The sequence below is a fragment of the Vanellus vanellus genome, assembly GCF_965231255.1.
Source record: "Vanellus vanellus genome assembly, chromosome: 6".
In the NCBI taxonomy this organism is placed as follows: Eukaryota; Metazoa; Chordata; class Aves; order Charadriiformes; family Charadriidae; genus Vanellus; species Vanellus vanellus.
The window spans coordinates 61,467,560-61,689,192 of NC_138911.1; the positions used below are offsets into that span (position 1 = coordinate 61,467,560).

General features: G+C 41.5%; 1 protein-coding gene across 3 annotated transcripts; it reads left to right on the top strand.

Moving 5' to 3' along the window:
* Positions 1-35,381: 35,381 nt before the first annotated feature.
* Positions 35,382-200,669, top strand: BEGAIN (brain enriched guanylate kinase associated; the record flags this gene model as incomplete). Of its 3 annotated transcripts, XM_082484763.1 has the most annotated exons (9): positions 35,382-35,429; positions 82,560-82,588; positions 122,876-122,965; positions 139,260-139,425; positions 141,015-141,067; positions 145,541-145,607; positions 192,489-192,596; positions 195,910-195,993; positions 199,296-200,669. In XM_082484763.1, the coding sequence occupies 9 exons, from the start codon at positions 35,382-35,384 to the stop codon at positions 200,667-200,669; spliced, it is 2,019 nt and encodes a 672-aa protein (XP_082340889.1). The 3 variants fall into 3 exon arrangements, with proteins under 3 accessions (XP_082340889.1, XP_082340890.1, XP_082340888.1); XM_082484764.1 differs by lacking the exon at positions 141,015-141,067 and having other exon boundaries at positions 139,260-139,421; XM_082484762.1 differs by lacking the exons at positions 35,382-35,429; positions 141,015-141,067 and adding an exon at positions 41,931-42,695 and having other exon boundaries at positions 139,260-139,421.
* Between the last annotated feature and the right edge of the window lie 20,964 nt (positions 200,670-221,633).

The following is a 221,633-nucleotide window of genomic DNA, read 5'->3' on the forward strand; positions in this document are numbered from 1 at the left end:
TTATTTAGTGCTATTATGTTAATTATTTAGTCTTATTCTATTAAATCTGTTTATGATTCAACCCTCGGCTTTCCTTGTTTTTCCCAATTCCCCTTCACGGGTGGGGAGGGGTCACCAGGTGAGAGAATAATTGTCTAAATGACAATAAACTGTTGTGGGTTCCTCAAACCATAACACCATGGATTGCCACTAGTCTTTCTTTCTGTTCTTCACCTTGTATTCATGTAATTTATCTGACCTTTTAAAAAATGGTAACTCTAATAGTGCAACTACAAATCAGTACCTCTGAGTGATGACAGGTACAATGCAAACAGCACTCAGCACTGGCTCCATGTCTGTAAATACTCAGAAAGGTATACTTTACCACTCTGAGGCTGATCTTTGTCCTCTGATCAAGGGACACAGAAAAGCGTGCTGGATTCACCCTCTTCAGGCTCATAGATGAAGCTCCTGCTCTGCATTAGTCCCTCAAAGAACATCTCTCTTCAGTGTCTACAGAAGTAACCTAGGAAACTTTCTGAATAGCTATAAAACAGAAATGTGATTTCTTATTTACAAAAAAAACCCCAACCAACCAACCAACCAACCAACCAACCAACCAACAAACCCCAACCCTTTCAGCAAAACTGGGACAAAGAAAAACTAAGGGAGGAATCTATACCCTGCCCCCAAAATTTTTGCCTGTGTCTAAAACATTTATCATGAGGAAATGAATAAAATAAAGGCTGAGGAAATAAACAGGAAAAAAAGGCTGCAGAAATAAACATATCCTCTGTTCTCCCTTCTATGCACCCTTTCTCCATGCTACTTCTACTCATAAATAAGCTAAAATTTCCCCAGGACCAATTAGGGCTTTTATTGGCAGAACTACAGAGCAGTACCCTTGGTAGAGCTTTCCATTTAAAATCTCTAATCTGCATGTTATCTGATTCTGAGCAACCTTCTTCTAAGTAGAATTTATGCACTCACTCTCCCTTTGAATGCCCCTTGGGACCAGAGACTATGTATAGCAGTAATTCACTTAAACTTCTCATTTATTTAAAAAAAAAAAAAAGCTCATGAGTTCTTCCAAGTCAGTTTCCTTATAATTATTTTAATTGACTGCTTCAGAGCAGAATAGGAATACGGTGATCGAGAGCAGCAAGAACAGCATGCTCATACATGACACATTAGAAAAACATACTATATTTACTTGTTTGAATAAGCAATAAAATGACCAGAGGTGGAAAAAGCCTCCAAGAAAACACAATTGTATGATGTTCAAAATGGAAATCAATCAACTGGAAAAGAAAGACTCACATTCCCTGCATAACAGAAGCTTCTTGCCACGTTTTTCTGCAACTTAGAGAACCAGTATTTGCCTGCTTGGGTCATTTTCAGATCATCTGGCTGACAAACACATTTTTAGATCTCTTTGTAAAAATAATTTAAAAGAAGGGGTTTAAGGATATAGTTATTATTTTAAGAAAAGACAGAAACTAATAGATAAAAAAGCTTTTGAGAAATGCAGCCATGAATGTTGCAGCTGGAAGCCAGGGGATGCTGAGCGTACTACATCTGGACACAGCTTTGAGTGCCGAGCACTGGAAATCTGAACTTGTGCCATTTTGGAGCCCTGGCTTCAATGGAACTGAGCCTAGAACCGTGTGTGGGAATAGTCTGCATTGGATGACCTTCACAGCTCATCTTTCTTCCCCTGTCATCCACATGTGAAGCATCTGGCAGAAAGAGGAAAGATGGGAAAAACTGCTTGAATTAGTAGGTAGGGAATTAGTGACCGGTCAGCTTTTACAGCTGTATACAGATTTTATCATGTTAAGGGCAACTAAAGTTATTGGAGAAGAACCTTTTACATGCTGTATATCCCGTCATCTCTTTGGCTTTCTATCACCTTTTCAGAAAATCCAGATGCAATCCATAATTTGTGCTGAGTACGGAAACCAACTTACTGCACACAGTGCCTCCACCCCACAGTTTTCAGCACTGAGCACTATGAAAAAGATAACTGAATGCTTGATCAGATCCCTGGTGCTTTTTGAAAAAAGCCAGAAGCTCCACGCTGCTTTTGAGAACAAAGTTGACATGCAATGATGTATTTCCATAAGGTGCTAGAAGTTGTCAAAACCTTGAATTTCTCAAATTCCTTTGTGGAACAGGTCTTGTACAAAGCATTTACTTAGAAAACAACAATTCAGTGATTAAAAGTAAGGTGTCTTTAAATTTAGTGAGAGCCATCACAAAGACAGACTATGGGAAAAGAATCTGTCAGCTGCAGCTTCGATCTTGCAGACTGAGTTTAGGTCTTCTGAAGTTGGCTTGCACTCAGATCTCATGTAAGGCTGAATTTCTGTGTGCGCACCTTCCACTGGAGTTGAAATCACACCGTTTACCAATGCCAGTGCCGAACTACCATTAGCCAGAGTGAGTGAGCACTATTTGACCATTTTATCAATTTCTTTCAGAATAAGACTCAAAATGAGAAGTTTTGAAGGTCTGTTGAAAGGATTCTTTACCCTGGTAAACAGGGGTGTATGTGTGAACATGCGTACACAAAACTGAAGATTGTGACTGAAAAAATGGACTGAAAAGTTTAAAATTCTTTAAAATCCATTTATAAATATTTCTCTGTGCTTGATCTAGCAAGGAACACATCTCTAATGCTGATGCTAGAGCATGCATTTCCAAACACAAGGTGATCAGATTCTTTTGACACCGCTCAGCCATCCAGCATGGCCATTGCCCCCTAGTTAGGATCAAGCCCAAAGCCGTTTCCTTAATGAGCTGTCCCGTGGGATAAGGAAGCCGCCTTTCTACAGGTTTCTACAGGAGAAAGAGGTTAAACGGAGGCTCATAAAGAAAAAGAAAACCCTGACTGGTCATAACCACCTGGGGTTATGACTTGAGCAACTGCAACGTCCAGCAGGATCTCCAAACACCACAAGAGACTCATTGTCCCTTTGAAAAATGTACGTCTTTGTCAGTGATTTGACTCCATCAAACTCCAAAATAGTCCTAAATTAGGACTAAAGTAACAAGGCCTCCAGCTGACCACTGTCACTTCATCTTCATGCTGCCTCATTCCCTCCTTTCACATCGCACAATACCTGCCACTACTGCTGAGAAACTGCGGCGCGGTTGTCCGTATCTCCTTACAGATGAGCTACAAAGGATGCTTATTTAGCACATCCACATAACTGCTTGTGACCTCATGCCATACGAACTGTCCTTTCATGGGTTTTGATTCTATAGATCCCTGATTATCTTCCGGGGGGGGGGGGGGGGGGGGGAAGAATTTAAATGCCTTTCTTTGGTTCACAGCCAAATGCTTTTAATGCAATCTAAAAAAACATCTTGCAGCTTCCTTCACAGCCCTGCCCCTTCCTCCTCCCCTCTTACATCTGCTGCTATAAAAACCAGCCTGTTCCATATTTCTAAAAATCGAAAACTAGATTTCTGAATCACTTCACCTTTGGTTGCCACTCAGATTATTAATCTTTATATCATAAATAGAGGCTCAGTTGGCTCTAAGCAACTGTTATTTTAGTGTCTGACAGGCACAGGCTTCCTTCTCAGTCTAGGGACTTATTTACATTCCTGTATCCTGGCCCACTATTGAAGCTTTCCACAGCTCTCATTCAGACAAAATTCCCACTGAGATTTTAAAGGCCCCCCTCCAATGAATCCTTAGCATGTCTCTCATGTGTGGTACTCAGGATAATGGAACCTGAATCCAAGCTGTTTGTGCTGGTCCCTCACTTGTGGCATTTTGCTACGGCTCCAATCAAGTGAAAATTTACCCTGATTGTAATAAGAAGGAAAGGATGCTGCCAAAGTGTTCTCAACACACTGCCTTTTTTTTTTTTTTTTTTTTTTTTTGCAATGCTCTGCATTTCCTCAGTTCAAAATAACCCAGATTTTCCTCCTGGCATACTCCAAACCAGAGGCATTCCAGATGTCACTGGGACAAGAATTCAATTTGACACGATGGGTTGGACTCTCCTGCCCCTAATCAATGCCCTTCTTTATCTAACGAGATGAAAATGACAGCAATGGCCAGCAAATGAGTCGCAGAGGGTGCCTAGCTCCTTAGTGTGCGAGGCCAGTGCCTCTCCGATGGCACAGAGAGAAGGTGACAGAACTTGCCTGGCAGAGCCGTGATCTGTGACCCTCAGCTCCGCAGACGGCTTAGCCTGGTGAGCTGCTCTGGCATGCAGCGCGGCCACAGCCAAAGCCTGGTAGCCACAAGAGCTCCTCTGACAGCAAGTGGTCTTGTGGGCAGTTGCCACCAGATTAGTGCAAATCAGCGATGAAAGGTGCAACAAAGGGACTGATTGCCCCTGTCAAGCAGTACCTGAGGAAAAGGCTGAGCACAGACACCGTCACACAAAGGCACCATATTGTCCTTCTGAAGCACTGGTCCCTGCACTTTGTGGCACTGGATAACAGGTCCATCCCGATGGCAGGAACAGTCTTGCTTCATCTCTCTGAGAGACACAAGCCATCCTTTCCCACCAGCAAGGAGCTCTCTCTGGCAACCTCTTGCCAGAATGATTTTGCTGACTTGATTTCCTTGTAGAGGGCCAACATGTCTAACAAAAAAACTTCGACATGCAGCTTCAGGGAAGACAACAAGGGAGATACCTTTTATTCCTCCACAACCAAAACCAAGTTAGAGTCCCTCACATCTTGGAGCACTAGCTTGAAAGTCCTTAACTATCCCACAGATATAAACATTTAAATGTTATTTTGCGCTAGGCACTGGAGCTAATTTTCCTATTCAGTGATTCTGTCATTTTGTAAAATGTGTACAATATGTAACATCATTTATTACAAAAAACAGAGGGTGCAAGAAGATTAAAATTCTGACAGAGGCGTATTAGCTTTGCTTGGCAAAAAAACCCAACTTCATATGTTTGTGAATCATTCCTGAGATAATCATACTCCTTTAAATACCATAAAGAAAACAATTTTCACATTTGTTCTGGAAAGCATCATGAATATTAATAAAAGACAAATACAGTTTGGCCATTTTGGGGAGCAATAAGCTTTTTTCCTTCAAAAGATTTTGTAATTACAGCATATAGATTTTGAAAGGCTAAAGGCACTACTAATCTGAGACAGATTTGTGTGTGAACATTTGTACCAAAAATCTGGTAGATATCACACTCAGTTTTAAAAATAAAGCCCAACTGGTAGCTGATTGAGTCAGTTTGTACTCACCCCTCCTATGTGAGAAAGGTGTGCAATTTTGGAGACATTTAAACTCATAGCAGCATACTGCCAATGAATACTTCGAGGAACTCTAAAGGTTTAGAAACTTATTTTCAAGGAGGAAAGAAGGAAGGGTAGAAGGAGCATCTTAATTTGTATTTAAAGTTTCTTTTTTAACAGTAAGTAGGAGTCTGAGTCACATATATGCAATGGATACTGTTTGAATAAAGACAGAACCTTTAAGCTTACGACATTCTTCATCAGCTACCTACGGCACTGCTGAAGCTTAACATAAACCCCCAGCACCTTTCCCACTTCACCTTTCATGATTCCCCTCACTTGTAGCTAACGCACAGGATGGTGGAAACCAGTGCCTCATTCTCAACTCCTCAGCAAAGCCTTATACAACTAGAGAATGTCTTTTAATTTGCCTTGCAGTTTTCTGACATCAACGGCACATATATATTTACCCGCTTCACACATGTACTGAGAGATAAAGTGTTTTTAAGGATGGACAGAAAGTACCTCTCTGCATTTACAACCATCTTTAACTGTTATATAACAGGACAAAAGAATGCAAAGGTAATTCAGAGACCAGGAATTATTCCTATTGCTCACCAGAGCAGGTTTTTCAGAAAACTGCAGGGAACGGTTGCAGGGAAATGGTCAGAGAGAGGTATTAAAGGCCCTCGTCAAGATGCAAGAGCATCACAGTTATATACGACAAAAAAAGATTGATGCTTAAGACATAGTTTATACACTTAACACCTATAAAAATGTCAGACTTGATCTGGGAAGGGTTGGAAACAAAGTTATGGATGCCTCCCTAGTGATACCAGAACGTAGGTTTCTTCCCGTGTTAGCCAGCTTTGATACAAAAATAAGTGATGTACCTTGCTGGTGGGAATCACTGCTCCTGTTGTTAGCGTAGAAAAAACAAAATGAAAGTCACAAGTACTAACATAAGATAGTTTATTGAGATAGTTGACAGAAAAACTCCGCCCAAAACAAAATAAAACCCCCAAACCCTAAACTCTTGTTTCCTTCTTACCTTGTATCATGCATAAGCATTTCTGAGAAAAAAAAAATGTAAGGGAAAAAAATGTCATTCTGTCTGTGGAAAGATTTCTAAACCACTCTATTCTGGTGACTACACAGAAAAGGAGAAAAGAAGGAACACGGCTGATTTTCTGACAACTGGAATCAAATAGCACAACAAAGAGCCAGAGTGTTTGTTGATAAACTCTGATAAAGCAAAATCAAAATCATGGACTAGAATTAATTATACAGCCCAAAATGCAAATGAAGAGATTGAAATAAAACACTCTCTCTCTTTTTTTGGTTGTTGTTCTTTAAATCATAGAATGGTTTGGGTTGGAAGGGATCTTTGAAGGTCATTTAGTTCCAACCCCCCTGCCATGGGCAGGGACACCTCCCACTAGACCAGGTCGCTCAAAGCCCCATCCAACCTGGCCTTGAACACCGCCAGGGATGGAACTTCCACAGCTTCTCTGGGCAACCTGGGCCGGTGTCTCACAACCCTCACAGTAAAGAATTTCTTCGTAATAGCTAATCTAAATCTACCCTCTTCCAGTCTAAAACCGTTACTCCTTGTCCTATTGCTACATTCCCTGATAAAGAGTCCTTCCCCATCTTTCCTGTAGGCCCGCTTTATGTACTGGAAGGCCCCTATAAAGTCTCCCCAGAGCCTTCTCTTCTCCAGGCTGAACAACAAGAATTCTCAGCCTGTCCTCATAGCAGAGGTGCTCCAGCCCTCTGATCATCTTTGTGGCCTTGCTCTGTACACAGCCCAACATGTCCATGTCTTTATGCTGGGGGTCGTGCTGGATGCAGTACTCCAGGTGAGGTCTCGCAAGAATGGAATAGAGGGGCAGAATCACCTCACTCGACCTGCTCGCCACGCTGCTTTTGATGCAGTCTGGGATATGGTTTGCTTTCTGGGCTGCAAGTGCACATTGCTGGCTCATGTTTAGCTTCTCATCCACCAACACCCCCAAGTCCTTCTCCTCAGCGCTGCTCTCAATTCACTCTCTGCCCAGCCTGTATTTTTGCATGGGATTGCCCTGCCCCAGGTGCAGGACCTTGCTCTTGGCCTTGTTGAACTTCATGAGGTTCGCACAGGCCCACCTCTGCAGCCTGTCCAGTTCCCTCTGGATGGCATCACTTCCCTCTAGCGTGTTGACCACACCACACAACTTGGTGTCATCGGCAAACTTGCTGAGGGTGCACTCAATCCCACTGTCCATGTTGCCAACAAATATGTCAAGCAGCGCTGGTCCCAGTACTGACCCCTGAGGAAAGCCACTCGTCACTAGTTTCTACTTGGACATGGAGCCGTTGACTGCAACTCTTTGAAGCCATCCAGCCAATTCCTTATCCACGGAGTGGTCCATCCGTCAAATCCATGTCTCTCCAATTTAGAAACAAGGATGTCATGCGGGACAGCGTCAAACACTTTGCACAAGTTCAATTAGGTGATGTAAGCTGCTCTTCCTTTATCCACAAACACTGCAACTCCGTCGTAGAAGTTCTCCAGATTTTCCAGACATGATTTACCCTTAGTGAAGCCATGTTGGCTGTCACCAATCACCTCCTTACTTTCCAGTACCTTAGCAGAGTTTCCAGGAAGATCCGTTCCGTGATCTTGCCAGTCACAGACGTGAGACTGACCGGCCTGTAGTTCCCTGGGTCCCCCTTTTTAGAAATGGAGGTTATTTTTCCCCTTTTCCAGTCAGTGGGAATTTCACTGGACTGCCACAGCTTCTCAAATGTGATGGATAGTGGCTTAGCAACTGCATCTGCCAATTCCCTCAGGACCTGTGGATGCATCTCATCAGGTCCCATGGATTCGTGCACCTTCAGGTTCCTCAGATGGTCTCAAACCCGATCTTCTACAGTGGATGGTTCTTTATCCTCCCAGTCCCTGCCTTTGCCTTCTGTGACTTTGGGCAGGATGGCTAAATCACTTGCCAGTGAAGACTGAGGCAAAAAAGTCTTTGAATACCTCAGCCTTCTCTGTATCCTGGGCAACCAGGTCTCCTGTTTCCTTCCAGAGAAGGCCCACATTTTCCCTCGTCTTCTTTTCATGACTGCTGTACCTGTAGAAGCCTTTCTTGCTGCCCTTCATCTCCCTGGTTAGCTTTAATTCCATCTGGGCTTTAGCTTTCCTAACCCGATCCCTGGCTGCTCAGACAATTTCTCTGTATTCCTTCTAGGCTACCTGTCTTTGCTTCCACTCTCTGTAGGCTTCCTTTTGGGGTTTGAGTTTGTCCAAGAACTCTTTGGCCAAAAGGCCTCCTGCCATTTTTGCCTGACTTCCTCTTTGTTGGGATGCATCGCTCCTGAGCTCGGAGGAGGCAATCCTTGAATATTAACCAGCTTTTGTGGGCCCCTCTTCCCTCCAGGGCTTCATCCCATGGTAGTCTACCAAGCAGATCTGATGCTATAACAATATAATCAAACACTTTGTCAAAAACACATTGAGCAAGTCTGAACCATTTTGAACATGTTCAGCATAGGATATATTGATCAGCAGAGCCCAGAATAGAGGAATAAAGCTCAGACACAAACAACTGAATTTAATCAATTGAAGGTGCCCAACAGCTAGCAAAAAAGAATCCAGATAATTTTGACCACAATTTAATTTTATGAAAGTCACGTGGATTGTTTCTCAGGGCAGTGTAGGGAAGGAGAAGAACTGAGACAAACCCAGCCATTTTTTCTGCTGCACCAATTGTAATGTTTAACTTGCTCGCTGGGATTTTACAAATCCAAATGATAATGCTGGAGAAAATATTGGGCAAAGAATCAGGACTTCCTTTAATTATATGAGTTTCAAAATGATAAGAGGAAGCTTGGAAAAAAGCTGCAGGTTAAAAAAATCAGTTTAATGTGACCCAGAAGTGTCAATGAGAAATCTGAGATACTGAGAAAGAAACAACTAATGTTCCAAAGGATAAATGTGGTTAAAGCCTTTAGTGATTGTTAGCTTCTGGAACTATGATGTTGTACTGTTCTCAGGGAAAAATAAAAATCTTATCTCTAAGAGTCTAGATAAAAAAAAGTTATTGCAAACCAAGTGGTTCAAGTGCCCTTTGGAAATGTTAAAGATTGAAGTTACAGACATGGAGAACTGCTACACAGGAGTAATAAGCTGATGTCTTTATCTCGGATCAAATAATGAAAAACTATTCAAGGAGTTATGCTGCTAGAACAGGAGGTTGTGACAATATAATCCATTTAGCTTCAGAGGACCCCAGCTTTGTTTTGATTTAAGCTCAAGGACTGGAATAAGCCTGTTTCAAAAATAGAAGCACTAGCATCAAGGCTTGATTAGAGAAAGTCTCTTATCTCCTCCTCTGTGCCTGTGAGAGGCTGTCAGGTATGCCTCACCTTTGCTCAGGCAGAGGGAAAATGAGTCCCTTCTTGCTGGGGACCTGAGCTCTCTTGTCCTGCAACTCCTGCGCACACCAGGAGGCAATTGTGTATTTAAAGGAAGAGCCTGGCCCCTTCTGTGCATATTACTGTAGAGGACAGGGAGGCTTCCCCAAGAGGCAGCTTGTGACAGGACACCCAGAATTTACCTCTTTGGCTATGTATTGTGGATATAGTCCTTTCCTACACATCTAGCAGGAAGCACAGAGGTGCTCACGCTGTAGTGGAGATCATAAGGTGGCCAAGTAAATAGGTGAGGTTAATTCAAGCTCAGCTCAGGAGCAATCACCATTATAATCATAGAATCATAGAATTACTGAGGTTGGAAGGGACCTTTAAGATCATCAAGTCCAACCATTAACCTACCCTGACAAAAAACACTTCTAAACCATGTCCCTAAGTACCACATCTATCCTGTTTTAAAAACACCTCCAGGGATGACAAATCCACCACCTCCCTGGGCAGCCTATTCCAATATTTAATAACCTTTTCAGCAAAAAAATGTTTCCTAATATCCAGTCTAAATCTCCCCTGACATAACTTGAACCCATTTCCTCTCGTCCTACCACTTGTCACCAGGGAGAAGAGGTCAGCCCCCACCTCTCTACAATCTCCTTTCAGGTACTTGTAGAGGGTGATAAGATCTCCCCTCAGACTCCTCTTCTCCACACTAAACAACCCCTATTCCCTCAGTCGTTCATCATAAGATTTGTCCTCCAGACCCTTCACCAGCTTTGTAGCCCTTCTCTGGACACGTTCCAACACCTCAATGTCCTTCTTGTAGTGAGGGGCCCAAAACTGAACGCAGTACTCGAGGTGTGGCCTCACCAGTGCCGAGTACAGGGGGATGATCACTTCCTTAGTCCTGCTCGCCACACTATTCCTGATACAGGCCAGGATGCTGTTGGCCTTCTTGGCCACCTGGGCACACTGCTGGCTCATATTCAGCCGGCTGTCCACCAACACCCCCAGGTCCTTTTCTGCCGGGCAGCTTTCCAGCCACTCCGCCCCAATCGTGTAGCACTGCATGGGGTTGTTGTGACCCAAGTGCAGGACCCGGCACTTGGCCTTGTTGAACCTCATACCATTGGCCTTGGCCCATCGGTCCAGCCTGTCCAGATCCCTCTGGAGCCTTCCTTCCCTCAAGCAGATCAACATGCCCGCCTAGTTTTGTGTCATCTGCGAACTTACTGAGGGTGCATTCGATCCCCTCATCCAGATCATTGATAAAGATATTAAAGAGAACGGGCCCCAGCACCGAGCCCTGGGGGACACCACTTGTGACTGGACACCAAGTGGATTTAATTCTATTCACCACCACGCTCTGGGTACGGCCATCCAGCCAGTTTTTTACCCAGTGAATAGTACACCTGTCCAGGCCATGAGCAGCCAGTTTCTCCAGGAGAATGCTGTGGGAAACGGTGTCAAAAGCTTTGCAAAAATCCAGGTAGATAACATCCACAGCTTTTCCCTTTATATTCACAGTGCAGCTATATTACAAGGCAGATTAACTTTGCCATACTAGTTGTTAAAAGGTTCTGATGCAAAAAATAAACACATTTGTACATGCCTACATGAACACCAAAACCACAAAGTCCAGCAGAAAGTATCAGAAATTGCCTGTACTGTCAGAATGATGTTCCCTGGTATAAATATATGTGATTATATCATTAAAGCCCATGTCATGAAGCAGTTCTTTCATAGGACCTCTGCCACACTACATGCCTCATTTTCTGAGTATCCAGCTGGACACCAAAGGATTGGATTTACAGGTGTATTTGAGTGCTTGCAGGTGTGGCTGAAACCAATGAACTCTAAACCTAGAGGGTTATCTAATTCTAAATATTCTTCAAGTTCTGATATTTCAGATGGGACATGGTAGAATAAACAGGCACATTTTACTTTAAACTACATTTGTCTTCTACTTAGACTTGCAAACTACTTGTTATTCTTTCTTCAAGATTCTCTTCCCTACATTAGCCGTCTTTTGCATGCAGTTATACCACCCTCCACTAACTCCATGTGTAAAATACACTTCTTTAGCTATCCTGAGCTATGTCCATGTCCTTAATTGTTTGTCTTTATGCAATCACAGCCTATCTGCTTCTTCATTTTCGGTTAATTCCTTTTCCACTTCAATTAATTCCCATTTCACTTAATTTCTTCATCATCCCTCTTTCATCAGACTCCTTTTCTCCATCTTTCCATTTTGCAGTGCAGCTTTTGTTCTCTCTGCTTTTGCGTCAGGTATTCTTCCTCCTCCTCTTTCACCAGATGTGGGCACAGGTGTCACAGAAGATGAGAAAAAGACAGACAGCTTCCCTGCTCTGTGCTTTAATGTCCATGCTTATCCTGGTCCAGAACAGCTATTACAGATCAAGTTCGCGTTATTTCCGTAGCCTGAGCCTGACTATGTTCAATCATGAGGGAATATTTGGACATATTAACCAATAAAACTGAAGTCTCTCTTGAGCTTGAGTAAACTTCAATTACTTTAAGACTTGTACCTTGGCTAAATTTCTGCAGTATTTCAGGCACTGAAAAACACACATTCTGACACAAAAGGCACTGCTACCAAGTTTAAAATCACAGTTCAAGAGCTTAGAGACACTAGTGATATTCTGCAAGTTTACCAGAATTATTTTCCAACTAAAGTTTGTTCTTAGGAGTGTTTTCTTTCCCAAGATTGGCTCTAATAACTAGCATTTAACATTTAGCCAAACTTTAATCTTATCTTCTCATTACAAATAGCTGAAAGCTTGATTAACTTTCAGAAGAGCCAGTGAACCAGCTCTGTCCATGAAGATTTCCATCTAAAGGATTCTAATTTTTAAGCAGATATTGTTTAGGCTACAGTACATCAGATTAAAAGCTATATTGGGCCACCACCATTTTTAAAATATATAAATAACCAGAATATTTCTTCAAAATAAGTGCCTATATAAAACATCTTCTGTTTTTCATAATGCCTCTGCCACAGCACTGCAATTACAGCTCAAAGATTCCAGACTATTAGGACTGAGGAAAGTACATAGTGCAATTTATTCTCTAATGATATTGTGTAAAGGCAAACCTACCACTTGCTGCTAGCATTGAAATACATGGCCTTAAATGAATAAGAAAACATAAGTTAATTAAACACTAGAGTGTCACGATTTTAATGACCCCCTCTACTGGGGAGCAATGAATAACAGAAACCTTTAAATAGCTGATTAGAGCAACACTCATGTACCGGTGATATTGTTTTAATTTAGTAGTTGGAGAAATGCTATGTTGGAAACATAAGAATGCAGAGCAATGGCTCTTTCACTTTGCTAGCCAGCAAATAATACATTGTGCATGCAGGTTTTATAACTGATTGTGTATAAATTCATATTTGCAGAAACTTCCACGGATCCAGTCGGGTTACGGCACCAGCTGCCTCCTCCCAGTTGTGAGCCAAGGGAAAGCAGCAGTGGGTTAGCCAGCACAGAGCGCCCCAGCTGCAAGCAGTGAAACGCAGATTCCCCGTCCAGCCAGGGAGGAAGGCTGGCAGCTCTCCTCCTCAGCCAGCGAAAATGGCTGCACATCCAACAACCCCTGGCTGGAATAGTTAGCTCAGCCTGATTACAGCTGCTTCTCGCAGCCTGACCCACGTGCTGCATCTCCATCGTCCATTCTGTCAGCCCTCTTCCCTCTTTGCTGAGGGTGGGATAAAGAGCAGGCATTCTTCTCCTTCCAGCATCCAATTCACTGGTACAGCTCCCTCCTTGCCTAGATAAACAAATGAAACTCTTCATGTCAGACACGCACTCTCGAGGGTGAGTTGATAGCACTAGGGATGGCACTGTGCGCAGTCTGAGGCGCTTAATGTATTTGTTTATGGAAAACGGCGTAATCAACTAACAATGCTGTTACCCTGGAAATATTCTAATTTGGTTTAAATTAGACACATCGGTTCTACTAGGAGGGCCAGCATCCCTAGAGGAAGTAAGAGCAACTGTCCCCTTCCTTTGTATCTCAGGTTGGGTATGGGACACACAGTCCCCTTTTGTGATAAGGGGAGATGACCCCACATCTCCTAACTACCAGCTTTCTTTAAGTATCAGTAGTTATTTGGGCGTACATCTGCAATCCTTCTTTTTGGTCTTTTTCCACCTCTAAAAAAACGTTTGCTTGCTTTTGTAATCAGCAACAGAAACCAAAATCTTTTGTTCCCCTGGTGAAAGTTCAAATCACTAGGCTAGAGATGCATTTTTATTTTCTTAAGAAAATCTCAGCAGTACGCTCTGCAACAGTAGAGCTGTAGATCCATCTCAGAACTGTGCTACTGTTAATCATCAACCGACGTATCGCAAAAGGTGGGATTCATCCTCAACTGAGAAGAACAGCATTAACAGGAAGGATCAAGGGCAACCGAATTCTAAAGCTCTGCTAATATGGTTGTTCGGGCACTTCTCTGAGAGAAGCCTGGACACCTCAGGTAAGAAGAAAGATAGCCTCAAGCTATCTAGATAGCCACAAGCCTTGAAACCTAATTGCTAGGACAGTTAATAGGAAAAAGGATTGATAGAGCTCTTCCTCTTTTAGCATTCCTGTAAATCTATTCTTCCCTTTCCATTCCTATGTGCCTATAAACAAAACATTTCAATAAAACACTATTTAACTTTTGATTTTGTAAGTCTTTTGACTCAACCTAAGAGGTCTTAGTGTTTAGAATTGGTTGTTATACCAACGTACCAGCAAGCTGCAGATCCGCTAGTGTCTGGTTAGGATAAACACGGGCAGCTGTTAACTCTTCTGACGAGTCTGGACTAGCAGCAACAAGGGCCAGGCTCGGATTTAAAGGGCTGCACTAAAACTTTGTCCTGAACCTCTCAATCAATCTAAGAAAGTTAAACCTGGTGTTTAATGAGCTCATATTCATCATCTGCAAACACGAATCAGTTGCCCTCACAATATCTCATTAAAGGAAGACGACAAAGCCCCAGCACAGTAGATAATTAGGGGAGCACTACCAAGTTCTCCAGTGTAATCTATGCTATTTGACAGTCTTTATCTCTGCTGAGGCCAGCTGGGTGCTTTTAATCTTGGGCAATGTCTGCTTCACCGTTGAGGGCTGTCAGGTCTTGCCTGTCAACAAAGCTTAACCGATCTTGTGGTGAGCCGCCTTCGTTCCGCTGGCTGCCCAGGACCTTCTCCAGTGCCTCTCCCTTCTGCAGTAGCGGTTCTCCAAGAGATGATCCTCCTCACTTTTGCTAATAACTGCCTTTCACTGCTTTAGCTCTGAGGCGTGCACAGAACATTGAAGACCAACAGGCCCCAAGCACAGAGATCTGAAGAGGTGTTTTTTTGCAAGTCTCCTGGAGTCGGGGAATGCCTCCTACCTTCTTTCCTATTTCGGGATGGAACGTTTGCATTTCAATAGCTCCTAATCTTCTGCTTAACTTCAAGTTGACCATTCAGCCCAGGCACAATAAGGCGTTAATTAATTACCCTAGACTTTACATGTTATTAGAATTACAAATTTTTCTCCACTTGAAATGCTTTCTTTCCCCTTTAAACAAATGGCCTCCTGAAACTAATGAAAAAACATATGTCTGATTCACTCCCACACATTGACCCTTTTCATTATACCCCCTTTCCCCCCTGTAATTTTTGAAGGAAGAGGTTTGGGGTAGGAGGGGAAACAGTCTGCTTTGGCTGTAGGCTGTAGCTTTATCCATGGAAGGCCTTTCCCATGAAAGTTAGAGCTTGAAGCTGTCTGAGGCCTCAGACATATCACTGCATAAAAGACTGCCAGAAAGTATTTTTTAAATTTTATTAGCAAGAATAAGGAACCAAAATGTAGCCCTACAAGTTTAGTGGCTTTGATGATTGCATTCCAAGGAACTGAAGAGCAATGTCACAAACCCACACTACCTATGTCCAGTACTACTACAGCTCAGTTAAGTCAAAGAATGTCTTTAAGAAGGACATTAAATATAAGCCATTCACAGTAGTGACACAAAGCTCCACACAGAAAGAGGTTCTATCTTCAGCACATCATTGTTATTTCTGCAAGGGTGTTTTTCCAGTGCCAGGATAGATTATACTGGAAAAAATCCTTCCTAAACCTTCCAGCTTCCAGTAGTCACTATAGCAAAGAGGTACTACAAATGCCATTCTGTGTCAATCCGTACAAAGTAGAAACAGTTCTACCCTCATGTGTACAGACTCAGTTTTTATGCTCAGGACAGAACACAGCTTCCTTTTTATCTCTGAATCAACAATATGTTGCCCACAAGACAGAACCACAAATATCTTAGTTTCAACGCTGAATTCGATATCTGAGCAGCCAGATCCACTCTTGTTCTGTGTAAGGTACTACTTGTACCTTGTGATCTTAGGGGTTATGTAAAAGCTGATTCCCACTTATCTTTTTATTCTGTAAAAGTAAAGCATGACAATTTCTAGATGCAAGCAGAGTGCATGTTGAGCTGCTTTTGGCAAAATCTTGGAAAGAACTAGCAAAAACAGTCTCTGTCTAAATAATCAATTAAATTAGTTCTTCCCTTGCTGTAATTTAATCTCTACAATCCAAACATAACATTTCAGTTTAGGTTACTCTGATGTTTAAAATTAGGACCACAGCAAACAGGACCCTACTCTCAAATGCCTTCTGTACTAGTAAACAAGAAAACTCCATAAAATGTAGGAATAGAAGGTACAGAAAATTATCTTTTCCTTCCATCTCCAAAGTTATTTTCTGTACTTTACTCCTGCTACTCATCTTAATAAGGAAGACATCCAGTAAAAAGACAAGCAATCTTGCCATACATGCTTATAACATGTACACAAAACTATTTTTGATACTTTTTGATTTGTCAAGCTCCAATCCAGGCACATAATGTTTTTAAATGCTGCCCTAATTCCAACAAGTTCCAGTTCAGAAGTCAACTTCACTATACCACAGTCTCTTATCTCCTGCTGTCGTTACGTAGACATCAGCACCATGTCAAATTCCCTGTCAACTTTTCTACAAGCAGCTCAGTAGGTATAAGAATTATCCATGTTTGAAGCTAGGTGTCAGTCATCTGTTTTTCAGAATATAGCCAGTCTTGCTCATCAGTGAATAATCATATTCTCAGATATACTGAAATTTTGTGCTGAATAAATACTGGGAGAAAGACAAGTTGTGTCTTTGACAGTGATTTTAATCATGGCAGGCTCCTTTTTTTTTCTTCCAAAGCCACAAAACAAAGTTTTACCATATTGCTAGTATTTCACTGTCGTACAAGAAGCCATATGTAGTCCTTTCATCCTGCACCTTTATTCTGCGTTGTATTTCAGAGAAAACCAGCAGGATCATGCAATTCACAGGATACTCAAACTGTCTTAAAGCAACTTGCTTGGAGTTCTGACATTGATAATCATATTATCGCTGAATGCTATTTTGGATCAACAGATTATGAGACACTCTATAAAGATGAACGAGGGACTTTGTGTCATCTGTAAAACAGAATTAGTAATGATCCCATGGACAGAAAGCTCACAGGCAATGTTTTTTTCTTAGCTTAATATGAATGAACAATCAAAATATCTCACATTTTAGAAGGAAAAATTCTTTGAGATTGAAGTAGTAGACTTCAACCAAAACCCGTGTCTTGCTCCATGAATACTAACCTTCGATAAAATGCATGAGTGTATAATAATGCGTTAGTGACTCAGTGTACATCTCAAACAGTGATTAAACTATTCATTATATTCAGTCAACATGCTTGAGAGTCACTGGAAGACACCACCTGATTGACAGAGGTGCTTTGGGGAATGAAGCCTGAGCATGTTTTAGTAATTATGCAGTGAAGTTTTCTCTGCTGCAGTTTGTTCTGAGAATGCATTTGCAGTCTTTCTACAGAATATATTATTAAGGCAGATACCATACTGCCCAGGTACAAGGCTGAATAAACATCTAACTTCAAAACAGTGTATTTTCTTCAAACGCTCTGGAACGTTTCTTTCCAATCTGCCTTCTTCAATAAAAAAAATTAAAAACCAGACAACTCTGAAAATGGGCTATTTCAGGTGATGGTTCATCATTTTTTAGCCTTTATTCCTTTTTTCTAATTTGTAAAGAGAATCTGTTTGCGTGCATCTTACCAAGCAATTTGTGCAATGCAGTGGTGTAAAAACCTCAGCAGAGTGTGTGTTTGGGTTTCATTGCCCTCGTACTGAACATCTCTCAGCATCTTCCTGGTTGTCTGCTCTCAGAGTATCGTAACACTTCCACCTCACGTCCCATGGGGCCTTACAACTCCTCTTCTCTATAGTTCCTGGGCATTCCACTATCTGGCATTGAAGTACTAAAGACTGACTAGTTCTCCCAAGTTCACACAGTAAGTAGTGGAAGGCACGTACCCATTCTAAAGGCCACCTGATCTACCAAGCCACCTTTAATTTATGCAGTTGCATCTTTTATTGCTTATCTCTTCCTTCTCTATTCTGCCTTCTAAGTTTGGAAGGACATCTCAACCACATGGGAAATGCCTTTCGAATCCCTTCAGTTCTCATGTCCTTACTAAAAGCAACTCCACAACTGTGGGCTTGTATTAGGTCAATAATGAGCCTTAATTTTTCCCGAAATCAGGAAAGACTTTCTGCAAGAACACTGGAAATAAAGTAACCACAAAGAGAGGTGCTATTTTGAGACATGTCTTTGGTGGCAGCAACAAAATGGGAGCTTTTGATCAGCTGTGATGCTTTTATTCACAGATCAGTTTGGTTTCATGTCAGCAATAATGGAAGTGATGTTATTTTCTGTTTTCCAATAACACCTTTATGGCATTATGTTATTTTTTCATTTTCAGATGCTACTTGCAATGATAAGACATAAATCAAACCGTAGCGGGGAGAGGACTTGATTGAAAGACAATTTCCCTTGAAGTGAGTGAGTGACCTTTCTTAAAGGTTCAGAAGATGTGCTAGAAAACCATTCATTTATTTTATTAAATGACAAATAAGTACCTTCAGCTTTGACTTGTTGCCAGCATCTCTGTTCCTCTTGTTCAATTTCAGTATAATGCATGAACTAACTGTATTAATTGATTAGAACTGTTCTCTAAAAGCGGTCCAAAATCAAACCCCATACTTTGATGATGTCAGGTTCTGGATATGAAAAAATTCATTTCCCGATACTTGGTTCTTTATCTGAATCTGATCAACTTTCCTCTGCACCTTGGTTTATTGGTTACTATCAGTAACAATTTGGACTTACCATGGTAAATGAAACTGCTCTTCCACATGTCAATACAGTAGATGTTTGTAAACGACTGTTTCCCCTTCTCTACCAACTTCTTGGAACCCATATGGGTACACCTCTTGTAGGATTTTGATCTTTAAGGGAGGAAGGCAAAATAGGAAATACTAAGGTATCCGAGCTAAGCAAGGGCAACATTAGAAGCCCAATAGGCAAAATTCCATTATTCCCTTCCCCTTCCTTCAGCCTTTCTACTCATTTTATTATGCACAAGTGCATTGGACTTCTCTTTCTTTAACAAAAGATAAGCTATACCTCAGGGATGGGTACCACGGCTAATATTGTTCAACACTTTCATTAATGACCTGGATGATTGTATCAAGTGCACCCTTAGCAAGTCTGTAGGTGGTACAAACTGGGAGCGGTGTTGATACACCAAATGACTGTGCTGCCATTTAGGGACACCTTGACAGACCAGAGAAATGAGCAGCAAGGAATGAAGTTCAAAAGAAGGAAATGCAAAGGAATTCCTTCACCTGTGGAGGAATAGCCCATGCTCTGGTACAGGCTGTGTACCACCAAGCTGGAAAGCAGATTTTTTTAAAAGGACCTGAGGTTCCTGATAGAAAAGAAGTTGAACGTGATCTAGCAATGTTCCTCTGTGACAAGAAAGGCCAACAGCATCCTCAGCTGCTTTAGGATGAGCATTGCCAACAGGTTGAGGGAAATGATTCTTCCCCTCTACTCAGCCCTGGTGAGACATACCTGGGGTGCCGCGTCCAGTTCTGGGCTCCCCAGTACAAGAGAAACTTCCTGCAGTGAGTTCAGTGAAGGGTAATGAGGATGATGAAAGGTTTGGAGCATTTGTCACATGAAGAGAGTCTGGTTCAGCTGAGGTTTTCCAGCCTGGAGAACCTGCTGTATAAAAATCTGGTGGAGGGGAGTTAAGAAGACGGAGCCAGACACTTTTTAGTGGCACAATGACAGGATGAGAGGCAATGGGCACAGGCTGAAATAAAGGAAATTCCCTTTAAACATAAGGAAAAATCTTCTTATTGTTAGGGTGGCTAAACACTAGAATAACTTGTCCCTGACAAGATGTCAGGACATGGCTTGAGCCACTCACAGGCATTGTACCATTTTAAGTATTTCAGGATTTTTAAAGAAATGTGAGGCCTCCCTTTAGAATACCTCATTCATTGATGTCAGCGTTTCATCCTGCTGTGTCTAATGCACCCAGCTAACAGAGTATTTTCTATTGGCTTGACTATTTTAGTTTATACCTGTTGGTGCAAGAATCATTATTTAGTTAGTTAGTTAGTTTGCAAGCTTTAAACAGATTATGTCTTTTCTGACAATATCATCCCAAGACCCACAAAATTTTGCTTTTCTTGTAATGAACAAAAGTTCATTTTCCACTTTAATAAATCTGTAAATACAAACCCAAATTTCTGAATAGGGAAAACTTAGAGCAATGACCATTGTATTCTTAAAAATAATAAAAAAAAATCCAACTATTTTCAGGTTACTTTTGTGAAATTAATCTAGGCACGGCAGTATTAGAGGTTTCTAAGACATGATTGGATGGGGTGCTAGATAATCTCATCTAGGCATGAAAGCTTGGGCCAGATGATCTTTTGAGGTCCCTTCCAACCTGGGCTGTTCAAGTCTATGATACCACTTCCCCCTTTGCCTTTCAAAAGCAGGAGCAGCTCCATGAAACAATCTTTCCATTTCAACCCCCAAAATAATATTTTTGAAGTGCAAATGAGGAACTGAGAAGAACTTGAAATACAATGTTCATTGCTGCCAAAAGATTGTAACGAAGGCAGATTTCCAGCTGAAACCAGTTTTAATTAGCATAATCAATGCCATGTTTTTGAGATGTCCAAAATTCTTGAATGACCAATTCAATGACTGTAAATACACAAAGAGTACCGAACATGGTTCCCAATCTTCATAAGTCTCTATGCAATAAAAGGTATTATTTATGGGCCATCCACTTGGTTATGTAAGGACTTGCAAGATTACTATCACAGAGTACAGCGTAGCTCACAGCATACATTCTAGAGCTCCTTAACACTTAAACTACATTGTGTATAAAATAATACATTTTCCCAGTCAAGAAATCAAGAAAGAATTCCTGAAAGTTCCATAAAAGATAGCTTGATAAACATTATGTCACACTTTATTTGGAAAAGTAATTATTCAGACTAAGTTTTGGGGGGGTTTACTTACCACCAGCAATGACAAACTTATGAATCCTAGCGCTAACCTATTCCTAGGCATGGATTATATTTATATGTGGTGACACCATATTCAAGCTGAGGTATCTAAAGTTAGAATTTCTAATCCATGCACGAAGGAATAAAAGAAGAGCGTGCTGATTTTAGACTGTACTTGTTCTATGCAATGAGCAGAACGGATAAGTGTAAAAATGCAGGTGGGAAGGTGGAGGAAAGAGAAATAGAAATCATGAGAAATGAAATTAGTGCTATTCCTGGGAAATGAGCATCATAGAATTGACGAATACTGATTTGGTAAAAGAAGCAGCTACCCAGGAGGACTTTCTGCATAGAACTCGGGAAAACACTGAGTTGAACCATTATGTTGCATTGATGTTAAGTGAAACCACCTCGGTAAAAATAAAATAAAAAGAGCCCCAAACCACAATTTGATTGTGACTCTTGAGTAGACGAAGAGCTCACTGGATTTTTCAAGACAGACATAATGAAAATAGGTGCAACAACATAGTTCAGTGAAACAAAACAACAGAAATACCAAGGCTGTTATCTTAGCTGAGTTTAGACAGCTGAACATTGGAGAAGAAATAGAAATGTGACAGAATGGAGCTCCTGTGGCTTTTTGATAAACAGTTGCAAGAAACGACTTCCTGGTAGACCAGACCTATATTAGTGAACTGTACAAAGAAACATTCCTAGGCAATGAAACACAATTTTCTACGCCATTATAATCACATTATAGCCTGGCACAGCTTTAACTCAAGATGACTAGCCCTTCCTAAAAAATTCCTAGGGCAGAGTCTAAGAATTAATATGGACAGAGGAACATTCTGAGTAGGAAATTTGCACATAACTTTCCTATTTGGAGGCTAAGAGAGGTCAACGGTATGGACAAAGTTATTTTGTGCCAGTTAGCCCCAGTGCTAGAGATGTTGATTTACTAGTATATAGACAGAGCCAGTCTGATTTTCAAAAGCAGAGTCTGCAGACCCAATCCCAGGAGTAGTTTTGCCCATCACTTTTTGTGGGACTTGGACACAAAAATTGATGTGCTGCAGTGATCCAGAAAAAAATTCAAAAGAATGATTTTCTTTGGTTATGTGTGAGTGATGTAAGTTATCTTAGGTTAAGACTAAGTATAATGCACATTTACTATGTACTGGGAAAAAAAAAGATGCTGTGATTTGTTAGGTATTTCAAAATAGGGGTATTAATAGCAAAAATGTGGTGATTAAACCATGTTTAACATGGGAGAGCAAAAGCTTGGCCTCAAAAATGCTCCCCAAGGACCAGAACACTTTGGTTCATAAAGAGGCGTGACGAGCACAGAAGAGGAGGTTACATTGCACTGTAACTGTCAGCCAAATGTTTTATCTGAGAAGGTACTGGGTAACCCATCTTGAGCAAAGCAGTGGAACAGCCGTAAATGGCAAAAGGCATGATGCACGGCCAGTTCCTAACTCAAGCAAGCATTTCAGAGTTAAAGTTATAACTCCCCTTTTTTTAATACAAAGTGCATATTTGCACCATGCTGAGCACATTGATGGCATTCAAGTAATTAATGAGAGTCCATGCCATTTTATAAACTGAAAAACACCTCTTCTTTTACCCAGAGATCATTTCATCCATCACTGACTGTAGGTGCCTCAGGAAAGTCCATGGGAACTGCTACATAGGACAGTACTACATAAGTAGTTCTAGCTAAGCAGCAGACAAAAGTAATCTCCTTCTTAAACTGAAATTAAAGGAAAAGCTTTATGAAGGGAAAATGAAATTCCCCCAGTTTCCATTTTACAGTAAATCTAGTCTAAACAGTTCTTGGTCAGGGTAAAACAGGAACCTGTCTTCCTGACATCATATATTTCATGTATTAATCATAGTACATTGCTCTGATAAGTAGTACTTTAGCTTTTATAACTAGTGTATTTCTGTCAAAATCTAATGAGGACTTTTCACCTACATAAAAATGCATTAAGTAGATATTCTGTACTTTTGATAAATTCTGAGTCTGCTGGTTCTGCATTTACTTATCGTACATTAGACAGGTAACTGTAAATACATTATTACCACAATCCAACCATAGCAAAATATTATGCAGCATTTGGGAAAATATTTCATCTCCTCATTTGCAGCAATTGACTTGATAAAGTACCTCATATGTAGCCCTTATACTTTATTGTAAGGTTATTAGCATGATTGGTTACTAGGATATGGGATCTGAATATTTTCAAATGAAGAAAATACGCTACAGGGAAGAAGGTATTTCGCTTTCCTCCTAAACAGCCTAATTTGATGTGGCATGTGATGTCATGTGAGATATATAATTCCATTCATGCGGGATACATAATTTTCCCAAAAGGTTCCTGTTGGGGCTGCGTCTTTGAGTTGCTTTTTGTGGACCCACTAGAGTTAACTCTCTGCCATGCAGAGGCTCACGGAGCGTAACTTAGACCTGCCAGACTTCAGGCATTCAGCACATTTTCTCTTGTTTCTCCTCTCTGAATACATATCGAAACAGCAGTATTTTTCACATCTAGAAAAGATGGTAACAGATTTTACCAGAAAACTGCTGGCCAAATTGGATACGCAAGAGAAGGAGTGAGATGAAGGGATCTGGGATGGTCACTGTGGCCCAGAAACTTTCTGATAAGCAACGCCTCCTGGAAGGCCGAGAAGGCCAAGGCCAAAGACATTGCTAAAGCAAGGAGATTTACTGTCCCCTGAGAAAACTGTTGATGCCTCAGGAGACATCTGTCATCTTGTTCTGTGTATTAGTGGGTCTCAAAAAAAAATGCAGTGCTGGATGCTGGGGTACTACCACATTTAAATATCAGGGATTTGATTGAATTTTCAATGGCAGTAGCATTGAGTGCTTCTGGAAATTATCTTCCTCTAATGTCATATAACTGTCTGAAATACTTAAATTTGCATTCAGATCAGCAAAGCATCCTCATCCAAATTGCCCTGAAAACATCAGGATTTCTATAGGGTAAGTACGCTATATTGGATGAGAATTTATTCATGCTCTTAATTCACTAGCTTCATGAATCCCCCCTTCCTGCTTTCCTTCTTCTGTAATATAAAATTATATTCCACATATGTTAATCTCTCTAAGCAATTCCTCCTACCTGCTAGATTGCCTCTCTTAGCCTGTGGTCTACCATATCACTTAAGGCAAGTTTTGCAATTTTGAAGACAGTTCATTTACTACAGACAGCCATTTCTGTTAATTCTAGGATTTGATACAGTGTTAGTCCACCTAGCTACTGTGTGCTACAAGGACTGCTATATCTCAAATAACATGCTTAGCCATTCCTGGAAGCGCTGAAATGGCTGCTCTGAACTTCGTAGACATGCTTCTATTCCTCAGATTCCTCCTTATCTCTCTTTTTCAAACTCAAGAATCACAAAACATTCTGCAGGAATAAAAGGCCCCAAAGGTACATATCCTACAGTCCATGTAAAATAGTATTTTATCCAACCTTGTGACAATAACGATAGAAGATTCATTTTATTTTTCCTAGTAGGAATGCAGGTAGAAGTTATTAGCCTTCAAAATCTTGGAGCAACATACTGTATCAAAGTGCAAATCCAACTTCCCTCAGAAACAAACTTTCTCCTCTCGGAGACACTCTGATTTGCAATTCTATTGAGCAAAATAAACACGAATACTCAAATACAAGCCTTACAATTCACAAGAGGGAAGGTAAGAGAAAGCACACCATACAGCAGAAAACACAGATAATGCAATAATGACAGTCGATATTTTGTTGGTCCACTACTTATCACCACAATCCATCATCAGTATCTGCATACTTTTGCCAGAACAATGATGAATTTGTATTCTGTATCTTTTAATGCAGCCTACCTCATTATAATCCCCTTGACAGCACAGAAGTAAGAGATGGTCTTATTAGCTGCCAGAAATAAAAGATATTTTAGCAGAAGAAAGCCTCTTTAAACAATATATTTCTTTGGGGAAATTCATTGAGGACGAGTGCAGTAGCAGGGTCATTCTTCAGGAGTTAAGACATGAAATATAGACTATTGTGTAAAGCACAGCTTTGCTAAAATCCACGTGGAAGACCGAAACACCGTGCTATGTGGCAGACTTCTGATAAGTCATCAGGGCTATCCGGCAGTGTTCTTATGTAACAAACCTAAATGGGATATCTGTTAGTTTAATCACAAATTCAGGCTAAATTTCTGAAGCTTCTTTAACTTTGGGGAAGACCTAAAATATAAAATTAATCTGAATATTACTATTTGGATGATGAAATTTCAAGTCTCCTCATTGCCACACACTTATTAAAGGCTTATTAAAAGTATCTCTTGTATGTATGCACCTACAGGGGATCACACAGAACTTGCAGTTTTGAATTTAATCATTACTGCAGCAGATACTATTATTTTTCCTCAGTAGAATCAAGTATGTTCAAGAGTGATTTGGTTTAGTCTAGATCAGCACTTTCCAACACATTAGGTCGATTTGGAGCTGGATCATGGCTTTTGAGGGGTCACAACCATACTGTTTACACAGTGTCCTGAAACATCTTCAAACTGCAAATTGCAATGTGATCAAACCATAATTTCCAGCCAATGAAAACTGTGGGTTTATGAGGCAGACATGATACAGTTTAAAATAAATATCGGATCTTTGTTTTGGGGTATCTCACTTCTGTATCTTTGCAGATGCAACAATTAGCAGTTATTCCTGCTGAAGCACAGCTTCCCTTTTTCATGAATGAAATCCAAGTCATATGATTCCAAGATCTGAAATTTAAATAAATTGTGGGGTATTTAAACTACAGTACATTGTTTAAGACTGAGAGAAGAAGAAAATGGGCTGTTTTACATAACAGGTCGCATAAACGGTTAGAAAATTATTTTTCCCTTAAGAATGCTGATTCTGTGCTGTTGCCATTTAGCTGGTAAGTATGATGTTCTTTGTTGACAGAAACCATCCATCAGTCCCCGAAGGAGAGACACTACATTTCAGCAAAGAAAATATCCCCCGTTATTGCCAGCCTGCAACTGTCATGCTACCTGGTAGAATGGGATGTCATGTCCCATTAGCAGTATGTTGATGACACCTACCCTGAAACAGAATTTTCAATTTTCAGAGCTGATGGATATGCTTGGGTTCTGGACAAGGTTAGGGTTACAGGGGGATCTTGGTGAGTTACAGCCCCTACAAATATCTGTTTGTTTTTCATATTCCCTTCTAAGGGAAAATCAGGTTGTTCAAAGTAAGGCTCTAAAATAATAGACCTATTACATCCTGGGCTGAAATATGCACCCTAAAGCAATCAATATTTCCTCAGTTATTGAAGCAAGAAAACGTTATTTTGGAACTAGTTGCTGATAGGCATTTGCATACCAGGAAGTGAGAATATTATGTCTAAATCACAAGTAATTTTTCCTACCTGTAATGCATTATAATACTCTATACTATTTCATTTCTGTTCCTACTTTTGCTAAAGATTAGGAAAGACCAGTCAGAAAAACGGTAAAAAGGCCGTTCTAAGAAGTAGCTTACATTCTCTGTCTTTGGAAACAGGACAGATGTTTATGGTTTGCAAGATCTGTTTTCTTACATTAGCTAGCATGATATAAGGCTGTAAATGTCCCTTTTCTACCTTGAAGCATCTGAAAAAGAGACTCATTTTCAATTGAGTCAAATTTAACAATGCACAACAAGTATACTTAGCAAAAAGCTGGCTAAATAGAGCTTAACAGGCATATGCATTTCTGCAAATCAATTTGGCATCTGGAGTCTGATTTTTCTATTTTGCCTTCCGTACATCTTCTTGAAGCAATTTTAGGAGAAATAACCAGAGAAGCAGCATTGGCAACATATTGGAAAAATGCTGGTTACAGATGGTATAAAGAACACTATCTTGTTGAAAATCCATAAAGACTCAAATCAACAGATAAAAAGAATGGGATACAAAAATAGTTCATAAATTCTAAAAGCATTTCAGCTTAGTAGCTCTACTTCCAGAGTTATCCAAATACACTTGAAATTTAAAGGCAGAGATTACTAACAGGTCATGTGCTTAGCGGTGCTGACCCAAAGTTAAGTATTTTTTCTCCAAGCTACACTGGAGTCAATAGCTTCAACAGGGTGGTATTATATCCCCTACTTTTAATAATGTTCTCAGCTTGACACCATCAGATTCCTCTGTGTTTCTTTTGACAAAAGTAAAGTGTATATTCCTCAAAAGTCATTGCATATGACATTTGCATGGGCTTTTTTTTTTTTTTTGTAAATAAAAGAAGCAAGGTTTACTGGAACACAAAATCTAACCCACAAGTGTCCAGAATGATCATCTCCCATTAAAAGAGAGGTCTCCTTACAAACACACTCACTAACATTAATTTTCTGTGTATGCTATGGTTTCCATAGAGGTGTTTAGATGCTGATACAAATGTGAAATGAATGAAGACTGTGGGAATCTGTGCGTAGGTGTGCAATAGCCAGGCTGCTGAAAGTTGAGCGTGACTGATGTGCAGATAGCAGGCTATGTGTGGAGAATGATAAACATGGTGGGAGAAAAGATTAGTGCACACGTGAAAAGGAACTTACTATATATTGCTTGAATTTGCAGCACACCCCCTCTCTCAAGGTTATCTCCCCTCTCCTCTCCCCATATTTAATTATACTTGACAGAGTGATGAGTACTGCAGCCAGATGAGACATTTATTTTGCTGAACAATCCCAGAGGACTTAGAAAGACAGAATAATCCCCCAGCCAAGGTACAACTTAGGTCTTCAGGATACAAGCTGGGCATTTTTAATTTTTGTTTAGAAATGCAGGTTCAGAGCAGCTGAGGTTATTTCTAGACTGAGGTCAAAGACAGCAAATAACTTGAGCCTGATATTCCATTTTTAAGGGATGACTTCACGTTTGTCCAGAAGTCCTGCTGCACCAATATAAACCATTTGCAGCGCTTGTCCTTCCTAAGACTTCTGCTCCTAACGAGTCACTCCAGTCACCAAGAGCGTATGACTTTCCTCAAGGCTGACCAAGAGATGTACACAGGCACTACAGGGCAAACACAAGTCCCTGCCTGGCGGGACCCCTGCCCTGCCAGCCCCAGGGAATCCCCTGTGGCTCCACGGCCCTGGGAGCCCCTGGCCCTGGCTGCACCCTGACAGTGTTCCTCTGTAGGTTATGAGTTGGTAAAGCAAAGTCAATGCCCCCTTTCTTTCTCTCTCCCTGTTAAAGACTGGGGGTTGTGAAGTTATGCACAACTGCCATTGGACTGTCAAGGAAGGATTTTGAAGGGCATTGTCAAGCCCATCCTGTTATGATGTGGTTTAGCAATAGAAAATACTCCCCATACACGAGGGCTGAATAAGCTTCCTTCTCCAAACTCCCTGCTTACATCGCTCCATGAAGGGAGGATGGGCGAGGCCAATTAAAGACATTAAATTCATGATAATGTTTGGTGACTTTAATGAAATAACCTATATTCAAACAGAAGCGGCCATTCCATTTTACTGTGTTCATGGCATTTTGCCCATAGCATAGCGAAGAAAGATTTAAAAAAGACACATTTCCAAGCTCTGCACATGATAATGGCAGGCAAATAAAGTGCTTGAACACCACAAAATAGGCTCCTTTTAAAACCAACAGATACCATTCAGACACGCTATCAGTACTCTTACTGTAACCTTGCTCTTAGCAATAACTTGATCTGAAGAAAGTAAATGAAAAAAGAGAGTTTTTTATTTTTTCCCATGGAAGCATAAATTACTTTGCAAATCAAACTATGTGCATATGTATCTACATTTATATATGTGTGTGTGTACACTTAAAATTTAGTAAAAATTCCGAATCACTTAAAATTTAGTAAAAATTCCAAATGTTCAAGAATTTATCACACTCCGTAGTGGCTTGTTTGAGAGAAAACTACTGCCTTCGTTAAAGACTAATGCTTTATTTTGGATAGTTTTCTAGCTTCTAACCTTTGGTTATTTTATATCTAGACTTGAGGTGATGAGAGTATTTATGACAACCAGGATTTAAAACATGAAGCTGAAAGAAGGTAACACTGAAAGAAAGTGGCACTAATAGGAACTAAACTTTCCAAAGCGTCTATTATCCTTCACGTATTGTGACTGCTTTCACATGTATTACCCAAGATCACTGGGAGTTGTACTCTTTCTTCATAGACACTTAGAGAATACTTGAAGTTACCCAACAGTATTTCTGTGGCAATCCCTGTTAATCATTCAAGTTGAGATGGAATGTACTGGAGGAGTTAATCTTTACGCAGTTTGGTGCAATAAAAATCGCATGATGTCCGCATAAAGTTACCAAAAAATTAAGTTATACAACCAATGACCAACTGAACAGTGGTATCAGTCTTGCCCTGGACTTTTGCTTTTACCTTTTGAATCACCAACTTTTAGAAATAACTGCTTCATTGCATTCATTCTTTCACCCTTCTAAGCCCTGCTCCTCTTACTTTGAACAAGGTTTAAAATATTCAGTTCAAATCCCATAAAAGGGCAAGACCAAAGATTCCAGTCACATTACTGTTGAAATTCAAAGTTGAGCCTTGACTGTACTTTCTTTTCCTTCTGTTGCTGAGGTTATTGTTAGCAATTATTTTACTGAGAGAAGAGGGAGGTGGAGAAAAAAAAAAAAAAGAGAAAGAATGAGTGGTTAGATAGCAGTGTTCTGCAAGATATACTTAGAATCAATCATATTACTGTTTTCTCAGCCAGGCTAGTGATCATAAATTCTGTATCTTTCCCCAAGCTCGGTGTCTGTGCCAACCATTCATTCTGAAATGCTTCATATTTCCTGTACAGGAATTCACAATAGGCTAACGGATTCAGAGAAAGCTCTGCTCAAGGAGAGGCAGGGAGTGAAAGGGAGCTTCTTTGGTACAGCACTGCAGAGTGTAGAAAAGGGAAAGCAAGCCAAGAAGATGGAAAAATGGAAAAAGAGGTAGAAAAAAAGGGATTTTATTTTGTAGTTTTGTTCAGTGAGGAGTTTCTCTGCCTTGCCTTACTTTCATTCAGAAACTGAAACCAGAATTTTGGTGGGCCAGTTTGGAATTGACCACTAACCCTTGGAAAAACATTTTTACACCGGGAAGGGACAAAGGAAAAAAGGGTATACACACAGAACTGGGCAATATTTTGTCCTTCTAACCTCCTAAATGTAAGTATGGTGGAGGCTAAAGCAAAATCTGCAAATGAAGTAATGTTTCCTCTCCTCTCACTTCAGTTCACTGAAAAAAAAAAAAAAAACCAAACCATTTCTCATAAGAAACACAATGTTCTTCTTCCCTTCCCATTACATGTCTTGGAGGTCCTGGGATATAATGACTGCCCATTTGCATTGGGCTTGAACTCACCATTCTGCTCCTAAGATTTAACGGAGCCTGAGCCGAAGAATTTGCTAATCAAAAGATCTTATCGTGTAAAAACTAGTTAGAGAGCTATGCAGTAGCCTCACTGGTCTGAACAAGAACCCGGAATAAAGAGCAGCCAAATATTTTCCATGCCACCAGTGGTTAAAGCAAATGGGAACACAAGCAGGGATGTGGTGACAAGGTCCTATGGCAGGAGCCATAAGCTAGAAACCTCTGCTCTATGTATCATGCAGCTGTGAGAAGCAACGAGTGCTGGATTTCAGCAGCTTCAGCTGAATTTTGAATTCAGTGCCAGTCCAGGGCCGTTAATCGTTGCCTTTTAAGGGGCAAGGTCTGTTTTTTTCTGGTGAAAGGAAGGTGCTGCTGATAGGACTTTGCCTCTAGGATGCTGGGAAGTTCTGCCTCCTTGAGCACTCAGGTCTTGCACCTTGTTCAATGTTCAAAACTCAGTGGGAGCAATAAACCCAAATCTCCTGACAACTGATGAGGAGCAACTGTGAGGGGAAGCTCCTGAGCATCCCCACCCTGTTTGGAATGCATGTAGGAACTCAACAACAGCAGTGCAATAACTTAATGTAACCAGTTATCCTTCCCTTTCCCCTGACCCCCTTTTTTTTTCCCCAGGTCAAGGCATGGATGTGTGGCAGGCAAGCTAATGATGCAGAGCATGGGTGATAACACAGTTCACCTCTGTCTTCACGTTAGAGATGAAAGGTCCAGTCTTTTGGACAAGCCAAACCAGGACAAGCCAAAACCTGTCTACTCAGAGTAATTTCCAATTGATAAATACATCAGGGATCTCTTCCTATCCAAAAGCATCCTTGGGCAAAAGACAATTTAAAGTAGAATGTTTCAAAATGCAGGGCTAAATTTAAAGAATGGTTTCTTCTCTGCAGTGCAATATTGCAGATATAATTGACTGTTGGGCCATGCTGTACATATTTATGTTGGGCTTCACACAGGCAGAATTCCTACAAAAACATTTAAATACTTTAAATGGTGACATCACTAAAACTCCAAAAGTGTGTATGGTTTTATATGTTAAATATATAGATACATGCGGATGATTTTATAACAATAATTACATGCCTTTATAATAGCGATGTTTCGTGTACACTCAAAAACGCGATGCTTAAAATTTTTTCTCCCAAATTATCAAAGGCAAAACAAAACAGTTTTTCACATTTATGTGATCCCTTTGGGGCAGTTCCTAGGCTCTGTTCTCGGGGCTGGAGTTCTAGAAGTAGCATACAGCCAGCAGCGGGAAGGAGAGTAGCAGGTACTACATTTTGATTGTAATCAGAGCCTTGTCCTCTCTTGAGGGAATTCAGTGGGTGTTTTAATTCAAGGATTTTGGCTCTACCCGGTTTTCTACTTATATTCACAAACAACACTGCCTAGATCACTTTCAATCTCAAGTGTACATGACTAACTAGTAATTTCCTGCATTTGTGACATACCATGACCCTCCTTGATGCTGATAAAGTTTGTGACTACACAGAAAAGCACTGGCAAGTTGATAGGGAATGACCCTTGCTAAGTTGTTCCGCAATTCCTTGACTTTGCTCTGCAAGTTTGTGCTCTCATAGCAACATGGACAGCATATCATTCTATGCTGGCTTCATTAAAAGAAAACGATCCAGTCTTTCAGTTGAAAAAAAAAAAAAAAAGAAAAGCTGTAACTGTTGAAGCAGCATACACCTAATAAGCTACTTCTAAATCTGGCTCCATCATTTCAGTCTGTGGACTAGCAGAACAGAGCTTGCAGAATCCTTCTCAAGTAAGTATTGCTTTCTCTTAACAGCATGTTTTTGTTTTCATTTAAAATGTATAACAGGTAGTAAAGAAGTCTTCAGCGTTGAATTCGTGGTGCTGCAATATGACAACTGAATGCCTGCTTTAAACATGAATTAACATGCTCTGTTGTTTCATTTGGCAGACATTACTGTCTTAAAAAGGAAATATTTAATACATTAAGGTACAAGACAGCAAATTATATGGATGAAACCTCCCAAAGCTGCAGTGCTAGAAAGCTAATGGAATGATTTGTAATTGAGTGTCATGATAGGTTTTTTTAAAAACGAGTTATGTATCTTTTATTTGCATAATACACATCATGGAACATGTCTATTTGATCTCATCAGGACTGGAATATGTATTCTGAATATGCACTGGCCATTAAGTATGAAATTAGCAAAAGCCTTTCTACCTTCAAGAAAGGAAAAAGTCAGATAGTGGTATTAATATTATTAATAAAGCTAATATGCACACATTAAGCCCACTTCAGATTTATATTAAATGCTGAAGGAAAATATTTGTAATGGATGACTTTGTATAGTTATGCAAAGTATTAGTCAATCATTGTTAAAACTAACAGAGTATAGATGAAATAATTGTATGCGAAACAAGATAAATGCAAGCCATTTGCCAAAACTAACAGCACATATTGTAACATGGGTTCTGCAAGAGTGTTTAAACAGCTCTGATGAACGTGTCTCTTTAATATAATGAAATGGGGTGGGACTATGGGAGTTGAAGGGCAAAAATAGCAATATTTTGCTTCCAGTTTAAATTGCGACTGTTGTAGCAGAAAGGAGTTCGAAATAGGCAAACCTCAGGGCTACCTTTACATTTGGTGTGCAAACACACACATATCCACAGGCAAACAAACATTTTTTTTCTCATTTAGTCCTAGCTGCTTAGCACAAATTCCCATGACATGTAACTCTGACTGCAAACACGCAGGTTTGCAGCGCTCAGCAAAACTATATTGTAGCTGCATCTGAGGCATTACAGCTTTGGTACGAATATCCTGGAAAGTTTTAACACAAACATGTCCTATACCTCCAATGATACGATTTATGATAATTTTTTATGTAAGAAAAAGTATGTTGCAAAAAAATCAAATTGTTTAGTTAACTTCCACAGAAAACTATATAAATAATTTCCTCCTGCTCAAGTTATCCATCCCACAACATCCCATGACAACAGAAGTCAAGAAATTGCCATTTATTTCTTCCAGTTATTTTCAAATTATTCATAACAAATTTAAAAGCATACTGCCAAGCTAACTCATTTATATGCAGGCAAGCTTTTTTAAGCAAACTTTTCCAGGACATATTGAAGCATGGAACTGGAACAACCATTTCCTTATTTACTGTGTAATAGAAATAGAAAGTCTTTGGCAGATTATGCATACAGAGAGATAAAGAATGAAAGCAGAGATAACAAAATTACTGTGTTACAGTTATGGTGAGCAATAATATATCCCTCCTTTTGCAAGCAACACTAAGCTTCCTAGGGCCAGCTGTGAGTAGTCTAATAAATTAGAAGCAAATAAAGGAGACCTTTAGCCTGACACCTGACAGCCCTTCCCAAAATCTCAGGAAAACGCAGCAGAATTATAACAAGGCCAGTAAGTAGTAAAACTTATGGTACCATCCCCACAAGAGTAAACGAGACGTCAGTGAGTAGTAGCACCACTAACAAGCTTTGATCGTTTCCACAACTATTACAATTCAGCAACAAGAGGAAGCAATCATTGGTACCTATTTCTGAGACAGACCAGGAGGGCGAGGAGGCAGAAGAGGGCTGCGTTTGTGAGGCCTTCAGGGGGTAATGGTGACTTCATGATCAAGGAGACGGCATTGCCTAGATGAAAAGGCCCATTCCTTCCTTATCCTTTGTGATTTCCTAATCCTCCAAAAGAACGGTTCGACCGACATCCCACAAACCTAGTACAGGTCAATTGTTCTTACGAAAGTAAAAGCTCCCAGGGATTTGGCCCACTACAAAGAACTGTGAATTTCTGTAATATGCTCTTGAACAGCTCAGTCTAACACAGAATTTACTAATTTGAATAAGCTCACCGTGCGGGGGGAGAGGGGGAAGAGAATATCATAGCAACATCTTATTCCTTTGTGGTTTATGCATTTGACAAAGACTTTCCTCCCGGTCTTAAACTTTCCTCTGTGTTTAACATTTAATTAGTAGAATTACATATTCCTGCAGATGTAAAAAAGATGACATGAAAAATGCTGCTGTATTGAAAGATCTCTTCAATACTCCTGGAAGCACCACTGGGATGGACTTTGAGTAGCCTTAATTCACCAGTAAGGTGGAGTCACATCAAAAAGGGTCGTTATATGGCCTCAGAGACAGCAAAGCCTTGCAGACTGTGGCACCCAGCATCTAACTAGGAATAGATTTAAGTAAAAAAAAATTGAATTGGCATAGAAAATATCATTAATTTTAAAATAAAGCAGAATTCAGTGGGTGGGAAATAGGAAATGAAAAAAGAAAAAAGGAAATGTTTTTTTATTCCAAGTCTGATTTTTGCATGAGAACCTAATTTCATTCTTCCACTCTCTTTTCCTCTCTACTGTCTTAAATTTTCTTATGCCTTTTCCTCCTCTTTTGCCTAATAATAATAATAATAATAATTAATAATAACGATAAAAGTATATAGGGGCTGGGAAGTAGGAAGCGAGAAAAGGGAGAGTAAAATGAGAAAAATTGTGTACCTCATTTGGAAAGCCACATGACACTGCCATCCTATTTCAAAGAAGGACACGTTTAAGAATAGACTCAAAGGAGTTGACACTTTCCTAAAAACACACATGTTCAAGGAGCAGTGGAAGAAACTAAGACTCCTCACCTGTGTATTCTCAGGAAGATCAGTTATTTTGCTGTCTTTTCACCGAGTGGCTACAAAGTGAGCTGGAGACAGAATCAAATGCTCGCATAAGGCAGATGACCTACAGCTCTATCCATCCTACGGCACGGCTACAAAGAAGGTACAGCATGTGAAGAAAAGCTCATGGAGCAGCTGGCTAAAGCAGAAGCTGAGCAAGAAAAAGAGGATGTTGGCACAGGACAGAAAGCATTTTGAGGACTCATTCACAGTCAAGGTACGCACCTGCAGTTGGCTACTGAACACTAATCTGATAAAGAAACTGTTATTCACAGATGCTGTTATCTTCCGTTAGCTGGGAAACTCCATCTCTCTTGGATGAGGACAACAATCTCTCAGGCAGGTGATATCACAAGCTTTTAGTGCTAAGAAGTTCCAACACAGAGATAATGCTGTAGTGTATGCGCTCTGAAGCTTGGCTTAACTAGGCCACAAATCTGTTCCCTATATTGTAGATGAGCCTCCATATCATTTTGTATTCCTCTCTTCAAAGCAGTCCATTGTCTGAACCGCGGATAAATAAAAAGATCACTTAAAACCCTTGAAAAAACATCACAGTCAGCAGCTTCATTTCTCTGTCTTTTCTCAGCAAGAGTAAAATTTCTCTTCATGGGAGAATGAAAAGTAAAAATTCCCTTGGGAACTAAGGGTAACCATATGTCATTATCTAATGCCGCAAGGGCCTGGTACGTTTCTTTGAGCAGTTTTAAAAATATACACAGCAACTTGTGTCCACAGTGCCATTTTCTACTGCTAGGGAGCAGACGACACAACAGCCAACAGCTTACAACTGATACTAATTTGGCTGCTTGCACAGTAACGGGAGGCGCTCTTACAGTCTGATACTGAATGCAGTAAGGATCTGTGTTGAACTGAAAGATTCTTTTCTTCTGTTGCATTGCCATAAAAATAATTTTTTAAATTGGTATATTAAAACATTTTGTGCTTATATTTTTCTCTTCCTTAATTTTTAATTCATTTTTAAAGCTATAAATATGGCTTGCATGTTAAATGGGTGGCTGGCTCTAGTTTTACTGCAGCTGTAGCATTTGTCAGAGAACAGTGACTCTGTTTTCAGCCTGGTGCAGGATTTATGCTAAAAAACATCTCTCCTCTAATTCTCAGCACTTCTTACAGGCTTAGCACAGCTCTGTCTGGTATACAGCTATAAATTAAATGAATCAGACTTGTGACTGTTGGCAAGAAAGATGGCACAGCAATTTGTTGCATTGTGTTTGGTCACTCTGTAGTTGTAAGACAGATAAATGTTTTCCTCATCATGGTGAAGAGGTAGATTAATGAGAACTTAGAGGAATTTAGATCCTTCAAATATTTAGATTTAGATTCAAGGTTGGAGGCAGACACTGACCACCGTGCAGATTCCTGCATAGATGCATGAGTTTCTTAAATGTCTCTGGTCTGTAGGACACCACAGTACATTTTCACATTCTTTTCATGCCAATAAAACCTACCATTTGTTAAGAATCCTGGCTGATTAAATGGTGGCAGCACTGGTCCAATTTTCTGTTTGTTGTTACATGATACATAGCTACCAACAATTGATAGAAAAAGAAAAAACTCCTTTTAAGATTTTTAACTCATTCCCATTAACAGTCACTCATTAAAATAAAGGAAATCTACTTTCATTCTACTGGTCCTGAAGACCCAGTAAGTTGGAAACGGGATACACTTTCTGGAGAATAGCTAAATAAAACAATGCTGAGAAGACCTTAAGCCAACACTGACTTGCTGAAGCAACTGGGCTGGGCAAACTTGTATTAAAAACGAATTAGTATTTGGCAACCATTACAGGAAAAAAAAAAAAGAGAGAGAAAAGAAATCACCTGCTAAAAGAAACCCAGAGAGGAACATCTGTATTATTTAAATGGATAAACTTAATTGTAAAACAAAAAGGTCCCATAAAACACTCCAAAATGAATTGCATTAAGCATAAAGAGTGGTGGATAAGATGCACAGAATTTTCATTTAATGCAGGAGGGAAGAGTATATCTGAACAAGAATGGGAAGAGTTGTAGCTATTTCGAGGGTGGCTTGTACGCTGAAGGACTAACACATCTGTAAGGCAAGCTGAGAACTTTGAAATTAATTGCAATTCCTACCAACTCTGATGGATTTGGCTCTGGTGCTCAGGCAGTTATTTCTGAGGAGTTGAAAGGCTGACTGAGAACTAGCAACAAAATTACTTATAGGAAATGCACTCTATTGTAATGGAAAAACTCACCCTTTGCTGCCACAAGAACAGCACAAAGAACAGTGTAATTATTGATCCCAAATCCTGGAGTCCACCCACTGACTACAAAATGCTCTGGAATCATTCTTAATTGGGATTAAAATAGACCCCAATATTGTTTCAAATCAGATTTACACATTTTTGATAATAACCTCTAATTTTCATACGACTCAAAAGGTGGAAAATCTTTAGACTTGTTTATTTTTTTAACACAGATAATGTCCCCAATGTAATATGGTTAATGTATCAAAATGCATAATTTTATATATGCAAGAACTTTGCTCGTTTCTTTAGTACTAGAACTGTTGAATGTTGTCTGCTTTGACCCAAAAATGATCATATCTTCCAGAGCTCTACACAAAGAAACTTCCAGTTGTCATAACAACCTACTGCAGCTTTTTTGCTACATAGAAAGCTTGTATTTGCTTTTGATACTATTAGCAAAAATTAAATTCTCCTGGAGTTTAAAAAACAGGGATACTATTTAAAAGGGAGGCGGGAATTAAAATAACTTTTTTTTAATTCCCACAAAACTCAGCTTTCAATATTAAATCTTCAGACAGTGGGCTGTAGAGACATTACACTGCAGCAAGTCATGTTTGGAGGCAACTGTTATGCTCCGTTTTTATACAAAATATGCAGGTTTCTAATGATGCCTCTGTAAAATGACACTCAGAATATAAATAAGCCTAAATTAACCTTTAGAAAAATCTTCATGTGTTTTCCTAAGTAATAAGTTTACTAGACAAGTCCCTGAATGCTTCAGTCTTGTCAAAGGAAATACTGAATAATTATGAAAGTCCCGTTTAAGATGTGATCTTAGCTATCATTCTAAGTGTCTCAGATTCAGCATTCAATTTAGCAGGAAAGGATCAGTATTGCTCCGATTATATTCTTGTATTAATATTAAAATAGAATAGAACTGCTTAGCCATTGCGCTACACAAATTCACAAACTGGATCCACTTGAGTCCCTAGAAGTGGTTCACTTATGAATTATCACTATGTGGGTCTTGATAGTACCTACAGATGTCACCTTGATCAGGGTCTCATTATACAAGATTGTGTGCCAACGCACAGACAAAGACAGTCCTTTCGTAATTTTTAAGGGCCGTAAATGGTGGCCACAGAAGCAAGTACAGGTGTCCACCAAAAGTCAACTAACAAGGAAACAGCACAGCTGCTAACAGAGGACATCTTACTTCCAGTGAAGTCTGTCACTTAGGCCAGACAATTTTCAATTGATTTGCGCAGGCACACTGTGTTATTCCAAGAATTGTGCCCAACGTTTCTAAAATAGAGCAAAATGAATGCATAAGTTTTTCTCTTAATGTTATTTTAATGTTCATATGAAAGTTTTAGAAGAACTTAGAAATCAGGCAAACGTCCGCCAAGCAGAACCATGTTGTTAGCAAGAAATATCAGAAGAATTTGAGGTCTCTGAAGGTATTTGTTCCAAGAGTACAGCCCAGACTACTGCAGCAATGCATTGCTATTCACAGACATACCTGCTTGCACTGAAATGAGAAATTCTCTTTAACAGCAATGTCTTCAAAGAGATTTAAATATATAAGGCAAAATAATTTTAACATATTAAAAAGTAAGTCACTTAACATATGGAAAATAAATCATGAACATTAAATCATTATAAAAGAGTTCAAAGTCTCAAACATCCACATTCTTAAGCATATTTTGGTTTAATATTCAGCTTCTCTATTTGTACATGTGACTAGTGGAAATAATTTCTGTGGTTCAGGTAGTCTCTAGAGAATATATTTAAATGGAATTTATTTAAGACAGACCACTGACCAGTTATTGTCACCATAAACTTTGATAACATCTATTCCAATCAAGATTTAGCAGGATTGATGTGAAAAGACCTCTATCGTTCAGGTAAGAAGACTCATTTGTCATTTTGCAGCTGTGGCTTATTTTTTTTTTCTTAATAATTTGATATGTCATATGTTTAAAATCACTAGGCAGAGATCATCCAAAGAAAGAGAAGCAGCAATATAATCAGTATAAAACCCCCACAACTGTAATATACACCTTACCTAGGTTACCTATAACCTACAACCTGCTATTTTTGTTTTTAAAAAAAATTATATTTGACTGCTACACAGATGACATATTTCAGAGCAAATGGGATCATTCCTGACAATAGAAGAGAATTATATGAGCCATTTTTGTTGGCTGTACCACAGATTTCTGTCAGATTCACGTCTTAAAATTTGCACGCATGCAATGGATAGCTGAATTTGTGCTTGTAGTTAACGTAGTTTTGTTCATGCCCAAATGAGCCCAATCCCTCATGAATAAAAAAGCTCTTCTCCAAATATGTACAAGCCATTACAGACTCTGGCTCAACAATGAGGCTTGCTCTGTTTCTGAAACAGACATATTAATAAAGTCCATTAAAATTGCAGAACTCGCACTTTGCCAAGCTCTAATGGATCCTGGAAGGCAAAAGACCTGAGATGCATTAGTATAGGCCCTACCTCTTCAGGGAATCCTGTTGGCTTCAATGAGTAACCACAAGCTTGCAGAAGTCTGTATTAGGACATACTGAAAAAGCCCTAAATTCTGGCTTTACAAGAAGAGAATAGCGCTATGTTGTTCCTTGACTGCATTGAAAAGGTCACACAAATCTTTGTGGTGACAGTAGGAAGCATTTGCCAGCCCTTTAAACTGTCACCATTCACATTCAAGTGAGAGAGGAATAAATTCATCTAAAACAAGACAATGTGAACAGGATTTATGCGTTTTAAGCCACATTATCTCTGTGATCAGGATAATGTTTGTAACATGCAATGGAATGGCACAGTCCCATAGAAAATATGGAAGCATTTCAGAAACTAATTCCAGTAAAAGCAATTGATTTCTGATGTGTTAAAAGGATCTTCTTTTCCCCTGTTATTTGCAAAATTAATGCACTTACTATGTTAATTTGAGAGATTTGCAACACTTCAACAGCTTTTATGAACTATGATTTAAATGAGTCCTGGAACTACCAATGTGGAGACAATAAATTCTGTGCAGTGGGCAAAGTGACTTGTAATGAGGGACCTAAATACAACGCCTGCTTCAAAAGCTCCTGGAACTAGATTTCAAGCCAAGCTGCCACTGTCCTGTCAGCTATGCACAATACTTTAATACGTGCTCTTCAATGACTTTTTTCCCCTTCCTTGCCACCTTCTCCTACTCCTCAGTCCCTTCCAGGGATCCTCTTCACGTCAGCCTCCCCCAGTGTTTAAGGGATGCCACTCAGGATCCTGCTTGTGATTCACTTCTCTTTCTCCACCTGCTGCATTTCCTCAGTCAGAAAGGCATGGTGGTGGCAATGACAGTGATGTAAGTAGAGTCTGATTCCCAGCAGAAAAAAAGGGTTAAATGACTTGCTTTCACCCTTCTGCTAAAGTAAGGAGATGCAAAAAAAACTCTTTTTGAGTTTATCAGCCAATTCATTCTCTGGGCAGTGCCCTATGGCAGCATATCATCAGGGCACCCCAAACCTTCAGGCTGACGATAAAGTCAGACTATAGCCCTCAAGCTCACTTAAACTAGTCTTTAGGTTCCTGCATTTACAAAGCAAAAATAGAAATTCTGCACTTCACAGTCCAGACTTGCCTGGCAGTAAAGAATGAGAAGAGCTTCACATGCAAGGTACTGGAAGAACCTATCATTACTACTCCAGGCTCATTTACAATGCTGAAATAGTGCACCTCGCTTTGGGTTCAAACCTTTAAAAATTATCTTAGAATGAAAATTATGGCAAGAACAAGCAGGTAGAAAGTGAGAATCACATTCTTTTTTTGCCTTTCTGGGTCTAGCCGATCTGTCACTAAGCTTTCTAACAGAATCGCAAACACTAGTAGCATTAGGAGAATATAGCGTGACCTTCTCTACTATCGGATTTTAAAAAGCCCTGAAACAGAACCACCCCAGACTTTACTTAGTGAGAATTGATCTACGTCATGGCAGTTTGGTTTCCAGTTCAACAGACAGGAATATATCATATGCCGCTTTGGATCAATGAAAGCCCATGCTCATCCACTAAGCATTCAATACCCTGGAAAATTTGCATGTCCTATAGATTCTGTTCATTAGTATGGCTAATTAAAATGATGACAATGTGCTATTGATCTAATTATGAAACATACGCATAATTGGGGATGCATATGGAATAAAATGTGGTGGCTGCGCTATTATGCCTTTCCAAATCATGCCTGATGCCTTACAAGGTAGAGAAGGATTTATGGGAACGCCACTTTCACTGATGCCAGCTGACATACAGACACAAAAATAAATGGAGTCACTGACAAAGGGCTCCATTTCCCCTGTTAAGCCAGAGGGTGGTGTGCCTGGAAGACTGGCCAAGCAAGAGGGGGTTGGCACAGTGACTGAAGAAAGAGCATGCAGTCCATCCACTGCTGCACGTGCAACAGAAGTAGGAACTGATGCGGAGAGGAAACTCTCTGGAGATTTGACAATGAACAGTTACTCAAAACGCTGCAGCTCCAGTGAGGACAGCTTTGAGTCACAGGGTAGCGCAAGGTCAGAAGCTAAAAGCTTTGTTAAAAGCAAAAATAAGGATGAAGGCTATCGACCCCATCGATCAAAGCACTGTCAGAAAAGGGGCGAAAAAACCCACGGACTGGAACACTCTTCTCTACATCCAGCAGAAGTGGGAAACGCAAGCCAAAAGCTCCAGAAGCAGAAGACGACTCACAAGAAAAGCAGTTCCTCTGCATCTGATTTGAGCTTGGTGAGTCAAGGATCATCAAGTTCATTGTCTGTTGTGGAAGAAAAAATAGAAGCTAAACTCAAATTCTCTCAATTTATTAATGAAGTTACTTTCAGAGTGCTTGATCCCATGAGCCTGAGGGCATACCGAGCTGCTAAACTGAAAAATGCCTTTACATCCAGTGTGAGAAGCCTAGATGATTTGCATATTAAGAGAAAGTCTCCTCAAAGCTGGAAAGAGAACATTCTAGATGGGAAAACCCATGAAGAAGTAGACTTAGAGAGTCTGAGAAGTGACGACATCGTGGCTGGAGCACGGACACGCAAATTAGAGAAATCCTTGTCCCTGGATACAAGTCCCTCTCTCAGGTCACTTGATAATGGTGCCTCATGCAAAACAAGATCTGGCTTGCCTGTAGAGATTATGATTTCTCAAAGCAAAGAAATGCCAGCCACAAAATCTGCGTCTCTGCCTAGAAGTACAAGCATGGTGAGCTCTCTTTCAAATCACTTCTTTGCGTGGTATGTGACAAGTGTTCGTGCATTAACGCGACTATTTAGAAACGTTTCTGTCTTCCTGGGTGGGCTCTTACCGTGTACACAAACAGCGTTCCTTTCTCCAGGGTGGAACAGACATGGGGGGTTTGTTTCTAATAGTTGATGAAACCAGTTCTAGGAGGTATGGGAGGAAGGAAAGGCAGGATACAACACTGTAGTCCTTTTAGTTTGGTGTCTTAAGGGAAGGTTTTATGAGACCAAACAAGAAACGTATTCCTGCACTGCAATGAAGCGTATATACAACCAAGTCAGATCGATATGAGCAGTCAAGGCACCCTCAGAAAAGGGTGAAGAGGGTATTGTGACAGACTACTCAAGTAGTCCAACTCATTAGCTTAGAACTTGTTCAGGTATCTCTACACTAAACAGGCATGCTCAGTTAGTGTGTTTAAGTACTAGCAAGAGCTCTGACATCCTGAAAATGTTGCTAAGGTTTGTGTGTCTGGAGTTAAGACATCTAGATTGAAAATTTCTTTCCCGATTTTTCTGTAAAAAAAAAAACAACAACAACAAATCAAACAAAACCCCTTAAGAACTGAAAAAGAAATAAAAGAAGGCTGAAGTTTTCTTCTACGGTCTGGTCAAAAATATTTATGTTTTTAATTTTTTTCTTATGAGATTCTTTGTTTGGTTGAGTATTATGCCTATGCCTTTGGTTGAGGTATTTATGCCTATGGAGGAGGGTAAAGGGAAATTGTTGTTCTTTGCTTGCATGGCATTGTCAGAAATCCTGAGCTGCCAAACCCTGAACTGATACATTATGCTATTATGTCTCCAGAGCAATAGTTGTAATCCTGCTGAAACAATAAAGGTCTGGGAACTATTGCTTAAGACTATACACATATACACAAATGTTGCTAAAATGGGAGATGCTACAGCTGCATTATTCTTTAAAAAGTCTATTCAAATTTAAAAACAAAGAAACAAAATGTTGTCTGTTTTCACAGAGGACTGTAGCAAGTGGGAGAACATCCCAGTCTTAAGAATTTCATGCAATCTTCAGCAACCCAAACTTAGGATTTTAAAGGATGTCCTTGGATGTTTTATTTATCACCTTCAAAGATGGCCAGAGGGAGAAGAGAAGAGGTGAAAGATAATGAAACACAGAGAGAATTCGCTTACTGTGTCGTGTCACAGCTCCACAATGGGAGCTGTCCCGCAAAGGGGTCAGGAAGCTCCAGCCTGAGCCCATGGCAGGTTACGCTTTTTTCACATTTCAATTAGCCATCTGTCAGAGCATCTTTTCCAGTGGACTTGCTCATACTGTACAGATTGGAACATCCAACCGATCAAGTACTAACTGACTAAACACTCCCGAGTGCTCTGTAATTCCACTCAGTTAATGGAGCCATCAGTCTACTCCAATTTAAACATCAGCCGGCCCTAAATCTAGTCATTTAAATTAAACACAGTAGTCACCAAGCATGTTACCTCAACAAACAATGCCTCAGATTGCAGAGCTCAACATAAGAAAGAAAGGAGTGGCAGGCCAAAAACGATAAGCACAACACGTTCAGCCACATCTACAGATTCATGTCTCCTACATGCAAAAAATTTTACTTCAATGCAATTTATTTAGTGCAAGTTGTCACCTGAAGCCTGTCTAGTGAGGATCAAAAGGATAACTGTACAGTCTTAGGTGCCATTATTGTAAAAATTTTTAAAAAGTACTTGGTTATGTAATGTTCGTTTGAATAATAGGCATATAGAATATTGCCTAAAACTGTTTCATGTTTTAGTTGCCAAGTTATTCGTATGCAGAAGATAATCTTTGAGAGAAAGAAATGGATCCAGTTACATTGACTTAAATATTAAAACAGGATAGCAGAGGTACAACACCACGCATCCTGAAGAGCATGAAAGAACATGCTTGAAAGTATGAGGTTAAGAAAGCTGCACCTAATAAAAAAATGTGACTTAGAAGAAGAAAACTGTCACGTTGCCTCCTGTCTGTTGTGTTTTCTGAAGACCCCTGAGGTGTCCACAACTGTGCCTGCACCACATTTGATGTAGCCTTGGATCCAGACCCACTAAAGCGATTTTCAACTTTCAGACTTCTGAGAACTGGTCAAAATGTTCAGGGACATTTCTGCAGCAAGTATCTATTGGTTTGCAAACAGCTGCCACTGAAATGAAATCTCACAAAGAAATCACCTTCACCGTAGATCAGTGCAGAGGAATTTCCCGACAGCTAGCAGGAGCAGAGAGGATGCTCTATTTAGTGACTAAAGTTAAAGGGCATTCTGATAGGTAGAAAGAAATTACAAAATACGATGGATGTGACATTGCTATGGTCTAAATATTTTAGTAACTTGGCCATCAGGATGAAATTATTTCTCATTTCTATGTATTGATCTAAATCTGGAGTCACTGGATAAATAAGCAGGAAAGCAAAATGATTTAACTAGATGAAAGCAAGCCTCTGAATCCACACCAAGGTAGAGGAGGGTGCACAACTCAAGACTACATCACACTTCCAGGCTGAAATGGAATGACCATTTCAACAGGCTGAAAAATGCAGGAAAAGTCTGAAAAGGGTTGTGCATAGTAGAAGGTTTCTCAGAACTGGGAACACATGCTTGTCAGTCTGTCAAAGGACAGATCAACACAGAGAGACATGTGGATGGGTCCAAACAATAAGTATTTTCCTCAGATCCAGGGTACGTTTCAAAGAAACTCAGGCATGAGAGGAGGCTGGTCTGTGTCTTTTAATACAGATTTTATCTTAAATACATTTGTTCCAAGTAAGCAATGCCTTCAGGAAAGCTTTGGATACCACTGCTATTGTTCCAGGAGGAAACTATAAGTAAAAATTTTGTTCTTAAATAATCATACAGGAGACTGACTTCAGACCTGAGTAAGTCCGCAGCATCTTGAGATTTGAATCAATCTGGATATTACATTTCAGTTAACTTTAGTCATACATGAATGAGGATCAACTTTCTAACTAGATTTCGTCTTTATGTACCTACTTTTGCCTGCACAAGTGACCATATAACACAATATTAGACATTGATTTTTCTTAATCACAGGAAAGCAGTTCTGTTTCTCTCTTAGAAGAGCAGTATCTTTCCATCTTATGAGCAACTATCAGTAGTACACATTCTGTGTGCAAGAGGTCTTAGAATCATTTAATTATTAACCTCATCATTGCAACTCATCATTGCAGGTGCTCTTAAAAGCTCAGGAGAAGGCCATCCCCTTGTCTCGAAAAACGAGCAGACGGGGAAGACGACCAGCCTGGCTAAATAGAGAACTTTGGCTGGACCTCAGGAAAAAAAGAAAAGTTTACATTCTCTGGAAAAGGGGGTTGGCAACTTATGAGGATTATCAAGATATAACAAAGCTATGTAGGGGGAAAATGAGAAGGGCCAAAGCTCAATCAGAACTCAGCTTGGCCACTGCAGTCAAAGACAATAAGAAAAGGTTCTTTGAATATATCAATAGAAAAAGGAAGACTAGGGAAAATGTAGGCCCGCTGGTGAACGAGACAGGTGCCCTAGTGGTGGAGGACGCAGAGAAGGCAGAGTTACTGAATGCCTTCTTTTCTTCGGTCTTCACTGCTAAAGCTGTCCCTCATGAATCCCACCCTCTGAAGGCAAAAGGGGAGGTCTGGAGAGTGGAAGATTTTCCCTCAGTTGAGGAGGACCGGGTCAGAGACCACTTGGCCAAGCTGGACATTCATAAGTCCATGGGCCCTGATGGCATGCATCCGCGAGTGCTGAGAGAGCTGGCGGATGTTATTGCTAGACCACTCTCCATCGTCTTTGAACGGTCATGGAGAACAGGAGAGGTGCCTGAGGACTGGAGGAAGGCCGACATCACTCCAATCTTCAAAAAAGGCAAGAAGGAGGACCCAGGGAACTACAGACCGGTTAGTCTCACCTCTGTCCCTGGGAAGGTATTGGAGCGACTCATTCTGGATGTCATCTCCAATCACGTTGAGGAACAGGAAGTTATTGGAAGTGGTCAACATGGATTTACCAAGGGTAAATCGTGCTTGACCAATCTGATAGCTTTCTATGATGTTATAACTGGTTGGCTGGATGAGGGGAAAGTCGTGGATGTCATCTACCTTGACTTTAGCAAGGCTTTTGACACTGTCTCCCATGACATCCTCATTAGGAAGCTGAGGAAGTATGGGCTAGATGAGGTGACAGTGAGGTGGATTGAGAGTTGGCTGCGGGACAGGACTCAGAGGGTTGTGATCAGCGGCACAGAGTCTAGTTGGAGGCCTGTAACCAGTGGTGTCCCCCAGGGGTCAATACTCGGTCCTATTTTGTTTAATATATTCATTAATGACCTGGATGAGGGGACAGAGTGTATCCTCAGCAAGTTTGCTGATGATACCAAACTGGGTGGGGTGGCTGACACCCCAGAGGGCTGTGCTGCCATCCAGCGTGACCTGGACAGGCTGGAGAGCTGGGCAGAGAAGAACCTAATGAGGTTCAACAAAACCAAGTGCAAGGTCCTGCACCTGGGGAGGAAGAATGCTAGGCACCAGTACAGGTTAGGGGCTTACCTGCTGGGAGATAGCTTGGAGGAGAAGGATCTGGGGGTTGTGGTAGACAGTAAATTATCCATGGCCCAGCAATGTGCCCTTGTCGCCAAAAAGGCCAATGGAATCCTGGGCTGCATAGGGAAGAGTGTGGCCAGTAGGTCGAGGGAGGTCATTCTCCCCCTCTACTCGGCACTGGTGAGGCCACAACTGGAATACTGTGTCCAGTTTTGGGCTCCCCAGCTCAAGAGGGACAGGGAACTGCTGGAGCGAGTCCAGCGAAGGGCAACTAAGATGATTAAGGGCTTGGAGCATCTGCCTTATGAGGAAAGGCTGAGAGAGCTGGGACTCTTTAGCCTGGAGAAGAGAAGGCTGAGGGGAGACCTTATTATGGCGTACAAGTATCTAAAGGGTGGGTTGAAGAAGGATGGAGCCAGGCTCTTTTCATTGGTTCCAAGTGACAGGACGAGGGGCAATGGGCACAAGTTAGAACACAGGAAGTTCCGTTCAAATACACGGAAACAGTTCTTTACGGTTCGGGTGACAGAGCACTGGAACAGGCTGCCCAGGGAGGTTGTGGAGTCCCCTTCCCTGGAGATTTTCAAGACCCGCCTGGATGCAGTCCTGAGTAATGTGCTCTAGGCAATCCTGATTTAGCAGGAGAGTTGGACTAGATGATCTCTTGAGGTCCCTTCCAACTCTGATAATTCTGTGATTCTGTGATTCTGTGAACTGTATGCATACATATCCTAAGGAATTGTGCACATGTCGCCTAAGGCCATGACATTTTCTCATCACACAAAATAAGTTAAGGTCAAGCCTGATCAATACAAATGACTTACTAAGCTGCAATATCCCCGCTGAGTTGCTAGAAATACAATGTTCCAGTTTGGTGCAGAGGATGTCTTAAAAAACAAGCTTGGGTTGGGATAATGGCAATTCTACAAAACATACTGGAAGTTAAGACTTCAGATGCCACTAAATATGCCTGAATTGGGCACGTGATGAGAGGGCAGAAACACGGCCTTGCTCCATAGGCACTAAAGATGCTTATGGAGCCATAAGAATAATTTAGCTGCATCCGTGCAAAGCTGCAGCAATGAAGGCAGAGCTGACAATTGCTTATTACCTAGACAGCATCACTGCACGAACACGGACTCTTTCTGAACTCAGAGTGATGTGTCTGTGTGGCAACACATTATGTGGGCTACTCAGCCTGGTTTGGCACCAGCTTCAGGGTTTCTTCTATATTTGACATACTATAGCTACCAAGCTAACCGCATCCCTGCTTGTCTCACATCTTCATCTGTCCTTCATCTCTCAAATGAATTGCAGTAGTCTCATCACTGAGCTCGAGTTGATGCTACAGCCACCTCACAGCACCTGGAGAGTCACTGATGCAGTTATGCTGCCTCCTCTGTGATTTATTCTAAAGGGCCAAAATTTGGCTCCATATAAGAAATTCAATTCCCCCCTGTAGCCTTAGCAAAACTACCTAAAACCAAAGTATTCGTTCTCACTCTGATTTCAATCAACGTATGCCCTAAAGTATCTAATTTCTATAGCCCTGGAGACGGAGGGGGAAAAATGCCCATTACAAAGGCTCGTATCCTTATAAAATTCATATGAGTGAGGCACAAGCTAAAATAACATCCCTTTTCATTCCTCTTACAAAAAAAAAAAATAATATTACAATAACTATTGTAATGAAGAAATGTGACCAAAGTAGACATTTATACAGGACGTCAAGAAGATTCAAATCCTGATGATGTATATATCTAATCCAGGTAGGCTATTTAATTGCTAAGGAACCCTATAGGCAGCCTACTGAAGTAAAGTGTCATAGACATTAAGACAAACAAGGAAAGTGATACTAATTTCTGCTCTTTCTGCTACCTGTTATGCGTGAGGACTCCTGCTGTCCATTACAGGTTCTCTGGCAAGAAGAATGCCTTAGCATCGGGATGGCTCTCTGAAGGTGCAGAGGCACCTTTAAAAATTGCAGCCTTGCACACCTGAACTTCCCAGGCATGAAGGAACCTGAGGTAGAGTAAGACTGTCCTGCAAAGGCTGTGGCAGGATGCCGTAAGAGTAGAAAGTGCAACTAATCTTCCATCTCTAAAGAAACTCAGTTTCAAGGGCACCCGAGTTCTAACAGAATCTCACTGAAAGAGTAGACGTGATGGTGATTTTTGTTGCTCTAGGCTGAAGCTCTTTTCTGCAAGAAGGCTTTCAGTCCTCTTTCAGCCCTTCCAGCCCGCTACCATGCTGTAAAAAAGGCAATTGCTTTGTTCTTGGATGAATGCCAAATCTTTCATTTCGATTTACAGTACAGTGGTATTTACAAGTAAGATTTGGGTTCAAATACATTATAATGGAGAATATCTATTATTTCACTGACTCGTGTGTGTAATATGCTAAAAGATAAATAGAGGTGGCACCAGTAGAGCAGAGAGATGAAGCGATTTGCCCAGGTCAGTGATCAAGCAAGTCACAGAACACAGGCCTGAAAAGCCTTCCAGTGTCCTATCTTCTGGTCCTTCAGGCAGACAAGACAATGTAGAACTACCCTCAACCGCAGAAATAATGAAACTCTGATCCACAGCTTTGGTAACGCAAGGTTACTAGGCGAAGGTAAGAAAGAGAACCGTATCAGGTGCTTCAATTCTTTAGCACGTGGCAGATCACATCACTAAGGCCTCATACGAGTCTCATACGGCAATGGAAAATGCTACATGGACACCTTTCCTCGTATCCTGGCTTCTCCATTGCCATGTTAACCTGCATGACACTGCTTAGAAGTTTGCTCCCCTCCCCCTTGCAAATTGGAGGTCACCATCAGGCTGTCAGTAGTCTAAAAACGTTTTGTCAAAATAGATATTAAATACATGGCTTAGTTCCTTTACTAAAAACTTGTCTGAGGAAGATATCAGTTGCTTCTTTTCACCATTCAGAGACATTAGACAAATACTGCAATTTTCAGACTACCCAGCTTTAAACTCATCACACAAAGTGAGCTTTGCCACTGAGCTGCTAGCACTATAAACCATAAGAACTTCATTCTGTTATTTTTTCTTCAGCTGCAGATCCCTGTAAACAGTCTCTGTGTCTGGTAATACTGTATAAGAATCACCGTTCAAATTGAATTTGGGTGTGGAAAGCCAAGTACCACATCTTTAGTCAATTGGGGCTGCAGTTCCTCAGTATTTGCAAGGATTGCTATTGCATCATTAAAACCTCTCTCCTTCTGATACTAACACTGATTGTTTTTCCAATTCTGTACACCACTATTATGAAATTGCCACTGTGGGTGCAATAGTAATGAGTAGTATTGCAAATGTGTGCAGATGTGTACGCCTAGAGCTTCCAGGGTAGGTAAATTAAAACACCTCATAGGTGTTAGGCAGCAAAATACTCTAAGCTATAAAATCCGATCGCCAAAAGAAATTGTAGTGCTTTCTGACCCTTACTCCACCTGAAATCAAAGACAAACATCATTTTCCGCCAATCAAGCTATCTTAAATACCTCCGAGAGGACTTAGCTGTGTTAGGTTTTAAGCGCATAGCCATACCAGCAGCAGCCAAGCTGGGGCAAGAAGGAGCTCAGCAAAGACTAACAGTCTAAGAATTTACCCAGCTTCATCAGTTAAATATAGACTGCTGAATCCTCTCCTTCATTTTGTTTGTGACATTTATGGTACAGTCACAAGATATGGGAAGCCAAGAAGGCCATGTGCGATTTCATCTATAGTTAACACCTCTTGTCCCAATAATGTGGCATTGACTCCTTTTCCCACTGCTAAGAGGAGTGCAGCAGCCATGTACTGTAGGAGAGATCAGCATAATGTTTTTAGAGCAGCAGATGTGACATCGTTTTACAAGCAACAGTATGAGCAGATGGTGTTTAGAGAGTTCTCCTTGCCTGCTCTAAAACACCTCCGTTGGGTCACTAATGGATCCTTCGTCTAGTCGAACACAGTGCATAAAGCTACAATGTTCCCAAGATGACGCATATGGTCATTTACAGCTTCTCAGCTCATCAAATACAAATTAGATCAAAATCTTCTTTCCAGAGCATAGACATCTATAAGCCAGTACTCAAAAGAGTAAGCTATTTATTCAAGACAGGATAAAATAAAGACAGTCTGAGCTGCTTGGCAGTAAAAAGAATGTGTTTTCAATGAAATTAAGTATCTCACCGTAAAGCCTGCAATCTCTGAAGTTAGGGTTTGTACTTGGGTTGTCCGCCCTTGCTGCCAGCCCGCCCCCCCCATTTTTAGAGAAGAAAGGGAGCAGCAAGCGAGTCAGGACAGAGGGAGATGTTTGGATAAAGGAACAGACATTATTATAATGGTGAATTTCTGCATAGGATTCAGGGGTCCATCCAGAACACAAAACCATTTTCCAGCCAAATCTACTATTTGCCTTCGGAGGGGCAGCTACTCAGCCAGAGCAGAATGCTGCACACGTGCAGTTCACCTTGATTTTGTTATCTCAAAATCTGGAGGGGAGGGATGTCATCCAGAGGGACCTGGACAGGCTGGAGAGGTGGGCACATGCCAACCTCATGAAGTTCACAAGGCCAAGTGCAAGATCCTGCACATGGGTTGGGGCAATCCCAAACACAAATAGAGGTTGGGGGGAATGGATCAAGAGCAGCCCTGAGGAGAAGGACCTGGGGGGTGGTGATTGATGAGAAGTTCAACATGAGCCAGCAACGAGCACTCACAGCTCAGAAAGCCAACCGTACCCTGGGCTGCAGAAGTGTGGCCAGCAGGTCAAGGGAGATGATTCCTCCCCTCTACTCCACTCTCGTGAGACCCCACCTGGAGTACTGCATCCAGCTCTGGAGCCCCCAATATAGGAAAGACATGGACCTGCTGAAGTGGGTCCAGAGGAGGGCCACAAGGATGATCAGAGGCCTGGAGCACCTCTCGTATGAAGAAAGGCTGAGAGAGTTGGGATTGTTCAGCCCAAAGAAGAGAGGCTCCCGGAGAGACCTTATAGCAGCCTTCCAGTACCTCAAGGGGGCCTACAGGAGAGCTGGGGAGGGACTTTTTACAAGGGCATGTGGTGATAGGACACTGGGGGATTGTTTCAAACTGGAACAGGGTAGATTTAGATTAAATATTAGGAAGAAATTTTCCACTCCAAGGGTGGTGAGGCACTGGAACAGTGTTGCCCAGAGAAGTTGTGGAAGCTTCACCCCTGGAAGTGTTTGAGGCCAGGCTGGGTGGGGCTTTGAGCAACCTGGTCTATTGAGAGGTGTCCCTGCCTATGGCAGAGGTGTTGGAACTGGATGATCTTCAAGGTCCATTCCAACCTAAACCGTTCTGTGATTCTGTGATGCCTTGGCACCAGCCACAGGAAAGCAACATTGGGAATCAAAAAAGTTTAGTGTTTCTTTTCCAGTGATTTTTGTTAACATGGCTTTTCCCCTTCCTTTCAGTTTGAAAATTACTTCTCAATTGCACTCTTTATCGTTAGGTGCTGTTAGAAAGAAATGCTACTTTCAGAGTAATGGAAGCTACAACAGGCTTATAACAATTACCATCAGCAGAGATGCCTGAAAACTGCAGAGTCAGACAAGTGAAAGCAAAAGAGCAAGAGGTAGAAAAGCCCAATAGATCTTTCTTCTCTGGCCTAGGTTTGGTCTAAAAGCCTTTCTGTGTAATTTATGACAACAGATTTTAAAGGTGTTTCAACGCATTTTTCAGTTCTTCCTTCAGCCAGCAGCGTGTGTTTGTCAAGTTTAAGAAATGGGGTTTTTTGCCTTTATGGCTTTGGTATACCACAGAAGCAGAAGACCTCAGCAAGCAGTGACTGTCTCCCACAGACATACGAAATAATTAACACAACCATTTTGTCTGGTCAACATAGTGAAAATCTCTGAATTCTACCAAGAGAAGACTCAAGTGCTAGGCACTGCTCAAAGCCAGAGGTTGCTCTGATTTACTTTTCATTTGTGAGTGACTGATATTTTCCCCCCCTCATTCTAAGGTTTTCAGCTCTATTGAAATTCTGCCCACTGACGTACCACATGCAATGAGTAAAAACACTGATGTAACCTGGCTCCCCTCCCCACTGTGCCCTAACGTCTCACCTGAGTAAAATAAAAGTTTGCTTCTTAATATGAACCTAGCACAGCATGCTTTTGGGGGACAGAGAAGAGGGAAACAGTATTACATTACTCTGCAAAAGCTTCACTTGAAATACTCTTTTCTCTGTAGGTCTTGGTGCTCCATGGGTTTTAGTTTCACATCAAAATCTGTGGCATTAAAACTTTGAGATCGACATATTTCAAGAGCAGAAACTTTTATGAATTACAGGATGGATTGGAGTGTTTTACACTACATATTGGCCTCAGAAATGAAGCCTACCTGCCCCAACACCGTGAATCATGTCTCAGAATATCAGGAACTGCCATCTTTGACCTCAGGTGTGATAAGGACAAGCAGGACCCCTTTTTGGAAGCTGTTTTATATTTATAAAATACATATTTTTTCATAAAGCTCTAAAAAATGGCATTTTCACAGACTAGCTCAGACATTTGTTTCAATGACTTCCTCTTTGCAAAGGGGCTTAAATTTGACCTTCTCAGATGAAACTCAGTGCCAGGAGTTTTAGATGACAGAGAAACACATCTTGTGGGTAAGAAAGATGCAGTAGATGCCAGAAATCTTGGCTTTAAAACAGTCTCCCATGATATTCTCATGAGGAAGCCAGGAAAACATGAGAAACAGCATTAAAAGATAGATGCAAAACTGATTGGAAAATCATATTGAGAGGTTAGTTCATAATACTTTGTTGTAAGTGGGGTCTCATGGGGCACAATATTAGCAAGCAGATGCATTTGCTTTGAGATACCGTTGCTGTCTATCTACAGAGAGTAAATAAAACATGCGATTCTGCTCATTTGTCTGATTTGGAAACTACAGGAGCGCGTTTATACCCCTGTGTAATACTCTTCAGAGGATGCTTGTGAAATTTCCAAAATGCTGACTCTCCAAAAATAAGCAGACACTTATCAAATTTAAAGGAAGCTTTCCCATTTCTGAAAATCAGCCTTGGTGGAAAAGCCTTTAAGTCTTTTTTTTTTTCTATATTGTAGAAAACTTATTCAGTACCTAGACTGGACAGAAGTTGTTTAAGCATCTCACTGTGTCCCCCATCCCTGAAATCAGAATTGTATCTACAACTAAATCTGCTTCCCTTTTCACAACCAGAATATTCCATTACTTGTTGGGAGCTTAATGTCGAAAATACTCAAGTAAGCTGGATACAACAGCATTGGAGTATCTGTTGCTGAACAGCTAGCTGACAGACTGTAGTCTCCAAAGCCTTCCGTTTCGACACTGTTGGCCACCAGTTCTCAATTTCTGGCAGTAAATTCAAAACGTATAAAGATAAACTAAAATTATTCAAATGCACATCTGTATCCGTCAAGCTTATGAGCTGTTTGCATTAATATTTGATGTTAGTTGGGCAAGAATGATCAGTGGTATGGCAGTCTCTGCCTCCAGCTCTCTGCTTGCATAGGGAGAGCATTTTAAACAAAAGAGAATGAGGAATAAATAGTAGGCCTGTTCATTCAGCAACACTTGCTCTCTTAAAAATAAAGAGACATTCCCCCAAAGAACAGCTATTCCCTAGATAACCGTAGTAACAAAAACCTGCTGTGTGAACACGGTTAAAATGAGCAGCTATTGAGGTTTCAAAAACTGCTTCACCACCACTTATTTCTTCCGCAGCCAGCCAGACCTTCGCACCGCTTGCTATGCTGCGCTGTGCTGCGAGCTCACAGAAAGTACCAGACACGTCCTATTTCTGGAGACTCAGAGCTGAATCATAGTCTTGCAACAAGAAAACTGGGGCTGCCTGTAAGCCAGCCGGGTGAAACAAAACAGCAACAGCCGCTGGTGAACAGTCAGGTGCTGGAGGACACCAGTAGACCTTAATGGTCCTGACTACCTGAGGTGTCCCCCACCCTGCCCACAGCCCAGGACCCCACGTCAGCCCCCTGGGGCCATCACTCCCTGCCCCAGCGATACTGCAGCAGGGCCAGTTTCAGCTTCCCACCACCCAGCCCTGTCCAGCCATGGGCCCGTCGAGCTATGCCCGCCCGCAGGCCCACAGCCCAGCCCAGCCCTATCCCCAGGGAGCTGCCCAATGCCTGGGGCTGCCACAGTGCCCCCCGGCTGCCCTGATCCCGGCTGGGGTGGTGGGGTGTGCCCTGGCTGCCAGGCCCTGCCATGACAGTGGAGCCCCATGGCCACTTGGCCCCAGGGCGTCCCCGGCTCCGCAATGGGGCTGGCAAACACAGGGTGGATGGAGGTAGTGGTGGGCCAGACACTAGCCCCCTGCCACTCCAGCAGAGCTGATCTCCGAGCAGCAGTGGAAGATAAAACATTGTCCAACACACAAGAGGTTATCGCAAGGAGGAAACAGAATCGCTATCCTGCAAACCATACAAAGCCAGAGTTACTCAGTCATCATAAGGATGATGAGGTCCTGTTCAATATATTCATCAATGACCTGGATGAAGGGATAGAGTGTACCATCAGCAAGTTTGCTGATGACACAAAACTGGGAGGCTATGCCACCGTACAGCATGACCTGGACATGCTGGAGAATTGGGCGGAGAGAAACCTTATGAAGTTCAACAAGAGTAAGTGTAGGGTACTGCATCTGGGGATGAATAACTCATGCATCAGCACAGCCCACAGGTTAGGGGCTGACCTCCTGGAGAGCAGCTCTGCGGAGAGAGACCTGGGAGTCCTGGTGGACAACAGGATGACCATGAGCCAGCAATGTGCCCTGGTGGCCAAGAAGGTCAATGGTATCTTGGGGTGCATCAAGAAGAGTGTAGCCAGCAGGTCAAGGGAGGTCATCCTCCCCCTCTACTCTGCCCTGGTGAGGCCACATCTGGAGTGTTGTGTCCAGTTCTGGGCTCCCCAGTTCAAGAAGGACAGGGAACTGCTGGAGAGGGTCCAGCAAAGAGCTACAAAGATGATGAGGGGACTGGAGCATCTTTCTTATGAGGAAAGGCTGAGGGACCTGGGGCTTTTTAGTCTAGAGAAAAGAAGACTGAAGGGGGGATCTTATCAATGCTTATAAATACTTAAAGTGAGGGTGCCAGGGGGATGGGAACAGTCTTTTTTCAGTGGTGCTCAGTGATAGAACAGTAACGGGCACAAACTCGAACACAGGAAGTTCCATCTAAACATGAGGAGGAACTTCTTTACTTTGAGGGTGGCAGAGCACTGGCACAGGCTGCCCAGAGAGGTTGTGGGATCTCCCACTCTGGAGACATTCAAAACCCACCTGGGCGCCATCCTGTGCAACCTGCTGTAGGTGACCCTGCTCTGGCGGGGGGGTTGGACTAGATAATCTCCAGAGGTCCCTTTCAACCCTGACCATTCTGTGATTCTGTGAATTTACATGGAGTAACAAATAAGTAGCAAAACCCAGCTAAAATTATCTCCATGGGTGCCCATATTAAGCAGTAAAATGCAGAAAAGGCCATTCATTTGCCTTGGATATGCCCCTCTTCTCCACTTCTCAGTATTTTGAGGTTTCCTCTTGCTTCTTTTCTTGATGTTGTAGTAAACCAAAATGGATGCTAAACCAGTCAGCAAAGTTACATGAGGGAAGTGTACAGTCCGTTACAATCAATGCAGTTAATTAAAGATACAATTAAAACAGAAACAGTAATGAGAATTGGAACACAAATTGGAACACAATAAATAATTAAAACAAAATTAGTTTGGCTCTTTTGTTGAGCCAGTCAGTCCCCAGTTAGAAGTAAATGGCTTTTTACTTCACTGATAGCTACAGCAGCAGACCTTAGGCAGCTCTAAGTTCTCCTTCCAGTGTTGGGGCGTAAGAGCGCACGTCCCCCTTTCTCACCTTCCCCTGGCTCTCCCTTCCTTTCACAGCCAGTCTGCCATTCAACTCCCAGTGCTGCAAAACTGGGAGCTGGGCTGGGGAGCTGCAAATACAGAGCAGGAAAGAAGCATATGGTGGTAGAAAATAACAAAAAAGCCTGTTAATTATTCCAACAAAATAGGAAACATTCCCCTACAGCAGGAGGGAAGCTGTTGGCAAATCATTATTTATCTGTTTATTTATGTTGGAAATAGGCAAGGGCAGAAAGAGGTAAGACTGTTTCCCTCACAAGCTACTGGCAGCTTTTTGGTACCTTACTCATAACCATTTTGGAGTGTAGGAGCTAACATTGCAGGAAGAAACCTGGGAAGGAAAGAGGCTTTGTTCTTCAAATACCAGGCCTTCAGAACAAATGCTGGGTACTAACATAGCTAACTGCTTCATTTCCGAGCTCAGGTCTGCAGGAATCATTTTTACAGGTTATTGTGTCTCTGTCTGATATTACCACAGCAGTGTTACAGCTCTATAAATTGTGTATTGACAGCCGCGGTTGGTTTTCTACTTTCCTTGTATTCATTCACATCTTAAGTGTTCCTTCCTTCCTTGAAGGAAATAAATCTCTCCCCCGTGTTGGGAAATGTTAGTGACAAAGAGCAGGGTGCTGAGAAGAAAGTTTCAGCTTTCACTTTCTCATTGCATAACCTCTCTAGTTCTTTGAGAAGGAAGAAACAAATGAACCCTTCTGGCTGAGTCACTATTTAATAACACAATAATTAGCTAAACATCATGACAGCTAGGGATTAAGTATTTTCCACTCTTATTGGACTTCTATCATCAGAAGAGAAACAACAGGTAGCTCTTCTAGTAACTCAGTTATTTTAGTACCACAGATCAATAGCTTGATTCTTGCATTTCTCAAAACTACGAAGCCTAAAACTATAATAAATATTAGCATGTGTCCTCTAAGCTATAATGGAATTTTATGAAGGTGTATGTGCACTGTTGTAATTTGTCAGGAATAACTAGCTAACAAATGTCTTTTAAATCCTTACTTTCTGTTGAACACCAACTGTTAACACCATAACTGCTCCAGTGCTGATTGTTGTTTTGTGTTCCGACAACTATTTTCCAGATAAGCATTGCTGCAAAATGTAGGTAAAATTTTACATAGATTGATAGGGTTTACCACTACATATGAGACCCTTCTATTAAATCTGGACAATAATGGAAACTCCTGATACAGATGAAAGCTTTCCTGAGACGGTCAAAGCAAGAGTGCCATAATACTGGCTTTTCTTCCAGTTGCCTCCACTGGTTTATTGTGTAACTTTGGATAAAGGCCCATCTTGGCACTGCCTCTGTTTCCCCACCTGTGAAATAAGAATAACTCTTAAAGTAATCAGTTTTGTAGTGTTTCAAGATCCTCTCATAAAATGGATATATTGCAAGAACATACCTTAGAAAGCTGAAGGAATTCACTCATAGAATGATCAATTAATTCCCTTATCTGCACAGTTTGAGGAGTCCTTATGCTAATGTATACCGGAATTATTTCCTATACCCCTGTAGTGCTTACCAAATAAAAAAAAAAAAAAACAACAAAATACTTGATCTGTACTGCTTAGGAGCATTTCTGTTCTTGCGATTCTTAAGTGTTTATGCCTTGCTTTGGTTTTTGTTAAAAACTTTTAAGAGGTAGTCTATTACTGAAAGGACGATATCTTTTCCTGAACTGCAATATAGAAAATTAAATTATGATGAGTGCTAGAATGTCATGTAATCTTTATATCTGAGAGGAAATAACTTTAACACCACTGTGTGCAGTCTGGTCCCCAAGGCAAGGGTATACCGCTGCAAGCCGCTTATAGGTAAAGGTATTATGTTAGTTTGGTGGGATCATGGGATAAACTTTCTTGAGGCACGGAGGGACAACTGAGGCTTGTGCTTACTGTCATAATACCTCAAGAGATGGGCAACTGTTTATTTCACTCCTCAGTTTCCTAAAAATTATTTAAAGTGAGCAGCCCTTTTTTGCATGAGTGTCATTCCCAGGTCCTCCTTTCAGCAATTAAATTAGACATGTTTTCACCAAAAGAATTACCTGTTTCCACAAACCTCTCCACACCTTGCTTTTTTTACCAGAGCAACAGGTTGACGCTGAATCATGACACTAATAACTTTTTGTTATTTCACCCTTAATATAGCTTATGAACCTAAATGCATGGGTATGTCCCTCTAGGATGACAAGTAGAAAAAACAAGGGAATGACTTGCTTCTAGATTGCTTCAGTTTGCCGAAAGGAAAATTTCTGTATGGCAATAAATGGTTCTTAGCTCCAGACCAGTAAGTCTGGTTCTTTCCAAAGTTACTTATACCCTGTTATCCCATTAACTCATTCTTTTTCTTCCAGATCAGGGCATCATCTGGCTTAGTAATAAGGCTTAGTAATGGCATGAGTGTTGCATTTTCTAGGGAGATTTCTTGAGTATCGAACATAACTTAGCATTTTCCAACAAAGGTGTTTGATATGCACAAATATATCTGCAATGATGTCTTCATTGGTCTTTTAAGGGCAACTAAATCTATGAATATATTAACCCCCATATGTGCCATCTAAATTTCTCTCCCTGAAGAAATTATTCCTTTGCGCTTATGTAATTCCAGTTGGGTCGTATGTAACCAAAAAAATTAAATCAAGTCCATCTATAATATCAGTGCACTGTAAACTCCTCAAAACATTGATCTTCATGAAATGACTGCATGACGTGGCAAATTTAACTGTCTTGTCTCAGGTTTGTCCTGAGTCTTCCAGCTTTCGGTGCCCTTTTTGCCAGCCAGAGCCCAGGACTCGCAGCTTCTCCGAACCGAGAGGCTGATGCAGTTCAGACTGAGTTCAGTCACAGACTTTCTATATTTGCACTTTCCTTTTATAGCTCAAAGTTAAAAATATCTTCGGTTTCTATGTCAAGTACAGCACTCAAACCCCTGTAATGCAGTTTTACAGTTAAATTACTGTGTCTGGATTAACTGGAAACTATTAACTTCAGTAAAAGTGCAGCAGAACTTGCTACTGTCAGAAATAAATCTACCTTTTGATTATCTTGCTTTCCATTGTCATCCATTACTTTCGCAGATGATAGGTGCACCATTAAAATCCTTTCCACTTGTCTTCCGTATTTCCAAAAATACCTGATCTAGCAGACCTTTGCACAGCTCTGCTTCTCTTTATACTTTCTGTATTTTTCATTTACAACTGGTGCAATGGGGTGTTCCGCGATCACTTTGGGCCTACAGTACTTCACATAAGTTCTCTTCATTCAGTGATGCATTTCCACTTAAAAGAACACATTAAAACTTAAGTGACAGCCATGTTGGTGTTTTATATTAACACGTTACCTCTAAAAATACCAAAAGCAGAAAACAAAAAAGAGAACTCAGGGAAAAAAAAGAAACAAGTGGTAAAAGAGTTATAGCTTTTCATGCACTTCTGGCATAAAAGCCTGAAATTATCTAACACTGGGTTTTATTTATTTGTGGAAAAATATAATTTGAGGATTATGACAAATACTGTAAGTAGGAAAGACTTATGCTGTTATTATCAATGTATAATACATTATGTCCACTGTGGAACTGCTCATTACTGAGATATGTAGTCAAAGGCAAAGCAGTAGGGTTTGGGAGCGTAGTCTTGCAAACACTCTCTGCGGGGCACTGTGCTTTCTGATGTGTTGGGCAATGAAACGAACACCGGCAGACAAGTACTTGCATGTGCTTGGAGTCACCACTCCTCCTTATTCTTTGGGTTGTATACCAAAACTGGATGAGATGCATGAGACTGCTTGGAGGTAAGAGGGGAGTAGCTTTGGGACTGATTCCCAGGAGGTAAATGAGGGTGGTTTCCCTGGGATGGCATCATATATGAGCTGGTGAGCCTGGCAAGCTTGCAGCATCCCCCACAATCCTGTCTTTCCCATGGAGACAGATTCAAATCATCCCAAACCCCTTCTGCCAGACACTCCTGCCCATCTCATCGGCACGGGCACTGCGCTTGAGCTGCTCAGTCCTGAAACGTCTTGAAAACTGTCCAGTTACAGCTCTTGTCATGGACATGGAGAAAGTTTATATAGGAATCAGGGAGCAGAGCATATGCTGTGGAGGCCATATTTATCTGAGCCTTTAACTTCTGAATGGAAAAGGATGATGTAGCTTTTCCATTCTGGACCCATGGGAGAAAACCTGGCACTGCTAAAAAACCTTTGTAGACAACGTGATTTGCATAATTCCACCAAGAACTAGATGCTTTAATTTCTGATGATAAAGACTGTTAAGAATTCCCTTTGGTTAAAAATAGCTTGCTCCTATGACTTTGGTTATTAATAGTTTACCTAGCATTGATTTGAAACATTTTGATAAATGCTCGGAACTTCACAGCCTTATATTTGATCATTTATTTAACTAAATTACTCAGTATAGAGGTAAAAACATCTTCAAAGCAACAGCCTGTTTAAAACTCTATCTACAGAAGTTATTAATTAGAAGGGACTTGTAATCTTTTGGTATAGCTGGTAGCTGGTTTAAAAAATATTCCCAAAAAATCTTGTTGCATCTTTTCTTTTTGTCTTTTTTTTTTTTTTTAACAAGTCATGCTTCCATTCCTTTGGGCTCCTTTAGATAAAGGTCTCTTCGTTTTATGAATAGGCCTTTTTTTACTGTATTTGTACTTTTAAAATACCTTTTTATTTTAAGTTGGCATAACTTCTCAAGACTTCTGAATAGGAATTTCAGTAGTTCTTCCTTAATGCTGATTTGCCTTCAGGCTGTTTATCCGATAACACATTTCCATTATTTATTTTTGCATTTCCTCCCCCAGCATGCTTTTCCTTCTGAATTAGCCACATAGTTAAGTAGATGAATTTATGTCTTCTTTTGCTTGATGTTAATTTCAGGCAAATTCCCATGCTTCTGTGCCCACATATAAGTCCCCAGTAATCCTGATTCTATGTCATATGAGACTTCGGATTGCACTCTCTCTCCTGCCACTGTCCTGACATGCTTTTTATGGGAGGAAAACCCAGCTGCCCATTCCAGAATGAAGCAATAGCGTACTTCAGCCAGGTCCCCAATCTGAACAGAGAAGAGACTACAGGACACTCCCAAAAGGAGTGATTACACAGTCCTCACAGAGCCTGAGTCTCAATTTATGCTGCTAAGTAGTTGAAACAACCGATTTCTCAGTCTGAGTCTTGCATAGTCACAGCAGGTTGGAAGGAAGGAATTAAACTATCCCTATAGACAATGTCAGCTTCACACTCCGGCCAAAATTCTCCGAAGGTCTGATGAGCTTAAAAGAACAGCTGTAACAGTCTTTTAAAGATATTTGATTTAATATGACATGATGCTTTCCTTTACAAAGTGTACAGAGCTATACAATAGCAATAAAACGTTTTTTCAGTGAATACAAAACTGACTAACAGCTCTCTAATGGGTTGTTTCAAAGGAAATCATCTTACAAGGATCTCAGAAATCAGGCCTCAAATATTAAGCCTTTTCATTGGTGACTGCAAGGAAAATTTTTTAAATTATTATTAATTTATGGATAATGCAAACTTTCACAGTGCAGTAAATAATAACGAGACTAGAGCAAAGTGATGTCACTTAATTTTTGAAAGAACATTGATATAGTCAATGATAAAATTATACAACCAGATGTCAGAAGGAAAGGTCATACTTTTAGACTAGAAGACTGTAAATCAGACTCTGTCGAGGGTCAAGGAGTTCTGAGTATGTAGCTGAAAAGAAGCTAACATAACCTTGGATTTAAAACTAGAGGGATATAAATGCTAAAGAGTTATCTTCACCTCTGCGTGCAGAATAGACACGGTCAGTGTTAGAAAGACTGACAAAAAAATTCAAGGGTGTCATTGAAGAGAGACCTGAGGATTATCCTGCACCAGCAGAAATTCATGTGTGTGGTATGCTCCATGGTCATTCCAGGCACAGAGGCAAGGTTGACTGGTGTGTAATTCCCCAACACTTCCTTCTCAAAGGTTTCTTAAAGTTAGTGTTCTCCAAGTCATTGCAGAAGATTGCATATGCTACATTTGCCAGGTCCTGGGGAGCTCTGTAGAGAAGGTGAGCTCCTATTAGCTGAATCAAGAAGTCAGAAAGGAATGAGAGAGAAGTAAAGTTTTGATGTCACTCAAAACAAGCTAAGAAAAGGAAACTGTAAGGCTAAATGGTCAAAAGGTTAATAAAAGTTAAAGGTTAATAATTGTTAATACAGTGACTAGTGAGTCATACTTTAGTGATAATGTAGGAAAAGCAGATGAAGAGTGAAGGAAAAAAAAACCTTAAAGACAGCACAAACTTATTCAGGAAAATCAAGAGATGATAGATTTCAAGGAGAACTAACAGAGCTGGATGAAGGTATAGCACAAGGGAAGGCAAAATTCAATACTGACAAATCCAAGTGTGTTTGGTGGCAAGAAGTCTAAATTTATTGTGGAGGAAAAGACAGGAACAGAAAAAAAAAGCCCTCATGGAAAACCCAGTAGGAAGATTTACTGAAATCTGCTGTAGTCAAAAAAGTCGGTAGAAAAAAGGTGTAATTTTTGTAACTCTGGTCTAGAGTGCTGAAAAAAAATTCTGATCTTCATCTTGCTAACACCAGGCAGAAACAGGAATTTTTCAGGAAAGAGGAACTGATTGTCAGGTGCTCCATTTTCTACCTTCATAGTGCAAGAATGAAAGACTCAAATGACACAGAAAGGCAATAAATTCAAAACATATCAAAATAAGTGATTTTTAAACAGAGTAAGTTGCACATGGAGCTCATTGTCACAAAACAATCTGAAGATCTAAAAGATCAATAAGAATAAGAGTAAAGTTAGACATTTATCTGAAGGTATATAAATCCTCAGGCAGCAAGGTATAATCCAAATTCTACCTGACAGGAGTTGGAAAGTTAGTTCCTACCTACAGGTTATTCCATAATCACTCACTTTGTCATTTTATACATTTTCTTGTGAAACATTATGGGTAAAACCTTTAGTTTAAGATGCTATGATACCAGGAGCCATAAATTCTAAAATGCACCTCTGGAAACCATTGATGTAGAAGATTAGGAAAGAGGGGAATGTTTAGGTCATCACCAAACTGAAGACAACCTTATACAGTGGTAGCCAAATATGGAAGGATACAGGACATCCATACCACACATTTTCACAGGTCTATTCCAGCTTTGAAAATGTGAGGATATAAACAGGCAATGTTTCCGGGGCAAGAAAGAACATCTTTTGGGCCAAGTGAGACAGCTGGGGGAACAAAACATCAACGACAAAGCCTCTTTATTGTTTAAACCTTCGTTTCTTCCAAACAAAGTTTGGGGAACATCATGGCTTTTCTGTTTGCTTCTCAGAATGTACCAACTGGGGTAACAAAATGTATTAATTCTCTATATAAAACTTGACTAGCTCATTTCATATGTTCCAGTTATTGCTCTAAAGAGAAAAAAAAGCAGCTTCGCTTTTTGAAAGAATGACATGACAGCATGAAATATTCCTTTCTGAGGGTTCATTTTGCTCTGTAGTCCTGGCCAGGCTGCTAGGCTGACCTCACTGCAGCCTAAAAAGGAGATGATCCTGACAGCCATTTCTAGTGATGTCTGAAGTACAAGAGTACAGGCAAATCCTTGCTATCCCCTTTGGTTTAAGAGAGAAGAGGGATGTCATCCTCTCCCTGATAAATACCAATATCAAACTGGAAGTTAAAGTGAAATCTCTACCCCAGAGGAATATGCCTGTTGGATGAAACTCTGAAAACAGTCAAATCAAATAGCAAAAATCACACAGAGATCAGTAGAGCCAGAATTTCAGTTTAGAAATGTAGATCCTTTCCCACTTGAAAAAGGATATCAGAGGAAGGGCTTTCGCCAGCCGAATCCAGCACTTTCCTACCATGTATGTGAAAAAAAGGCTCCTGGCACGTTGACTATAATTATGCAGATATTAATATTATATACTAAAATTTCTATTTTTATTGCTGAGCTTTTTAGTTTCTGTTTACTCCTAGGTTTTCTAGATATGTCATAGAATCATAGACTCATAGAATACCAGGTTGGAAAGGACTTCAAGGATCATCTGGTACAACTTCTCTTGGCAAAAACATGGTCCAGACAAGATGGCTCAGCACACTGTCCAGCTGAATGTCCTTTTTAACCCTTTCCCTATTTTAGTTAGTTATCTCAATCCTTTTCATTTTATACTTCATATGAACTTCTTTGTTCTATGGATTCTTTATTCTGCCACACTGGTGGCCTTTATTTTACAGGTATCAATACTGAGAAACTAAGACAAAAATCCATATTCTGACTAGTCTCGTTGTCACACAAAGAATGAGTTGAAAAGCAAGATTTGGGAAGCTACATTAAATGGAGTCTTGAACCACAGCAACATCTTCCGTCATTGATACAAAAAAAAATAAATCCGTTTAAGTGGAAAACAAAACCTTTAATGGATAATAAATATATTTCAGTTTATAGAGCTTAACAAGTTGGATCTTTATCAGTTGCATTTCACTTGCCTTTGTCATCAAATCAGTGCAGTAATAACACAGGTCTCCTAAGTGAAATAGGATTAGGATTGCAATTGTCATTGCATGAATTGTGATACTTGTAGTGCAGGTACACTGTAAACTATAGGATAGATGGAGGTTTCAACCCCAAACCTCCACATCTGAGTACAATTAGCTATTTTGCAACAGTAGGGTTCACGAGGTTTATGGAAAGTCACAAAGGAAATGCCAAGTAAATCATACAATAGAATAGTTTGTATTGGAAAGGACCTTAAAAGGTCATCTAGTCCAACCCCCCTGCAATGAGCAGGGATATCTTCAAGTAGATCAGGTTGCTCAGAGCCCCGACCAACCTGACCTCGAATGTTTCCAGGGACGGGGCATCTACCACCTCTCTGGGCAACCTGTTCAAATATTTCCCCACCCGCATCATAAAAAATATCTCCCTTATATCTAGTCTGGATCTTCCCTCTTTTAGCTTAAAGCTATCATCCCTTGTCCTATCACAACAGACCCTGCTAAAAAGTTTGTCCCCATCTTTCCTGTAGCCCCGCTTTAAGTACTGAAAGGCCGCAATAAGGTCTCCCCAGAGCCTTCTCTTCTCCAGGCTGAACAACCCCAGTTCTCTCAACCTGTCCTCATAGCAGAGGTGTTACAGATGAAGGAATCAAACCCAGGTTGTTAACATCCCCTTTGCTGTTTGAAACACTAGCTCCCCTTTTAGCTGACTTCTTAAAAGAAAGTCACTATGTCTTCATTTAACCTTGACTGGAAAGCCAGCATGTGGTGACGCTATTTATAGAGCATTGCTCATTAATTTATTAGGGTCCCACTCAGATGTTGCTTGTTTCTCCAAACCTGTGCAATATCCTCAAGTCTCTACAAGTGACTGTCCTTGTTCATCTCTATGCATTTGTCTTCCTGATGCCTAAACCTGCCATTCTCCTAGTAGTGATGGACATAACAGTTCTAAAGATGCCCAGCCCCTTTGAGATAACAACATTTAAAATATTCCCTCTAAAACCAGCAGTTCTGATGACAGTGGAGGAAATTTCCCTTGACTGTCACTCTCTTTCCATTTGTATCTCCCTAGAAGCTCTTTTGGAATAATTAATAGGGACACTGTGGCTGAAGTCACTGATGTGGCCTGCTCTGTCTCTTGTTGCCACTTGGCAAGGGACAACCTTCCCTGGCCCATATTAAAAACATTTCTTCAATCAGCACTCAGAGTCCAGTGGCTTTCTATTGACCTCTGGTGAAAGGGAGCAGTTCTGCAATGTCTCTGCAAATTGGGAAAGGCCAGAATCTCTCTCTTTCCCACCTATCTTTGCCAGGAATTCATCAGAAAACCATTAGCCAGGCAAAGCACTGGAGGACACATTATTAAGGCAATAATACTTCTCTTACAAATTTCATCAGTGCAACAGTACACGTTTGCTGGTGTAGGCTGTCATTATTTGATACCTCCCCATTCTTCTCCTCTCTATAGCCTTTTGGTAGGCTCTCCTTATGTTTCAGTCCCTTTTTCTTGCCTTAGTGGCAGCCACCTGGGATGTTAATAGAAGACTGACTGACCTTCATCAATAACACTGCTTCGCATATGGTCTGTGGCTCAGAAATCATTTGGGGTCACGAAGGAGGACAGTCTATATCTCTGATGTGGGGACAAGTTTTACCACTGTGCTAAATAATGATGCAGGCATTAAGAAAGGAATAATCTTGTTGAGTAGATAAAAAAGATATTTCTTTACAGTCATGAAATTCCATCATCATTTTTTGCTGGTTAAGCGGTAGGATAAAAATAGAGAAACGTTTTAGGCCAGTTTATGATCTTGGTTTTTCACTGATAAATCCAGTTTGTAAAAAGCTTTTCTTTTGGACCATTGCAGGAATCATCTCACTGGCTGTGTCCATTGACAGCACACACCGGAGAACTCACAGAAAGAAATACCCTTGCCTTTGCAGTAACTTCTAAAAAGATACTAAATGTCAGAGCTCCATGCAAGCACACAATCTGCAATATTTCTTAACACTTTCAGAAACCCAGAAGATCTAGAAGTACCTGTTTATAATTACTCCAAAAAGGCCGTAGTCCTCAATTACAGAGGACTTCATTACCTGGAGGATCCCTCTCCACTTTACTGTCGCTTTGCTTACTGATTACATGCATAGAAATTAGTGGCAGCTCTTTTCAATATGCTACAAATAGAAGTGCTTTAAATAGAAGGAAAGTTCCCTTCCTTCTTGCACTCAAGAGCTCAGGCAGGGCTGCTCTGGAGGAGACAGAAACGACACTATACGACACATACGCTTCACTTCTGTTCTATCATCTCTTTTTTCACTCTGAAAGCAAGCAATCAGTTATTCTGACCCCAAATGGTTGGTTGGCGTTTGCCTATAAAAGCAAGAAGGGGAAGCCTTTTTCTTCTTGGTGCAGCCTCTATAATGACTGCAATAAAGGTCAAGCTAATGAAATTCTAGGGCACTTAAACAATAATCAATAGGAACAGATGAGAAATGTGACACTTTGTGTAATTATCACAACTGCCCTACAGAGATTTAACATACATGTGTTCTTGATAGCACAGCTCCATTTGGGAAGATCCATTTTTGCTAATGCCAAGATTCCCGAGAACCTATTTTGTACAGTTTGTTCTCTTTGAACTCTTTTGTCTCTTCAGAATGCCGTGGTTCAGGGGGAGAAACCCTTTTTAAAAAAAATTGTGAACTCTCCTTATTCTTCAGAAATCTGGAAATTCACTCCCTTCCAACAAGTTCTGCCTGGCGCTATGGTCCTTCCTGCTTCATTCATTAAAAATAGCAATGCAGCAGCATGAATGTATCCTTTGGGATTCTACATTAAATGCAGAGACTTGCATCCTGGGCTGGCTTACATCTGTGTAGCCCTTTTGATGTCTCTTGGCACACCACTGCAGCTGTCCCTCATAGTAGGCATTTGAATTCATTAACACGCTCGCTCCTCTCTTCTTTCCCTCCTGCTCTCAGGGCTGCACCCTGAAAGATTTACTGCACTTTGGAGGGGTGAGGCACTCTGTGGATGCTCTGAGGACAACACAATTGCTGAATCAAAATCTCCCACGGGGATGTGAGCTTTGAACTTTGCTTTCAAGATTTTAATTCTCTATTTCTTAGCATATGTATAACAGATTGCCAGAGAATAATCTCCTAATAAGATGCACGTAGATAACCAGGGGAAGGGAGAAGAGCAGTACCTTTAAAATATTGTCTGCTAAAATTCAGACAGTAAATCTTTAGTCCAGCAAGTAATTAAACACATAAATAGCCACATGAAGTTCGCTGGGACTACTCATGTACACAGTTATGTGCATAAGCATTTACACTATTGGGATTTAGTAATGAGAATCTAATTAAACAAACCAAAAATGGTTAGCAACCCAACCTGGGTTGAGTCACTGTCAGAACTGTGCTACAGTTGCAGACTTAGCGCATTGTTATTCTGGACTGAAGATATAAATCAAAATTCCTTATTTCATTAGGTGTGGGTCCCAGTGTTTTATTTTGCAATATCTAGTGGCATTAACATATTTTAGGGACTATCAAAGAGAAGATTCTTAGAGGATCTGTGGTTGCTAGGAGACTGGTACTTCAGTCCTGCAAATCTTCCACACTGCAAAGAGCAAACTGGCAATAATCAGGTTTTCCTGCCAGACAGCACTCAAACAACTGAAGTTTATGGCTTATTGTTTAAAAATTGTGATTTAACCTTAAATTTGTAGAACAGGAAAATTTAAAAGACGTTGGATTTCTCCAAGGAGGTGTTTTATTTTGTATCTATAAGATGCCACCCTCATGTCCTTATTTAATCAATAATACCTTGGGTGTCTGATATCTAGAAACTTAGTTTCAGCGCGCCGGCAGGTTTCAGCCGGCATAGAAAGCGCTGAGCTCAATGAAGACAGTTCAGAGAGAGAGCTTTGCCACCCCCAGGCCCACCACCTCCATTCTGGTACCCGCACATGCTCTGCACCCTGAGAAGCCTCAAAGCAGCACCTTTACGGCCTCCCAGCTTACAGCTACAGCAACAGCAAGAGCATTTGTCTCCCCAGCACCTAAACATCTCCGGATACGTCCACCCAGCGACAGGGTCCCATTATGGAGTTTGTGCCATGTGGACTGCATTGTCTAATTTCAACTCCATTAAAGGAAACATACCGTATCTTCTCAATCGGGGGGGTTAGTTACAGTGTCTGAGAGGGCACAGTAAGAATCTCAGAAATCACTGGGGGCTATAATTTGGTGATCTTTAAAATTCTGTATTCTTTTTGACCCAAGAGCTACGCTAAGCACAAGAGCACGCTATTTACAGTGAAATAACACTTGTGATCAGAGCTGCATATGGGTTTTGCTTTACCGGATCATTGCCTTTAGTACTGTTTAAATAGGTATACATTACAAAGGTATTCACCTATGAAGAATTATGTCTATTTTCTCATTCATGGCTTTTCAGTTGCTCACTGTAACGTCACAATATTAAACCTCAATCTGTAGCCCACTGGAGTCAGCCTTTTCATGGATTTTGAGCGTGATTCTGTTTAACTGCAAATGCCCTCCTTTCTTATCATTCACCAGGATAGGAGAATGTTTTGATCTGATCCTTCACTGTCCTCATCTAACACCACAGCCAAACTCTTTTTTCCTTCATGTGATGGCAAAGGTATATAAAAAAAAGTGCCCATGGGGCCATACAGGTCAGGAAAGAGGGGAAGAAGGGCAAAATCCCAGCTGAAGTCAATGTGTGGGGGACTGCCATCCCTTTCAGGAAAGCTACAACTTCCCCCAGAGTCTTTTGATAACTTTCTTATTCTGTAATCATTCAAACCTGGTTTTTAATTGTATTTAAGCACTTTATAATTTCAATCTAAAACCTGACAGTTCCATGCAATTATGTCCTGAATGCGGTATTTGTCTCCCACTATGTTAAGATTATATAGTAATAGTAACAACAAACATGGCTGAATCATTGACAAATTCAACCTTAGCTATCTTCTCTTGCTTGCCTTGACAACTAGACTATTGAATTCCAACAGGATGAAAATCTAAAAATAGCACTGCATGAAGAAAGACTGCAAGCAAAGCCACTAGATAATACGGGCTCAATGCTCCTGTGAAATATGACACGTGCAAAAGCCAGATGTAATTTTAACAATAGAGCTTCCTTTTCGACAAAGGAATCTCCAGAGTCTGATTTAATGTCTCCACAGTAAAGCCTAACAATTCCACGTTTTGTGTAGGAGTAAGAACAGACTTCTTTAAACTCGCAGAAAAGAACCCCTGAGAAGAATGCTAATGCACAACGTAGTGAATATAAAAAGAAGAGACCGCTTACGACCCTGTAGCAATTAAGACACCATCCAAGTCCAGCACAGAAGTCACCTTATACTTAAAGTTATTACAATGACACAACTGGACTCAGCAACGCTGACAGAGGCCAGTAACACTGTGGCTTTGCAGAAACCAAAATCACTGCAGCTTAGGAAATATTTTGCCTTATTTACTAGACAATATTGGCATGAGAATCTGGCTGGCTCTAATGCAGGAGTGCAGAGAGGAGCAGGCAAAAGGAGCTTTTCTTCTTTCACAACCTGCCTAAAAAGAGGTGAAGAAAGACATAGATTAAGTAGTAGTTTACAAAATAGCTGAAGTCTTGGGACTGTAACGTTCAAGCCTCTTCTACCTTTTAACATCACCACCTGATTTTCGGACTCCCTTAAAGAAATCAAGCACTCGCTAAAATAGTTACTTCTCTAAGCCCTGTCTTATCTCACAGATTAATTCAATGGTAATTAATATTCACCATCTTGAGGCTCTCAGTGAGTTATCCATATGAATGTATCTACATGCCATATAGATATAAGTGTGGCCAGCAGGTCGAGGGAGGTGACCCTGCCCCTCTGCTCTGGTGAGACCCCACCTGGAGTATTGCATCCAGCTCTGGGGCCCCCAACATAAGACGGACATGGACCTATTGGAGCAGGTCCAGAGGAGGGCCTTGAAGATGATCAGAGGGCTGGAGCACCTCTGCTATGAAGACAGGCTGAGAGAGTTGGGGCTGTTGAGACTGGAGAAGAGAAGACTCCGGGGAGACCTTATTGCAGCTTTCCAGGACCTAAAGGGGGCCTACAGAAAAGATGGGGAGGGACTCTTTATCAGAGAGTGTAGTGATAGGGCAAGGAAAAATGGTTTTAAACTGAAAAAGAGTAGATTTCGATTAGATATTAGGAAGAAATTTTCCACTCCAAGGGTGGTGAGGCACTGGAACAGTGTTGCCCAGAGAAGTTGTGGATGCCCCATCCCTGGAAGTGTTTAAGGTCAGGTTGGAAGGGGATCTGAGCAACCTGGTCTAGTGGAACCTGTCCATGCCCATGGCAGGGGAGTTGGAACTAGATGATCTTTAAGGTCCCTTCCAAGCCAAACCATTCTATGATATAGATGGTAATGGTCCCTGGTCATCTCTTGATGGTAATGGTCCCTGGTCATCTATTGACCTCCAGGTAGATTGTACAAGACACTTTATAACTTCAAAAGAGAGTACTGAGACATGCAACTTCTTAAGCCTGTTTTACAGATGCATATTTTGCATGTACCCTAACATCACCGCGGGCTCAAATGTACAGAAGTAGGTTTTTCACTGGTGTCTTGTGGTAAAAAGAAAACCAGCATCAGCCAACAGCACTTCCAGGAGTATAGTCTCCTGTTTTCTTCCCCATACTTAGATTTTCCTAGCACATAAACTAAAGTGGTGACTAGAACCAATTCCTTTGATTCAAGTAACATCCTATTTCCCTTCTAGTCTGCTGTGGGTTTGGGGAGATTTTTTTTTACCTCATCCATAATATTATTAGGAAGATCCTATTCCTTTGGTGAAGAGAGAGACTGGTTTGAAGGAGGAAGATCAAAGATCTCCTTAATATTATTCTCTGGCCTCATTCTTTTATTGCTTAAGTAAAGTTCTCTTCTTAAATAATTATAGGCACAAATCCAAACGATCTATCATAGGCCATGGCTTTTTATTCACTGGAATAACCGTTGTTCCAGAAATAGACGTAGCCCCACCAGTATGACTTTGAAGCACCACACACGTTGGTTGGAAATAGGATTAAAAAATAAGGTGAATCAATAAACAGATATTGTTTTCCACCAGTGCTGTGTGACAGAAGAAGTGAAAGCTTTGAAGTTTAGCTTTCTTTTCAAGGAAGTGTCTGTGACATTTTTTGGGTATATCGCTGCACCTTATTTATTTTACTCTTCCCTGTCCACAGACAAGTTCAAAAGCGACAAAAGGCATGAACACAAATGTTCTATTTTTAGGAGACTCACTCAGCTCCCCAGTGCATGGGTCCCAGGGAAGCAATGGTGCCTTAGGAACTGAAGTAGTACTGGGAAAGCAGTAAAGCAGAGAGCAAATTCTGTTTGCCGGAAAAAATGTTTGCACTGCTTTATATTGTCCTTTGTCCGGGAGCAGTCATAGTCAGAAGAGTCAGAAAGGACCGTGGAAGGTGTCTTGTCTGTCTTCCTGCCCCAAGACAGGAAAGCTGTATGTAAATCCTTCCAAACTTTATGGGACATCCTACAGCTATTATGGAAAATCCCTTCAGTACATACCTATCCCTGTGATAAAAATATTCCCCTTAACATTTTCCCTAAATCTTTTGGCTTCACTTTTGAACCCATTATTTCCTATTCAATTCACTGAACATGAAAAATGGTTGATTTCCTTTCTCTTTATAGCTATGCCTTCCCTGCTTGAAGACAATTATCTGTACTCATTTCAGTCTTGTTTTTCCTAGGAAGAGTTTTCTGTCTCTTAGCATTCTGGTTGCCTTCCTCTGAACCCTTCCTTTAGGGGTGGTGCTGACAACAGGGCACAAAGCCAGTGACCACAATAAGAAAAAGAAATGGTGAAGTTTAACAGGACCACAGGTGATTACTCCTATCACCTAGATAGATGTAGTTAGAAAAGAAAATGCACATTTTGTAACAAACAGCGCTCTACAAGTGTAGGATGTAGGAATTTTGCAGTTCTGCTCCCCCTCTCATCTCTCTCCCCCACTTCCTATCACCAACATTCACGAACAAAACATCTCCAGTATGTAGAGACATATGTAAAGATATAAAGATACAAACACAGAAATGCATAGGATCTTTTATGTTAGAATTCATACGCCATTCTGGCTTATGATGACCCAGGATTTGGTCCCACTCCGTACACAGCCACCCTTACTTAACAAGTCAGGAGTCAGTGCTCCGGGATACTGCAGTTACTCCTGTGTGTCTCAGATACCTCTTTATATTATCTATTGACAAACAGGAACTTTTAAAATGGCAACTGCTCTAGCTAAATACTTTAATGTAACATCTGTAATTACAGTTACCAATGTCTGTAATATAGACAGCCACATAAGTATACTGGCAGTGTGAAGTCAGTAGTGCCATGTATTAGTTTGAGACAGAGACCCCAGTTAGTCAATCAGATTGCATTTTCCTCTGGCTCCTCAGTCTCCACTCACTTACAATATTTACAGTTATACTGTAGCTGGTGGGGGTCACACTGGAGTCAAGCTAGCTAGAAGTCAAGTGTACGGGGAGTCATTTGGACAAGCAGTGTGTCTTCACCTCACTATTTTAACCTTTTGTAATTCTATAGCATCATATGATGCTGAAAAACGGTAAAGAAAACACAGTTCATCAATCCATTCTTACAAGACAAAAGTGTTGCTGTGTCTCTGCATCATAAAGGAAGCAAAAATATTGCACGTATCTGTCTATTTTAGCTGGTCAGAATGTCCAGGAGAGCCTTTCGTCTTCGTATGAGGAGTTTGTAACAGCTCCTAACACCACGGATCCTCATCTCTGCTGATGGCTACAAGGACTATTTTGATACAATTAAGCACTTTAATCACATGCACAGGTTCAAATCATCTGACTGAGAAAAAGCATACTGAACAAGTCAAGTGGAGTCTTAGAGGTCATTTTAAGCCTCCTGTTTTCGATAGTCTTTGTTCAGGTTTCACTGGAATGGTTTGCCAAGCGACATAGAAAAGAGGTGCGGGTTCTTTTGGGACTGTTTTTTGAGAGGGACTATATCATTTCATGCTAGCTGAGAATACTGGGTATGACAGAAATCAGCTTGACTCACCGAAACAGCCATTTAAGAGCAGACCCTCTAGTGGTATAAATCAGCAAGGCTTGACTTCACTGGAGCTCTGCTAATTCACCCCTGTTGGGAATCTGGCTCCGAGACTTTACAGAGTGAAAATGAAACTAAGGAAGCAAAACAAAGATCTTGAAATATTCGGAAATAAAACAGCTTGAGAATACTATGCTTTCCCAAGCATGCAAAAGAGAAGCCTGTAGGTTACAGTTTCAATTTAATTTGTGGATATTTGATACATGTTCACACATGCAGTATATGCCACGGAGGACTTAAAGGCCTATCGTGAGAAAAGCGTCCGAGATTTCTTTTTATCTTATTTCTGTTGGGGTTATTCCCCAGTCTCTTTCAGACAAAATTGCAGTGAAGTTCGACCTTTACTAAGGATTTTTACAAGACTAGTGCTGAAGACGTCTCCAACCATACAGACAGAAAAAGAAAAAAAGAAGGAAGACCTAGTGTATGCTGAAGGTCAGACGGAAGTTCAGCATAACTTAGATGTTGTCCAATTATTAAAGGGATGCTTTGCCTCATCTTTCAGTGAGAATGATAGTGAACATGGGAATAATTCTAGGATATCTGATTAAGAATGGGGAAGGTTTAAGAGAAACCACCATAATTAAGGCAGGAGCAAACTGAGCCCATTGACCCTGGTGATATCAGGAATCCTGTGGTAATCCCCAGCCCAAGATCCTGATCCATTGACACATGAAGTGGCAAGGTCAGAAGCAAAGCTTTTCACTGTGTGCATTGGTTCAAAAGTTATATCCTAACTGGTAAAGAGAAAATGTAACATGAAGCCGAGCGAAGGCTTCCTGGTCAAGCAAGATGAGCAATCAAGGATGCAGAGAAGTGGCATAAAACACAACAGTTTTAGCAAATGTAACTTTTGGTTAAGAGGACTAATTTCATACTCAAGGAACATGTCCTGATCTATTGCGATTTGCATGAAGCAGTTCATAAAGTGCTCAGCTGAGAATTACTGTCTAAAACTTATATAATGGAGAGTAATTCAAGATTATTAACCTGAATGAAAATTGTATTTTCAAAAAAGGTAGCATGTTAAAAAGGAAGTCCGTTGGGTTGGGAAGAGGTCATTGGAAGTCTGGAAGAATTTTTCGGACACATCTTGTTACAAATATTTGTTGGGGACTTTGAGTCAAAAAACAGGCTTGCCTAAATGATAAAGGATTTTGGAGGTAATGACAACAACTAGGAAGCTCAAATAAGAACTGTTTTGTTGGTTAGCAGAATAATGGAAACAGGATGACATTTAACACAAAGGCATCCACATAAAGCCTTCAGGGAGTGGGGCTCGTTGGTTGGAGGCAGCAGAGAAATGGAGCTCTAGGTGTACTGTTAGACTGTGAAACAGCTACGAGCCTCCAGTCTGACAGAACCACGGGAAATCTGAGACAAGGCTGAGAGGCACTGCAGATACATTTTCTTTAGAGTCACTGAAGCGTTCATATTATTATACAAGGTACTGCCAAGGTGTTTTGTACATGATATACAGTTCTGATCACCCACTTTCAAATCGGATTTAAGTTAATTTGGAATAGATCCAGAGAAGGGATACTGAAATGACTGAGGGAAAGGAGCATAATCTTCTGAGAGCAGTCAAAGAATAATGTCTTGTTTTCTGTCTTAAATAAGACAGTTCTTCATAAATGCATATGGGAATTTAAAAACAGGGTGGGAGTAATAAGCTTTAAACATAAAATTTCTACAAGATCAAACAGAGATAAACTGGTCATACACAATTTAACATGGTTGGAATCACCCTCTGAATTCAATCAGTTTAGTAGTGTTTGGGAACACACGGGGCCGGGGGGGTTAAATCTAACTCTTTCAAGATGAAGCCCAGCAGCCTTATGGACACTGCATGACAGAGTAGTGGTGTTCTGGAGATACACATTCAGGTATGGTGTGAAGATTTGGTGTGTTAAACTTAGCCATCTGCTCTAAGAATTAGGAAGACAATTTATCTATTTCTACACTCAGTTGGGTCCATTTATGCCATGTCTTTGGTGTGTGCAGTTAGTCCCAAACATCTGAGCTTCTATTTATCACCTAATTTTGCTGTGGAGGATTTCTTCTTTCACCCTAGGGAGCATCAGAAGTTGGTCCCAGATAGGAAAGGGGTGCTGGGAAGGTGCAATTCTGCTCTTGGTGGCATGGAGAGATTTGGTATGTCTTACTCATGGTTACTTATGTCTAAACTCATTGACAGATACTTTTCCTCTGGTCAGATGTGCAAAACCCCCCCAGCTTAATGAAACCTTCCTATTCTTTCTAGCATGTGTGATGTTCCTCTTTCCAGGTAAAATGTCCAATGCTCCCAATAAGTTTCCCAGTGTTGCAGGGATGTAGGATGTTAGTCTTGACCTCTTCTGCCTTCTTCCCTCAGTGTTAAGCGTCGTCACCTTTTACATATGAATTGTCTTTAGATGGTCTGAGAATATTGGAGGTGTTTTATGGTCTATGGTGTGGAAGTATGCTTGGATGAGGTGCTTTCTGAACAAAATATCTATTGCAGTGGCAACCGTGGAGATATGGATTCAATTTTCTTTGTATCTCCTTGTCAATTTCAGGGAAAAATTTTAACAGAAAGATTCTCCTTCTTTTATAAATATCAATTACATGTATTCAATACATGAAGACAAATAAAATGCAGCCAGACACTTCCTCCAGCTCTACTAAAGTTTCTATAGATTAAATTTTAGTCTTTCTTCAGGCATCAGTTGAGTGGTGCTTGAAGACTATACAAATAAATCTCTAAAAATTGATTAAGAGTCTAATTAAAGATTGATCCTATCAAATTATGTAGTCTGTAAATTTTATTAAATCAAATCTTGTACTCTTGTACCCTATAGGAAAAAAAAAAAAGAAAATAGCCACAGAGGTTCCTATCAATAAAACTTTAGTACAACCACGAGCACAAAAGGAATGCTGAAGTGAAATAGTTGTGACTGAAAACATGTAGCAGTTTACAAATGTGCCAGAAGTCCAGAAGACATTAGTTGTGAGTGAACTCTCATTTACAGCTCTCCTCACCACAGAAATAAAAGCAAGTCCTATAATACTAAACAAGTCAGAGTAATAACAGTCAGACTAAACAAGTGGCAGTAATTTCCTGCTACCCTTTCTTTTCTTATGCATTTGGTAGCAACTAGCCAACATACCAATCCAAAATCCACTGAACCCAACGGGAAGACCAGTGAGCACCGAGCCATACTCTGGGTCCTGTCCCTCTGTCTAAAATGAAACATCTCTTTCCAAGAAAACGAAAAAAGATAATAAGGGAAAAAAAAATACCCTTCAGGGTATTCCCCCTTTTTCACCCATATATTGGGAAGATGCAGAAGGATGAAATTTGACCTCAGGATCTTAGGGGAAGGAAAATTCATTAGACATCTGGAAGATCTAAAATCTCATGATTGCTTGTCCTTCAGAAAGTGATAATACAATAAAGAAGATAAACCAAAACCACATTATTTTACCAATAAAGTCACCAGGTTAATTTAATAGAATGACAGGCAGACTAACAACGTGACTTTTTATTTTACTTAAAATGGTTTTGGTTCAATAATCAACACTATATACACCAATCATATAACAACAACAACAAAATCAAACATTATATTAAGCTTTATCATTATACATTTATATTAAGCTTTATCGTTATATTAAGCTTTATGTATGTCAATGACTGAGAATGTTCTGCCATTGCCCTGAAGTTGTTTGACTCATTAATCAAAGATTGGGACATAAAAATTAGGGGAGATCAGAGTATTTTTCATTTGCTCTGCTGACTTGAAAACAGCTGAGAAGTTGTCATGCTGTCTGAAACAGTAACCATATTCTAAAGGGGAAAAAAAGCCACAGGAAAATTTCCTGGAGCTTCCATTAACAGCATCCCCGCTTTCATTCAAGCCAGCAAATTACTTTTTTTCTTAAAGAATATCAACTTGCAATCTAGAATATGCAGGGAGGAGGGAGGTGGTTTAAAAAAAAAAAAAAAAAAAGACAACTGATTTTCCTATTTAAAACCTGCTCCAAAATGGACTTTCAAATGCTTGGCACTTTCAGAAAAGGAGAGTCTTGTCAGTTGTTCTGTTTTATACTCGCTGTCTTCAAATACTTGGAAACAAGTCAAGTTGCTGCCAGTACTCTTAGACATTGCCCGACAGCGCTTCCAGGCAAAGTTGCCACACCAAGTACTTCTGTATGAAGGAAAATCAGTCCCAAACCAGTCTCAGTATATTAAGTAGGAGACTGGATATGGAAATGCAGGATATGGAATTACCGAGGCCAACCTTTTTGTTAAACACAAAAATTGATATTTTTAGGCTGATGAAATAAATTTAGTGTCACTCCATTGATATTGTTGGAAAAAGAGAGTGTATTTAAATCACATCTGATTTTTCTGTAATTAAAGGCAATTACCGATCTTAATTAAAATATTTTATAAAAAAAAATAATCACACAGCTTCAGTCATACTGCTCAGTTCAGGCATCAAGAAGCACTTGAAATAAATCAACCCACTATCAAGCAGCAACTTATAAATGACATACCATAAAGGACATTCTCATACTAACATTTACTTCAGTTTTTCTGCTTGAAATTGGTCCCACAAGACTTCAGGACAAGATTGGTCCTAAAAGTGGCCAATTCAGAGCTGTTTAGAATATATTTTAAAATCAATTTGGTAGGATATTTCAGATTGGAGCCTTCACAGAAAGCAGTGGGAGGATGATAGAACCTCTAAACTTCCACAGGTGATATCAGTGGCAGGGATCTGGCTAGGAAACAGCAATTTTGCCTTAGTAAAACTGTCACCTTGTGAAAACTGAGCTGTTTCAGAAAACCACAGACTTCCAAAATAATTTTGAGTTGCTAAGGCTTTTTTGGGAGGAAAAAAAATGAAGAAAAAAATAAAAAAGGAAGAAGAAGAAGGAAAAGAAGAAGAAAAAGAAAGGACAAAAAAGAAAAGGGCAAAAAAAGGACCTTCCCTTAGGAACACGATTATCAGAAAAAAATGAAATGCTTTGGATGAAAGCTACATTTCTACAGATGCATTTATTTTTGTTTTCACCATCTCAAGTTCCTATATGCTCATTTGACTCTCTAGGCCTAAAGCTAGGACATTCCCCTGAAAAACACCTAGACTCCAGTCCTTTCGTCTGCTCCTATTTATTTACTGAAAGTGTATCCCCATCAAAAGAAGTAACGAAGTGTTGTAGTGCCTCAGTCCAGAAAGGGCTCTGACCTGAGTCAGAGCATCCTCCTCGAGGAGGACTGAGCTGAACCCATTGCTCCCGCATCAGAGAGGAGCCCTCTCTTTGCTGCACAGGCTATCAGGGAAAGGCAGAGGAGAATATCCCCAATGGTCCAAAGGAAAATTGGCCATGTTCCACGGAACAAGCAGCTTTTACTATGAGGAGGTAAAAAAAAGCCCTAACATTGGAGGAAAAAAAAAAAAAAAAAAGGTGAATAGTTCAGATGGAAGTAATTGCAGCTCAGTTTAGTTTTCTGGTTTGTTTTGGTGTCGGGCACTTGCTGTGCTTTTTTTCCCTACTAATTTCCTGTCGGGATTGGCAGCCAATGACTCACCTGCATTCACAGATGAGTATAGCCAGAAAGCCAGCCTACAGCTCCTCTTCTCCATCCCGCGCCTTAATCACACAAACCAACCCCCACTCCAACGCCGTGAGTACAGCAATATTCAAAGCGCCAGGCAAAAGCAAGGCCAGGCAGCTTCCCCTTACGTCGCTAGATATTGCCATAACAGAAGCACTGAAATCAGATATTCAAAGTACTCTCTCTTTCATGGGTGACTCCTGCAGTTCAAGGCAAAGCAGTAGTGAGCGGCCCTGGAGAAAACTATGTCCAACCTGGCCAAAATGACAGGAATATGATGATTAGTGCAGCTTTTGAGAGTTCATCTACAGAAAACCGAACTGGCGAGCCCATGAGGCTGCCAGTAGCTTCCCATGCCCAGGGAGAAAGCCCCTGTGGTTCATCTTCTGGTGATCAATGTTTAAATTATTTCCCACGTGCTACAGAATGCACATGGATTCAATGGGTAGAATAAATTAGAGAAAGCGATTATAGGTCTCTAGGTTAGATTTTTAATCTCAAAATCTGGGGTTTACCATGGGCAACTCTGTGCTCCCGACAGACGTGCAGGGACCACGTATGCGCGTATTACATTACTGGGAAGTTGAGGAGGGCTTTTCCTGCAGCTGGCTTCTTGCGTACCAAGTTATGGTGAATGCCTAAAATCCTTAATGTATATCGTCAGAAATTATCATGCAAACACCAGCCTGACTGACAACTTACCTAATGGGCAAATCAAAAGTAAATGAGGAGAAGGGAAGATGAGTGACCCAGTGAAGAACCAACAATTTGTCATTTGGGATGTTTTATTAGGCAGTTTGACAAATTTCCTGCTGGTTAACTGATTAAATTTACATTTCCCTATTTTTAATCTTTAATTTATTTCATACTCAAATATGATTGTTAGCCATTAATCAATAAGGTTTAAAGCGTTCATGATTAATGGGCAATGCCTTCAGTATAAATAAGAGATCCTGTGATGCTGGGATTTATCTGGCTCTAGCGATTGCAGGATTGCTCCGAGTGCTCATTCCTTAGTTACAATAAAGCGGGACTGGGAGGATTGATGAGATTCTGTGCCAGCGATGTGATAAAATGAAATGGAAGCAGCTATTAAGGATCCGTGCGAGATAATGATGGAAAGAAACGAACGGGTTAACAAGGCTCTGCTTTTGGTATAAGTCGTGCCAGAGAGATTAATGAGTCTCCGCGCTATAGATAAGTAGGGATTTACAGCATCTGTAGGGTAAAAAGAAACCAGACAGATTAATGAAACGACCACCTACGGGATGTAAAGACTGAGGGCTATAGGAGTTCCGAGCCGCTGCGTAAGGGTTAATGGAGCCCGGCAGCAGCGGCAGGACCGGAGGAGTTACCGGAGTTGTAAGCTACAGCCCGGGTAAGTAGCAGCGAAAGGGTTAACGAAAAGCCTCCATGGACTGAGATGCTAATTGTCAAGATAGCATATTACTTTCGGAAAGTAAATTTGATTACTTGAAACTCCCACTAAGGAGGCAAGCTTGTGTCCCTTCCATCTGTCGGGCTGCGTGAAAGATGATGAATTGAACTCGAAACTCACGTGTGATGAAGTCACTGTCGCTTCCCCGCCAGCAGAGCCCCGCTGCTGCCGTGCCGTGCCCACCGTGCAGAGGGGAGCACCGCATTTCAACTTTTCCTCCGGCACCCGGGAGGCACAGTAACCTGTTACTTGCTGCTGCTTGCCTTTTTTTTTTTTTTTTTTTTTTTCTCCCTTCTCTTTTTCCCTCCCCATTTTCTGCCTCAGCGCTACAACTGAGTCATTCTGTTGCCCATGGCTCGTGGGTATACAGTGCTCCTGCAGCGTGCTGCATTATTCCCCAGTTCATCTGTCAACGTTATTTTCGGCTAATGCAGATGTGGGGTTCGCTTGCCGTCGCTTTGTAGACTCTTGTCGAAAACCATTTGGAAAGCCTTAACTATGCATAAATCTGCAGAGTGAATGTTTTCTTTCATTCACTTGCTCCTATTATTTGATTTCTTGTAGGCCTCTGCGGCAGAGATGGAGAAAATAAGGTAAGTGAGACAGTTTATTTACATCTCATTACAGAGAAGAAATGTTCTGTTGCACAATGGACGATACAGGCTCTTGGAAAATATTTCGCTTAATACGGTCAGTGTAAAATACCAGATTGCACGATGATGCAAGTGAAGCTGTGTTTTAGAGACAAAAGAAAAGGAATGTGGTTATTCTAGTAAATCGGTTTTGCAGGGATGTCAATTCAGAAAGGATGTTTTACACCCAAGCATGTTTTATTGCCAGATGCAGAGGATATTTGATTATATAAATGTTGTAGTCACTTGTCCATTTACTGCAAGAGCCTGCCATTCCATTTAATGAGGAAAGTGGATCAATAATTCATGAAAAAGCTGAAGAAAATATAGGCTTGACTTCAAAGCATCTAATTACTGTGGTTTGTTTCAATATAATGCTGTAACATTGGTGTTCGATTTTTGTTTTATATTGTATACCAGCCAGATAAATCTTGTCTCCTCTGTGTTTAAAATGTTGTCATACTGTACCGGTTTCACAGCACATCTCTCTGCTTTAAGCAAAAGGAGATGGCTCTTATAAACATAAGTTTTCCATCTCATGTCCGAGTGCAAGTCTGCTTTGGGGGATATTGCTTTTGTGTATGTTGTTAAGAAAGAAAAAGAAAGAAGAAAGCATTCTAGCCTTTTTGAAAAATAAATTTTAAAAGGTATCAAATCCTCTCTATTAGTAAAATCCCCAGGTATTATCAAAGTGACAGGTAAAAGCTGAACTTTTTACTACTCTTTAGATGCTTTATGGATTTTATTTAAACAACCTGAAACACTGGCCAGACTCTTATTTGGTTTCATTGGACAAGCCCAAATTCCTTCTCCGAACCCAGTGACAACTATTGTCCAAGCACAACTTTTTAGATTGAGTTTGGAATGGCTATCCTGAGTTATTAGAAATGCAGAAAAGTTCTAAAATTCTGGAAATAACTGGGGAAGAAGTGACAAATGTGAAAGAGATTTGACCGAGTGCTTAATGAATTCTGGGCTGGATACAAAATCTTGTTTTCCTTTGAGGAGGAGGTGAAGTCTCTTACAGTGGACTTGAAGATGCATGTCCAAAACTTTCTAATGGAATTTATTTAGGAAGTGCTCCTGTTGTTGTACATTTTTTTTGTAGTGTCCCATGACAATGAAAGTATAATAACTTTTGAGCTGAAAGAAAAATGCTGTGCAATGTATTATGGTTTTGCATGTATAAAAGCACTATATCACTAAAGCTGTGAGTTTTTCCTGAGTAACGACTGAGAAAGCACCTCGGTATTTGGTCCTGTGTTTAGTAAAAATTCCCAACAAGATCACCTACGGTATATGCACGCTCATGTCGTGAAGAACTCTTTCAGAAGGTGCAAACAAAAACGTATTTACGTGTTTGCTTGATAAGCATGCGTGCACAAATGCAATACAACACTTGTAATACTTCCCTGAGCATGCCTCGGCCTCCGCTTTTGGTAGACAGGCTCCTGTCGCATTTGCCACAGCGGCCTGCAGAGCCCAGGAGAACGAGCTCAGGAATGTATTGAAAAGAAGAGAATTTGTTAGGATGAGAGTAAACAACCATAAAGCTCCGTTTTCCCCTAGCACCCTAGCTTTGCAGCTGTCAGGCGTGCAGCAGTCTTTGCCTGAGTCCTGCTTGAGCACCCTACGGATGGAAGAGCCCATACTGCCCCACCGAAGGCACCACGAGCTTAGCTATTAACTCCAACAAGAGAGGGGTCAGGCTGTGTCGGGAGTTTGCTAATTACATTTTCTGTTTACAATTCTTGTGTACAAAAGTTGCTTCTGATGGATGTTGGTCCCCATCACCCAAGCGGGTGCGAGGCCAGCACGAGGGCTCCCGAGCGAAGCAGCGAGGCGGGCTGCGGGAGCTCCGGCAGGACCCGGAGCAGGAGCTGCGCTGCTCCATCCCGAACTTTTCTAGGCTCCCTGTCTATAGTCATCGTCTTGGATGCAAACTGGCAGAACCCTCAGCAGTTTAAGGAAGCGGTGATCAATTTTGGAGTAATATTTTAAATACCTGGTGAACCCACAGTCCTGAGAGAATTAGATTTTTCCTAACACTATCCAAGTCTGGCACCCAGGGGAAAAACAGGTTACCTTGTCTTTTAAGCACAATGACTTCAGAGAGGCCATGAAGAGAGATAGACTGAAGCCAGGGGAAGGAAGAAAGAAACAAGAGGGAAAAGGGCAGGCCAAGAGGTACTTTTTGTTACACGTAGAAACCAGCGTAACATCACAGGAGAAGCCATTCCCACATGGTACTTGAATTTGTTCCGCCCTATCCCCTGGGCCCAGCTCCTTCCCCACTCTCTTTTTGCAACCAGCTGGGGATGTGCCATCCCACATGAGCTGGGAGGGTGCTGGCCCGAGACCCAGAGGGTGAGCCTACGCCAGCTGTGGAGGTGGGGTGCACAGAGGGTATGAGGCTCCTGTGACAGAGGGGGGAGAAGGGGGTCCAGAATTAGCACAATGGAAACAAACCAAAGCCTTGTTGGAGAAATAGAAGAAGAGGATACCCACAGGATAACCAGGCTGGGAACCCTCAGGGTTAGAGAAATCCACTTTCACACCCTACAGCGCCCTTCGAGCTAAGAAAGCCTCGTAAATACAAAAAATAGGTGCAGAGAATCACACTTTTCAGAGGACCTGCTCCACACTGACAGTCTTTGGGAGCCCTCAGGGCCAAACATTTTAAAAAGGCAGCTCTGGAAGCCTTTGGGTGAGCTTTGAACGTTCTCCAGCCCAGTGCCTCTAGGGCACCCCCAATGGGCGGCCAGTCCCATTCAGACAGAGGGGCAAATGCAGGAGCCTACAAAATTGATCCACTGATGTCCCACGCTTTAATCAGCCCCGAATTCACCGAGTCAGGGTAGCGCAACGATGCAGAGAACCGATACACCCCTCGGTGTGGCATTCCTTCTCTCAGAATCTAGCTGGGAAGATGCAATTCATCTCACGTAAGGCAGTAATAATTCCCCTTGCAGACCAAGGAGCCGCTGTGACCCGCAGTGTCACATCCTGCCCTTTTCAGCAGGGCTTGCCCTGACAGCGTCACAGGTGGAAGGAGCAGTAGGAAGCAGAGGTGGGAGGTTATCGGTATTTAGCCCGACACAGGGATGACTTCCTCCAGAAGTGGAAACACGCTATTTTTTTGCTAAAACTTTGACTAGAAGAATCAGTTACTGCAACGAAGCCTTCACACTGTGAGCAATTCTTAACAGTCCAAGGTGTTTATACCATCTCAAGGTACCAATAGATTAGGCTGGAAATAAGGCTAACTACTCATCACAAACCTCTTGAGGATCTGTACTTATGTAGGTTGGCTGTGTATGGTTATGCAGTCACTTTACACATTAATTACTTCTGACTACAACCTTTTAAATACAGTTTTTTGGATCTGGTTCTTTTTCATGTCTATAAACAAGGACTGAAAATCTTTGTGAAGTAAAGTAAATTACAAACATACCCATGCTATCTTATTTTGACTGTTGGCAGTGTGCTACCTTTGGGGCACAAGAGAAGCACATGCCTTCCAAGTCTGAGGCCTTGCGGACCTGTGCTGGCCGGCACACAAAATTGCAAGTACTCTGGAAACTGCTCCTTTAAGTCAGTTTGAATCCGTGGCGCGGCTAGATGTGCTAACAAAAGACCAGTTCCACCACAACCCCTGTACAAACTCCGGGTGGCTTTTTCTTTGCTTCCCTTTAATTCTGCTTGAAATCCAGGTTGTAACGTTCAACCCTTCAAGAGAAAATGTAAGTTTTGGCATAAGGGACCTCCAGATATATTTTTGTGTGCAAGTATTGACCAGATTCTCAGTGTTTCTTACACTGAAGAGTATCTCACTCCACAGGAAATGCCAGTTAAGGTGACAGATATTGTTCAGCGAAAGCTTTTTCTTTTTTAAAAATACACTCCTAAGATTTCAGTGACAATTCAGAACCTCTAGAAATCTATATTCTTAGTTCTAAGCTTTCGAGATCCACAATAGGCTGAGCTGTGAATCTAAAAGTACACAAAACAGGACACATCATCGGCACCATCACCTGCCAGGCTCACATAATTAGTGCCTGTAAGGAGCCTGACTTTCTACTTTGCAATGTAACCATGGTATTCCCCAACTGAGGATTACTTTATTTTGGTAGCATCAGTAGTGACACTTCACTAATCATGCGGGGATCTCTGATAAAAGCGATCCATGTCTCAAGGAACCTGTGAGGCAACATCTTCGTTTCATTGTAGTCCTTGTTTCGGAGCATATGAAAGCGAAGTGATTAGTTTTGCACACACAGCTGGTAGTAAGTCAGCAGCAGCTCGATCCAAGTTGTCTCTTGAATTTTCAGACTTGGACTTTTCTCAAGCATGTTTGAGTTCATCTGCGGTAAACACGGAATATCAGTCTCTTCAAAAGCAACGTCAGAGGCACGTGCAGTCCTAGGGAAAAGCTTCTGCTGTAGTTTAGTGAAAATATGAATACCTTCCTAAATGCCCACTAGATCGTGCTGCCTTCCTTGCACTTGGTATAAATATAGCCCTCTTCATATGCTAATGAACACGCTGCAATTTCCTGCCGTCCCCACCTTGCCCTTTTTCTTTCTCTCAGCCTGTATCTACATTTATTATACCATAGTTACTTGAACACCCGGAAAGGATTTTTTTTTTTTTTTTTTTCCAGGGAGTTAACCAACAAACATGGTTTACTTTACCCTAGGTCTTGTCCTCACATCCACAGCTGCTGCGCTGGGAGCCGCTGCCTTGCACAGAGGCACAGTGCCACAGGACAGCAGCAGTGCTGTGCAAGCAGCAGCTCCAGCATCTGCTCAGCAGTGTCTGCAGGCTCTAGCTGATGCTGGGACTTCAAACCACAGCTGAGGAGACAGGCAAAGAGACGGCACAGGGCAAGCTCAGAAGCAACAGAGCATAGGGAAATGCCGGTGTGAAAGGGCCATGAGTATGAGGTCATTAGAGCTTATGGTAGAGAAGTCACCTAGCTGGGTGACTGTTGGGTCCATTTTGAAGGAGGGAGGGGAAAAAAAAAAAAACACACAAAGGAAAAGAGAGATGCCTACTTAAAGTATATTCGAACAGGTAAAGCAGGTTCTAATTTTTCTCTGCTTTGCGAGGTGTTTTCATCTCCCAGGCAGTCCCAGCAGCAGGGACAGCCCTGCAGTGCTGTTTTCAGCACATCTGGTTTGTTCACACTGCCATCCAAGGTGTGACTGCAGCACAGCTAAACCACACGTCTCTCCCCCCAGAGACTACGCTAAGCCTTAAGTTTGGTGGTTGTCAACCGTAGCAACGGGAGCAATGGACACAGGAGGACATATTCACAGCACCCAGGGGAACTATAGCCTTGGAGCAGGGATGGGTTGGGGCGCAGAGCCGTGCTGATCTACCTACACTCGCACCTCTGAGAATTTTATTAATGCTGCCGGCGGCACAGTGTGTTTGTGTAGCTTATATTGAAGTCCATCCCTCTTCATTGCCACTACTACTGTCACCTGTGCTAGCCCGTCAAATTAGCACTACTCAGACGAGGCAGGGGGGTTCCTGTTCTGTTGTCCCACAACTCTGTGCCTGACCTGTCTGCTGCTTGGAAAAATGATCTAAAAGACAGTGATGCTGGTATGGAAGGAATCATCTCCAGTCGCCTGCTGTAACAAGCGTTGTGTTACGGTATCTTTTAGCTCTAGGTAAATATTGAGTGGAGTAAAAGTGTCCAGCAAACAAGAAACGTGAGAGGAACAGAGGGCAGAATAGACGCAAGTTGAATGAAACAAGGTATAGCTATGTAAAGTGGCCTCCAGGGACAAATGGGAGCTGAACAAACATCTGAAGAGACCAAGGAAGTAGGTAGGAGGAGATGAGCCATGCCATCAACCGGGAGCTGCAGTGAGTCATGGGGAAGAGGCTGGACCTAGGTGATACCAAGCTTACAAATAGTGCTCCGCCTACCCCTTTCTTGCAAGGCAAAGTGCATCACTGAGCAATACTGTAAGCTGCTTAGGGGGGGGGAAGAAAAAAAAAAAAAAAAAGAGGGGGCATTTTGGACAAATATTTAAGAAACAAACAAAAAAAAAAGGTCCATTTCTTATAGTGTTTGTGATTAGTTCAAAAACTTTGCAGCACAGGGAGTAGAGCTTCCAGAACAGGTGGGTTTTTAATTGGGTTTCTATTGGATTTTTCCCCCCCAAAGAAGCAATGATGTTTGATGGTCAGAAAATTCAAAGGTGAGAAAAATTGAAGCTGTCTGCATCCCCTGTATTGCTAATAGCAACTAGACTTCAGTTTATGTAAGTGCTCTGACCAAAGCTATCGAGGGATGGGTACTGAACAGTAAAAGCAGTGACTAACAAAGCAAACAGTAGCAACGACTGCAGCAATAACAAAACAATCTTATAAACTGCAGAGCATAAGAGGTTCCAAGCTGCAAACCCCAGATGGTTCAAGGGCAGTGTAGTTTGTGAACCACACTTGAGGGTGCTCTGTGGTGAAATCAAGTACAATTTGAATGCTTGCTGCTGCTACAGTGCACAGACTGATGAAAGGAAGGAGATAACTTGTCTGCAGCACTTTATTACAGGCTTTCGCAATTGCCAGCTCCGCTGCTGCTGGCATGGCTTAGGCAATTTAATTTACCAATCAATTCTTGATTTGCACACAAGTGACTTCAGAATGCATTCAAATAAAAACTCTGTATCACCACATTTGATTCAATGTTCTTTAAAAATCAAAAGCATCTGAAACATATGAAAACTATTAAACTTTTCACATTAAGAAAAAATTGAAGGGGTTGAATTGTCTTAATCTTTTAATGATGACCTAGAGCCAGCTTAGCATGAAATACAACGTGCTGAAAAATAGGCAGTAGTAGTGAGCTATAATCATGCTTTTTGGAATTCATGAATATAAGGGTTGTATAATTTACATAGCTCTCAAGCGAGATCGCAGGATCATAAGCGCGTGTAGCTCCTTGCTGGGTTACTCTGACGGGAGTGACCATCCCACTGCTCACGTGAACTGCACAACTCTTGTTACTTAACTCTTCCAGGAGTAACCAGATCCACCTCACTGAACAGTGCACAGAGTCACTGCTCATTGCTTGGTTTGTAGCAACGTTTACATTGGGATAAGAAGGGCCTCCATGCTCCTTGCAGTTACATTGCCTCTCAGAGCATGACTTTCTTCATGTATGCATTTGCAGAGCTCTGAAAACCATTGAGAAAGCTAGCGCTCACCCCGAGCTTGCCCAACTGTCACCGTGTCGGCAAAACCATAACTGAGAAATTGTGTGCGAGAGAACATACACACGCCCCTAGACTTGCATCTAGGAGGGCAAATGGCATTTGAGAGGAATATTGATGGCAAAGCGGTAGTCGACTGACTTACATGACATATTAGGACGTCATGACTACACGAATGCCATTTCAGCTCCTCAGAGCAAAATGCAAATTTTGACCACCTTATCTTGATTTTTCCCATCTTTAAAAGAAGGAGGAGGAAGAGAAGTAGGGTGTCCTAGAGGAAAAGAGGAGCTTCAAGCTTTTTCTGGAAGCCACTGAGCTTTTCAGGGAGTGCCTGCTGTGCTACAAGGACCCTCATGTTCACAAGAATCTCTCATGACTCAACAGCTCCGAACTGCTGCCCTCTGTTCAGCAAGACCAAGTTCCATATCCACATCAGAGCAAAGGGGCTTAACTTTGAAGTTTCTGTGCAAATCAGGTCAAACAAATGAGGTCATTTTATGTTTCTGTCAGCTGTAGCTGCCGTTTAGACAAGAGGATCAGTTTAAGGAGCTGCTCTATTTTTAAGACCTTCCAAGAGCTGTACTGGAATTCCCAGCAATGAATGGCAACTTAATCTTTTCCCTCACTATCCCCCAAGAGCTCATTCTTACAGTAGGCAATTTGAAGAGATAAGCAATCAGCACTCCTCTTTCCTGGGCATTTGTGTTTAAAAAGAGTTAAATCTCTGTGCTGCTATTTAACTGGGGGATGCTGGCTTAACTGAGGTCCTGCACAAATTAACAGCTTTCAATGCTTCGCCTGTACAGAGTAGTCCACAGATAGAAAAAGAGATTGTCTATATATCTGTATAATTGGTCTTACTGCCAAGAAGTTCTACAGATGTAGGTGCTTGAAATGACATTTAAGTAGCACTAAATGCATGGCAAATAACTTTGCACACCATATTTAAGTAAGTTTGTAACTGCTGGGTCACTTGGCCTTTGAGATCTTATTTCCTCTTGATATGAATCTTATCCCTGTCCTGTAACAAGGAAGTAGTATTTCCAGGGAGTTAATCAGAAACAGTCCAGACCAACATGTACAAAATATATTCCAAGACATAATGCAGATACATGAATGGCTGAAAAATAAATGTTTTGCAGCTCTACCCACAATATTCTTAACAACTCAGTGGGGAACTAGCAGCAAAGTACATTCACAGACAGAGGCACATCCTTCATGATGGGGAAAGTGCTGCTTTCTATAGGGAAATAAAAGATTTTTAGACTGAGTACAAACAATCTATAGCACTGGAACAGTTCTATTTGAATTCAAAATAAATTGTATGTTTAGTTTTGACTCTCAGCTTATGAATAGCAATGGTGGGTTTATTTGTATTTGCATTCTGATTTAGATTGATGAGAGACCAACAATTAAAGAGTGAAAGATCCAGTGAGTCAAAAATGAGTTCAAAACGAGAAACCCAGCAACCTAGCCCAAAGCAATGCAAGTAGAGCGGTGAAAGACAAAACAGCAACGATATTTAAGTCTATTACTTGGAAAGCAATACCATAGCTCAACACATTGGAATATTTGATTGTCCTAGTCAAAAAAAAAAAAAAAAAATAAAAACAGAACAAGAAGTTTTTACACAAGTCCAAATAGGGTTTCAGTCCTACCCTTTCCAGTGCTGAATTCATAGACAGGCTCTTGCCAAAAGGGCTGCATGACTGACCTGGCTCCTTTTTGTCCAAATCTGCACAGCAGCTGGCCCTGGTACCCCCCAGCCCTGCTGCCTTCTTGCAGCCTTGCAAACACAGCGCCCGGCAAAGCCACGTGGGGAAGCATCTGGTTTCTCAACCCATATCTGCAGTGTGACCCTACCAAATCTCAGCCTCAGCAGTTCCACTTCCTTTCTGACCCCTCGCAAGGCTTCAGGAAGAGTAAAATCTTCCTGGCTTACCCCTGTCCTTCCTGTACCAATGCCACCAAGTGCCAGGGGCATGACAGGCAAGCTTCAGAGGAGATTTCCAGCCCAGGCTTTGAAAAGTAGTCTAGGAAAGCCCAGTTAATACTGGCCCTTACTCTGGAGCCCCTCGATATCTGGCAAGCTTTGGGGGCAGGTGAGGGGGTGTAAAGAGGGCTGATAGAAAATCCCATCATTCACTTCGCTGCTATTTCCCCACTTGTGGAAGGCAAAGCAGTCCCCTCGCCCTGCAGCTGGAACTGCTGTGGTAGGTGCCAGAGACCTTTTGCTGAAATTAGAACACAGGAAGTTCCGTTCAAATACACGGAAACAGTTCTTTACGGTTCGGGTGACAGAGCACTGGAACAGGCTGCCCAGGGGGGTTGTGGAGTCCCCTTCCCTGGAGATTTTCAAGACCCGCCTGGATGCAGTCCTGAGTAATGTGCTCTAGGCAATCCTGCTTTAGCAGGGGAGTTGGACTAGATGATCTCTAGAGGTCCCTTCCAACTCTGATGATTCTGTGATTCTGTGATTCTGTGAAATGCCATTGCTGGTTGTGGCGTCTCCTGAAGCATGTTTTCATGTTTCTTTGGTCTTGTTTTATTTCTTCGGAAGATGCAGCCAATCTGTGTCTTCTCTTTATATCAAATGCTCTCTATTTAACTCTTTCACTACTGGAGGAAAGCTCTAGGAGATATACAGTCCTCTCCAGTCTCATGTGAAGGAATGACCAAATTCGAGAGTCTTGGCTTCTCCATGAGGAAGGTTAATTAGCCCTTTGTATAACTCAGGGGGTAGCTCTGGCAACAGAGCATATGCGCAGGAGAAGGAAGAAATGAGTCAGAGAAGACTGACATGAGTTTCTTTGGGCCAAATTTAGCTGACCTACACTGTTTGTTAACAAAGCAACTCCCCCCCCCCCTTCCCTCCTTCTCAATCTACAAGAGAAATCACAACCTAAAAATCATGATTTTTTTTCTCCTGAGAAATTAAAAGTACAAGAAATTATAGCACTAAACAGGTTTTCTGCTAACAAATGCCAGTTTAGAGGAGTAAAGCTGGCTTGTCTACTGTATATGATGCAAATAGTTCTAGATAACAGCTAACTTCCGACAACAGGAACATTATTTTTTTCTCTCCACCTTGACAAAGCTGCCGATGCAGATTTTTACAGTAACTGTAGACTTCAACTTGCTTTCCTCAGTAGATTCAGTTACTAGAACTGATGGGTTTCACACGCTGTGAGCTTCTGGAGGGTTTTCTTTACAAACCAGGACTGAATATCATCCAAATGTAAAATAAAAAAACCTCTGAGAGAGATGTCCCATTAATTCCAGCACACGGTGCACTTGGAGCAATTTGAGAGAAACAATGCTAACTTAGCCAGTTTTGCTTCATATACTTTGCTTTGAAGAACATTTGTTATCATCTAAACGCATTATTTTTTTTTTAATGCAGTGAAAACCCTTCCGCAGTCAGTTGGGGAAAACAACTTTTATTATAACCAAGGAACACGTAGCAAATAAGCGACGACAGCTACATGTTACTTGGATTCAAGGAACACAGAAGGTTTCAGTTAAAGTTTTCATAGTAAGATTCTAATGAATACTTTACTAGTAATACAATGTGGACTGGACTTCTCTACTGTGGCTTTGCAGTTGCTTTGCATTCTCATCTCCATCCCCTGAAGAGCTCTCCAAATCCTATCGCACAGTAAAAACAAAGTTTATCATGATTTTCATCTTAAGTTTCCCGTAGCACTGAACTACTAATTATCATGGCACGCAGAGCAGACAGTTCCAATTAAATTGCCAGCCTGGATTACTAGACCATCCCATCTCCTTATTCATCATCTCTATATACACAACATTGGGAAAGCATCTTAAGATATAAATAGGCCTAGATATGGTTGCATGCTGAATTCTAAGTAACTGAATGAATCCATTACTGCATCCTTGGAGGACTCCAGTTTTTCCCAGAACTACAACTCCTTTTTGTTATCTACCTCATTATGCATAGATTAGTTACATTACATATTGGTTTGCACAGACCACACAGAAGCTGAAAACAGTTAACTACAGTTTTGCAAAGAGATTAATGGAATCAGAAAGTAACTCGAGGAAGCAACTTATCCTTTTATTTAAAAGGTAACGTTATTTAGACATTTTTGCGTTCGTGTGAAGAACACAGCACTCCCATGGTACTCCTGTCACTCATATCTAGCATGTTGCCTGCTACAAGTCCTTATTAATTGGAACCATAGCTGGTGTACATCTACAGCATGGATTCATGGTACAAAGCTACTAAATTACTCAAGGTTTTCCAAATCCACTTATAACTTGTTTCCTTATACCTTTGCTATGAGCCAGTGAACTGGAGACTAGCTAACTGCAACTTTCACAATGGTTGAAGGCGTTCTTATTAACAGCAGAATCAGCAAAATCAACAACAAAAAAATCAACAAAAACTGTTATCCCTTTACTAGTGGCAGCTCTTTCACAGAAAGCTATTAGTTGCATTTTTTATTCTTACCCTGACTAGTTTCTTCAGCACTAGAAATTAGGGCATTGGCTTGCGGAGTCATGCCCTGATTGCCAAAATTAAGGGCAATTATGCAATGGAAAGAGGAAGTATAACAGGTCAGAGATTGTACATCTACTTGAAATGCAGGTAGTGAAGGTGCTGCCATTACTGCGTGGAAAACATGGACTGAGGTCTAAAGCTTTGAAGGATCTGACAGTCTTGCTCTACAGACATGGGTTACAGCCACAGCCATTAGGATTCTCTCTGAAGCACTGTTAAGGTTCAAAAGATTTTCTTCTCTCTCTCTCTTTTTTTTTTTTTTTTTTTTTTTTTGAGCACTCTAAGTCACAAACTTCCATCTCCTCAGGGGAACACTTAACACCCTTTCTAGAGTAATGAAGAGTTTCAGCTAGAAGCTGGCAATCTTTCATGGGCAAGGTGCCAGACTGTATTTTTGGTTCCTAATTTAGAGCTTGAACATGTTGTTAGACAGCATTGAGAAGCTGGGAGCCACTGCCTCTCACAGATGCTTCTCTCAAGATGATGTGGATCCCAAATCCCAGGCCTGTACTGACCCTGTCAGACTTGCAAAAATGCCCTGGTGCCTGCAAACCACTGGGAGCTCCTTAGAAGGAAAGTTTTATAACTGTGCAGAATACTGTTGGGGTTCCTCCCCCCCTCCCCCCGACTCACTCACTCTGCATCATTTGACATTTTAGCGTATTGCCATATTAACCACCAAAAGTCTGATCAGTGAGCATGACTTCAAACGTTTATTTACAAGAGTAGAGATGCAGTGGCATATGGACCACCAGCTGGTGAGAAGTAGGAACGGTACTTTGTGGAGTTTGAGTCACTAAGCGATTTTTTAGGGGGAAAAGAAAAAAAAAAAAAAAAAGACCATCTTTGGTACAGTGAAAAAAATTAGAAAAAAGTTTGGATTTTTAGAACTGGAGTTGTTTGAAAGGACAACTGCAACAAGGCCAGTACACAGAAAGCACAAAATCTGGAGGCATTAAATAAACTAGAAGCTATGTTGTTTATTTTAAGAGGTATATGCAAACAAGCTGTTTCCTGCTAAGGCTGTAAGAAATACCACAGAAGGAGTGATGTGAGACAGAAAAAAAGAGAGACGACAGTCTGTTCCTCTTAAACAGCAGGAATAAAAATCACTTTGAGAGCGAGGGTGACACTGGGGGAAGTGTCTTTTTATTGAGGTCATAACCACCTACACTCCAATTCAAAATTCTCCAGCCTTTACCTCCACCTTCCCCTAGCCTTATGTCTTCTCCCTTCACCTTCTGGAGGGATCCTCCTTGTGCTCCATCAGCCGCTTCACCCCTTCCCCTCCCCAAATGGTGACTTGGGCTGACATTCTGCAGACCTCAGGCATTTTCCACTCCAGCAACTCTTGGGAGATACATCACTTATTTAAGCTGCCTAAGCTCGAGTCCTTCCAGGAAGTAGTTCATCCCCCCTCATCCTGGTTTCTACCTTCAGACTGTTGTTTTTCACCACTGTTATTCCAGGAACAGCTGAAAACTCCCTGCCTAAGATCACGCAAGATTAATTTTCATAGATTAATTTTCAAAGATAAATTTCAGAGACTGAGGTTCATTATTCTCCTCAGTGCCAGTCCATTTCATCAACCTTTTCGCTTTACTTATTGCTCTAGAATCCCAGGTGAGGACAAAGCCAGGTTTTAGAGGACAGTTCTGTGGTCTCAGTCTACAGCGCTGCCGACGGCTGCTCTCCCCTCACCTGCCCTCCCTCACCAGCCCTGCTCCTTCCGGAGCGGTTCCCGTGGCTTTCTCAGGGAGACGCAAGAAGAGGGAGTCTCCTGTGGCTCCATCGATACAGCTGCTAAGCAGAAACTGTCTTTCAATAAACTGGGATCTTTTTGGAGAAAGTAGTAAACAGAAGGAAAAAAAAAAAAAAAAAAAAGGATTTGGCAAGGGGAAAGATTCATAGATAAACATTTTTTTTTGTAATGGGGGAGGAAGATATAGAAGGAAAGGCCTGTTCCTTCAAAAAATAGAATATTGTCTGGGGACTATTAAATAACAATATAACTAATTACCAAGATAATTATCTTCATGCTGGAGCACCAAACAGCTGAAATACAGAAGCTGTTGAGAGCACTCACTATAGTAAATTACTGAAATGCTTCTCATGGCTTATTCTGCTGAATTAGGGTACTAAAAGAAGTGTGTTACATTATTTCTCTATTGACTCTTCCACGTGTGATTATTTATTATTAGATTCATAAGTATGAATCAGACAGGAAGTTCAAGTTACTAATGATTCTGGAGCCTCATCAGCTGTACAGCATTATCTGCACCGGAAAGGTAGATGCATTGTTTACCTGCATAATGAAAGTGATGCGAGTAATCATTACAGTACTTGAATATCAGTCACGTAAAAAAACCCAAACCACTAGATAGCATGCAAACCATTAAAATTGTAAGTGCTGTATTTGAGTTGTAACGTAATGGCAATATAAAGCGTGCCTTTTTTGCCTACCCTTCCTTGAACAAATAGCAGAAGCATAGCAGAGAGAAAAATCCGAAATCATTACTTTCTGCCTCTGCACTGTGTAGGTTTATTTGGCCAACAAAGGAACATTTGCACTTCTAGATGTCAACCAAGTCTCAGAAACCCTCTGTGGCTCCTGCAAGCATTATTGCCTTCCTAAAGGCGAGACTGACAATGGTTAAGTGACATCTCTAAGTTCTTTGAGGGGCTTCTGTCAAAGCCAAGACAGACATGCAAGTTACTTGCTTTAAGACAAAGAGGGCAGAGAACACGGAGCAAGAGAACAAAGTTCTTGCTCCAGGAGCAGAATAACCATTTCTGAAATGCGTTGTTTCATTCAGCCAAGAAGCAGGGACAAGTTCCAAAGCAGAACATCCCTCAGCCAAATCAAAATGCTCATGGTACTCCTTGCTTCTTCCCTGTTTCACAAATGATTTCAAAACCAGTTTGCGACTGGTTTTCTCCCCATTACTATTTCCTCTCCAGAGCATGCTAGCATAGACCGTTTATGAGGAAGGAGCCAGATACACCGACTTGTCTTTGACTTGTCCCCAAGTGTAAATAATCCCCACAAAATCAGTGCTACTCGTTGCACAGATACTGGCTCTCCATATCACTCAGGGATATTGGATAAGCATCACTGCATACATTCTTGCAAGCAAAGTACTGCTAGCAGTAGCTTTAAGACCTAAATCCGCCACCAGTGTGAGCGGACTCAGCTGCATTCGGATGAAAATAGTTACTGCCGTTTCTACAGGTAATATATTTGATTTATTCTGATGTTTTCCTGTGCATGAAAAAAGGTCAGCCAGTAAGGAATAAAAAAAACATAGTGTGAGATGAAGGCAATTAACGTGAATTCAGTTTCAATAGTGGGTTTTCCCCCACCCGTTCCTGACATCTCTCAGCTACAGAGAGAGAAGCCCAACTCTAACTTCCATTTCTGTGCCCTTTTCAGCTTATAATAATTGCCGTTGTGTAGCATCACTGTATTGGGGCCTCTGCCCTATCCTTCTCCCAATTTTGTGCAGGCAACAGCAGGAGAATTTTCTTTTGATTTATTCTTCTAATAGCTTTAGCGATGTCAGAATATTAGAGCTGCCTATTATCTAAAGGTTTCTTTGCAAATGCACATTAAATGAAAATGTAACTTTTCAGTCATTAATGCACTGAAAGAAGTTGCAGTTAAAGGAGGAGATGGATGGTTCGGAAGCTTATCCATTACATTTAAAAGCAAATTATCAGTGACAGAAGCTAGGTGAAACAGGCAGCAGGAGAAATCAAAAGACAGATTGAGATATCAATCAAAGAGACTTTCAGATCCTTTTCTTCTTGCATGGACCACTAGAAGAGGCATTTAGAGGGATGTAACAAAGCAGAGAAAGTCTTCTGCTGTGTGGGAAAACCTGAGGTGGTTTTGCTGCCCAGTCACTGCGGGCAACGCATGCTGTGCCCAGGCAGGAGGGGCGGGAGCGCGGCAGCGGCTGTTGGCAGAAACCTGCTGGTGCCATAGGGTACATCACACGGACTCCTCCTTACAGGTCCGAAAAGCAAAGCTTAAAGAAACCGAGGGGTCTGTTTAGTAAGAGGGAACTTTGTACCCAAGCTGGAAGCTTCTTTGCAGGAAAATTCTTGAAACATACAGGCTTAAGAAATTTACTTTACCTCTCAGAAACAACCAAAATGCAAATAGACATTGCAAATATCTCAAAGGGGATTCAAGTCTCCAATGACTGTATGGATCTGACCTTTAATATTTTCAGACCTCTGTTTTCATCTGTAAAATGGGGACGGACGATGGAGGGCTCTTTCCCAGCCTAAAAGGACAACGTGAATTAAGCATACAGAAAACTACGAAGCACCTCCATCAAGCGGTAATCTAATTCAGATATAGCAGGTGCGGGTAGGACATGGGAGTTCATTGATTAGTACGACACCAGAGGAAGATTCAGACCTGCAGAAGAGTCATCACATAATGAGTCGATATTTGCTTTTTGATGCTATGTCACTGAAAGCTCGCGAGTTTCTTCAGTCCTCATTGGATAAATATGGTATTGCCGTACTTTCTGTGTAGTTCTTCACGTTTGAAGTTATACATTTGCTTTGACTTGGAAAGAAACAGTACATTTTCCTTTTTTTCATCTTTGTATCTTTTGCTCCCATTCTCAGAACTACTGTTTGGACTTTAAGGTCTGCATTATAAACTGCATTCTTGATATGGATCTCCCATATTTAGGTGCTCCGATTGTTCAAAGGACTCTCCAGCTGGGTAGCAAGACTATTTCAGTGCTAATACAGTGATTGTAAAGAATGGGACATCAGTTCCCGTTTTAGAACATAAATCTTGGCAAGTTTGAATGGAGTATATTCAAATGGGAACAAATGGACATTTTAAGCATGTAATTTAAAACAAAACATTCGGCACTTACATGAATAAGCTGAGCAACTGCAGCTCCCCTAGCCCAGCATACAAGAGCCTACGGGTGACAGTTCCAAGCTCATAGCCATCGGGCAGCCCACGAGAGCACCGCGCTCCCGGGTTCAGCAACGGGAACCCCGCACTCCCGGTCCCCTTTCTGTAGTTGCAGCTTTCAGCTCTGCTTTCTGAGGCACTTGCCTGCCTTCCTTAGCCGTGGCTGCCAAAGACACACCCCTAATTTCTTGTGGTTTCCAAGAGGGACACTGTCCCAGCTCTGCATCTCGTCAAACATCAGGTTTGGGCACATTGTAAATATGTACATAAGCTTATACACACATCCATTTCTAACTGCCACCGGAGTCTTTCAAAAATGCACTTTAAAAAGTTCTTCCTAAAAATAATGCTAAGCCAGAGCTGCTTGCACTCCGCAATACTAGCAGTAAGCCTTATCTTTCCAACTGAGAGAATGGAAATGGGGAGGGCAAAAAAAATAAATCTGTGTGGGGTTGAAGAAAGATTTGCAGATCAGGCCGCTTTTCCTCACAAGTGAGCACCTTGTCTGCTTGTGACATTTTGCTCTAGCAGAGAAGGTGTCGTGCATCCAATTAAAAAGATACCAAAGGAGACAAGATTGGAATGAGAATGAATAAACGCTGCAGCTCCACTGGGAAGAGTAGGCCAAAAAGCACACAAGTAGGAGAAATACTGTCTTCTTGACCATTCCTGCAGTCACACCAGTGATGACACTAAAGCACAAGAACAAAACTGGATTGTCTACCGCATGCTACAGATATGCCTCCCCTTAGTAGGGAAAAAGAGCCATAAGCCTGGCAGAAACTACTCAGACTGTCAGAGGAGAAAGCAAGAAGCAAGCTAAAGACCAGATAAGATGTTCTGGAAGGTTGAGTCTGCTCAAATAGTCATAGGCTGAGCACATGCAGTTGGAGTGGGTCCAGAGAAGAGCCACAAAAAAAGATCAGAGGGCTGGAGCACCTCTCGTATGAGGAGAGGCTGAGAGAGTTGGGGTTGTTCAGGCTGGAGAAGAGAAGGCTCCGGGGAGACCTCGCAGCAGCCTTCCAGTACTTAAAGTGGGCCTAGAGGAAAAATGGGGACAAACTTTCTAGCAGGACCTGTTGCGATAGGACAAGGGGTAATGGCTTTAAAGAGGGAAGATCCAGACTAGATACAAAGAAGAAATTTTTTACAATGAGGGTGGTGAAACACTGGCCCAGGTTGCCCAGAGAGGTGGTAGATGCCCCATCCCTGGAAACACTCAAGGTCAGTTTGGACAGGGCTCTGAGCAACCTGATCTACTTGAAGATGTCCAACCCCCCTGCAATGAACTAGATGACCTTTGAAAGTCCCTTCCAACCCAAACTATTCTACGATTCTATGTCTACACTGAAGGCTAACCAAGAATCAGTTCAACAAAACTTTCCACCAGAAATTACAAAGCAGTCCCGAAAGTCTAAAAGTCTCTAACACATTCTGTGCTTTGCTATCAAATCCTCTCCTCCCTCCACCAGTTTTCACTAATGACATTCCTAACAGTTACTGGAAAATTTTGTGGGACCTTTGGTTTGGGTTTTTGTTTGGTTTTGTTTTTGTTTTTTTTTTTAATAGAATATTTTTTGTGCATTTTGGTCAGATTTATTTCTGCCTTTGGCAACGGCCTGAGATTAGACCATAGGGCAGAGAAAGGGTCATCTAGGCTGCTCAGGGAGGTTTTGAAATCTCCATCCTTGAAGATATTCATAATTTGACTGGACAAAGCCCTAAGCATCCTGGTCTGAGTGAATCTGCTTTGAACAGGACATTGGACTATATGACCTCCAGGAAGCACCTTCCAGCCTAATTTATTCTATGATTCTACATACCCCTAGTCTAGGTCCTTTATACACTGGAAAAGTGTATGAAGTGATGTATAGTGTATGATATATATATATATATATATGATAAAGTGTATAAGTGAAAGATGCCATTGAGCAGAGTAATTTCTGATAAACGTCAAGCTCAATCAGTTATAATTATGTGTTTTTACAACTCTATTCCATTTAAAGAAAAGCATTTACCAAAAAGAGACAAAGTGTTTCTATCCAGAAATGACTCTGGCAAGTTCCCTATTTTCCTTTAGAAATTTTAAGTTGTGGGCAGAGATAGGCAGACGTGAACACACACTCACTTCTCACGTGTAGATATACATATCGTGTTTGTGTTTGTAGCTGTGGTCAGTTAGGCGACTGATTCCATGTCTGCACACACCAATGTTATATTTCTGTGTATCCCTATGCTCACGCATGAAATCTGGTGTGCTGTTTTACCTGATGAAGTTGCTCCTCATCGTTGTAAAGATGAGGAGCCAAAAGTCTGACATTTGCAATGTAACTGGAGCCCTTTTGAAGTCAATAAAATGTAAGAACATAGCTGAGAGCCAGAGTATAAACCTGGAAAGTAAATACCAAAAGACCTATAGAAAAGTTTTATTCACTCCAGACATCAGAATATGGGTTGCTTAACAAAAGCAATTATACAAAGTTATAACACAATTGAATGCAGCCTGTTTGGATGCATTCCAGCAGGAGTCCTAATGCTTCTCTTGCACTCCTCAGTAAACATCACAGTAACAGAAGAGATTTGCAGGGAGAGCAGGCCACTTTTGAGCCAGTGGTTTGCTGCCCAAAACCACTGCCCGGTTGTTGTGGAGAGTTGAGCAGAAGCAAAAAGCAGTGGAAAGGTCAGATAAATGCTTTGGGCAGCACCCTCTCAAGCAGAAGGCCTCAGCAAACAAAGAACCTGTCTGGCCCCAACAGAGTGTTCATAATTGGGATTAACTGAATGAAGGAAAGGAATGGTCTCAGAAAAAACTTTTCCAGGCCTGCAGGAAACCAAAGAGAGGGTGGCAAGTGCACATGTGTGTTATTTTCATAAAATAATTTAGGTTGAAAAAGACCCTTAAGTCTGAGTCTTAAGCCTAAACCTAGCACTGCCAAGTCCACCACTAAACCATGTCCCCAAGTGCCATGTCTACGTGTCTTTTAAATACCTTCAGGGATGGTGTCTCAACCCCTTCCCTGGGCAGCCTGTTCCAGTGCTCGGCAAGCCTTTTGTTCATCTGATGCTAACTAATTAAAGGGTGATGAGTTCAGAAAGATTTTTCTAAATATTTCTAAATCTTTTCTTGATCCTATACCTTTCCCTTGAGGAAAAATGTCAAGAGAGTGCCCCTACAATTGCAATTGTGGGAAGGTGTTTAAGATAATTAGATGGAATATGGCGTTCAACATTTGTCCAGGATAATGGCATGTATTATCTGAACCAATTTTAGGGCTGCTTTCTCATCCAGAGTCTAGATCTGAGGGGCTCCAGAGAAAATAGAAAGGAACAGAGTAGAGAACAGATGACAGGAACAAACTTGGAACCTTAGAGAGGACACTGTTAGAGCCAGACAGCTTGGAGCGCACCCTACACTGTGTCCCTCTATGCCAACCAAGGATGGGAAACAGCCACGATAGTAAATGCACAAGAAGCTTCTGAAAGTCAAAAGTTCCTCTTGCTCCCGCTCACCATAGTGCCCCACAAGAACCCTCCTGTCCCATGCCTGACACCACCGTCTCTCCTGGTCTGTTCCCAGCATGCTTCCCAGTCCTTAAGCATACTCACTTCCTCAGGATGCACTTACATGGGAGAGGAAAAAACCCTTCGTTTGAGAGCCACTGCCCAGATGGAAGTGCTTTTCCAGCTGCCAGAAAAGCCCTGCTGCTGGGCACGTTCGTTATATCACTGTTCCCAAAGAGCCAGGTAAGCCAGACCCCACATTTCCCCTAAACATGCAGAAGTCCTTTTGCAGAGACATAACAGAACAGACCTGTGGGAATCTCTTGTGTAAAACACATCAGGGTGCGCATCTCAGCCCGTTACCCACCACTCGCTGAAATGGTAGCTTGTACTGAACTGTACGGAATGATTTTTATTGAACACAATTACTCAACAGGAAGCACAAAATTAATTAATCTTAGTGTGGAACTCCATTTTCACTTAGTTGATCTAGTACTTCAGAATAACGTGGTTACTTTTCGATTAATTTTTGCTCTTTCGTTTATGAAAGTGAATGGTCTGTATTTTCTCCAATTAGTTAAATAAACATCAAACACTTCTAAACACCCAATATGAAAATGTCTAAATGTTGCAGTAATAGGTATGCTGCAAATACATAGACTAGCTACAGCTCAGAGCTAGGGAGAAAATTAGTTAGCATGTGGCACACAGTGGCATACAATTGTTTTTTTGCTTGGAACCGAGCACTAGCATTCTTCACATTAACTCAGACACCTTTTCCAATCGCCTCTGCTAGGGCTGCTAAGGCACCGCCATTGCGACGAACAGATAGAAGACAGTCATGTTTTATAGCCGGAATGTGAATGGTGCGGTTGCGGGCACAGTTTTTAAGTGCCTGATGCTGCAAAATAAAATAACAATAAAAAACCCGCTCCCAAGCTGTACACACCTACCCAGAACAGATTATTACTTGTAGTACACGACGTTTCTTCAAGTTCAAGAATCCCTCAGAGCCCTTTCCTTTTATTCCATTACCCACATGTGCAGGCAAGAACTGTGCCAACTCAGGGCTGCAAAGCAGCCTGTGCAAAGCAGAAAGTGATTAAACATGCTGAACTGGATGCACTACCCAACCACTAGGTCTTCCAGTATAGCGCAGTCAGCCTGTCCATCACTGTGCCTTCTTGCCCTCTTCGCACTGCAAGTTTTTCATATGAATTTCAGTTTATAAGAAGCACCTATTTGGAAAGCCAGAGGCTTCAATCTCTTCCTAAAAAAGATCTTACAGTAACCCACATTGATTTAGTGTTGCGAGGAAATCTTAAAAATCCCCGCTCAAGACCCCATAACCTCAGCCAGCATATTTAAGGCTGCTTTGGCGAAGGTAAGTCTTTAGTCTGCATTTTGTTTCATGAAGATTCCTGTTCACTCTGTGTCCTCACAAAAATCCTGTTTCTCCCACACGCAAAGTTGAACAACGTTTTCAGTCTGTGAACACTGCACTAATGGATTCAGCCTACAAGGAGGAGGTTGCTTGTTGTAGCACTACAAAAACACCTGCCAGAGAACAGAGTACCCTATTAAAAACAAGCCATAATGAAGATCAGAGAGCAGCCTGAAATAAAAAGTAATAATCACAGGCACCAATAGGAAGGAGAGTTGTGTCAGCGAGTCCAGCAGGCAATGGGACTGAGTCAATTTTGCTCAGGGCAAACAAATGCAGCCATCCGCTGCCAGAATTTTGAACCTGCCCCATAGGGCTTGACTTGACCAGTGAAGGTAGAGAGAAGAAGGTCACAACACCAAAAATTTATTTGGGATTATTTTGTGCAGCTCATGAGAATACATGAGAACATCAAAGCTTTTCCTTAGGACTGGAGGGGATTAAGTCACACAAAAAAGGTCTGCAAGGTAGGAAAAAATAAATAACTCTCAGGGTCTCTTTATCAGCTCCCCAGCCAAGATGTATTACTTGAACGAAAAATAGTTGTAGCCTGTGCTACAAACGACATAGCAAAATACAAATCTTCCAGCGATTTGACATTTGCAACACGTGTTTCTGCCAGGGAGCAGGCATCTTCCTTGGAAGCGCCTTAGCTTAAGCCAAGGGATGGATTCTTCTCTTCTGGGGGAGCACTCAGCCTTGTTACGCAGGGAATATGTTACTGTTTCAGAGGAATGATTTCTGATGAAACCTTCTTCATTTCACTGCTGCCTGCCCAGGCCTTCCTGCGAAGCGTGGCAAAACCACGGCCAGCTGCAGAAAGGGGCACACCAGCGCCACACAGAGCGTTCAGGGACAGGAGGATCTGAGCTCCCACCCTGGCTCTGACACAGGGCTTTGAGCCCCGGTCTCTTTGGCTCAGTGCTCTCATCTTTACCGGGAGAGACGATGCATTTAAAAGCCCCATTGCATCGTTACTGGGGCGATAAAGGCACCCCGAAGCTGGGTGCAGTAAACAAACATTTACCCCCTTCCTTTGGAGACCACGGGAAGCAGGGCGCCAACAGCAGCTATCAGCCAGCCCTCCTTAAAAAACTACCAAAGAGCTCTCCAATCTTTATTGAAATTATAAAACTGCTTTAGTGACAGCAGCAAAGATCCGGACTTCAAATACAAGAGATCAGTCTTCAAGATAGAGCGAGTGCTCTTCACCTCACACATCTCTCAGTCAGCCCCTTGCCCCCAGCGCCCTGTCCTGACCCGCTCACTCCTCTCTAACCTCACCTCACGAGGCATCACGGTGCTCTCGCAGGTTGTCCTTGCATTTCCCTTGGTTGGATTTCCACGATTCCTTTTTTACAGAGCCAAATCTCACAAATCAGTGGATGTGACTGACTTAAGCCAACACTAGCAGGAGGACAAATGAGAAAAGGTCAATCTCCAAACTCACCAAACACCTCAACTACCTGAATATTCCTTATTAAACCTCATTTATTCCCAAGTAATTTTTCTGGCTGCCTCCTCCCTTCTTCCCCCACCTTGTTCTTTATAAGTAGACAAAAGGTATGAAAAAGCAGAGAGAGATATAAATGCTTTAAGCTACAGGGAAGCACAGGTGTAAAAACAAACGAGCATGAACTGAGCAGTCATACATTTACTGTTGCAGTTGAAAGACTATTTGTAACCATAAAAATTGGGATAAAGACTAAAACTAATTTAATTTTAAGAAAAATCTTGATCGGTTGATTAAATGGATTATAGAACATCATAATAGATAACACATCCCCGTGGCCCAAAGTACTTATTTCAGTCTTGCATTACGGTAAAATTTGTGATACCTTCTTTAACTGTTTATTTGTGCCCTGTTTTCTGTTTAGATTGTCTGTGAGATTTGATTAGGTGAGAACCTGAAGGAAGATAAACAGGGATATAAAGTGCAGTGGGCAAACAGCATTGCAGGGCAGACAAGCTGTAGAGCTCTCAGTCTGTTCACACTATATGATGAGGCAGATTTGATATACCTTCAAGCATGATCTTTCTTTACCCCCGAACAATAAGGGAGAGGGAGATTAGGGCAATAAGCTATTTTCCTTTAGCATTGGCAGCAGTACCCAAGTAATATCACTACTGAGTGTCCATTACACATTTATTGCTGTGCCTCATTCCTGTAAAACAACAGGTCAGAAGGTGCTCATAATTTAGGGTCCTAATATTTGCCTTCCTTGCATTAGTTCTGGAATTTCAAAGCTTTATGTTGATGCAGATGGTGGAAATTGGAAAAATGAAGTACCCCTCTTGCATTCTGCAAATACTCCTTGTGATACTGTATCTGGTTTGTGAAGTACAAGAATGAAGCAAACTCTGCCATACTATCATACAGAAACAGCCATAATTTGCCCCTTAGTAATTATAAAATACTCCTATGTTTGAAAAAAAATAGGTAAACACACCATACTGCATTCATTTTTAATAGCAGCAATGTACTAATTCACTGGCAAACACACCAGTGCTAATTTGGTCAAAAGGCTGTATTTGCAGCCTGTTCGCCACAGCTCATATCTGAAAGTGTTTCATGCAGCTCATTTAGCATTTGCATACACCCAAAGTGCTTCACGGCCACAGGAGAGAAACACTAACACGGCGTCTATCTTGGCAAATACAGAGATTTCCTCACCGACTGTGTGACAGAAACATAGCTTCCATAAAGAGTGAAAAAAGCACATAAATTGGGGAAAAAAAATAAAAATATCCAAAGTACATTACTTGATTAAAACTTTTGTGTCTGACATTTACCACAAGAGAAGTATTTCCAATCTGCCATCAACACTTCACTATCAAAACCACAGATTTTACCCAAGGTTCTGCACATAACCCTAACCTTAAGCACCCATACTCTAACGCAACTTCGCATTTAAATTAGCATACTGGAGTATTTCACAGCAACGATGCTTCACTGTGGAGTCATTGTTCCAAGACTGCAGATATTTAAAATATCTCTGCCTCAGACTTTTCTCAGTACTCCCAGTCACACTAAATAAACGGTATAAGGAACAAAACCTAAAGCCATAACATAATCCTTATTTTTAAGACAGCATGAAATATCATTAGCTAAAAGCTTACCTGGTAGAAGTTACTGTAGGTTCAACAACATCAGTCCTGCAAGTTGGGGGTTCCGCCTGAAGTTTCTCTGTAGGGAACCTTGGGTTTAGATTTTACTAGTTGCGTCAGGCTCCACAAGGGTCTCTGCTTTAGGAGGAGTGGAGTGACTGCAGGAGCTCACGCGCTGCTCCTTTCCCAGGTTGCAGAGGGCAGGTGAGGCTACAGCTGCCCCAGGCAAGAAACACCTCAGCTGTGGTGCGTGAGGAGGCACAAATAGCTAGCAAATTATTGGAGACAGGAGTGTGTGCTCTTTTTCCATCTCAGTGTCTTGTCTCCCATCCTTTAACCCTTCTGCTTCAGTCCAAGGTCTCCAGATGGGGATTCCTCAGACCTTTCCCCATTGCAGTTCACCTGGAGCAGCACAGATGTAGGCTACCGATAGCCTTCTCAGGACCTGTGTGTCGGGCACCTCTTTCTGCAGCCTTCCCAAATCCTAGTGGTATCTCTCTAGAACTTTTCAGTCCTCAGCAAATACTAGAGGGAGCCAATGCTGGGAGTGAACCTCCTGTCCTTGGGGTCAGTCCCCACAGCCCACCTGCACCAGGAAACCCACAAGTCAAAGCCTCCCAGCAAAGCACTCCTATGGCCCATTGCTACCACCAGAGTCTAATGATGCGGTGGCCACGTGTGCTGCCGGGAGCATAGCCCAACATGCTTGGCCTGTGTACTACCTCCCCAGCACCTGTGCTTATTCACCTGCCTGTTCCTTATCTGTCTTTAGTGGGGCTACCCATGTGTTTCCACCTTCTGAATTAGCGAGAGTCTCCATTTTAACTCAAAGATGCTATATTTCATATTTATATTTAAATGCAATTTACAGAGAAGAGAACAAGTTGTTCAGTATCTATTATTCTGTGTTGCAATAGACACACTAATTTTAGAGTACATCATTTCCATTAACACATAAGAATGGTTTGTTTCTTTATTCATTTATGTGATGTTTGACATACACCAGCAGGCCTGAACAGAATGAATGGCTATAAAAATAAAAAAAAATAATTTCAACACCATCAAGCGAGCTCAATAAATCCCGACAATTGCACTTTCTTTGCATCTACCTTTCTTTTATTAATTTACCTTGTCAAGTCCAAATGAACAGAAAAGTGGTGGGATACATAGAAAAAAATGCTGTCTACCATAAAAGAATGAACCTTGTATTTATAGAAATCTAGAGAGACCGCATGTTATTTTAAATCCCTCTTCTGACTTGTACTGCCATCATTCAACTTCATTTGAAGGAGTGAAATGGAAACAGAGCATATTGTCAATTGTAATCAGATTGACATCAACTTGCTAAGAATTCCTTCAACAAATTACTGTCCTCTAAAAAAGCGCAGAGTTGGGAAGAACCTGAGATTGAAGATCACTGAGGCGATGATAGAAAAATCTATTAATACTTTTACCGTACCCATAGGAGTTAATCAGAAAGCAAGACATTTGGGCTGAAATGAAAAGCTTTTTCACACCAGGATGTAAAACCCTTACAAATGGAAATAAAATTTTTATTTTCCATAACACTTAATGAAATATTTAGTAAAGGTTGAAATGGTCACACAACTTTCTACAAGGTGTGTAAAATCCACATTTGTTTTAGTGAGCTATTCCCAAACTTACTACTGCTACTCAATACACTAATTCTTTTTAACTCACGCTGTAAACCAGAGATGTGCACGGCTAACTGAACGCATCACTGGCTAGTGTTGAAGGCTTCCTTTTTCTCCCTCAGTTTCCCATTTTTGTAGTCTTATCTTGGTCTAATTGTCCAAGACAAATGTTTTGGCTGAAATGTTTCTGAAATACGTTTGGAAAGAAAAGCAATGAAAAGGGCCAAATATCAGGACATTCTAATATGTAGGGGTATTTGCTAACTCAGGTCTGATTAATATGAGGTGATAGGGCTGATCATCTACCTGGATTGGTCTGCAGGAGTCAGAAAGTAGCAACTCATGGCTCTGCTAGGGTATAAATACATAATCTGTTAGTATACAATCACTCAAGAGCATAAAGCTTTTGTCATATTGAGATACAAAAGTGTTAAGTGTTAACTTTGGCCACAGGTCTGGCCAAAGAACTCACAAGGAATCAGAGAAGAAACTCAACCCTGAATTCTCAGTGGCTCTTCAATATTAACTTCACCAGGGCAGGAATTCATCCTAAAGTATCAAAATGTACCTTTAAGACACATCCTATGAAAAAAAAAAAAAAAAAATGTGGAGCTTCATTGCTAGACTCCCATGGAGCTCTCCCAGATGCTGGCCAGCAATGCAGGCAGAGAACAGGATTGGGCCATACCTTTCCACCCTCTTGCTATCCACACAGTTTAGCATGTCTGCCTTCCCAGGAGTGCAGGAACTGCCATTCCTGTTGAACTTGAACACAGCAAGGGAGAAAGAGAGTAGGATTTTACATTCCTCTTCCACGTTCATGCGAGGGTCCGTAGGGAGCAGAGGAACTCTAAGCCTTATCAGAAAAAGGCCAAGAAATACAGATAGTGAGTATGCTTCGGCCCTCCTGCCAAGATGTCTGGAGCTCTTAAAAGTAGATTACATGAAAACAAGACAGGAACAAGACACTGGGTGTTAGACCGTGAAAGGATGTCACTTCTCAGCAAAGAGGTAGTTGCCAGTAGGAAGTTCAGAGATGATGCTGAAATACATTTTGCAAAGGAGGAAGAGAGACAGGAAGAAAAAACTCTGCCAGAACAAGCTATAAAGACCTTAACTGGATACTCCTGTGAGCATTCAAGAAGATTGCTCAACTGAAGGTGTAAAACAGCTGCCAGGATCAAGCTTAAGCCTCCCAGTAGCAATGGAAGAGTGAAGCTTCTTTCCAAATGAGGACGGATAGATTGAGAGAAAGTGACTAGCAGCTGCTGAAATAACTAACAAGATGCACTGTTTAGCTATGCCGAGAGGCAGAGAAATAGAGAAAAATACACTTTAAAAAGATTTCTGAATTTTAATAGCAAGAGCTCAGATGTTCACCAGTTGCAATGGTGCAGTGGTTTGCAGTGAGTCAGAGCAGCCTCTGGTGACAGTCAAGGTTGTCACCCTTCCTGCAGAATAGCTACTGCTCAGACAGAACAGAAATTTCAGTCCTTTCTGTGAGCTTGTGTTGTACATATGCAATACAAGGACACGGGAAAGTTAAATATCTCTTAATTTTATACTCTCAGTTCTTATTATGCAGAGGAAATCACAGCGATATTAGGAATGAGCAATGTAAAAGCAAGACCAATGAAGCTGAGGGGAGGTAGCCCTTCAGGTCCCCAAATTCTCTTTCTACAAAGCAGAGAACATGTCACAGCAAAAAGAAAACCCAATCTGCTCTAAATCAACAATCTAATAATTTAGAATTTACCTGAGCTATCTTAAACATGGCCATAGGGTCATTCAACTTATTTAGTCCTTCTTTCTTCCCACAAACACTTCCTCTCTCATCTCACGTTCCCAGGGGGCCCTTGTATGACATTATTAAGTAGTCACCAGCTTCTGCAAGTACCACCCAGCTGATCGGGGTGGGGGAGGACTGCTCACCCGCTAGTCAAATGCTTCCCAATTCCTGTCACTTTCATTAGCTGAGTTGTGGTGTCTGTTTATCGGGCACGATGCTTTGTCTAGTTCAAAAGTCAAGCAAAGTAGTTATTTTACCTACAGACAACCCTTTAATCTACCCTGGTTTAATCCAATACCTTCTACACTTGTAGGAGCCAAGACGCTGCAGCTCTGGTCTGGAACTGGCAGGAGCCTGAAGCTGGTGTTTTGCCAAGAGACAGACCCCATTACTCAGCTACTGAGCAGCAGCACGTTTCTGGCAAAGGAGATGATACCTTTTAGCAGGGACTATGGCAAAGTTAGAGGATCCAGAATCACACAAGAGAGAAGGGAGTCTGCTATTAACAGGCTCACTTGACCTCTGCATCCCTACTTCCAACTCCTTCAGGACTGATCCAGAGCCTCAGTATACATTAGGGAGGTATTAAAATGCTAACCTTTGTCTGAGGGGGGAATTTGATTCTAATTGCTTGTGGCCAGTAAAGCTTGCACAAATAGGAACGATTTTCACACGTCTTGGCCCCACTATCATACTGGAAATTCTGCCTCCTCAGCTTCCTGTAAGTGTTTTTATTTTATTTGAGGGGATCGGCTACCAGATCAGACCTTCTGGTTTCCATGTTTGTACCACAACAAGTTAACACTGTTACAGACCTCAAGCCCAATTAGCCATCAGCTACACTTGGCAGCCAAATCCAAAGGAATGTATTGAAATTTCAATTTGCAGAGCCTGGTTAGCATTAGCGTACTGCACCTAAAGTCATGCCTACTTGCTCTTCTGGTATCTGAGCCAAATGGTATTCTGAGCACAAAATGCGGGCGCTGCATTGCCTCAAGAAGAGATCCCCTAGAGGGGACTTTCAGACCACCTGAATAACGAGTCCCGAGTCCTGAAACAGCTGAAGAAAGAGAGAAATACCATATAGTCAAAGAAACAAGAGCTACAGAACCAATTTTTTTTTTTTTCTTTCTTGCTGGCTTCATGATTTTGTATGCCTGGCTATACAGTGCCAGGTTCCAATGGAAGGCATGGAAATCTGTGCCGATAGCTGCCTAGCAAGGGTATATCCCGAGAAAAAGTAGAAACGGGACTGAGGTCTCTCAAACTGAAACAAATTAGTCCTCCCTGCTCAAATCACAAAAAGTGTGGGATATATACCATTGCCACTGGATTCTTAAAAAAAGAAATCACAGCTGCTGGGCTCTGTACTGCCCGTCCCTATGGCTTAGGTGGATTTGAAGCACTGTGAATGGGACAAGGTCCTCAATGGACCTGTACCTCTTGCCTCACAGAAGAGTCACAGTAATGCTGGGGAGCCCAGCCCCTCAGCCCCAAGCAGCTCCAACCTCCCAGGGCACTTCAGAATCCCAAATGTAGGTGTCTGTGAGACTGGTTAGAGCGAATAAGCTTCCCGCATTCATGTCTTGAAAACAGAACCTGCTTCAGAGCCTCTAATCCTTGATGGTCTCCCTGAGAGGTGTATTCCATGTCATTGAATTCTCACCATTATACATTCTGCATTTGTATCTCTCTAGTTTTAAAAGTATCCATTAGTTTGTTGTTATCATAGTTAGACATTGTCTGCACTGAATAAAGCAGTCTTGTGCCCGTGACTCACTGATGTACATCTGGATGAAGACTGAGTCTCTTTTCTGCAACATGGCCAGTTCTGGCAAAAGAAAGTATGAAGAAGCACATGACAGGAGTTAGCCAAGCAGTAATAAGACTCACCTGAACGCATACATTTTTTAATTGCTAAACGAGACATGTTCCACAACAGCTAATATTTTTTTTAAGGAGATAATTCATTCCATTCGTAATAGATTTAATTGTGCTCTGATTGCTCACACCTGGCAATTTTGTTTTGCAGCACTTTTATTTTCTCCCCAAAGCACTTTCAAAGCATCGAATGGGCCTTGCGCCAGGTATAGTGCATGATTCAAGCCCTGAAATAAATGGAATGGGATTTGCAGAGCCAGCTCTAGACGTAGACAAAGTATGCAGTCGCTGGGGCAGCTGCCTGCTTTGCCTCTGCCACAGACCTGCCGCTGCTACGGCCAAGGGAAAGGGTGCTGGGAGTGGGCTAAAAACTCTTGCACATCTCTCCTGGAGAAGCAGAAGTTGTGGCCCCTTGCTCTGGCACAAGCAGGAGCACCAAGCCGGCTTCTTCATCCCAGCTTTGCCCCCACTTCTGGCGGTGTTCATCCTTGGAGGGGTGAAATTCTGCATTGTCTTCACCTCTGAGCCTGCTCTGGCTCCTGCGTTATTCTGGATTCAGTCTTTTAATTGATACTTGTCTGGTTTAAAATGGTATTCAGGGTAACGGAATAATTTTCAAATCTTTTCATTAGCGAATAGGAAATTTAACCCCAAACAAATCTGAGAGTATTGGGATGTTTTTAATACATCTCAAAGACTGGCAGCCCTCAGATAGTGTTCTTTCTAGCCTTTTTCTTGATTTCTCAAAAGACCCTCAACTCGGGTAACCCCATCAGAATCTTCCTCTTTTCTCTTTATTGCTTAAAGTCCCATCCTGAGATAAGGGCTCGTTATACTGCATACCGTTCTCCCAAAATACTAAGAGATTTCTTCTCCCTCAATGAACCCATACTTTAAACGGATGAGAAGGGAAAAGGGTGGAAGAGCAAGTGGAGTGACAGAGAAGTGAGCTGATTTTCTCTGCGTTGGGAGTCATATTGTTTACCCCAGAGTCCGATGTAACGGCGCCTGACATAGATAAGTGTCTTCAAAATGAATGTAGTATGCCCTGAGACAGCAGAAAATCTGTCCTTTATAATGGAAAACATATAAAACCAGAAAGAATCAATTTCAAATCACCCCACAGAGTGCAAGACGGACTGAGAGACCCTGTATGGATATACAAGGGATAAACACCATGCCAACCAGCCCAGGCAATTCCATTGAATTATTTCATCAGAGGTACAGCCAGTGATTAATAGCTTCTTCACTAAGAGCAGAATTTAGCAAAAATAATCTAAATCTATGGTGGCAGGCAGGAGATGATGACTTGACTGGGTTTCTGAGCAGACAGAAAAACAATTTCTAAACTGAAACCTAGCCTCTCTTTCTCTCTCTTTTTTTTTTTTTTTTTAATTAATTCCTTCTTCTAAACTGCCAAACTATAACACAAAAATAGCTCAGATTATACTCTAGGGCAGTTGTTTACATGCATATTTACCAATTCTCCAGTGAGCAGATTTCTGAAGCAGATCATTCAGTGCTTAATTTTCTCAGCGAGAGGAACGTAAAAATCCGTCCACAGTGAAAGCACCCATGCTCTTCAGGGGTAAAAGATAAGGGTTATATAGACAAACCAGAAGCAAAATCTGAAGAGATGTAAAATACTCGTCATTTCTATTGATTTTAAGCTGGCTGGAAGCATCTCCTGGGAATGTTTCTCTAGATATTATCTCTGTAATCATAGTATTCTCAATTGAAAAGACAACTGCTCTGTTGCTGTGCATTAGGATTGTAAACACATGAAAGTGTTGGACTGATAAATGGATTGTTAGCAGAGATCAAAGGACAAATTCATTAGCCGCATCAGGTTCTGAAAGGTAGGGCTCTTGATGCTGACTGGCTTTCTCAATGAGAATTCTTTCATTTCTGACTCCTGCCGCTGGCAGTACTGAGCTGGTGCTTGGTTCTGTTCTCCCACAAGTAACAATTGACCTGAATGCCACTGAACAGTGAAGGCAGTAAGATTTGGAAGGGCTGAGATCCCTGGTCAGAATAAATCTATTGATGATAGACTTTTTGTGGAAAAGCAATTTAGGAAAAAAAAAAAAAAAAAAGACATTTAGGAACTTGGACATTTTGGAACAGTTATCTGCAGTTACAGGCAACCACATATGCCATCTTCTCAGTGGTTTTCTATCTGCTACTCTTATTGGAAGGCTGTCGCAGAATCATGTTGTTCTCTCATAAGAAGTCTTCTAATTTCCTGAAGGAAATGTAATCTTGCCCAGTTCTGTTCACTTGTTCTTATGCCAATGCTTTTTCTAAAGGAAATAATTTTTCCACCCTCCCTGTTGTGTTCAAAATGGTAGCCGCATCCCCACTCAGTCTTTCTTTTCTTGGACTGATCTAGACCAGCTTTGCTTTTGAGTTTGTTTTCCAAGATGCCTCTTAAGTCTCAGAAAAAGCCTCTTCAGTGCATCTCTTTGAGACTGAATCCCTCTCTTGAAAATGGGTGACCGGAATTCTGCATGGCATTCCCAGAGAGACATCCCTGCCCTTTCCCCGGCGTGCCAACACTTCCCTCTCTTGCTGAAACACCTGACACGATAGCTCACCGAGCCACTTAGAAATCAGATCTTTAGCCTATGTATTCAGCGAGTAAATGGAAGTTATTAAGCTATCAGATATAATTTAGGATATCTCTTTGGGGTGAAAGGAGTGAGTATATTTCAGTCTTAAATATTAGCTTTATTCTGCTTACCATGTAAAACAAGCGCCATTTTAAAGGGATGTCTTGTAATTATTAGTTCTTTCAGATTCTCTGGAGGCACCAGGCATGGATTGCTGGAACCGTGCAAGCACAGACCAGTCTTTGCACAAAAGAGCTTCTATTCTCAGTAAAGTTAATCCTACTCTATATTCAGTATGAGTTTGTTCACGCATTCACATGCCTACTTAAAAACTTCATAGCAGATTTTGGAAAAGGTATGAAATATAAATACAAGCACAGTTGATGTGTGTGGTAAATACATCCATATATTTAGAAAAGTCCTTTTACATAGTCCATTCCTAGATGACAAAATGAGTCAGTGATTATCCAAAGCTTCCAAACCTAGAGGGTCCACACAAGACTCTGGAAAAAGGAGAAAAAAGGAGAATTACTCTGACAATAAAGGACTTACAAGGTAGCTTTTAATGTATTACTAATAGATGCAGCTGATATCTTAAGTATCTATAGGCCTTACTTCCGTATAGGGTAACCAAAACATCTTTCCAATTTTGTCTTATTAAGGTTGATAAAAATTCACTTAAAAATTCACTTCTAGACACAGAAGTCCGCTTGGCCGGATAGGTACTGCCAGCTACCCCATAACCTTCTCCATCTTGAAATGAAGTTGTGTTAAGTGCACTCAGAGAGGGCAGCTGGAGCTGTGTAAGGGTTGCCTGAAGTCAAGCCATCAAAAAGGACCAAAAATGGATCTGCTGCTGGGACATTGGAGCAAAGCATTCATGATAGAGAAAAAGTAGGGTGCCTATGATTCACAATGGCCTAATTGCATTAGAAACAACGCTTATCCAGCTAGTTGAAGACAAGAGCCCAAGGGAAAAGGAGGGAAGGACAGCGCTTAGGTCAGTCTGATATTTGTTTTCCTGCGTGTGGAAAACCATTCCTCGTGAAAACTGAGTTCTGCCATTATACAAAAACTCACCATCAAAATAAATGCCTCAAAGAAACTGTTGGACGTTATCACTGACAGCATTGGAGAGCCATTACTAACACTGAAACGTCATGAGACATAAAACATATAAGCAAGTATAGTTCCAATGGGAAATGTCTACAGACAACAGGTACATTTTGGCACCTATACAGTGTGTTTATGGCTATTGCTTCCCACAGGAAATAACATTTAAGCAGAATACAAACTATCAGCTGTCACTGAACTATATTGCAAAGATGATCTATAACCCTGAAAAGTGCGACTGCTTTTATCCTATAGCAACAGAATACTGCAAGACAGTAAAGCTAGCTAATGCTTTTCACACTATGCAGATGATCAGCTTCCCAAGTAGGAGACTTAAAATGAAATATTATTAACAATTTATGATTATTTCCAGGCAGATACTGAATGACTAATTCCTATCATATTTTTCTGTAGTTGCAGGAGGGAGTGTTTCTGCACCTGTTTCTCTTCCCCCAAATCTAATCATCAGTGAAATTGTACTCAGCCAGCTGTTAAATTTCAGATCAGTTCATATATTTCATGCATTTAAAGACTGACAAAATATGAAGTCATATAGCCACAATAAAATGCCACAGTGATACCGAGAGAAGTGATCGCCAAGCTTGCGAAGCTTCACACGGTCTTGGATTTTGTTGTAATACCTAACCAGATTCGAGACAATGGTGGATATTGATATGCAAACTGAAGTACTCAATTAACGCAATAAAGTTAGCAGAAGTTTGGAAAAACGCGGTCTCTTTCCACAGGTTGTTTTGAGACCTTAAACCAGCTGTTAATTATTAGAAATTTATGTAACACTGATGAGCTCATATCGTCTCCTGTGGCATTATTCACAGAGGGCATGGCATCAGCATTTTGAGAATAGAAAGTTCATTAATTCATTTAGTCATAAATCCTTACATTTTGTTGATAAACCTGTATGGGACCAACTGTCTTGTATCTGGAGGAAACATAATTGGTGTTTTGCTGCACACACATTTGAAAGCATCAATAAACAAAATCAAACATTGCAAGAAGTTCCAATCCTACCATAACTGCTCTGTCAACATGCCTAATAGAGTGGTAATTATTCATTCATATATTTATAGTCTGAGCATGGAAGTTTAACTCTAAAGCTTTTATATACTATTTACCACAAACACTTTCTGAAAATAGTGGATTTAAAGTATGTACATACACATACGTGTGTCTGCGTATACATACACATTTACACCACAAAAGGCTACCCACATGAGCTGATAAATACAGATAGATAAATAGCTAGATAAGGTAGATATGACAACCCAGCGGTGTTACTTATCACTGAGGTCACCCAAAATTTTCCACTGACAGATTGCTTAACGCGTTACAGAATTTCAACTATATCAACTGGAATGTTGCATGACATTTTTATGTTAAAACGCTTTAGACATTTCTGCAAATATAACTAAGGAAAAAAATGTGGGTATGGCAAGAAAACAGCCAATGATTTTTTTCTCATTAAGAAGCCCTCAGCCTGCCTGCTTTTAAACTGGAAAATAAAATACTCCAAGGAGCCTTCCAGAGTGTCAAGAATTTGTTCTATAACATTTTTATAAACATTGAAAGTTGCACACATCAAAAGCATCTGTAAAAAAAAAAATCACACCTGATTAACAGAGACAAATTATTTCAGCAACTCAATCTCACATAGGTTCAATCTCAGTCAAGTGTTCTTGGTCCCAGAGTTTCAAGACTGAAGAAGGCTTTCTCCCTAACTCCTCCTGGCAGATGGAGCTTGCTGTAATGTCTGGCTTCCCAAGAGGGGATATGGAAGCGGTCTTTCACCTTCAGCATTGCAGCAGCTGACGCACCAAGAGGAGCCAGTGGCCATACCAGAAACATATTAGATGGGGATTGCACAGATGAGAAAAGCTGAAGATGAAGAGAAGCCATGGCAGAAGCTTGTTAGAAGAGTGGGGCAAAAAAGACAAGAAAGGACAGGAGGAAAAAGGGTGGGGTTTGTGCCTGGTTAGAAAGAGACTGAGGGGTGCCCAAGCCAGCAGGCCTTTTGCCACCGAAACAACGTCTCCTAAAATGTGTTAAACTGAGCAGACAGTAACATCCTCGTATTCCTATACTGCCAGAAAATAGGTATTAACTTCACTGATAACAGGTGTCCTCCTCTTCCTCCCTTTTCTTGATGGGCATACCCAGCCTCCTTACATTCCCACGTACTCTGTTAGCATCTGTGTCCGCACTGCGGAGCTACTGGTCTGGTCCCTGCCAATTACCCTAACCTGGGGGATGCCCAACTCCATAGGAACCTGTTTTTCAATTAGGGAATTATATTTAAAATATTCATTAAGCTATATCGTTGCAGTTCCTGCAGCAGTTTTACATTATTTAATGCTGTGGTCATAGATAGTTCTGGGTAACTCCAGGAATAGAACCGCCACCCCCTCACAGATAATGGATTGTTTGACATTTTTATTAGCTCCAGCCTTTGTTCCGTGGAGATGACAGCCAGTTGCCTACATTGGCATGACTGGTAGGAAAGTAGGTAGCGAGCGCAGCTGACAGCATCTTGCAAGTCTGTGATGCTAAATCAGCATCGCTGCCACGTGCCTCTTCAGTGAGGACGGGATGTGGAGGTAGAGTCGTGACAGTATGTTCCAAGGTGTCCCTGCGGCTCTTCCAGCCTGCCCTGTCAAGGTTTCATCTGGGGTTATTAGTGTTTATAAAAGCATGCCCTTAAAATAGCTGCACGGTGTTAATAGAAGCAAAAATAGCGGTTCTGGTGCTTAACTTCTTCATACTGGGGTAAAATAGGGCTAAATTGGGCAAGTACAGAACTCATAATAGCGCAACCCAGTTTAAGGCTGACTTTCAAATCCCTTTCAGGTCTTAAAGAGCACTGAGTTTAAGCTAAAATCAGACCAGGACACATTCTTTCCTGCTCTGCAGAAAATCCTTCTTCCTTTAACAGCTGCAAGATTTGGGGTGGCTTTTGCTTAGAGACTGCTGAAGTCTATCCGCTAAGTCCGCCAGTGACAAATGGAGAAAGGAGTACCCACGATATTCTCCAACTTCTGAAAAACACATTCTTTCAGAAAAGTCATTCGGGTTTGCATTGGCATTTGTAAAATAACCATGTATATTCTAGCATAAAAAAGAGCAGTGGTTTTGAAGTGCAGCATGCGAAGCAGGGATCTTTATACACGTCAGATGCTACAAATTTTACTCACCTATGAAATATAGAGAGGGGAGCATAAAGGGCATTGCGTTTACTTTTCTCATAATATTAGTGCTGAAATAGACAAAGTAGTCTGCGTGAGCCCACCCCAGGCATGGTGGATCAATCGCCATCTGCCGCCAAAACTGATGCGTTGTTAGTTGGTCTTCTCTAGATGGTGAAATAAAGTCTTGATCATGTTTCAGTGAGAAATGTACCTTTTTTTTTACAGGCTATAGGTCTGTAAGTATCTTCCGTGATTACAGTCAGATGAGCCACAGACAATATTTGAAGTAACATACTGCATGTTCTGGGACAAGACAAGGAAACACGGGCTATTACAACAGTATGCCCAAATTCAAACCTCACTTGACACCGGAGTCTGTCTCAATCACATCAGTGAGGGATAAGGGAAGCTCTGTAGAAGAGAAAAATGAGTTACTTTATCATGCTACGGTATAATAAAAAGTCGACTTAAAATTTGATAATCTGAAATACTTTCTCATCAGGTTCTTGAGACTGATATTTTTCCTGCAGTAAAGTACTATTTGTATACTGTGACTATACAATATTCTTTTTTAATAGGCATGTTTATTATTTTCAATACTTACAAGTTTCTTACAACTGTTGTTTCAGAAAGGAAACAACACAGTGACAGAACTGGAAGCATTTCCCCTTTTGTTTCCTTTAAAGTGTACGGTTGCTTTAAACAAAAATATATGTATGTTTTGCTCATTTCTGATTTGTCAATGATAAAACAATATCCCATGTAAACTGCAGAAACTGACAAATTAATTTTTGTGTTTGTATATCAGGCAAATAAATAAATCTTACAGTTACTAATTATTTTTCAACCTTGCACATGAGCATGTGATTAGACTGACTAGAACTGACACTGATTATCTGAGACAGGATGTTATTAAATCCCTTTGGGGAGGTTCTGAAAGGCCCACCACACTTAGAGCAGAGAGCTTTTCTCTGCATTAGCTCATTTATGGAGCAATTACACGGAACTTACTACTGAAAAGATGTCAGGAAAAACACTGAGCAAATAGCTAAAGTGGAATTCACACCCCTACCCTCTCTGTCAAAACATTTCACAACCTCATAGCCTTAAAGTGTTTTGTCAAGATTATCTATACCAAAGCTATTTGCTATATATCAGTAAAAGGTACGAGATAGGTTAGATTAAGACTACATGGAAGAGAGCCGGTAATGGATCTGAAGATAGCTGAGATTTCTCCCTGCTCAAATGGCTTCTTTGCTCCAAGACCCCCAATTTAATTAATTTTGTGGGCCTGAAAAGCCCAATGTTTTCATTTCATCCATCTCAGAATTTGCAAGTTTTGTAATTTCATTTGAAAACAACTATGGAGGACTTCTCAGTGAAGTGTGGATAAATATGCAAAATGCACCGGTTTGAAAAATTTCCACTGGTTCTAGAAAAACCTGTGGCTGAACTCACTGATTTTTTTCAAAATTAAGATTTCAAAGACCTGATTTTTAGGAGCAATTTACAATTCTGTACCTAAAAATATGCAACTATGTAATGGAGATCCAGGTAGAGACCATTTTCAAGTCTGTATTCCTACAACAGGCTGTTTTCCTGACACCCATAGTTAAGAATGAAAATACATAGTGAAGTACTGCAGAGCTGGTAGGTATTAAATAAGTACACACCTATTGATTATGAGATTTGCAGTGTGAGAACATCAGAAAAGCTGTGAGACACATAAGCCAAAGTAATACTGACAGTTCACTGAAGAAACGACGATGCTGAGGTATTACAGATCGCAGAGATTTATTCTCACCTCCACTCTTATTTTAAACCTAATATTGCTGTACATTCATGTGACAACAACACCTAAACCTCAGGCCATCTCATTTCTTCTGTCATCCCTGGGTGTCTTCACATGCTTAATCCAAGTCCAGTACAGAAGAAGTTAAAATATACTTAAATGTTCCTTCCTTATTCAATGAACAACTCAGTGGTACAACTAGAGTAACGTGCTGGAATTCATTTAGTGCTTTCCTCAGAGTGCCTTAAAGAGCATCATCTTGTTGCTGGTAGCTCTTGACATGAAGCCAGTCCCAGGGTGGACTTAGAGCAGTAGCAAGAGACTCAGCAGATTTCTCCTTTCCCATAAACACTGAGGTTCTCTGCTGCTCTCCGTAGCACAGCTGTGGCTCCTGAAACGTGTCCCTGTATGTAAAGATGCGTTCACAGTCTAGAAGGTCCCTATTTTGCAGTACCCCCTGGTAATTCATGGTGAATACTGGAAAGTAGGATTTTCTGCATGTATAAGATCACTGACCACAGGGAAAGACTGTGCAAAAATTCTGGTTCACAAATACGAATGTGCTCGGAGTGAAGAAAAACTGATCTTTCATTGAGTTTATCCTTCAAGGCATGTTATGCTGCATTTCTGATATTGCAAAAGGAACACAGCAAAAGGTATTCTGCGTGGCCAAATGCTGTAGTCCTTACTCAGATTTTACTCAGGAAAAACCACCTTTGACTTGAGTGAGAATTTGCTTGACTAAGGCCTGAACAGAGTGTTTTGAACCTTACCAACATTGCTTGATGCTAATGTTGGGCAACAGTTCTCACTGCTAATTTGCCTGCCTCGTTGGCCTTCTCCTGGGCTCTGGATCTGCATTTGCTGTGTGTTACTCATCGCTTGTATTGCTAGTTCAGATTGCTTCTCTGTGCTTTTCGTTTCCAGCAAATATTTTGCAGCTATTGTTCTGCTGCTGGTAGATGTGCATGGAACCTGGTATGTGGAACTTGAACCTCGGCCCAGATTTAATTAAAACTGTTGGACGTGTTCTCACCATGGTGCTCAGAAGGAATTTTGCTGACCCTCTTTCAATGAAGCATAAATTTGTTTCAGCTGTTGTTTTTACAATGAAAAAATATAAGGGCTTGATTCACAAATCTTAAGAGCAAGTGCTTCTCCAGTAAAATAGATGGAGCGGCATCTATTTACAGCCATAATAAGGTCAATCCTAAATGCTTGTTCTGACCAACAATAGCCATATGAGAAAATCACTAAATGCGTGTGCTGTAACATCACCTTGTTTTGTAGTTTTACTACTGCTTTAAAGTAAGATATCCTGAATAATAATTAGTACCAAATTATGGCATAGCCTACTAATACGCAGCAAATCTAGCTAGGTTACCACTCGTATGTCTTATGAGCCATACCTAGCCATGGTTTATCCTCTATTCATGCTGCAGGGTACGAAATTCCTGGGTGCCAACCTGCCTATGGCAACCTAGAATTCTCCAGGGCAGGCTCGCAAAATCTTCACCTACTCTCTGGGACAGGTAACTAATAAGTGATGTTTCGTGAAGTTGTGCTTTCTTTCTGACTTTCTGATGTCCGTAAAAATGTTTCATTTTTTCACGTCAGTCTGTAGTGTCTCATCGTTCAGTTGCGCTACGTTTTCTAAGCTCAGGGAATGACAGCAGGTCTGTTTATTATAGTGCTCTAGATGCTTGCCTCAGCCAAGCCTGTAATAATTATTATTAATGTGTATAAAAACTGAAAGTTGTTTAAGAAGTTGCAAAATTCACAGCTGCTTACTATCAGTTAATATTTTTTTCTGAGATGGTTCTTATAATACAGAAGCATTGATTTTAATTGTTGACATCATAGTTATCTGGGCAGTTCTCCCACCTTTCGTCATTGCTGGTATGTGTCTATTCCCTCTCCTTTATCAGGTTTACATTAATCTTTTGTTCCCTGATGTAAGGATTTTTTCAATGCTGTAGTGCAGAGATGTTGAAATGTGGAGGAGTTATGGCTGATTCTAGTTTACATTCCTGTGCAGCACATATAGTATAAGTTTAAGTAATGACTCATTTTTCCATATTTTGCTTAGATTCTCTTCTACTTTTCTCCTGAATTTCCTCTTTGTTCTTTGTTGCTTGACTTTATTTCAAGTGGCAGGTATGTAGAAGAAATGTCATTCACTGATCCTATAGTTTTCAACAACACATGAAAAATTGAAATATATTTCAAAGTAAGAAATTAGATAAAAAAATAAAGACAGGCTAAGCTTTAGATTGCCTTCTTGCGGTCTATTGATTTCCTTTGAATAATGTGTGTGAATTTTCATCTTAAGAGTGCTGCTACTGTAGGAAAGAATAAGTGAGATTCTTTTGGTATTTTTTGGCATGGTCTATGCTCTATGGAGAGTGAAAAACAATAATCTTGGAAAAATTATTTGAATCGCGGTTTTTCAGTCCCTGGGTCTCTTCACATGCATTCCACTCCTACCTGGGTTTAGATGAGCTTGACACAAAAATAGCTTTGTTCTCCCACTTGTCCTTCTTAAAAGCAGGAGATGACCAGTGAAGTGAAATATATTTGGGGTATGTAAAACTGTTTTTCAAAATGTTTGACCCTAATTCCAATTTGATGGAATATTTGGAAGTCTTTTTAAATCGAAAAAAAAATTCACACAGCCACAGTGTAATCACTGAGTTCGATCTTATGTGGTGTTTTTAAATGGATACCCGTGGGGAAGTTCCGAGTCTTGGGATGACATTTAGTAGCCTTTCTGTAGGGTTCTCTCAAAAAAAAATCTCTCTTCCTACCATCACTGTCCTCTTGTAGTTCTTACTTTCAAAAGAAAATAAGCTTACTCTTACCGAGGACAATACCACAGTTTATCTGCAAGTATACCAAAGTTTAAAAGGCACAAATGCAGCATTTTAGCTCAGGCTATTTAGCCATTTCATAAAATAAATAAACAGCCATTGAAAGATTTCATTTCCTCCTGCTTTTTAAAAAGCTCAAAAGGATCTAAATTTTTATAGAGAGATTTTATTAGTTTCTGAAAGCTTGCTTGTTTCTTTCCTGTTTGTTAAATCAACTCTTAATCGCATTGTTTCAACATATCTAGACTTAAAAAATTTATCTGGAAGCTTGCTTTCCGGTTGTATTGAAAAACATCAGCTTGCTTACGGAACCGAAAAAAAAAAAAAAGGCATTTGTTTGTGAAAATGAAAGATAGTGAGTACCACAACTGTCAGAACTTACAACATGAGGACAGATTCTATTTTACCCAGCCTGATGCACCGTAACCTTTAAAAAACTAATGAGAAAGCAACAAGAAATTCAACAGGAGAGTTAAAAAAAAAAAAAAAATTCTCAATTCACCCAGAATGCTGAAGTAGTTCAGTTACAAGGCAAAAAAATGTGTTCTGCGCTGAGGTAATCCACATCTCAGGGCACAGGAGGAAATTTAGGGTAAGTCTTTAGAAAACGAAGCTGCTTCCTCACTCTGCATGATTCTTTGGGGCGCTACGTCCGCCGGACAGGAGGAAGCAGGGAGCTCCTGGGCTCCCTCCGAAGAAGCACGCTGCGTATTGCTTTTCACATAAAGACCGCTGATTTCCGGATGGATGCCCGCTGCCTGTTCTGGTCCCTCCAGGCTTGCAGCAACCTCCTTCATTTACTGTCTCACTCCAAAAACTACAGAAGAGCTACTGCCAAGGCGCTGGACTGCTAACAGGAGTTTGGAGGAATGAAGTCCTGTTCCCTCTCCTTTCTCATACACCCACAAAAAAAAAAAAAAGGCAACAAAACAGAGTCTTACACTGAAAAGCCAGTACAGCTGAGGGAGCAGGATAAAATAGACTTGACCGAACTAATAAATCATGACATTAGGTTGGGAGGAAGGTTGGATGAAATGACGGCACAACATGCTGAGCAGTAGGGAGCTTGCTAGAGGTGAACTCATTTATACTCTTGCAGAGTGGAAGACTTCTCAGTTAACAAGTCCTAAAATAGTGTGCTGCAGTGTATGAATCAAGGTAGGGCTTGAAATAATTAGCCAAAGATGACAGATGGCAATTCTTTTCTCTTTTTTTTCTTCTTTTGCTGTAATATCAGATTGATCAAAGAGCTGAGGATCATTTGTTATCGTAGGAAACTAAAAATATCTTGAAATATTCAGGCAAAATAAATCCATTCAGATAACAGCCGGTAGCCCCCGTTGTTCCTGTTCAACACCTTATACATGAGTCTGTGTGTAGTAATAGTTTCCCTCAGAATCTGCATTACATCTGCACAGCTGAGAATTTGGGTGCGTCCAGGCTTAGGTGTATTATTTAATCAATGTATGAAATCAGTTTATTAATTTATTTAATTTACTTGTTTGCTTGTGTTAACAAATCAATGATCTATTCTACTGCCAGAAAACCTTCCAAAAAGTCCCTGGAGCTCACCTCTGTGGCATGCCGCCTTAGTAATGTCATACAGCTGTGTGTGATGGGGGAACTGAGTGATGAAGAACAGACTGCGGTAGAACTGCACCGATGGCTACTGAAAGTGTCTGAGGGGTCAGTGCTGTGTCTCACTCCAAGCAATAGCAGTGTTGCCTCCTATATTCTTTAGTAACAATATCTGTCAAGCATCTGCATTTTTTTAAAGGCGAGCACCCACGGCTTCAAGGTAGAGATACAACACGAGCTTCTGTCTTGTATGACTTCCGTCACAAATCAGAATGCAACTGTGACCAGATATAATTATAAAGGAAATGCAGTAATTTACTCAAAATAAGGCAATAGTCACTCCTTATAAAGGAAAAAAGCAGTGGCATCTGCAGATCTTCCTGCCCCAGTCCCAGTAGTAATTCTGTCTGACTGGTCCTGGAGCCAAAAGAGTGTATTTGATTTTTTCAGCCGTTTAGCATAACCTTTCTGATGGGAACTGCTAAGATAGCCCACCAAAATGAGCCCCTTGAGCCATACAAAGATGAATTTCAAATCAGAGGAAAGAGAAAAAGATTGGGAAAGGAAGGAAATAGCTAAGGTGAGAACAGAGATGATAACCTCTGTCCATCGACCTACGTCTGGATGCTTTATACCAAATGAAATGGGAACAAAACTCTTTCCCCACTACTAAAGCACATTTCTATAGCACTCCCCTCCCCTACCTCCAACCTCAGTCTTTTAATAGAACAAGTAAGATAAATTTCAGCTTGCTTCTGGGCAGTGGGTTTTACCCCTTCTCATTACACATCCTATTACAAATAAACAGCACAATTCAGGAGGAACCACATTCCCGTTCCAGCACAGCTTGATCCAGATGAATCAGGAAGGTAAACAGACAAAAGCAAAAGTGAGAAAGGTTTAATAACACAATTAAAATGTAACTTTATAAGCCTGTGAGCTGATGTGGCAGGCTGCTTTCAGTAATTTCCAGAGGGAGTGCTTATTCATGACTACAAACTAAAGCAATCTAGAAGCTGATCACCCGAAGCTGTAAGGAGAGCTGGTGCTACCAAAGGCAGCTTGCTCAATCACCCGGAGAGCTCTCTTTGGCTTCCAAATCATAAATTGAAGTCTACCTCTAATTTTGCTACCTCTATTTCTCAATACCTCATTCTTTTTTTTTTCCTCTCTCCTTTCTCATCACTGCTCAGTTGTCTGGATTCCCTAGTGAGATGCGGTGCAGACTGCGAGGGCTCTGCCAGACATTAAAAAGCAGGCAACGTCTGTTCAACAACTTCAAATCCCTTTCTGTGGGAGGCAGCCCCCCCAATAGCCTTTGTTACAGCAAGAAGTATTCGTTTCAGTCAGCCTTTTCTCCTGCTTTTCTTATCTTTTCATACCCTGCAACTCTACAGCGTAACTCACCATTTTTTCTAACCATCAGTTTTATGCAAACATACTGGCCTCTGGAAAGCCAAAAATTAGCAGCTCTTACAGAGGTGAACCTTCTTCCAGGGAGATGTCGAGAGCAGAGTCTGGGCAGCAAGCTGTGAGAAGATCCCTTCATCCCTAGGAATGGTCAGGGTCGTTACGTCTCTGCTCTCTTGGACAAATGCTGTCTGAAGTTTGCCATGCCAGAATTTAACTCCCTTCTCTCCCAGCTTCAGCAGCTGAGTCATTTCAGATGCTGTCCATAGCACGAGGCAACATTTGGACAATGCAGACATTTTGGAGTGGGGCATGAACATGAGCAGAATCTTCCATTATTATGAGAAAATCAGCAGACTCTTCCTACCCCTAGTCAGTGAGTCGGAAAACACATATTCCTCCTTGAATTGCATGCTTTTTTTCTTCTCATGCACCAAAAGAGTGGTGAACAAGGATAGCCTTTATTCAAACTTCTGTAGGATCACTTACTGAACCTAACAGTTTGCATTTAAGCCACGGACTCTTAAGAGTCTACCTGCTGGAGCTGAAATCAGTCAGTCCCCACAGACTTTAGGGGGACCGTAACAGTGGCACTAGGAGGCAGCCTGGAAGAAGGCAGAGATTGTAACAGTTTCTGCTGCTTCCACTGATCATTCTGCTTTAGCCCCTTTTGAGTTTGGGCACTGCTTTTTCACTGTGCGCCGCATTAATTTCTCACATACAGCCAGCCTGACTACACTCAGGTATTTAACCTCAGAAGTGTCTCGTAAGCAAAAGTGGTCATCTCGTTAATGGGAAAAAGAAATGTATTTTGAAGATTCCAGATCCAAATCAAGTTAGCAGAAGTACTAAATCAGTCCTCAGAGAGCTGGCTCAGCTCTTCAGTTTCCATGCAGCCCTGTACCAAGCGCAGCATAGGGCTGGCCAGCGCAGATGAGCGTGGTGGCCAGTGCCCATCCAATTACAGAATCACAGAATCACGGAATTTTCAGAGTTGAAAGGGACCTCTAGAGATCATCTAGTCCAACTCCCCTGCCAAAGCAGGATTGCCCAGAGCACATTACTCAGGACTGCATCCAGGCGGGTCTTGAAAATCTCCAGAGAAGGGGACTCCACAACCTCCCTGGGCAGCCTGTGCCAGTGCTCCGTCACCCTCACTGTAAAGAAGTTTTTCCGTGTATTTGAACGGAACTTCCCATGTTCTAACTTGTGCCCATTGCCCCTCGTCCTGTTACTTGGAACCATTGAAAAGAGCCTGGGTCCATCCTCCTTCAACCCACCCTTTAGATACTTGTATGCCATAATAAGGTCTCCCTTCAGCCTTCTCTTCTCCAGGCTAAAGAGTCCCAGCTCTCTCAGCCTTTCCTCATAAGGCAGATGCTCCAGCCCTTAATTATCTTAGTTGCCCATTCGCTGGACTCGCTCCAGCAGTTCCCTGTCCCTCTTGAACTGGGGAGCCCAAAACTGGACACAGTATTCCAGTTGTGGCCTCACCAGTGCAGAGTAGAGGGGGAGAATGACCTCCCTCGACCTACTGGCCACACTCTTCCCTATGCAGCCCAGGATTCCATTGGCCTTTTTGGCAACAAGGGCACATTGCTGGGTCATGGATAATTTACTGTCTACCACAACCCCCAGATCCTTCTCCTCCGAGCTACTTCCCAGCAGGTCCGCCCCTAACCTCTACTGGTGCCTAGCATTCTTCCTCCCCAGGTGCAGGACCTTGCACTTGCTTTTGTTGAACCTCATTAGGTTCTTCTCTGCCCAGCTCTCCAGCCTGTCCAGGTCATGCTGGGTGGCAGCACGGCCCTCTGGGGTGTCAGCCACCCCACCCAGTTCGGTATCATCAGCAAACTTGCTGAGGATACACTCTGTCCCCTCGTCCAGGTCATTAATGAATATATTAAACAAAATTGGACCAAGTATTGACCCCTGGGGGACACCACTGGTTACAGGCCTCCAACTAGACTCTGTGCCACTGATCACAACCCTCTGAGTTCTGTCCCGCAGCCAACTCTCAGTTCACCTCACTGTCACCTCATCTAGCCCATACTTCCTCAGCTTCCTAATGAGGATGTCATGGGAGACAGTGTCAAAAGCCTTGCTAAAGTCAAGGTAGATGACATCCACGACTTTCCCCTCATCCAGCCAACCAGTTATAACATCATAGAAAGCTATCAGATTGGTCAAGCATGATTTACCCTTGGTAAATCCATGTTGACCACTTCCAATAACTTCCTGTTCCTCAACGTGTTTGAAGATGACATCCAGAATGAGTCGCTCCATTACCTTCCCAGGGACAGAGGTGATACTAACTGGTCTGTAGTTCCCTGGGTCCTCCTTCTTGCCTTTTTTGAAGATCGGAGTGATGTCAGCCTTCCTCCAGTCCTCAGGCACCTCTCCTGTTCTCCATGACAGAGTGGTCATGCAATAACATCCACCAGCTCTCTCAGCACTTGCGGATGCATGCCATCAGGGCCCATGGACTTGTGAATGTCCAGCTTGGCCAAGAGGTCTCTGACACGGTCCTCCTCAACTGAGGGAAAATCTTCCTCTCTCCAGACCTTCCCCTTTGCCTTCAGAGTATGGGAATTGTAGAGTAATTGTAAGTCCACGTTCTTCTCTCTCCATGAGATGCTCTGCACCCTGGATGCCTTAGCGCTCTGCACAATAACATGCTCCCGTCATGCAGGTCTGGATTCTCACTGTTCGTTTTCATTTGCCCTTTGCAGTTTTCAGCACACTGGAGGAATCACAACGGCCTGCTGAAGAAACTTCATTTAAAATAATCATAACTTTAGTGTCTATTTCTGAAAGCTGTAATTTTATTCATGGTATTTCTATTCAATCCATTCAGAGCCTTAGGTTATGGATAGTGCCTTTAAATAAAGGACAATTTGTATGTCTTTATTATGAGCATATTTCAAAATCTTGACATGTTCCACCGACAATAATGACATTCATTTAAGACAACTCAGCGCTAACAGCTGGTCCTCTAAGGTTTTTTTGCATGTCAACATGTAACTGAATTTTCATATCTTAATTGCCTCATATTATGGTTAGTATTGAATGCTCTTGTTGGATAGATGTGCCTGTGGGCTTTGCACACTTGTTATAGAAGTCACCCCCTCTGCAATGAGAGGCTGTCAGGCCAATATAACCAAAACATAATTCAGTTTTATTTTTCAGAGAGATCTCTCCTTTCTACCTCTTACAAATAAGCCCAACACAGTTTAGACACATTTACCATATAATACCTCTTGCCTGGTCTGAATTTTTAATTGTGGAAATTACGCAACGGTCAGGTACTCACATGCTAAGTGAAGAAAAGATAACTTCCAAAATCCAGCAATATTTCTGTTTTAAGGTAGCTGTATCAGCTCTCCGAGTGCTGTAAATCGGCTCTCACGCTAAGGATCTGTCCCACAGAACTTCAGACTTCGACTGCTAAACATCTCTTTTTTACCCCCACCTCCTTTCCAAATAACTCTCTTTAATGTTTCTGATAAAGCATCATTCTTCTCTGGTTTAACTCTGCCAGAATGCCTGGAACCTAAGTAAAGGACTCTGTTACTTGGTTTATGTGTCCATCAGTCATCTGGAAACTATCTGAGCTCCAGATTTGGTTCACCCACACATTTGTTCTGAAACATGTGTACAGGCCTTCCCTCTCACAATCCAAACCCAGCTTCAGGCTGTTTATTTTGAAAATGAGTACTGGAAAGAAAATTCAAATGGTTTAATTGTGAAAAAAAAAAAAAAAGAAAATCAAACCAACCAACCCCACCTCCAAAAGCTATCTATCTATCTATCTGTCTATCTATCTATCTATCTATCTATGTGTGTGAATATGTGTGTATATATATCTATAGGAAGGAAAGGTCTGCCTGCAATTTGACAGGCAAAATGTTCATACTCCAGAGTTTCAAATATTTAACAAACTTCTTTGAAAGTAATGGAGAAATTTGGTGGACGCGCTCCAGTGAAAACAAACCTGACAGACCTTGGTGGAAACTTGCAAAAAAATAGGTGAGCTGAACAGAGTGTGTGTGAGCCTGAATTTATAGGAAAATACCTACTGTAGACCTTGGACACACATTTGCCAATGCATTTGTTTGGGTACAAATGAAGCTGCTGAGTAAAGAGCACAAGAGCATTGGGACTTTTGGACTGGGTGGGCTCCAGGTCTGAGCTGCAGCAACGTAACCTATTTCCCCAGTAAAACTGATTTCAGGTCTGCAAGTTTGGTTCTCAGAATCTGGATCTAGAATTTGACATTTGATCCCATCCCCTGCCTAATCCAATGGAGCAAGTGCAAGGTTAGCCACAAAAACTGCAGACAAGGAAGACAGTTTTAGCATTACTGTTTTGAAACGGTGACCCTGAGCATGTAACACATAATCAAAACTTGATTAACATAGAAATCCAATTACTGCTTCATTAAAGATCTTTCATTAATCTAGAAAACACTTGTAAAATGCTTAGACTTCATTTCCCAACAACTACAAATCTACGAAAACATTGCTGGGGGTCAGACTCAATGACACAACTGTCATCTCAAAGCTATTCCTCTCAGGCCGAGGTTGGGGTGTCTTTCTTGCGGCCTGTCCACCCTGGGCAGCAGGCAGATCTAGCGTGACCCATGCCAGAGCTGTGCCCTGTGACCAGCAGCAGAGCTGTGCTGGAATAAAAGGTCCTGGGTAATGCAGACCACCAGCCATGGGTCAGCGGGAGCTACTGAAGCCAAAGTTCCCTGGTAGCCCCAAGATTAAGTCCAGCTCCACTGAGTAGAAACAGAGTGGCACTGGGAACCTGTTGGCATCTCTGCTAGCTGTGAACATACCCAGAGCTCTCTGTCCCCAGCTTGCTGCTCCCTGGGTAGTGAGCTTTATGTCAAGAAGAAGTGCCCCAGGGCCTTGCCTCCTGCCTGGCTGACTGCCCTCATCTCTGTGAGGACAGACTCCATTCAAAGATCAGAAACAAAACCAGGAATGTGGATGTTTTCTCTCCTTGAGCCAAACAGGCCGTGTGTTTGCAGAGGTCCACAGCAGCCTTACACTGTTGGGAGGAGCTTCCAGAAAAGCAAGCACCCAAACCTGGCCCCAGGCTCTCTGGCTGCCCACCACGTCACTGCTCCTGGCTGTCGTCAGTGGTCTAAGTCGGCACAGCATGGCTGGGCTCACAGGAGGTCCCTTGGCCCTTCCCAGATACCCTCTCCTGCCCTTTAGATTCCTCCACAGCAAGCACCTGTGCGGGGTTGTATTTGACTTTTCCCTAGATAAAAATCCACAGAGTGGCAGAAGAAAAGATGCTTTTTGAAATTCTGTTCCAGAATATTTTTTAAATTTCCATCAATGCTCTCAAATTCCTGATCCTATGAAGCCCTTTTTTAGAATGTGACACATCTCAGACATGAAAGAGATCTGATAAACACTTTGAAAGCATTTAGCCGTTCTTTTCTGTGGGCCTCCACGCACTCTAAGCAAACAAGAAAGGGAATATTATTACCTCATCTCATACACACGGTACTGAGTCAGGAAGAGGGGGAGTTATCTGATGAGATGCAGTTGTCTACGTCTGAGCTGCTTGACTATATTCCCTTTGTAATCAACGGAAACGGGCACTTCCAGATTTGCGTCACCTCATCTAAAAGTAGGCTTCTAAAATAGGTCAGATTAATCTCATCCTGAGAGCGCCTGCTCATCACGACCAACTAAGACCGGGCGCCAGAGCTGACCGGCAGTATCGACATGTGCTTCTGGTCAGGTCAGTCTTGCCTTAACTCGCTCGACCTGCGTAACGCCAGGCACATTTGGCAAAGCCAGGCACAAGACTCAGAGCCCTCAACCCCAGACCAGGTTAGCTCCCACTTACACATTCCTTCTCCCGAGGCAGGGTGGTTACCCACAAAATGCAATTGGTTTGACTTAGGATTTCACAGCTGCACTAAAACTTCTGTTTCACTACCCAGAAATGAGAACCTCCAATATGTTTTTTTTCAGTATATTTGACGCGGGCCTCTATCTTGCCCTCGTTTAGCATTCCTTTCACTGCTAATTTCCTTCCTAACACCATTAATCATATTTCGTTTTACTCACTCCTAGAGTTGTGTGAAGGAATGTAATCAGTCCATTCAGGGAGAATTTCAATAGCTCAAAAAATGGGTTTGCTCTGGTTTTAAACAACATTGCAGAACCATCTACAAAGCAAAGCCCTGGGGTGGCAGGCAGATGTGAAAGTGCTGCTGAAGCAGTTTGACCAGCCAGGTGGAGACATGGGGGTTTCAGGACGCTCTACCAACGGGGCAGACCCATAGATGTTGACTTTTAGCGAGTAACGGCTCAGGGAGCATCCTCTCTGGGGGCTGTCTGAGGGTAACGAGCTCTAAAAATGCTCCAGCCTCCAGGCAGCTGAGCAGCCACAACTTTGCATGCCAGCACTCCTCTGTCATCAGGCCATCTGCCAGGCAGATGAGCTGGCAGAAGATCAGACAGGTAAAATGAAAACCTGCTTGTTCTCCAGCACACCTTCCTCAGAATAGAGCCGTCACCACACGGCATCTTAGCTTTGCCTGAAATGCTCTGGTGGAAATATGTTCACCTGGAGCTTCTCCAGCCAGCTCTACAGATGAATCCCGACCAGCGGCTGCAGGCTGAGATAGGCACACGTTGTCCTTCTCCACTCTGCTCATCGACCTGCGCACCCTTCCCTGGGGCTGAAGCTGTGTGGAGTGGCACCAATGCTCAGCTTAATGTACAGGCTGGCGGGAACGTCTAGAAAAAAAATATACATTTTGACCACTCACCACCCTTTGTGGACAAAGGTCTATTGGAGGGGGAGAGGTGACACCAGGCACGCAGACATCACTTTGCCTCAACACTTGTGCAAGCCGGGATGGCAAAATTTTAACACCAGGACAGTGCCTGGAGAATTTGGTGGTAGTTGAACTTGCCTGCACTGCCTTCTCATCTTTCCCCTGTAAAACAGACCTCTTTTCACTAAATGTAGAGCCTGACTAGTGCTAACTCCCACCTGGTAATATCTGCCCTGAAGAGCCTCTGAATTGTTGCTGAGGATCAACTCCAGGAAGGGGATTCAGCAGTGAGGTTTGGCGTCTCTCTGTAGGAGCACTGCCTGAGGGAAGAGGGCTTCAAATTCCCCAGCAAGAAGCAACTCCAAAATTCAAACCTAGCAATTACTGGCAGCCTTACAATGTTTGTGGGCACAAATATATGTTTTCATATCTATTTTATATTTTCAATGAGTATAAACAGAGCTAATTGGTGAATATAATACTTTGGAAACTCTGAAGACCTGTTTTTAATAACCTTTATTGTAGCTTCCCTTGAGAAGTTTTCTGTCACCAGTCTAAATATTTAATATTGTACTTACTCTCCTTGTTTTTAGAGAAATACTTTAATGAAGCAAAACAGGTAATGACTTACAAACCACTGGTTGTCACAGAAGCAGGACTTAGGAGATCATTAGAAGAAATAGAGAACCACTTATGCAAAAAGTCCTCGTCTGCAGGATTTTGGATGCTGTCCTGTAATGCCTCCCGGCTGTCAGAGAATCAGGAAATCCATGGAGTATAGGATTTGTGTCTTCTAAGACCTAATAATACCAGATTTCCCAAGACTCTTTTTTATTTGCAAATAAGTCCTCTCCTTTCTCCTGGCTCTACTTTTTCATTGAATTATTTTCTTAGTTTTTAACTAAACAATGAAAAAAAAAAAGTATTTGCTGAAAATATATATCCTTTATTATATACATAATAAATACATTATGTACATAATAAAGAACCATAAGGGACAACTAGCCATAGAAAATAAATTATGAAATAAAATATATCGCTTTATCAACATTAAAAAAACTGTGCAGCAAAATTTTATAATTAAATGGTATGTGACAAGCTGAAACAAAATGCATCTAGTTTGTGGAGTTGGTTGATTTGGAGAAAAGGGAAAACGCTAAGTGCTTGACTTCATGTCTCCATATTTTTACTTTTTTTTCCTCCCCTCTTTTCAACCCTGCCTAAATTACCAGTACCAAATTTGCAAGTGTACGTAACAAAATTAAGCACTCCTTATGAAAAGCCCAGACTTCCAGAGCAAGAAAGTACACAATGCAGCATAAGGAAAGAGAATTCTGGCGTGGCATTATGTGATACCACGGGAAGCTAAGGGTAAGGAGAAGGCTGTCAGAGGAAGACTACCTGTTTTGTGAGAAATGCAAAAGATTAAAAGGCTCATGAAATACCTTAGACTCGTATAAAATAAAAATCGAGCCTCTGATCCTGCTATTAGAGATACTAAATTTGACACGTTGTATGTTCTTCTTTCTACTGTTTCGCTCACTTGCCCTGCCTTTGCTTCTTGGGTGTTCGCTCATACAAAACTGTAAGCAAGAGAAAACAACAGGCTTTACCTTAAACCAGCAATGTACCTAGAAAAAGCTCAAGTCCTACAGAAATTGAAACCATTCTGGGAGTCCTGGGAAACCCACTCTCAGTGTCACAGCTATTAGTATCCATTCAATGGTTTCAGTCCCAGACTCAGGAAAATTTCCCTATTTGTGCCAATCATAAACATAAGTTGCATTGTGTCGGTGCTTAAAGTTAGCTCTTTTCAGAACTTGCTTGGCTCAATAAGGTTATCAAAGCAGATAGTTAAGTGCTTTCCCAGTTCGAGTCTTTTCTTTCCTTCTTTCCTTCTTTCCTTCTTTCCTTCTTTCCTTCTTTCCTTCTTTCTTTCTTTTTCTCTCTCTCTTCCTCTCTTTTCTTCCTTTCTTCCTTTATTTCCCATAAAAGTGGCTACAAGTTTCCCTCCATTCATAATATTCTTGTCAGAACATGATTTCTTTGTTTCTAAAATGTTTACCTTTCTGTCTAATAACCTGTATTTTAATAATGCTTCACTGTTCTGTACCTACTACTACAGTTAAATAGTCCCATCATAAACCAGGTGTTATTGCTCCTGGCTAAAAATAGTAATTCCTCTTAAATGCAGCCAGCCAGTTTTGTGTGTGTCAGAATGAATCGAAGTACACCCTGACCAGGAGTTCTGCTGGGGTTGGGAGGGTTTCAGCATCTTTCAGCTCAGGTGGAAATGAATAGAGTTTTTTCAGAAATATGGTTTGCTGAATGAGAGTAACTTTGATCTTTGAAGTAGCCGGACTTCCGCCTTAACCACCTTTTTTCTTTTTCTTATTTTTTACAAAGTTACAGCTATGTTTTACTACCCAAAGTGCTATGTGAAGAGTGCACGTATGTAGACTGTTTAAGTAAGGTTCATTAGAATAGGCTTGAATTTAATGAAATGAATAATCCCATTCTGAAAGCAAAAAAACTCAATACAAACATTTCAAGGTGAACTTCAAGGGAAGAAAAGGCTGAGCTTGAAGTTAAGTTTATCCTTCAAAATTTTGCTGAACTGGGGCCCTAGCACAAGCTTCAGGCGGCCAAAACCTGCCAAGCTGTCCAGACCTGAATCCCAAAGCCCATTTGGCAGCTCAGACCAGCATCGCTTTCCACCTGAGGATCAAGATTTACCCAGAACTCACATTTTGAACCCCGCATTTCCCCACATAGACAGGTCTAGGCACACAGGTATATGCAGAAGCCGCTTCCTTTGAGGAGTCAGGTGCTGTGCTCCCGCCTACTCTTAACACAGCAGACCCAGAGCAAGAAAGTGCCTACATGAGGAAGCAGAACACAAAGTTATTGGAGGCCATTAACTTTCCTCTTTTTCCTCTTTATTTTTTAAGCAGTCTCCAGCTATTACTGACTTAAACATGCCTGGCATTCCTATTATATTTTTACCCCTACAGCCCCCCTTCCTCCCAGAGGTCAAACTCTGCCTGTGGCCAAAACTCCCCAGTGCTGCAGGACATCGTAACCTCCCCTGATGTGGCTTAACTTGCATGAACTGCACTTGCCCAACACAGAGCGGCAGCCTGGGAGTTTTTATCCAAAACCATAGCTGGAGGGCCAGCTGCCTACCTTTTGTACAAATCCTAGTGGTTTGATTTTTAGAGCCACAGAAGACTTGAGATCAAATCCCTTTTCGCTCTAAGCAGTTTTGACACTGTAACTCCCACTTGGAAGAAAATCCAAGTTGCCAGGCTGCGGGAAGGAAAACTGACCACTCTTCTTTCCCGAGATGAGCAGAAGAGTAGCAAGAAGCAGAGCAAGGGAAGGACGGTGTGACGTGGCAACATCGTAAATGAGGGCACGCAGAAATGAGCAGCGCGGGTTCCGATTCTCATTGGCCTAGATAATTTGGGGGGGTTTATTCACCAAGTGAAATACAACAAGGAAATGATTGCATTAAATGGAGCTGCATTAAATGTCTGAATTAGAATATATTATTTTAAGAGAATATAACTACCAGTGGTAATCTAAGTATAACTGTAACCACGCAATATGTGTAATTGAAACAGAGCACTGTGTTGGCAAAACATGAGACTGTTTCCGAGCTCTAAGCCGCATGGATCAAGTAAGCAGCAATTGTAAAGCTTTTGCATTAACTTCCTGAAGCTCCTATCGCAGTTTGTAGAGGAGAAGGCCGTCTCACTGAAGACAGCTCAGATAAGTGTTTCTTGAAGAATGGCATGTTGTTCCCAACTCTCTTGTCTAATTAAAGACCCAAAAATATTATTCTACTGAAGTTGATGGCAGTACTTACTTGACATCAAAGGGAGTCAAGATTTGCCATTCTTTTATGAAGAATTATTTTTATCGTGTGATTAAAAACAAGCAAGTCAATTCACAGCGCATCACGTGGTAGCACTTTTGCCTCTGGGTGATGGCAGACTCCAATTCTGTAGCGTCTCACAAGTCCCACCTGAAGCCAAGAGATCAGCTCAATACTGAGGCTGCAGTATTTGAACCAAGTTACAGTCACCTCCAGACGTACCACCTCTGACTGGAACCCTGTCCTGCTGTGCAACTGGCAAATGTGCTAGAAGACTGAGGAGCTTACAAAACTAAATAGGCAAGGATAAAAGATCTCCGTTGTGCAGATAAGACCGGAGGCAAGTGCAGACTGGTCTACCTGGAGTCACGCAGTTGAGTTCCAGTAAAGCAAGGGAAAGATTCCCAGGTTCGTCACTGCAAGTCCAGAGGGATTATTTGCACGCAGATGGCACTTTGACCTCCATGACAAAAAATTTTGGTCGGATCTCCTGGCTTTATGTCATCTTATGTCACCTCTAAATAAAGAGAAAACAACAGAGCGAAAAACTTCCTTTTTCCAAATTCTGTGCCTAGTGCTTTGTTTTATCAAAGACTGTAAGTGAAGCTAGCTTACAAGCAGGGCATAAGCTCTTCGTTAGTGAAGGAACTGTGAAAAATTAGGGATCACACCTGGGTCTGGGAAGTCTTTGCTCCCATATAAGTGGGAAAACGGGGAAAGAGCCATAACTTTAAAATTACTATGATATTAATTGATTGCCATTCTGTGGGTGAAATGCTGAATGATAGCATCTCTAGCAGAGCTGTGACCAGGGATTGGGGTGGAAATTCAATCAAATAGGACAAAATTTTCTTTCCCCACAAAATATGTTATAACTTGGATTATTGGCAAGGAAATATTTTTGCACAGTCTATTGAGAGTTGCTGCTCTATAGATATCTGCTACTTCAGTCCTAGTCTGTTAAGATAACTCTAAATGAAAGGTCCTGTGTGAAACCAAACTCGAGACTGTATTTTGTATTTTAATGAGGATTCTTTCACAAAATATTCCATCGTGGTTAATGAGGTATTAGCAACGAATGCGCTAGAAAGGACAGATGGGAAGATAGTCAACTGTCTAAATCAGAAGATTTTCAAAGTGCAGTAAACAAACTATTAAGCACACTTCTCTGGCTTAATGCCAACCTATACTCTAGGGAACTGGTCAAAGAGTGGATCATAAAAAAGCTTTTTGGGAGCAGCTAAATTCTACAGCTGTGGTCTTTGTTTTTCTAGTACTTTGCAAGAACAGAAGGGGGAATTACGAAAGCGTCTATCGTACACTACCCATAAGCTGGAAATGCTTGAAACGGAATTTGATTCTACACGTCAGTATCTTGAAATAGAATTGAGACGTGCTCAGGAGGAACTTGAAAAAGTAACTGAAAAACTGAGAAGGTTAGTAACTAACTTTTTGAAATAAACAGAGTTATTAGCGATTTACAAGTGGCTGTGTTAAAGACATGTAAGTAAAAATACAAGCATATAGTCTCAAACATACATAATTTGTTATTTCTTGATTACACATTGTGTTTTCACATTGAATATATATATTTCACTCACCTGAACATGTATTACATACCACTAAGTTATTTACATGTGAAATGTAAGATGCTTCTGTATTGAAAGTAAATATGCAAATAGAAATATACCTATATAGATGCATATATGACATTGTTTATGTGTAAACATACATGTGGGTTAGTGCCACATTGTGTTACATATACAAAGGTTATAAACACACTACCTATACATACTTACACATATAAATGTTTTTTAGTGAGCTTGGCCACGTATTTTCTGTTGTTACTCTATGTTGCATGGATACAAGAGAACAGAATTTGGCCCTCCATCACTCGAAGCTGAGACTGTTCAATTCAAACAATATTATGACATTTCACATTATGCTATAGCAAATCGTTTGCTTTTTAGTCCCAAGTAGAATGGAATGAGACTCTAAACCTATTATTTAGAATTGCTGAAGCTGTGGTACAGTGCTATTGCAAATCAGGGGCCCAGTTAATGTTAATGACAAATTATAATAAGCATGCATTCCTGACATTCCTGGCACTGATTTAAAGGGTCTGTAATCTAGCTTTAAATTTATCAGTGATTCTTAATATCCATTTTTTCATTTGTTTGCAAAACTTCTGAACGCACGATTATCCATTTATGCAGGAACGTATTTGCATTTCTTGTGAGGACTTTCCTAAACCGATGTATATAATTGAACTGTTTGATTTAGTTCACTGGATGAGTCAAAACAAAATTCAGAACGAATCATTCCAGGGCTATACCCAAAGAAATATCTTTCATTCCTTGCAGAAGGCAAAAACCAAACCAAAACAAAGCCAGAAACTATCAACAAACTCAGTCAACCAAACTATTTTATTCAAATTCTGAATAGAATGAGGCTGTAAGACCTCAAATTAGGAAACATCCTACTGTGGTCTCATAATTTAAAATACTTCCCTAACTGGGCAGGCTTCTTAATACAAGGCTAAAATAAGCAGGTGTCACGATGATCTTGAAATCTATACACAGTCTAACAGCAGCCTGGAGGTTCTCCATACCGTTTTCTTTCCAACAATATTTTTCCTATCACTTGCCTTAGAGCAGAGCTATTGAAAGTAACTTCACTCTCGACATAGGTTTGCTCCAATACATTACAGGACAGGGAACGCTGGTACTCTCTTCTCTTGAAGCAGTATTTCAGACACAGCTGCCGTAAATCAGCTGAGGGGCTGACCATCCCACGTCTGTTAAAACAAAGGGGATTCCTAGTAGGTAGGAGGACTCTTATCAACTTCATTGGGCACCGATGAGTGAAGCACCCTTCAAAACTCAGGCCAGGCAGTCTTTCTTCGCTCATGGCAGGGTCTAGCCCTCGTACCCAAACATCAGATTAGTAGAAATTATTTTCCAATATTCTAATGGAACATTGTATCATATTATGAAGAAAACTTATATTAAAAATTGTGTTTCAGGCAGGTGATTGCTCCCCTGAAGACATATCATAATGGAAGCCCAAAATATTTTACAAGGTGAGCTTTAAAAATGTTTCTATTGAGAATAGCAAGGCATACCACAAGTTGAACAACTAGATTTCTCAACCTGGAGAAGGATAATGTCTGAAACAAAACTGTCATCCAAAAGTGTGTCAGCAACATGTCACAGAGGAAAATCAATGTGAGAAAAACAAGAAACCAGAATTAGATTCAGTAATGTGTCTCTTGCTTTATTCACTGCATAGGGAGAGGGATTCAACCCCCTCTAATAAATAAACCCCGTGTAACAAGATCCCACTTGCATACTAGAGAACATTTCTGTTATTAAATTTCCATTACTGTAAAGTGCTGAAGTTTTCTGAGAGGCTGAATGGCCATCCTTTTCCACTCCTTTCTGAAAGCCTTTAATGTCTTAATTTATCCAGAATTACCCGTGTTGCTGCTAGGCCCCCTCTCTTTTACCCAAGCAAGGAGGCCACTTCTGTGGCTCGATGGTCAAGATTTTGACTTCCCTAGAAACATTTAGAGGTGGCCTTTTTCTTTTTTCCTGGTGGCAGTAAAAGCAGGATAGTGCTGAGTAGGTTTGAAAATATTAACTGTAAAGCATAGTTTCAGCTTTGAAAAGTGACTGAAAAGAGATTAGGGATTTCATATGCCTCACAGCACTCCCCTATCTGATGTGATCAGCATGGGTTTTTTAAGTTAAAATTTAAAAACATGTCAAATACCAATCTCGGAACCAAAACTGGACTCCAAAGTTCATGTTGGGTTTCCTCCTTGAGACCCTGCCCTGGGTAACAACTTGCCGAGGTCCCCATCCTAGCTTTTACCAGAGAGTAGAGTTATCTTAAGACACAAGAAATAAAGCCATACAAGCATATATTTAGCACTGAGATTACTCCCCACACACATAATTGTTTCCCCAAAAGCAAGACGTTTAATGGGCTGAAGGGGTGTTCTGAGCAGGAATCCTGTAGCTGTGTAAGCTTTGGGATAAACGGGGGGAAAACTCTTGTTTTCTTAATGCAGTCGGTGTAACTTGTGATAAGAGAGGGAAAAGATTTTTTTGAACTAGAAGTTACTATTTTAACAGTCACTCTTCAAAGCTAAACTGCACTCTGAGTGAAATTCTCTTTTTTAGAGAAAGTCAGCCCAAAGCTGTGTTTTACTTTAGATATATGTCATGGTGGTGTTGTGAAGGACCTAATAATATGAACAACACAAAAAGCCACCAGAAAACGATAGTAAGTTATCGATTCACAGGAGTTTATTCTTATAGCGGGTTCACAGGGTAGTGAAGCTGATCTACTCTTTGCTTTATTTGCACAGGAGCCAGATTTACAAAATTAAAATATTTCATATTTCACAATGCTCAAGCTATCTGGGTGTATTTTTTCTGCAAACAGGGTTGCTCATATGACCATTTTCAAATTTGAATAATTTTCCCTGCTCCTCCTTCATTTTACAGTGTTGCCCAAAGATTGATTTGATTACTCTGTTCCTGTTTTATCCCTTTAACACTTTCTTCCGTATATTTCTGGGTCCATTTCTCTCCTTGCCACCCACATTTGCTGACACTTCTTTTGGCACAGTGGATTTCCAATTTGGGTTTTATGCATATATGTGCATGTGTATGTGCTTGTGTATGTGTGCATGTGTTTGTGCTTATTTTGACTACCTTTGCATACTGTTCTCAATAGAAACACATTTTGAAGCTCAGCTTCCTACTTACTGTGGGGTTTTTGTCTAGATTGAATTTGATTTTACTGGGAGGTGGTCAACTTTTTCAGTGCAAAATTAATGTGTTAGAGAACTAGGGCTTGTGGGCTACTTTCTCCCAAAGGTACAACAGAGGAAAATTTGATGGGCAAAACCAAAAGAAGTTACAAGCAGAGAAGCAGATTGTAATAACGTTTTGCAAAAACCCTCTACCATCTTTGGCATGGAAGTGTTGCCATCCAAGTGCAATTATGTTAATGATAACCACCTTCCAGTCATCCGTATCAAGAGAGAAAGTGTCAACAGAAGCTGAGGAGCAAATCCAGTGATGCACTGCCACCTTCATAAGCCAGATATCCAAGCAGCAATTACTACTGGTTTTATTCATGATCTCAAAGTTATGGAAAAGGAACCTTCTAGGTCCCTCTGGAGCTCTCTACATATGTCCACAGTGCAGAACAGACTGGGGTACAGAGACACCTGAGCTAGAAAAGCCCTGAACCAATACTTTTTTCCCTTTTTCTTTCACAAATTTATGCAGATGCTTTTGAATCCATGCAAACTTTCAGGAGGTTTCAAGTGCTAAAAGTTTACATCGGTTTTATACCACCTCTGCTTGATCCATGAGCTGCCTGGGTGCAAAGCAAGTTTTACCTGTTCTGTTTTGCTTTCCTAGAGGAAAACTATAGACCGTGACTGGGGTACTTCTGGTCTCAGCCAGCAGGCCCTATCTTATTTTTCTAAATCCTTGTTCCCCGCACCACGGCACGCAGCCTTACCAGCAAAACCTAACTCTGTTTGTGCTGAGTAGCTGTTTGCAGGCAAAGCCAGTTTAAGCCTCCTTGCTCCCACTGATTTCCCAAGGTCATCTCTGCCTTCTCCTCTGCCATGAAAAGCTGGGTACAGGGTACCCTAAGGATTCTCTCTGTTGTGTTGACTCTGGCAAAATAGCTGGGAAAATCCCAAGCACACCTAGAGCTGCATAAATAAATGTCGGTACAGAGGCTTAGCAGCAAACGCTGCATCTGACGGGAGTGTGGACGTTGCACAGATGAGGAGACCCATGAACTTCAGCCAATCTTTTAAGTCACCTGGACATTTACACGGTGGCACTGTGAGAACTGGTGAGTGATGACCAAGCCATAGGTTAGTACAAGTGTCACAGATTTTCAGCCCATTTGGGTCACCACCTTAGCAAACGCTCTTTACCACAGATCCTCCTTACAAGGAGGAAATCTCTGCTCCGCAGCTCTGGAAAACGTACACAACGCTGAAACTTCCCCCAGGCTCACAAGGGCTGCACTGAGCCTGGGCTGACCCTCGGTACCCCGGGGAGTTTCACCCGTGGGGATGTAATTTTTCATGCCCACAGAGCAGCTGTCCTCGGCACAGACCTCCCCTCCCGTGTCCATGCGGCAGATGTTATGGTATTACTGGGAGCCCCAGCGGGAGCTCTGCATGCCTCGTGAGGGGCACTGCGAGATGCTGGCCTGTGCCGGAACGGAGAATTTTGATCATTTAACTGGAAAGAAGATCTCCATAGCAACAGAAGCAGGGAGAAACACTCCACTGCCAGGAAGGGGCGGGCTGGACCCCTCGAGTCGCAGCCATAGCGTGGTTCGAATGCAGGTCTTGGTTTGGATTTCAACAGGCACTCCGAACCACATGATAAGCCAAAGAGACTTCTTTAATCCCGGTCCCTTCCTGATCACCATGGAAACCACACCCAGATCCAGGCATCCCGGAAGAATTGGATTTCTGCTGAATGAACGTGTTCTACACCGGAGTGTGCTTGTACAGTGACCGCACTTGCCCGTCACCTAAAATCAAGTCACCACTGAAAATACGTTGACCTATTGACCTAAGACTCTCAGTACAAACATATAGATGTATTTAGACAAACTTTTCACAGCTGAGCTGCGAACATTTGCTTTATAGTTGTTATAAATCCTGCCCAGGTGATATGTCCAAACAAGAACAAGGAGTTACCCTCTTTACTTTCTGCAAGAAGAAAGGCACAGCTACTACCAAAATAGCGATGTTTTTCCCACAGACTGAGCAACTCGTTCATTACAATACCAAGGTTACCATCTAAGTAACCCAGAAATGTACAGACCGAAGCTTTTCTTTGGTGTATCGCTCTGGAATAAGCAGAGGAGTGTCATTTTGTAAGTCCGTTCAGTCCCTCAGTGCTGATAAAAATAAATACCCACCTTTTCCAGGTTAAGCTATCTAAATGTATTTCCTGAAGAAAGGGGATGTGTTCAGCTCTTGAGAATAGGCAATTCCTTGAACTTCTGTCAAAAGAAGGAATATTCTCTTCTAAGTCATGTGTTGATGCGCGCGTGTTGCTTTTGCTACAGCCATTAGGTTTCTGCTGCGATTCTCCTTATTAAAAGAGCTCCATAAATCTTTTTCTGCACTTTCAAAGCATACAGCTCAAACTTCCTCTCTAACAGACCATTCCTGAGGCTGATGTAAAGCTGCAGTCTCTTTGTGCAAGTTCCCATGCTGTGATGCATGTCTGCGCACAAGTGCAGAATGACAAACATATTTTCACTTCCTGACGGAATTTGCCGCTAAATATAGTAAGCAAACATGACAAAGAAGTTTTGCTTAGGAAGTAGGTGGTAATTATGTTTCAAAGGCAACCACTGACTGGCAACAGGAGTTATAAGGAAATAGATTTCAAGTAGTGCAAGCCAAGGTTTTGTACTGACGTGAAAATTACGGGTAAAAAACAACATGAAAAACAATGCATTCAATTACATGATATCATCTTTGTTTTAGGATACAAAACAATTACCTAGCCTTACAAAGAATTAATCAGGATCTGGAGGATAAACTTTACAGAATGGTAAGTTATCATGTGACCTTTTTTTTTTTTATATTAAATATATTTTTATGGTTCTTAGGTCATAGGACAAACGTAGCTGTCACAAAAACCCCTCATGCTCCAAATATGTTATGCTTAAAAAAGATGTATGATTTTATCAGTATCGTGATCTGGAGCTCAAGCTGTGAATGACGGCATAGCTCCATCAATTTAAATGGAGATTGCATTGGCTGATGATCTGGCTGAGTAAATTATACCTTTAAAATAATTCTGGTTAATTTAGTTAATAACTTCATGGGTTTTAAATATTTATGTTTTCATTAGGTATCAAATTTAAATAAGGTAATCCAAGGTTTTCTCATGCTTCTTAGATATTTTCACTCAGTTTTTATTAAGTGATTTAATAGAGCTTGGATGGTCTGACTTTTATATGCTGTCATAACTATCAGTCTCAGCGTATAAATTTCCGATCTGCATGTGTCTGCAACCACAATGTCAATGTCACCGTCACAGGCCAATTAGTAACTGAGTGAGGAAATCACCGCTCCATTTATGGGCTCCACATCTAGGACTAATACTACAAGACGCGGCACCGTTCATTCAAAATACTTTGACGCTGAAAAGAAAAGGCAACGCCTTTAGCGCCCCGGCTCATTGCTAGCGCTGCTGGGGCGTCATACTCACGCTCGGGAGAAAATTTACAGAGAAACGTGAGGGTAATACTTAAAGAGGGAGGAACAAGAGTTTTGAACTTCCGACGTTCTTCGGGTCGTGAGCGCAGCCTAAGCTGCTTCCTCCTCTCCCGGCTCAGTGCGGTCAGTCCTTCCCCGCTCCCCTTCTGCCCAGCGCGGGGCACACGCATAAGCGCACAGCTTATGGGTGCGGGCAGAGTCCTGACCGACAGCCACAGGGCCGCTGGGATAAGCCACGAGTCTCATACGTGACATTTGCATGGCTGGGCAGCTCGGAACGAGGGGAACGGATTATTGTGCTTTGAGAGTAAATAGGGACTATGGCAACATACTGGAGAGAGACCAGCCTTTACTAAGAAACAAGAAACAAATTTTTTAAAATGTCGTCATTCTTATCTCGTGGGTCTGTTTAAATAGCTGACAATGGATAGAGTACCGATGCTTTTGAAAGTGGCTAACAACAGGGCAAAGTTACAGCTGGGCTATAGCTATGTTTGTTCATAAATATATGTATAAACACCATACAAGCATAAATAACATTTGATCTCATGACATTAATTTTTTTCTCCCCTCTTCCTTTGTTACATTCTTTTCCCTTTTACTCAAATCACTTTGGGATTTTGTCTTCATCTGTGGCCTGATATTTATTACACATGCGCAAAAAAAAGATAAATAAAGTAGAGGCATTCTGACCGGTAAATGAAATAAAAAGATTAGAAACATAGAAAGAAGGACTCCAGAAAATCCATGCTTTTTTATCAGGTATTTCAGATCAAAGCAAAGAATTTTTAAACCGCTGTTTCAGCGTCCACGTCAAATCCCGAGCAATGATTTCAGAGCACAGCACAGAAAAAAGGAAAACTGGTTCTACAGAGCACTGTACTTTTCTTTATCTCGCTAATATGACAGTCATTGAAGGTAACTTTAGAGGCTCGAAGAAGATCAACCAGGCTCTGTACACCACTTAACTCCAGACTGCTTTGCCTTCTGAAAGGCTGAAACCGAAGACACAAAACAAAACCAAACAAATATCAAATGGTAACTCTATTAAAAGAAAAAAAGATGAGGAAAATAATACCATATTTGAGTTAGATAAGCCAAACCATTTGATTTTCGGGGCACTCCAAAATCCCTCAGTACTTCAGAGAAAGCTGGATTAAATAACAGCTGGTCTGGTTAATCAACAGCTTATGGTGGACTGGGCTCTTGGATACCTTTCTCTCCCTTTCCTGCTTAGGAGGAACAGCTGTCTTTATTTTTTTGTCTAATTTAGTCAGTTTGTCATTCCAAAAATCAAAAGCCTTTGATTTCTCTACCTTTATAAAAATCCAAATACATAAACCGTGTGTTTACTTTCTCCCTCTGTCCCTTACTCCATTCCTCCATATACACACATATATGTGTAAACACACACACACGTAGAGGTGCTCAGATTCTTACACAAGTTTTGACAGCTTAATGTGTCCAATTGCAACAAGTAGGGAAAAGAAGACCCCTGGGGCAGTGGTCCCTCCCTCCCCCTGCCTGCAGGTTACCTGGGATGCTCCCAGGAGACCACTTTCTCCCTAGCCCTACAGGTGACCCACAACTCCCCCCTCTCCCAGTGACTGGCCCCAGCTCATCACAACTAATCTAGGACTCCACCTTGGCCTCCCTCTTCTAATGCTTTTGGGTATCCTGAACGTTGAAGCCTTTCATGCCTGCTATTGGTATAAGGGATGTAAAAAAAAATAATCATTAATTCATCAGCAGTCACAGAAAAGAAGCTGAAGTAGCAGTTATTTTTCTTCTAGGCTCTGCTTCCTTTTGAGTGCTAATCTATAAAATATTTAAAAATATTTGAAAGCACACTTTTGATCACAGCAAATGGTATCCAATTGAAACCTCCGTCACATCAGAACTCAAAATAAAACTATAAAATATAAACCACAGTGTCTGTGTTGGCTAAGAGCTAAAAAATGCAATCCTGAAATCGGGGGAGAGTTTGCCGTGTTAAACTGGGCAAGACTAAACACATGGCACAGTACGGGCAGATGCAGCACAGAACTAAAATTCTGCTGTCACCACTCATAAAGCTCCTGTTCTTACCGCAGTTGGGGAGATTTGTTTGGTCTTGTAAGCACTGCTTAAGCAAGGGAATATACACGCTGTCTTCTTAAATAATTAAGCTTTATAACTGTTTTTTTCCACTAAGATGTGGGAAAAGACTAAGCAGAGTCCTTAAATTTTGCACAGTGATTCCATCACAGGACTGCACAATTAAAGAACTTTTTATAATACCTAGTTCCAGTTGTCGCCAGTAGTCTTCACTTTCCCTTACACTTATCTGAGTTTCCTGAGGATGCTCTGCCGTGGTCTCGCTGCTCACAAACAGCAATTACAAGTAGGTTACACAAGTCATCCCAACCACATGTTAAGAAATCCTTGATATGATCTCAATCCAACTGTATCCCCCATACGATCCTCACTGGAATTAAGCAATGTATTTTAAAAAGCTTCTGAAGTTTTAAGGTTTTCAGTTGCAGCTAGTTCTGTAATTTTACCTTTAAAGCCATAAATCAGATATCTACATTTGGGAAGAACTGATACCTAACAATAGCTGCTTAATAAGCCCAACTGCTAATGAAAATCACACCCGTTTCTCATTTCACCCATCTGCATTTTGAATGTTCTTGAAAACTTGATCACAGAAATCCAGCTGCAAAGAGCTCATGAGACCTTATTCTCCAGAAACACCCTAAAATAACGTCTTTTGTAGCTAGAAAGTAACAGTTTGACAGACAGACTGCTCGATGGTATAAGCGAGCATGCAAAGTCCTTCAAGAGGCCAGAATGTAAAGCTCTGCTCGGTCTAGAATGCACGCTCTCTGTACCAAATAAATACACAGGCAGCATCGGAGGTGGATATGGAAGGTGACGGCCCTATGGTTAGGAACAGAGCCCTCTGATGACCAGGGGAACAAGCAGATAAATCAGTGCAGCCACTTCATAAGCCTTTACTCCCACATGCCCTTTGGCCTGCCAACCCAGCTCCCTCAAGCCTGCTGCCAAACCGGAGGCTCTGGTTCTTCAAAGTGTCATCCCCAGTCCTGTTGGGTTTGGTTGCTCTTTCTAAGGAAAGAAATTGTTCTCTTCTCCCTCCGTGCCAGTTCAGGACCTTTCGGTAGCATAGGCAATACTGAATGCTGTCAGACATCAAGGAGGTGACCGCTCTGCAGTGTGGGAGCTACTGGGCAGGGGCTCTGCCAGCCCTGCCGGGCTCCCCAGTGCAGCCCCAGCCACCGGGGCTTTGGTTGCCCGCTCTGCAAAGGAGCATCATCCCTCCGCACACAGTGCGTTGTACGTTCTATCATCTGTCGAGATGAAAAGTGTTACATTACATTAATGCTTGATTTTTCATTTACATTAAGACAGGCGCGGGAGTGCGACTCAGCCATAAATTTGAAGAGTTTATTACACAAACCAGCAGTAAAGAGGCATTTGTGTAAGGACGATCAGGTCTGAAACGTTGCACTGTCTGAGCACTGTGCTGATTTTTATCCTGTTTCTTCCTCTGCCTATGAGCTGGAGGAGGACTTAGAAGTACAGCAAATACTTTACGCTTTATGTTATTAAGAGTCATTTATCCAGCTCCTGCATATCTGGAGTTTTCCAGTCTGCTGGCCATAATATATACCTAAAGATCTCCAGCTGGGGAAATCCAAAGATGAATTAAATATGAGCTGGGCAATTTTAAGTGATGCTCTCAGACTTTGTATCGGGGGAATGTTATTTTAAAGGAAGCAGCTTGCTGGGTGTCCGGGCCAGGATGGTAAAGAATAAAGAAAGTGGTGAGGAATTTGATGAAGAATTTAAAGTCAGGCATTAAAAGCATCTAATTACCAGGGCAAGCCTAGTGCTTTGGCTTTGGAATATAAAGCAGTCAATCGCTAGACTGCACCTGAGACTCCCATGACAGCTACCAGTCACCACCCAATATGGTTTAAATCATAAGTGAAAGATGCAGGCAATGGGGAAAAAGCCTATTTCTGACACAAACCTAAGGAAAAAAGAAGTGTTTAGGTTCTGCACGGAACATGACGACGTTGACAGTGCCTTTGAATGGAGTGATTTAAAGCACATCTTTTACATTTTCTTTCCTTTCTGAAGAATAACTTGCTTCTCCCCTCCCTGTATGTCCCATGAAAATCAAATAGAGATGACCTAAATATACTTAAAAGGATTTGCATCCCAAAGACAAGAAAAGTTTAGAGTCAGCTCAACCTGACAGGCTCATTTACTCATATTCAGTGAAGACAGCTGTGAATTTCAAGAGAAATTTGTACTGGTTGGTTAGTTAAGGCAGACGCCAGAGAATGTCCGTGCTTTGTGGACAAAAACAACTGCAAAACAACATTTCTGAGGAAGGAAATGACCGTAAATGCCACAGAAACAAGACATTTATAAAAATAGCAGTTGAAAAAAAGCATTTCTAAGGGGACTTTAGGTTTCATCTTTTTATGCTTACAGGCATTTTGTGCTAAAGATCTCCATCTCTCACTAACTCTTTTCGCACGCGCTTTCCAGGTAAAAAATTATTGCCAAATAGGTGATAGGACCAGCCTTTTAAACCTACACACATTAACACTTGTAGCAACTACACAGGCTCACACTGAGTAGATACATTAGTTTTGCAGTCAAATAATTGAATCCTCCTGGGTAAGTTGGGAACAGGACTCTGCCTCGCAGGAGCACACAGGCTTTCAGGCATCCTCAGTCCTTTCTTTCTAAATAGAGATTCATTTCCCATTTTTATCCCATTGTTATGTGGCTGGCAGGGCAATCCTTCTTCCCAAGAGACTCGTAAGGCAGACCAGCCTCTTCCTAATTGCTGTAGATGAATATGACATCATGAGAGACTGTTCTGGAAAGTACTTTCCATTTTTTCCAAAGCCATGGGACTGTTCTGCTCTGTCTCTCCCCCTTAGTAGGACGTCTTCCACAAGTACGAGCAGCCTAAGGAAGCTGTAAAGTGAAGATGGACACTTCTCACTTCCAACGTCGTCTCTGTTGCATGATGACAGAACTCTTCCCTTCTCAACATGTGTCTTATCTCTTGGTCACCGGTATGCATTTCTGATACCTGAGGTTTTATTTTCTTCATCCTGATGTCCGTGGTTTGGTCTCTGTCACTCGGGACACCCCCTGGAGCTACCATCTTCACCAGCTGGGAATAGAAAAAGCTGTTGTTTTCAAAGTAGCTGAAAATAATAGAAATATTTCTGCAATGTGGGTATCTTTGACCTGTGCCTTCCATGTGTGCGTCTTGGTGCCAATTCACCCCAAAGAAATTGAAAGCAAAAAGAAGTAAGAATAAGTCTGAAAAGGTGTTCTGTAGCAGGCACTTCACATCTCGAAGTCCTTCATGAAAGGTGGTGTCATCTATGAATGTGGAAGGCACAGAAGAGCAACGTGTCTTGGCTAAGGTCTTCAAGACTCAAGCAGCAAATTTCCAAATAACTTCTAAGTCTTCTGTATCCAAATTTACTGCCTACAAAAAAGATCTCAGGACTTCCTAGGTTCTCTTAGGTCTAATTTATAATGCCAGTTAAAAAAAAAAAAAAAAAAAGAGAAAAAGAAAAAAGAAAAAAAAAGCATATATAGGCAGAGTATTGGTCCATTTAGTCCAGGTCCCTATAGGGGACTTCATTTCTAAATAAAGAAAATTACTTTATGGAAATATTCCAGCAGCTATAGAACTCAAAACCATGTCATTTTGTCTATGCAGGAGGGAATGTGGAATTAACTGAGATAAGAAGACAGTGACTTCCGTGGAGAGAAAAGGAAAAAAGGGATGGAGAAACTGATTTGTATATTGTCTTTTTCCAGTCGCATCCCTTATACTCACAGAACAGTATTACAGGTGTGTAGGATTATCAACATCATAAGATCTTGGGCCAATTGTATTATCACAAGTGGCCTGTACCTCCAGCAGAGTCCTCTTTGCTCACTAGAGATGTAAGATGTAATCTTGTACTTTTTTCTTTTTCTTTTTACCTCCAGAAACAAACATTTCTGCTTTCAACCTACTGTCACTAGCACAGCCTCAGAAGATACTATTACATTGACTTCAGGGAATTAGCATCAATCAACACCATCTCTATTCCCTCCAGCTATAATTTATTTAGCATTTTATTATCCAGCAGGGCTCTACCCTGGCAAGGTATGCCACTGATGTAAAATGCGGGAGAAGACAGGTACGCAGAAAGACTATAAGCACATTTTGTCAACCTCATCTAAGTTGCTAGGAGAAAGAGCACGGGCTGCCAAGCTGACTAGCCAATTTAAAAAGGCTTTTAATAAGCCCATAGGCAAGGTATTTTTTTTAAGCATAATTGCAGTGTTGGAGGATACGAAGGAAGGTGATGGCAAGTAAAACCACCCCTCTGGCTTCCGACGAGTTGGTCCTGGTGTCGGTAGGGTTAGGCAACGAACTGATTATGTTCATTTCGAAACAGTAGATCCTCCGTGCTGCTGGTTTCCTAGAGAATGGGTCCTAAGTCAGCAGGATAAAACAGTTATAAACTGGAAAGAAACTTTGTGCCACAGAAGATACCTAGTGTCTAAAGTCCTGAGCACTTGAAAAAGATGAGCAGGCGGCTAACTCATGCTTAGAGGAGCAACCGGCCCGTGCAGTGATACCCCGTTCGCCCATATTTTATATCAAAGAGAACCCAGGCCAGGAATGACAGGACCTTTCCCCAGCCTAGGGCCAGGTTTGTTTGCAGTCGTTGAATTTTGACAAAGTATCCCTGTTCATAACTGAAATTTGCTGCTCAGGTTTCCGCTCCAAAAGAGCTGGGTAAGAGGCGACAGGTGCCTTGACCCTGAGCCCGCATAAGACAAGGGGTGCTCATTGAACTGAAAACCTCAGGCGTGTTCCCAGCTGACACTGTGACAAGAAGACCTTTAGCAGGAGGTGCAGATCTAAGCAGTTTTTATTACAACGTCCTTTTACACAGTGTATGCTGTGTAGGTTAGACTTATTTCAAACAAGCAGCAAACCCCTATAGCTGTCAGCGATAAGTCGTATGAACTGACGTACCCTGCTCAGACGGGGAATGTTCCTCTTGTCCTCGGTCAATGCATGCTTGCCCCCATGAAGAAATGTTCAAGACCAACCGTAGTACTTTTTTGTACTGGGAAGACAAATAATCATCCTGCATATGTTTTACAAATCACTTGCAAAGAAAAGCACGCCTTTACTTCACAAGCAGCACCTTGACAGCACTTCGCTAACCAGATTTCTTTCTGTGATACGTTATTAATTATATACCAGCGTTGAATTTTTTTTTTTCCTTTTACTGCTATGGAATTGCATTTCAAGCTTGTGACACAGGGTAGTCAAGGAAACAAATCTTTATAAGACCTTTCCCAGTACAAGGTTGAATACGATATTAAGAGCAAATCATTCTTCAAGTGAAATGCCATAGAGCATGAGATCAAAATCCTCAGACAAAATGCTATAGCCCCACAATGTTATGTTTAATAACATTATACGGTTTGGAAAACAAGAAGAGAAATCAGATTCTGCTGCAGGTCATTTTTTAATCAGCAGCCAGTGTTGTTTATTAAAAAGGATAAATTCTATAATTTAACTCTGATGGACAAATTAGATCAGGTCAGTAATTTAGACTTGAGGCAATACATCCTTTATCAGAGAAAAATATGATGCTTATTTCCATAGCTCTCTTTTGCAGAATAAATCTTTTGAAGTGTTATGGACACAGCAGATGCATTGGTAGCACATCCATATATCCAGTTCCTCTGATCTGTCATAAAAAGAAGAAAATGCCAAGTTTGAACATCCCGCTATGAATTACATTCCTGTATTTTTCTTCTATCTAAAGATCCATGGCAATCAGAGAAAAGTATTAAAAAAGTAAACTTCTGTATGCCTAAACTCTGCCCTCCTCTTCTTGCAACTCTGAAATCCACATCCAACTCTAAATAACATTTCCCCCTCTTTCAGGCCAGTTTTTCAATCTTTAATGTCTCGGAATCCCCTTGGTGCTGGACTTCCATCTTGGAAATGACTCACCAGGCATACACAAGCACGTCAAACCATCTCAGTAAAGCATTTCCTCATTCTGCTCCTCCGTCATTTCTCAACTATGTCTTGGATTTTTCTGTGTCTTCTCTCTGACAGCCTTTTTTAATTCTGCATTGTAAGACAAAAGAGTACGGAACAGGTAAAGCAAGTGAACGTTCCTGAGCAATAGTACCCTCTCCTTTTCCATAAAAGCATTTGAGAGCAATTGTCTGAAATAGGTTGCTGGTCACGTGGTGTGCAGATTTCACTATCATCTGCTGCATAAATTTGCAGGATTTTCTTAAAACTGTTTTCTTCCTAGCTGTATTTTCAGTCTTGCTGCCTCTCTACTCTTCTTAATTACTGCAGAAGATACGTATGGAAGAATACCTCTCTTTATTTTGGAAAACGATGAATACCCCAAACATTCACAATGTGACTATGGATTTTTTCAATGAGCTTAAATTAACTAAATGCATACTTTTGACTATTCTTTCCCAACGTACCATAGAATAATCTGGCATGAGAAGGATTAGAAAAGACTTGATTTAATTATATGCTCTGTCTGAGCAAACACAATTCAATTAAGGAAGATGTGATTATTAAATCTAAAATGCATTAGCATGCATCAATCAGCTGTATGAGCTTTAAACTAATAAATAGTTCTTTTACAGTTACCCAACTACTAGACAGAGAATGAGAATTAAAACCTCTAATAAAATTAGCCCAAGTCTCTGAATGCAGTTTTTAAAGCCTAATTTACTGAATGGATCTTTACTCACCAGCTGTAGCAAGCTCAATGAAGTTTGTTCCAATGTTGGGCGAGGTTAAAGTAGTAACGGATTCTGTTTTGTCACAAAATAGTTTTCTGTGTCGCGGGACTAATTGAAGAGAGCACAGTACAATACATTGGGAAGTTTTCGTCCAAAATTATCCGATATTTTAAGGTTTCTTTCAAAATGTCTATATTTTCCTGTTTAAATATTTTAGCAATTTCTCTTTCAAATTTCTAATGTGGATACAGAGGAATATCAACGGATGCAGTGCACACATAGACAAAGGATGTCAAATAAAGTAAAACTTTAATTTCTGTACAAGATGCCAGGAAAGCAGATTAAAGTCTATCAGAGATTTCTAAGTTATCAATTATTAAATCTGTCTTATCAAGACGGATTTAATTCCTTCTAATAGAGGGCAGCCATTCAATACCCAACTCAAGAGACTAATGAGAGTCGTCTACATGAGGGAATCAGTTGCGTTAGATCCCCAAAAACAGCCTAGTAAGAAAATGTAGGGAGTGCAAAATATGATCATGTCAACCTGCTGCACTAAGATTTCCCACATGGGAAGCCTGAGCCGTCTGGCTTTATGGGATTGACATGAGGAGGAAGCTGAGCAACCAAAATCCTCCCTTGGAGCCACCCCAGGAGTGGTGACACCTCTGTCCTTGACTGGAGTCCTGGGAAAAGCCCACCCCGCGAGCAGGAGAGACCCCAGCACTGGGTACTGCCAGCAAGTTGCAGAAAGCAGAACTTTTTCTCCTCGGGCTGACTGTCTCTGCTTAATCATTTCTTTTTGTTTCCAGCTACATGTTTCTTCCTAGAGTGCACTGGGGAGGGAAATCGTCTGTAGGCAGGAGAGAAGCTGACAGCTCTGCGCAACGCTCTGCACCAACAAAAGCAGCTGTCTCCTCTTCCCTTCCCAGGGCGACTGGAGAATTATCTCCCCATTAGATGCCTCCCCAGTACCTGCTCTGCCCCTCTGTGAATTTTCATACTGTTATATTAACGTTTCTACATCTCAGGGTTCCCAGTTACGGTGATGCAGGAGCTCAGTAAATATAACATCATGGGGAGAAAGTTCGTTTGAACAAGGCTTATTTTACTCCGTGGTGACACATGAATTGGCTTTATCTGCTGCAATGAGATTTTGATAAACCCTCACTATGTGGTCTTGCCCAGCTTTCCATTGCTCAACTTCCAGGAATTTGTCTTCTGAGTAAATAGTCAGAGATGAAAAATAAAGAATGAGAATATATTCCATGAGGAGGAAGAAATACAGGCCAGAAGCCCTTTTGGAAGAGAGTGCTAAAGGATCACGGATCTGCTTGCTTCTTCCAACCTTTTAACTACATATTCTCTTCCTTATGCTGATATAACACTGTTCTAAAGAGTCAGAGATTAGAATGAGGAATTTTACTGGCAATTTCCCCACAGGGGCTAGTGCCAGCTAGCTTCATCGTCTGCAAAAGAAGAGTTCTCAGTAGATTGCTGAAAGACAGGAGCCATCCATATAATTGCTGGTCAGAGAGCATTCCTCTCTTACAAGTTAAACAAAATAAAAAGCAGGATGCCCAGGAAGAGAATTGTTAACTAGTCATGTGGCTTTAGGTGGTGGATTTGGGCTCTGTGGAGTCCCGATCCATTTGCTGAGAGCAAAGGAAGCTGTTTGGTTTGGCTGTACTCTGCTAAAGCAAATAGGAAAGCGCCATCAACCTCAATAGCAAAAAAGGGGTTGGAAGGAAAAAATAAAGTATTCTTATTTGCCATAAAATCAAGGTGTCAAGGATAAAACCAATCCAGTCACCAAGGGCTATGAAAAGAGACTCCCTAGCTGCCTATACGCCGGCACTAAGAATCTAGTAATAAACTAGAACTGGAAACAATGCATGCGCATTGGTGACAGACTATAACTGAAGCTCATAGAAAAGACTTGTGCAACTGAAATGGTTAAATTAGCTTTGGGATAGATCAAGCGGATTGCAGAGCTTGGGAACAGCGCTCTTGTATTGTGCCTGGCAACTCTAGAATAGGAGTCTTGAATATTCCTGAATTATTAATAGAAGGCAGAGGCAGATCACATGCTGATCTGTGCCTGCTGCAGACCATCACACTGCAACCAGTTGTGCAATATCTCTATAAACAGCTATTTGTAGCACAAAGGAGGAAAAAATGCTGTCATCTTTACCTTTAATGACCTACGCCGATGGTCACTTACAGGCAGTACAGAGCTCTTCAGAAGTGGCTAAAAAAATTAGAATGACAGTTTCCTGATTATGAAAACACTGCATTAATCCTGAAGGAATACTCTCTTCGCCTTCGTTATGATAAATACAGGGACTCATCTTTGAAATAAAATGAGTTGTAGTTTAAGGGTAAGAGATCACGAATCTATTACATTTGATATTTGTGCACAGAATAAAATCCAAACCAATGATATAAGTATTTAATGCAAAAAGAGTGAGTCTTGCAAAACTGATAATTATTTTGAGCCAAATCATCTGGGGGAAAAGATTTTAAACACTTATCAGTCACCATTCACATTGTTTTGCTAAAAACAGACCTCACATTTAAGAATAAAAAAGAAGAAAGCTGTGCTTAAAAAGCTTTAAAAGAGGAAGTAAAAATTGCTATGTAAAATGGAAACTGCACACTTAGCAAGCAGAAAGAACCGATAGCAGTCAATACCAATTACAAGCCCTGAAATAAAGAGTATAGACGAAGGAAGCAAAAAAACCAGAGGGAAAGAATTTGTAAGACACTAGGTATAATAATGCAGCTGAAGTTCATCTAACTAGAAGAACTTTAAGCACTGACTTTGGTATTTTACCTACTAGGCATGGTGAAGCATTCATTGGCTTTAGTACTGTAGTGGAGGAGAAGTCAATAAGCTTTTTGTGCTCACAAAAATCTGATATTTTTCTATCATGAGATGACAAAGTATCTTATATTTTGACAGTAACTGAGGATGAAAGTAAACGCAGATAACTAAAAATGGATGGTTTCAACTTAGCAACTCTTTATAAACACAGTTTCAGCTTTTGAAATGACCATATCAAACTTGCTTTTGAGATTTTAATATGTATTATTAAGAAATCTGAGAACCATGGAGAAGATTTCCAGAAGATTGAAATAAAACTAATATGCCATTACATAAAAAAATGTAAATGCAATGAGAAGTGAACTAGAGGTCTTATTTTTTCCTAAGAGCTTCACTCTCAGCCACCTACTGGATTGTCAACAAAGCTAATACAAGGTAGCACTAGTTTGAACTTAAGACAAAATGTGTGCTTCGTGTCGCCTACTTTTAGCTTATTAATTAAGCATAAGGGCTCAGCTAGTCCCTGAGCTCCTCTCAAGTCGAACAAGAGACAGAAAGACCTCTAAAGTGTGACTGCGTTGTCTTAAAACAGGTGTCTGAGCACACAGGCATAAACACCCTTTGGACACATCTCTTCCACTAAGTAGAGCCTAGACAAGCAGCTTTATCCCGTGTCTTACTTCTAGATGGTGAGATGAGGGTATGAGAGATAAATACCAGACTCCTGTGGCTGTGACAAAACTCTGTCATTCAAAGCTATAAATCCCTTCCTGTGTTCATCCTGGATATCTATGTTTCCTCTTTTGTCTCCTAAAAGAGTAATACACTTAAACCGATCCTTCTTGGGAAGAAAAAAAGACTGAAGACTTCACAAATTTAAGTAGAACAGAAAAAAAGATAGTCCAATCCATTAAAACGTTGTGCCATTATATTGATTTTCTTGAAAATAATGTGTCAAACTGGGAAGAACAGCAGAACAACTATTAAAAACAAGTCAAGAATCATTATTTAAGTATGCAGAGTTTTCCTCAAGGGCTTGAAGCGCACTTCCTTTTCTAAATATTTTCATATATACTGTGCTCTATTAAGCCAAGAGCACTGCAAAATTAGCGGATAGCTACCCAGTGCTAGGGCATTTACGATGAGAGTTTCGGATGGTTTTCTTTCTACATACATTATCTAAACATTATACTCATATTCCAAGCATGATTCTCTGAGTTCAGTGTCAATAACTGTCTGGTAGTATGCTGGGGTGAAAGGAGATGGTCTTGTATAGGTGACTGTAGAAGCAGCATCCCTAAATATCCTTCTGTTTAGCAGGGTACAAAACCTCATATTTTGCTCTTTCCTGGCTTAGCTCTTCCTGTTATTCCAACAGTGCTTTTTGAAACAAAACAGTTCCTTTTCCAAGGCCTGAGGGTTAGAAAAGCTTTGATTCATTATAAAGGAGAGAACATATTTAACCTGAAGTGAGCAAAGGCTTTGCACAACCTGAAGGGTGTCCCTGTAGCCTAAAGCCTGTGGGCTTTTAAATCAAAATCTGATAAGCTCTAAGGGCTTAGATCATCCTCTCCTAAGGTCTCAACTGTTGGAGAAAGCCTCAGAGGAAGGTCATTGCTACAAAGATCCTCTTACAAATTTTCTGAGCTCCTCCACCTGCTCTCATCTGTGCTTGCAATCCTCCTTCTGCCAAACACACTAAAGCCAGTTCGGCTTTGTAGCAGCGCATCGCGTTGTGAAGAGAGTTGCTGTAGTCCTATGCCGTGTGATGAGTTTGCAGTGTGTTTACACATTTCCCATCCTACTCAGACTCTGTTCCCTCCTCCTGCATCAACAGCAGATGCCCTAAGGTATTCTACAGAGATTTCCAATACCGCAGGATGGGAAGTTCTTGCTCATGATGTCAAAATTTGCTAACTCAATTAGGAGAGACCAAGATTCCTGACTCTGTCTTCTAAATGATTGAATTTCTTAGGACTTCCTACTTGTGCCGTTACACTACCAAGTGAGTTGCGAGCAAGTATTCACCTGAAGAGGAAGAGTGACAAGATCAGGTTCAATAGTGTCAATGTGGGTTTCATGGTACAAAAGTTATATAGATATTTTTAAGCATAACCTTGCATCCATGGAATTCAATAGCAAAACTCTGGGGGACAGATATAGGTACCAAAGTCAAGTCTTAGCTGGAACTTTTTCATGTTGAAAATGACTCAGCAATTGGATGAATACTTCCTTTTGGTGAGATCCGTGACTTTCTATTCAAAACACAAAGCTCCACCCCACACCTCTCCTTCTGGAGTATGAAATGCTTTTATTGGCATATAGCTGCTGCCGAACGTAGTAGGTTGGGGAACTCTTGGCAGGAGGTTGTTCCTTTTTGCTGGTTTGTGGTTGTTTTTTTGACAATATAGTTTGTTCATACTGTCTCAAAAGCTCTGTGAATCCTTATAAGGTTACACTTCTTATGGAGTAGGAGACACTGTATTTTCGCTTTCCCATGGATTAGAAATATATGCTGTATATTCGTCCTGGTAACACATAAAGAGTCACCTGTGTAGAAGAAAGCTGAAGCTAGAGCATCAGAAAAGTGGCCTCTGTAGATGCCCAGTTACAGAATAGGACTAACTGTTATCCTAGATATTATCCTAGAGAGGACGGTGTGGGTACAAAAGTAAAGAAATCATGCTTAGAGTGGGCTGAGGATGGAGTGGGATATCACTGACGGGGAAAAAAACTGTGAGTCTAGACACGGGGATTGAATCCAAGAAGTCTTCAGGTGACTGACAGCCTTAAAGGGAGCAGGCTGGCGGTTGGAAAATGTTGGCTAGAGAGAAAAGGGGAATGGTTTCTCCATGACCAGAGTTTGTCGGTGGGTGGTGTGGTCTCACACGGGAAGAGTGGAATAGATTGTGAAGTGGCAAGAAGTAACAGGGAATGACAGCAGAAATGAAGAAGAAACAGAATGGTGGTATAAACTGCTGTCTTTATAGTAAAACGGGACCCTGGAGAATAACCTGTTTTAATGGATTTTTGTACTACAACTCCTGAAATACAATCAAACACCTGCACCAAATGAAAGGTGCCAGGAGGAAGGGAAAACGCTCTTTGTTGATATCTTCTACTTTAATGTGTTTAATAACTGTGTAGCTGACTTCTGCACAGCTTGGCTCCGGCAGCCAGGATTATTTAATACCATAATAGACAAGTTAACTGACAATTTTACAGAAAACATTAACATTGCAAATATAGAGATTAGCAAGTTTGGCAACTTTGATAGAGGCTGTACCAATCATTTGTATTACTGTTGCACACAAACTTTTCTGCCCCGAATCCCTGGGTACAGTACAAAGAATTAAAATTCAGCAGTAGAAATATTTAAGTGTGAGCCAAGTTAAACAGAGGGAGGTCTTAAATCAAAACCATCTCAGCAGGACATTATTGTACCAGGAGAGTTTAAACTCGAAGTAAAAGCTCTTAACCTAAGCGACTTCATACAAGCAATTAAGGGTAACCAAAGGCCAACATCAATAGATATTAAGGCATACCTTATTACAGCATACGCTGCATAAGAAATTCTGAATTAAATAAAATTGGAATGCCAAGAATTTTAGAGGAACACAGGTTGTTACACAGGGAAAAGATATGAAAAGTCAGTACAAGCAATAAGGACTGGAGATTTATCTTGGACATGGCATTTCAAGGAACTTTGAAGGCAAGCTTTTGTGCGTGATCTAGCTGGGCTTTCAACAGTTCTGTAAAGCTAAGCACATCAGCTAAATATAATAATGAGTCCCTGCAGTGGTCAGAGTAGAGATCATTTTTCAGCACCCAACTGAGGCAGGCAGAGTAAAAAGTCTGGGAACATAGCTGTTAAAATATCACAAGCATATGTCAGTCCTGTCTTGTCTGCTGTGTCCATCAATAGCAGAATTGCTTTTCCTCTCTCTGCTAAGGTACCTAATAGCTATCTCTAATTATATTTATTGTAGGAAGACAGATGGCCTGACTTTTCAAAAACATATATTTCCTTTATTATACCACAGTTGGGGAATCTGCTGGTGGAAGGAGGAGTTTGTATGCAAAACAGTCTGGATGAGATTCATTCCTAAATAAAATCTTTTCTGACAATCGTAACACAAAAGCGGACCTTACCCTTCTGAGCCAGGAAAAACCTTGAACATACTTTGAAACTTGCCAGAGCCCTCCCCATTAAGCTCCACATATGCTAACACTCTTCCAGTTAATCAGCAGATACTGCCATCCATTCTCATTAGACTAAATCAGTTCCCTGGGAGATATCCCAATAAACTGGTGATTCCAATTAAACTCTTTCCAATTAATTTGCACTTCATGGGGGTTTTAGAGTTTTTTCACTTAAATCCAGCCTGAGATTTCTGCTATCCTTTGTGTGACTTCAGCAGCACGTTTCCTTATAGATAGGGGCTACAGAATGCGTTCCAGAGAAGGGGTACATCTTATGGAGATGGCAGTTTTCAAAGCACTTCCTGATATTTCAAAGTGTGAATGGCAAAGTGCTTAACTGGATCTGAAGAACCACAGCCTCACTCATCAGTTCCAATGTGTGGTTTTCCCATCGCCTCCATGGACTCCAGGCTTGTTTCTCCCAGGCTTCTTCCACCTTTCCCTGTGTCCATCAGATTTCCTTCCCAGAGCAGACCTCTCCAGCTGCTGCATGCTCACAAAGAAAAATTACAACTTACTCTGTACTTTTCAACGAGACAGTGTTGTACTTAAGTCTCTGTTAAATGTGTTACGTACAAAACCTTCATCCATTTCTTAAGCATAACAGTGGTTACTCATAAGAGACTGACTGTATGCTTGCAGCAATCTTCTAGATGTAGGGTTGAAACTCACACCTGCTTTGCCACAATGAAGAATGAAAAATGTCCAAGATGGATAAGGGTAGTTTCTTGTGTTAGCCCACCCCACAACTCTCAAATTCTTTTTTCAACAATAACTGATGGATTTAACACAACATTTTTGATTTTTTAACAAGTGTAGAAGTCAAATAATTCAAAGAGTAAGCAGCCAGATGTCTACAAGATTAATTTCTTCATGATCATTCAAAAAACTCCTTACATTTGCACTATGCAAAAAGGATAGTTTAAATATATTTGTACAAAAGCCAAAATAAAGGGCAAGTAAATCTTATATTTCAGTTGTCAGGTTAACATGAACTTGGAAAATACATGAACCCATTGAATACAGACCAACTAAGGCTCTACCAAAAAGTCTCACGACTTAGGCCAGTAGTTACCATCCTTCCCTCCTCGTAGCAGATGCTTTCTGTATCTCTTCAAGCAAGTATTGAATGATTCAGATATTACTCATAGCCAGAATGTAGAACCAGCTACCAGTGAGGTGCTCTTACTGGTGTTCCTTATACATGGATCCTGTTTCATTCAGTTATACCCACAATTATATATTTTATTCTGCTATCATGTACATACAGCAACCCAGACAACCCTGAGTATCTCCATCCGTAGAAGCAGAATTAGTGAATTCGCAGAACAGAATGATGGTTAATTCAGTGAAGAACAGTGAGAATTACAACAGAAATGTGTCTGAGATACACATGGCCTTCAGGCATACGATGTAACTTTTCCCCAAGAAAAAGGAGGACAGAATGGGCTTGTGGGGTGATAGATTTGGAATAGGGTAGATTTGGGCAGGTTTAGAATTGGATAGGGTAAACACAAAAGTTATGGGGAAGAAATGATTGCATGACATGCAAACAAGAAGTTAAAACTGACTTAAAGAGAAGGTGCCAGATATGTTCTGCACGGGAAAGTTACATATATGTACTACTGAAATAAGAAGGAAAAGGAAAATGGACACAGCAAAAACGAATCACCAAAATGGCTGGAAATTAGTACCACTGACTGCAAAATTAGCAAACCTGAAGTCCTGCTGTCTAGAAGAATTTTGAAGTTTGCTGGCTTAGGAGGGGAGCATAACCAGAGGAAACAGAAGGGGACAGGGAGGGCACACATTTATGGCATAGCCTGGATAGGACATGGAACAGTAGTCAATACCTCTCTCAAGTAGCCGTAATATCCCTGCTGCTTCTTGTAGGATCAGACAGCCTTACTCACCAGCGCTCTCCACAGCTTCCTTTCTCCTCCCCTTCCTGGCCTTTATCTCTCTTCCCTCACAGAAGGCCTTGTCCTTCACCTCCTCCATCTTCCTTTTCCTCTGCCAGGAGTTTGTCAAGGAAGGAGAGGGACCAGGGCAGTTCTTGTGGGAAATGGTAAGGACTGTCAACTACATGGTGGTGAGGAGAGATGAAGTCCTGTTCTCCAGAGGAATGGGCAGAAGAGGCCTGAGAGTCTTGTGTGGATCCCTGCTAAAATCCTCCTTGTCTGTTTCTACCCCATCATCTACAGGTCTTCCAAAATCCCAGTATGACCTACCTCAGCGAGATGCTTGGGCCAGTATTGTCACTAGATATGAGACTGATCTATTCCCAAAGGGAAAGGGTGAATAAAAAGACTGGATTGATGGTGGCTCCAGCTCCTTTCTACCAGTGTCCTCCTCTCTGCTCCCTGTAAAGTCCTGGCTGGGATAAAAAATTGTGTTACCCTGTTAGCTTGGGAGGAGAAGACATCAACAAAAAACAGATATGCAGAGACTTTCACAGGAGAATAAAACTGCTGAGAGATGTGGTAGCAGATGGGGGCAAAGTCTGATAACTGACCAGGGATGATGATAAATGCCCCAAACGCTCAGCTACTTTTAAGTTCTGTGTCTGAGATCAATCATGCACTGGGGGAGGGGGGGGGGGGGGAGGAGGAGGAGGAAGGAGGAAAAAAAAAAAAACCACAAAGGAAAAGAAATACACACAAGAACCAAAGGAATTATTTTGACAGGAGGTACAACTAAATTTGCATACACGATAGATGTTCCTCAGCCAATACATGTTATTGGTCTTAGTGCAAGACTGGAATTCAATGAACTGATTTATAGATGAGATTATATTAGCTGATTTAACATTATCTTTAAACCCTAAAATCTATGACTCAGTCAATTTTACATGTCCTTCATCCAAAAATGAAATACACATTGCTCAAATATTTGCTTATACTTAAAGCTTTTCTTAATAAATGGGCTAAAATTGCTCTTTTCTTGTATTTTTCCAGAGAATAGAAGCATCAGTTCAACAGCCTTGTGATTTTTCTGCCCTTAAAGCAAGAGCTTTGCTGCAGAAAATATTACAGAATTTCTGCCTGAAATTATCCCCTCAGGCCACCGCTAATGTAAACCTAAATAGATAAATCACTCACTTTGTGCTTTGGTATTTTAGGATGCACCACAAGAGAAAGGAATAAGCAGTTATTGTGCATTTCAGTAACACGAATAAAGCTTTTTTGGGAAATCCTCACAATAGAGTTTTAACTGCTCAACTTTATAGTAGCAGTAGGGCAAGCAAACAAAAGGAGATTTCATTACCAAAGAAAAAAGAATTACACAAAGTAATAAATTACAGAAAAGACAATCCCAGTAGTATATTGATTTCCATAGGGGTTTACACTTCATTAGATGCACAGATAATTACCGAGGTAGTGCTGAAGTTTTTCAGAAGTCTAATTCCCATCATTTTATATTTGCCACCCTGTTTGTAGAATTACACAGATCAGAATTATTATTTTTTACAGTGCTACTAATCAGTGCTATAAAACTTTGAATGACCTTGGAGACTTTATAGCTTGTCCACTCATTACTGAAGAGGCTCATTCCATCAAGGACTGAGAAGATGCTCAGAGCTATTTTGGTACCAGATATGTCTCTAGGGCTGAGGATTTCTATAGCGAAACCGAAGCACTCAAATACTCTATGTGGGAAATGCAGCACACAAAAACCTCATGTACAACTTAAGCTCCACAATGATGATTAAAGGGGCTTGAAGGCAAGAGTAAATAGAGCTTTGTGCAGGCGCTTTGCACCTGCATGAACATTACTCTAATTGCTTAGGCTTATTTACTTTTCCTCTCACAGCCAGAACCTAGAGATAAGCTTCCACTGCAAATCAGTTTGAATAAAGCAGTCTGCACCAACAGCAGAAGGAAGGGAGCCCATGAATGTCTTCATTTTACTTTGCAGGCATGAACAGTCCGTTATTACAGCCAATTATTCCTACTTCTTCTCCAACCAAACACTAAGCAAAACATGAAAATTAAAGCCTTCAAGTTGGCAGTGCACGTACTTAGAATGGGATACCAAGCACAAGACCGGTCGATCCAGAAGCAATGTCATAGCCTTTGCTTTCCAAGTTGTCTTCAACAGCTAAAGATGAAACTTCTCCAAAATTGAAAAGAATGGGGGCGGGGGGGATGGCGATTATATGTCTAAACAGACTGACTAACTCCAGATTCATATCTTCATACTCATTATTTCTAATTGCCTGCACCAGAAATACATGATGTGGAAGTCAACCTATATCCCTTGTAGTGCTCACTGGCAACCAGAATAAAGGCAGTGAAGTTGTTATAAACTTGCTGTACCTTAAACGTGTTCCATGTAGAAAAGGTACAGAAGACATGAATGGTTAAATTTAAATTATGATATAAGTGATAATGCTAGATCTAAATTAGTATTTTCTTATTGTTAAGAGATATTAAATGGTGGGAAATTAAATGTAAGTAAAGGTAGTCCATTATGTCAATGAAGAAAAATGAGGGCAGATCTGATCTCAGGCCTGTGCATGTTTAGAGATGACCTGTAAAAGGCAGATGACGAGTGTGATGAGAGCATTCCCTGACTGCAGTGAGCTGCTCAGGGCCAGGGGGGTAAAAGGAGATTGCAACAATCTGCGGAAGGATTTCTGAGCAGAGCGACTGACAGGGGGTCAGAAACCCAGCTCCAACTTCACACATGTCCTGAGAGATTCAGAACCAGCTATTACCACTCAGGGGTTTGAGTTATAACAGATACTCTAGCAAAACACCACCTTGAAACTATTCTGTATATTATAAAGAATTAAAGAACAGAATAGAAACACCATTATGCCATAATAAAAGTCAACAGTGCATCCATAAGCTGACTGTTGTACGCAGCATAGGTCTCTCCATCTCAAAAAAGATATAGAAGAAACAGAAAAAACACAGCAAAGAGCAGCAGGATGAAAAAAATTTGGAGTGTGTTCCATGCAAAGAGCAAATACACAAACAGGATTCTCCAGCTTGCAGAAGAAATGGCAGAGAGAGGATTCCAGGAAGCACATCTGAAAAGCCACAGGCAGCAAGAAAACAGTAAAGAGGAATGATTTCTCATCCCAGTCAATAAAAGTGCCAGAGGGCATCAAATGACAGCAGCAAGTGACAGATTCAAAACAAATAGGAGAGGCGCTTCCACACACCTCATAGGTAAAGATCTTCCCACCGCAGGATATTATGGATGCTAAAATCACATCTGGATTAAGAAAGTAATAGAAAGATACTACTTTGGTGTAGTATCACCTGTAAGGAAGGAAGACCATAAATTGCAAGGTACCAGAGCCTGGAAGGATATTCTGGGAAATTACGACTGTCTGCTTTCTCTGTTCTTGTACGCTGCTCTCAAACAGGTAGTAGGCTACACGCACCTCTGGCCTGACTACTGCAGTTCCTGTGTTGTTTAGACTTCTTACTAGTCTCAGTATAATACTTAGTTGGGAAAAAGTAAGCTGATGCAACCTATAGGCCAGAAGGGTAAACCATGAAAACAAAATAAATCTGAGAGAGGAACAGCTTGTTTTTCATTCCTTCCTGGTTAGATACCTGACCAGGATATTTTTACATCCACCTCTTACAGCTTTTCCTGTTCCATCCTTTTCTGTCTAGCCTATCACCAAATTGCTACCCCATTTATACTGAGTGGCTCAGCAGGCAGTTAGGAGCTATCCCCAGCTATTCGTGATGGGGAAACACGTGAGTAAAAATATCAGTAGAGGTTGATTAGTTTGGATGTGATTTAAAAATGTCCAGGACAGACAGACACCCACAACGCTCTCTGCAGGAGTGGATAATTTTAGCTTAGTAGAAACAGAATAAAAGCCTATAAGGCCTTCTATATGACTGGTATAAAAAATATGGTTTAACTCTTTTTCAGTGGAAAATTACCCAGTCTGATATTTGATCTCCAAAATGATGATGTTGGATACTTTTTCCTCAGACAGCATCAGATTTTTAAGGGCAAACTTCAGCTTTTCATTTAAAAAGTAATTGAAAGGTGTTCAGTTTGTGACTGCAAACTCAACTGAACACTCTGTGTCAGAAATGGCACCAAAGTGTCTCAGGGATTTGTCATTTGGGTCCTTGTCTCGCTAACTTCTCTGCACCATCTGCCCTGAATGAACAACAGTTCCCATGAGGTACAGCAGTGATTCAGAGCAAAAATAGTCTACAGAATACATCGGCAGCCCAGGGATCCCATTTCACAAAGCAGAAGCATGCAGGGGCCATCTACGCTGCAGCTCTCTGGAGGGAACGCTTCTGAAATTACATTTTTGTCCCCCCAAAAAAAGGGAATTCACCTCTCTCCCTCATCCTTCATTTTTGCAGCATAAATCCTGAATCTGCGGGATCCTAAATGGTTTGTCAGCGCTGCTAGACTTTTCTTTAAAACTTTGGATGCAGAGATTGGGTGAAAATCAGCGGCAGGCACAGGAAGGGTTAGAAGTGTATCTAGCAAGATTTCTCCACTGTGACTGAGAATCGCACCACCTGAGCTTTTTAGAGCAGAAATCATGTTTCGATGAAGCTCTAACCCTATTACACCTTGCTATTTTAATGCACCGTGAAGGCAACAGATTTGAATCTCGAAACATCTAGCAGCCAACGTGCCGAGCCAAACGTTTTTGTTTCAGGTATTCTTCTCTCTTCTCTCTGCTCTCAGGTTTTAAATATTGCAATTGCTGTGTCCAAACACTGCCCTTCCACTTTGCTTTATTAGTTAGCATTTCGGTGCTAAGTAGTAAATAGAATTCAGTTCACTGGGGTTTCTCACACTCTGCAGTTTAGAGCAGGAGTAGCTGAAGCATCGCTCTTTAATGGTGGCGTAAGTCCTTGTATGAGCAATAAAAGCTGCCGCTTTCTTTATGAGGCAAGCTAAATGCTATTAAAATGATGAATGAACTAGTTCCATTTTATTTGTTCAGCTTTTCCCAGGGCTATTCCCACAACCCTATTTAAATCACCAGCTTGTATTCTACATACGTTCCTATGTGCTTGAAATGCACAGATGTCTGCATAAAAGCCCTTCAGAAAGGCAGTAAAGTTTTATTTTCTTTTCCAGTAAGCAAACAGTTAAAGAACTGAAATTGAGCTGAAATACTCAGTCTGGATTAATCCCCATGTTCTGAGGCATCTCTTAAGAGAATTTTCCAGGTAGTTTAAGAGATCATCCTCCTTTGCAGCCAAGTGCTGCTGGTTATCCATGGGAAGTTGAATCTCAGACTGATCAGTCCCTCCGGAATGCAATACAGAACAATAATGTTCAGATCAAAAGCATCTTGATTAAATAACCTAATTAAAAGGTACATAGAACTGGTGTTGCAGCAGTTTTTTTTTCCTCCTATGAGGATGAAAATATCTCCAAGTTTACCTTCTTTTCAAAATTAAGGGTAAACCTTTGCTTCCAGTGACATGTTTATGACCTATTAATTAGTTCCTACAAGCATACTTGAAATCCCAGTCCTGCTTTAACATGGTTCAAGGAGCTAAAATTACCTTCAGCCAAACATCCCAAGATATAAAGTGTGAAAGAAATCAAAGACATCTCACTGAAGTTTGACTGGGTGATCAAATATGGATCTCCAAGGTGCTAGCTTTAATGTCAGTGGAGAGGAGGAGGGGAAGGAGGGAGGAGACAAGGAGAGAGAGAAAGAGCACGCAAGCAAGCACACCAGGGCAATTAAACCGTCAACCAAATAAGCTGTCAACCAAAGTCCATAACCCATGGTTTATTTTAAATGAGTACTTGAAACTCAATGGTCTGTATGGGCTGTATGTCACCGTAAGTCTGCTCCAGGCCTTACCTGTACAGGAGGATTTTTAGCTCAAGTCTTGAGTTTTAAAGATCCGCTGCTCAGTCTCTGGTGTATTAGGACAGACACAAATGCCTAAGGAGTGGGCCTAATTGGGTAAGAAATGGTAAGAAAAAATAGAGCTGGGATAGTCATTTGCTGTGAATAGCACTGTAAACCTAACAAACAAGTGAATCCCTAAATTTTCTAAGTTCTCTTGCTGTTATGCACCTCATCATTTCCATGCAATTATTTTAATCTAGTTGTAAGCCACACAGTCGGATGTCAGAGATCTGGGAAAAAAAAAAAAAAAAAAAACACCACCTTATTTTTTATTTCATTCCCTCCCCACAAAGCCAACAGATATAACTTTGTCTGAGCTGTATTTATAAACTTAGAGGAAAAGCTGAGAAATTCACGGAATCGCGGAATCACAGAGTTTTCAGAGTTGGAAGGGTCCTCTAGAGATCATCTAGTCCAACTCCCCTGCTAAAGCAGGATTGCCCAGAGCAAATTGCTCATCTCATAGTGATTTAAGTGGCCTGGAAGAACAGTTCCCATGATATAAGTGTTTTCTTCCATAATTCTCCCAATAAAATAGAAAAAGTAACTAAAACCTAGTAAAGAGAGATGTGGGGTACTGGTTAGGTTGAAACTAATTCACTGATTGTCGTGGGAACAGCTATAGTCACAGTTAGAAGTGTAACATGACACGAGTTTATTTCTTTTCTTCCTTATTTGTTACTCATTTTTATCAGAAGATGCTTTCTATGGAGCACGGAGTGCAATTAAAGGAGATCCCTTAGTCACTGCGATGGCACCATGAGATAAGTGCATGGAAAAGGTCCACGCGGTTCTAAATGGGATATGATCCACACTAAGGAAAGGCAGTTTGAGAAGCTCAACTAGTACCTACTTGCAGAAATTCTCAAATGGTTAAAGAATTAAAGTAATGTTTAGAAAAACACTCTTTTGAGAGATACCATAGAGACAGAGTAATGTCAGATTTGTATGTGCAGCTCTGACTTTGGATTTCACAGCCGAATTCAGAGTAATTAAGAGGAATATTTGCCTGGACTGACAGAATTTAGAGGAGTTAAGAGGACTGTTTAACTGGACTAAAGAATTTAAGAACCTGGAATGCGGAAAAGGCCTGAAAGCTCTTGAAATCAAAGATACAGGATTATGCACTGCAAATTAGAGGGAAAAATTTTATACAACAGTTCTGAGATTAAGTGAATGAGGAACTACTTGCCAGGTAATAGTTTGAATAAAAAAGCATCTGAAGGCTTGGACAGAGAAACTTGTATGTCATAAAGCGTAGAAATAAAGTTAAAATTGCCAAAACTCAAGGTGAGCCAGACTTTACAAGGGGAAGTAAAACATACAGCAAAAGGAATTTTGTCTGTGTAAATAGCAGGATGAGAAAAAAAGAAGTCACCTAAAAGGAGAGTGTTCAGGATAGCCCAAAAAGAAATGAAGAAGACACTCATGTGGAACCAAGCAAAAAGAATAACCTGTATAAATGAAGATACGAAATCGAAAATTGCCACGTGTAAGCAGCATATAATGACGCTAAGGGAAAAGGCAGCTGAACCATCTACATTCTAGGGAACCCAGGATGCAGTTTTACGGTCAGAGAAAGCCAATATAAGGCCTTTCCACAACCAGTGATCGCTTGTCCTACATCAGTTCCAGCAATTGTGCTGCCATGGTGGGATCTGGGAAGCGTACGGGAGAATGGATGCCCCTGGGTCACAGGAACAAGATGAAATTTTGCAGCGCACACTGCAAGGTGTGTCCTGCACATCTTTTGCCAGACTCAGCCTACCTAACCAAGTAACCCAGCTTAGCAACATGAAATTCCCGTGTTCCTTCTACAGTCAACAAGGAGAGATGGGCACTTCCAGCATCAGATAGAACATGAATCAGTCTCTTGGAGCAAATGGCTGCGTTACAACTGACTGAATGAGCAGCAAGGACGCTGTGCTTCAACAGCTTGCTCAGATACGTATCCACCCATAGGCAGGACAAAGCTCTGCCCTCAAACTAGTGAAAAAAAGTCTGTTATAAATTAGGGATCGCCCACTGGAAGTGCCAGAAAGGAAGAAAATTCTGGCTTGATTAGTCAATCATAGCTGTAAAAGTCATTTGGTTTCAGATGTCCCTTGTGAGGCATTTTTAGAGAACAAGGCCATGATGAGGCCATCTGGAATACAATATGCAGTCCCGGATGGCGGACTGCAGATGCAAGGAAGATTAATTCAGTCTGTAACAGGACTACAATAATCAAGGAAATGAAGAATTTATCTTCTGAAATGAGATTAAAAGATGCTGGCTTGTTTAGCCTAAGAGAATAAAGGTTGGGGTGATTCTGACTGCTTTCTATAAATTCATGAGTCTAAGTTTCTATAAACTTAGCAGAGGCTAAGAGCTATTTAAACTAGAAGACACTGCTGCTACAATAACAAATGGATAAACACTACCCATTAATAAATTTAGCCTGAATATTAGGCAAAGGTTGCAAACCCCCAGAGGACTAGAACAACTTTTATTAGAGGCAGCTCCGCCGCTTAGTTACGTTGATGCTAAAGTGTCATCTGTTTACGGTTAGGATTTACAGCCCAGCTGCCCGCAGTAGCAAGGAGTGGGGCTCATTAACTCACAGGGTCCTTTCTAGTCCAACGTACCTTTGGCCTCCAGCATTTCTCTTTGTGAGCTGAGCGTTTTCTCAGTATTGCTCTGTATTCAATGCATTTCTGTGTGTCGTGCCACATTTTCAGAGACCTTCGCGCCTCACAGAGACAAAGGGCAAATTTGCAGAAGTGGTCTGCAGTCATAGGGCTGCTCTCCTCGGCCAGGCGTACTCGAGCACGTTGAGTCTTCAACAGACGATGACTTTTCTTTCTTATCCTATACTCTTTCAGGGACCGTGTCCTGTGCCAGAAATGAAAAGAAAGGCCTACTGAGGGCTCACAACAAAACTAATCTAAGCCAGAGGAAAGACGTCCTTACTTCCTTGCTATTTCACAGAAGTCAGGGAGTCCGTGGAACGCCATCTGGCTGCAGGCTGAGTCTGGCTAAGGCAAAAGCGACAGGGGCTGGTTGTTTGCAAAGAGGAGGTAGTGGGGGGAGAGAAAGCGAAGCAATGACAAAAGCTGGAGAGAGATGCTGTGAGTTACCAACATAGTCAGTTTTGATACAGAATTATTATACCCAGACAAAGACATAGAAACAGTGCCTAAAATAGAACATAAAAGGTAATTTCTCCTCTTCTGAATACCACCATGCAACCGCATTTTTAGGTAAGCATCAGCATCTCCGTGACAGCATCTCCTGTGCAAAGCAGCAACCCCCACCCATCACTCTTTGAGCACTGTTTATAGAAAATGTGTATATCTTAGGTGACGTATTAGAAACCTGCCAGATTTTCCACCAGCTGAAGATGTCTGAGGATTGTGTGTCTTTGGCAAGAGTCACCCTTTAAGGATGAATCCAAAGGGATGATGCAGATGTAACAGCATGAGTCCTAAAGGGTTCTCTCAATAAACAAAACCAGGCTCTTTTATACAAAAGCGTAGGATTTGGCTCAAGTATGTTTAGGTGGTTGAGGCCTACAATGATCCGCACCGATGTTGGGATCTCTTCATTTTTCTTCTCTGCGTGGCATTTTGCTCCTGACTGGGGTCCTGGTCCATGAATAGGGCTCCCAGGCACTATTGCAATACTAAGCATTGCAATAACATCTCAGCAGTAAATTTCTGTTCATTTCAGTGAGTGATCATCCTTGCAGTGCTTGTATATGCCATAACACCATATGGCACCTTCATTTTTTCTTCCAGTATTACTGTCATAAATGACATTATTTTTAATTTTTCCTAAAGGGCAAAATAAATTTCCCTTGTCCTGATCTCCACAGGCATTTGAGAAGGTAGGAGCATTAAGTAGCTCCTCAGCACTCTCAGGCCATTAATTTTCCAGATTTAATCACTAAAGTTCCTTTGTGTTCAACCTGAGGGAGCGGAACCATATTCAGTACTTGTTAACCCTTGGTTTTTTTGTAGTTAGAAATGCCAGAACCGAGGGACCGCTCAAGCACAAATACAGGCTGGGTGGAGAATGGATTGAGAGCAGCCCTGAGGAGAAGGACCTGGGGGTGTTGGTTGATGAGAAGCTCAACATGGGCCAGCAATAAGCACTCACAGGCCAGAAGGCAAACCATATCCTCGGCTGCATCAAAAGCAGCGTGGCCAGCAGGGCGAGGGAGGGGATTCTGCCCCTCTACTCCGCTCTCGTGAGACCCCACCTACATCCAGCTCTGGGGACCCCAACATAAGAAGGACATGGACCTGTTGGAGCGGGTCCAGAGGAGGGCCACAAAGATGATGAGAGGGATGGAACACCTCTCGTATGAGGAGAGGCTGAGAGAGTTGCGGCTGTTGAGCCTAGAGAAGAGAAGGTTCCAGGGAGACCTCAAAGCAACCTTCCAGTACTTAAAGGGGGCCTACAGAAAAGATGGGGAGGGACTATTTGTCAGGGAGTGTAGCGACAGGAAGAGGGGTAACAGTTTAAAGCTGAAAGAAGGTAGATTTAGATTAGATATCAGGAAGAAAATCTTTATGATGAGCGTGGTGAGGCGCTGTAACAGGTTGCCCAGAGAAGTTGTGGATGCCCCATCCCCAGAAGTGTCCAAGGCCAGGCTGGATGGGGCTTTGAGCAACCTGGTCTAGTGGGAGGTGTCCCTGCCCGTGGCAGGGGGATTGGAACCAGATGACCTTTAAGGTCCCTTCTAACTCAAAGCATTCTATGATTCTATGACTTTCAGAGTCCCGCACAGGTTAATATACAGAGTAATTTACAGACTGGGACCTGGTAGTAAATACAATTGAGAAGTAGAAATGCACATAGTTGAGCAGCTGAAAAATGAAAAAATTTCCTATTCTGACTTGATTTTCAGTTCTGACTCGATTTTCAGTTCTGACTCTTATCCAGCAATTCTTCTCAGTAGTCAGGAGGTGGCAGCCGCTGCAACCACTATAGAAATAGCCAATCATATTCTTTTCCCCACTTTCAGAATTGAAAAGTGCCTTTAAAAATGAGATTTGGGAGAGGAGAGAAATTAACATCAGTGTTATGAAAAGGTTCAGGCTGGAGGGATTTTACTCACACATGCACACACACTTGGCTCTTTAATTTAGAAATTCCTGTTCATCCTCACAACACGTGGTATGATAATAAAATGGTTCTCTCATCAACTCTGTTTTGACACCATAATATTTCCCAACGAGATTATAGGATTTTAATCCTCTTTTAAAGGAAATGTTGTGCATCTCATTCATTTTATGAGCACAGCGTAATGCTTTTCAGTTCTAAGCCTGGAAAGCAAATTCTATTTTAAAGCTCTGTTTTGTCCGTTGCATCTTGAAATACAGAAGAAAGCTTTTGTAGTGATAATTTGAAGAAAATCTTTTAGTAACACATGAATAATGGAAAATGAACCTTAGAGGGAATCCCTTAATATTTTTAAGTGTTCATGACACTTTATTTAAGAAACACTTAAACAACAAAAGAAATACACGTCTTCCAGACATGTAGAAGTTGCTGAAGTGGTATGAGATGTGTGGTTTCTGGCCAGTGATTTTCCGGTTGCAGCTTGAAGAGAAGCCAGAACTCAAGGGTTTTTTTTTTGCATTTGCACCACATGAACATTAAAACGCCATCCTGAGTCAGGGTATGGGGCTCTGTCTTGGCAGATAGTTTAAACACTTGCAAGGAGCTGCTTCCACCACTTCCTTTCTATTCATAGAGCACTTAACCTGCTGGTTTGATGTTGCTCCACATCTTCTGGACAACCCCCTAGCATAGAGCTTAGATGTTCTTGAAATGTCTTTTCATAGACTAGAAATGCAAATACGATTCCAGCCTTCATTCTCCAAAATTAGAAAGGAGTCACCATCAGTCCTACTATATATTTAAAATACTGCTGGAAACAGCCACAAGGCTAGATGAAGATGAATGCATACTGCACAAGTCCGTTAGTAGGACTGTTTCCAATGATTGCATTTAGAATTAGGGATTAGTTAAAAAAAAAAAAAAAAAAAAGGTGGTGCAGATTTCAGTTACACAGCAGCAGACTGATATCATATGACTCTTTAAATAATGCATAGAGAAGCAGAGTCACCTGTAGCAGGAACATTTGAGGCTGCTGCATAATTCAGGAGATTTTGTTCCTAAAAAGAATATATTAAGGTTTTCAATTCTAAACTTCTAACAGGTCCACGGTCATTTGACAGTGATAAATAGTGATAATTAACAGGTTGTACAGTTTAAGCATCTCACTGTTTGGCTTTCATTTTTCATTTCCATTTCTCCTACAGTTCCTCACGCTCCCATTCACCCTCATGTCAATGATCCGGCTCTAGGTCCCATTCGATGGCAGCCTTTCTTCCCACTGAGGCTGATGTGTGGTGACCCCTGCCGAGCCTTTCCCAGTGAAGACTGGAAAGACTCATATGGCAATTCAGAGCAGCCCACCACAGCTCAAAGCTTTCACAAAATGCCAAACCCAAGGAGAAGGCAAGCTGCTCTGGTAACGGCCTTCAGCTATGTGAAACAGTGGGACATCTCTAGGGTGGTTCTTACTGCGCTGGAATACACAGGGGACGTGTACAGACTCAACTGGGCCTTCCTCAACTGGGCAACAAGCAGCTCAGGAAATGCCAGCCAGCCTCCTGCAGGATCTTCAAGCAGTTACTCACCGATAGAAAAAAATATGAATTCTTCAAACACAGGAATTGCTGATCGAAACGTTTATGGCACAAGCTAGATGGATCAGATGAGTTGATCACAGTGGTCTTCTTGCTGGCACAGAAAATGTATTAAAAAAACATGTTGTTTTGACTGGGTTGGCTAAATTATTCATGAATGCCTGGATTTTCACACAAGACAGAATTGGAGATCCTAAAATCTGACATGACAACTCATGCCAGCTCTTAAGTTACATTTTTGTTAGCTATCAAATAGCAATTAGGACATTGCTTAGAATCAACCTCCTGTATCTAATCTGCAGGAAAATATGGACTTTGAAATCGTGCCAGAGTGGTAGGAAGTGTTTCTGTGCCTTCCAATAGCGCCTAGTTTTATCACCACGAGCAGTTAGCACAGGCTGTGATAAGGTTTAAATAGTATAGATCTCCCATTGCCTGCAATGAAAGTTGTTTTTTTTTTTCCTCCTACTTACCTGTATTAAATTATAGTTTAACATATTTAAAAATATCTATATTAGGATATTTTTTCCTACAGCTATAGCAAGTAAAATGAGAGGGAACCAAGCTGTAGTTTTGCTGATGACTTTAAGCTATTTCCTAGAGCTAGATTCTGGAGCACACCAAGACTTTTCCCTGCTGCAGCGGGTTAGAGAAGGGAATGTAAACAAGTTTTCATCCAGAATGTACTTGACCTTCTCACCTCTAAGAAGGACTCCTATGACTTCTGCTGAACCTTGCAACCAGTGCAGGGGCACCCAACGTTACCTTCTAGCTGTCAGGTTGCCTGACGGTTAGCATCATAATCGCCTCAAATATATTCATGCATGGGAGAGAGTATTCATTCCCATTTGGAGTGGCAGAATGGAAAGGGTAATTGTTAAGATTCAAAGCTACAGCTAAAACCTAGGATAAAAGAGCCCTTTTGACAATCCGAGATTTTGTCTAAAGCCTTGACACAAATTTCTCATCACTAATGAGAATCAGTACAGCTCTTACGTGTCCTTCCATATTAGCACGTTTCTCTCAATAAAAAGGCCTCAACAGATGAAAAGCAAATTACATATCTACTCTTAAAGCATAAAATGTTATGACAGGAAGCCTTAGAAAAGGACTAGTAAATTAGATGTCAATTTTGAAGACAATGAGTACATGCAATGTATCACGTTGTGTGCAGCATACATTCAAATAGAACAATGTGGAAATGCAAGGAAAACAAAAGCCAATAAACCAAGTCATAAACAAAAGTCATAAAGCAGAAGCTGAGGACAAAGTCAGACTAATTAGATGAAAAGTTTCCCTGAATTTAACACGATGTTCCTAGAAATACTTTTGAACAACAGAGAGATGGAGGGTGGAAGCAATGAGAAGACAAGCAACAGGAGAAGGATATGGACTTTTCCAGAGCGGTGCCTTGGGTCTGGCCTCCCACCTTTAATTTTGTGGCAGTTTTCTCTGACAAATGTTTCCCATTTCTTCCTAAACTTTATGATTAAAAAGAGTCCACCTAAAGTTCCTTCCTAAGACCAAAACCATAAGCATCAACCAGCAGTGTTCTCAAGCACAAGTCTGTTCTTTTTCCTTCCTTTTCTGACAGATTTGGGGGCCTAACATCCTGCCCAATACTTACCTTTCCCATAAGCTAATAAAGTCTTACTCTTCACAGTGAGAGGGGATTTGGTTATGGCATCCAAATCTAATTTTCTAAATGCCAGAGGATAGTTTACATACCAGGCTGCCAGGGCCTTTCGTATTCCCTTGGGAGGAAGGAACTAACTGTCAAATGATTTCAACATCCGTGATTGAAGGATCATCCCTTAGACAAGGGAAAAAACCAAATTACCGAAAGTGTAAATTAAAACCAATTTGTTTTAACATTGTGTCTTTACCACCAAGTTTAAGGTTTGCTTTGGGTTTTGGGTTTTTGTCCTGGTTTGAGGACCTAAACCACAACAGTTTTGTTTTTTCTTTTTCCCAGAGAGCTCTGTCTGAAAGTAAATGAATTAGTTATAAGTAGTAATTAACTTTCAGAGCAATGTCACTCGACAAACACTGCAGTTAAGAAATCAAATGCGTCGAGGTTAGACTGAAAAGCTCATTACAGAGTTTCCATTTCTGATGCTTTGCAGAAGAGTTTTTCAAAATCACTTGGTGTAACACTCAGAGGTATATCAAATGCTTCTGCGGTTGGGCTACCTCAAAACTCAGGGGCAACAATACTGGGCAAAGTCCCCCCATCTTGTCTCTGTGGCCCTGTGCTGTCCAAACGTGAAGCAGCTCCCTCCTGACTGTCGTGTAACTGTCATGTGCTTCTCACACCAGCTTTGCAAAGCCAGTATGGCAGGCTGCCTGTGCTGGAAAATGTCTCCTTCTGACACAACTGAGGCAATTCATGCCACTTCAAGTCCTTGCCTTGCCATACGGGCCGGAAACCAGACGAGCATCTTTCCATCTTCACTCAGGTGCTCTTAGCAGGCGGCAGAGCTCTTGTGCCACACTTTGCTTTAAGCCAGAACATTTTTAACTACTGATTGCAATCCAACTTCCAAATTCAACGGAAACTAAAGACAATGTTGAGCGATATGTCTCAAGGAACACTTGCAAAAATATGTTTTTTTAAAAACCGCAGCCTACATAAGCTTCCACCTCAGAGTCCTAAAAGAACTGGCTGAGAAGATTCCCAGCATCCTACTCTAAGCTAAATTAAAAATACATACTAATGTGTTAAGTTGATGTTTATTTTAAATAAGTCTCTGAATGTTGGGATACTTCTGAGAGGTGGAAAAAAATGCTCATCTGTACCAACATCTGGGAGGTCAAGCGTAGAATGGAGTAAATAGAGGTTGTACAAACCACAGTGATTGTTTATGACAATTATGTTCAGCTACTGGAAAACTAAATCACGGGAGATAAATAATGGAAGTCAACATGTTTTATGAAAAATTGTTAAATAAACCACAATTTCTTTAGCAAAGGCAATCGAGTAGATATATTTGGATAGTAAGACATGACGAGTACCACTTCATAGGACTGTGATTACAAAACTACCATGATACAGGACCAAAAGCATTTAGTAGATGGGTTGCAAAATTACTAACGGCCACTTCAAAACGTAGCAGGCATTCGGGTGTTTCCATTATATAAGAGCCTTTTCACAGGGCTGGATCAGGACAGCCCAGTGACTGGTAAAATTCTCAGCATTAATTGATGGTTTCAACAGTGTCCTAAAAGTAAACATAAAATTATTGCGGATAAAATGAGATAATAAAGAACATCAACGTCATTAAATGGTGACAACTAAGCATGTATTCAGTCAAAATATTCCCACAGACAACTAGAAGCATAAAATCTATGGAGCTGCTATGCAGATCATACCCCAAAAACGGGGAGAGGGAAGCGGAGGGAGGGGGTCGTAGTCTGGAAAGCAGTAACTCAGGAAAGGGCAGTGACTCTGAAGGTCACGGGCTGAACAATTCAACATGAGCTTCCAGCAGCATGCCATGGCAAAGACAACAACCGTAGTATCTGTATAACCACGGAAGACGTGAATAGAGTGGAATGATGATTTTGCCACACTTTCAGACAAGGGAAAATCCAGTTTGAAGACACTGGGTGAATTTCTGATATTTACATTTTTTAAAAGGGTGTGGGAAAGTCACCCAAGCTGGCTGACAACTGAAAAGTAAGACCGAAAAGTAAAGAGGCTGCCTTAGCAAGAGCCTCCAGGAGCTCACTTGTTCAGTGCAGTGAAGGAAAACTTGACTTGTATAAATGCCTTCACTGGGAGAAAATGCTAAATATCAGACAGCTTTTTAATCAGGCAAAACAAGAACGATGGCTACACGCAGGAACCAGACCTGTTCAGATGGGGACAAATGTTTGCAAATGCAGAGACATACAGCTGCTGTTACCCAGGGAAGTAACACATGCTCCATTTCTTGAGGTTTTCCTGTCAAAACCAGTATGGCAACAGGTCACTCCCAATAAATTTACTGAAAGCGTATCTCAGCTAGATTCACACTAATTGCAAAATCCCTTCATGCTGCTCTTCCCTGGGGACAATTACAGACCCAGAAAAGCGAGCTTTCCAGGAATTACAAGACTTACGTCTTGGGAGATATGGGTTCGGTCCTTGCCTCTGCCAAACATGATTTGTATGCCATTCAGCTAGTTTCTTAAAGTAACTTTCATTTTACCTAGTTTTAGGTGTCTAAAAGCTAAATGTCTATTTAGCATGTAAGTGTCTGAAGCGTTTTTATCCTCAGCATCTCTAACAGCCAGTGGAGAGAAGCAGGGCCTGTTGGAGAGCTGTTCCTCCAACAATTCTCAAAAAAATCACTATACAATGAGGAATTTCATGCTTTGAAAAAATCTCTATGCTGATTGTAGGAAGGCAGAAAGGTGACTGGCTTAAACTTGGACAATGACACTCTAGACGTATAAATAAGGGACGGTCTGCCTTAGCCTCTGCTGAAGAGGATATTAATATTTACAAGCTGCTGTGAAAATAATGCCTTAGAGACTTAATATTAATAGGAGATATATGAATAGCTATCGTAAATGGTATCAAGAGATCACAGTGTTCAAATTTTTGCAAAGCTCTAGGGTGAAAAAACCCTGAATCTTAAGATACTACAGGACAATATTCAGACTGTGAGCCAGATCTCTGAATGCCATAAAGAAATACTGAGGGTATTGAATCCATGTACACTTTTCTTAATGGCAAAGATAGATTAGAAGACCTGTTTCCCAAACAGAGGGGTTTTTTTCTATTTTAAATGGTAATTTTTCACCAGCCTGGCTTTCAGGATGCCAACAAAGTTGTGCCAGCACAGCTGAAGGGGCCGTGAGCTGCTGTGTGGCAGCAAAAGCCTTTTAAAGCAGATTCACCACTGAAAAAAAGGACTGTGGAGCTACAGTATAATGCAGAATAGTTAAGGAGGCACATGAAATTCCACCATAGCTCTAAAAATGGCACAGAGACTAGAGCTGATTCAAGTAAGACAGCTGATCTTAGGACACGGAAGAAAGGATGCGACATTTCTCTTGACCAAGAGGTAGAGTCTCCCTCATCTACACAAACTCTGGAGGCAACAGTTAAGGGACCGCACCGAACAGTAACATAAGGAACATACAGCAGTGAGCTTCCTATCTGCTTGTGGGAGCGAATCCTTTCATAAAAATATATCTGTGTTTTATTTTCTTTGGATTTGATCCCAGCAGTCAGATGGGGAGGAAGTGTTGCGCTTCCTTTATAGTAAAGCTTAATCAGTACACCCAGAGATCCATTCTGCAGCCTTTCCTTATACCAGGAGAGTTTACTCCCCAAACACTAGTCAGCAGGAACAGTGGCCCTGATATGAGGATCGAGTGCTACTATATCTAGCAAAGCCTCACGTGACCCCAACCATGCAGCAGACTTCACTCCAGCTCATTAGGACTCTCCTGCCTGTCCCTCCACCCAGGGCTTCTCAGGAATTCCAAAGGGACAATATTGAACCCATATAAAAAAGCATTACAACAACAATCACCCAAACAGCTCTGCAGAGAGCTGTGTTAGGAGACAGAGGAGACTTAAGTAACACGTTAGCAGGACTGGAAGCAAAGTTCTCTCTTTGTTCAAGCAATTTACATAATGACTCTTTTTCTTTTTTAGACTTTTTTCGCACTAGTTATTTAATAGAGTCATTATATTTGGCTATGGCAATTTGAGTTGGGATGCTGCCAAAAAGACACGGTTTAGCAGGGTCTGAGGGGCTGGGTATTTGAAGAGGGCATTTTACTTTAATGAACTTCCCCTGCTCTGCCTTGAAAAGAGCTTAGAGGGATTTTCTCACAATGTTCTCAAGGAGGTGGGGTTGACTGGGGGGAGGGGGGAGGGAACAACCAAACCTTAAATAGCTTTACTCAACATGAGATTTTACAAAGTAAATAACAGAGATATTTTTTACTAAAAAAAGGAGGGACTATTTCACCCAGAAAAGACACAAGTGCATTGTGCCTATTCCCTGTACTTGCCATTTTTCAGCCAGCTTACCAAATCTTTCCAATCAATATCCCAGTTGATGTTTCAATGTATATTAAGTACATTCAAGAGATGAGAAGTGCAGAATGTATAAAGGCATACACACATTGGATGCGGACATGTTTACACAGATCCAATTCAACAAGAGGAAGAGCCCTAGATGTGAGCTGGGGTAAAGAGGAGACAGAAGCCGAGAGGATAACAATAATACAGCAATAAGACTAATATCAGGACTACTATCGTGACAAGCACGCTGGGGAGAGCAGACCTGCTGTGGCTGACTCCGAGGTGGCAAGGCACCACCAAGCAGGGCTCGGACACAAATCTGGCTCAGCCCAAGTCTTTGCTACAAGAACGCATCTTGTGCACTCGAGTGCGAGTATCAGCCTAGAGAGGAAAAGTCAACCTCGCCACAGGAGTGTGATAAATCAGAGCAAAGTTTTCTGAGAGAGAAATATCTTAACTCCCAAAGGAGAGCATTTAGCTAAACAGTTATTTTAAGATAGCAATTACAGGGGGAAGGGGAGGGGAGATTCATTTTTCTTCTACACAACTAATTACTAAGAAAAAACGTCAAAAGGTGACAGGAAATGTGAATTTAAAAATTCCTAGAGCAGAACAAAGTCTTAAAGAGCAAAGTACTCTAAATAGTCTAGTCTTAGTTTTGTTATTTAGTTGGGAAATTGGTCTTGCATAAGTAGTCAACTCTAATAAGAATTCACTTGCATATTAAAAAAAAATCTGAAAATAATCTGAATGAATATAAGATTCCAAAGTTCAGAAACCCATGTTTTCCTTCCTAGGCCATTTTGCTGCTTTAATCAGAGAAATTAATGCAACTTTCTCTTCCCAGGCCATTTAAGTAGAGTCTAAGCAATATCCAGTCTCCACCAATTTCTCCATTTCTGCAGATGAACCTGTGTGGTTAGAAAGTTTGAGCATCAAACAATCAGTCATTAGAGTGACACCTTCAAGCTGCAAGCCTAATGAGCCTACCTTGTGTGGCCCGGAGTAGCGGTACTTCTCCTTTGCCACCCATTCACGTAACCTTTTCTTCTGTTTGCAAAATGTTTTGCTCCTTACCAGCAGCTCAGTTGAAGCCTCTATTCCTTTCATTTCGCTATAGTCATTCAGTTCTTTTCTACTTATTTTGATGAGCTCCTAGATAAAATCACAGAATAAAAAAAACCTTAAGCTATGGCAAGAACAGACAATGTAGTCTCTTCCTGAGCCAACCAAGCCTCACACAGCTGTCGCTTCCTTTTATCCCATGTGTTCGTCATCAGAAAGGCCTGCCACATTGGCATAATGTTCTTGCCGCTATCTTCTTTAAGTGGAAGAACCCCAACATGACATAGGTGTTTGCAGTAGGTAAAGCTTCTGGCACAAGGCACATCAACAACATATCTTCCCTGACCCTCCCAGAGAAGTGAGTATTTTAAAATCCTTAATGCCGTGCATTCGTCTCTGAAGAAGGTAGCCTTGCCTGCACCCATGGCAGCTTGGAAGCAGAAAATCACTTATCTAAAAACTAAATATCTGATATACCATAGAATAAATGTAAGTAATTAGTCATTACTCCTTACTGTAAAGTAACAGCATTCCTGAAAGCCAGGCTATATTAGCATTATGAAGAGGTGCTGAGACCAGGATGGGTGTCCTGGAGACTACTGCAGTGGGAAGCAAAGATGAGACAGTGGTACATCGTGAAGTGCAATCAGGATGCTCCCACGGGCTCTGCATACATTCCTACACATTCCTGCAGTTTTGTTTGTAACTTGACAAAGAATTACCTAATAAATTAGCTAAACGTTTGGCTCTTTTCCTCTAGTTGCTTGTAAAGATGCACATTCTTAAGCAGACTTGTGGATTCAGTGAGTCCATTAAGTGAATAGCTCCTTTGGATACTCATTTTACTGTTAAACCAAAATAAAACTGTTATACAGAGAAGTAAACCCAAAAATGCAGTACGTATTTAATGGTGCTCTCAAGCAATGATCAGCACCAAACCCTGCACCCCAAGGATCATGTCATGAACTGGCATCAGTTGACACAGTTTCATTATTTATTGAAATGCCTTTCATTATTCTCACTTGTTGTTCTCATCTTGTCAGTTGTCTGTTTTTATTACAGTTTCTGCCCATGGGTGCAAGTGAGTGTGAGTAGGGGATATCCATAGTTAGGCTCTTAACTGGCAGGTAAACTCACATAGCTCCAAAGCATCCATAAACACGCTCATGCTCAAACGCATAATCTGTCGTAATAAAACGAAGATCTGCAGAGCAGAAACTAGCATGCAGTAATGCTTAAAATGACAAATTACTGCAGAGAATGCCCGGTAATATCTGCAAATCTAAACCATATTTTGCTTTTTTATGGGCCAATTGATAAAACATATGTTATGCATATGGTCTATGGGGAAGTACCGTAAATAGAACAGCTGTTAACTTTAAGAGTTACAATAGGAAAAAGGTTTTCTTTCCACCACAAGTTTTCTCCTTCTTGTTTTCTTTACATTGTTGGATATGCTCCTGGCCTAGTCAACCCAGTTTCTATTTAAGAGTCTGTGAGCAAGATAAGAGGTCCCTTGGTTCAAACGTTGTATTTCAAAACTGCGCTTTGCTCAGCAGAGACCATGACAGAGCTGGGTGGGAAGAAGAGTGCATATAAGCTTGAACTAAGCTGCACTATTACCCTCTGTAGCAGTGAACAGTTTCCACGCCTGGTAGGCAAGACTATTGCACACTCTTCCAACCTGCAGCTCCACAAGAGATGACTATTTTTGTTTATATCTCACCAGGATATGAGAGGTGCACTGACAGATGCTATAAAATAAATTCATCCTCACTCATCATTGAAGTGCTGTCGTTGAACAATCACTGAGAATGCATGGAGCATCTAAGTGGCCTTTCTTTGTGATAGATAACACATTCTCATCCCCCGTTATTAGTGTAATTATTAGTAATAATTAGGTGTTGCTTCACTGACTCCAAAAGACATGCATTTACATGCACCAAGTGTAACCTGAGCTCTGTTTGAAGTCTTGATAGAATACCAGAGAGAACTTATACCACGTTCGATGCATATTTGGTCCCTATTTTATTAGGACCTATAGATGTATTAATTATATATAAAATCATCTTTGCACAACAATAGCAACATTTGCGTCTATGGCAGATGTCAGTATTTGCTAATAACAGGATTTTAAAATACCGTATAACATAACAACTCCAAACGCTGCATACCAGTTAACACAGCAGTCAAGTGAGGTATGGTAGCCATAACTTGTTAGAGAAATCACAGAATGATTGAGGTTTGAAGGGTCTTCTGGAGGTCATCTGGTCCAACCCCCCTGCTCAAGCACCCAGAGCAGGTTTCCCAGGGCCACATCCAGACACCTTTTAAATATCTCCAAGGGTGGAAAATCCGCAACATCTCGGGGCAACCTTTTCCATTGCTCAGTTACCCTCACAGTTAAAAGAGTTTCCTGATGTTCAGATGGCACTGCTTATGATTCAGTTTGTGCCCATTGCCTCTCGTCCTGAACCTGGGCACCACTGAAAAGAGCCTGGCTCCATCTTCTTTGCACCCTCCCTTCACATATTTATACACATTGATGAGCTCCCGCCTGAGCCTTGTCTTCTCCAGGATAAACAGCCCCAGCTCTCTCAGCCTTTCCTCGTAAGAGAGATGCTCCAATCCCTTAATCATCTTCCTAGCCATTTCTTGGACTCTCTCTCCAGTATATTCATAGCTGTCTTGTACTGACAAGCCTGAACTGGACACAAACGTGTCCAGATGTGGCCTTACCAGTGCTGAGTAGATCGCCTCCCTTGACTTGCCAGCAACACTTCTAATGCAGCCCGGGTTTCCTTTAGCTTTCTTTGTAGCAAAAGCACACTGTTGGCTCGTGTTCAACTTGGTGTCCACCAGCACCCCCGGGTCCTTTTCTGCAAAGCTGCTTTCCAGCTGGGTGTTCCCCAGCATATATTGGTGCATGGGACTGGTCTTTCCCAGATGCAAGACTTTACACTTCCCCTTGTTGAACTTCATGAGGTCCCTGTCAGCACATTTCCCCAGCCTGTTGACGTCCCTCTGGATGGCAGCACAACCCTCTGCTGTATCAGCCACTCCTCACAGTTTGGTGTCACCTGCAATTGCTCTGTTTTATCCTTCAGAGGATAATTTCAATGGGATTATAAAGTACCGCCTTAAAATATACAGTTCATGTTTTTAGAGTATACCCCTCACAAGTCCTTGCTCACCAGCTACAATCTACAGTACAACCATAAATACATTGCAGTTGCTTAGCAGATACCTTAGAGCACCTGTTGCTTAGCAGATACCTTAGAGCACCTGTAGCAGACGACACTAAACTGGGGGGGCGTGTTGATCTGCTTGAGGGTAGATTGGCTCTGCAGAGGGATCTGGACAGGCTGGACAGATGGGCTGAGGCCAATGGTATGAGGTTCAACAAGGCCAAGTGTCGGGTCCTGCACTTGGGTCACAACAACCCCATGCAGCGCTACAGACTGGGGGCGGAGTGGCTCGAAAGCTGCCTGGCAGAAAAGGACCTGGGGGTGTTGGTGGACAACCGGCTGAGCATGAGCCAGCAGTGTGCCCAGGCAGCCAAGAAGGCCAACACCATCCTGGCCTGCATCAGGAATAGTGTGGTGAGCCGGACTAGGGAAGTAATCATCCCCCTGTACTCGGCACTGGTGAGGCCTCACCTCGAGTACTGTGTTCAGTTTTGGGCCCCTCACTACAAGAAGGACATTGAGGTGTTGGAGCGTGTCCAGAGAAGGGCTACAAAGCTGGTGAAGGGTCTGGAGGACAAACCTTATGAGGAACGACTGAGGGATCTGGGGTTGTTTAGCCTGGAGAAGAGGAGGCTGAGGGGAGACCTTATCACCCTCTACAACTACCTGAAAGGAGGTTTTAGAGAGATGGGAGCTGACCTCTTCTCCCTGGCGACAAGTGATAGGACAAGAGGAAATGGGTTCAAGTTATGTCAGGGCAGGTTTAGATTAGATGTTAGGAAGCATTTTTTCACTGAAAGGGTTATTAAACATTGGAATAAGCTGCCCAGAGAGGTGGTGGATTCACCATCCCTGGAGGTGTTTAAGAAAAGGGTAGATGAGGTGCTTAGGGACATGGTTTAGGAGTGGTGGTGTTTTTATCAGGGTAGGTTAATGGTTGGACTTGATGATCTTAAAGGTCCCTTCCAACCTCACTGATTCTATGATTCTATGATTTGCAATGAAAAGCTCATGACTGATGCTCTGTGGGAAAAGCACTGAGCTAACAGTGTGAGTGGGCCGGTGGGGAATTTCTCCTGTGGAAGTGCTGTCTTCCTCCTGGGCAAGCACAGTAGTAAAGAAAAAACGTGAACAAAGTTCTGCCTGTATTCCACATCAAAAAAAAACATTGCAGCAAACCTCTGTCCAGGCATTCAGGATGGGATACCAGTGCCATTTTGGTGATATTTGTAACAGAATAAGTCTTGCTCTTTTTCTGTCTGTCATTCAGGCATTGCTTATTAAGAGGTATTTCCAAAAGCAAGCTGCTGGCCTGCCTTGGTGGTCACTACTACCATTATATTATTCTCACGGTAACATTTACAATGCTATGCTTTGAAATGTCCCTTACAGCGACATCAAGAACAGACTTCCTTTGCCATGTTTGCAAAGGCTGACATTTCCACAGACCTGCACTGCTCATTTGCAAAATTGAGACTGATTTTGAAAGGTCTGTACACAACTCCAAGCTCCCGCAGGACAGCGGAGACGACAGTAAGCAGCCGAGCCTTGACTAATAGGCCGACACTGCTTTATGGTAGGACACTCTCCAGCTGTGGGGAAGCATTGAAGGGAGACTGAAACATTAGCAGAGAGACAGCCAACTTTTAGGCTGCTCCATTTCTGCTGACGGACTAGAGTAGGAACCTTTGTGGATCCGCTAATACACGAGAAAAGCAGATCTTTTCATCCAGCTTTTTTTACCTTCCAAAAAACACTGATTTATTAACTATTTCATGATGTAACAACCTACCAAAACTCTTTTCATCCCATTATACCATGGATAACAGGTGCAGGGACTAGATGATACCAAACACTTTTGAAAATCACATCTTATATTTTTATAGATCTGTGAAGATATGAGAGATATTGTCACTATGATAGATACAAATTATAAGAAAAACAAGGTTCCAGACAGAGACGATGTCTTTTGGTATATCATTTGATGCCATTGTGAAGAGCAGATACCAAATTCCTTCAAGAGATCTGGGAAGAGAGCAGTAAGGCTCACGCTGAATCCAAGCTAGGAGCAAGGGCTCCAAGCACTTGGTTCCCTCAACATTAGTATCAGTGCTGTGCGCTGCTGGAGTCACCCCGCAGTACAAATTTGATCTGACTGAGACGTGGGCACATGATTGCAGTTCTCTCGACTCAGTCAGACAGTACGGAGCTGCATTCCTTTATGCTGGCTCCGTGCCGGGGGAGGAGGCAGGGGCAAGATGCACTGAGCTGACTCAACAAAGATTTCGGAACAAAGATCCACCATCGCTCGGCCCATTGCAGTCTATAGCGATGACATTTTGGAGTGGACTTCAGGAGCCCTCAGTCCAGCTGTAAGCTATTGGCATATCAATAACACCATTAACTTAAGCTGTTATTGAGTTTTGAGAGACACGTTGTTAGCACCTGCAGAGCAGAAAGCATTGCCAAAAGGAGAGCGGAGAGGTCACCAGCCTCATTCAAGAGCAGGAGGACCGAGCATCTAAAAACTACCAGCCATAGAGGGATCTGCCAAAAGTAGTTATAAGTAAAATAAGCATTTCTGCTTGAAACTCGCAATCATAGCACTGATGTTATGATTCCTGTCCTCCTTTCATCTCTCTCTGAAATCTGTACCTGATGCTGAAAATATGATTGTCTGACTGCAACTGGAGCGCTCAAAGATGCAGTCCCCAGTAATCAGCCATCCTTTTAATGTAGTGATCCAGTACTACCATGCCATCTCCTCCAGTTGCACCATTTTCCCCAAGATGATGTCAGGATTAAGCCTCTGTCCTCTTATTGCCACCACTGGACCACAATAACATCTGGCTGAAGCCCTGAACTTTTAAAGATGGACACACAGTATGTGGTCAATATGCCGAAGCCTTTCAGGGTCACTTCCACCCTTAGGCTACCTCATTTTGCCACAGTGGGACAGACCCTTTGCTCATCTCAACAACACTGATTTCCAGATAAATATGCCAAAATATACTGGTGGAGAAGAATAGGACTGGACTTTCTTTCTCACTCCCTTTGCACAGCGCTGCTGAGATGTTTACGACTTTGGTGTCTATGTGTTGACCTGTATAGTATAAATTTGGACTGAGGCAAATTTTACAGTTCAACAAATAATAGAAAAGATTTTCTAAAGCCACACTTGGTCAGATGCAAAGTCTGGAAAACATCAGCCCAAAAGTTATCATAATTGAAATAAAATGAAACCATAACTCAGTCAGATTCAGCATTGCTCAATGCAATGGAAAATACTGCTTCCAAAGCTTGAATCTGCTGCCCTTTTATGAGTACCTCTCTGTGCTGAAGACTATAAATCCTTGATCAGGTGATCTTTCCTGAACTGTAAAATATATTGAGTCAAGTTCAATTTGGTTAGGCAAGAGCAACACTCATTGAAATCAAAGAGACTTAGAGCAAAAGGGGATCCTACAAATCAGCTGCCCTGGCATTGACGATAACTTGTCATACAAGGATGAATAAAATCTTCAATACAAATGGTTATTTGGAAGATTAAATCTGTACTCAGTGGGCCTGGATCCTTCAAAAGCATGAAATCACTTGGAAATTTGAGGGGACACATTTTTCCCAGGTACTCAGCTCGCTGCAGATGCCAATATAACACTTCATTATGCAGTTGAATACCTTTGAAAATGCAATCTCCAGTCATACGCTCTAAGGAGACAGATTTCCAGAGGTGCCCAGATGTCCAGGAGGTTTACAAAGTGCCTAGCTGTTTAGTTCACAATAAAATCAATGCGAGTTAAGGGCCTCATACAAAACCATATCGATCCGTCTAATTAAAAAACGCAGCCCCTAAGATCCTGTGTCTTGTTAAAATCAGTGAGGTCGGAGCTCTCGCAAGCTCTCAAAGCTACGCTTTGGCTTTCCATGACATAGTCCCCAGGCAGCTCGTGGGAGCACCCGATCAACGGGAACGAAAAGAGGAGAGGTGCCAAGCCTGAGCCAGCCTCCCGGCACAGCTGGGCTGTCGGGACGGAAGTCTTGCAAGAGCGGGGAACGGATGGTCCGTAGAAAAGCCGACATTAAAACAGGCCAGTCCACATCTTCACAAAGAGACTTCAGTCATAACTGCGCAGTTTACAGCAAGCCGTGGGTTTGCTGAGACCATTTGAGAAGGTGTTTTTCTTTAAATAGCGACGTAGGATGAGAGTTGCGGCTTCCAATTTAATCACCCTTCTTTAATATAGCCTGGTGCTTCGCAGCTGGGTAATTAACCTTGATATTCATTCGGACTTCGAAACACATAACTCCCATTGCTGTCAATTAACTGACAATGGCGGCTGTGTGTTGATGGAAGATTTTTGTGTGACCCTGGTAATATGGCATTTGGGAAATTTCAGTAGCTAATACGATCAACCTGCCGGAGAAAGTCCTTCACAAATTACTCTAACAATTTTAGAATGGGAAGTGAGATTGTGAATTTGTCGCTGGATTGAGTTCGCAAAACAAAAGGGGTGTACATGAAAGTTTACCCTACTTTCTGTCCTTATCGCAATGCTGCTTTCTAAAAGATCCCTCCAGATAATTGGCAAACTTTCTTGTTATCATGGTCTTGTACAGCTCTGAGCGCAAGGAAGATGCCTTGATCTCAGCCAAAGCATTCGGAAGCTACCATACTTTTTAATACTAACGTAAGGCTGGAGGCAGAGTTATAAAAGACTGTTACAAAATAATTTTTGATATATGAAGTGGTGCAACAAACACTGCAATATGAAAATGGGACACAGTATGGGAAAGGCCAGCGGCACTTTACTTTTCCCGCTGATTTCTTTGCATTTATAATAAAGAGTTACAGCCTACTGGTAACAAGATTAAATTAGTGGGCAGCAAGAAGTTGAATCAGACTATTTTTCTGTTATCCCACAGTGGGTCACATTCTGCTAATGAGTGTTAACCCTGCAATCAGGCAAACATTCATCTTCAGAAAGGAACAACCTCGTTTAGGGCTTTTAAAGCAGCCAGCACGGTCAACAGCTAAAAAGAAATTGGCTCAAACACAGCTACTTTCCTTTTTAAATATTGTTCTTCCTCCCCGATGAGAATGGGACCTAATGGCGCCAGTGAAACGTTCCCGTAGCGAAAGCCAAGAGCAGCCCAAGCCCCGTCCAGGTTAGAAGCCCTGCCTTGTGCCCGAGAAGGAATAGCTGGTGCTCAGTGGAATGCTCTTGCACAGGCTAGCGACAGCCTTTTGTGAAGGTTCCAAATTCTGAGCTCGATTTGACCTCCGTACTTCCAAAGTGCATTGCCTCATCTGCTGCGTGAAAATAGCAAAAAAAAAAAAAAAAAAAGAAAAAAAAAATTATTGGTCTGTTGTGCTTTTCCCTGGATTTGAGAATAACATCAACCTTTGGGCCTTTTTTTTGAAATATTCTGACAGTAGCAAAGATACTGACTACTCCATTTTCTACACAGGGTCAACATTATGAAGAGGAAAAACGGGCTTTGAGCCATGAAATTATTGCACTCAATAATCACTTAATAGAGGCCAAGGTGACAATAGATAAGTTGTCAGAAGACAATGTAAGTATTTAATTTTGAATACATCTTGAGATTATATTCAGAAACAAATTATGCCATGTACTTCCCACGGAATTATAGAATAATTTCTTGCTGTTTATGTAAAATGTAACTTGTCACCTCGACCATTAAAATTCGTGTGTGATGTTCCCAACATTCTGTAAATTCAGCTCTCCTTAAGCTATGGGGTTGGGGTGAGACTTTTCATTGATATTTTTCTCCTTATGTCTAACCTAAAAATTGATAAAAAAAGAAATCTGAGAAATGGAAATATTCCCGCATTGATTTTGCCGTGGGTTTCAGTCTAGTACAGCAAACTGGTGGAAGCGCATGCTCAGAGCTATTACGTGAACACATATATGAGTGGACGATTCATCCTAAGGATTTTAGGCACAGTGTAGAGCACTACGTTTCCTGCAGTCCCTCTGGTCCTTCAGTCTTTGCTCACTGAAATGGGGTGCCCAGCACAAGGGAGGTCTGCTAGCAGAAGATAGGATTGACCCAACCTAGTGGTCAGACCACTGCAGGAAGCGGGACCCAGGTTTTCCCCAGCTGTGGTTCATGTGTAACAATTTACCTGTCTGTGTGGCACAAAACATGGAATATCTCTGGCAATTGTCGCCCTGCATCTCATTTAACACTGCTGAAAACCGGCATGTGTACTGCAGCTGGCAACCAAGCTCATGAGAACCTTCCAGAGACAAACCTAAAAAGACAGCAGAGAACGGGAGATTGCAGGCATTTAGTGCATTATTGTGCCATTCCTCAGACACTTAATAAAAAATTCATCTACAGAAGACATGTTTCTCTTAGCACTTATTTTTCAGCATCTTGCATCCAACCTTCCCATATTTCATACGAACTCTTAATCATAGTAGGGAGCATTTGATCCCATTGACATGCCTGTTGATGTCGGTCGTTCCTATGCGATTAGTAGCTTTCCAACGGAAACAAAGAGTTCACAATTTGACCCTTTGCTTTTATTGAAAATGACTAACTCAGCTGAAATCAGTAGAGTTATTTCAGTTTTAAAATAGAGGGGAGGGAATTGTAAAACTCTCCCAGGAAGTATTCATGCATTTACACTACTTCACGAAGTCAGGTTTAAGCCTACATTTGAAGAAGTGTTTTCAATATTCATAGTTTTTAAAAGGTGGCTTAGCCTTGTCTGGAGTAACGAGTACTCTTCTTCCAAGAATTATTTTGAACTCCTCTGAACATTAGAGTATAATCCAGAAGCCCCAAAGAACAGCAACACTTCTTCATACTTGAGGTCAACTCACAGACAAAATCCTGCCCTTAGTTATGTAGCATCACTAATGAAAGTAAAGTTTAATTTCCAAATTTTAAAGTAAGGAACTGTGAAGCAAACCATTAATGTTATACCTAATAAGTAGAGGCAGTGTTAAACTGAAGAAACCTACATGGGGAGAACATGTTTTTGTCTTGCCAACGTTTCTTCCTTTGATTATATTTCCCCTTATTCTTCTGACAGATATATAAAATTATGCTTTTGATGGAAAAACATGTTTTAGACTATGGAAAACACTTTTGGCATTAATGGCTGATTACTGTTCTAGTTACCAGTTTCCATTCGGAGAAACATTAAAAGGACAGTAAGTCCCTCCAGCCGCGCGGCATGTCCCAGCATGTTGAGGACAAAGCACACGTGGCACATTCAACTTGCATGTAATTTTTCGGTAGTAATTTTCGAAGCTGCTAAAAATAAAGTGTCAGAAATGCTTTTTGTGCTCTCCATGACAACCGCTTCACAGAAACAGAGCCTCACAGCTTCTGAAGAAAGGACTAGATTTTGGAGTGATTTCATTTTTCTGTGCCTCCTAGTAATGCCATACGGGACTTGGCGTACTGGTTTGCACTGTACATTGTGCAGCAACATATTACGTGTTTACTGTGCATGTAACAGGTCAGAATCACACGCAGCAGATTTTGCTCTTAAATTGAATTCTTAGATTCCTACTGTTTGCATCTGTTTTCAGGAGTAAAAATAGTTTGTACTGATATAAAATTTAAGGCAGAAGTGGCATGTATAAAAAACTTACCAACCAAGAGCATCTAAAGGCCCCTGAATACGTAGATATAACAAACTAACGATCATAGGAAGAATACATTTACTAACCCCGTGCCTCACAGACTCCCAGGAACATCTGTTACACCTGTTATTAAAGGATACCTTTAAAATGGTATTCCAAAGCAGGGAATTTCTACCTTTCCTTTTCACAGAAAATGTCTGTATCAGTTTTTAAAAAAACAAGTAGAACAGTAAAAATCGTCATGCAATAAAATTATAACATTTCAGTATTTAACACCTTTTCTCTATCAACATTTTCTAATTTTTACAGATTATCACAGCCTGGCATCCATAGTACCTTTACTTTGTCTGTCATCTCATCTATGCACATCTAGAAAGAAAATTTCTGAAGCCAACTTTGGTTTTAATGGCAACTAGATCAGGAGAAGCAACATACAACTCTTACCTCCAAGGACCCAAAGAGACTGGTTAAAGGATAGAGTTACAGTCATGTGGGCTAAATTAAATTTAGATGAAGGGCAAATCTGTGTACTGAATTTTCCCATTAAATAGGCTGTGGGAGCCGTTCAAAACAAAAATAGTATAAGTGGTTTGGTTAAATTCTCTGTTTCCCTGTGTGGCGTTCTCATGGTAATTTCTTACCCAGTAAAAATATCCTGTTCTGCAGCATCATGTATTTGCGGTGAGATTTAATATATTTGTATAGCTGCATTCTGCAAGATATGAAAGGAGACAGAAACCAGCAAGAAAGTTTCATAAAGAAACAAAGGCCACCTTTTTAAAAAACAATACAATGTATATTTCCGCAGTGAATTTCTCCCACAGTCTCATAAGATTATTTAAGCGTTTTCTAAAGCAGTATCTTAGTGCTGATCTGGATAATAGTAAAAATTGTCTGTTCTTTAATTTTCTTTTTGCTTAAAAGATCATGTTTATTTTAGCCTTCGTAGCGTCATACATATTAACAGTATAAAGTCCAGTTCCTAACAGTAAGTATGCATCTTTTGAAATGCAGATTACTCTTCTGTTGTAACAGTTCTCAAAATTTTCCTTTTAGTAATTTTATCAGCCCTCACGGAGCAAAAGGGCAAACATCTCGGCACCGTGCAAGAAACACGGAATCTTAACGTATTTAAAAGTTGAAGTATGCTCCAAATTTTCCCAAAGTCAATTTTTAAAAGATTGCTCAGGCGTGGGAGAAAAGCTGAAAGCCACAAGCTATTTGCAAACTTTAAAAAACAAGCTATTTTCTGTTTTTTCTAGGAGCTCTATAGGAAGGACTGCAATTTAGCTGCTCAGTTGCTCCAGTGCAGCAAGAATTACGACAGGGCACATAAGCTTTCGGAGGTAATGTGACCGAACTCGGTAAATATTCAAGGAAATAAATATTTTATGGAAAGCGGGTTATTTTACATGTATCAATTCCAGAACTCGTTTGCCCGTAAGGTTTCCACGTCTCCCCCCATCACCACCTTTTTAAGCAAGAGGAGGGCTTGTGCACCTGCTGGTATCCTCTGCAGCTGAGGGAGGCGCTGACAAAATCACAGCTAGTGATGGAATTCGGATGGACTCTCTTTCCCAAAACCTCTGCTATCGGGCGGAATGGGCCTAGCGCTGATCACATGAAAAATAAAGGTTTTAGCAAAACCAAAGAGCTGAGAACTCTCTACTGCAAAACGCTGGGGGGAGGAGCGGGGGGGGGGGGGGGTGAGAGCATGGAAATGACAGGCATCAGAGATTCTCATACAATCAATTTTCCTCCTGAAGCCATTTTCCAGTCCAGCTAATTTCTAAACCTGAATTTTAAAATGGACTGACAGAACAAATATCTTTTTCTAAAGCAACCAGAGCACTGCAAGATTGATTTCCAAGGTGTAAACTTTAATTAATAATCCTCGCTTGCAAGGAAACGAGGCCTGAGAAGCGGACTCCTTAAAGGGGAGGCAAATATTACCTTAGTGAAGAAGACTGCTTTGGGGATGCAGGCCCTACACAAAGCAATGGCACCTTCCTCATGTCTATTGCTTCGGTGAAGGTCATGGAGAACAGCCTCCCCTTCATCAAACCCATCAACTTAATGTCGTGTGTCCCCCCCCCCTCCCCCCAAATGGTCTCTCTTGTGCAATTCTGTGATGGAGTAATGGCAAATTGAATGTGGAATGTATAAACCATTTCTAAGCCAGCAGACCGCTTCAGAGCACTAAGCAACCCTGGTGAACATGGAGAGAGGAGACCCTTCTGTCAAATGGGAAATGACTGTCTGGAATTAAGACAGAACTTCCAAATTAAGCCTTATCCTGGTCCTGTTATTTTTTGCTGGTAAATGACTTCCCTTAGCAATTCATATCCAGGAGTTATCATGACATCACTCACACTTGAAACCACCCCACCCGTTAGCAGGAATTAGGACCTTAAAAGTACTTAGTGGTTCACTTTTGCAGAAAACTATCACAAATGTGGGATCTCCCCACAATTTCTCAGACTGTCATACACACGATTAAATAGGCAATGTCTCCTCTCATAAGTCCTAGTATTTATTAATTTAGCAAGTGTGAATGTGCTGTCACAGCCAATAAATTCCTTACAAATGCAAATATTGCCTGACAAAATACTGCATATTATCCAGAAGCCTGAACTGTAGTACAATATAGTAATGTGACAGCGATATCATTTTAGTAATTCCAGTTTCCAGTGTAATGCCCAGAAAATAATGTTCTTTTTCTTAATGTTTTTCATAATCTTAATATTTTTCATAATCCAAGTAATGTATATAAAATAGATCAAACGGCAGTGTTACAGGATACTAAAATAAGAGCTGCCCCGTACAGCAGTTTCACGTTAAATGGACTGTATTTCTTTTCCTCATTTCTGTGGCGATTTACAGCAGCTCTATTTTACAGCCCGTTTATTCAATCTTTGTTGCATCTGTACTTACTATGACTACTATTGCTGTCTGCCAGCAGATTGGCAATGTCACACTCTTTATTTCCAATGGACGACATATGAGATAATTAACAACATAATGATTAATCCAAAATATCCTGGAGGGTCTGTCAGGTGAAAAATCTCTCATCCTACTCCACATTAACAGGAATGCCATTTCACAACATGCCATAGTTTGATTACATTGAGTTTTGGGGATTAAATCAACTTTAAAAACTTCCCAGTGAAGCTAAAAGAGGAGCTCCATATCTTGTACGGTGTGAGATGGCTCCAAGGAGCAGGCACCTTACATTTCTCATGCCTAAAATGGGGAGGGGGGAAGAACAAACCACTCCTGTAGAGGAACAAGAAGGGACTGCGATTGTTGGGGCTGTAAGGGTAACCACCGATTACGTGGGAAAGAGGAATTTGTTTTCTACTTGTAAAAGAAAAGTACTGAGTAAATCAGAGTTCAGCCAAGCCTTCAGGGGCTAAATTCTTCAGTGGTGTAAATCAACACGGATATCAAAGGAGCTAACACAGTCACAAACTCAAAACTTAGTCCTAACGTGAGTTCTTTTGATTTGCATTAAGACATAATGAGAGACAACCATCACGCAGCACTCTCTCATATCACTGTCTGATCATTGGCGGAGCTCTGAAACGAACAGTGCAGATAAAACCTGACTGGCAAGCATGCGTGGTGACACCCGTGTCGGCATTACCTACCAGGCTTTTGAGCCGCACCAAGGAACGCGGGCTCTCAGTCTCTTCTGGTCCACATGATAGAATGGCAGGTGGAACCACCATCCACAGAGCTGATCCTGACTTCCCCCCAAAATATATGATCTCTGATGCGTAACAGGCATATTGATCAATCCTGACTAGTCTGTCACAGGACTCATAATGTAAATTTGGGTCTCGGCTCTTATTTCTGCCAGTGTAGCAAAAAACTAGAAAAGCAGTCAGGTAGTGGCTGCTGGAAGAGGAGAGGACGTTGAGGCTTATATGGTGGGTGGATGTGACAAAGCGGTGTCCAAGTGCTGGGACAAGGTAGCCGGTTTGATTTGCTTCTTCCCAGCACAGGAACACTCCTGTCACGCAGCCAGTACTGTTGCTTTAAGTGTCAGGGAAACCAACTTTCCCGCCTCTTCAGACAGCATTGTTTATCGAATGCCACGCTGAAGGGCAGGAGCCAATTTGGCACCAGGTCGGAGGCAATATGAGCTTGAAGATAGGGGAAAGAAGAACAGAATAGATCTGATTTCTCCCTCCTCTTTCCTCACCCCAGCAGAGACCTCTGCATCCCCCGTCCCCCCCCCAGACGCCAACCGCGAATTGCACTCATGCACACAGTCTGGAAAGTGTTGCTGTAGGCTGTAATTCCCGACCGGCCTTTTTAAGATCATTGTTTACTACACTCTTTACATCAGTCCTATCCAACCTGAATTAATTTGGAAGGAAGCATTTCAATTTCACACTGTTTTCCATGAGGGGAAGCAGATTAAGACTTCCAAATGTCAATAAATGAAAGTCATTTGATTACGTTTGTTTTCAGAAACGCACAAAAAGATTGTGGCCATCACATTAGTCAAAGGACCGTATAGAGTGAGCTACGCAATGTCATAAACAGCACTCATCTATCACTGTTGTATAAGGCCAAGCAGGCACCAGTATTGACGTGCACCTTTTTCTCCTGTCCCCTTTGCCATCTCTTTATGTTATAGTTGCCATCTGACTTTCAGGAAAGAGTCAGCATCCATCTGGAAAAACACGGGTGCAGCCTTTCTGTCCCCTTGTGCCACACATCTTACGCTGATACCATACCCACTTGCGTCATTGCCAAAGTACTGGAAAAGCCAGATCCAAACAGCTTGTCTTCACACTTGTCAAGCCCATCTACGAGGGATCTCAATTTTCAGGACTCTGCTGGAAAACTTGGACAAAGGCCCCAGTACAAGTCGGACATCTACTGCAGCGACACCGCCCTTTACTGCCCCGAGGAGAGGAGGAGGGAGAGGAGGCAGAGTGTGGACACACAAGTGAAAGACGTGGGGTTCCTGCGGTCCCAGAACTCCACGGACAGCACCGTCGAAGAAGACGGTTTCCATTCCAGCTTCTCTCACGAAGCCTTCCCAGAGTACATTACCTCTCTGCCAACCTCCAGCTCCTATTCCAGCTTCAGCGTCACATCCGAGGAGAAGGAGAACGCCCAAGCCAACACTCTGACAGCCTCTCAGCAAGCGATCTACATGAGCAACCGAGACGAACTGTTTGAAAGAAAGTCACCTGCAGGTTACGAGCATCAGGGAAGCCCTAGGTTTGCCAAGTCCAAACCTGCGCAGCACATGGAGCTTGCTGACGACAACGAGAACTCGCCCACTTTTACTAGGACTCTGCCTCCTTATGCAAACGAACCTTTTCATTTCTCAGCCATAGCCCCGCAGCAGGCTTTAGTCAATCAGAAAATGAGGAACGAGTGCAGGAGCACCCACCTCTCAGAAGAAGACTTGCCTGGGCGATGGAGGCAACTGAGCGTGGAGGACATTGGGGCGTACTCTTACAGGAACACTGGCAGGCTGTCGCCCTGCAGTTTTTCCGAGCAGTACTACAGCAGCCCTATTAAGAAGGGAGACAGCCGAACAAGCCCCATCTATGCTAGTTACAAAGCAGATAGCTGCTCGGAGGGAGACGATATCTGCCAAAGCAGACTTGTGGATTCTTGCTTCCTGAGAACAGACGGTGGCCTGAATATTGACATCAGCACTAGCTGTAAACAGGACAAATTGCCCGCTTACAAAACAAAAGAATCAAGAGACCAAAAAAATGAAAGGATCACCGTCCAGTTATGCAGTAGCAAAAACATCGAAAATAGCCCGGTATTGAAAAGGGAATACGTGGACGTGAGCCCCAACAGCTCAGCAGAGTCCCTCAACCAGAGTTCAATGGAGGCTTCAGAAATCCACCAGTCTTCCATGGAGCAAGGAAGCCATTCGGGTATTCACAGCAAACAGCAGCAGTTTCAACGGACTGGGAGTACTGGTTTGAGTCGGAAGGACAGCCTTACAAAAGCACAATTATACGGAACCCTTCTGAACTAGGCATCTTCCAAAACGGCAATAAGACAACAAACAAAAGGAAGCAAACAGCATTTGATACTTCTAGTGAATAATACGCTTCTACGAAACAGGATTATTATAAAATATATATTCATACTGGTACTATATGTTTAAAACAAAATCTCTTCAAAAATGTTATACAGCACTTTTCACTTAACATCCTTTCCACGTGGGAGACCGTCCCCTCCCCTCTTTTATAAACCTGAAATATTTTTATAAACAAAATGGTATTTATTAGACTATCCTAAGCTATTTGAGCAGAATTCTTTTCCCTTCAAGTAGGTTTCTTATTTATTTTTTGTGCATGAGGCCATCTGTGCCTAAACTCTTGGAGGAAAAGGGTAAAATCATGACGGCGGTGATCAAAAATAAATCCACCTGATAAAATACCATAAAATGTCATGTGAAAAAAAAAAAAAAAAACCACAAAAAGAAACAAGAACGGTGAATTTGAAGAAGTATATTTTTTAACAAGAATGGAATTGTATCTTAAGTTATTTCATACAAATGTATTTATGAGTGACTAATGTATGCACAAAGTGATACTAATATTTTGTTCTTTTAATCCACTGTGTTTCTGCTTTCCTATTTTTCCTTGTATACTACCTCAAAAGTAATTGAGGGTTTCTTTGTCACATTTTCTGTAGGCTTGCATTTATATTGTCTAAAATGCATGCAGTGTCATAATTAATACTGTATTTTGCATTACTTAATAAAAGACACCAGTGGAGATATTTTGGGGTGGGTTGTTGTTTTTTTTTTTTTTCTCTCATTAAAACATACCCTGGACAATAGAACGTGGGATTGCTCTGGGTGGCATCAGTCCAGCAAAAGTTAATGAGTAAAGCTCCAGGTTTATGTTACTTTCTAAAGGAGTCGTCCTTTCTCTGTAAGCTCCAGAGCACTGGTTCTCAGTCTGCAGCCCCTGGGTGCGGAAGGACAGCTTCTCATCCGCCTGTGAAAAGTAAACAAGGAAAACAAACTGTTAATCCAGAGGCTTCAACCCACTAGGCAGGGCTCTGCACACTGAAAAGAAAATGGCAAACAACTTGAAATGTTGTGACTTAAGCTCCTCCCCTGTTACACACATACTCGACACAATCTTTTAGGTCTTCAGGGCTGTTACCTTCCACAGTTTTCATATGTAGCTTGGTATTTCTGACAAAGAGATTTTTCTGAAGCTTAAGGAAAGTCTGTCCCTCTGTAGCCTATGGGAAGTTCACCTCTGGCTCTGAGAGCTGTAGTTTTACCTGTAGCTCTTGCGTTTCCTCCATAGAGTTTTCTGTTTCTTGCCATTTCACCACCAATGAGCATAAAACTTGGACAGCAGCAGAAGGAAAAGAGAAGAAGAAGAGGGGAAAAACAAAAAAGGGAAAAAGGGAAATCTTGTGGACTTCCTTCCCAGCTTCAGTATTGCTGCTTGGTAACAGGCAGAATACAGCAATATAAATATTTAATAATTCTTTTAAGTTGTGTTGATTGAACATGTATCCTGTACTTGAAATACAGACTGTTACCCGCTTGTGCATGGGGAAAGACCTTAGTGCAATAGGTGGTAGTAATCAGTGAGATCAGTGTGGAAGTCAAAAATAGTTCCTTATAAAGCTAAAATAATAACCTACCATTCAATACCTATTAAAAAAAAAAAGCACATATTTTCTGCTGATTCTCTGAAAGCAGTCACCTGGCAGGTAGCTATCAACCAGGAATACAGAACTGCTCATTTCCCACATAAGCATCTTAAATCAGGAGGCCACAGATTCAATGCATTTGGCATCAACAATTCCTACTGTCCTCCGCAGTCTTCATGGGTAATATAAAAATGCGACCGTTGCTGATGTGTGCAAACACTTGCTGTGCTGTTTTGAAGATCCGGCATACAGTCCCTACAGTACCTCTGAGACCAGGAGCAGCACCATGAAGCACAATGGTAGCTAGTAATATCACATGCTGGTGAGGCTCAACATAACTCTAAAGTGAGGCTTATTTCAGTACAAAAGCTGTAATACACCTTGTGCTTTTATGCTCCCATGCTTGCTCACAGTGAGTGCGAGTGGCAGGTCATGCCACTAATAATTCCATGAAGTCCATAAAACTCACATAGAATAACGTTCCCCAAGGCCAAATGCTTCTTATGGCAGAATCTGACTGACAGTGCGGGGGCTTGGAGATCCAAAAAAGTTGTTATTTCCCTTTCAAAACACCAAGATAGAAAAGAGACGTGAAAAAATCTCACTGTTGACTCATTCAGGTATATAAAATTAAGACAATCTCTAAGGCAAGACATTCATTTCTCTGGTCAATGAATACAAGGATTTGTATGCAAGAAGTGAAAATTAACTGTTATGTCACCTAAAAAAATATGTAAGCTATGGAAGAATAAATCGTGACATTTATGAACTGGAACACAGTATCAGACTAATCCTTTTATAATATCATTCATTATTTGACACTAAACTGCTATTTTGGCAATTACACAAAATTAAGTTTCTGCTAGATATTATACATCTTATTATTTAATATCCTGTTCTATTATGTTCTTTCATACTACTGCAGTTTCAAAGTCTGCTTCTATGCCTCACTTGACTCTTTTTCCCAGTTTAGGTGTACTAATATGTAGACCGAAACCATCCTTTCCAGCCAATTAGTACTGGGTTTTCCTTGTAAAATTGCCTATAGCCTTGTAACACTTTCCTGTAACAAATTCTGTCACAGATTCTGTCACAGAACAATATGTAATTTAAGTAATTTACCTGAATTTTCTCAGTTTTACGGGTTTAACTATGATTCCATTTAAGTTTTCAAAACAAAAAGACCTTTGAAAGATTAAAATAAAATATTCCCTTTTTTTTTGGCACATTCTGTTTTGATTTCGTGAGACAACCACAGAGTGAGACCTGAGGCATAAGACTAGAAAGATACTAAGTGTTTTCACAATAGGTTTACATTTTCTTTGTGGCGGTGTTTTAATTTTTTCCTTACCTTCAGTTTTCACACTGGGAGAAAATCATCCTGAAAATCCCATCGTGGAGAAGATTTTTGGAATATATCGCTGGCGATATTAAAAACTGCCTACCCGCTTTTCTTCGCTTGGTCTCTCCAGACTCACCGCAGTGCACTGTGACTTTAGGAGGGCTCTGTTGTGCCACCAGACAACATGTTTGGCCCAAATACAGATATAATAATCGCTGAGTTTTTATGAGGTTGACCCTGGTTAAAAATAGACAAAGCAGTAGAGGGAGGGAGAGCAAATCAATATCATCTTGCTCAGAAAGAGAAGATATAGTTTGACCCAGGTGAAAGGGGTGGTAGACCTGTCTGCCCCCGCGTTTCTCGGAGCAATTACCTTCTGTAGGACATTTCTGATGGGGAAAAGCATCTAAAACGTTGTCCTCAGAACTGGGTACTTCCATTTTTTTATTCAAGCAGGTGTGGTTTGATGAGCTTGACTCTTGTGTTCATTTAATAAGTGATTCCAGAAATGCAAAACAACAGATCTTCAGCCAAAGAAAAGTGGCTGAGAATTTGCCTTGAAATACCTTTTCCCAAGGACATAAACGCCCGATTTCCTCTTTAGCGTTATAAAAATGCCATTGTCTCCATGTCGCCACAAAACCTCACTTTTCCAAGTGACGTCTGAAGTAGTCAAATTCTGTATGCAGGCTTTGTAGGTACCTAGAGCAGGAATTTTGCTTTCATTAATTATTTCATTTGCCCTGAGTAAGAACAGAGAGGGTGAGGAAAAGAAGTGGCAGTCCTCAACAGTGCAGTGAAGCAGAAGATGAGAAATGTCATTTTAATGAATGAAAACTGAAAGCAAAATGTACATGACACAGAACACTGATCGGGGAAAAACAAAGGGGGCTGAAAGAGATCAGAGTGAAGCATACCAAATCCCATATGAAACCAGATAAGAATAGAAAAAGAGGATACCAGGGAAACAGGGTACAAGCCACTAGCAAGAATGGTGCATAAGTATTATGAAATCATGAAAAGCAAATGCATTTTTTTCAGATGTGAAAATATTTTTCTCACTCCAAAATAAGGCTAAAAAAAGGCACAAAATCTCAATGATTTTGAATAACACATATCACTTTCTTTTAAACTTTTTAGACATCTAGAAATAGCTAAAATTTCTAAGTTTAAATCATGGCAAGCCACAAATCAGATAGTTTTCAATTCTAACTTCTTCTCTCAAACTAGAAAATTTATCAAACTAATACTTTCCCCTTCCAGCACTTTTAATTAAAAAGAATTTCCACTCCAACATCTATCACAGAGCATGATGATACTGCTACTTAGATTAATTTTCCCTTGTTTAATTTTAAAATACTACTTGTCATCCTTTGGACTTTCCTATAAAACTCTTATCCCCCATTCACGTTTACAACCCTGTAATCCTTACAGGCTATTATGATATCTCTCCTTAAGTATTGCTTAAATTGTGCAGTTATAGTCCTCTCAGTTTTTCCTTGGAACACACTCCCCTTCAGGACTCCAGATGGTTCTCATTCTTTTCAACGAACACCCTCCTTAGCTTTCTACTGCTGAACACCAGAATATTATAATATGAACGCTGAGTTGTTCAAACCCACTGTACAAAAAAGCAGTACAAGGAAAGGTGGAGGACTACGCAGATTAGAACAACTCCATGTGTGATGCTCACTGCACTGAAAGTCTCTCTAAATGTAGGCAGCTGGTCAGAGACATCCATAAGAAAAGCCTTACTCAAACAAAATGTATTCTCATACAGCCAAATTTAAAGGTTTGTATTTTGATGCAAAGAATGCCAGGCCATGTTGCTAAACTGGGAGCTCGTCTCCTGGAAATCAGTGCATTTAAAAAGCAAGTATTTTTCATATACTTCTCTTTTCTGTTGTCCGAAATTTCTTCAGCACTTACACAGTGCCGAAGAACATCTGGATGTTTTCAAAGAGCTTTGGGTTTTCTCATGATGGACTTGAGCCCTCTACAGTTGATTTATATTCTTCTACCATCACTGGTAGTTTTGAGGATTTGGTTTCAGCTATGCTGTTTTCAAGTCCTGCACAGAATTGCAGTTGCAGGTTTAATCATAGAATGGTTTAGGTTGGAAGGGACCTTAAAGATCTTCCCACTGGACAAGGTTGCTGAAAGGCCCATCCAGCCTGGCCTTGAACACCTCCAGGGATGGGGCAGCCATAGCTTCTCTGAGCAATTTGTTCCAGTGTCTAACCCAGCTCTCTCAGCCTGTCTTCACAGGAGAGGGCCTCTATCCCTCTGATCATCTTCATAGCCCTCCTCTGGACTCACTCCAAAAGGTCCGTGTCCTTCTTATGTTGGGAGCCCCAGAGGCGGATGCAGTACTCCAGGTGGGGTCTCACCAGACCGGAGTAGAGGGGCAGAATCCCCTCCCTCGCCCTGCTGGCCACTCTGCTGGGGATGCAGCCCAGGATACGGTTGGTTTGTTAGGCTCTAATGTCTCTCCCAAAATCAATAAACCCGATGCTCCTTAGTACCAGGTTTTCTATGTAACCCCATAGAGCAGTTCCATTTCCAGCCTTAGAGATCTATATTACCTTTTAGAAAAGGGCTGAGGCAACTTTTCCAAAGTACCTTGGGCGTAACAACAGTCCTCAGTGCAAGCAGCAGCTTCTAATGATCATCAGCTGGACCTGCTGATCTGTATGGATTAAATCTTGGCACGTTCCTGTCTACATGATCTTACATCAACGTTGTCAGAAGCTTTTCTTTGTTTTCCAATCTTTCCTCCACGTTTGGTTGGTTTTTTTTTAAACTCATTGTTATAAAACAACTTTCGCAATTCAGTCATTCTTTAACAGCCTGTCATTCATTTCAGCTCCTCTCTTACGTTGTTTTCTCTTTGGTATTTTCTTTCGACTGTACTAGCAAAGCTATTTTAGTCATTGGGAGTTTTTGTTTAGCTGAAGCTAAAAAGAATAACTTGAACTCTCATGCAATGAAAGGTTTTGCTGCTTGTGCAGTGAATGCACTTCCACTGACGTTCTGTCTTGCCCTTTTCACTTGCTGCTTTTACACTCTTATTCTGCGGAAAAAAATATGTCTTCTTTTTTTCTCCCCTTGCTCGAGAAAGCTTCTATTGCAATTCTTCTCCACTTCCAGTACGAGATTTTTTATAACACTCAGATCTAAGGGCTGTCTCCCCTATAAAGCCACAATTATCACTTCTCAGTCTATCTATCTTAATTCCTCTATATGTACTTTCTAAATGAAGTAATAAGTACTTGAAGAGAAACTTGACCTCAGGTGTTTGTACTTAAGTGCTCTGCTGAACAAAGTCCTATCTGATGTGGCTGGAGAAGATGTACCATTATCTGTAGCTCCACTGTGTGCCATGAGAATTTGCCTAAGTATGGGCAATATAATCTATTCCTTTACAACAGTAGTTAAGTGTATATGTATTCTGTCTCTAAAGAATATCTGCTGACCATTTCATGCCGAGTTACACTGATGTTGAGCTTTAGATACAAAAGCCCGTAATCTCTTAATTGCCTCAAAAGACTTAAAATGACATTTCCCCACAGTAAAGCAATTTTAACAAACAGGTCTTCGCTTTAGGTTTCAAAGTGCACAGATTTATTAAGATTTTACCTTATACAGTCTTACTTTCTAAAATAACTTGTCTTATAAACCAGCTCCAAATACTCACAAAGCCAAATCCCCACAGACCTCTGATTAGCAGGACAGAGCGGAGAAGAATTCCACCCTTTTGAGAAATCACAAGGGAAACAGGATCCTAATGTCATCTTTACTGCCAAATAACACTAGGACAAGGTTTCCCAAAGCCTTGAAAAGTGTGACTGAAATTGTGGCTAGCTAGACAGCTATACAGAGAGATCCAGGAGTAGAGTGTCCACCTGCATCAGAGGTGGGCAGCAGGCTCAGTTGGTGACCAGCCATCAGTGGTCCCCAGACAGCTTTTTACCCCACAAGCTCTGCTTAGACACCAGCTTGGTGTCTAAGGCAGCACTGTGAAGAGCCTGGTTCTGGCTTCCTGATAATAACCTCCTCGCAGGTTTTGGAAGGCTGCTCTTTGGAACCCCCTGAGCTTTCTCTTCTCCAGGCTTCTGCAGCAGAGAAGTGCACTCTGCTTGCCACCAGACAGGAGCTCCTCAAGGCTGCCGATGGCCCCACAGTCCCAGAGTAGGGACAATGTCTTTATCTACAAGGGCCAAAACTGTGATTGACATGAGATGCAACCATTGGAAAAGATCCCTGATGGGAGTTAAATGCCTTCTCGGCAGCACTCCCATCACTGACGTATACACATTAATACTCTATGATTATTCAGACAAATTCTTATTTTTGAAGTCAGCTCTATGAATTCATATTTAAATTTATCCACCAATCTAGAGTTCTTCTTTGTAATTTATGAATCAGAGCAGACACACATATGAGCTGCAGAGCCACAGCAACATTTACTATACCTAGCTGAGCAATGACAGCTCTATGATTTAGAAGAAGAGAAACAGCAGCAAGTCCCAGATTAATTAAATTTGTAATGTCAGTGCCAGTCAGCATCCTTTCCCATTCCAGTTCTTCACGTGTGACATAGTAAAACAGATCGCAAGGAATAAAAAGTGTTCTCAGCACATAAGGGCTATGAGTTCCAGCAGGCTCCCAGGCAAGCCCTCATTTAGCTTTTCTCCTACAGTAGAAAGCCTCTTAGCCTGGACGCCAGTTGTGTAGGGTGGCATGAGAAGGAAGCCCTGCACTGAATGTCCAGACAGCATGCAAGGACGCTACTGCAGCACCCACCTGAGGAGGGGGGGACAACAGTAGCAGCTCTTCTAACTGAGAAATTACAAGTGTTGACTCTGGTGGGATTATTTTTGGCAGGGAGATAAATCGGGGTTTATGATTCACTTGACCAGAATTTGACAATTTATTTCAATGGACCTTCAGCGCCTCACAGTCTTTATCCTCCACAAGTGAGGGAAATGTTCTTATCCCCAAAGCCCAGAGAGTTACACTAAAATGAGATGCCTAATCCCAGCGAGATAGCGAGGAGTTAGCTATTGTGGTTTTAGCAGACTTTAAGGATCTTGGCCTTGTGTTTATGTTATAACTTCAGAAATAGATAAAGAATGAAAGCTCGAGTTCTCAAGCCCAGTCTTAGCACAGGAACTGAATCATCATTTTCTGATTCATCCCCGCTTACCTGTGCTTTCAGAGTCCACAATAGCCTGAAGGTGTGGAAAGCAAGACCCGAAACTGGAGAAAGAAAATTAAAAAATGAATCTGTACATCTAAACTAGTAAAATGCTAAATCATTTCTAAGATGTTAGTGCTCATGTAAAATAAAACATTTTTTTTTTTAGTATTTTGCCCAGACAATACACACAACGGAGCTGCCCAGAGGAAATACGTAACTGAGCTCAGAACTTGCATGGTGCTGTTTTGGACCAGCTTGAATTTTTCTGACAAGTTGCAGGATAGATCAGGGAATGGAAGCAGAGCAAGGATGATGGCTGTGTCAGCACAAAACGCACTAAAACATTCCAGTCACAACATTTACTGTGTTCCCCTGATCTTCAGGGTACTTTATGAGAAAGTCCCAGGGAAAGGCTTTTAGCAACACAGACTATTTTCTTTCATTCTCATTTTGGTTTCTGCTGCCCCCCCCCCCCCCCCCGCCCCTCTTTTTAAAGAGAAAAAAAAAAAATCATACTTTGCAAGCTACAGTGATATGGGGTTTTTTTGCTAGAGCTGTCAGTCCTGCCTACAATGACTTGACTTGTGTCAGCAGGGAAAAACATTCCCGAGAATAAATCAGTTTAACAGAAGAACGTTTGTTACACGAGGAGAGATGGTCTAATTGAAAAGAATGTCAGTAAACAGCTCATTACTGAGACCTCAGAGCCCAGAAAGGCAAGGTGTGGAAACACAACAAATCCAGCGAAGTCACACTTCGCAAAGACCCCGAACAAGTATTTTATTTAAAATAGGATTAAACTGCCTTTTACTTTTCTTTCATTCTCTATTGATGATGAAGATGAAATGCACTTTTTGGCACTCTAGACGGCACCAATTAAACTTGATTTCTTGCTTGAGCTCCTTACAACTCCACTTGTCTCTCACTTCTAAGACTATTTTGTTTTGAGCTTTAAATTTCTGCTTTGTTTAGAGAGAAAGTGTTGCTCCCACTCAAACAACTTAACTTGCAACTCATGAAAATACACACACAAATCCCAATCCCTGCCAAATAGTTAATTTGTCCAACATTTTTATTTTGTCCTTATGAAAAGTTAAGATAATTCTTCTGTCTTTTTGTCCTGTATGCTCATGAAGGATGGATTGTCTCTTATTACTTGATTATACAGTACTTGACATAATAGTCTCTTGATTGTAATTGCATAGGCCGTGTGTATTGCATTACCTGCCTAACTTTACCAAATACCATGTTTTCTTATCCTTAGCTTTTTTTTTTTTTCCCTTTGGATAAGAAATCTAAAATTCCCAATTCATAGGCCAGTCGCTGGGCTACGACACCTCACCGCACAGCTACGCATACCTCTCACGTTGGATGTCCTTCAAATAATCCCCTTCATTTCTCTAAGATCGAGAGTGGATATGGTGGACTTTCAGCTTTCCAAGGCCAAGCATATTGTTCTAAGCCTGAAAACGGCAGTTGATCAGCTACATGCGTGTTCACCCCTCTCGCAGACCCGCCTCAGCTAGAATGGTTTCTTTCGACGTGCGTGTGGCTGCCTACACTTCACTCCTGTGCCCCCAAGAAACTCTCCCTGCCTCTAGAGAGTCTTTGTGGAAACCCCTCCAGCCTCTGTGACCCCAACCGTAGTCCTTCCAGTCCTTTGGGCTTAGCAGAAGAAGATGAAACCCAGAGCGCCTCAGAGCCAGGGGATCCGGCATTGACTTTTGACCGCCTTCCAGTATTCGCAGCAAGTCCGTACTGTGACCCATCCCTTTCTCTTGCCAGTCCTTCCTCCTTACAAAGCCCTCCGACTCAAACGGAGCAGATGTCTGAGTCTACACTGTTCAGAAATTACTACAGAGTGGCTGGGCTCCACCTCATGTTTCTATAGGCACTGACACCGCATGTATCGCATTTCTTAACACTCCTCGGTTTATATTTACGCTCGCTTGCAAGCCAAAGCTATTTATCAATCGACGCAAAAGCTCTGTTCAACAAAGGCACCGCCCTTGCCGCCAACTACCTTGACACATCTGCGCCGTCTTCCATTAGTGCCATCCACGCTAGCTGGACACACATACTTACGGATTGCTTTGGATCTTTTCATATTCTCCTGCTGAGTGGATAATGCTTCACACAAGTGTTGAAAGAAATAACTCTTCCTGGGGGGGGGGGTGGGAGGGGGGGGGGTTGGAAAGGGAAGGCTCCAAAGAGGCAGGACTGCTCAGGGAGTTCATTGGATTGGTACAGCCATTAACGCGGCAACAAGGAAGCACCCATCATGTGAGAAAGACTTTCCAGAGACACTCACTTCATCGCAGAGCACGCTCACGCTCTTCAGCAGGTGGCTAACTAGCCAGAGTCTAGAAGAAGCCTCATGAATGTAATATTGCTGACAGATGGCAACAAGCAAAGTCTCTTTTTCAGAAGCTCTTTCAGAGGCTGGTGACAGTTAGTCAGATTTTAAGCACATTTGCTCCGGTAGAAGTCTGGGATGATTCCCTTAAGGCGCTCGGTTGCTATACAGCTGCTGTAGCATTAGTTGTACCCCACACAGCGACGTTTCCTCATTACATCGGTGATAAAGGGCCGTCCGGGCAAGTTTTGACATTTGGGGTATGCAGAATGAGAGGGGACTGCACAGTTGTGAATATTGGGGAGGGGGAGGAGAAAAAAAAAAAAAAGGTAGGAGATAGGGCAAGAGAGAGAGGCATGTTTACATTTCATGTTTCGGGGTGTACGATCCTAGCCTCGGATTGTACAGCAACAAACGGAATGAAGTGAGATACGTGAGAGAACACAGGAAAAAACAGGAGCCGAGCCTGGGGACCTCCCAGCCCCTCAGGATGGAGGCTACAGGTAGATTTACCGCTACTACTGCTGAGCCTGCTGCCTGTTGTCCAGGAAATAGAGCCTGGAAATCGGGAGAGGATCAGCTCTGAATTTTCCCACAGGCTCACAGGGCAGACCTCAGAAAACGATCGTGTGTTCTCGCGGCGTAGTCCCACGTCTGCAGAGCAGGCACCAGGGCAGCAGCTCCTCAGAAATGCAGAACAAAGATGAAAAAACCCTATAGCATAACTTGACTTACCTCTCAAAATTTTTCCTAGGTAATGGTGGTGTCAGAGTCAGGCTTCTCCCTCACTGTGCTGGCTGAATTAATCAATTTTTCTCTGCTCCAGCCCTATGCGTGTCAGGCGGGAGTTACCCACTGCATTCAAATGTTATCATTTCGACATTCATCAGCGTTTTCTCTCCTCTCTGGGCAGTTTTCATGCCGTAGTTTATTTACAGAACATTCAGTTCAGGCCTCTAGCCATCCTAGGGACATCCCACACACCAAATCTTACAAAGGCTCCTTTTAAACCTACTGGTGATACAGACTGTGCTATCTGGCTGTGGAACGTCACATTTAATTATCTTACACATCTGAATCACATTAGAATTATTCAGGAATTTAGACAAATTAGAATACAAACTGCAAATAAACTACCTGTCTTGATCGTTGTCAGCATAACCCCCCCAGCAGCTAGAGTAACCTGCTCCGGGTGCTATTTAACAAACAAATTTCCACTTGACTGCTGTATTGTACAGTTTACCTAGAAAAATAGCAGGGATTTTTGCTGGGCCACTCGTTTATCTTCACCTGGGTACCCACATCCTGATTAAGAGGAAGATATTTTCCACCATAAAGCTTTCAAACTTACACGTATTATTCCCGATATTTAAGTTATGACGATTTCCTTACCGTTAAAAAATTTCTATTAATAATTCAGATGAGTTTCAGCCCTACAGCTAAAGCGTTTGATCTGAAACCTGAGAAGCAAATTAGCTGCATCATAAAAGCGAGACGTACGTTCCTTACCCCAGCCACAGAAGAGACATTAAATGCAGGCTGCTAACACACACACACACAAAAAAAGCCTAATTTAAAGATAGAAAATAATCAGTATGGAAAACTGTACAATAGCATTACAGTGAGGAACAAATGTGTCGGTTAAGCAGTGTAATTCCTTGGTAGACGGGGAACTCGTTCCCCTGACACGCTCTCCTTGCGGAAGGCACTCCTACCTGAGGCGGTTGCCTGTTGCAGAGTGGATCTTGTGCAGCCCACAGCGGAGATTTCATTATGTCGGGCTGACTTCTGATGTGCTCAGCCTCCTGGAGTATGGGATCTACTGATTGTTTCCCTCTTCATAATAAAGGTACAAGGCAACCTATTACCTCTACTGCTATTTATTGCACCAGTGTTCAAAACACTCCCTGAAAACAGCGCTACAGTACAAAAGTGCATAGCAGTTTGCTTTCCTTCCCCAAATACTAAGTTTCTTCTCTTTCCCGGCATCTGTGCAAAGGGACAGTTTTGTCAGAGGCTTGGATGGGCCGGAGCCTGTGGTTGACCTCTTGGTTAAAGGTGTTGTAAGTAAATACCTCACTGCATGCCTACGCTTTGGGGCTCCGTAGGCTACATAACTAGTGGGGATTACCAACGCCAGCAAGACTTCTCTCTGCAATCGCACATGGACATGCGCCCAGTGTTCACTCCGGGGCCTGCACATCCTTTGAAAACATCTGCTGCCAGATCCTCCAAAACCGTGTAAGAGCAGTTTCCAAAGTACAGCTTGAGAGATCCTGTACAAATGTGGCAGAGAGGCTTTCGATTATAAGCACCTTCCACCAGCCCAGCGGAGGCTGTCTCCCCTGTGGCAGCCACAAGGGTATTTCAGCTGCCTGAGGATGCAGGGGAAGGCTGAGCACTCAAAGTTCTCACCCTCTCTGGAGCAAAAATCACGTCCACTGCAGCTTCCAGCCTCCTCCGGTTCCCCCTTCCCCCCGCGGGGCTCTGCACGTTGGCCGGCGAGGAGCCGTGCAAGAGCCGTCTGTTCCAGGGACGACACATCGCTCAGACGGAGCTGAGTCTCTGCTGTTAAGAGGACGCCGCTCTGGCACGCAGCCTTCGCACACAACAGACGTGAAACGAAATCCCACAGTTGGGGCTCTCCTGGGAAGTTACAGAGAGAAGCAGTAAGGGCGTTATGCATTTCTCGCCCTGATGTCTTCCGCTGTGAAGTGGTCCTCTGTGAGCAAGACTTCAGGACCCCCTGTTCCATAACCAATCTAATAAAAAGAACATATGCTTTTTACCTTTGCAGTGTGTGACATGGAGGAAGCAGAAGAGGTTCACGCCTGTCATCTTTGTCCTAGATGCTTCAATCAGTCAAAGAGGTAATAAAGAAAAAACGAGCTTTATCATCTCATTGATGCATATGTTGTAACACTAAAAAACGTTCCTAAACAGCTGCCTGGATGACGGGCTGTTCTGAGGTCTAGTTTCTAGAAAAGTAGGCACCACACCTAGATGAACAGAAAAGAATTTGTTTCAAGTATGCCTTTTTCACAAATCATCGTATTATTTGGCTGATGAGAGATGGCATTCAAAATAGAGAGATCGGCAATGCCGCCGTTGGGTTGGTACGTGCTCAATAACTTCCCAAGCGCATCTCAGCACGTTCTTTACCAGCCAGACAAAACTGATGACGGAAAGTCTTGCAGCATCAGGTTTCTCTGAGGCTGTGCCCATGATGGGAAGGGTGGATTTCAGGCATTCCACGATGCAGTAGTCCTTGTCCCGAGGAGCTGTTAAGGATCAACCAGCAGAGAAATAGTAGGAGCACGGGGGAAAAATAGCAGGAATACATGGGGCAATTTAAAACAATTCTTGAGATACGTGGCAGAAGTTATATTTAAAAGCAGGAAGAATAGGTTTGTGTAGGAACATGTGAGGGTTAGACCTGCGCAGTGACGTTGCGTGGAAGCCGTTACTGGAATTCCTGTTGAGTCTTCTATGTCTGACAGTGACTTCAGCATGGATGGGACTGTGCCCCGCGTGAACATAAGAATAAATCACCCAGATAATGTAGTAACACTTCAAATGTACTTAATCGTCATGAATTTTTCTCACAGAGATTTAGAGTAGTACTTGCTCAAAAGGGAATGATTGCAGAATTTGAAAAGTAAGCATTCAGAAAGCAAATTAATGTCTAATTATGAATGCTAAAAATAAAAACAGAACTATTAATTTCAGGAGCAAATGATGAGCCCTTATGTTATGAAGAAAAATAACATCCCTCTAGAAAATATCTGAAGAGTCCATTGATATTTTTGCCATAATTTACTCAAATTACTGCCAAAATTTTCCTCTGACAAGTTCTCTTACAAAATTATTTTGTATTCCCTCATACAGTTGCCACCTTCCAAGAAGATCTCAGGTTCAGGAATAATTAATGCAAGACTAACAGGAATTTATTAAACTAGAGGCGTTTGGTGGAAAGTTAAGTACAGATAAGCTTCCTAACTTGAATAAAAATGTTACCGCCAGATCTCAGTGCAGATTGTGAAGAATATGATTTCTCCCTAAGGTCTCCCTTGACAGACACCTAAGTAAAAGGCAGTTTAAAACACATTGAAAAGGTCAATATCCTCATTTTTTCTTTTAGGACTGCAGTCCCCGAGGGAACATTTCAGCATCCTTTAAAATATATGGAAAATGGGAGGGTAGAGAAAAGGGGGAGGGCAGAAAGTCATCTCAGGGCTACCTGTTATTTGTTCCTGCGGCACCATAACGTGAACAGAAAAGCAATCTCTCCAGTGCCACAGCCCAGACCCACCAAACAGTCATACTGGAGCAGGAATGAAGAGTTTTCAGCCAGTGGAGCATCATTTCCAAAGGCCACTTTGCATGTCAGGTATCTGTATGAGCACATCCAAATTTGAACACAGGATTTTTATGTTAAAGACCCATAAATATTGGCCAAAATGCAAGTATTTAAGCCAAGGATTCTGTTTTGTCCAGGTCCTGGTTACATTTTTGTTTTGTAAAAAAGGATGCATTTTCCCTTGTTCCAGTGGCATTTAGTTCATTTGCACCAACGAGTGCATGCAACTTAATATAAGCAACTGTAAAAGCGGAGAAATTGCCAATTCACTCCGAGAAACCTTTGTCAGACTTCTCACTTGCAAACCTCCCTCTCTGAAGGGCATTCAAAATGCACCAAATAGCAAAAATCCCTAAAGGTGCATAATTAATGTTGTAGTTCAGCTAATACGTTGAAAAACAAGGAAGGCATTCTATACATCATTAATAAAAAGATTATTAAAAATTGCACGAGTAGAAACTAGAGGTCCAAATGTAAATTATATCAGATGCTGGAATCCCAAAAGCATTGTCTTTATTTTAATAATGACACAATGTCTCTACTGCCTTCTGCGTAACGCTCTCAAAATGCCAATTACCCAAGGAAGTACACAGCTCCTCGGGTGAATTTTGCAATTCACCTGCCATTGAAGCAGCCGTGACCAGACTGCTATAGCACTGCCAGAGTTTACTAATTCAAAACTAAAGTGCTGCAGGGTTGTCACAGAATCACAGAATGGTCAGGGTTGGAAGGGACCTCTGGAGATCATCTAGCCAAACCCCCCCACCAGAGCAGGGTCACCTACAGCAGGTTGCACAGGACAGCGTCCAGGCGGGTTTTGAATGTCTCCGGAGTGGGAGACTCCACCACCTCCCTGGGCAGCCTGTGCCAGTGCTCTGCCACCCTCAAAGTAAAGAAGTTCCTCCTCGTGTTTAGATGGAACTTCCTATGCTCAAGTTTGTGCCCGTTACCTCTTGTCCTATCACCGGGCACCGCTGAAAAAAGACTGTTCCCATCCCCCTGGCACCCTCCCTTTGAGTATTTATAAGCATTGATAAGATCCCCCCTCAGTCTTCTTTTCTCTAGACTAAAAAGACCCAAGTGCCTCAGCCTTTCCTCGTAAGAAAGATGTTCCAATCCCCTAATCATCTTTGTAGCCCTTTGCTGGACCCTCTCCAGCAGTTCCCTGTCCTTCTTGAACTGGGGAGCCCAGAACTGGACGCAATACTCCAGATGTGGCCTCACCAGGGCAGAGTAGAGGGGGAGGATAACCTCCCTCGACCTGCAGTCCTGCAAGCACAGCCACAAACCTAGGGTGAATTCATGCTGGTTTTTGTAGATAGGTGCAGTACGGGCCAAAGAAATGCTCTCAGCTCTGGCTACCACCGCGACGCAGCCTGGGCAAGCATCACCAGCCGAGTGGTGGATCTATTAGCTAGAGGCTGTCACCAGTCTACTACAGCTCCACAGCTCTAGCAGGGTGACAGTATGTGCTTGTCCATCCGAAAAGAAGCACGGCCTTACCCCTAGCTGTAGCAGCTTGAGACGTTGACAAGAAGAGATGCTCCGCTCAAGTAGCTCCGTGCTCCGGCCAGCCTGCTCCGGGGAGGCAGTGCTCACCTGGCGCGGACTTTCCCAGCTTCACCTCATTCAGCTTGCACAGCCCCAGCCAGCCCAAGCGCCCCGAACTGCCACCCTCTGGGCCAAGGGCACAACAGGTCCTTCACTATCAGACACCCGCTGCAAAATGTCTTCCCAGAACTAGATCCTCTGGCTTGTTTTATTGACGTCTCATATTTGTCCTCACTTTGGCGGCTGGTCTCGCTCCTTTCCCTGGTCCAGCCGTGCCGCGCACGCTTCTACGAACAGTGCAAAGCTCTTCACATCTCCTTCTCATGTTCTGTGATTAGCCGCATCCGTTCTCCTCTGCTCTCATCTGGCCTTCCTCTTCTTATCTTCTCTTACACTATTTTTCACCTGCCACTGCCGCTCATCCTCCAAGCACGTTCTCCCTTTTCCTTCTAATCTCCTCCTACCCGACGAGGCGTTGCAGACCATGCTGCCGACTGCAGGCTGCCCCCCAAGGAGGACTTCCTGCACGTGGTCAGATCCGTGCATACCGGGCATCCTACGGACAGTACGCAATGAGTCAGATATCTTTTTTACATCAGGCTGTGATTCACCTGAGTGCTCACCAACAGCCATTTAGTTTCTGAGGTGTTAAAAATTAGGAAAGAGCCCAAAGTGGAGAGAGTTTGAGATTAGTACCAGTGAACTGAGCAGAGATTTTACTTCCTTTGTACCAGTAGAAGGAACCCCGTGCCTTTTCCCCTCACCAGTATTACAATCTCGTAGGAATTTTTTTTCTTTTTTAAATCTCTCATGTTTGATGTTTGAGAAAAGTAAAGATCTGTAGATGAGTTTTTGGATATGATTAAGATTTCACTTCACTGCTTTTGCCCAGATCCAGAGGCCACATATCCGGTCAAAATATTATCTGTTTTAGGTTGCAACAAAAAAAAATTAGCCCGTGTCACGTCTACAGTTCTCAGACCGCATCTTTCATATGAATGGCATAAAAGCGTTTTCATTTTTTGTACTAAAAGCAGTACATGATTTGAAATGGGTACTGCATTTTAAGTAATTGTATGTATTAAAACAAATAGCAAAGATGTGCGAATGAACCACCCAGGCTGGCTGGGGCTAATGGATCTTTTATCTTTACTTGTAAGAAATTCTGTTTGGAAACAAGAAGAGCTTACCTTAGCAAGGAGAAACACCGCAAGGAAAAGAAAGGAATCAAAAGAACTCATTTGCTTTACGTGGTATGATAATCTTTACCTAATATTCAACTTAAATCAATTCCTACGCACCGTGAGGTAGAAAGGTTCTGGAATGTACTTATATCACTTAATGTAGGGACGGTAACAAAGGAGGTGGTCATGCAGTAAAACACAAAAAATAACATAGTTCACGGGTGAAGATAGATCTAAATGAAATTCTGAGGCAACTCTCTGCTGCTTGCTTATAAGAGAGTGGTAACAACCTGCACACAAGAAAATTGCTTTCTCAAGGTAACCAGGTCTGTACCAGGGATGGTACACTTATGCACAAGTTGTTACATAAATTGCTCTTCCAAGGACACACTTCAAACAATTTGTTAGTATAAATCTTGCTCAGAACTAAAAACATTACATGAGTTTAGTGGCCCCGCTGATGGAAACTGGGGACAAATAGATCTAGCTGAAGGTGTCTGGAGTGTAACTTCAGACATTTTCAACCTTGCTGAACTTCAACCTTCACCAAAGAGTTCCTGCAAGAGTTTTTAGATTGATTTGAAGAGGCACTTATCCAAAATGCTGAAAACATAGTGAAAATTACATCTGGATGAAGCTTCATTATTTTTGTGCAGTACCTAGGTCCTTTCTGGTAGCCTTCTAAATAAGCTTGTGTAGAAGGATATCCAGGGACTGGGAAAGGCAGGTGAATAAGTTCATTGGGAGCCCTACTCCCATCAGAGACCCACCATTCCCATTACAGACTAGGCGGCTGTGTCCCAACTCAGAGCTGTTCCACACACGTGGCAGAATTCATCAAGCTCCAGACAGGGGCCAGCTTGTCTTACTACCACTGGAGATCAAGCACTTCTAAAACGTCTTTCTTTTCCTTTCATAAATTTAATTTGATTTCCTGCACTTCCACTCTTTGAAGTGTGAAAACATCAGACCTTTGACCACTCTGTGCAGAGTGGTGAGTCATGAAGAGACAGGTGAGAGATCTATCAAAGAAAGGGGAAAGTGCCAAAGACTCTTTGAAACTCCTAAGGCTACATTTACATCAACAAGTAGTAAGGCCCAACAAGAGTAAATTTGCAGAGTTTGCCTCACTTCTGAAAATGCAGCATCTAACCTACATGCGTTTAGGGGGTAGGGCATACTCTGAACTATCTCCAGTCTAGTCCCACCAGCTGGGACACATTAAATATGGACTTGGAGCACCTTCTCATTTAGGTTCATTTGAAAGAAGTGCACTCTGTGAACCAAAGCATTGTAAGTGGCAATAACGGGGAGATTTTTTTTTTTGTTATTATTATTTTTTTCCAAAAAAACTCACTCCTGACAAACTAAAACCCTGATGTAGGTACCTCGTAGAAGAGGCTCTGATAGAAAGGATCTGCAAGACAGTAAAGCAGTAATCAAAGGTAGAAAGAGAAGCAGATGGAAGAGAGGCCAAGAAAGAGGGGAGGATGTCCAAAAGTAATAAGCCTTATTAAAACTGGAAAACAGAGAAAGGCAAGAAGGGAGTGCAAAGTGCTCCAGGATTTCTGGCTACCTTTCTAATGACAGCTGGAATGAAAGCCTGAGAGTCACAAGTCAGAGCACAGCAAAACGAAATTTAGTGAAGAGAAGATGAATGTAGCGTTAAGCATATAGACTGCTATACGTTTAAATGCAGAAGACAAGGCGCTGAAACAAGGACAGAAAATCTGAAAATTAAATGGTGAGGATGCGAGCAGTGGCTAGGAGGAGCTGGCATTAAGAGAACAAGAGGAAGGTTAGCTCAAGAGCAAACAGTTTCAGTTGAATGCAGTCCAAACCCCTATTATCAGGGCCATTTGGGATCCCCTAAGTTTTTGATCTTCCTGTTTTGTTCTGTTCTGCCATAGTCTTGTAGATTTACATTTGCCTGTCCCCTACAGAAAGAGTCATCCCGTTGTAATGCCGTAGCTTATTTTTGTGATTAGGCCTATAGTTGAAACACAGAGTGACTCACCAACACTATTTCAGCTGAGAGAACACAATGATTCTAATAACTGTCTGGTAATTAGCAGGTTTTTGAGATAAAGACAGTTGAATAGCTTACATCCTCTGACACCCCAAATTAATAACGGCCCAGTAGCAAATAATAAAGTGGTAGAGATTGGCATTATTACTTCTTGGTACAGTACAAAATAGATTAAAGTGAATCTGGCTTGTTTATCTACACAGCCGAGACCATTTCAAAATGTTGAAGATCTCTGCCTTGGCTTAAACATACAATGCCCTAGAGAGCTCTACATAAAGCTAGAAGAACTGCTCCTAAAGCAAGACTCAAACATTTCTAGATTACAATTTTATGAATAAAATTAATTAACCAACAATTCATTACATTCTAAAAGCTTCCTCTGACCATAATAATTCTTGTTTGCAGCCCAAACAGTATTTGGTAATTGCAGAATGATGGAGCAATGTGGATATTTTTTGATTACAGTTCATTACATAAGATTACAAGGAAGAATTTGTCTTTGAATCATAATGAAAACTTAATTGACACCACTATGCTAAAATATTTCCAATTATTAAGTTTCAGTCTGTGTCTTAATCAGTTTTATATTAGAAAGAGATTTTAACAAGATAATGCTGCGAACATAATTTCATTGCATTATAAAACCTTTGGCTGGATCTCATAAGTAATTAAAACTGCAGCCATCTTGGAAATCTGACACAAATGCAATTCCAATTTTAATATTCTTTAAGATTATACAGTATCGAGGTTCTTTTATTGTTCTCTACTACCTGTAATCAAAGCACAGCTTTTCCCTCCCTCCCTATAAATAGTCTAAAATTTATACTTGCAAGATCCTTTCAGGAGGGATAAATGTCAGACAGCAGAACCATGCCTCAGGACATAAGTAAAACCTCAGCAACAACACGGGTAGGATTACAAAATGCTGTTACTTTCCTAGACAATATGTCCAATGATTCCTGAAGGCTGTGCTCTCGGATCTTTCACTCTATCCAGAGACGCTCTCAGCTGGGGCTGAACGTGCCGAGAGCTCATTCAGCTATAGAGCAGCCACCACGTAGGCTGGAGCCTCATCCCATAAGGCGTTTCTACCGTCAGCTCACCTTTATTTCAGAGGCTTTTCTAAACACTCTCTGTAATAAAATAACAGGCACGTAATATGTTGTGGAGGTAACAGGATGCATCGCACGGCTACAGGGCTGCCCATGCTTCATACAGACACTACTGGTTGCCAGAAGTTTTAATGGGGTGATAGCACATTTTGAACTAAAATACCTGGAGGGAAGGACG